Raw genomic sequence first — 276891 nt, forward strand, 5'->3', positions numbered from 1 at the left:
AAAAAATAAATAATTACGGCTAGCTTGTGTTAATAGACGCAAATCGTTCACTGAACCATCTTCCACAATCAGAACTGTAAAGACACGACTCGCGAGTCCGACAGTTCTTATGGGCCAGTAGCAAACATCAAACAATCTATTGGAAATATAAAGGAATCGAAATAGTCATGTAAACAAAAATATATGTTGGGGATACACATATCACTGGTGACTGCAATCGTATCGGCTTTGTCGCCTGTCTAGCACTGAAATTACTTGCTACTAGCTCCTTTACTGGCTAGTACGTAAGTGCATGAGATATTTCACCAACTGACAGCAAGTTTTATTGATTCCCAATCATATTTGTCACTGACAAATTTAAAAAGTACACAGACGACATCGCACTAGCCAGGGGATACGTATATCACTGAGATCTCTCGTTCAGTGATATGTGTATCCTCAACATATCTCGGGGTTAAGCATAGTACGGAAATCGTAGTAAGTGATATGTGTATCCCTTGGTAAAGCAAGCGCTGTTGTCTTTCTAGCAAATTACTAGCTAAGCTTATATATGGCTAGTAAGTGTATTATTGATTCCAAATTGACAGACGACAGCGAGTTAGTCAGGGGATACACATATCACTGCGATCGCCGTTCAGTGATATGTGTATCCCCAATACATCTAGGGGATACAATGTGGATACGCATATCGCGGCAATCGCAGTCAATATGTGTATTGTTATTCAGTTGCATTGTGATCTTCTTCCGTTTATATTTTGGATCGGAAACTTTAAAATATAAAACCACAAAATTTGTTCCTCGTAGCCATGTTTTCTTTGAAGCTCTAAGAGGCCCGGGTGCAAAGCTTCAGTGTTTTGTGTATCCCTACCAGGGGTACACATATCACTAGTGATATGTGTGCGGGGGTACACATATCACGGGGGTACACATATCACTGTGACTCGGTCAGAGGCTTGACACGAGTATTGTTCTGCTGACCAGCTGTTATCGTTGTGTTAACAAAACAAAATGGCAGACAATTCGAGGAAGGATGCCACCCGTTACATTGTGATAAACGCTGATGATTTTGGATATTGTGATCAAAGAAATCGTGGTATTGTAGAATCAGTTCAATCTGGAGTAGTTTCGAGTACTAGTCTCCTCGTGAATGCTGACAAGTCCCTAGAAGCAGTAAAACTAGCCAGGGAATATTCGATACCCTTAGGATTGCACCTCAACCTGACTGAGGGTCGAACAATAAAATCCCGACTCGGTTCCCTCACGACAGCAAATGGTTTTATGAGGGGTAAGTTTGGATTCAGAAAGGCATTGAAAAATGGAGAAATAGAGTTAAATGAGGTAAGAACGGTTAAGTACTCCCCGTAAGCCACCCGTTTTCATACCTACCCGGGCACATCGCGAGAGCTTGGGGGCCATTCCATAACCATTCCATTTAACATCTTAGATAGGCAATATGGCGTATAATTAAATTTTTTAGCAAGTGAGAAGGAATTTCCTTACCCCACCTAATATCCACAAGCGAAAACGAGACGTTCATCAGTGATATATTATTTAATACCTAGGGCAATACAAAGTAAGAGGTGAATATCAATTATACTTGACCCTTTCACTCCCATGATCTTATTAGTAATTCTCCTTACTGTCTGCCATACAGTTCTTATGATGTTAGTTGGGAGAATGAACTAATAATCTGCTAATTGATATTTTTCTTTATTCTCACTACTCATCTGCTTGATATTGTATTGGTATTGTAAGGAGAAATTCTGTCTTGGTCACTGATGAAAGTTAAGGGTTTACAGACATATATCTATTCTTTACAAGAAAGGTAAAAGAAGAAGTGGAGTGTCAACTGCAGTGGTTTATTGACAATGTAGGATCAGTACCCACACATATTGATGGACATCAACATGTTCATGTATTGCCTCAAGTGTGTGCAATTCTGTGCAAGGTTATGAAAAAGTTTGGAATTTGTTGGACAAGAGTACCAGTGGAAATAAACCTCGAGGAATGTGTATGGATCAAGGAGCCTGTGAAAAATTTCAACAAATTTGTTATGGCAGATGCTGAAAATTCCAAGTCAACTTTCTCTAACTATGGAATAAGGTAACTTTTTGAAACAATGTTGAACAAGGTAAAAAAAATTTGTCATCCAAAAGATCCATTCTGTCCCTGTTGGTTTAGTGGTTAGGGCCCATGTCAAACCCTTCTACTTTTGAAATTTACAAAGTCTATGATAGCTGGCCAGTTATGGGACCTTTCCCGGCACCCTTCAATGAAAATGTAGCAAATGCAAAGTATACATTTGAGTGGTTTTTTTTAAAATGCAGCTGAGTATATGAGGCATCATCAGTACATACCAGTTTCTAACTGTGAGATCAATGCAATGAGTTGAGATGGGACAAGGGTTGATTCCGGGTGTCTGCTGTAGTGAGATCTTTAAAACAAAGTAGATTCTTTTTAGGTCTTTATTTACTGTGGTGTCTACTGGCCCATTTGTATAAGAATTTCTAGTTAGAGAAATGTGTCAAATACTGAGTTTGTAAAGGAGCTCCAACAGGGATTTGTAAAGTCAGTTGTAAGTAGACTTTGTACTTACAACTCCCTTCAGTTTCTCCTGGGGGGGGGGGGGTACAGCTACCCGCAGGCTAACAGCTGTTAGGTAAAAGTTCTGCTGTTTAACTTATTTGCCTTCATTTGTAGGTTTTCAAGTCATTTTATTGGGTTCAGTACCATGGGGAAAGATATGACAATTTCCAGGCTTGAACAGGCCATCAAAAATGTTTTCACAAAGGACTCTGAAGAAGTTTGTGAGCTCATGGTGCATCCTGGGTATAAGAGTATTATAGGATGTGGTGGTTGTGGTGAGGGACCAGATTTGTTTGCATGCTCTGATGGTAGGGAGCATGAATTAGAAACACTCAAGAGTCCTACTCTCCAAGAGTACCTAAAATCTAATAATATTAGAGTTTGTTCCTTCCAAGAACTGAACCTTGTAAGTCATCCATAGTTACTCTGTCTTAATGTCCTTCTCTCAACCATTAAACCCTAGCATCAATATCCATATAATATTCTCCATGCTGTCCTCAATACATTTGCCAAGGTGCCAACAAGGATAATTTGAATCCAACAACTTCTTTAAGCCTTCATTTGATCAAATTTGGTATGACACAAGTCAGTATTTACAAGACAAAAAATACAATAACAATAGAAAGTATGTAATCATGTATTTAACCTTCCAGGGATTTTCCAGTAATAAATCATACTATTAAACAAAGACAATGATATGTTTCCATTTATTTTTCCTCCTTTCATTGATAACATAGCAATGCTAGAGATTTCTTTAATCCACAAAATATTAAGACCACTAACACTTGCTAAACCACAGTATATTGGACTGGGTAAGTAACTAATCAAGAGTAAATTATTTTTGTTTTGTTTTTCTTAACTTAACCTCCCTATTTATTTGTTCGTTTTGTTTGTTTTGACCTCTTCCAAATCTGATCTCATTTAATGTTGTATCATTTCTTCCATCTGTTTCACGTGAAACTTGCACTCTGAATAATGGAGATCTGATGGAATACACTAGTTTTATCACTGAGTGCATGATTTAGTTTGTTCTTCAAAAAAAAAAAAAAAAAAAAAAAACTATGGAGTTCGTTGACATGTTTTGTCTTGATTGAATGATAAAAACTGGACACCAAATGAGTATTTCATCAATGAGTTGGAAAAAACAGCTTTGGCTCTGTAACCTGCTTCATTAACTTATTAGAAAGAACTAGGGTATCTTGGTGGCCACCAACAGAAAGGACTCCAAAGTGTGGATAGTCTCGACTTAAACATTTCTAACATTTCTGGGAAAGGGTAATTGACAATGAAATCTTAATATATCTGAGAACATCAGTAATAGTGGGTTTACAGAGTAATGTCTAAATCCCGAATGGTTCACCTCAATTTGCAAAGAAACCATGCCAATTACTTCCTAATGAAAGGCATTAACCAGGAATGACAAGTTAAGTTTCTGAGATTAAGTTATAATGGTGTTTTTCTACATAAAACAATAAGTTATTCATAAAACCTTGCATAATAAATAATTATCATTAGTCCTACTGCGAAGGATTGTGCATCATACGTATTTAATACCGCAGTTCAAAATATATGAACTTCATATATTCATTGTATCTGAGTCCTATATAACTTGAGGAATAATAAAATTGTGATTGATGTTTTGTTTTCAATTTCAATCAAGCTTTATGTTAATTTTTACATCCAAAATATGAATAGTGGTAACTTGTTTCCAAATGAATACACGTTAGTATCAAATGGCTCAACAAAAGAACAGAATACAGTATTCAAATACACTAAAATGTGTCTGAGTAAATCATGATAAAATCAAATTAAAAGAAGTGAAATTTAAAGTTGCTGCTGTTGTTAATGAGATTAAAGATTAATACTGATATCAAGAATGGCTTAAAGTTTGGCCATTGCATATGCTGATTTTTGAGTGAATTGTTCTTCTTCCGTGGAACCTTTGAGTGCTGTTGTCGAGCTGGTTCCTCCACTGATTGCCATGGAAACTTGATCAAAATACCCTGTTCCAACCTCTCTCTGATGTTTGTGAGCAGTGAAACCATTCTTAGCCTGTGCAAACTCATCTTCTTGGACCTTAGTATAGGCAGACATACCATTGTCTCTGTAGTCACGTGCTAGCTTGAACATGGCATGATTGAGGGAGTGAAAGCCAGCTAAGGTTACAAACTGAAAGCGGTAACCCATTTTTCCCAGTTCCCTTTGGAAGACGGCAATTTCTGCATCGCTGAGGTTGGCCCTCCAATTGAATGAAGGTGAACAGTTATATGCCAGAATTTTTCCAGGATAGCGTGCATGAATAGCTTCAGCAAATCTTCTTGCTTCTTGAAGGTTTGGCTTGCCAGTTTCACACCACAGCACATCGCAGTAAGGTGCATAAGCCAGGCCCCTTGCAATGGCTTGGTCCAAGCCTGTCTTGGCACGGAAGAACCCTTCTGGTGTTCGTTCTCCAGTCAGGAAAGGCCTGTCATAAGGGTCAATATCTGAGGTGACTAGTGCAGCAGAATTAGCATCAGTCCTGCCAACAATCACAACAGGGACATCCAGAACATCACCAGCCAGTCGTGCAGCATTCAGGACCTTAACAAATTGTTGGGTGGGTACTAACACTTTTCCTCCCATATGACCACATTTCTTTTCCGAGGCCAGTTGGTCTTCAAAATGGACGGCTGCAGCACCTGCTGCAATCTGGTGGGGAAAGAAGCCACTACACATCAGCATTACAGCAAAACTTCTACTTAACCCCTGTACTTCCAAGATATTAGCAGCAATTCTTTTTACTATCTATCATACATTTCCTATGAAATTAGTTCTGAGAATTTGGCATTGAATCAACTCACTACCTGGTCATTCCTGGAAGAGACCTGGAAAAAGCCAGAAGTGACCTTTGATGAATTGCTACATTCTCTTTCCTAGTGTTTTTACATTCATTTTACAAGAAGTGCATGTTGAAACAGCATCAGCAGGTTATCCAAAATAAAGCCTTGAAAGACATTTCATTTGATCCCACATTTGGAGTTCTTTTTTTTCTCTTGATGTATTTTACTGTTTTATCAGTTTGAAAAAAATATTTTTAGTAACTTCCTCCATAATCTTTTCAACAACTTTTTAAATATCTGATAACTGAGGTCCTTGTAAAAACCCATATGATCATTTATCAAAATAAAATTAACCTTTGTTTTAGCAACTCAGCAATCTAATCTATCTTCAATTAACCAACATTTTACCTAAACATTGATATTTACACATCAAAATAGTTGACACAAAAAAAATTATTTATACCCCAAGGTGCCATCAATGTCTTAAAACTGTGGTGTACTTAAACAGTGGTCTTATGTTTACATGTGGCCTTGCCTTGACCCCTAGCTTATCTACTTTTAAGTTTCCCTATCACATCAATAGCCTTGAGTGAGTGGCAAGTGAAAACAGAAAGAAAAATTAGAAACAACAGTGGATACAATATTGTCTACAATTCTTAACATGCAGCTCAGAAAATTACCATGGACTTGGTGAGTTCAAATGCATTTAATGGCCCACCGAAGCCAGCTTCACAATCAGCAACAATCGGCAAAAAGTAATCAATGTGTTTATCTGTTCCTTCCATGTGTGCAATCTGGTCTGCCCTGATGAACGCATTATTGATGCGCTCTACCAGTTTTGGCGCAGAGTTAGCAGGATACAGACTTTGATCGGGATAAGTCTGCCCAGCTAGGTTGTTATCACCCGCAACTTGCCATCCACTCAAATAGATGGCTTTTAAACCGGCTTTGGCCATCTGAACGGCCTGTCCACCTGAAATCACAAAAATTTTGAAAATAAATGCATGATAATAAATAATTATTTGAGCAAAAATAGTATAATGCCACGATATTCTCTATTTGTATTATTTTTTTTCTCAATTTAAAACTAAAATGTTTGATGGAATATTTTTCTCGATGGATATGTAACATTTACATTACGTAAGAAAATTTAGCATTTGAAAATTTTCCGGATACATGAATTGACGTTGAATTGACGTCGATGCCTTAATGCGACGTAGAAATCGGGTAGTTCTGCGTCATTCGCCTCCCAGGAAGACGATCTTTGAACGCTGAATCAAGAATATCACTTCGCGGTTGTTGTGTTACGTTAGTACTTGAGTTTTAAACGGAAATCGAATGGAAAATTGTCAAGTCACAATTCTCAACTACTCATTCATGTCCGAGTCCAAAGTTCGCTCTTTCCACATTTCCACGTCATTAGAATTTCTTGGGTTGACGTGGCCAAGAATAAATCAGATCCCAATCATTCGTACGTCTTTTTTTTAATAATCTGACAAAAGGAGGCTTTTCGGGATGAAGATCAAGTAAACATAGTTGGCGGCCAAACGTCGGGCAAATTACGCGCCACATACTTAATTCACCATATTTGTAAAATCCTCGTCTACCATATTTGGGAAAAGAGTGTCTTGCACGTGGAGTCAAAGTCTTAACCATTAAAATAGTTAGATACAAAATTCAATTCCCCAAACAACTTTGTACAGAACGGTAACTTACCCGTGAGAGCTCCTAAAGCGTTCACGTAAGAATTTCCTCCACGAGTCAAAAGATCCCAGAGTTTTATGGCTCCTCGCTTCGACAAAGAGTACTCGATTTTGAGGGAACCGCGAAGCTTTTCTACGGTCTCCGGGCTGTAGTTTCTCTTGATTCCTTGAAATCGCTGATGTTTGGAAAACATTGTGACTGGGACGGTTGGAACTTAACTCTGGGCTCTGATTAGCTTTGGAATGTTTACTTCAGGAGACGCTTCTCTGTAAAAATACTAAGAGTCTTTCCCAACTAATTCTCGAATTATTTTATAGTCAAATGATAAATGGACTTTGATCGCTTTTTTAACGTACGTCATCATTGGTGAACAATTCCGCTGTTGTCTTACGGTGGATTTGATTGGTTGAAGGTATAATGAACGGACGCCTTGTCGTTAGCTAAGACATGTCAAGCATGAACAAGCTCACGGATTTCTTCAGAAGTATTCTGATGATTATATTTCATACTTTTTATTTCTGTATCTAAGTCACAGTTCCCTTTTAAAAATGAAGAAGCAATTCTACTTTGAAAAAGACAAAGATTCGATGGCAAGATAGATGTAAATTTCGTGATCCTAGTGAGTATGACGCAATGTTACCAAGGGGTCGCAATTCCTTTGTTGCTAATGACCGAAGGACCTTAACCACGAGATAACTCGCATATCAAGAGAAATCAATACGCACTTTTGGGAAGATTTCCGTATAACCCCATAACAATCAAAAACAAAGCCGTGGTCCCAGAGGAAATCTGTTGTTTTGCCTCAGCTTTCCTTTATCCAAGAATTGAATGCATAATGAAGTATGGGGTTATACGGAAATCTTGCCCGCACTTTTTCATATAGTATTAGTAAATAACATTTCTACAGCTATGGCGAAGAAAAAATCAACATGTCAGTCGAAAATCGTATTTTCACTTACCCCCTCCCAACCCCCCCCCCCTCCTCTCCTGGCGTTACTTGGGAAAACCCACTCCACACCTCCTGGTGTCCTTTGTCCCCGCCCCCTGATCACCCCACCTTGGACCTTGAACCATGTATAAGTACAGAAACGAGGCAAGTAAAGTCAATGAATCAGACACGGACGAGACACTTTTCACGAAAAGATTTTTTGTGTGCTGTCCGGCGAAAAACTGGGTTTGAACGCGAGTTTTCTCCTTATCCGTTCCCTGAATCCACCTGTAAGTATTCAAGAGAGTTTTAATATTCCACAATTTAAGGTGTCCTGAACTTTTCCACCGTTCTCCCCACAGTCACTGTTTTCGACAGGTCACAGACTGTCACGTGTCATCTATTTCGGCTAGTAATTTCACATGCGTTTCCTTCGGGTGCACTGCCACCTCAAACTTCTAACAAGTCAATGAACTAGTTTAATTTGAAAATTCACGGAAATCCTTATCATGTCTTCGTGAATAAACTCAACTTCAGGTTACTGAATGTCACGAAACGGTTTTTACAAACCCCGTGATATCAAACTACTTTTTACCCAGCAAATTGCTACTTTGGACCCATTGATTACAAGACAGAGTTGATCGGAGATATCTTCAGTTTGTCTTCGTCTCTATTTCACGCTGTAAACGTGAGCAGGCTAATCGAAAGATTTGTTTGAGATATTGGTTGCCCAACCTCCATATTATACTCAGTCGTGACTCAGACATTTTGATTTATATTGCTTTTCCATTAAACAGATTATGTTAAACAGTAACAAAAACAATAAATGGCCCACACAGCTGCCTTTTGATTGTGAACTTTGTCTCTTTAAACCCACCCCCACTTTTAAAACTAGTTTCCAGGGATGTCATGTAAAGGGGTTGACTATTATCTTCCTGAGGGTTGCAAATCATGGAAAACCACTGGGTGTTTTCAAGTGTTTCTCTCTTTCTAGGTAAGCCACTTAAAAATTTTCCCTTCTTGAACAGGAAAGTAAACTAAGGATGGTTTACTTGTTGAAAACTTTCCCATGAAGGTTATGCGTGGCATCTTGTTTTTAAGACTGATTGATATTGTTATTTTTGTATAGGATCCTGAAAACGAAGTCATGAGGTGTCCAAAGGGTGAGCTTATTTTGTCATGTGAAGTACAGGGGAAGACTGAATTATTTACTGATTGGATCATAGAGGTTTAAGGGATAAGTGCTTGTTTGCTATTGCTTTTCTGTTTAAGGGGAAGGTAAGTTAAAAGGTACAGACAATAAACTTGTCAATCAGGGGGGTTTCGAGAAAGAAATTTATGCAAATCCATATAAACATTTTGTTGACATCATATTTGCAACAAAATTGTGCAAGTGGACTTTCTCATATTTTTTTATCATGGGATTAGTGCAACAAATTGACTTCATCTGTCTCATGAAATGGTTTAATCTGTCTTTTCTCTCCCTAACTAGGAGTTGAAATAACTGGCGGAGTCAAGCCAGAATACAGTCAAATTCTATCATATGAAGCCCTGGAATTTCTTGCTGATTTGCATCGAAGTTTTAACTATCAAAGAAAAAAGCTGCTAAGAAAACGACAGGAAATCCAAGCAGAAATAAACAGTGGGAAGCAAATTAAATACCCTGAAGCTCACCATGACAAGGATTGGAAGGTGGCACCTGTCCCACATGATCTGCAGATGCGACATGTGGAGATCACTGGACCAACAGACCGTAAGATGGTGATTAATGCCCTGAACAGTGGGGCAGACATGTACATGGCTGATTTTGAAGACTCACTGACTCCCTCCTGGAAAAATATTGTGGAGGGACAAATGAACCTCTTAGACGCAAACAAGGGGACCATTAGTTTTATCAATGCAGATGGTAGGTTTGAATGTATATTTACTTCACCCTTTGCACCTATAAGAATTATTGACAGCTATATCATATGATTTCTCACCACGGGTGAGTGACAGTAGGTTTAATATTTCATTCCTGTCTGATTTTGTGTGTGTACCATCAAAATGTGATTGTTGTTGATGAAAAGCGAGTACGTTTTGGAGAGTATAAATTGATTTATGAAAGCACCCTAAGATAAGCATTCATATTTTCAACATTTTTTTCTTTAAAATTACTATGGTACTGACAAGGAGAATTTGCTGGACAATCAGTAGCTGTTTTAAGTAGTGATCAGTTCATTTATTCTCATGACCTTAAAGTGCCCATAATGTCAAAAAATGTTTTTCGCTCATCTAATTCTACAATTCACCAAATGAACTTCTGCGAAAAAAAATTTCGATTTGGATAAAACGCAATTTTTTTATAATTTTTAAAAGACATTCAAATTTGCCGCCATTTTGGTCCACCATTCGCACCAGTCTTCCTCGGTTTAAAGTGAGTTGTGACATAGGTTCAGGAACACACGATTTTGGGTTGTGACTTATCTGACTTGAAAATAAGTGGGAATTTGCTTCAGAGTGGTCACAATATCGTAAGCTCACAATATTGTAAACGACCTGCACTCGACCAGTGTATTTATATGCACTGTAAGGTCAAGTGAGGTTCCTGAACCTACGTCACAGACATCAGTCATGTGGTCATTTTGAGCACGTTATTCTTGTGATCAGTGGCAGGGGTCAACCGCAAGAAAATAGAATTTTGAACTTTGTAAAAATTCGTAAAAAAATCGTGTTTTATCCAAATGGAAAAAAATTTTCTCCGAAGTTCATTTGGTGAAATGTAGAATTAGATGAGCGAAAAACGTTTTTTCACATTATGGGCACTTTAACTTTTGATTCAAGGGTGAGAAATTAGAAGCAAGTCACTCTCAAGTCTTGGGGGTTAGAGGGTTAAAAAAAGAAATTGGAGTATAGTTCGTCAGTACTTGATCTAATATAACAAACCATTAAAAAGCTAGAATGTCACCTGGTTCCTGGAAAACACAATTGTCAGAATTCTTTATCTCTTAATATTTTAATCTTGGTCCCTCTACATCAAACATTCCAGTACATTATCACAGCACCTCACCAGTGGCAAGGGCTTTAACAATACACTTCCACATTTCTTTAAATAATATTGCTTGCTTCAACTAAGAGATGCTTTACCAAACTGTTAGGATCAGAGCGGCGGCTGAAGGACAAAACAGCCTGCTTGTTGGTTCGTACCCGTGGCTTGCACCTGGATGAGAAGCACATCCTTTGTGATGGAGAACCCATGAGTGGTGCTCTGGTAGATTTTGGACTTTACTTTTTTCACAACGTCCACATTAGGCTTGCCAATGGCTCTGCCCCATACTATTATCTTCCAAAAATGGAGACTCACTTGGAAACTAGGCTTTGGAATGATGTTTTTAAATCTGCTCAGGATTACATGAAAGTTCCTCAAGGTTAGATCTGACAGCTAACTCTCCCAACTATTGACCACACTTTTCTTTGTTAGATTGTGCAGAGAGTTTGGTTTATTATCATTAAGACAGAGAAACACCAATGAAGTGTCAATCAGCCAAGGAGGATCAAATTACAGGGTGCAACACTAAGTTTTCAACTTACTAGCCAAGTGGCTAGAGACAACTTGGATGATACAACAATTCATTTTGTTTACCAGCCAAACTGGCATGTGGAAATGGAAAACCACTAGCCAAAACTGAATTTCTACTAGTCTATGGCTAGTTTGCTACTGTTAGTGGCGAGCTCTGGATCATCAGACAGAAAGGATTAAATACAAATTGCAAATAATATAATGGGAAAATTTTGGAAAAGATTCTAAAGATGTACAAACTGTACAGTAACTCTACCCATTTGTTTAGTAATGGAGTTCATGTCATAGTCAACTGCTGGAGAGCATTTACCCAAGGAATCCTAGTACTATATAAGGATTAAATTACTGTTAAAACTATTATTATCTTTCCTATTTATTAGGAACCATACGTGCAACTGTTATGTTGGAGACTCTGCTTGCAGGAGTGAACATGGAAGAAATGCTTTATGAGATAAGAGAGCACTGTTGTGCTATGAATGCTGGAAGGTGGGACTACATTTTTTCAGCAATCAAAAGATTCTCCAGAAAACCTGACTGTGTGCTACCAGATCGTAAGCAGGTAAATCATACAAAAAAATCAGTATTACCTTGTACGCAGTAGATATGACTGAATATATTGCCATGTGCTGCAAGGGTTTTTATTTTTAAGAAAGCAGTAGATATGTTACTTAATACTGTTACTTCATGTGATTATGTATTCATCCACTAGTTTAGAAGAGCTTTCAGGTCATAGTGATTTCATTCTAGATTGATTTGTATTCTCCACTGTTCCATGGTTACATGATCAGAAAAAAAAATCAAATTTATTTAGTAATTTTTTTTAACTGTGACATCTACAGGTTGTTAGTGTAGATGTCCTCGTGGTCTTATATTTAACTATATCAGCATGTTTCTTGTACCCAGTGTTAGAGGCTTACCAGAATCGAGATTTACATCGTTTCATAAAGTGCATTGTGCCATGTTCTTACAAAAGACAATTGGTCTTTTCGCTCCCAAGTTCTACAATTAGTAATTCTACTTAATGACTGTGATACAATTCCCCACTCCAGAAACTATGTGGAATCTGGGCACGAACTTGACTCGTAGGGTATTTGTGGGATCGTTTGGGTGGATGTGTGAAACTTCAAAATGGTGGCAGAGAAAGTCAGTTTTTCCAAAAAAGTTGTTATTATCGAAGAAGACATTCCCGGAGTGAAGCTTCCTCAAGAAAACGTTGAAGAGGGTACTGTACCACAGCTTAGATGATGGCTGTTGTGCAGAGGAGCGAAAACAAGCGGCAAGAAAGCCAATCTTGTCAAGAGGTTTGCTCAGACAATGTTTTTGTTATCGATCATTTGTCAGGGTTTGTTATTTTGAACTGTCCAGCTTAAATTTATAGTAAGACATCGTTTGCTTTACAGTTTATTTTAGATTGGTTGCAAAACTGGGGGGCAATCAAAACATTTTAGATAATAATTTCCATAGCTCATGTTTTTCGCTGCATCTTTCACCATACCAAAGCAAAGCAAAGCATTAGTGTTTTATGATTAGGAAATGCAGTGTAAAAAGCAATGTCTGAGTCCTTATCTTTGAACTGATTAATGTCAAATCTAAGTAGTCCCGTTTGGGTGGAAAAATTTACTTTTACCCCTTCATAACATTCAGTTTGCAAAGATTCATCTTTGTTGTGTACTTGTTCCGTGTGCATACCTTGATCACTTGTGAGCAGCACATCCTCCGTCTGACAGAGATCACTTTCTGGCAAAGGGTCTTCGGAATGGACTTTCTTTACAATTTTTTCAGAAGAAACACGCTTTAAAATACGTCAAGTTTCCACATGCTTAGACCATGGAAAAATCGAAGGTAAATGAAGCCTGCTGCGCTTATGTCCACCCTCAAAGTGATCTCCACAATCACATGTATTATCGGCGTTGATTTTTAATGTTGCATTACGAATTAGAATTTTGTACTGTCTTCGTAATTTTTTGTCCTTTGGAATTCGGTAATACGAAAGCCCATCCTTGGTTCTTTAATTATTCGTACATCCAGGAACACAACAATTAGCATGCTTTACCATTTTTTTCCTTAGTGTTTTGCGAAAACTTTCCTCGCTACCACCATTTTGAAGTTTCGCGTGTCCACCCAAACGATCCCAGACGACCCTACGAGTCAAGTTCGTGCCCAGATTCCCAATAGTTTCTGGAGTGGGGAATTCTTATGATGTTAGTTCACAGATTTTGGTATTGGATAAACTGATAATTCCCAATTTGTATTTTTTCTTTATTCTCGTCACTCTTCTACTTGATATTGTATTAATATTGTATTAATATTGTATTAATATTGTAATGAGAAATTCTACCTTGGTCACTCATGGGAGTTAAAGTCCCTATTTACCCTCAGAGGTTTATGTATATTTCGATTCTTTGCGTTATCAGGATTAATCTCCAAAAAAAATTTTGCGATTGATTAAATATTTCCCGAGATATGCCGCCTCAAAGTTACTCTTGGCCATACCCTTTTGACTTGGCAAGGAGAGAATTACTGGGCCAAGTGATGTCACAACAAGGACGAATGTTAACTTCTTGTATAAGAACATGTGTCTATTGCTGTAAAATGACGTGAAAATGCCAACTTGTTGCGTGTTCGCTGGTTGCTCAAATACACCAGATTCATCTCAAGGCATATTCAAGTGAATGTAGGCACATCGATCGAAAGACATTCTTGCTGTGACGTCATGAGGGACTTTTAGTTACCAGTATTAACTTAGCGCGGCCAAATAAAAAGGGCGTGGCCAAAGGACAAACTTTGAGGCGGCATATCTGGGGAAATATTTAATCAATCAAAAAAACTTTTTTGGATAATGCAAAGAATAGAAATATATATAAACCTCTGGGGCTGAATAGGGACTTTAAGGATGCCTTCCAAGGGGGGTTTTTGATGTCGCTCTGTCGCTTGTTTGGTAAGGGACAAATGTTGCTGTCGCTTGTTTACTATAATACAATTATTGCCACCGTCTTACTAAATTTATCGGATGCAATCTGTAACTTGTATAATTTACTTTTGTTGGCGCTCGTATGCGAAGATCAACAGTGTACGTTTAACTTTGCATTTCTAATAATAGTCACAGAGACTCACCCATACTTGGTTTAAAATCACACTTCAGGACTTCTTATTCGTGTTTCATTGTCAATCGCTGGCCAAGCTTTCGTACCTCTCTCCTCAGTCTCGTGCTTACATTTACACAGTCATACAGGAACACAATTCTTGGAAGTGTTTTAGTTGATAAGCGTACTGTTGATCATTTGAATAAAGAGCTCGACTAAGGGCCAATTCAAACGTCGTGCTGTCATCGTCTGGAACTCAGCTGATCAAATATGCATCAACGCAAATGAAGTTCGATTTCCAAAGCACATCATATCGCACTGGGACACCAGCCGTGACGGAGGTCGTCGCATATTTTAAACGAGGAGCGCTGGTTACGGTCAACTTACCGGCCGGTACTCCCATTTGCATCCACCCTTGAGGTGTGACAAAGAGTAGCGTTAGAGCAAGATTTTAAATGTTTCTTTCATTTATCAAAAGTGACACGTAACCAAACAAAACCGTTAATGTTTTAAAAGTAAAACTATGCACTAAATTCGCCACGCCTCAGGGATGGATGCTAAGTGGTAGTAGTTAATCAATTGAGTTTGGTGATGACATAAGCGCGACGAAAGAACCAACCAAATGTGTTGAGTAAGTTATAATTGAAGCCTGGTTGGTGGATGCCCGAATACTTCTTCCTCGGGAAGTAAATGTAGTAGACAGTGCAATAGAGTCAGCAAAGACAAAACTGTTTATATCATCGGCGAGGCAGTCTGCTTCCTCTGTGACGAGATCTGCACCATTGTCATCACCTTCAATGCAAAGATCTCTTGCCTCCCTGAAAACATTCAGCACTCCTTCATACACTTCGTATACATGTATATATATGTATATATGCACGTACATATACATGTATATGCATATATATATGTATACATGTATATGCATAGATAAGATATGTATTTTTTATCCTGTAAGAAAATAAAGACTACTATGTGAACTGAGTTAACCAGCTCACAATAGTGCAGCCTGCGCGAAATTTGCGGTGAACACAAACGACGGCTTCTTTTTCAAATTTTCGTCTCATTTCTCAGTGCTTAAACACTTACGTTTAATCGACACTTATACACTTGTACCGTGAACGTAATGTTTAGTCTCTCCATATTATGAACATGATAGGATTATTGGTAATTATTAATTGGGAAACACTGCTAAATCTCAATGATCGTTAATGTCGTGACTGTGCTATAATAAAGGTCATCAAGTTATTTAAAGCAACATGCAGGTAGAGCTGGTAATTAACCGCAATTAGGATCAATTATGACCCCTCAGTCTTTGACTTAAAAGCAGCTTACCTTACTTCTCTTTCCTCTCATGGCTCTTTTTGTCCTTTTTTTTTTTATTCTTCTTCGCAGTACTGTGCAATTTCTTCTTATGTTTCCCATGAAAACTTGAAATGATCTGTCGACCCGAGAATGTCACCCGACCTAACACCTATGAACAAAACATGGATGAACTTTCTCGCATGTGGCGCAAGAAAACGGAAAAAGCGTGACTGGCCAACACACGAGCCGACCTTTGTTCCATGACATGACAACAGGAAACAAGAGACTGACTGCGTGACAACAGTTGAATAATGATTTTATTATATAGATACTGATGAAATATCAGGATTTCTCCTTTTACTAAAATATCATATCTTCACTGCACGCAGTGAAGATACTATTTTTATCTTTCATGTGTGAGGATATTGGTGTGGCCATGGTTACCAACATAATTTCCCAATTGCTGTTTCGAAAATGAATAAAAAAAGTTGTCTTTTTTATGTAGAAATTTCATCAGTATCTATATAATAAACAGAACATTACATGGCCGCTTGGGGATACAAATTTTATCTTCTCGTGCTGAAAGTGTCTCTCACGAGTGAGCGCAGTGAACAAGGGAGAGATACTTTCAGCACTCGAAGATAAAATTCGTATCCCCGTGCGGCCATGCAATATCCTCTATATATGACATTTGTTGACTGTGTAATAGTCTATTGGCGTGGTCACATAGGAATCACGCTGCCTGGTAACGACGTCGCTGTTGAATAAAGCAAAGCGAAAAGACGTTGCTCTGTCGAAAATAAAATGGGTTGTCCCTGCTGCAAATTGTCGCCCTTTTCTTTCAGTTTTTGTCGGCTGTCAGTGAATTGGAAAGAGATTGTCGCCACATTTTTGAGCAATGTCGTCTGTCGCCAAAACCCCTTGGACGGCCTCTTTAAGGGGTTAATGGGTCAACATAATTGTGCAAGTCTAACAAATACTTATGCAATTGTTTTTGATTTGCAGATATCAATGACAGTACCATTCATGCGAGCATATACAGAGCGCCTTGTCCAGGTGTGCCATCAGCGTGGAGCTCATGCAATGGGTGGAATGGCGGCCTTTATTCCAAGCAGAAAAGATGAAAATGTCAATAAGATGGCATTTGAAAAGGTCCGTCAGGATAAGGAGCGGGAAGTGGCTGATGGATTTGATGGCACCTGGGTTGCACATCCTGATCTTGTACCTTTTGCCAAGGGAATCTTTATGAAGGTGGGAATCAATTTAGAGTGCTATTTTACAGCTAGAAAGTTGTATCTATACTCAGTTTATTCACCTGCAAGCTTTTTGTGTGAGGGAACAGGTCATCAAAATGCTTTAATCAGACCAGAGCAAATTGCTTCAAAAGTTGATGCTTGACCTGTTGACTTCATTGCATGAAAAAGACCATCAGGATGCAGTTGAAAGGTCAAGATCCACATCAGAAGCAATTAATATTATAACACAAATAATACATACTCAATTAGTAAAGCTTTTTGTGTGTCAGTTGTAAAAGATTATTTCCCAGAGATGTATCAAGTCTTAAGAGTTGGCAAAAAGTAGTGATCACCTCCAAAACTTTTAGCTCTCCTAGGGCTATAAAAAGTGATCACAGTATTTTTCTTGAGGATTTTCTTTTTTGAAAATATAATTTTCAATGTTAAATACTTCCATGCTTAGGTAGTTTGCCCATTTTTGACACTACCTGTAGCACATTTGGTCTTTGTTCATAGGGCTTGCATGGTGCCTCCCATCAAAAACATCGCCTTCGGGAGGAAGTAAATGTCAAGGTTGAAGAGATCTTGTCAGTCTCTGTACCAGGAGGAAAGATCACTGAGGAAGGCGTGCGAGTTAACATCGGTGTTGCTCTTCAGTATCTGAGCAGCTGGTTGTCGGTAATATTTGTTGTTTCCCTTTTTTATAGTCCCATATCCTTTATATAGTTGTTTTTCTTCAAAACCCATTCAGGAACCAGGGTTTTCCATGATCCTAGTCATTAATTTATGGTTACTCTTTCCTCAAGTTTTCACCAATCTTCTGTTAAGCTTAGTGGATTGTTTCATTGTGCTAGCTATATGTATATGACAAGTTAACCCTCTATGTAGGAGTGATATATTTGTTCAATATGCTATCCACAGAGGCATATTGTTAGCCTTGCCCATGTTTATCTTTCTCTCAACAGGGGCTTGGAGCAGTGGCCATACACAATTTGATGGAAGATGCAGCCACAGCAGAAATTTCACGAGCACAACTATGGCAGTGGCTGCGTCATGGTGTACGACTAGAGGATGGACGTCCCTTCACCCCAGAGTTTTACAAGACCTTACACAAAGAAGAGCTTGAAAAACTTGGAGGTCCATCTAAGAGTCGTTTGGCACAGGCTTCTCACCTTCTAGACAAGTTGGTACTCTCTGAAGAGTTTGAAGAGTTTTTGACTCTGCCAGCATATGAACTTCTTGATAACCCCACAGCCAAGCTGTAGATTTCCAGTTACCTAACTTATAAGTCCTGCAGCTCAAGTGTTCTTAATTGCTGTACTTGGTTTAATATGGTGTAAAGTTGTCCAGGGATCCACTTTTGTCACAAACAATTGTCTGAGCAACAAGTGCGCATTTATTTAGGTTGGACTCTTGTAAGTGATAATTTTGTGGTTGTTGAAAGGACAAATGTTAGCATCATTAGAGGCCTGTTCTTCTACAGACTTTGAGACTGGTAAACATTGTTATTTGAAAGAAAACATGAATGTAATAATTAAAGTTGAAGGATGATGTAGTGATGGTTTACTAACAATGATGCAGTGACCATAATAAAAAGAGAATCTGTGTGGAAACCATTTTCATGTTTTGCATACTTTTTACCCTTCTCCCTCTCTCTTTCACTGAATGATGTAGCCCCTATTACCATCATGGATATCTTTGAAAGATCTTCTGAATATATAAGATACCCATGACTCTTGAGACCAAAAGATGACTGTATTTTGCAGTTAGATGCAGACAACCTCCCAGATGTGGCACAGTTCAAAACTTGCATGGTGTGACTCAGAGAAAAGCAACTAAAAATCATAATAGCAATTTATTACTAACATTTCCTTGAATGATAAGGGGAGTCCTTAAATATATTGCAAATGCAATATAATACTTAAATGTCATCATTTACATAATTTACAGAATTCAGTGTTAGGAACTCTATTTCAAGTCAAGTTTCCCTTTTCTTGAACTTAAACCTTCAAATATCCTTAAAATCCTCAGATTTTACATAGTACTTTACATTTCATGGTATTTTTAGTAATAGTACACATGAGTACATAATATCTTCCAACCTTAGGAACATCATAATTAGAAAGTTACTCGAGGAATGATAATGACATTCAGTTAATAAAATGATCATATTCTGACAGAAGGACAACTGAAAGTTTATTACAACATTGATGTTTTAGACTAAACCAGGTGACCAGTATTTCACTTTGACAAAATTAAAGTCTTCAAGGATACCCTTACTTGGTATTACACTATTAATATTTATGAAAAAGTTCCAAAAAAAGAGCACACAGTAAAACCTATTAATACAGAATATACTTTGATTTCACAAATCGCAAAATGTTTTTGTTCTCTGTTGGAGAGAGCAATGTTAATTATATTTGAGTTTAATTTTAGAGCTGTTTTATGGCAACAGACAACCCATATCTCCACTCAACAGTAATGACTGGGATCATTTAATGAAACAAATTCATAGATTTCATTATATTTCCGTATTGGCCTGTTTCTAGCAAATTTCATTCAAATCACTACAAGCATTGTGAAAAACCATGTTGACCCTTTGACTCCTATGAGTGACCAAGACAGAGTTTCTCCTTACAAAATAAAGCAGGCAAGTGATGGGAATGAAGAAAAATTTGGGGATTGTTAGTTGATCCAATACCAAATTCTCTCAAGTAACATTTTAAGAATTGTAGGGCAAGCTAAACAAATAACTGGGAAAGAAAATAAAGTAAGAGAGACGAAGGGAAATGTTTGTGCTATTTAGTAAAACAGTAGTGATGCTTCAGAAAAAATTTGAATATAATTCTCATCATGATTATGGCTTTGTGATTTGAAACCTTACTTCAATCATAATTTGTTTGTAGTATTAATAAATGTCTCCTTCAAAAGTTCAGGTTCCTCTACTTTGACAAACACTATGTCCTCATCTGTTCCATAACTGCATCGTGCTGATTCAAACATGTCATACCTTGCACAGCAAAGAACTTCGTTAAATGATGGATTCTTGTAATACACACATCTCTTATCTGCGTCAAATCCACATAATACTATATAATGACCACAGTAGTCACTCTGGTTTGACGCGCATATACAGGATGTGAGCATCCTTAGTTTATTTGGAGAAAATATTTCACACCAGTGGCAAATTAAAACATTTGAGTTCACAAGAACAATGGCAATATAACCCTTCAGCAATCTTGAAATAATTTCTTCCAATGAAACACTCCTGAATTAAGAATAGAAAAATAGATGATAAGCCCAATACAGCCATTTAAAAGTAGCTGTAATCATCATGCTCCATGTCTCTATTATTGACCTAATCATTAATTCCCTGTATTTGTATGATAAGCAGAATTATACAGGCACTCTGATAAGTTTTTACCGATGATCTGTTGGAGGACAGACAGATGATGTCACTGTTAACAAATTTTTGCTTTATCATCATAAAGTACAAATAGATTCCAAGTTGCTGTAGGTCTGTATATCAATAGATCACAGAATATGTCAAAATGAAGTAAGAGCGTCATTGGCAGACTTGGCTGCACCTGACTGTGTGCCATGCTTTTGTTCTCATCAAATGTTGATGTCAGCTGAACAAATGCACCAAAACATGGAATCTTTTTTATAATTATCTTTCATAAGCCTTTATTATTGATATATCCTGTTAGATTCTGTAATTGGGGATGAATTTTATGTGTCTTTTGGATCAAGCAACTCAGTCGTTCCTTAAAGGTGTTTTATCATTGATTCTGACCTGCAATTGCTTTCAATTGATATTTCACTTTATACGAATCAACTAAAAGTTAGATTGGAAATCACTAAAAAATATATAAAAAAATTGATAATCCCGGAATTGTGAATATAGGAATATCTTCTAATGGATCAAACATGGCTACCCTACGAGCAGAGGTCTCTCCGATGTTCCTAGTTAAGGCGAGAACAGAAAGAGAAGAGGAAGAGAAGGGGAAGATAGAAGGGACCTCTGCTCGCAGGGTAAAATATGACCTCACGAGTTTTGTAATAATTTTTAAGGTTTGAATATAGACCTAAAGGAAAGGGCCCATCGCTGTACGTAAAAATAAAGATGATATCGGGATTTTACGCAGGTTTGTTTACAAAATAACCATGTTGAACAGAAGGTCAACTGAGTGATTATATATCTACGCACATAACTCGCATCACGTACGAAGTGAACAGGCAATGGCGTCTCCCTCTTCTTTAAATTTGCATTTAGCAGGTGTATGTTGCTATCAATGAAGAAACTGAATATACGAACAAAAATATTTGTACTGGAATATATTTGAGTATGTTGCTATCGATAAAGAAACTGAATATACGAATTAAAATATTTGGACTGGAACTACTGAGAGTTCACATTGCGTCATTAGACGTCAAACGGGTTGAAGGGGAAACTTATTAATGCAATGCATGTCACGCAAATAAAAATTTTGTTTCGTTTACTAAAAATTCTGTCAAGCTTCGGCCAAAAATTAAAGTTTGACAATTTTTGGATTTTTTAAGAAAACTCACCTTTTTTCTACTTTTAATCCTAACTGTGGTACGAGAGTGAAAAGACGATTTACTCTGGTTTCGTCCAAGGTGAAGGTTCCTTCGTAAAACGAGTTTTGCCCATAACTTGGATCTACTCCCAAAGTTTTAGTGCAGAAAACGTAATCGATCTTGTACTCTGTGAAAATACTGGCGATATCTATGGTCCAAACACTGCTTCCAAAATTCTTTTTCTCGCAAATGTCTTCATATTCTGAGTTATCGAACTTGTTCCCTAAAACCTTCTGTAACACCATCAACGAACATGCTAATCCACAGTCCCAGTCTGTTTTCTGTTTAACGTGGGGCAGTTCTATCTGCAGACGAAACATTTAAGAAATAATAGAAGTCTTCCTTTGCCTATGTGTGTGCTCTCTGTGATGTGGCTGCCTGTGCGTGAGATACTACGAAGAAGTGAAAGAAAAACACATTTTTCCGGAAGAGCGGGAAGCGCGCCAGCGAGTTGGTCCGGTTTGAACGTTTTGTTTACATACAAATCTCCTAACCCCATGCCCCACAGTGGAAAATGTACCGCGAAGGAAAAGTCACGCAAGATGTCATGCATCTCAGGCAATACCACTGTTAACTGAGGACCGAAGCCTTGATGTAACGGACCTAAAGTCCAATTTATTAAATGATAAGCACACTAAAGAGGAAATAGAAAACGAAACCTTGAGCAAGAATGGATATGGATATTTTGATGTTGTTGATCAAAATCATACATCCTTCATCAGAAGCATATGACAGCTCTAGCCACTCAAGTATTCAGCAAAGTCTATTCGTTTGGTCATATAAAGTTCTCAGAAAAGTCTTCCCATCATTTTTCTTTAGAGATACTACTGGTGTCTTAGATTTAAATTGAAATATAGGCATTCACGATTCCCCAATTCCATATCTTCCATAATACACTTAGGCTGCCCCTATTGATTTCGCATCTGGATTAGTCTACACTTCTCTTTGGACAGATAGATGTTGCCAAACTGTAAGAAAACAAAAGAATGCCAATGCAAAAATCTCATACAAAAAGTGTGACCACAGAACTGAAAGGTTGTGTTGATGCATTTCCAATCAGCTTTTTTCACATCTACCATAATGACCTTAGTTTGCTCCCCAAGATTTCACGCAAGGACTGTTTTAAATTTCCCATAAGACAACCAATTACCAAAATTTTTGGGTCCAAACACCGTGCGTGATCATGGAATGAAGGGCTCAGAACTAAAACAGCTAAATGAAAAGCGCTGTAATCAACATATCTAAGAACGTGAGAAACCACAGGAAATTGCCCTATCTATCGATTATATTCCAAAAATCTTTGCATAAAACAGTTCATTAGTTAAAAATTGAGCAGAACTAATGGGAAGCTGATAAATTATACATACAGTCGACAGCTAATATGTTTACCTTGAATTTTGTACCTTTCCTCTTTCGTTGTCTTGAAATTTTGTATCCCGGCATTATTAGACTCCAGCTTTTAAATAAAATCTCCCAAAGGTTTTTCTCTCAAATTAGCACTATCATGCTTTAAATAAAGCATACCTTAGGACTCTGCCTCTACGAATCATCCAGATCAAAATAATTATGTCGATAAGCTTAGTAAGAGTTTGTTTTGTTCCTTACACAACTACTCAGGCTTGGTCACTAAGCCTTATTCTCTCCCAGTTCTCCTCGGATTCTCGGATTGTAACGTTTGGAAACGTTCGGGATAACGAGGACGTGGACGTTGGTGAAGAAGCTTTTACAATCTAATACATCTAAGCGTTTTCACAACTTTATCTTCACTGAATAGTTGACAAACAAAAATACTTCTGTTTATTTTAATCGAAGATGTCGATAGGAGTGCCAATTAAGATTCTGCATGAAGCAGAAGGACATGTTGTCACGCTCGAAACAATGACTGGTGAAGTATACAGAGGAAAGCTGGTCGAGGCTGAAGATAACATGAATTGCCAGATGTCAAACATCACGGTAACTGCAAGGGATGGACGAGTTTCACAGCTAGAACAAGTTTTTATTCGTGGAAGCAAGATTCGATTTCTGATTCTTCCGGATATGTTGAAAAATGCTCCAATGTTCAAGAAAATGACGCAGAAAGGTTCAGGAGGCAGCGGAGCGGCGGGAAGAGGAAAATCTGCTATATTGAGAGCACAAGGTACAGAATTACTGTTTTGTATCGATAAAGTAACAGCCTTTCAGTTTTACATTTAGTTTCCATATAGAAGAAGCAGGGCTCGACACTAATGGTAGCAAACTAACCACAGACTAGTAGAAATTCAGTGGTCTTAGTCAGTTTGGGTAGTAAACAAACTGGACTTGTTTTAATATCTAAGTTGTTACTAGCCAGTTGGCTTGTTAGTTGAAAAGTTATTGTCGAGCCCTGTAGAAGGCTGGAACTGAATAGCCAAGGCCATGCACAGAGGTGTTTGTTAATGTCAACTGCACCTGTGTGCTTGCCTTTTAGTTCTAGAGCTAACTAGTCAGCTATACCTCTTTAAGAGAGGTTTCTGGTTTTCAGTTTGTAAATCAATTGGATTTGCAAGGAAAGGAACACAGGTTGTGATTACAAGCGGTAAATACAAGTTGGAAACTGTTAGTAGTGGGTGGGTGTGCTTTCCACTGCAGTGCTGCACCATGGTTAGGGTCAGGTTGTAATAAGGTAAAGATTTGATGGATCATGCTTGGCATAGTGACTGCGTCATGCATATTTAAATCACTGTCTGAACAGGAATTGTGTTTGTGATTCATTGGCTGTTGAATACTTCACATTCTGCCACAGCTAGGGTTGACTTGGTATCAACTTTTTGGAAGCCCTGAAATTATATTTTGTTCAAATGTAGGTCATGTCACCCCAGTGCAATGTTTGCACAAGTTGCATCACCCCTTAACTGTGTGACCTTGCTCCCAAACATAGTCATGTTGCCCCTAACAGAAATCAGACTTGTTTATGTGTGGCTCGTGCAGAATTGATTTCCATACACAAAGTATTGCTGACTCTTCTTTGCAGTAAATGGTTTGAACCCAGGGGTTACATGTGAAGGTGTAGTCTGATCGTCCGGGTGAGTGTAGTCCTGAGAAGGACTGTTGTCGGTGGTAGTGACTGACCTTTCGACAACGTTTGGAAACGTCAGTCACTACCACCGACAACAGTCCTTCTCAGGACTACACTCACCCGGACGATCAGACTACACCTTCACATGACTTTTCTTTGTTACAGGAATCTTCTTTTTACCTTTGGGATGAACTTTGTTTTGTGGTCGTCAGGAGAATTTTATAAACATTATGAAGTACTATTACATCTAAATGCATGTGCTGTTTTTTTCTTTTTTCCATAGCTGCCGCAAGAGGAAGAGGAGCACCCACTCGTGGCGGCAGAGGAGGCAATGTTTTCCAGAGAAGAAGATAGCTCACTTTTTGGATATTTTGGGAACCATTTCCAAAGGAAACAGCTGTATTGTCTCTAGTGTGTAAATAGAACTTTAGTAAACAACTGGCATTAAGACCTCTGTAAGTCAAAGGTCAAAGTGAGTAATGGAAACACCTTTCCAACAAGGTGGTGTTTGTACAGGACATCAGAATGTTTCCACTAGAATAACAAACTGTATTTTCTGGTTTTCTCTTTGAGAACTTTCTTATACCTTGGTCCTTTTCATTGACATAATTATTTCCTCTTTATTAATGTGGATTTGTAAGTTCTTCCTTTTTAAAACTCGACACCTATCTCCTTTCTGTTTTTCTAAATCATTGGTTTATTCATGTTAGTATTTTAAGACATTGATTGATCAGATACCAGCCCAAAATGATAAAAAAAAAGCCAAAATTGTCAGCTTATTGTCCTGACCTCCAAACTTAAAAGTTTAAAATAAAAAAAAAAAAGGTACAAATGTAGGAGGTGGGATTTTTCTTTACATGTACTGCTTGTTGGAATGATGCTGGCATAGGTTTTAAAACAGTTAATCAAAATGCCCTCAAACCTAAATCCAAAAATTAGTTGCCTGATATAGTAATTATCAATTTGTGAGGAAGCTAAGGGGATAATAATCCAAACAACAAATGTGTCTTTGTTTAGGAAAATTTTCCCATCATTCAATGGATAATTTATCAGGTGACCCACTACCCTTTGTTCTCAGTGCAGCCAGCGGGTTTGGGTAACCTTTGAGTTCGATGTTGATAGTTTTTCGTTGCAATACAGGTTGGACTCCCATAACCAACCACCGTTCGGGAAATGAGCCCGCATTCCTCCCCTCCCCTCTTGGGAGGGTTGAGGACCGGATTTGAGAAAACGGCTGAAATCAAGGTTGAATACCGAAGTGGAGTTAGCTTTTTCACTGGTTACTTTGAAAAACTAGAATTCCAACTCAAGATAACAGTGGTTATTTTGAGTGATGTGCGATTTTCTATTATATTTGTGTACTGGTATCTCCTTGGTTTCTTCGTATTAGTAGTTACCAAAGAATGTAAGAAATGGTGGCGTTTTCTTCTGAAGAAAAAGGCACGACAATAGACCTGAGAAACTTGTCGAAGCAGCTTATATTGTAACATCAGTTCAGCATAACAATAATGAGATCTAGAGAGCTTAAAAGTGTATAATCGCCAGAAGTTTTTTTAAATCTCTGGTTCAAAAATAAAGCCACCTCACACTGTAAACAAAAACTTTCAGTCATTTGGCGTGATTTAAATATGGAAAACAATAATCTGTTTACTTTGAAAGATTTCTAAATCGCTTTCACTTGAAGTGCCTAACTCTCGGCCGGGAAAGTGTTTTTCGAGTTACAGTCTGAAGTTGTGAAAAACTCTGTGATATATCAATGTAACTTGATGTTGTAACAACCAAGGATCCCGGTGTTAACTCTCAGGTAAGATTTTATTTGTCTTTTCAGAATCCTTAACGCCGACGAACTAAAACTGGAGAATACTTGTATATCAAATATTTCTTAAATCCCAGACACAGACGAATACAGTAATTTACGTAAAATTATAACAAACCACCTTAAATTTGTTAGCTTTCCCTGCAGCCGCCGACTAAAATGGTAAGTAAACGTTTGTGAATACAAAGTGAAAACCATATATGTGAACTGCGATCTTTGCAGTAGTGAAAATAAGGCCTGAAAAAAGATTCAGGCCTGTACGGGATTCGAACCCATAACCCGGCTGCGATACTGGTGCAGTGCTCTACCAACTGAGCTCACAAGCCAACTGGGAGCTGCTCATTATGTTGGTTCGTAATAAACCCGTGAAGTGGCGAGTCAACGTTTGAATATATGGAAATCATATCTGTGAACCGCGGTTAAAGAAATGAGTGTGAGAGCGATTTTCGCAGTAATGAGTGAGATTAATAAGCAAGGTTATCATTCATAGCCTAGATTTCTGATTTTTCGTGCGGCTCCTTTGTCTGAAAGTCATCCACACCTTTTCTACTTGAGTAGTTTGGTACCGCACGCAAATTATTTTTTGATAAATTGACGTCAAGATCAAATGCCTCGTGTTCATAAAAATAGGACACCCAAAACGGCTGAAAACAGAAAACTCTATTACCTTTAGGATAAATAACTGTTATGATTTTACGTTTGATTGTGAGGTCTCAAACATTTAATTCTCTTAACCAGGTCACTCAGGGTTACCAGGGCTAGCTTGCGTCCCTTAGGAAACAACTTTCCTCTGCTCGAAGTAAAGACAGTCAAGACTTCCTGAAGTTCGTAACAAAGTTTTTGTAGTCCCTGCGATTTGTTGTCAGTTTTGATTTTTGTGCGTCATTGTCTGAAATTCATGTCAACAGGATTTCAGCCGGTCATCACTGAGAAGTTTCTGACTGACGTAAGTTAATGGCATGGCTCTGTCAATCTTCCTAAGTTTCTTTTACTTCCTAAAGCATTAAATGATATTGGCGAATAAGGAAGAAACAAGCTAAGTGTGTAGACCTTTTTAGAACTAAGAACAACCTTATAAGCTCAGTTCATTAAAAAGAATTGTCTTGATTTTACCCTTCTTTCGAGGCCATATGTTTAATGACCGGACATAGCTAATCAAACAGTTTAGATTTCTAAGAAAGATGTTTGACTTAATCCGATAATTACATTACTATGTATCGCATGTCTTTCTCATTTGAAAGTAACAAACTTTCGGCTTCCTTGCCCTCGCATTTGAATCGCGAAAAGGAAAGCTGCCATCGCCACAAAAAATCTAAAGAGATGAATCAGGTTGATATAATCGCTTGGTTAAGTCTGTACATGTCGACAATGAGTAATTCGTTGCTAATTGCTTGTCATTTATTTGTACAATGTGTGAGTAACTCTACCAATATGATAGAACAAACATATAAGTACAAAGACAAAGTAATTTTAAGTATTAAGTGTAGCCCTGCCATTAGACTGGTTTAGGTAGAATTTCCTTTGATTACACGAGAAGCCGGCGGAGTGTAGTCGAACCTTTCCTAATTTCTAACGATAAATGATATCCAAGTTTGTTCAATCTTATTCCGGCTCTGCTGTAAACAAGCGAAGTTCCACAACGTAAGGAAAACGGGAGCGGATAATGTTCTTAGGGGTTGCCAGTTGCAAATGGATCTTGCTGCAGGAAAGTTCGAGATAGAATCACTGTTTATGTGAGGGGAGGGTTTAAAACTTATTAAAAGCGCAAAAAATCAGGGATAAACTTAATTAATGCTCTAATTCAGAGTCCACAGAAGAGGAAGAAAGTGAACTAAACAGTCAATTGATAATTGTTGCGACAAGCACGTCGCCCGGCTAGCTCAGTCGGTAAAGCATGAGACTCTTAATCTCAGGGTCGTGGGTTCGAGCCCCACGTTGGGCGCGCTAAATTTTGACGCGACGTAGTTTTTTTTGTAGTTGTTTTTTTCTTTTGAGCAATAAAAAGAAAAAGTATTTTACTAGTTATTCTTAAAATAGCGCAAAGCTTTATAATTTCTGAAGGAGAACAAATAAATTAATAGCATGTTCGAGGTCATTATTTCAAAACACATGTGCTCATGAATAGCCAACAGAGTGTGCGTTGCCATGGGAATAATGCCAGGAATGATCAGTTCTAAAAAGTTTCTTTTTTCCATTCCAGTGCCATGAGCCTAACACAGGTCAGAGACGTCTCTGTAGAGGACATATGCAAAAGAACAAAGCCAAGAAAACATTACGTAAGCTTTTTTCGAAGGGTCATAAAACCAACCTTGTTCCCAGGGTCCTTTCCCTTTCTCCCTCGAGAAAGGAGGAAGATGGAGGACCCTGGGAACGAGGTTGTCGGGAAACGACTTGAATCGGAAGAGCTTTAGTAACAGCCCTCCAGTCTTAGGCAAGTGCTGGACACGTGGCCATTGGAGGTCCAATCATCGATTAAACATCTTATCAAAATCATTTTATTGGCAGGAATTAGCTTTGAACAAAATAAATGCAAAATTGTAATGGATCTGACGAGGGATTCAAGATCCTTGGGGACTATAAAGGGACTCTAATATGAGGCTCTCAAAATAAAGAGGTTTCTGAAGAGATTATGTCCATTTTCAACGAGTCAGTATTACGACGGTAACAACAAAGTGGTGTTTCTAATGGACTAAACTTAACGCAATGTCCAAAGCTACAGCTAGGCGCAGGAAAGATCTCTATGGAGGCATTTTCTGATATTCCTTAATTCTAAATGAGACAGGATAATCAATTGAACTAATTTCTGTATTCGTCGTTAGGTATACTCCATTCAAGTTCATTGGCATAGCGGACCCATCACTCCAGTCTACAGAAGCTACAGTAACCTCCTTGAACTACAGGTACTCGTATTACTGAATCTCACCATAGTCTGTCCGACAGGAGACTGGCTATGAAAATTGGAAATAATCAAAATTAAAAACCACGGTGCCTGAGCTTATGTTGGGAGCTCCTTGACGTAATCATTTGTTTGGGTGTTGCAACATATATATGGCAACTAAATGAATCAATGGTGCGATGGGACGTTAGTACAACATCCTTCGAATGCAATCGAACTTGATTCATGGTCCGATACAAAAAAGAACTTGACATAAACTTTTAAACAAAGAAATCGTTTTAGTCTCCTAACTAATGCATTATATCCCCGAGATTACATCAACTATGGCATAAAAAAATTTCTTACAGCAAATTTGTGCCCCCTTTGTGGAGAGTTTCATGCCAGTTGAACAACCTATGAGAACACCACGAGATCTTATGTGGTGTGATTGTTTCACAGGAAAAGTTACTAAGAATAGAAGACTTCCTCCTGAACAATGACAATGAAACACCTTTCGGAACCCTGCTCAAAGGTAAATTAAAAGTTAGTCAGGAAGCTCCATAAATGTTTGGTCAACATGACTATTTTTGGCTAACATACGTTTTAGGATCGATATCTCATTTCGTCTCCAACATTTTCTCCACAGAAAAGTCATTTTCTGAAAGGTTTACTATTAAAAAACGAGCCAAAGCATTAAAAAGAATGCCTGTCGTACAAGAATTCCTCAAAGTAAGTTATAACTTAGCCATGTCATGTTGACACAACGAAGCTCATTTCTTGAAGTCAGAGCAGCCATAATCTTTTCAAGTTTGCTGTGTAAACCACAAGACTGAATTAATCGACTTTAATCAACGAATACTTAATCAGAAACTTCTAGTGACAGAATAAAAAGGGGCGGCCACGCTTAGTAAAACAACACAACGAGTACATAGCGAGTACAAGTTTCGACATGGCGGTTCTCTCATGCACTCGAGCACACGTTTTGAACTGTCTCTGCGCATGTGCCGAACGCACACCGCAGGTTAATAATATTGCGGTCTAGACTACTAGTCACCAGATTCCACATTTGCCGCTGACAAAGTATTTCAAAGGGTGTATAGCTAAAGGACATGAAAAAGAAAGGGGTAGTTTTGTGGAGAAACGGTGGTGTTGTATCGGTGGCCATAGATAGCATTACAAAATATAATTTTGTTTTATCAACTGAGTTGATAATGTAACGTGTCGACTATAGAGAGTTTCTTCGGCTGAAGTTTCGAGCGTTAGCCCTTCGTCAGAGTAAAAAGCAAAATTTTCCAACGACACCAACTGCAAGATTTTTTTTCTTAATTTTTTTCAAATTTTTGTCAAAGCTGATTGGCCATTCACGTTAAATTCGAATAACGATTTGTTTTTTATCTCAGTCTGTAGTTCATCAACCTCAACATATTTCTGGATCGGATCCTGTGATAAAATTTTTTCATCCGCTTCCCGACGATGTTATCGAATTAGACCATGAACAAGCAGAGTAAGTGAACAATTGTAGTGCACTTGTGTCTTATTATTTTTTTATGAGAGAATCCATCCCGATGATATCAAATGAGGTCGAAACTTTCATCTACAACTCGCACCAAGGCGCACATTCCGTGGTTTAAAGACATCAGTTATCATATCATTAGAGCTCATTCTAATATTTTTGCAGTTCAAACAAAGGCGATCCGCTACAAGAGAAATGTTCAATGAAATATTATTCTTTTATTTTTCTTTAGAAAACATCGAGATATGGATAGAGGTGGATCTAAAGCAAAACGTAAGCCAGCTTTACTATCAAACAATATCTAACATGAACTCTTGAGCCCAGGGGTCAAAAACCTTTTAAAAAAATTTTGCAATTAATTAAGCTTCACCCTACAAATTATATTGTCGTTGTTGTATGTACACACTGTTTTAATTAACAGTAACAATCATCTCTTAAAATTCCTGTTCGTTCGCACTTATGTCTCGCTCGACTAGCTTAGTCGGTAGAGTGAAACTCTAAACCTGAGATTTAGTCGTAAATTCGAGACATACATTGGGCGTTCAGTAGAAATGATTTTGCAAACACGATGTTGTGCAAATCACGCTTTTTTGTTGTTGTTGATGTTTGTTGCAAGTTAGTTGATCAAAAAGTAGATGGATATCCGCATTAAAAGACAACTAAAAAATAAGAAATTGATTTTTTAAAGAGAAATTTTTAAATTTCCTGTATCAGACATTCATCACATATCGGAGCCATTCTTACTAGAGCAGTACGTAGCAATCGCAGATTACAAAAGTACAGGAGTAAATGACATAAGTCTCAACGCTGGGAACGTCGTGGAAGTTATCCAGAAAAATGAACACGGTGAGTGATGCAATGTCCAGCTTGTTAAAGGCGTGACAGCCATATGAACTCATTCTCTATAGACCATGTGATAAATCAAATTTTCTTGGCTTCATGGTTTATAATTATTACAATTTTTTAAGTATTGAGGGCTTCCTTCGCTGCGCGTGCCCTGCCCACTCCGTTATAATTTTCAGGGCAAGAAATTGAAATCCGAAAAGTAACTGACATAACCTTTAATTTTTGGAAATCGTCTTCAAAGATGCTGAAAATTTCTCTGCATACCCCACCATTTTGAATCTTACTCAGCAACCTTTTTCCATTACGTGGTAATGACTTCTTTTTGCTATAACCAGAGCAGCAGCGACTTGTTCATTGAAAATTGTCGGGGTATATTTTTTCATGGATTTACTTCCTCTTCGTTTCACTGCATCAGGGTTAGCTTTAGATCCTCAGCTGATTTCATTTAAATAACTGGTGTCTTTCAAGTGATCTCACCAATATTTTACTATTATGCTTCTCATTGAAGGTTGGTGGTTTGTGGACCTTGACAAAGAGGTGGGCTGGGTACCAGCATCTTATCTTGAACCCCGGGACGGCAGCATGGATGATCAGGTGTTAGAGATATTCGAGGAAGGAGAGGGTAAAGTGCACAGCTACGATCTCTTCACCTTTTTTATGTATGAAGTATACACTGTCGCTCCACAATAGCCAGCTGAATGACCTTTTTCCCCATCAACTTCCCTTTCGGTCCAGAATTTATACATTTCTGTTTGTCGCTTTCTGTGGAAACACGCCTGTGAATCATAACCTTGGGTGATGGCAAATTTATGCTCCCATTCCCCAAAATGCGGCTAATCTACGGTACTATCATTCCCTCTCCCCCGCTTGCTAATGCCAATTTGTCATGCTCAATTTTGTTCCAATTACATTAAGAATCCTTCGTGGGCCCATTGCTGACTTCCAGATTATCCTGAAGATTCATTTTGTACGAAATTGTCAAAAAGAGAAAAAGGAAAAAAACTGCTCTGCTCTGATTTTGTCTTTCTTGACACACAGAGGAAACATATATTTCTATGGACGTCTATGAGCCTCAACTTAAAGATGAGGTTGGGTTTGAAATGGGAAAGGTGGTGAAGGTGATTCAGAAAAATCTGGATGGATGGTGGCTCATCAAGTGAGTTCTAATCATGTTCTAGAGAAACCTAACTTAAATAATTAATGTTTGGATTAAAATCTAACAAAGAAAATTTCGAAAGTATGTTGACTGGTGTCTACGAGCAACAAGATAATTTTTCTCGCGGTAGGTTTGAAGAGAAAGAGGGCTGGGCTCCATCAATGTATCTGAGAGAGGTGGCCTCGTCCCAGTTCAATGCAAGACAGAAAGGAAAACAGGCTGCGGTGAGAGCTATGCTCAGAGACACGCGTTTGAATAGCAGTTCTGTGCTTGCTGGTAAGGAAAATAGAATTCGCGCAGAAGCAGATTCATATCAGTCGCCTTTCTCTGGTGCGTCCCTTCCTTGGTCCAGCAGTCTACCCCGTTGACTAATTTTAATGATCTTTGTTCCCTTTGTCTTCTAAAAGTACAGTTCGTCTCCTTTCCGCCTCCTGGTTAGCTCAATCGGGAGAGCACCGGACTGTTGCTCGGGAGGTCGAGGGTTCAAGCCTCTGCTGGACCAACACCCAGAGGAGAATTTGATAGCTTTCTATAATATCAAGAAATGGATAGATATTCTAGTCTTCTCGGATAAGGACGAAATAACCGTAGGTCCCGTCTCCTGCAGGGTTAGGAGTAGGAGACGTTAATTTCCCACGCACGAGATTACTGTGTGATGGATGTCCTCCCCTGGGGTGGGATGGGTGGGTGTTCTGAGGACCACAAGTTCATTAGTTTCTAGCTATTAAGTGCTACCTTCTATAAATAAAGCTTTCTCTTTCTTCCAGGAAGAAGACAAACGTGGGACCCATCAGCCAGGAAAAAGAGTGTGGTGCGAATTGTTAGTTTTTTTACACCTTTTATAGGATAGAAAATGTCCATTTCTTAATTTTTGCTTTGTTCTTAACATCCTAATTTTACCAGAAGACGAATAAAGCAAACCAGGCAGTCTCCAGCTCTACTGGGAAAGATAACAGTTTCACCTCAAAGCCTGCGAGATCATACGTAAATCTTGAGTTTCATCAAGTCACCAAGAACCCTCAAAGAAGACGAAATCCGCGTCAGAAACAAGACCCAACTGAAGTAAGAGCAGGATGCAGATTAAGCGGAGAATCAAAGAGCACCCTTAAGGTCAATTCTGAAAATAGCAATGTGCAGATTAATGGCTTATTGAAGCCCAGGCCTTTATCAATGGTGGAAGAGGAGGATCCGGAAACTGTTTCCCGCGGGACGAGTCCTATCCCGAGCCCGTTGCTAGCTCAGACTTCCAACAACTCAAGTCGCCCACTTTCTTGTTCCGACGAACGTTATCACTTCCGCCCGATTAAACTTCCGGAAGAGGAAACAAAAAAGGATTTTGAATTCCCGGTTGAGGAAACCGCACATGGATCTAGCTCTGAAAACGCTGTCATCGATTCCCATGGTGATGAAGACAAACAACCTGATGTGAAAGACGAAGACGAGGAAGAAGGCGAAGAATATACTGAAAATATGCCGGAGCTGGTGAATAAAAAATTCTACGCTATGGGATTATACGAAAAAGAAGGTGAACAGGAAGTAAATCTGCGAGAGAATGCCGAGGTTGAGCTTTTAGAAGAATCGGAGGGGGGCTGGTGGCTAGTGCGCACTTCAAGCCATTCTGTAGGTTGGGCACCGTCAAATTTCCTAGAGAAAGTTCGAAGTTTGAAAACTGGTGGGGTAGAAGCTGTCACCGAGTCACCTGACGAAAATATAATTGAGGTAACACCAATAAGGCCGCCCAAGTCACCCAAAATCCTCAAGATGGCGGAAGAGATATCTGTAGAAAAGAGATTTTGGAAATATCTCCAAAAGGGTAAAGAAGAGGGCACTTGTCCAATTGACGAAGAAGACGTCGATACCAAGGTTATCAAGGAACCTTTTGAGACAAAAGAAGACAAAAGCGAGGTGTTCACTTTCTCATTTGATGACTACAATTATGATAATGAGAGCGGGGTTTGTTTGAGAAAACCCAGCGGGGTCAAGTTCATGCCTCCGAAAAACGACCCTATTGATCAGGAACGTCTTCAAGCATCCTGGGATGGACCCGGTAGTATAGAAAGATCAGAGAGCGTACCTAGCTTGGCTGAGTCTGAAGACTTTGATGATTTACCCTCTGGTTAAATGATCAAGTCATCAACCAACGAACCACTGCACTACAAGCAGTAAAGAAACCTGCCTGGCCACATACATTTAAAGTGATATTAGAAGACATTTATTGATTTTAGATATCGTGAAATAGGCTATCGCTATTTTCGTGCAAAGAATTGTCATTTCTTTAACTCGTACAGTGTACTACCTTCCTTTTGTGTGGGCAATAAGTTAAGATAATGAAGAAACTTTTGTAAGCTGTGAACTCCGGTTAGACTCCCTCTGGCTTTTACTACTCCGCTTTGGGTCACAAAAAGGCTCAATTTTAGTGATCGAGTCCGTTTAACCCTTTAACTCCCAAGATCTGTTTAATTCTCCCCTCTGACTGCTTGACGTTTCTTTGTAACCTAGTTAAAAGAATTTGGTGCTAGATCAAGATATTAACCTCAACCTGATAAGTTTGAGTATTCTCATTACTTGTTTGCTGAATAGGGAGTTTTTAAACCCTCAAAGGGTTTATTGAGCTGTCCGTGGAATAAAGGTTCCTTTTTTAAGAGTGAGAGGACAAATTCGAAGCCTTAGTCGATGCCTGCTTATCGCAGTGTCTACTTAAAAGATCCCTTCCAACCACAATACCCTGCGCGCCTCTATTATTGTTTTGATGCCTAGTCAAATAGAAAGAACAATAAATTTGGAACGCGATTGAGGAAATTCAAGACCTCAGTGAGGCAAATGTACTCGGATGAACGAGGATTTCTTTCCACTTCACGACTTGTCCAATACCGGATGGCAGAGAAAATGGCGGATTTCACATATCGCGCGCGCAATGTATTGTGGTTGGAAGGGATCCTTTAATATGTGGTTTGCCTTAGGTAGGTCTCACACGATCAGCGTCGATATATAAATCTTTATTTATGGACTGTCCAATGTTAAAATCTCAGTTACTCTTCACACCATTCACTGACTATACTTAAAACTATGGCAGACTAGCGGCAAGATACAAAATACCATTTCAGTTACACCAATGAGAGGGTTAGACAACACCGTTTTTACAGCTTTCTCCTTCAATTCCACAAGAGCGCGAAATATGGTATTTCGGTCGGATAACCATTCGATGACGTAAATTTATTTTCGTCCAATTGGGTGCGCCGAAGTCCTTACTATTACGTCTAATTTTAGACCACAACGAGCTTCAGTTATAGGAGTTTATTGTGCGGGAGGTTGGGGGTTCGAGCCCTGGCCGGACCAATACTCATGGTCTTGATATAACTGCGGAGAATTTGCTACCTTTCTGTGACAAGAAATGGATGGATATTCTAGTCTTCTCGGATAAAGACGAATAAACCGTAAGCTTCGTCTCCTGCAGGGTTAGGGGTAGGAGACGTTAACTTCCCACGCACGAGACTACTGTGTGGTGGACGTCCTCCCCTGGGGTAGGATGGGTGGGTGTCGGTCCTGAAAAGCCCTTATGGGGAGTGGTCAAATAACCTATGTAATAATAATAATGTAGGGGGAACATATCCCAAAATTTCCTCATCTGTGTGCTGAAGTTTCCTGGAGCATGTTTAAAGAGGTATAGTGTTAAATGCAGGATTCTACTACGTTCTGTTATCGATAGATTCTTGGCAACAGTGATGTCTGCAATAGAAATCAAACAAAGTGTAGAAAAGTTTTTTTTTCTCCAAAATTAAAGTAAAAAGAGATTTTCCTGATCAAGAGTTTGACAGGTGAGCTTTCCTGCAGAAACGTGAACTTGAAAAGGATTGAAACCAAAGAACATTATACCTCGTGATTAAAATCCGCTCCTATAATTAACCTGAACACCATAACAGATAAATCACTTACTTAACCACTCTAATAACTGGCCAAAGTTTAAGCCGCATTATAAACTGAATCAACATAGTACTTATTCTATCTTTACGATCTCGTTTGGCTGGCCTCTTCTAAAACCATGCCGTCTGCGAGAGAGTATTCTTGGTCGATTTGAGTCTTGTGCACATACTCGGCGAGGAAATACCCGACCAAGCTCATGGTTAAAACTACCAAGAGAATGATTAACTTGGTTATAATACACAGGTAGTTGGCGTAAGCAAAGGCAACCACGAAGCCAAGAGATTCCCACAGACGGTAGTTAGAAAACGCTGGCTCCTGGTTGTCGTGAAAAAACACACCGTACATGGCTGTATTGAGAAAAATGACATTCAAAGTGATCAAACTTGAGCCTGAACTGAGAAATCACAACTCAAAACTTTAGTGGATTTTTTTAGTCAATTAAAATAGTAATTCTACCTGGTCATGGTATCTTTTTTTCACCAAAAATATGATGGAGTGTTCCAGTATAATAAAGGAGATACATTAAGGAAATAAGTTAATGTTTCCTTTTTCCAGTCAAGTGTTAATGAAACAAAAATAAACTGACCACAAACATCAAATAAAGTAAATAACAGCCAATTCAATCAACCAATTCATCACTAGCTAATTTGGGTAAGGCAGTTAGTCGGTCCATTAACTCATGTGTACGTCGGTACGTCTGTCAGACAGTCTTCCCATACAGTTTTCCAGTGGTTCATTAGTTCCTCTGTCAGTGTAAAATTCTGTCAGACAGTTAGTTAGAGCGTCATTAAACCTCTTAATCCCTCCGTCCTGTCGTCTGTTAGTCCATCCAGCCCTCCATGTATTACCCAATCATTCGTTTAGACTGTTAGTCAATCTAATGATAATCAAACATAGCTAGTTACACCACGATCAGGTTTGGTATCCCCATGATGCCTTACCATTAATCTGCGTTTGCCAAACTGCATCACAGTATCCCAAAAGAGCAGCAATGACATAAAACACCCAGACCAAATGGTAGTCGGGCTTCCAGATCAGCATCACTGTTATGGCAGTATAGTGTATCACCGCACCACTGATGAAAATTGGAATTCTCCCGGTATACTTAGTAAGACGGCCCAAAGTAAGCGAGAAAAACGCGTCGGTGGCACCGAAGCAGATCATGACGAAACCAACACGATGGATTCCGAGCGAACACGTGACGAATGCCTGCGTGAAATATATCAGAAATTCACTTATCGCCTGAGAGGGGGTAGGAGCTTTTTTTTTTAAACAAAATCATGAATATCTATCAGATCCGCCCCTAAGGCTCTTTAGTATTCTAATAATCACCCCTATTGGCAATCAATTTCCTATAGTCCCCTCTTGATACTCTGTTATCGACGACTGACTCACCCCCCTCCCCCTGTGCTCCCCTTGAAAACTAAATCCCACACGCACACGTTGAAACTGGGTTGATGATACGTAACTTGTGGCATCCACTCAGCGAAACTATTTGTAAAAACTATAAGTGCGGGAATTCAAGTCGTCTAGGATTCAAAAGGAAACCCGCTGAAGATTTTGTGTAACTCTGGTTTTGAGAGGCGAAAACACATTTTACCTGTGTGAAATCTCCGAAGGTAAAAGCCTGTTCCAGCCCGCTAAACACGGTCAGCGGTAATACCAGAAGCATGCGCCAGTCTCTCAAGTGTTTGACAGTGGCAACCAAAAGATTTAAGCCGGACTCCTGCTTCTTTCGCCGGTCCAGGCTCCCGGTTAGCCGATCGAGCAGTACGATCACGAGTACAACAGCGAATACTCCTGTACCAACATAAATGCTAAGAAGTCTGATAACAAGCTTGTGATCGTAATCATCCGTACTGTTCCCCGTCGCCGGCAATGGCTTACAGAAATTCACACCACAGACGTCACGAGCGTTTTCACGGAAGGTGTCTCCCACTCCCTGCTGAAGGACAAGCGAAGAGATGAGGTTCCCAATGATCTGGCCGCTCTGGAAGATCAGGAAAAATATTCCAAAGTAGCGCGTCACGACCGCGTCCTGGGTTTCATGGTTGAGCTCAGCATAACGGATTCCTGTGGTGGTCAGGTAAGCGCATTTTGAAGACCAAAGAGGTGCTGCGCACATTCCTTTAAAAAAAGAATTGAAACGTTAGTTAACGGTAAAAGATAGATACTCGACATAACCTCACAAAGCTTTAACCCTTCCACCTCCAGGATCTTATTATCAAATCTCCTTACTGTCTGCCATACAATTCTTATGATATTACTATAAAGAATTTGGTATTGGATCAACTTATTATCCCCTTAAGCTTATTGATATTTTCCTCAATTCGCATCATTTTCATGCTTGATATCGTATTAACATTGTAAGGAGAATTTGTTTCTTGGTCACTCGTGGGAGTCAAAGGGTTAAAACTACCGGCACTTGTTTATCCTTGTAAATTAACTAAAAAATTACGATCGCAAAAGAACAATCCACTTACCGATTATAAAAGAAGCAGGAATCAGAGTCCACCATCGGGCGTGATAGTTAGCCACTGTGTACAAAACATAACCCGTCATTGACAACACTAAAGTCCACTTGCAGCCGAGTCTTCCAATCATGAAAGGTGGTACTAGAATACAGGAAAGAATCAAAGCAGCGTATATGACGCATAGCGACCAGAAACCTAGTCCTTCAACTTTGTTCAAACTGCTCTGCAAGTTCTGAAGCGACTGGAAAGCAGTAAAGAGGAACAAAAATCCGAGACTGATGATGTAAACATTTTTGGTGATCTTTCGTTTCTCTCTCTTTCGTTGCTCAGATGTCAATTGCTCTTCAATGTACTGGTTGGCTGCGACTAAATTAGTCTCATTCTCCATTTTCTCGCTCCCTAAAAATGCGAAACAAAATAGAGTGAATAAAGTAAATGATTTGGGCCCATAGGCAAAGGCTGTTCGTACTGTGTGAACGTTCTGGTGAGGGCATCATTTTTGGTGTTAGAAAATGTGAATGACTGAAAACATAAGGAAAGGAAAGAAGGAGAGAAAAGGATGGAAAGAACAGACAAAAATAGAGTAGAAAAGGAAACAGAAGAGGAGGAGTGAAAAGAAAGGAAAGAGAAAGAATTAAACGAAAAGGAAGGGAAAGGAAAGGAAAAAGATAATTGATTGAGGTAGATTTAGTTCTGGAAAAGCATTGCTGTGCGTTCACTCGCTAGTTGTTTTCTTAGCCCAAACGCTTCCAAAGTAACATACAGGTTAGAAAATCAAGCATGAACGATTTCGATTCAAATCTGAGTTTTGATCAATATGCTTTAAAAGTGAATGCATCTATCGATAAAAATTATGCTAATAAGACAGTGAGTCAAAAATAACGTAAACACTGGCTTACAAGAATTACTTTCGGTCACACAAACATACCACTGATACTAATGATACGCAAAATCCCGTAGGATCAGTAATCTGATCTAAATTTTGAGCAACCAATGTTGCTCCACTAGTTATCAGTGTAGCTATCGCTTTATTTTAAACCGTCTGCTCCCCCGGTTTGATGGATTGTAGTTTGGGGGTCAAAAGAACTGATTGGTGGTGATTGCGAAATTTTTAACCCGATTTTCGTCTTTATCTCTTTGATGAGCTTATCGCGCTTGAAATTCTAAGCAATTGTTCGACAAAGATCGACGGAAAGAATTCTATTGACTAAGAAAATTATAAAAGTTTTTCCTAGCGCAAGCACTAAACAGAGAACCTTGAACGTAAAGGCACTGACTGGGTATTATTTAGGCTGTGCAAACCGTCTGTATGTTACTATGGTTATCGACTGTGGCAAATGTGATTCAAATCGAAAAGTCTCACGTTCGACAGAGTTGAACTTTAAGCATTCTACACAGGTATAGAAATTAAAAAAGTTACGGACTTTTTCGGAAAAACAGTTTTAATGGATGAATCGTTTGGCAGATCAACCATTAATATTAGCAAAGTAAAATATTAACCACATCTCACCAACAAAAACACGATCGATGTTCGAGCGATGAAGAGCATTTTTTTTGTTTTGCATCTTTCACATCGTGTTCGCATGTCTCTGTAGCGTGCTTGCAATGAAAATCTCCTTAACAGGCTCACGCGGTTAATTACACTTCGAATGAAACTCACGAGATCGCAACTGCTTTGTCTTTTATCAGTCAGAGCTAGTCATACTAGAAATTTTGCATACTGTTTGCAGAGTCCGCATAGCGAACATTAACGTTCGATTTAACAATAATTAGTGGAACTAATGCTTACTGTAGATTTCACTCCTTAGAACCTTTTACTTTCATGTTAAAGGAATTTTGCAAATTCAACAAAGCTACAAAATTCACTTGAACTAAATCAATGCAAAGCCATTCGACCAGTGTGATATTGAGTTCAACGTCGAGTGGATCGCCACGAGAGGCTGAGTGATACCCAGAGATTACCTATGCGGAATTTCATGTTCCTGAACTCATACAGTAGGTACATCAAGCGAAGATTCGGCGCAAAAATGAGACTACACTATTCACAATCCTAAAAATAATTAGGAACAGGGCTTTGTAGGTCACGATATTGAAGTGATCTGCACGGTTCGATTGTTATACGGTTTGTTCTGCTAGTTTGTACCCTTGCCTGAATGGAATAAAAAAATAACATTTGCAGTTCACGTACCTGTTAGAGCGGAAGAAGACAAACTCACGATACAGTTGCACGAAAACTGACCGGTCTCTTTCCACCCATCCAACGATCTTTGCCTCCAAATAGGACACAACTTCAGGCAAGTCCAATAAGGCCCAGAAACATGAGCCTCTCCAAGAAACAAACAAAGGCCGTGACTGAAATGTAAACAGGTGTCTGTTAACAGTGGCGATAGAATAACTGCGATATTACGAGCGCTCTCATTGGTCGATGGATATGCTTAGCTGCGGATATGTAAACACGGTTATTGTCGTTCCAGATTTCCCTACATTTTCGTGGAACAGTTTATGGATACGATAGCGCGATAACGTCTTGCGTCTGGATTAGTTGTCCCACACTCTACTAGCCTCTTCGTGCCCAGATCAGATTACATATGAACTGAAAATCTCCATTAGTGTTTAGTTCTAGGACAAGAATACAAAATAATCCTTAATGCAAGAAGAATCATAGTCTAATCATTGGGAAAACAATCGACAGTTTGAAAGTGTTGGTAAGTGCTATGTTTGAAGCCATATATTATCTCCCCTTAAAGCCAACTAAACTATTCCGTGATTTGGAATGGCCCATTTTCTGAATTACCTTTAGGCCTCAGACGCCGTATTTCAGCCGAGCCGAATCGAATTCATTTTTAGACCGACCTGAATGAGTTATTCCTGGATGAATTGATTCAGATGCCGAACTTATTTCGGCCGATATTAATTCACTGAAGAAAATTTGTGGCCGGGGCTGGCGCAGTTCAAAGTAACAAAATTTGATAAGTGTTATAAAGAACGAAAGTTACTTGCATGCCATGGTCGTTGTAAAGAAGTTTTAAGTATTTTAGTCATGTTTGGTCACTTCTTTAAAGATATACCTAAATAAAGTTCGGCAGTTGATCAGTAAGTGTTTTGGCGCGACCAAATATACTTGCTTGAGATGTGAAATTCCAATATGCAATAAATGTTCAATAATGAAGAAAACAAAGATTACCATGCAGGTAAATGCGTCGCTTTTTGCGAGCGGTACGCAAAAGAGGCAGGAAAGGACGTTGCTGACGCAGAGGACAACTACATAATGCCCAAAGAACCGACAGATCGAAGAATGAGTGTCAGTTCGAAAGGCGTAGAATAGGGCGCCCATTCAATATCTGTCAGCATCGTTTTGCTCGGCCCTTCAAGCCGCCATTTTTCTTCTGCAACACTCCTTTGCTCATGCCCACATGTAAAAACGGCAGAAAAATACCCTAAAATAATTTATGCATTTGATTCGGCTCATGTGAAGACAGGCGTTTGAATCATCAAAGCCGATCTACAGCCGTTCTTCCCGGCTGGGTCGGGTGGAATTAATTGACTAAGCCGATCTTAACTAAATCAGCTGTTCCGAATCGATTCAGACGCCGTACTACACGTGAACCTAATGCGTTGAATTCGCTTCGGCTCGGCTAAAGTACGACGTCTGAACCGGGCCTCAACCTCTTTTTTACAAAGCGAGTCCTGGTGCTCACTTTCATATAAGAAGTTTTCATTCACATGCAAATTAAACTCCTATTCACAAAAATGGTCGAGCACCAGGCCTCGTTTTGAAAAAGAGGCCAGAGGTACGGTAATCCGGAATAGGCCTAATGAATAATCATTTTTCTTTTTTCTATTTCTTATTATTCGCCGTTCACCTTCCGACCGCGATACAAGGATAAGCGTCACTGAGCATTACAACTGATCAATCCGATCTGGTGGGTGCGGTGAAAATCAAAACGAGCTGATCAAAGCAAAGGTGATGTAGATTCTATAATTTCCAGTAATAATGTAACGGTTGAACTCGTTTAGAAAACTTTTGGTCGTTGGAGATTCCTTGCATTTGACCAACGTCGCTTTGGTTGTAGTTTGGTCGCACACCCTCCCGTATCATATATCGCCGTCACGTCAAAAATAACATTTGTCATAATTTCCACAATTTTAAAATCTGAATTTGAGGGTATCCTCCGAAGGGAGTCTTTGTTTAATGTTAGATTGTCGCTATAAAGGTCTTCATAGAAGGGGAGAAAAGGAAACCACATGTTAGACGCTGACTAATGTGTTCTGTTGTCCTGCGGGGTGCGTGCTCAGTGCACTGAGTTGTAAGCAATAGAGGCCTCTGCTTTGCGACGTAACTCGGTAAGGTGTGAAGACATAACGTTTTTGCTCTTCTTATACAAAGGAGACAGAGAAATACAATGATAATCAGGAACTATTTTCTTTTGTCATTTATTGATTGGTGAAAAGCACCTTGTGCGTCTGTGTGAGGTGAACTAGATATTCGATATTCGATAGTCGACTTTCGTAGAACGTTTATCAAAGCATTCAAAACAGTACTGAAACAGGTCCTCTTTCGAATGATTTTCTAAATATCTTTTGAAGGACGCGTTTACATACCTGGTTGTAATTAAAGGCCGAGGAAGATTAGTATCACAACGCATAGAGAATGCCTTAGTGGCGTTTTATCTTATCTCGTTTGTTATTCAAAATTTGCATTACAACAGTCACTCTTTGTCGTGTTCTTATGCAATAGGTCTTACATAAGTTCGATGTTCATTTTGTAGCTACTCGTGGTCGGGGAAGCAAGCTATAGTTTCAGTGTGCGGTGGAAAGAAAGTTGAGCAAAGTACCAGGTATCGGTTTATAATCTATGACTTATTTTAGGGTATTTTACAGTTTTAACACTCGTTTGGGATTTTATAATAGGTGCTCCTTAATAGGCGCGCTTCGGTCATACATTTGAGTCACTGCGTCTAACGACTTCTAGCAACGCGTAAAGGTCCAGCCCAGCCTGCATGTTACCTGAGTTTGTTCAAATCGCAAAATTAGCACGACGCCTTTTTACTTTTTCGGCTAGTTTCTTTTAATGCCACAATCTAAGCCGGAAGGGCTGACCTTAGTCTAACTTGTGTAGGGAAGACAGCTGATACGAGTTCAGACTCCTGAGTGAAAATATATCCATATCTTGCGAAGTGATATCTATTTCCTTCGGGGAAGTCAAGTCGCCAGTCGCTATGAACTTATTTTGAAAACTTCATAGATACAAGAAGAGCACTTTATAATTAAAAAAATCCCTCCACAAGTTGTTTTCCTTGATCATTGCCGATGAATGAAATCTATCTAAATTTGAAACGTTGTCTAAACCAGACCATAAAAAAACGACCTTTAAGCAAATATTAAGCTCGGCAGCTTTTACTCGTCTTGCAGTAAACACCATTGGATTTTCTCGAACTTTCGGGCTGCGTGATATTTAAATAGAGGTAATTAGTAATGGTATGCACAAATTGATTCTTTACGTCCAAGAAAAGCGTCTGGGCACATGATACTGAAAATTTGCTCTATGTAAAATACACTAAAGAAAACAGTTATGACCTCTCCCTCGTAATATGATGGAGGTTTACACTACAGTGGAATTGCAAACATCATATCTTATTACTGATGGCTGAAGAACAATATTTTTGTTTGATTAAGCCAGAGTTGACTCTGATTAAGGTTACCGGACCGTGACTAATCTCAAATGCAATAAACTGCTTTACTTTCGTCTTGAATATTACGATTAATATCAAAATGTTTGCTGTTAAGCTGTTCCACGTATCATTCAATTTGTTCCTTTATTAAAGTAAATGGTTCGGCAACGATTTTGAAGTCCAGGTTACTGTTCTTGTTGTGGCTACTGCTCCCCATGTATAGAGGCGAAGCCACATATGTTGTCTAGATGAGTGGTTGAGTGAGTGTAAGAATAGAATTCGGATCTTGACCCCATTTTGACTAATGGTCGTGGGTGGTGGGTACAGGTCGCGGGTCGTGGGTGTGGGTGTGGGTAAAATTCGTGGGTGTGATTAATACTTAACAATAACAATAATCATTTAAAATATTAGTTATAATAATACATAAATATTATACAACCTTTGTCATTGTATCAGCTCGGTTTAGTGAGCCTAATATTTCATTGATCTTACACTGAAAAGAGAGAAGTGTTAAACTTAAAAGAACAACGTTTTCAGAACATGAAAGAAGCTTCGAGGATCAGAAACATGGCTATTGGCCGTGTTCTTGAATTAGAATTAAATTGTGCTCTCAGTGCCGGTTAAGAATAATTGAAGTTTCAAAAGTAAAAGTATATCGCTCTGCTGGTCAGGGAAAATAAAGCTTGTATTGATCAATGACATTCAGACAAAGAGCCAAATGCTTTATCTCCGTATCGCGTAACATCTATCCCGCATCTAAGAAAAAAAATAAAGTGAAACAGCGAACTGTTGCAACGTTAGTTGCAGGTCTGGAGGTGTTGGCTCCAAGGTTTTTCCAAGACACGAAAATATAAAACCTCTGGTATCCAGTGTGCGGTACAATTGACAACCAGAAATCGCAAGCCAATGTTAAATTGGTCACAACAACTGGCATCGGTGACAAGAAATTAAACTGGCCGGGTCCATTTAACTCGCCAGGTCCTTTTCTAAATCATAAAATAAACTAGATATGAAGAATTAGTGAAATAAGTAAATTAATAAATAAAGAGGTTCTAATAATCTCAATTTTTAAACGATTCATTTCTTATCTGACAAAGATCAGACTCTTCAGAGTTGCGAAATGTGACGTACTCAAGAAACATACGTTTCATTGTTCGTCGAGAAGTATTCCATTACTTCACGGTAACTAATGACAATCATGTTTCCCGTCTTGTTTTGAGACGCTTACATGATAAATTTGTGGAAAAGAAGAATAACAACGGTTCAAGTCACGTTTCGCGAAAAAAGCCAGTGATTTCGCAATTTCCATGAAGAAAAGGCTACTCAACGTTCACGGCGATATAACCAAATCACGTTTAAAACCAGCCAAAGGGCCCTTCACGATCACGAAAGAACCCTTTTTCCGTACAAAAATAACAGTAATTGATTATTAGTAGTGGTACTATTAACATTATTAAATATGAGCTCTTAACCATTAATTGTTATGTATATATTACCCACACCCACGACCCACGACTTGTACCCACGACCCACGACCATTAGTTAAACTCCATTTTGACCCTATGTTTCCCGGTGCGACTTATTGTTTTTTTCCGGAGCATCTTAGTAGTTCGACATTTGCGCTCAGTACACAGTTAGGTTCTCTCCTTTTGTGATTCTGGATTACAGTCTGTCAGTTCTTTTAATATCTTACTAGGCGTGATCCGTATATTAGGAGGATTTTTTTCTTTGAAGAGAGAGCATTTTACCATCTAAAATCAGAAAATTGTGTAGATCAGACGATATAGTCTTTTCACTTCTTGCCGTGTGTGACACTACGAAAGACGATAAGCATCTCAAAATAGTTTCACAACAGTGGCACCCACCGACTCATAATTGAAATTAAACTTTTTCTCGCAGAAATATGTCGATAGACGTAATCTGCGCATCATGTAAGCCTCGAGAATTAATTGTTCGAAAAGAGAGCATTTTACTGTTTGAATCAGCGACTTTTGCCGAAAAGGGCCACTAAATTAGCGAACCGAGCATGCTGAGAAATACAATCGCCTTGAATTGCTTAATGGAATGATGGAATGGAGGAACGGTGGATCGGCGGAATGGCGCGATATCTCAAGACGCAGAATGACGTAATTCCTTAAACAAAAGTCTCAAGAATGGAATTACAATGAAAACATAAAAATTATTTCCAGTTAAAGACGATATTAAAGAAGCATAGGTAATCATTGTTAGAGCTCAGAACCAAAAGGCTTTCGCGCCAGTCCCTTTAAAAATATTTTGAAATCGCTACGGTGGCCAATTTACCATTTCAACTTTGTTGTTATATCCAAATTATTTCGTTACCCCTACCAACGCAGCCCCCAACAGTTTCCTTAGAAACTATCAGCCTTTATCCTTTAAAATAAGTTATTGCAATAATATTTCTTATTTATTCATTTTTTGTGGTTGCTCTTGCCTTTCGAGAATTTTATTAAAAAAAAGTTCTTTCCCTAAATTTCAGACGCGGAAACACTCAGCCATGTCTGGAAAAAACCCATCAATTTCAAATTTTGACGACATCCTGACAAGTGTGAGTTCGTTTGGATACTTGCAGAGAATAATTTACCTCGCGACTTGCTGCCTCGTGATTATTCCTTCCTGTTTACAAGTGATAGGACTTGTTTTCTTTGCTGGTACACCGAAATTCCATTGTGTGACCCCCAACGTGTCATGCGCAGACAGCAAATGTTGTACCAATTGTACAGACTATGTTTTTGATGGTCCTTTTACAAGTAGCGTCAGTGAGGTGAGTGTAGTGTATTGCGTTACATAGCGTCACATTGCGTTACCGCTGTAAGGAACTTCCTACTACTCAATCTACCCCCCTAAGTAGAAGTAAAGTAAATAATCACAAGTATTTTATGGTGCGATCACTTGACCCATCAACACACGACACTTAGTATAGGGTGGTTTATGTTTTCTGTGTTTCATATGGTTAAGTCAGATTTTCTTTAGTCATAGACCATTCTAAATAAAAATTTTGTTTCTGTTTTGTCATTATTCAATACATCGTCATATGTTTAACACAAGAGCCTCCAGCTCGATCGGGCATAGATGGTGCCTTATAAGCATTTTGGGACAAATAGATTAATTGCTTTGGTGCGGACCTCGAACTCGGTTAATGAGAGGCATCTCTCTCCGTAAGGCGGTGTTAGATTGCATCAATAAGTAGTTCGTTACCTTCTTATGTAAGCGTAAGATTTCGAACACAGTTTAAAATGCTCATTATTTATTTATCTGTGTAGATTACGCAACGAACTTCTATCGCTTTTGAAACCATTTTTATTACTCAAGCTTGTGTTTTATATCGAACGAAAGAAACTTGTTTGTTTATCAAAATTTATCCAAGTTTAAAATGTTTCTTTTCCAGTGGAACCTGATTTGTGACAAGGCTTATGTTGGCGCCAATGTGCAGGCAGTGTTCTCAGCAGGGATGCTCATAGGATCTCTCTTGTTCGGAGCAACTTCGGATTTCTTCGGGCGTCGGTTCTGTATCTACATATGTGCTGCATTATTGGTATGATTCACTTATTTTATTAAATGCCTTATCTACGCAGTTCCTGGCTCAGTTCGTAAACATAGCCTTTATTTCGGAAGAGAACAAGCTATGGCCTTGCACCTGAAAAGATCTAGGTTCTAGTCGTGGCTAATTCACTTAGTTGTACTTATCGGCAGAGCAATTAGCCAAACTATCAATTAAGGAAACAATATATTTTGTCGAGACACATTCCTAAGTTACATCCAGTCAAAGAGAAGTAGAAATTCTCCGAATCATTTAATTCAACGGAAACCTTGATAATAGCTCTGGCAAGATGTGCCATTTGATTCATGTTGAGACTTAACCCTTCTCTCTCTATCTCTTTCTACAGGCCATTGCCAGCCTTGGGTCAGGAGTTGTTGATTGCTTGTCGTTCTTTGCCTTTCTCCGTTTCTTCGCCGCAGCTTTTGCCGTTGGCTTCTTCGTCGCCCATTATGTTTATGTTCTCGAACTGGTCGGCCCTTACCACCGAACCTTCGCTGACAAAATCCAGAGTTTGTTTTGGTGTATAGGGGCAGGGCTGATTGCATTACTTGGTTACCTCATCCCGCACTGGAGAACCCTGCTTGTTATCTGCAGCTTCCCGCCACTTCTGATCTTTACGATTTACGCGTGAGTTGCACTACGGTATCATTATTTAAAGATATCAACCTAATCATGACAAAGTTTTCAGAACATCACATAGATTCCGGTAAGCAGTTAGAATAATTTGCTTTTCAAGTATATTAACTTTTAGTTGTAGATGAAGGCCAAGCAAATATTTTCATTTCATTTATTTGAAAAATTTTGTTCGTCGCGCAAACTTTGATAATGATAACGATAATGTTGACAACAAGCTTTGATAATAGTAACGATAACATTGACAAAAAGCTTTCAGTTCGGTCGAACAAAGCGAAGGACAAGTAGACGGGCTCTACTGAGTAACTTGGATAGATGGGGATAACATAGACTTAATTCTAACTTAGAAAAGCCTTGCCATAAAAACGGCCGGTGTTAGGAGTACCCACTTTGAGTTGATACTGTTATTTTCAGAAAGGAATTCTGACTCATCAACGTTCTGGTAGAAAAACATACAAGTACAAACAATTCTTAAAAATACAGACCTGAAAGCCATAATTTTCTTGATTTCACAGTATCTTTCCAGAATCTGCGCGGTGGTTGGCTGCACAAGGTCACCTAACCCAAGCGCATGCTGTTTTGATGAGGTTCGCTGGCAAGGGGTCCTCATCAATAGACTCAGATGCCTTGAAACACAAGCTGGCTGAGTATCATGAGGGTGAGGTGGAATCAAAAACGATTGCTTATTTGACTAAGAATCAGTCCTACCTGGAGTTGCTTCGTTCCCCCCGATTGAGGAAGAGGACCGTCATCCTTTGCTTCAACTGGTGAGTTGTAGAAACAGATTAAATTGGAAGTAGTAGTAGATCGTCATACGAGAAGACACTGGTAATCGTACAGTTGTATATTTGTTGTAAGCAACCACGGAATTCTGTACAGCAACAAGAAATTGGGCATCGCGAAGTATTTTATAAGACACAAGTTCAACTCTTGAGAGAAAATTTCAACTCACCACGAGCAGACTTAATAGGCCATTTTACAGTTGTGTACCTAGTTGCTCAGCCTTTGATTTGAAGTGAGGCTGAGGGTGACATTGTTGTTATAGAGACCAGTATCTACTTAGCATGACAACAAAGAAATTTGCATTTGAAAAGCAGCAGCATCCGTATCATAACAAGGTTACCCTTAGCCTAACTCCTGTTCAAAAGCTTGGCCACCAAGCCCACAACTGTAAAAAGGACTATTGTGAGCAACAGACTGCACCATGTATCGGTTCACTTGCCTAATAAACCACTATGTTGTTGGGAGAACACTAGAAAAATTGGCGCTCTCGACGGGGCACCTTCAATTTTTTTCTGCTGGCGCATAAAAAAAAGTCTGGTCCGTATCGTGAGCGATAAGCCAATCATATTCGAGGATTAAGATTCCGGCCCGCTGAGATGCTTTAGAAAAATATAATCCGAAACTAATTGTTTATACCCTTTGTGCTGCATTATCCAGGCTGGTTATAAGCATGGTGTACTATGGCTTCTTGCTGTACGTGACTCGTTTGGACGGCAATCCATATCTGAACTTGTTTCTTATGTACCTGTCAGACGTGCCGACACACCTTATCAATTGGGTGATCTTGCAGAAGTAAGCCTTTGATAATTTTGCGGGAATGCTATGTTAATGAATATTTGATACTATTATTGACAAGTGAGGAAACGTTTTTCAGGAATTTGAGCCGACTAATTTGTCAGTTTTGATTGCAATTGTTTCGTTGGCCGTGCAAATGAAACGGAGCAGTGTTAGAAGTAATCGTGTTGTAATCATGTTAATCGTCTTATTTCGCTTCCTTAATATTCACAGATTTGGACGCCGCATTCCCTATTCTGCGATAATGGTTATTGGAGGTTTTATCTGCCTTCTTGTTTTGGCTGTTCCAGAAGGTAACCAAACACAATACCGAAAACTGACTCTCTAGTTTAGCCTTAAAGACTGATTACACTTTGACTACCTTAAAAAATAAAAGCTGATGCTCTCAACAAATCTGACAACAAGGCTAAGTTACTCTTTTCCTTTCCTAGGAATCATTGTAAGCACATTTTTTTCTCTTTGTCATTTTAGATAATTTGTAAGAACGTCAATATTGTGGCATTTCCGACAATTATCAACAGCTTTCTCAAGGAGTAGTATTTAACATTCTATTTCAGAGCAGAAAGGTGCTATAACAGCCTTGGCGTTCATCGGTCGTTTCATGATAAGTGGATCATTCTCGAACGTTTACCTGTATTCCACTGAACTATATCCCACCATACTGAGGTAAGGACCGAAACTGAACACTTTATGTTGGGAAGTAAAGGATCCATTTTGTCCTGTTAATTCTTTTAACCCTTCCAATAGCCACCTCTGAGACCAGAATATCAAATATCTTCTCTGTCTGCCATACATTTATTCACTCGAAGAAACCCATTGCTTCTTAGTAAAAAGCTAAATGACCACAGCCGCCTGTTTGAAAAAGAAAACTTCGAAAAAATACGTAATACAGGACAATTGAAAACATTAAAAACTATTTGTGATTCATTACACTTTTACCGCCGAGGGTTTGAGATAGCTTGCCTCTAACCGTGTGTTTGTTTATGAACTCTTCATGTGTCCCATCAACAGGAACCAAGGAATTGGTATTTGCTCCACTAGTGCTCGCGTGGGATCTATTATTGCACCATACATTGTGATGCTGGTAGGTTGCCGTGACTCATTTCAATCTTATACAGAATTATTCTTAATTAAAGCATAGCTCCATTTATGTGGTTTACGGTCAATTCGCCACCAAAGCAAACTCGCCACCACAACAAACTCGCCACCACAACAAACTCGCCACCACAACAAACTCGCCACCACAAAACTTGCCACCACTCCAAGTCACTTAAACGTTACGTGTAGCCTTTCGTGTGAAACTTACATCGAATGAAAACTAATATGTTTTAGTATATCGCGAAAAGGGAAAGGGACTCAGAAGCTAGGTGTATCGTCTCAATAGCGAAATTTCATAACAAATTTATTTTAAAAAAAAATTTATCGTTACATTCAAGGCTCAGTTGCCAGAAGTGAGCGCTACCCTGCCTATGGTTGTCTTTGGTTCACTGGCTGTAGCCTCTGGCCTTCTGGCACTGTTTCTTCCCGAGACTTTGATGAGCAACATGGCTCAAACCGTGGAAGAAATCAACAAAAATAAAGAGTTCTACGGTATGGTGTGCATGGGAAAACCCCGTCCATGTCCTCTTCCTTGTCCCTGCTGCAGGTATTTATCTATCTCTTTTACGGATCTAGAAAATAGTCAGATCTAAATTTGAAATTTTATAGGATACTCAGTTCTCAAGAGTATATCCAAAGCGAATTTAATTACCGTAACTGAGCCCGGAGATAAGCCGCACCCACAGGTAAGCCGCGCCCTGAATTAAGCAGCTCCAATTTTGAAAAAAAAAATGTTTTTTGAAAGAAATCAAAAGAAATCCAAAGTCGTGTCTTGAGAAGTCTTCTTCATCCACTGTGCATTGAACGTAAACTCAATAATAACATTGCAACGGAAAATACTTCAAAGCCTTACCCACGATTTTAGCACTATAACATAATGAACATCGTTTCTACCAACTTTGACATAGGATTGGTCTTTTTGTAGTATTTGCTGGCAGAGATTTCTTTATTCAACACAGTTTTTCCATTGATTTTTGCTTTACAACAAGAACGTGAGCAAAATATTCGAAGCTTAGTAACCAGGCATGAGATCGAACGCGAAAATGAAAAACTGAACACCGGCGTCTATATTCACGGCACTTTTTTCAAGTGTTCCCGCCGATAAGCCGCACCCCTAATTTCTAACGACGATTTTCGGAAAAAAAAGTACGGCTTAGACGCGGGCTTTTACGGTAATATTCTCTCATAAGTACCTATGAGCCACCTTAGGTGGTCAGCAGGTGATTTACGAACAAGTTGCCTTTCGCGGTTTGCGGAAAAGCCGGAAAATCGTAGAGCCCTACACCCCCTCCCCTACCCCTCCTTTCACCCCTCTTCCCCTAACCTCGCACTTCCGCAAAAAAAAATGATAATAATTTCGATGCAAGGCAGGCAACACTTCCTAACCAAATCTGTTTTGATATCCATTTTTTTCGAGGGAAATAGAACAAAGTCTTAGTTGATTGTTAAAAACAGCAACTCAAACTTCGGGATGAGAATTTATGTTTCATACCAACCATTTTATCATTTAACAAGGTAGGCCTTTTTTACCTTTTAGCTCTGAAGGGTCTGGTAACGATCCTAGCTCAGTCCCCTTCCAAATTTAAATGGACAACGAAGATGACCAGGCAAAAATCTAAAGCACAAGACGGAGACGTTGTTGCAATGAAGTGTTCTGAGATTGTCGTTAACGTCAAAGCAACAGCCATGTAGCTAGGATCACGGATGATGTCGTCCATTTGAATTAATTTGCAATTTCAATACCGTTATCACCACATTATTGGCTAGAGTTTTCATAATAAGTCCTTTTATATTCAATTGCATATATCCTAATAATGGTTTTATAAGCTTAAGAAAAAGAAAACTTGAGCATAGCTTAACATAATTCGTGTCGTGTAATAAACGTCACCCCGAGGCAAATTTGAGTGCGATCGAGCCGGTGCCCGTCATGGTCCATGGGAATTTTTTAAAGCTAAAGAACAATTTTTAACGAGTGGTCAAACTCTGAGGTTTCTTAAAACCATCCCTAAAGTAGTTTATCATTGAGATCCCGTCCATAAAATACGTTAACCGGCGGGGGATAGCCCGTCCATAAACAAAAGGTAGGGTAGCCTTTTCAAAAATGTAGGAGCTTGAAAGTTGCCATTTGGGTGTGGAAGAAATGATAAAAACTAAAAGAAGATATCCCTTCTAAGAAAGATATCCGTATATTTTTGGATAAGGCCTAACCGAATTTATCGCACCCTATATGAGTCTGTTGTATCTTCAATAGTTAGTTAGATGTAGGTACTTTGTAACGGTTCATGAAACGAAATTGGAATATTTTGTAGGTAGAATAAAACAGATTTATTTCTGGAGTTGAGGTCCAATTGTTCGTTTTCATGCTATCACCCGCTCTGAAATTGAAATTATCATGGTGGCTTGGACGAAATGGTACACATGATTCCCCGTTTTACTGTGTAGTACGCTCACTACGCTCCAAGGATGTTACTACGTTTTCAGAAAGATATTAGAAGACCTAGCATGCTATATAATTGCAATGAATCACAACATTATGTTGTTATTTTCTCTTTCAAACGGTTGTGCCCCTTCTCCTCCCCCCCCGAAAAAAATCCCCTTAACCCCCACTCAGTCTTAGTGGGGGTTAAGAGGACACAAACAGGTGTCTGAGTGACTCAGACACTTGTTTGTTGGGGCTCAACACCACATAAGGAAAGATTCAACGTAACCATAACTGTGTCACATATGCATTGCTCCCGTAATCTTTGGTGATCAGGCTCTCATAATGTTTCCATATTCTATTAACGCCCCACGTGCACGACGTGTGCAGCAGTACGTATATTTTGTAGTCCTCTTTCCAGTCCTCCGCTGGTTCCATTGTCTGAGTCATGGGACTTCAACGTGTCTGCGGCACAGAACCATCACGCCCGCGATAAGTATAAAAAACAGACCACACATGACCAACGACAGGGTCTTGTTCATGCTTGGAAGATCTGCTTGAATCAATCCATCAGGAAAATAATCAATAGCATGACCCCGTCGTTCTTTCGTCAGTCCGTTCGTGTCTTCGTTTGGTTTGTTGACTTGATAGTTATTTCGCATTTGTGTTGGTTCTTTCGTTTATTTGTTCAGTAATTTTCTTCGCTGTTCAGAGAGTCTGTCACTAAACAATAAATACTGGAAATTCTCATTCTAGCTGAGGAAGGCGCATGATTACTAGAAATAAACAGATTATGAAGAATGATCGAAGTTTAGCTGAAAAGTCTCGTCTCCCTTCTATTTTAGACAATACTTCGGGTAGAATCGTTTGGGAAATATCTTTTCGTATCCCACGCAACACGAAGAAGCGGTTACAAGCCGTCACTGATACATTATTCCTTTGGCTGAGCCACTAAATGGAAAGATTTTACTCAAGTTTTTCAGTCTCTTGTAACTAAATATTCTGTCAAAGGTGAGGTCATCTTTCATTTGCATATCTCACGTACGATGCATAATTATAAGAGGTTGGACGTTGTTTGTAAGAGCACAAACTGGATCTTGCCTGAACTGCTCTCCAGGTAGTAGAAGATTCGAGAGTTTTCCGCTGTTGCCCAAAAGCGTTCAATAGCACCATGTCTGGTTCACAAGGGAATTTAGAGATGGAAAGATCAAGATCAAAGAAATCGTGGGAGTTTGACGATATTTTAGACATGGTTGGCGGATTTGGTCGTTACAGCTTTGCTCTGTATGCTTTCATGTGTATCATGTCCTTACCAATCGGCCTACAACAACTTGTACAAGTCTTCTACGCAGCAACTCCAAAATATTCCTGCGTTTCGTATTCGTCGCCGAGCAATGAAACATGTTCGGGATGCTGCAACAACTGCGAAAAATACGAGTTTAAGACAGGACTAACGAGTGCTGTGACAGAGGTAATAATGATTTAGACTGATAGTGATTGTTCCTCCATAAATGGAAATTCTAGTTTAGATAAAAAGCAATGATCGACCCAGAAAAGTAAATTTCGGGGCCGGCTCCTAGACAATTTTATCACTTTCGTCAGTCATAATCACTTTTCGGCCTCCAATAGACTTATTTAATTGACTTAATAAGGTCGCTGTTTATTCACACGTTCTGTTCAATGTTTACATCGCAAGGATTTGTTATTCATCAATACAAATTTAACGGCCAACTACTTAATTTGCATAAATTCATAGATAAGCTGTAACGTAAGGAACCGAAAACATCGTCTATTTCGTGATAAGGTGCAATGCTATCCTGCGGAAACGATTAGGAGGAAATCTACAATTTCCAGACTTTGATCTTTCCGTCCTTCGGCAATCAAAATGTTATCTACATTTGAATCGTCTTGTCCTAGCTTGTTACTTGATAGGATTTAATTTTCTTTAATTGCGTTATTATTGATTACTACAGGGATACTCAAAGTACATCCTCTTAGACTGAAACGTTCCTCACTGAATCAAGTGCTCGATGAGTCCTGTACCCTCTTTTCTATCCTTTCATGACAACAAAAATTATCTCTCTCTCTCTTTCCTTGTTTATCTTGTTACAGTGGAACCTAATATGTGACAGGCGCCATCTGAAGGCCATGACACAGTCAGTTTACATGGCAGGTCTATTGTTGGGTTCTGTTGCCTTTAGCACCCTGTCCGACCACTTTGGCCGTAAAATCAGCGTCTTCCTCAGTATTTTATTCATGGTGAGTACGTGAAGTTTTGCCCAACTGGAACGTATATGAATTAAAAGTTTTTTCAAACCAAAGTTACACCGGCCGGTTTCCACAGCACGGCGTGGCTGAGAGTATTGCTACCCCCCCCTCCATGGGATACTCCTCCATTGCAGGTTAGCCCCCACCCCCACCCCAAAGGTCTCAATGGGGTGTTGGCTTCAACGGCTAATGGTTAAAAAATTTTGACCAATTTACTGCTAACGGTTAATATCTCTCCATTGTGGTCACCAGGAAAATTTTTACGTTTTTAGCAGTTAAAATTTGTCAAGTTTTACGCCTAACGGTTAAACCCATGGAGAGACCCTTCGTTTGCAGGTACCCAGAGAGTAGCCGTGGCAATAGAATTTCTTGCCCAAGAACACAACACAACCCTCGAACTCAGGATTCTTGGCCTAAAATCAAGCTCTGTAACCTTTAGGTTACCACATATGTTCATAGCGAGTGATCAAATGAAATTTAGTGTTGGCTCCCACCAATCAATTCTAACGGCTGAACATTTTTGTTCTTCAGGCTGCTTGTGGAACAGTTTCTGCTGTCTCAGACTGCCTCTCGTTATTCTCCTTGTTTCGGTTTGGAGCTGGAGCAGCCACAGCAGGCTGTCTTCTTGTTCGGTTTGTCTACTGTATGGAGATCATTCACATAAACAATCGTACTGCAGCAGGAATGGTGAATAACATTTTCGTTAGCATTGGTTTTTCCACGCTTTCTTTGCTTGGTTACTTCATTCGTGACTGGAGACATCTAATGCTGGTTGTCTCTCTGCCTGCAGCACCATTACTGCTCTGTTACTGGTGAGAACATTTTTAACTTGTTCTTCGCGAAGTATCTAGCTTAGTTTTTGTTGGAAATTTAGGATTTATTTTCTTTTTTCATCACGCCTAATTGTGACATTAGGGGAAATAGTTATTCCGATTTCAACAACTTTATACCCGCGTTCAACCTCTGGTCTACTAGTCTCTACGGTCTCCGCAACGATTACGCGTTGATACTGGGGGTCATTTTATGTTAACGCTTAACTTTACACCGCTTCAATCAGATGTCAACCTAGTTCCCAGGGCCTCTCATCTTACCGCCTCCTGGAGCTTCAGGGGGGTGGTCAGATGCGAGACCCCGGGAACGAGGTTGATAAGATGTTAGTATTAAATCGATCTCCTAACGTTCTATCACAAATATTACTATCTGATTGGTTGGGCAACTCACTAGTTGTTCCGTGATAGGTAAAGAATAGAAAGAGAATCCTAATAGATTGCGGCTGTAAAAAAGAAAAAAAACGAAACACGAGCTTGTCCTGTTTACTTATTTTTCAACGACTCGTAGATTTATACTAGAACATCTAGATTTTCTCTCGATTTCTATCCTTGATACAGCCATTGATTTGTATCGCACCCTTTTCTGCAGTCACGCGATAGAAATAACAAGCTGATTATCAAATTGTCGAATATTTTTCTTTAATTTTGTTCTAAGGCTTATCCCAGAGTCTCCTCGTTGGTTAATTGCCAAAGATCGCCTAGACGAGGCTCACGAGTTGCTTATGAAGTATGCCAAGAAAAATGGCGTCACTGTTGAATCCACCCAGCTCAAACATGTCATACAGGAATTCAAGAAAGAAGAAGACAGAAACTGGAAAGAAAGCAAAAAGACGTACGGGATCCTGGACATGGTTAGAACTCCAAAGCTCAGGAAAAGAACCCTAATTTGTGGATTTAATTGGCAAGTTTCAATTGCACAACTGTGATGATTGCAATGACATATATATGCATGCTTCAACCCACGGGCTGAGTCAGCTTAGAGACCAGGCACTATTTATTGCTTAAAGCTGAGGGGAGGGGGAGGTTGTTGGATTTTGGGGATCACATGGTTTTCAAGGGGAACGAAGGAAGATCAGTCATCACTAATAGAGTATAAAATGAAGGGAGGACTATAGGAAACCGACTGCTGATTATCATAATAATACTACAGAATCTTAGAGGGCGAAATAACTTTAGGGATGTTTACGACTAAACCATTGATAATTAACATATTCTAAAGCCTTGAACGTTAGCACCTCCCTCCCTCCCCTTCCCTGTACTATCGGTGAGAACCGCCGAAACGGAACAACATTCCTCTTTAAAGAGGGGAGAGGGGAAGGGGAAGTTTGGATCACTCTCGTAAGAATAATCTTTTAAAATAGATAAGTTACTTTTTTCGCGTAATGCTTTGGGCAGAAAATAGAAATTGTCCTTACAACTCCAGTAATGATCTCATTCTTGTAGGTTTGTGAACGCTTTAGTTTACTTTGGGATCAACTTGAATGTCGGAAATCTGGCAGGAGACATGTACCTGAACTTTTTTATCCTCTGTATCGTGGAAATTCCAGGAGCATTGGCTCTCTGGTTCTTCTTTGTGCGGTAACCTCAGTAGTTGTTATACGTATATGATACATTTTTAATTTTGTGTGTTTTAAGGCTCTTTTATGTTAGCACGTTCGTATTTTGAACGATCTTTCATGCTCACTAGACGCTACGTGGGTAAATAAACGATTGATTAATTGATTGATTGATTGTAATCCTCTAGTTAACAAACCGTTTAGAACATCTTCTTGAGTTTTCGTCACTATCACTCTTGAAACACAATTCGAGGGAAACTTCTGGCCAGTTTCCTCATGATTGGGATCCAAGTATGAATATCGAAGACAGATGCTTTATATCAATCAACAATTGAGTGGCCACTTACAACAGTTAGTGGCTATTTACCTGTGACATTCTTTATCCTTTTAAGATTTGGCCGGCGTATTCCTTATGCCTTGTTCATGATTATTGGGGGCACCGCAGAGTTGTTGGTGCTAGCCGTTCCATCTGATGATGGTAAGTTAAGTAGTCAAATCGTGCTGATTTCAAACAGAAACTACACGTATTATTACAAATCTATCCGTTAAGTTAAGGATGCACGCTGGACTCCGGATTTAAGGAACCGGATTTGACGATAATAGCGCCTGTCCCCACCCAGGAGTTTGAAAGAGTGCTTCCGATTTGCCCGGGGAAACCTAAAAAGATCTTGAACGGGGGGGGGAGGGGTGGGGTGAACTAGCATCCCATCCGGGGGAAATATATTTCTTTTTTGGCACATTTTTGAAGGATAGAAAATGGCTGGAAAATGCCTTTCCTGTGATTGTTTAGAAACTTATCTTAAATTATTATTTTCTGTCCCCAGAGTATAAAGTCATTATTACAGTCTTAGCTGTTATTGGTAAATCTTGCATCTTGGCGACTTTCCTGGGAATTTATATTTACACTGTGGAACTCTATCCTACGATTATCAGGTTGGTATGAGTAGCGAAAATGGTGCAACACTAAAAAAAGAAATTCGATTTTACGAATTCATCCATATGCAAAGGAACAGACTGAAAATCTAATAAGGAGTAAAAGTGAGGGGTTTGTTGAGTAATGTAATTGTTTTTCTTCATTGTAGGAACACTGGCATTGGAGTGTGTTCTATGATGGCTCGTTTTGGAAGCATTATAACACCTTACATCGTGTTACTGGTTTGTATTTGCACTCCACTTTCAATGGGATTTACTAATTACCTCGTAAAAGACGAATTCACAGCTGTGTGTTGTGTATAACTCGCGTTGGAGCTAGCGCTTTGGTATTTCTTTATTTGATCCGTCATTCATTGCCCATTGACAGACTGTCGCTGAACGGTTTATATGACTATGAGAAGAAAATAAACAAACAAACAAAGAACAAAAACACCACCGAGCGGATGCGAAATGACGATCGAACTAACAGATCCACAGCCTTCTCAAAACTGGCCGGTCAGCGGCTCAACGAGCCGCCTCCTTTCAAATCTTGGCCGTCTCTTTTCAGTCAAAAAATATAATTTTCAACGGCAACAGATAAAAAAATATAATTTTCAACGGCAACAGATAAAAAAGAAAACAAGAAAAATTAAACGCAAACAGAGAAAGTTAAAGAAAAGCCGCCAGAGTGCGTTTAGCTGGCGTGATCCGCTTAAATCTTATATAAAATAATTACACGACTTTTTTCCCTTTCAACACACCCAAAATGCACCAAATTGCATTTCTGAGCATCTAAATTTCCAAAATTTTCCGGACAGCATGCCCCGAGACCCCCCTACAGGTTCGTGCTCGCAGGGCACTCGAAGGGGTGCCGTTGGCACCTCAACCTACTCCTCTAATCCATTAACCTACTCCTTGAAATGTTTTTGAGAAGGCTGACGTATATGGACAAACCAACACATGGACGAATGGACTGAAGAGGGAACGACGGGGTATCGATTATATTCCAAATGAATTCATTTATTCCTCTTTAATCAGGCGGATCTCCCGAACATGAACAAGACTCTTCCGCTGGTCATATTTGGTGTTTTTGGGCTTATCGCAGGCGTGATGGCTCTTTGGCTGCCAGAGACACGTTACAGTCCCATGGCTCAGACAGTGGAACAGGTTGAGGCTTGGAAAGAGGACTACAAGATACACTGCTGCACACGTCATAGCTCGAGGATGGAGAATGGAAACATTGGTTTGATGGAAGAGAAAGAAGAAGACGAAGAAGAGACTCCGATTACGAAAGACACACCGCCTTATGGGGAGAAATACGACACGGTTGTTTAGATCAATATGTAGGCTACGTTGAATTTTTTCCTAGCATGGCGCAAAGCTGTAAGAGTACATGAGGCAGTGTGTATGAATCCAGTGAGGGTTAACCTTTGGGGTTAGATTCACTGCTGAGAATCTGCTTATACATTTGCTGATAAGTGGGAGTTGACAAGAAATTCAGTTGATTATCGAGCTTTAGTATTTGGAAACTCCCATTCATATCCTCTGAACCTAGCTCTTTGATATATCAGGATCCTAAGTCTTTGTTAAAGGAGAATAATGATGTCTAATTAAACTCCAATTCTATGTCAGTATCTCAGCCACTGCGGTGTATGAACTTCAATGTATGTGGTAGAATTAAAAAAAAAAAACATATGCGCATCAACTCCCGAATTAAATCTGACCTATATTCGTGCAAAACTTTCATTTCTGTTTCACCAACCTTAGCAAAGTGCATGCAGTGAGCTACATAGATATGATGATAGATAGACTTTATAGATCTAAGTCAGGTTGCGATAAATTTAGTAAGGTCTTTTCTAGAAATAAACGGATAATCTTTAAAACGGAGATGTTTATCTCTTAGTTTTAGCCCGTAGTAAACATGAAAAGGACATTTTCGAGCACCCTAAAGGGTCACTCATCTGCTGACAACTGCCATATAGATGTTTGATTCTATCTTCTCAAAATGATTTCATTAGTGCCTCTGGGAGGAAATTAAATTTATGATTTCTTGTTCACTTCTTCAGAACTGAGCCTCATGTAAAGCCTCACAACCTCTGAAAATATCAACCACTCCCAAATGTAGCTGCAATTGATTTACTTTTCCAGTTCTTCTAGAAAGAGATAGTCAAATACCTACGGCAAGATAGAGGTATGGACGCAGTTTTCCATTCAAACCAACCATACAACGCTCTGTCGGTTTTAGCCATGATGTACCTTTAAGTCTTGATAAGAGAAAGGGATATAAGGATGGCGGCGTGGCTACAGCTGAATGATGTATCGCTAGCAAGCAAAGCAAACTTTGATAACTGTAGTATTTTGCGTTACATTGCGTTACATAACGTTACTACTATTATACAATCGTGCCGTAAATCTACTCTCCTCAGTGAACGTAAAATAACTTATCACGATTATTGTGCGGTGAATATATTATCTTGATTATTGAATAAAATACAATTGAATTAGAGGAATGAGAGTGATCACTTGACCCATAAATGCTCTACAATAACTTAGTGAATTATATAAAAGATTTCTTTTATTATTATCATTATTATTATTATATCTATTATTATCACCATCATCATCATCATCATCATCATCATTATTATTATTATTATTATTACTATTATTATTATCATTTTTGCTCTTGTCGTTAATAAAGTATTAAACATTTTAATTTGTACTTGAGTAGGCCATTGACTGACCAGCGGCACTACTTTTGAAAAGGTACTCGTAATACACTATTTTGCATACATGAAGTATTTACTAAATAGAGACAAGATGGACAACGAAGGTATAGGTAAACTTCATGACTAAAATTTTCCACGACTTTAACTTGATTGTAGTTGATATTTTTAATTCGGTTTTGAATCTCAGAGGCTGTAGCATTCTTCAAAAAATGTATGGTGGACGACCCAGGCATGTCGACGGCTGTTGCCGCTATACAAACTCTTTTGGAATTTATGAATCAAAATTCAGGTAAGACGTTTTAAAGTTTACTATCCCATTTAATGAGTACGCCTCTTCAATTGAGAAAAGGAATGAGAGCGGGAGGGGGGGGGGGGTAAAAGCTTCGCCGAAATTTTATTTATTCCTTGTCACATCAGCTGATGTTATCGTGTAATTTCTCTCTGTAATTCCAAAATGTTAGTTTGCACACTGTAGGATGTAATATCAGATAAGCTTATTGGCCTATGGGTGTTATCATGATGTAGGACCAAGTTCTCCTGTCTAATTCACAAGGAGATATGGCAATCAGCCGGGAGAATTTCTACTTAGATCTAGGGAGTCAAAGGGATATATAAGTAGCTCCTGTGGAGACAGCAAGGCAACATGGTTATGTGAGGGTGCTAGACTCATGAACTGGTGATCCCGGGTTCCAGTTCTCCATCTCATTACTCACTGGATTGGTTCTTGGTAGCTCCTAGATCAATGCTATGACTACAATGCATGTGCAGCCAACAGGCTGTCCACAAACTAACTGGGATATACAACAACTTCATGTTAATGTGGACTTTGTGGATTTTGTTTTCTGTTGGCCACATTTCCAAAACTACTGAATAACAAGTAATTACTTCACCACTGTAAAGTGTAAGTCAATTTTTTTTCTCAAAGCTTAAGAATGTGATGTTGGGGAATGTAACCTTTTTAACTTGTCAGTTTTCAGTATCCTGGTTTGTTGTTTCTTCAAAAGATTAATAACTTCTTTACAATCTTTTTTCCTCTTCCTAAAACTGAATCAAACAATTAAAAGCAGCCTGTAAGCATACCCTGTACCCTTAGTATTTGTTCACACACCTCCCCTCCCCATGGAGTGGGAATTTGACTCTGCGCTTAGTTCTGACTACTGACAGCATAACTTCCAAAATTGAACACAAGTCCTATTTCCATGAGGCCTTGGTAGAAATGGGTATGTTTGTTTTTTTCTCATTGTCACTTAATTTTATTTCATCCCAGCTGAAACATTATCTGAACTCAGAGATAATCTCCAACAAGTCATCAAAGTTTTGACCAAAACAGAAGGCTCAGTAGCTTCCATATCCTCAGGATGTGAACTCTTTCTCAGATTTATTACTCTTGCCTCTTTGGATAACCCCGTAAGTGTTTTTTCTTCAGTCAAGGTTTCATCAATGATGAAGAGAACCTCCACTGGTGCAGCAAATCATTGATTGATTATCAAAAATAATCTTTGAATTTACAATTTGTTACCATAAAAGAGAATGAAGTTCCTAGCGCACATGAATTCCTGCTTTCTTGTGTTTTATAGAAAAAAAATCCTCTTTGAGAGTACCTTTAACTTAAGGTATTTTGTTCTCTTTTTTTCTTCATAAGGACTTTGAAGAATGTAAAAGAGTTCTGGTTGAAAGAGGTGATGTCTCATAAATAAGAAAGGATTTCTACTTCCCTGGTCTTCAATGATTTTTTTTAATATAATTGCAAATGCATTTGCATCAGCTACTACAATGAGGATTAGTTTGATTTTTTTTTCTTTTAACCAGGTCAGCTGTACCTGAAAAGAGCTGCTTCAGCCAGGAAGAGAATTGCCAAACTTTGTGATGCATTTATTAAAGATGGGGCTGTAAGCATCATATTATATTAATTTCACCTTGTACATCTTTTTTTGACAATAACAAAACAACACTGGGGATTACTTTTGCTATCTAACACAGTTTTTCTGAGATACATAACTTATAGCATGGTCAGTAAAGTACTTACTTCAGTGGTGGATCTAGGGGAGGGGCAAGGGGGCCCAGGCCCCCCTTATTTTGGCTAAAATAAAAATCACAAAAGGAAAAAAAGCAGGCAGGTGTACACACACACAAAAAAATGGGCCACCACCTTAGCTCAAGGCCTAGATCTGTGCCACTGGATTCAATGTCTCCACTCCTCACTAATGCTCCAAACCATAAAACTGTTTTTGTTTTCAGTGATTTAATTCAAAGTGTGTGATTGCACGATCTTTAACTCTTTCAGACAATCCTTACTCATTCCCGATCCAGAGTTGTGTTGGAAATTTTGAAAATGGCCACTGAACAGAAAAAGCGCTTTAATGTTTTTGTGACAGAGTCAGCTCCAGATAAATCAGGGTAGGTCAAATAAAGTGTAGTTTGCAATGATTTTTAATATATACCGTTAAGTAGTCTTGGAATTGTTGCAGGTCTTAAGTGACCAACAGTTTGAAGACCGTAGTGTTTTAGTGACTGCCATTAACCTTGTTGAGATTGCCCAGAGTCTTTGTGGTGAACATTGGACTTGGAAGTATGAAGTTTCCATTTTGAACAAACAATTCATAGGAAAAATAATGACTTGTATTTTGGCCATCATTTAGTATTGATCAAAGCCCTTGTCTGGAAGCTAAATAAAAGTGGTAAGTTCTCTAAGCAGGACCTGTGGAAGATGCGCTGGCTAATGTTTAGAGCACTGGACTTGGGCTTGAGAGGTCTGGGTTCTGGTCGGGTCAATATGTTTTGGTTTTGGGCCAAAGCTTTTCTCTCACAGTGCCTCTCTTCACAAAGGAAAGGGCACCAGTGAAAAGCTGCAGGGGGGGGGGGGTAACCTTAAGATGTACCAGCATCCCTTCCAGGGGGGAGTAGTTATACTCCTGGTGGCTTCATGTCAAGGAAACCTGGTTGATTGCTACATGCCTCAAATACAGACTTACCCTTTACATTCAAGTGGGCCTGTATGTGGTAATTTTGGTAACTGTAGAGCCATTACTTCTTATTGCCTTGACTGGTGAAGGATACTGGAACCATTACAGAACCAATGTGAATATCCTCTCTGCAATTTAATATAAAAAATTGGTCACTCTGTTTTTGGTTTTGTTCATATATCTTCTATTTATTTTAAAGGAAATCTTTGTCTTTCAGGTATGGAATGCATGATCAATTAAAACAGTTTGGAATACCCTCCACAGTGATTCTAGATGCAGCAGTTGGGTAAGTGCTTGCCAGATGTAGCTCAGGTATATGACCATAAACCTTTCCAAGAACATTCCAAAGAACAGTGGCAACATATGTCTGCATAAAAGATCTGCTTGTATGTTCTGGCTGATTTTAAGTTTTTTAACAATGTTTTTTTTATTGGGAGTAGGAAAGCAGGTGATTTACTTCACTCAATATGGGATGCAAACTTACATGTAGTGTTTTTGTATGAAAAATTTTCTCTGTTCAAATTTAAGTATAACCGCAAAATCAATATTTTATATCATGTATTAGTATAATTTCAGAGCTGAGCAAAGAGTTTCCAGCAATCTGATTGGTCTAGCGGTTCCTTATAGGACGCTATATAAACCGCTCCGCGCAGTTTATATAAAGTGTTAAACTTAAATGTTATGATTTTAGAAATTTCTCTGTTGTTCAGCCCTGAAATTATACTAAAACAATTATATGACTCAGGTTCGGTGAATATTGTCAAATAATCCCCTTGACTTTATCTTGGGGATTATTCGACGATATTCACCTCACCTTTGGCAAACAATTAATTATAATTGCTTCTTCAGACTGGCAACAGTCTTTTTGAATATTGTAATAGTTTTACCCGACAGCCAGCAAAGGTGCACAAAACATACTCCCCCCCTTACAACAATTTGGAAGGCCTCACAAACTACAATGTTTTATAATGTAGCTTACATAAGGCTGTACACCTCCCCACCCCTCCCCCTAATGTTCTATAATGTATTCGCAGCTTGCATAAGGCTGTAAACCTCCTCACTAATGTTCTATAATGTAGCTTGTATAAGGCTGTACACCTCCCCACTCCCCCTCACCTGATCAAGCTCACTGTTGGTAAGCTCTTCATTTATGAAGTATTTTCCTTATATTGTCTTTTCGAATGTTTCGTTCTCTCAGTCTATCCCTTACTTGGTATTTTAATGTACAATGTGTTAATTCGGTTTGATTTTTAGTTACATGATGGAAAAAGTTGATTTGGTCCTTGTCGGCGCGGAGGGAGTGGTAGAGAGTGGTGGAATCATTAATAAAGTGAGTATTGAGTTGCTAAGTGGATTATGAGATCTTCCAGCAACAGTCAACTGATAACAAGTTAGGGGTCAGGGGAGGGGTGGGTGAGCAGTTGCTCGGATAATGGCGTTGATCCAAATCTTCTCTTTTGCTTACAAATTGGAGTAAATCAAGCCATCAATTTCAAATTTGACTGGAATCAATCAGTTAAAATTCATATCTGGCCTAGTCTTAAGTTTTCAGCTTGCGTTTGGCGGTTGTAACATTACCAAAATCTGGCTGCGTTCGTTCTTTCGTGCGTGGGTATATGAAAGCGTTCATGCACTCGCGCGTACATACGTGTAGTGTACATTTATCGATCAGTCGATAAATCATAGTTCGTTTGTTCGTTTCGTCGGTCGCTCGTTCCGCTCTCGTAGCAGTTTCCTGATGCTTGTAGCGTATTGAATGAAGAAGTATGTATTGACAGGTTGGCACATATCAGATGGCTGTTATGACCAAAGCAGTCAATAAACCATTCTATGTAGTGGCGGAGAGTTTCAAATTCGTTCGACTATATCCACTTAATCAAGAAGACGTACCGAACCACTTTAAGGTAAGCGCTTTGTTTTTAGAATACAGTGACTTCTATGATTGCGTTGGACTCGCGTATCTCTTTATAATGATCTCTTTTTCTGTTAGAGGAGATAAAACGAATTTAAGCAAATCCTCTCAGCGTTTTGGGGAAAAAAATTACCGGCTAGTGAAATTTCCTAAGTCAAACTTCCGTAAAGATAATAGGATGATCCTTGGTAGTTATATAGAGACAAGTGAACTGACGATCTAGAAGGGTGCCTCACAAATAATGGATCCAACAGAGAAAAGAGAGCGTTTGGGTGCAAAAAGAGTGAGCTTGGGGTACACAGTCGGTTTCGAGGCTTAAGTAGTAGAGTAGAGTAGAGAAGACATCTATATTTATACAGGATAGCCCCTTCACTGTAGTAAACACTGATAACAACGGGGGTCCTGTTACCCACCCATCCCACCCCAGGGGAGGACATCCATCACACAGTAATCTCGTGCGTGGAAAATTAACGTCTCCTGCCCCTAACCCTGCAGGAGACGGGACCTCCATTTATTCGTCCCTATCCGAGAAGACTAGAATATCTAACCATTTCTTGATGTTATAGAAAGTTAGCATATTCTTCTCAATTATTTTAAGACCCTGAGTGTTGGTCCGGCCGGGTTGGGCACTAACTATGCTCTAACTATGCTCTCAGTTTCTCTCGAAATTTGGTTGCACCATTATTGGACAAGTTTTCCGATACGTTGTATGGTGTGACACGCCCTAGATTGCTTAATTATGTCCCCCTTTTTAGTGATGTGGTTGGTTTTGTTGTTTTAGTATTCAGGGAGTTCTTCCAGTGAGGATGGTCAGCCAGTAGTGGACTACACTCCGCCATCTTACATCACCTTGCTGTTCACAGATCTTGGAGTTCTAACGCCTTCTGCTGTCAGTGATGAACTGATTAAACTTTATTTATGACTAGAAAAACCTTCTCTTGGCCACGGAAAACAGTGAAAACACCCACGGGCCACCAGCTCTCTGTATTGCGGTCTACTACTACTTATGGATGAATTGGAAAGTATTATGGGATTTATATTGCCTAACAACGTTGCTGTGTAGTGGACCACATCGTGGGCTCAGTTTTGCGGGTTATGGTTTCTGAGTGCTGCAGGCCAAGGAAATCTTATTGCTCATAAGTTGTAAAGAAAATGAAAAATGGAAGGAACGGTGCTTCGTAAAACAGGATGGATTACCCTCAAATAGGATTTACCTCTGTTTTAGTTACTTTTTCTGGCCCCGGTTGTTCAAAGGGTGGAGAACGCTATCCTCGAGATAAATCTCTATCCAGTATATAGCATTGTACTTTTTGTTTAATCTCGTAGCCAAGTCACGCGGTGTAACTTCAACTAAAATGAAATAGCAGCTAAATGAAATGGGACTGCTTCCCACCGCTTGTCCGTGAAGGTCTGGGTATGAGACGTTTTGTTCACACACTGTATAGCGATTTACCTGTTGGTTCGCGTTATCTGCACCCTGGACCCTGATGTATTTACTTTGTTTTTGGTTATGACGGTGTGTCCTTCCCAGTCTAATAGATGGGTTTACCAAGTTTGAGTAAGTACACTTCGTTTTGAACTTCATTTCCATTTCTCTACCCACCTTTTTAAACATTTACATCATAAAGCCCGATTTGACCTAAACACCCTTTAAAGATTGTTTCAATGTTTTTTCCTGGTTAAATATCTGAAGAAAATAAACTATCTGTCACGGTGAGAAACTAGTAAAATAAAACGGTAAAACCTATACATGTCATAACTTGCCTAATGCTAAACGGGCCACTTTCAGAAGAAAAGAAGGTGGATACGTGAACTTCCCCACCCCACTCCATTAACATTTTTTGTTTGTATAATTCCCACCTTCATATTTGCCCTGTACATTTATTTGTTTTAGGGATGGGGAGGTGGAGTTCTTGTCTCACGATTTTCACAATAAAGCTGGGACTTTAAAACTTGTATACCAGTGACACCTTATCAAGCGCTTTGTAGCGCGCCGTTTGTCTGAAAAAGTCTTATTTTGTCTAAGAGGAGAAATTGGGGAAGCCTCGCTCAAATGGTTTATTTTTCTTTTCTTCCAAGATTGCTTTTCTTCTTTTGTTCGAATCTTCAAAAGCCCCTTAAAAAAGAGCCGCGACTTTTTAAACTTGTTCACAATCGACAGATCATCAAGCTCCTAATGCACTGTTTATTGTCTGGGAAATCCTCATTTTGCTAGAGATATTGGTTCATGAATATTTAAACAATAGGAATTTGGTTATTGAGCTCTTGGGGACCTCGTGCTACTTGCTTATTAATAAGTTTCTTTTGTTTCAATATTCAGAAAGGATTTTCTCGTTCTACAAGAGGGCTGTAACTTTGAAACTTGCATACAATTGGCAAGTAATCACACTCTTTCTAACGCACTATTAATTGTTTGGGAAGTCCTCATTTTGACAGAGATATTAAGCCATGAATATTTAAACAATAGAAATCGGTTGGTGAGCTTTTGGGACTTTGTGCTACATCCAGATCGAGAAGCCCTTTTTGCTCATTAACGAATTTCTCTAGTTTCAGGATTTAGAAGGGTTTTTCTTGTTCCATAAAAGGGCTGTGACTTTAAAACTTGCATACAATTGGCAAGTAATCACACTCTTTCTAACGCACTCTTAACTGTTTGTGAAGTCCTCATTTTGTCATAAATATTAAGCCATGAATATTTAAACAATAGAAATTGGTTAATGAGCTTTTAGGGAGTTTGTGCTATACTAACATCAAGAGGTCTTTTTTGCTCATTAACGAATTTCTTTAGTTTCAAGATTCAGAAGGGTTTTTCTCGTTCCATAAAAGAGCTGTGACTTTGAAACTTGCATACAATTGGCAAGTTATCCCACTCTTTCTAACGCACCATTAATTGTTCGGGAAGTCCTCATTTTGACGGAGATATTGAGCCATGAATGTTTAAACAATAGAAATCGGTTTATGAGCTTTTGGGGACTTTGTGCTACACTCAGATCAAGAGGTCTTTTTTGCTCATTAACGAATTTCTTTAGGTTCAAGATTCAGAAGGGTTTTTCTCGTTCCATAAAGAGCTGTGACTTTGAAACTTGCATACAATTGGCAAGTAATCACTCTCTTTCTGACGCACTATTAATTGTTTGTGAAGTCCTCATTTTGACGGAGATATTACGCCATGAATAATTAAACAATAGAAATCGGTTTATGAGCTTTTGGGGACTTTTAGCAACACCTAGATCAGAGAGGCCTTTTTTGCTCATTAACAAATTTCTTTTGTTTCAATGTTGACAAGGGAGTTTCTCGTTCTACAAAAGAGCTGTAACTTTGAAACTTGCATACAATTGGCAAGTAATCACACTCTTTCTACCGCACTAATAATTGTTTGGGAAGTCCTCATTTTGTCATAGATATTAAAACAATAGAAATCGGTAAATGAGCTTTTAGGGACCTTATGCAAGCTACACCCAGATCAAGAGGCCCTTTTTGCTCATTAACGAATTTCTTTTGTTTCAATATTCAGAAGGGCTTTTCTCGTTCCATGAAAGAGCTGTAACTTTGAAACTTGCATACAATTGGCAAGTAATCACACTCTTTCTGACGCACTAATAATTGTTTGGGAAATCCTCATTTTGTCAGAGATATTATGCCACAAATATTTAAACAGAAATCGGTTAGTGAGCTTTTGTGGACTTTGTGATATACCTGGATCAAGAGGCCTTTTTCGTTCGTTAACAAATTTCTTTCGTTTCAATATTCAGAAGGGATTTTCTTGTTCCACAAAAGAGCTGTAACTTTGAAACTTGCATACAATTGGCAAGTAATCCCACTCTAACGCACTCTTAATTGTTTGTGAAGTCCTCATTTTGTCATAGATATTAAGCCATGAATATTTAAACAAAAATTGGTTAATGAGCTTTTAGGGACTTTGTGCTATACCTAGATCAAGGTCTTTTTTGCTCATTAACGAATTGCTTTTGTCTCAATATTCCGAAGGGATTTTCTCGTTCCACAAAAGAGCTGTAACTTTGAAACTTGCCTACAACTGGCAACTAATCACACTCTTTTCTAAAGCACTATTAATTGTTCGGGAAGTCCTCATTTTGACGGAGATATTAGGCCATGAATATCTGAACAACAGAAATCGGTTAATGAGCTTTTGGGGACTTTGTTCGACACCCAGATCAAGAGGCGGCTTTTGCTTACTAACGAATTTCTTTTGTTTCAATATTCAGAGGGGATTATCTTGTCCCATAAAAGGGCTGTGACTCTGAAACTTGCATACGGTAAGCAGCTTATCGATTTTTTTTTAATGCTCTTTTAATTGTCCGGGAAATCCTTATTTTGCCAGAGATGCCATGAGTACTTAACCAATATAATTTGGTTAATTAGCGTTTGGGTTCCTCGTGCTGAACCTATTTCAATATCCCTTTCTAGCTCATTAACAATTCTTTTTATTTTAGTATTCAGAGGTGATTTTATTGTTCCTTGAAAGAGCTGTGACTTTGATACTTGTCACAATCTACAGTGAATCAAGCATTTTTTGAAGTGCTATGAAATGTCCGGGAGGTCCTCTTTTTGGCTAAGAAATAAACCATGAATAGGGAAACAATAGACCACTACTTAATATTGCATGTAATTTCACATATTTAGCTAAATGCGTTGGACGAACTGTAGAGATTGTAATATTAAATACTTCATTCAAACCTTTTACACTAACGTCTCTCGGCTTCATCACTAATTATTCATTCATAACTCTATGGTGACCTTAGCAATTTGATTGGCTTTCAAGAAAGCGATTTATTCCCAAATCGTCTAATTTTGCTCTTGATCGCATCGAAATCACAGAATGACCATAGAAATTGATAGCTTGTTCCAAATTCTGCGTTGTTGACAGTGCGAACAGAGTAAGAGAGCCTTTCTCTCCCTAGCCTCCCTGCTCGCATGCCGATAACCGCTGAAGGCCTGGAAAAGGCTACCTTGAATTACAAAAAACTGTGCAATTTCTTTACCAATGTTATAAACGATTTTCTTTCTTTAAATGTAAATATGATGAAAATTTAACAATGACTGTGATCTGTCAAGTAATCAATGGAGCATTGTCCACGGTGTTACTGTAAACATCGCTGTCGTCCTCTTCTTGAGCCCCCTCGTTGGTTGAAACACGCACGTGTGCAGCGCTTGAGGACCTGGGTCAAAACAGAATAAACGCCACTTAGAATTCTTTCTCTTTTTTTCGCACTTCTCCCTCATTGAGTATACGCGTGTTTTTGGTCGTCACAATAACATCTACCTCACCCCCCCACTAAGGCTCTGTATTATCCTAATGATCCCTCCTTCATTAGCAGTCAATGTTCCAAAGTCCTCCCCTTATAATCTATTAGCGACGCCTGACCCCCCCTCTTTTCCCTTTGAGAACCATGTGATTTCCACCCCCCCCCCATAAAAATCCTTTGATCCCCCTCCCCTCCTGGGCGATAATTAATCACCAGTCCCTAACCAAACCGCTGTCTCACCTTGAAAACGAAAACGGATTATTAACGCGTCTCTCCATCCATATAAACCCATAATATTCTGTTGCTCGATTTGTTTCCTCAAGCGTCTGACACATGTTTGAGTTGAGAGTCTCTGGAAGGCACAGTATTACTAGGCCAGCGGTTAGAGCTAACACTCCAAAGACGACCATCGGAAAAATAACACTAAGTCCCGGTAACTGCGACTGAGGGACGAAAAATACAAACTACACTTTGATGCAATTGAGTTAAAATTCAATTGCTAATAGATTCATCATGAGACCAGAGTTCATTATCTGGACTTTGCCAGTGCATCAAATGAATGAAATTTTGCTCTTGATATCCGGCCCCCTAACGTAGTCCATAAGTACATAGTACTTACCAGCATAACAATATAAGAGGCCAAAATAAAACCAAGACGAGCAATGGTTGAACAGATCCCAACAGGAAGGTTTCTATTAAGAGTAATTAAAAAAGGTTAGATTTGCTGAATACTTTTTCTTCTCTCTCTCTCTCTCTCTCTCTCTCTTATTTCATACAGATCCTGCTACCATCTTCAAGTATTTTATCAAAATAAAAAAAAATCGGTTTTTATGTCTCACCTGATGGAAGTAGGGTACAATTCACTGCTATACAGATATAAGATTGCAAATGACATGGTAACAAGGCCGCGTCCAATAAATGTGAGGATTCTGATAAAACGTTCTTCGTCTGTAAATAAAGGAAAAATACGTGAGTCACAGGAAAGAAAAGAAATAATAAGCTTTCACTTTTCATGATACAATAAATTTCAACTGAAACTCACATCGCTATTATTCCTCCGTCTCTTTTAACTTCATCCTTTGTAACCTAACCCGTACGAGATCTTACTCTTCCCCAATCCTTTTATCACATAAGCCCTCTTCCGACAAACAATTTCTTTATCTTGTGTCAATCGTCCGAACTATTAGGTGTATCCATTTCTATAGTCAGCAAGGCTCTTGGAAGGTACAAGGCGTAAATTTTCTATCTTCATAGTGTAGTAATTAGTTCTTATTAACCGAGCTAGGTCGGTCTGTATGGGAGAATCTTGACCGAGGTCGCCAGTACAGACCGAACGCTGTGAGGTCTGTACCAACGACCGAGGTCAAGATTCTCCCATACAGACCGACCTAGCTCGGTTAATAAGATGTTTATTATATGGCTGTGTCTTATATGCCAATTTTTTAAATTCTTTGTACCTTTTTTTTCTAGACCGGTCTTGATGCCGGTCTAGATGGGAAAATCTAGACCGCTTTCAATATTGATTTCAGCCAATCAAATTCGTGAATTCGGTAGTTCCCAGTCCTTGTGAGACACAGCCATAAAATAAGGTACCATAACAGTGCAAACTAGCAGCTAATTTTTCCTTACAGTATTGCTGCTAAATCAAACATTAATATCAACCTAAGAAGTTCCTGATTGTTAAACAGATTCTCCTCGTCAGCACCTTAAGAAATGTATGGAGAACAGTTTGGAAAATATGCATACTGATGTTGAGGTGAAAAGGGTTAACTGAAAAGGATACAGCATTACACAAGTGGCGGGTAAAAATGTCGAGAACGCTATGACGGTGCACACGGGAATTGAAATTCAGTTCATAGGTTAGTACCATACCTTTGGGTACAATAAGAACAAGAAGACATGCCACGCCACCGGTGATCATAAAAATACAAAACGGCATGCGACGACCGAATCTGAAAGAAAAAAAATTAAGTTATTAGAAAATAAAATGGGTAAAATAGGGTGATTACGAGATGTACGGACACAAGAAAATAATCAGACTGAACACAAACCCAAACAAAGGGCAGCAGAATATGGTAACAAAACAAACAAACAGAACATAAACTAGAACAACAACGGAATACTAAGGTTACAAACACACCGGCGGAACACACGACAAACAATACACTGGAGACATAGCAGAAAAAAGAAAAGAGAACACAAAACAAGCAGTGCGCGGGTTAGTACCACAACAATCAAATACAACTCAGAATAAATAAGGGCGCGAGACAATGTAACAATGTGAAAAAACTGACTAAAACAAACAGTGAGCGAGACATCAACGTAACAGTTACACAGAACACAACGAAAGCAGTGCATGAGACACTAACATAACAAACAATCACACAGAACAACGAGAAAACTGTGCCCGAGACACTAACGTAACGTAGTGTGCGAGATACTAACGTAACAAACAGTCAAACAGAACGCAGAGAAAACGGTGCACGAGACACTGACGTAACCAACACTCAAACAGAAGAGAGAAAACAGTGCCCGAGACGCTAACGTAATAAACAGGTAAACAGAGCACAGTGTACACAAGACACTAACGTAACAAACAATCAAACAGAACACAGAGAAAACAGTGCGCGAGACACTAACGTAACGAACAATCAAACAGAACACAGAAGATACAGTGCGCGAGATACTACCTAACAAACAGTCAAACAGAGCACAGAGTACACAAGACACTAAGGTAACAAACAATCAAACACAACACAGAGAAAACAGTGCGCGAGACACTAACGTAACAAACAATGAAATAGAACACGGAGAAAACAGTGCACGAGACACTGACGTAACCAACACTCAAACAGAAGAGAGAAAACAGTGCCCGAGACGCTAATGAAACAAAAAGGTGAACAGGGCACAGTGGAAACAGTGCACGAGACACTGAAGTAACAAACAATCAAACAGAACACAGAGAAAACAGTGCGCAAGACACTAACGTAACGGACAATCAAATAGAACACAGAGAAGACAATGCGCAAATCACTAATGTAACAAACAATCAAACAGAACACAGAGAAAACAGTGCGCAAGACACTAACGTAACGGACAATCAAATAGAACACAGAGAAGACAATGCGCAAATCACTAATGTAACAAACAATCAAACAGAACACAGAGAAAACAGTGCGCAAGACACTAACGTAACGGACAATCAAATAGAACACAGAGAAGACAATGCGCAAATCACTAATGTAACAAACAATCAAACAGAACACAGAGAAAACAGTGCGCAAGACACTAACGTAACGGACAATCAAATAGAACACAGAGAAGACAATGCGTAAATCACTAATGTAACAAACAATCAAACAGAACACAGAGAAAACAGTGCGCGGCGAGACACTGACGCAACAAACAATCAAACACAACACAGAGAAAACAGTGCGCAAGACACTAACCTAACAAACAATGAAACAGAACACAGAGAAAACAGTACGCGAGACACTAACGTAACAAACAATGAAACAGAACACAGAGAAAACAGTGCGCGAGACACTAACCTAACAAACAATGAAACAGAACACAGAGAAGACAGTGCGCGAGACACTAACGTAACAAACAATGAAACAGAACACAGAGAAAACAGTGCACGAGACACTAACGTCACAAACAATGAAACAGAACACAGAGAAAACAGTGCGCGATACACTAACGTAACAAACAATGAAACAGAACACAGAGAAAACAGTGCACGAGACACTAACGTAACAAACAATGAAACAGAACACAGAGAAAACAGTGCGCGAGACACTAACCTAACAAACAATGAAACAGAACACAGAGAAGACAGTGCGCGATACACTAACGTAACAAACAATGAAACAGAACACAGAGAAAACAGTGCACGAGACACTAACGTAACAAACAATGAAACAGAATACAGAGAAAACAGTGCGCGATACACTAACGTAACAAACAATGAAACAGAACACAGAGAAAACAGTGCACGAGACACTAACGTAACAAACAATGAAACAGAACACAGAGAAAACAGTGCGCGAGACACTAACCTAACAAACAATGAAACAGAACACAGAGAAAACAGTGCACGAGACACTAACGTAACAAACAATGAAACAGAACACAGAGAAAACAGTGCGCGAGACACTAACCTAACAAACAATGAAACAGAACACAGAGAAAACAGTGCGCGAGACACTAACCTAACAAACAATGAAACAGAACCCAGAGAAAACAGTGCGCGAGACACTAACCTAACAAACAGTAAGACAGAAAAAATCGACAAAGAATTCTCGATTCATTAACATTTAATAACATCAATTAGTATAATTTCAGAGCTGAACAAAGAGTTTCCAGCAATCTGATTGGTCGAGCGGTTCCTTATATGACGCTATATAAACCGCTCCACGCGGTTTATATAAAATGTGAAACTAAAACGTTAATAAATGTTACTAAAATGTTATGATTTTAGAAATTTCTCTGTTGTTCAGCTCTGAAATTATACGAAAACAATTATTCGCCTGAGGTTCGGTGAATGTTGTCGAATAATCCCTCGACTTCGTCTCGGGGATTATTCGACGATATTCACCTCGCCTTCGGCGAATAATTGTTAACCACAACACACGCACAAAGTGCGCGAAAACTACTCTTTTCAAATTACAAATGTTTTTTTTTTTAGCTTTTCAAGTTATGAAAAGAAAAAGTGCTCTACACTTAAATGATGAATGACTTGATTACACCGGATCCAGACTTACTTCTGTATCGTCACCCAAGAAAGGAATATTCCAGGTACAGCAATGGCAACATATATTATGACCAGGTTAAGATAAGGACTTCCAGGCAAGTCTGATATGTAGAACAGGAAACCGTAATATATCAAATTCACTACCAACCTGAGAAGAAAAACGAAAAAAGGCAGTCTAGACTGCATATGGCTACTCCTTGTCGCATCATACGTATTTGTGAGTACTCTGTTCCACAAGAGAAAAATGATTCAAGGATAGAGTGACTAATTGACACCCAACCAATAATTAGATGGTGACAAATAATCATATCAACGATAATAACATAAATTAATAATAATAATAATAATAATAATAATAATAACAATAACAATAGTAATAGTAACGATAACTTGTAGGGGCTGGCTCAAGAACCTCACTGCTCCTCTATCGGTCTATCCTGTAAACTCCACTCACGATTAAACTACGCTTCTATTAATTTCAGTTTTGCCAGTTAATTATAAAAAATTATCTTATTAAAATGCAACTCCATTTTTTAGAAACGTTTGTGTAATACAACAAGGCATTCCGTGTTGTAGGATATTCCGCCATCCCATAGTTCATCCCATTGAATAGAGCCACCTGTTAAACTCAAGATAATGTTTGCTTCGCAAATTTAGCGGCTCTTTTGAGGATTTATCGCTGATTGAAACGGTAAAAGACTGTCCTCGAATAAAGAAATTATTTCTTCAACGTTCCCACGATGTGCAGATAAAACCTATTCCGATATTTCTGCAAGTGAAAGTATTTCTTCAATTACGTGCCGGAGACGCCACTTTAAATTATTTTGTGATGTTCGTCATCTTTTGTGGTATTACGATAAGAACCGAAAAAAATTATATATCTTCGGATCTACTACGCAAAATTTGCTGATTCAAACGGTAAAATGCTCTCTTTTCAAATAAAAAAAATTCTGTAAGTTTTCATGATGCGCTGATCACACTTCTTAAGACATTTCTGCAAGGTAAAGTTTTGTTTTTTTCACCCACCATCCTCGAAAATAAGTAGCATTGGGAAACAGTGTGATCCCGTGCTAATTCCGTGTAACATTCGAAGCGATTCGAAGAAATCGCCACCAAGCGTTAAACAACCGAAGATGTAAAATTCAGCAGACTTCGTTGGGGGCTAAGAGGTCTTTCTAATTCTATTGCTACACTCACTCCCAGGCTCACTCAATCGGACAACATTATGGCTTCGCCTTCATAGGAGGCAATAGCCATTAGATAATAAAGTAATGCAGAAATTAAAACAAGTTGACCATTCCATTACTTGACAACTTCGCAATAATCTCTGGTCAAGATCAGAAACGAAAGTCAGAAACTCAGAATCTTAACATACGTTTAAAACGAAAATCAGAAAATTACACCTAGTTGGAATGGAAGATAATTGTAAAAATTGTACACTATGCAGTAGTTAAGCATCCAACAGTGAGAGACTTATAGGATTTAGGATTTTAATCATAATTCTTAACTGTTAATTCACTATTAGTTAGGTGTCCACAATCAGTTTACGTAAATGCAAGCTAGATTTACCCGACACGTTAATAAAGTTTTAATCTTATCTCATCTTTATCTTACGTCACAATAAAGAAAAAAGAGACACTGGTTTTTCTCCGATTGAACGTTTACACCGTACCAATGAGAGGGTCTGGGGTAAGCGATTTAAATGCTGGGAGGTGGACAATTTTAAAACGACCAGTTGGTTCTATATCCTAGATTGTGGAGGGTGCGGTTACCTGCTATAGAGTACCGTCCCTTCCTGTGAGGGAGTGGAGAGGCAATACGCCTGGTTACTCGTTGGCCACGTTAAATCTTCCTATATTGCGTTGAAAGAAAACTTAGTAATATTTATTCTCTATTTACATCTCCACCTAAATGGCGAACAACTATTACTCACCAACAAAACCAAAGAACCAGAGTTCTCTTACGCATGCGTGGTGTCCGAAACAGGTCAAGGGGTGAATGTCGTATTTTTGTTGTCTGCGCAAGAATTTCCCCTTGGCTACATTTTGCCAGTGCTCTGTTTAAGTAATCTGACATCATCTTGTTTTTCTTCGCAAACTTCCTCACAACCTGGCCAGCTTCATCTACTCGACCTCGAACAAGAAGCCATCTAGCAGACTCTGGTATTATTCTGCAATAATACCATATTAAGAGCTTAATTTTCACCCTGGCTACTAAGGTATGATGTTCATAAAAAGGGTGTATGGAACCTTTATAGCACTTTGACTTGTTGGCTCTCCGATGACAAGCAAATGTAGTAACCTCCAAGCTACCCTCTAACCGAGCCTATAATTCAAGAGGCTTGCAACTTTTTTTTATCCTAGCATCATGTGGGATGCGTGTCGTATATGAATCTGGAAATGGCCTGACTCGCCGAAGAGTCTCTGTGGTTCAATGGTAGTACACAAGATCGCAAGAGCGCGGAGTCCACAGGTCTGAGGTCCGATTCCTCACTGGGAATTAGAGACCAAATATCATCTTTCTTTAGGATCGCTGTTTGTTTTAATTTTAGCTTTTTTTGGGGGGGGGGGGGGGTGGATGGCCAAAGCAGCCACGCAATCGAAAGCGGGCAACATAGGTCCGTCTTAGCCACTCAGATAGCAAATTAGACCACAGGATTGGGGTCACCTCGTAAGCTGGCGAAGCAGGCTGTGTATTAAAACAGTTAGAGAAATTCTCAATAAGTGTCGAGAGTAATCCTGCTGGTTTATATTGGCTTGCTTCTGGAGCATTTTTCATTTTAAGTTGAAAAGCCAAAACCAAGGCAATCCCAGCAACAAATTAGAAGAGAGGTTTACGTTAGCTAATGAGAACTCAAAGTGAAAACAAGCAAACTGCTTGAAGCGCGGGAAAACGCGAATGACCGCGTTGCGATTCTTTTCAGTTTTACACTTTATTGGTTATGAGGATGGCGTGTGTTTTTCTTAACCAATCATAGAGCAAAGTTGTGTAAACCTAAGCGACTCTAGCGCCTTGTCACATGTTTCATTATATTGATTGGTTGTTGTGCCGTATAACTTTGCTTTTGGTTTTACGACACTCCATGGAAAACTTACAACCACAAAAGCAGGAAAAGAGCTGGAGGACAGCTGGACACAAGGAGCAGTGTTCGCCAGTCTCTGATATAATAGGCCATTAGAGCAATAGCACCAGATCCGGCCGCCCAAAAGAACCCTGAACACTTTGAAGACATGGTGCGGAAGGTTGGACCAACGAGCTCCAGGATGTACACATAATGAGCAACGAAAAAACCCGTCAGACAGGCTCCTGTACAAAATCGAAGGACAGCGAAAAGGACCAAGGATTTAGAAAAGCTGGCACCCAGGCTGAACAGTGTCTGAAGTAAAATAAACATGTAGTATGAACAGTTGTTTATAGTCAGAATTACCTCACATTGTGGAGAAAATTAAAAGAATGACAAAGAAAGGTAATAGATCACATATTGATTTATGGCAGTCTCAAGTGATAAGTCAAAAGGAATGAAAAACTTTCTGTTCATTCATTTTCAAGTGGATCCAGTCGTTGTGTGAAAAGGAGACAAAGATGTAACTGTATCTGATTGTGCGATTACATAATGCGACAATTTCTACGTCTCGCGTTGTTTATATAACGTGAATCGTCTCGTGCAGTATTTTTTCCCGCCATTTGCTTTATGTATTACTGTGGTTCAAAATGAATGGTTGAGTTAAAACAACACAACACTTTACAAAAGACATTATCTCGAGTTTGTCGCAAGATTAAGTTCACTTACAGATTCTCCATTCATCAACTCACTCTTTCCAAAGCTTTACTTTTTGAGGGGGGCATTGGGGCCTCTGGAAAACCGCAAAACCGAAGGAAAAAACCTCCAAAACCGAAAATCCGACGAAAAAAGGCAGCAAAACCGAAAACCGCATGCAAACCTGACAAAACCGCTACATCTTCAACTTTTAAGGGGCCAAAAAGGAAAAACCGAAAACCGCATCAGAGTTTTCGTGAAAACCGAAAACCGAATGCAAAAACACGTAAAATCCGCAAACCGCTCTGAACATCAAAACCGAAAAACCGAACCTTTTCGGCCCAAAAACCGAAAATCCAAACCAAAAAACAGTCAAAACTGCAAAACCGGAAATCCCAAAGCCCCCCTCATTTATCGCCTCTTTTTCTAAGGTTGTGATCAACACTCATTTCCATGCTATCATCAAAAATATTCACCATAAAGGATAACCTGATCTGTGCATTCAGTTAGTAAACAGGAAAACTGCTGTGGAAAATGGGACAGGATAGTGCAGCAAAGTAAAAGAAAAGAGAAAGTTTAGAACGAGTCAAGTAAGTATTTATCAAGCACGCCATTTAATCCCTAAATTCAGGGAACAAGCTGTGGAAAAGGTAAATAAACACTATATCTATACTTAAAACAAATATCTAAAACGTACCATTAGCACAGAACACAACAGCATACAAGACCGTCTTCCAAAGTTATCAGAGACTGCTCCAAAGATAAATGATCCAACCAACATTCCTGCACCAGATGCTGCCTGTACATTAGCACCAATGAAAGCTCTATCACAAATAAGGTTGTACTGCACATGGAGATGACAGAAAAAAAAGGGTACACTGACATGGTCATTTTTGGTTCATGCAATATACTTAGGTACTGTGTTAATCAAAAATATATTTAACAAATTGACAGAGGTTTAGCATGCTCTGCATTCTTATTAACAACAATATTCCTCAAAGCAGTCAAAATATTGAGGACTCACAAGGTGCAGCCTGAACCAGAAAACCTTTCACCCCTTAACTTGCAAGATCTGATTGTTAATTCTCCCCTCTAACTACCAGAAATTTCTTTGTAAATTAGTTCCCAGAATTTGGTCATAGATCAAGAAAGCCTCTACCTGATAAGTTTGAGTAGTCTCATTACCTGTTTGCTGGATAATCTATGGGTATTAAAGGGAGAAGTTACATGATGATTTCTAGCGGGGCTCCCACGCATGCAAAGCACGTGTGGGGCAGAGCCCCATACCCATGGAATATGGTCAACCTCTTTTTGTTTGGTTGTCATGTGACTGACCGAGTGTACATACGTACGTGCCTTCAGTTTGCATGGGTAGGATGGGGGGACTATCAAAACGAAGGGAGGGGTGTCTCAGGCGAGTCTTGGCAAATGCACATCTGTTATGTTATCATTAATATTACGAACTTGGGAGCTGCGCTTTTAGGCTTGGCTAAATCTATATAATAGGAGTTAAGGGTCAGTGTAATGTACCCTGTATCCTCTTAGCCATAACTAACAACAAGGAGAATCAAAGAAAAATACCTCAGTAACTGTGCTGTTGTAGGCATAAGGTCCAATAAATGCATATTTTGTACAGTTTTTGCAACATTTGTTTACTTCACACTCCACTTTTGGTGTTGCACATTGAAACTTTGGTGTTCCTGTGATAAATGGCACCCCAGCTGTGTGCAGTCCACTCGGTATGAGGACAAAAAAACATGAAAGGAAGTAAATGGCTCTTTGCCAGGGCCCAAATTCACCAATATGTTTCAAAATGTCATCAAACTGCACAGAGTCACTTTCATTCTGTTGCACCTCACTAGGATAAATAAAGAAAAAGTTTTCATTATTCATGGAGCAAATAAATGTACCATTCTACACACCCCTGATACTGAGGAACATAACACAACAAATTCAAAGTTGGTGAATGATCATATAAGGACAAAAGTTAATGCTCTCCACTCTGAACACAAGTCAACCTGAGAAGGTTGACTTTTTACACCTTAACATCAGTGTACATGTTGCGGGTAAAAATTAAATTCAGGTAAAAAAATTTTAACCTAGGTTGAATTTCAATTCTCTTTGTCTCCAAGCCTTAATTGTGAATAATTAGGTCTCAGAGACATTACAAAGGAAACTGAAATTCAACCTAGGTTAAAACTTTTTTACCTGAATTTAATTTTTACCTGCAACATACATATTCTTATAGTATTCTCTATACATTTTCTTCTGTGTTGACAAGGAGAATTTATTTAACAATCAAAAATTTCTTTAATTGATGATCATTTCCTTTAACTGATTTGATTCAGGCATGATATTGTCAGGAGAAATTACATGCTAGTCACATAAATATTGTGTACAAAAGTTATCTAATTATTTTAAAGATGAAGAGGATGTTGCATGGCTTCATGTAAATATGAATTTTATGCGAGCATTGATAATATCTTACAGGAGATTGAAGTAAAATAGTAGTTGATTTCAAATTTTCATACAAAGTAAAGCATTTGTATTTAAAAATGCCTATATAATGTTTTGTATGTTATCTACACATAGATAAGGAATTATACTATGAAATGAAATTCGGTCTCCATCTCCATTCTTCATATACTGAATATTTTTAATAACCATAATAGGACAAAATTAAATATTTCGTTTTAAAATAAAAGTGATTTTATTCACTTTAGATTGCTCTGAATTTTGGATAATTTGCATCACCCTAACACAATAGTTTCTTTCACCACATAATCTTATGTAATATCTTATTTCATTGCCCCGCAGAAGGTCTGAATACAATTACAAAACAAACAGAACAACCGCATATTTTGTGTTTAGTTGACAGATAGACTGATCTACATCACAGAGAAATGAAATTTCTTTTTTGAAGCAGTTTTAGAGCGTTTTTCAATGAGTTGCTAAGATAGAGCGGTGTTCCTAGAGTTGTATTCAACGAATTACCCACGATCGCGAAAAGCCTTCTATTTGACAAAAAAAATTCGCGACTGTCTTCTGTCAGTGCCACAAGCTAGCATGAACGTTGAAGCATTTGATAATGGTATTTATCCTTCGAAAGAACACAGTATCACAGACGAAAAACACATAGTTCTTTAAGATCATCGCCATAAATTGCGTGAGAAACGTTACGTACCGCATCATTGCGTGACCTGACGATGTGCACATACACAGTTTTCCTCAAGGGAAAGAGTACCAGATAACTCCATACATTAATTATGCATTCTACTTCTTTGTCTTTCATGACAAAACTTTAAAAACAAAGTCTACTAGTTTGAATGTATAATTAACGTATGGGGTTATATGGTACTCTTGCCCAACTTGCTGGCGTATGCGGTATATCAGTGAGAATTCTCCAGATACCTTAAATAGATATTGACCCTTGTAGATAACTGCATGCTTCGCTGCCAAACAAGTTATGTCACACATATCTAATTTCAGTTGCCAAAAATGTCATTTTCAGACTACAGTTGGACATGAGAAGCAAAAGTACACCCTAATTAGCTTTAAAATTCTAATATCTTAGCTTACTTGGGGAATAAAATAGAACAAAAACCTATCAGCGTTATATTTGATCGAATGATTAGCACTGAGGAATCCCCTGTATTGTACAAAACATGTCGAAGATTGCCTGCGAATGAGGTCTCAATTATGCAATCACTAACAACTTGAGGCACTTAAATTAGTACCTGTTAATGCTGGTATTTCCATTCCTATTTCCAAGTCTTTCTTGGCTTCTCATTCTGTCTTCAGAATTTGGGATTTCCATCAGTTCCAGCCCTTACAAATCATTGTTTGCTGAGAAGATGGAAACCATTCATGTAATGCAAATAGCACATTTCCGAATTACCCTTGCCCTCATGTTCAAAACGAGTCCTGGTGCTCATCCTTTCATATGATGATAAGTTTTTACTCACATGCAAATTTAATTCATCTTCACAAGAATGGTTAAACACGAAGGCGCGCTGTAAAAGGAGCCTTAAGTCCCACTGGACCATTTGTCAATCAACCGTCGTGTGACAAATTGAAAAAAAGATTACCTAATAATTAAAAATAATAAGTTTGAATAAATAATTAAAAAAAATTAATTAAAAGTGTAAAAAATAAAGTGAAAATAAAAATTAAAAAGAAAAAAAAGAAAATCAGTTCTCTATAAGTAAAACCAAAAAAATGCAAAATTTTCCCTCGATCAGTCATAAAATGCAGAGAACACGTGACGTGAAAAATAACTACCTATGGCACTGTTCACGGAGATGCACATACTAGAACTACATGTAGCTTACACCCTACAATATACAAACTGATGCCAAAGATTGCTTCAATGTAAATAAACCAGAAGTGTGATTTATTATTGACAGACCTCAAGCACTGTCGGTTCTAAGTGGAAAAGGGGATGTAAATACAATAAGTACTTGGCGAGCAAACCCAAAGTGCGACCGCACTTAAAGTGCACCTACACCCAAAAAACTTTTTTCGCTTAACGAAGTAAGCTTATTTTTTTTGAGTATTTCTGCGTAAAAATTTTTTTATTTGCTCAAATCTTCAATTTTCTATGCCCAGTCAAAATACGGAAAATCGGCCGCCATCTTGCCCCACGACCGAGTTTAAAGAGGAATGGCTCTAGTGGGTAATGTGACGTCAAATCGAGAACACGAAAGTCTGCTTTTCACACTTTTTCACTTGTTTGGGAAGGTTGTAGTCGATAATTGTCCGAAAATATGCCGACTAAGTGTGTTGTAGAAGGATGTAGCAACGTGCGAAATTTGCAAGAGGGTATCGCGCTTCATACAATCTTCATACAACACACCTAGTCGGCATATTTCGGACAATATCGACGACAATCCTCCCAAACAAGTGAAAATGTGTGAGATGCAGACTTTCGTGTTCTCGATTTGACGTCACATTACCCGCTAGAGCCATTCTTCTTTAAACTCGGCCGTGGGGCAAGATGGCGGCCGATTTTCCGTATTTTGACTGGGCATAGAAAATTAAAGATTTGAGCAAATTAAAAAATTTTTGCACAGAAATACTCCAAAAAATAAGCTTATTTCGTTAAGCGAAAAAAAATTTTGGGTTTTGGGTGCACTTTAAAATCTGTCAGCACAAGCATTTTCTAATGCCACCCAATTTTTGCGATTTTTGATAGATTGCGATAAAAGTAATTTATTGACTGCAATGATTGATTTTAGATTTTTTGATAGATTCAGACATTAACGTTTTATTTTACATTTAACTTCAGACGTAAAGTTGATTTCTTTTTAGTGGCTTATTAGATGGTCTCCACGGACATAAATTTATCGCCTGTCGTGATAATGTCATTAATTCATTGTATGTCTTGGTCAAATCCCGGGTGTCAAATCCATACGAACGCGTCTTAACCATATCATGAACCTACCAGATATTATCTGATCTACTTGACTTCGAGTTCTTTCTGTAACGTGCATGAATGGGCTTCACTTCAATATCAAAGGCACTATAGAGTGATAATTAGTTAATTGAGACATTACTCAAGAGGTAACCACTTGGAGGGGGGGGGGGGGCTTGTGATGAAAAAATTGATTTGATGAGAAAAAAAGGAGTATGGTAGCAAGCCTTCGATCTTCCTTTTCTTATCGGACTAGGGAATTGAATCAGGGGCAGGCGACCTTTTTCCATTGGAACTATTTCAATTGCCACAAACTGTTAACAACAAAAAAAGTTGCTCTTGTCTGGAAAGGAAAGAAATCATCCTCTGTCTTGTGTGATAGCAACACACTGATTTCCCTTTTTATTATTGTTCTGTCTGGAAATATCTTTTAAGCTCAGTAATCCACGTTTGTGTATTAAAGGTGTGCCGAAGAGATAAGAGACTTGGGGAGACCACAATTACTGCCTCTGAATATGACGCTTTGTTCGCGTAGTTTTAACAATCGATAATTGTTGTTTTAGGGAACAGCATTAGCATATATTGGTGGATTAAATCTTTTCCGATAAGTACTCTTGTATCCATTTGCTTTTTATTTGTGATAGCTTCTAATAAGTGCTGTGCAAGCTATTTAATATTTCCGAACATTTTTCCCTTTTTTCCAGCTCTTTCTCTGAACTACTCGATTCTATGTGGTTTACAAATAGAGATAGATTAAGAAAAAATTGATAAACAGTGCCTATACACTTCGGAATCGCTGGGAATACCACCAATAAAGACAACGGACCACCTGGTGGGTCAAATTTAACATTCAAGTGAGACCACAACCATAAAAAAGTAATTGGAAAAAAATGTTACCATCTCCAGAGACGACCGAGGAGTAAGTCCTTTTTTTGTCCTTTTTCTTGTTTAGAATAATCCATCAGTACAAGGTTTATATTCGAAGGTATATATAATTAACGCGAAAAGGTGTCGAGTAACTGACGATCTCTCAATTTTAACTGGAGACGGCTGGTAGCTGCCTTGATAGCTCCCAATGTGTGGTTAATAATTATTTAAAGTAGAGTATTAATTTGTAATAGTTCGGAGATTTTTAAAATTGAAACTATTAAACTAATTGGAAATCTTGCATTTGTTTAATCTTATGCAATGGTTCCGGTTGGAAAAGCGTGCCGGCTTAATGGTCATTGCACCCTACACATCCCACAGGTGTGTAAATGTGTGGAGGCGAATTTAAAACGGGGAGTAACCATGCATGTGATGGACTAGCATCCCATCCAGGGGGAAGGGAGACTACAAATATTTCGTCACTTAGGCTGTATGGGTTACTGGCCTGACGCAGACGTTTTTAAATTCTAATACGTGCATCTCCACGAACAGTTCTGGTAAGTGTTTTTTTTTTTTTCGGGACCCTCAGAGATAAATTTCGCATTAAATTATTTGATTAAGTTGTGAATTTGCTATTAATTTTTGATTTTTAATTAATTTTTATTTTTTTTTTAATTTATTATTTTTCGGTTATTCCGGGAATTCCGGGTATTCCGGCACGGCATTCCGGCATTCCATATTTTCCAAACTACCACATTCTACAGCCTCTTTGTGCCCAGATCAGACTACATATGAACTGAAAATCTCCATTAGTGTTTAGTTCTAGGACAAGAATACAAAATAATCCTTAATGCAAGAAGAATCATAGTCTGATAATTAGGAAAACAATCGACAGTTTGAAAGTGTTAGTAAGACTATGTTTAAAGCCATATGTTATCTCCCCTTCTAGCCAATTAAACTATTCCGTGATTTGGAATAGCCCATTTTCTGAATTACCTTTAGGCCCAGTTCAGACGCCATATTTCAGCCGAGCCGAATCGAATTCAACTTTGGACCGACCTGAATAAGTTAATCCTGGCTGAATTGATTCAGATGCCGAACTTATTTCGGCCGATATTAATTAACTGAAGAAAATTTGTGGCCGGGGCTGGCGTAGTTCAAAGTAACAAAATTCGATAAGTGTTATAAAGACTATAAAGAACGAAAGTTACTTGTATGGTATGGTCGTTGTAAAGAAGTTTTAAGTACTTTAGTCATGTTTGGTCACTTCTTTAAAGATATACCTGAATAAAGTTCGGCAGTTGATCAGTAAGTGTTTCGGCGCGACCAAATATACTTGCTTGAGATGTGAAATTCCAATATGCAATAAATGTTCAATAATGAAGAAAACAAAGACTACCATGCTGATAAAAGCGTCGCTTTTTGCGAGCGGTACGCAAAAGAGGCGGGAAAGGACGTTGCTGACGCAGAGGACAATTACATAATGCCCAAAGAACCGATAGATCGAAGAATTAGTGTCATTTCGAAAGGCGTAGAATAGGGCGCCCATTCAATGTCTGTCAGTATCGTTTTGCTCGGCCCTTCAAGCCGCCATTTTTTTTCTGCAACACTCCTTTGCGCATGCCCACATGAAAGAACGACTAGAAAAATACCCTAAAATAATTTATGCATTTGATTCGGCTCATGTGAATTACGGCGTTTGAATCATCAAAGCCGGTCTACAGCCGTTCTTCCCGGCTGGGTCAGATGGCATCTTAACTAAATCAGCTGTTCCGAATTGATTCAGAGGCCGTACTACACGTGAACTTAATTCGTTGGATTCGCTTCGGCTCGGCTAAAGTACGACGTCTGAACCGGGCCTCAACCTCTTTTTTACAAAGCGAGTCCTGATGCTCACTTTCATATAAGAAGTTTTCATTCACATGCAAATTAAACTCCTATTCACAAGAATGGTCGAGCACCAGGCCTCGTTTTGAAAAAGAGGCCAGAGGTACGGTAATCCGGAATAGGCCTAATGAATAATCATTTTTCTTTTTTCTATTTCTTGTTATTCATCGTTCACCTTCCGACCGCGATACAAGGATAAGCGTCACTGAGCATTACAACTGATCAATCCGATTTGGTGGGTGCAGTGAAAATCAAAACGAGCTGATCAAAGCAAAGGTGATGTAGATTCTATAATTTACAGTAATAATGTAACGGTTGAACTCGTTTAGAAAACTTTTGTTCGTTGGAGATTCCTTGCATTTGACCAACGTCGCTTTGGTTGTAGTTTGGTCGCACACCCTCCCGTATCGTATCATATATCGTCGTCACGCTAAAAATAACATTTGTCATAATTTCCACAATTTTAAAATCTGAATTTGAGGGTATCCTCCGAAGGGAGTCATTGTTTAATGTTAGATTGTCGCTATAAAGGTCTTCATAGATGGGGAGATAAGGAAACCACATGTTAGTCGCTGACTAATGTGTTCTGTTGTCCTGCGGGGTGCGTGCTCAGTGCACTGAGTTGTAAGCAATAGAGGCCTCTGCTTTGCGACGTAACTCGGTAAGGTGTGAAGACATAACGTTTTTGCTCTTCCTATACAAAGGAGACAGAGGAATACAATGATAATCAGGAACTATTTTCTTTTGTCATTTATTGATTAGTGAAAAGCATTTTGTGCGTCTCTGTGAGGTGAACTAGATGTCGAATTCGATATTTTTTTTTATTAGTGGCCTGATTCCCTAATATTTTGCACATGACCTGTGAATTGCTCTCCAGTAGAACGTTTATCAAAGCATTCAAAACATTACTGAAACAGGTCCTCTTTCGAATGATTTTCTCAATATCTTTTGAGGGACGCGTTTACATACATGGTTGTAATTAAAGGCCGAGGAAGATTAGCATCACAACGCATAGAAAATGGCTCAGTGGCGTTTCATCTTATCTCGCTTGTTATTCAAAATTTGCATTACAACAGTCACTCTTTGTCGTGTTCTTCTGCAATAGGTCTTACATAAGTTCGATGTTCATTTTGTAGCTACTCGTGGTCGGGGAAGCAAGCTATAGTTTCAGTGTGCGGTGGAAAGAAAGTTCAGCAAAGTACCAGGTATCGGTTTATAATCTATGACTTATTTTAGGGTATTTTACAGTTTTAACACTCGTTTGGGATTTTATAATAGGTGCTCCTTAATAGGCGCGCTTCGGTCATACATTTGAGTCACTGCGTCTAACGACTTCTAGTAACGCGTAAAGGTCCAGCCCAGCTTGCATGTCACCTGAGTTTGTTCAAATCGCAAAATTGGCACGACGCCTTTTTACTTTTTCGGCTAGTTTCTTTTAATGCCACAATCTAAGCCGGAAGGGCTGACCTTAGTCTAACTTGTGTGGGGAAGACAGCTGATACGAGTTCAGACTCCTGAATGAAAAAATATCCGTATCTTGCGAAGTGATATCTATTTCCTTCGGGGAAGTCAAGTCGCCAGTCGCTATCAACTTATTTTGAAAACTTCATAGATACAAGAAGAGCACTTTATAATTAAAAAAATCCCTCCACAGGTTGTTTTCCTTGATCATTGCCGATGAATGAAATCTTTCTAAATTTAAAACGTTGTCTAAACCAGACCATAAAAAAAAACGACCTTTAAGCAAATATTAAGCTCGGTAGCTTTTACTCGTCTTGTAGTAAACACCATTGGATTTTCTCGAACTTTCGGGCTGCGTGATATTTAAATAGAGGTAATTAGTAATGGTATGCACAAATTGATTCTCCACGCCCAAGAAAAGCGCCTAGGCACATGATACTGAAAATTCACTTTATGTAAAATACACTAAAGAAAACAGTTATGACCGTCTCCCTCGTAATATGATGGAGATTTACACTACAGTGGAATTGCAAACATCATATCTTATTACTGATGGCTGAAGAACAATATTTTTGTTTGATTAAGCCAGAGTTGACTCTGATTAAGGATACTGGACCATGACTAATTTCAAATGCAATAAACTGCTTTACTTTCGTCTTGAATATTACGATTAATATCAAATTGTTTACTGTTAAGCTGTTCCAAGTATCATTCAAGTCGTTCCTTTATTAAAGTAAATGGTTCGGCAAAGATTTTGAAGTCCACGTTACTGTTTTTGTTGTGGCTACTGCCCCCCATGTATGGAGGCGAAGCCACATATGTTTTCTAGATGAGTGGTTGAGTGAGTGTAACAATGAATTGAAAAATTAAACGAGACTTACCTTTAAGTTGAAGTTTGATTGGAATTCTATCGAGTCATCAAACTGCACCAAGGGATCACATGAGATAGCTAGACGCATGCGCATAACCAGTATTTACAGCCAATTGTGACAGTCTGACCACCATGAATTAGATTGTATAAGAACTGTAATGTCAATAGCATTACAAATAAATGGGTGGGTAAAATCAAATGTAAGTATGATTTGTTGTCCAAGGGTGGGCATGTGATCCCTTGGTGCAGTTTGATGACTCGATAGAATTCCAATCAAACTTCAACTTACAGGTAAGTCTCGTTTAGTTTTTCAATTCTATCTCGTCATCACTGCCCCAGGGATCCAGTGAGATTTCAAAGCCAAGACAGTCACATGAGGAACAAACACTGAATGATGAATCAGTTTATTATTGAATCAGTTTATTATTGATATAATCAGTTTATTAACTGAAACGTAGTAAGTCAAACAGATTTACATGAAAAATATCAACTGAGGGTATAAGTATCTTCCCCACAATAAAAAGCATGAGGAAACGGAGCAATGAGTGATGTAGGTATTAGAATCTATGTATCAATTGGAACCTAAAACACCATATGCAGAAGTATGTAACATTAAAGCAATGTTAAGAAACATAAATGTTAAATAAAGTTTCTGTCTAGAAGATGTTTCATTAACGCTAGTAGTACAAAAAACTATTTGCCAACAAGTCCAATTTCAGGACTAAACAGTCTTGAGGATAGCAGAAGCAAATGTGGAGGATTCCACAGGTTTGTCATAAAACTTATCAAAACATCTCGATGATGACTACCCAGCAGTTTTCAGGATTTCTTGGATTGGAACAGAGGCTGTTTTAGCCTTTGAAGTAGCTGCTGCTCGTGTACTGTGTGGCTTAAATATTGTTGTGTCTACCCCAGCAGAGGTCATGACAGTGCGAAGCCACCTAGAAAGAGTCTCTCTGGATACCCGTTTATATGGCTTAGTAAAACTGACAAAAGGTTTAGTTTCCGTACCCCTGAGAGGCTCTGTTCTCTTAAGATATTCTGCGTCGTATCTGACCATGACTGCAAGATGATTGTTGCAGCCTTCTCTGATATGTTGCGCTGCTGGAGGCTTTTCCCGAGACCTTGCAAGCTATCAACTTTAGCTGCTTGCGAAGGGGGTGTAGAGCATTGTTGTGAAGTTGTGTCAAGAGATAGTCCAGCTGAGGCAGCAACACTTGGTTGTCTATTAAAAGGTGAAGGAGCGTTGTAAACCAAGGTTGTGTCTGCCAGAAAGGGACTAAGATTACACCAGTAGCTTGATCCTGTTCTATTTTTTGCAGACAAGTTGCTATCAGGCTGAAAGGTGGAAAAGCATAAAAATAATGTTCTTTCCATTGCATGAATAATACATTTACACATTTTGCATTAGGGTCTGGTTTCCAAGACACATACGTAGGTATTTTAAAATTAAGTCGGGAAGCAAAAAAATCTATTTCAAAAGGGCCCCACATTTCATTAATGTGATCAAACACATCTGGATGTAGAGACCATTCAGTGGAGGTGTGGAATACTCTAGGTTCCGAGTCAGCTACTACATTGATGAAGTCTGGTATGTGGCAGGCACTGAGCCAAAGTTCCCTTTCAATACACCACAGCCAAATTTGCCAAGCCATGTTGTTGCAATTTGCAGATTGGATACCCCCCATTGCATTGATATAAGCTACTGCAGTAGTGTTATCAGATTGAATCCTAATGTGCTTCTGTCTCACGTGATGACACAGAGACTTGAGACCTAACCAAACTGCTTTAAGCTCCAGGTAGTTAATATGAAACCCTTGCTCCTCCAATCTCCAAGGGCCACCAGTTTTCTGTTCTCCATACACTGCCCCCCAGCCCTTAGTTGAGGCATCTGTTGTCAAGGTCATGTCAGGGTTAGGCTGAAAAATCTTCTTTAAAGAAGAGTCCACATTATTTATCCACCAAGACAAATCTACTTTGGCATCCTTAGACAAATATAATGGCCCATCATAATTACCCTTGCTAGCCTGAAGTGCAAGGACCTTATTCTTTTCTAGATTCCTGTAATACAATTCTCCAAATTGCACTGCACGTAGACTTGAGACTATCAAGCCAATGACGTGGGCAGTTTCTCTGATGGTCACCTCAGTTTTGAGTAGTAAATTCTGACAGGCTATACGTATGCGTGCAGCTTTGGCAGGGGGAAGTCTAATTTTCATGAGAATACTGCTAAGTAAAAACCCAAGAAATTCTATTTCTTCTGTGGGACGAAAAACTGATTTCACATGATGAATTACGAATCCCAGGTTTGGGAATGTGTCAATCGTGTCCTGGACATTCCTCTTACAAGCAGCATAGTCATATCCTAATAAGAAAGAGTCATCTATGTGCCCCATGCAAAGATGGCCCATTGATCTGATATGAGAGTAAACAGGTTTTAAAATTTTTGTGAACAGTCTGGGGGCACAAGCGAGGCCATTGGATAGGCATGTGTATTCTTAATAACTCCCTTGCCACTCAAATTTTAAATATTCCTGTCCTCTTTAGCAACAGGGACAGAACAGTATGCGTCCTTTAGGTCAACTGAAGCCATAAAGCACCCCGGACGCATGAGTTTAAGAGCTGTTTGAATAGTGTCCATTTTGAAATGGTGGTACGAGACAAATTCATTAAGAGGTTTGAGATTTAAAATCATTCTGTAGCTGCCATCTTTTTTAGGTCGCACAAATATAGTTGAGAAGACGTCCCCCTCTACATATTCAGTTGGTTCCAAAGCTCCTTTACGGAGAAGTGTAGATATTTCATCACTTATTATCTCCCTTTCACCAGGTGAGAAGTGGATTTGTTTTGGTGGGTGAGGTTGGACGGTGGTATTAGCCTCAAACTCAATATGGTAGTGCTTTATGGCATCAAGTATGACTTGGTCATTCGTCAAAGATTCCCAGGAACCAACATGGTTCTTCAGCTGTCCTGCTGAAAAAATACGGACCATTTGATGCAAATAATCCCCATCCATAAATGATTTAGGATGTGTCCTCACCTGGTTATCGTTTAATCTTTGTTGTTGGATTGGCTGGGTTTTTTCGGGGCACTCTTGTGTCACCGGCTGTACCCTAAAAAAGGGCGTGTCTGAGATGTTTTCTGGCCAGTAGATGTCCGGTGGTATGGTTTGAAATTTGAGCGTCGAAATTTCTGCCTCCCAGCCTTTAGATAGTTATGGCTGGATGTGCGGTGTCAGAGGTCCTCTGCATCTGCTGGCCCGCCTTCTTTGCGTCTGCCATATCCTTTAGATGTTTTGACAATTCATCCCCAAATAGCTTTGTAGAGGGCTTGATGTCCTCTTTGCATAACCTTGTGAAAGGGGGGTTGAGGTCGGGGTTGATTAGCTCTCGTCGTTTCATATTAAGTTTATATTTGGCATTAGCCACAAGGGCAATGCTGTCCATGACCTGGTCCAGGACCTGACGGACGTTAGTGGGTTTGCCAGTTTAAAGGTCTTTTACCAACACCATGGTGCGAGAATGGCATTTTAAAAAGCAATTCTTTAGGTTGAGATATTAGAATATGTTTTTTAGCCATCGATACTATGTAGTTTTAAATTTTAGGATTTATGGTGGGAGTAAGTACTCAAATAAGGTTCTGAAAGCATCTGTATTTTGCATGCCAGAATAGAGTCGAACATCAGCATCTCTGGTTATTTGTGCACAGGCTGTACACAGTTTTAACCCTGGGGAATCGTCTCCACTTTTCATCAATTCGTCACTTGCAGTGATGATATCACTATTATCAACGATGTTGATCATCGTCGCCTTTTGGGTGACTTAGTATTTGAATGCTCAAAAGGAGTCAAAAAAAGAGTAGGTATTGGATTGCTCACTGAAGGCTTCCCGTCTCGAAAATGATTGGAGCAGATGACAACACTCTCCCTTGACTTTCCTATTGAGAAATATTTTCTTCCCTTCTGAACCTGTCGAGACCATGCTTCAATTAATGATTGCTTGGGCTTGTGGAACGATAACTTCTGTACATGTGAGTGGATGACCCACTTTTACGGATCTCCTCTATCGTTGTTACAGCCGCCGACAGAACACCTATCTCCAAAACCCATTAAACCAACGGTTTCTCTTTGCCGAGTTATTGGTTTTTCAAGAGTATGTTAGCCTGTCTGGACGAAAAGGTTTAAAGAGCACGTAAACACATTTATTTCAATTTTTCCTCTGCACAATTAAGTTACTTAAATACAAAAAGTCATTCGGAAAAGCTCTACTCTGACCCTCTGGCATTATGTCGGCTGTGAGGTCACGTCCAAAGAAAAACGGTCTCAATGTTCCCATAAAACGCAGAGAAGAAAAGGTTTTTCGCTGAGAGGAGAAAAAGTCACTCGCCTTTATTGATGTCTTCTCTTTTTCAGCGATGAATATTAATTTTTGTTCCTGAACAAAGCGAAAATTTAAACGAGGGTAGCGATGCGCGTCTACTTATCATAAGAGATTCTATGGTTCGTTGCTACGCAACGAGGTTTTGTTTGACCCCCAAAAAAACTGTGGAAGGGTCTATTGCTTAATGAATGATGGAATGGAGGAACGGTGGATCGACGGAATGGCGCGATATCTCAAGACGCAGAATGACGTAATTCCTTAAACAAAAGTCTCAAAAATGGAATTACAATGAAAACATAAAAATTATTTCCAGTTAAAGACGAAATTAAAGAAGCATAGGTAATCATTGTCAGAGCTCAGAACCAAAAGGCTTTCGAGCCAGTCCCTTTAAAATATTTTGTAATCGCTACGGTGGCCAATTTACCATTTCAAATTTGTTTTTATATCCAAATTATTTCGTTACCCCTACCAACGCAGCCCCCAACAGTTTCTTTAGAAACTATCAGCCTTTATCCTTTAAAATAAGTTATTGCAATAATATTTCTTATTTATTCATTTTTTGTGGTTGCTCTTGCCTTTCGAGCATTTTATTAAAAAAATTTTTTCCTTAAATTTCAGACGCGGAAACAATCAGCCATGTCTGGAAAAAACCCATCAATTTCAAATTTTGACGACATCCTGACAAGTGTGAGTTCGTTTGGATACTTGCAGAGAATAATTTACGTCGCGACTTGCTGCCTCGTGATTATTCCTTCCTGTTTACAAGTGATAGGACTTGTTTTCTTTGTTGGTACACCGAAATTCCATTGTGTGACCCCCAACGTGTCATGCGCAGACAGCAAATGTTGTACCAATTGTACAGACTATGTTTTTGATGGTCCTTTTACTAGTAGCGTCAGTGAGGTGAGTGTAGTGTATTGCGTTACATAGCATCACCTGGCGAAACTTGTAGCTTCCTTTTACTCAATCGTGTCGAGAATCTGAGTGTATTGTATTGCGTTACTTACCGTCACCTTGCGTTACCACTGTAAGGAACTTCCTACTACTCAATCTACCCCCCTAAGTAGAAGTAAAGCAAATAATCACAAGTATTTTATGGTGCGATCACTTGACCCATCAACACACGTCACTTAGTATAGGGTGGTTTATGTTTTTTGTGTTTCATATGGTTAAGTCAGATTTTCTTTAGTCATAGACCATTCTAAATAAAAATTTTGTTTCTGTTTTGTCATTATTGAATATATCGTCATACGTTTAACACAAGAGCCTCTGGCTCGATCGGGCATATATGGTGCCTCAGAAGCATTTTGGGACAAATAGATTAATTGCTTTGGTGCGGACCTCGAACTCGGTTAATGAGAGGCATCTCTCTCCGTAAGGCGGTGTTAGATTGCATCAATAAGTAGTTCGTTACCTTCTTATGTAAGCGTAAGATTTCGAACACGGTTTAAAATGCCCATTATTTATTTATCTGCGTAGATTACGCAACGAATTTCTATCGCTTTTGAAACCATTTTTATTACTCAAGCTTGTGTTTTATATCGAACGAAAGAAACTTGTTTGTTTATCAAAATTTATCCAAGTTTAAAATGTTTCTTTTCCAGTGGAACCTGATTTGTGACAAGGCTTATGTTGGTGCCAATGTGCAGGCAGTGTTCTCAGCAGGGATGCTCATAGGATCCCTCTTGTTCGGAGCAACTTCGGATTTCTTCGGGCGTCGGTTCTGTATCTACATATGTGCTGCATTATTGGTATGATTCCCTTATTATTTTGAATGCCTTATCTACGCAGTTCCTGGCTCAGTTTGTAAACATAGCCTTTCAGTTTCGCAAGAGAACAAGCTATGGCCTTGCACCTGAAAAGATCTAGGTTCTAGTCGTGGCTAGTTCACTTAGTTGTACTTATCGGCAGGGCAAGTAGCCAAACTATCAATTAAGGAAACCATATTTTTTGTGGAGACACAGTCCTAAGTTACATCCAGTCAAAGAGAAGTAGAAATTCTCCGAATCATTTAATTCAACGGAAACCTTGATAATAGCTCTGGCAAGATGCGCCATTTGATTTATGTTGGGACATAACCCTTCTCTCTCTATCTCTTTCTACAGGCCATTTCCAGCCTTGGGTCAGGAGTTGTTGATTGCTTGTCGTTCTTTGCCTTTCTCCGTTTCTTCGCCGCAGCTTTTGCCGTTGGCTTCTTCGTCGCCCATTATGTCTATGTTCTCGAACTGGTCGGCCCTTACCACCGAACCTTCGCTGACAAAATCCAGAGTTTGTTTTGGTGTATAGGGGCAGGGCTGATTGCATTACTTGGTTACCTCATCCCGCACTGGAGAACCCTGCTTGTTATCTGCAGTTTCCCGCCACTTCTGATCTTTACGATTTACGCGTGAGTTGCACTACGGTATCATTATTTAAAGATATCAACCTAATCATGACAAAGTTTTCAGAACATCACATAGATTCCGGTAAGCAGTTAGAATAATTTGCTTTTCAAGTATATTAACTTTTAGTTGTAGATGAAGGCTAAGCAAATATTTTCATTTCATTCATTTGAAAAATTTTGTTCGTCGCGCAAACTTTGATAATGATAACGATAATGTTGACAACAAGCTTTGATAATGGTAACGATAACATTGACAAGAAGCTTTCATTTTGGTCGAACAAAGCGAAGGACAAGTAGACGGGCTCTACTGAGTAACTTGGATAGATGGGGATAACATAGACTTAATTCTAACTTAGAAAAGCCTTGCCATAAAAACGGCCGGTGTTAGGAGTACCCACTTTGAGTTGATCCTGTTATTTTCAGATAGGAATTCTGACTCATTAGCTTTCTGGTAGAAAAATATACAAGTACAAACAATTTTTAAAAATACAGACCTGAAAGCCATAATTTTCTTGATTTCACAGTATCTTTCCAGAATCTGCGCGGTGGTTGGCTGCACAAGGTCACCTAACCCAAGCGCAAGCTGTTTTGATGAGGTTCGCTGGCAAGGGGTCCTCATCAATAGACTCAGATGCCTTGAAACACAAGCTGGCTGAGTATCATGAGGGTGAGGTGGAATCAAAAACAATTGCTTATTTGACTAAGAATCAGTCCTACCTGGAGTTGCTTCGTTCCCCCCGATTGAGGAAGAGGACCGTCATCCTTTGCTTCAACTGGTGAGTTGTAGAAACAGATTAAATTGGATGTAGTAGTAGATCGTCATGCGAGAAGACACTGGTAATCGTACAGTTGTATATTTGTTGTAAGCAACCACGGAATTCTGTACAGCAACAAGAAATTGGGCATCGCGAAGTATTTCATAAGACACAAGTTCAACTCTTGAGAGAAAATTTCAAATTACCACGAGCAGACTTAATGGGCCATTTTACAGTTGTGTACCTAGTTGCCCAGCCTTTGATTTGAAGTGAGGCTGAGGGTGACATTGTTGTTAGAGAGACCAGTATCTAATTAGCATGATAACAAAGAGATTTGCATTTGAAAAGCAGGAACTTCTGTATCATAACAAGGTTACCCTTAGCCTCAATCCTGTTCAAAAGCTTGGCCACCAAGCCCACAACTGTAAAAAGGACTATTGTGAGCAACAGACTGCACCATGTATCGGTTCACCTGCTTAATAACCCACTATGTTGTTAGGAGAACACTAGAAAAATTGGCGCTTTCGACGGGGCACCTTCAATTTTTTCTGCTGGCGCATAAAAAAAGTCTGGTCCGTATCGTGAGTGATAAGCCAATCATATTCGAGGATTAAGATTCCGGCCCGCTGAGATGCTTTAGAAAAATATAATCCGAAACTAATTGTTTATACCCTTTGTGCTGCATTATCCAGGCTGGTTATAAGCATGGTGTACTATGGCTTCTTGCTGTACTTGACTCGTTTGGACGGCAATCCATATCTGAACTTGTTTCTTATGTACCTGTCAGGCGTGCCGACACACCTTATCAATTGGGTGATCTTGCAGAAGTAAGCCTTTGATAACTTTGAGGGAATGCTATGTCAATGAATATTTGATACTATTATTGACAAGTGAGGAAACGTTTTTCAGGAATTTGAGCCGACTAATTGGTGAGTTTTAATTGCAATTCTTTCGTTGGCCGTGCAAATCAAACGGAGCAGTGTCAGAAGTAATCGTGTTGTAATCATGTTGATCGTCTTTTTTCGCCTCCTTGATATTCACAGATTTGGACGCCGCATTCCCTATTCTGCGATAATGGTTATTGGAGGTTTTATCTGCCTTCTTGTTTTGGCTGTTCCAGAAGGTAACCAAACACAATACCGAAAACTGACTCTCTAGTTTAGCCTTAAAGACTGATTACACTTTGACTACCTTAAAAAATAAAAGCTGATGCTCCCAACAAGTCTAACAACAAGGCTACGTTACTCTTTTCCTTTCCTAGGAATCATTGTAAGCACATTTTTTTCTCTTTGTCATTTTAGATAATTTGTAAGAACGTCAATATTGTGGCATTTCCGACAATTATCAACAACTTTCTCGAGGAGTAGTATTTAACATTTTATTTCAGAGCAGAAAGGTGCTATAACAGCCTTGGCGTTCATCGGTCGTTTCATGATAAGTGGATCATTCTCCAACGTTTACCTGTATTCCACTGAACTCTATCCCACCATACTGAGGTAAGGACCGAAAACAGCACTTTATGTTGGGAAGTAAACGATCCATTTTGTCCTGTTAATTCTTATAGCCCTTCCAATAGCCACTTCTGAGATCTGAATATCAAATCTCTTCTCTGTCTGCCATACATTTATTCACTCGAAGAAACCCATTACTACTCAGTAAAAAGCTAAATGACCACAGCCGCCTGTTTGAAAAAGAAAACTTCGATAAAATGCGTAATACAGGACAATTGAAAACATAAAAAACTATTTGTGATTCATTACACTTTTACCGCTGAGGGTTTGAGATAGCTTGCTCCTAACCGTGTGTTTGCTTATGAACTCTCCATGTGTCCCATCAACAGGAACCAAGGAATTGGTATTTGCTCCACTAGTGCTCGCGTGGGATCTCTTATTGCACCATACATTGTGATGCTGGTAGGTTGCCGTGACTCATTTCAATCTTATACAGAATTATTCTTAATTAAAGCATAGCTCCATTTATGTGGTTTACGGTCAATTCGCCACCAAAACAAACTCGCCACCAAAACAAACTCGCCACCACAACAAACTCGCCACCACAACAAACTCGCCATCACAAAACTTGCCACCACTCCAAGTCACTTAAACGTTACGTGTAGCCTTTCTTGTGAAACTTACATCGAATGAAAACTGATATGTTTTAGTTTATCGCGAAAAGGGAATGGGACTCAGAAGCTAGGTGTATCGTCTCAATAGCGAAATTTCATAACAAATTTATTTAAAAAAAAAATTATCGTTACATTCAAGGCTCAGTTGCCAGAAGTGAGCGCTACCCTGCCTATGGTTGTCTTTGGTTCACTGGCTGTAGCCGCTGGCCTTCTCGCACTGTTTCTTCCCGAGACTTTGATGAGCAACATGGCTCAAACCGTGGAAGAAATCAACAAAAATAAAGAGTTCTACGGTATGGTGTGCATGGGAAAACCCCGTCCATGTCCCCTTCCTTGTCCCTGCTGCAGGTATTTATCTATCTCTTTTACGGATCTAGAAAATGGTCAGATGTAAATTTGAAATTTTATAGGATACTCAGTTCTCAAGAGTATATCGAAAGCGAATTTGATTACCGTAAAAGCCCAGAGATAAGCCGCACCCGCAGGTAAGCCGTGCCCTGAATTAAGCAGCTCCAATTTTGGAAAAAAAGTTTTTTGAAAGAAATCAAAAGAAATCCAAAGTCGTGTCTTGAGAAGTCTTCTTCATCCACTTTTCATTGAACGTAAACTCAATATTAACATTGCAACGGCAAATACTTTAAAGTCTTACCCACGATTTTAGCACTATAACATAATGAACATCGTTTCTACCAACTTTGACATAGGATTGGTCTTTTTGTAGTATTTTTTGACAGGAATTTCTTTATTCAACACAATTTTTCCATTGATTTTTGCATTACAACAAAAGCCTGAGCAGAACATTCGAAGCTTAGTAACCAGGCATGAGATCGAACGCGAAAATGAAAAACTGAACACCAGCATCTATATTCACGGCACTTTTTTCAAGTGTTCCCGCAGATAAGCCGCACCCCTAATATCTAGCGACGATTTTCGGAAAAAAAAGTACGGCTTATACGCGGGCTTTTACGGTAATATTCTCCCATAAGTACCCATGAGCCACCTTAGGTGGTCAGCAGGTGATTTACGAACAAGTTACCTTTCGCGGTTTGCGGAAAAGCCGGAAAATCGTAGAGCCCTACCCCCCTCCCCTACCCCTCCTTTCACCCCTCTCCCCTAACCTCCCACTTCCGCAAAAAAAATGATAATAATTTCGATGCAAGGCAGGCAACACTTCCTAACCAAATCTGTTTTGATATCCATTTTTTTCGAGGGAAATAGAACAAACTCTTAGTTGATTGTTAAAAACACCAACTCAAACTTCGGGATGACAATTTATGTTTATCATACCAACTATTTTATCATTTTACAAAGTAGGCTTTTTTTTTTACCTTTTAGCTCTGAAGGGTCTGGTAACGAGCCTAGCTCAGTCCCTTTGCAAATTTAAATGGACAACGAAGACGACCAGGCAAAAGTCTAAAGCACAAGACGGAGGCGTTGTTGCAATGAAGTGTTCAGCGATTGTCGTTAACGTCAAAGCAACAGCCATGTAGCTAGGATCACGGATGATGTCGTACATTTGAATTAATTTGCAATTTCAATAACGTTATCATCACATTATTGGCTAGAGTTTTCATAATAAGTCCTTTTACATTTAATTGCATATATCCTAATAATGGTTTTATAAGCTTAAGAAAAAGAAAACTTGAGCATAGCTTAACATAATTCGTGTCGTGTTATAAACGTCACCCCGAGGCAAATTTGAATGCGATCGAGCCGGTGCCCGTTATGGTCCATGGGAATTTTTTAAACCTAAAGAACAATTTTTAACGAATGGTCAAACTCTGAGGTTTCTTAAAACCATCGCTAAAGTAGTTTCTCAATGAGATCCCGTCCATAAAATACGTTAACAGGGGGGGGGGGGATAGCCCGTCCATAAACAAAAGGTAGGGTAGCCTTTTCAAAAATGCAGGAGCTTGAAAGTTGCGATTTGAGTGTGGAAGAAATGGTAAAAACTAAAACAAAAGAAGATATCCCTTCTAAGAAAGATATCCGTTTATTTTTGGATAAGGCCTAACCGAATTTATCGCACCCCATATGAGTCTGTTGTATCTTCAATAGTTAGTTAGATGTATGTACTTTGTAACGGTTCATGAAACGAAATTGGAATATTTTGTAGGTAGAATAAAACAGATTTATTTCTGGAGTTGAGGTCCAATTGTTCGTTTTCATGCTATCACACGCCCTGAAATTGAACATATCATGGTGCCTCGAACGAAATGGTACACATGATTCCCGTTTTACTGTGTAGTACGCTCACGGCTCACCACGCTCCAAGGATGTTACTAGCTTTTTAGAAAGCTATTAGAAGACCTAGCATGCTATATAATTACAATGAATCACAGCATTACATTGTTATTTTCTCTTTTAAACAGTTCTGCCCATTCTCCTCCCCTCCCCCCCCAAAAAAATCCCCTTAACCCCTACTTAGTCTGAGTTGGGGTTAAGGGGACACAAACAGGTGTCTGAGTGACTCAGACAGTTGTTTGTTGGGGCTCAACGCCACATAAGGAAAGATTCAACGTAACCATAACTGTGTCACATATGCATTGCTCCCGTAATCTTTGGTGATCAGGCTCTCATAATGTTTCCATATTCTATTAACGCCCCACGTGCACGACGTGTGCAGCAGTAGGTATATTTTGTAGTCCTCTTTCCAGTCCTCCGCTGGTTCTATTGTCTGAGTCATGGGACTTCTAAGGTGGTCGAGAACTGCCATGAAAAATATTCAAATTTACAGGAATTATTTTTGTTATCTTTTTTTTAATTTCTATTTTTTTCTCATTTTTCTTTTTAAAATAAAAGCAAGCGAAAGTAAAATGTAATATATAAATAAAATGAAACCAAAGATAAATGAAATCAAATCAAAATTAAATACCTACCCGGCCGAGCGCTGCCACTATTTTTTTTTTTTTTTTTTTTCGCGGTCGGAAAAAAAAAATTTGTTCGTGGCCGAACGCTGCCACATGGCCGAGAACTGCCAAACAAACCCAGAATGCTTTGCGGGATGTCTTTCAAGATTCTAGTATGGCGGATGTCGCTTGGAAAAAGTTGAAAGATAAAGTGACTGCGAAAAGAGGAAAGAAGCGTGATGCAGGAGATACAATGCATAAATTACGTAAAGGAAAGGAGCCAACAGTTCAACGACTATCTTCAGAGGTATCAGGAAAAGCCCAAAAGTAGGCCAGAATTGGACCGAGGGAATTTTTCCCATTCACCGAAGATGAACTAACAATCGACAACATTAAACATTGTTGTGAGAGGCATTTTGCCACGCAAGTTGGTACTTCTCTGGTTTGCGATATTCTCGCAGGAGAGCAGGGTCCTTCCTGCAAGACCTTGGAGCAGATACCGGATATTAAGGTAATTTACGTGAGATTCGTCACTGGTAACATTCAAGATTGTGTACCAGAGTGGAGGATTAGCAAAAGTGATCTTGAAATGGTACTATCCCATAGCGATACTTTTCATTCCTGGCACGAGGTCGGCAGCTTCATGTACACTCGTGGCAGAATACGACTGAGCTGGCTCGATGAACCGGATATACACGACTCTCATATCGGGTATTTGGGCCAACGAATAGCAGGATGGACCTTGCTCTCCAGCTAAGATAACACACAGCATGTCATTTCCAATAATTGATGCGAAATGTTTTTTGCAGGCACTCTTGATGTTAGCTAATGTCACCTCTTCGTAGTCATATGGTACAAACTCTCTAGGCCCAATACGTGAATACTTTTGCGCTTTGCCGGACACTTCCACACTTAGCCGTTGAATAACAACCTCTTCCCTTGCCAGTATGTCATGGCTCACACCACCCTTCTTACCAGTTCTTTTCTCCTTCATTGCTGTTTTGAAATTTTTCCACGCCGCGGCCATTTTCGCCTTTTTAAAATCGCAAAGCCTTGTGGGTTATGGCAACGATAGGCCACGGTGAGTTTAAATTGATTTGCGTTTTATTTTTTCTTTTGCTTTTGTTTTAGAAATTATTTGACAAATGCGTTTCATTTCGCTCTCGTTTTAGGACAGAAGAGAGTTGTTATTTTCATTTTCCTCAGCCAATTATTTTGAACATCAATCAATTCTTTAAGAATAAATATTAGCGAGAAAAACACACAACGTTTCGATGACTCCATGTCATCATTCTCAAGTGAGAAGAGAATAAAAATGAATAGCTAATTTATACCGTACGAAGGTGACGTCCCGTCACTAATACCAATGTGCCGCTTCAAGAAACGATCGAAATCATCGCTGAGAAGGCGTTCGCTGACAACTGGTTTAATACTACACACGACCTCAGCATTACAAAGCCTGAACTGGTTCAACTTCTAGAAGTTGCAACTATGAATCAACCATGCCAATTTGATGGCAATCTTTACGAGCAGATCGACGGTGTGGCCATGGGTTCTCCATTGGGCCCACTTATGGCAAACGCATTTCTCTGTTCTATCGAAGAGAAACTAGATCAAGACAACAAGCTCCCTGAATTTTACAGAAGGTACGTGGATGACACGTTTGCTATTGTCACGAGTGTACCAGCGGCAGAAGATTTATTATCAACGCTAAATAACTGCCATCCGTCCATACACTTCACCATGGAGCTAGCATCTAGAAACAAGTTACCTTTTGTCGGTATGGAAGTGCTCAAGAAAGGCTGTAAACTAGAAACTAGTGTTTATCGGAAACCAACAAACACAGGCCTACTACTTCATCACCAGAGCCACGTCGATAAAAGGTACAAGAAATCACTACTTAAGACCATGTTGAATCGTGCATTCCGCCTGTCGTCCACATGGGAGTACTTCAAATCTGAATGTGATCATCTAAAGATGATGTTTACAAGCCTCAAGTATCCCGACCACCTCATCAATTCCACCATCTCTCACTTTGTCACCTCAGTTAGGTCGGAAAACCCTGGAGTGCAAGCTCAATTATCCATCAACAAAAATGCTGTTCACCGAGTGGTTTTGCCTTTTAAAGATCAAAAGTCAGCTGACGCAGTGAAAACGCAATTATCAGATCTAAGCAACAAAATCGATCACACCCTTCATCCCGTGTTCAAGAGTCGCAAAATCTGTGAAGATCTCAGAGTACGTGAGCCTAAACCTCCTATAGTTAGCCAACAATGCGTTGTATATAATTATAAATGTGATCTGTGTGATGCAGAGTACGTTGGTAGCTCCGACATTTGGAGTGGCTCTCTGGTGTGGCAAGGGATGGTAGCTTGACAAGCTAGGCAATTCCCAACGTGCTTTTCGACCATCTTATCGATTCCGGGAAACCGAACGTGGGCACGAAGCAGTTGTTTCGTACGAACGATGCCCTGGTGACCCTCATGAGCAATTTTCACCATAGTTTCTCTGAATTCTCGAGGGACTATGATTCTTTCACCCCGAAGGACAAGACCGTCAGCCACAGCCAATTCATCGTAAATATTGAAGTACGCTTTCATGTCTTGGTTCCTGTGGTCGATCTTCCACTCCCGTATACAGGTGACTAACCTTTTTAGTTCCTCGTCGTTTTCCGTTGCCTTTACCAGGTCCTCTTTGCTGATAGCCCAGGGAATGTCACCTGCGACCACGAAATTCACGTACTACTTGACATCCTTGGTAGTGCCTAGTTCCCTTCTAGTGCAGGTTTCACGAGGCAGCGGGTGCCTAGATGTATAATCGGAGATATTCGTTTTTCCGGGCCTATATTCGACCTTGAACTCATAATCGAGCATTCATACCATCATTCTTTGCAGCCATATTGACGTCTGATGCCTAGGGTTGTTCAGGATGACTTCGAGCGGTTTGTTATCGGTGACTATTTTGAACGGCGAGCCATACATGAATACATGAAATTTCCTGCACGCAAAATCTGCCGCAAGCATCTCTAGCTCGATTTGGGAATAGTTCCGTTCCGCATCTGAGAGGGCCCTGTTAGCGTATTGCACCGCCCTCCAGCCTTTGTCACTCGACTCACGTTGGACCAAGGTCGCTGAGATTCCTAACGGACAGCCATCCACATGAACTTCATGCTCTGCAGCGGGGTCAAAATAGACCAAGACTGTGTCTGAGCTAAGGCCTTCTTTCAAACTCTCGAACGCTTCCTGATGATTTCTCGTCCAGGCAAAAACGTTGGCTTTCATTAAACCTCTCAAAAGGTCGGTTTGAGGAGGATACTTTTCCACAAATCTCGCGTTGTATTGCACTGTACATACGAATGAGTTCAGTTCCTTCGCATATATATCTCATTGCAATGACATATATATGCATGCTTCAACCCACGGGCTGAGTCAGCTTAGGGACCAGGCACTATTTATTGCTTAAAGCTGAGGGGAGGGGGAGGTTGTTGGATTTTGGGGATCACATGGTTTTCAAGGGGAACGAAGGAAGATCAGTCATCACTAATAGAGTATAAAATGAAGGGAGGACTATAGGAAATCGACTGCTGATGATCATAATAATACTACAGAATCTTAGAAGGCGAAATAACTTTAGGGATGTTTACGACTAAACGATTGAAAATTAACATATTTTAAAGCCTTGAACGTTAGCACCTCCCTCCCTTCCCTTCCCTGTACTATTGGTGAGAACCGCCGAAACGGAACAGCATTCCTCTTTAAAGAGGGGAGAGGGGAAGGGGAAGTTTGGATCACTCTCATAAGAATAATTTTTTAAAATAGATAAGTTTCTTTTTTTGCGTAATGCTTTGGGCAGAATATGGAAATTGTCCTTACAACTCCAGTAATGATCTCATTCTTGTAGGTTTGTGAACGCTTTAGTTTACTTTGGGATCAACTTGAATGTCGGAAATCTGGCAGGAGACATGTACCTGAACATTTTTATCCTCTGTATCGTGGAAATTCCAGAAGCATTGGCTCTCTGGTTCTTCTATGCGCGGTAACCTCAGTAGGTGTTATACATATATAATACATTTTTATTTTTGTTTGTTTTAAGGCTCTTTTATGTTGGCACGTACGTAGTTTGAACGAGCTTTCTTGCTCATTAGACGCCACGTGGGTAAGTAAAGGATTGATTAACTAACTGATTGATCGTAATCCTCCAGTTAACAAACCATTTAAAACATTTTCTTAGTTTTCGTCACTATCACCCCTGAAACACAACACGAGTGAAACTTCTGGCCTATTTCCTCATGACTGGGATCCAATTATGTAGATCGAAGACAGATGCTTTCTATCGATCAATGATTAAAGGCCATTTACAATAGTTAGTGGCTATTTATCTGTGACATTCATTATATTTTTAAAGATTTGGCCGGCGTATTCCGTATGCCTTGTTCATGATCATCGGAGGCACCGCAGAGTTGTTGGTGCTAGCCGCTCCATCTGATGATGGTAAGTTAAGTAATCAAATTGCGTTTATTTCAAAGAGAAACTACACGTCTGTTACAAAACTATCTGTTAAGTTTAGGATGCACGCTGGACTCCGGATTTATGGAACCGGATTTGACGAAAATAGCCCCTGTCCCCACCCAGGAGTATGAAAGAGTGCTTCCGATTTTTCCGGGGCAACCTAAAAAGATCTTGAACGGGGGGGAGGGCTGGGGTGAACTAGCATCCCATCCGGGGGGATACATTTCTTTTTTGGCACTTTTTGAAGGATAGTAAATGGCTGCAAAATGCCTTTCCTGTGATTGTTTAGAAACTTATCTTAAATGAATATTTTCTGTCCCCAGAGTATAAAGTTATTATTACAGTCTTAGCTGTTATTGGTAAAGCTTGCATCTTGGCTTTCCTAGGAATTTATATTTACACTGTGGAACTCTATTCCACGATTATCAGGTTGGTATGAGTAGCGAAAATGGTGCAAAACTAAAAAAAGAAATTCGATTTCACGAATTCATCCATATGCAAAGGAACAGACTGAAAAACTAACAAGGAGCAAAAGTGAGGGGTTTGTTGAATAATGTAATTGTTTTTCTTCATTGTAGGAACACATTGGAACTTCATTAGTAGAATTAAAAAAAAAAAACATATGCGCATCAACTCCCGAATTAAATCTGACCTATATTAGTGCAAAACTTTCATTTCTGCTTCACCAACCTTAACAAAGTGCATGCAGTGAGCTACATAGATATGATGATAGATAGACTTTATAGATGTAAGTTGCGATAAATTTAGCAAGGTTTTTTCCAGAAATAAACGGATAATATTTAAAACGGAGATGTTTTTCTCTTAGTTTTAGCCCATAGTAAACATGTAAAGGCCATTTTCGAGCCCCCTAAACGGTCACTCAACTGCTAACAACTGCCATCTAGATGTTTGATTCTATCTTCTCAAAATGATTTCATTAGTGCCTCTGGGAGGAAATTAAATTTATGATTTCTCGTTCGTTTCTTCAGAACTGAGCCTCGTGTAAAGCCTCACAACCTCTGAAAACATCAACCACTCCCAAATTTAGCTGCATCTGATTTACTTTTCCAGTTCTTTTGAAAAGTGATAGTCAAATACCTGCAGCAAGATAGAGGTATGGACGCAGTTTTCCATTCAAGCCAACCATGCAACGCTCTGTCGGTTTTAGCCATGATGTACCTTTAAGTCTTGATAAGAGAAAGGGATATAAGGATGGCGGCGTGGCTACAGCTGAATGATGTATCGCTAGCAAGCAAAGCAAGCAAAGCAAGAAAAGCAAGCAAAGCAAACTTTGATAACTATAGTGCTTTGCGTTACACTGCGTTACATTGCGTTACTACTATTACACAATCGTGCTGTAAATCTACTCTCCTTAGTGAAAGTAAAATAACTTATCACGATTATTGTGAGGTGAATATATTATCTTGATTATTGAATAAAATACAATTGAATTAGAGGAATGAGAGTGATCACTTGACCCATAAATGCTCTACAATAACTTAGTGAAATATAAATATAGAGGCAAGACCGATACAACGTAGTGCTCCGTCTTAAAATAGTGCTCCGTCTTAAAATTTACTTATCTACGTTGTATCGGTCTTGCCTCTATATTTATATTTCATATTCGTTATTTTGGGCCGATCAGATCATCGCTGATCCAACGTACAAGAGTAGGAGTATCGTCTACGGTTGCCTGCTGAACATTTCACAATAACTTAGTGAATTATATAAAAGATTTCTTTTTTGGCAGTTAAAACGTCTGGATGCCAGAGCCTATATACACGAAAGCTGGGCGTTTAGGACGTGGCCAACTAACATGTTTAGAATTTACATATGTACCTCAAAAAAAATAAAAACTAATACAAAATGTTATCATTATTACTATTATTATATCTATTATTATCACCATCATCATCATCATTATTATTATTATTATTATTATTATTATTATTATTATCATTATTGCTCTTGTCGTTAATATAGTATTAAACATTTTACTTTGAACTTGAGTAGGCCATTGACTGACCAGCGGCACTACTTTTGAAAAGGTACTCGTAATACACTATTTTGCTTACATGAAGAATTTACTAAATAGAAACAAGATGGACAACGAAGGTATCGGTAAACTTACTGACTAAAATTTTCCACGATTTTAACTTGATTGTAGTTGATATTATCATTCGGTTTTGAATCTCAGAGGCTGTAGCATTCTTCAAATAATGTATCGTGGACGACCCAGGCATGTCGACGGCTACAGCCGCTATACAAACTCTTTTAGAATTTATGAATCAAAATTCAGGTAAGACGTTTTAAAGTTTACTATCCCATTTAATGAGTACACCTCTTCAATTGAGAAAAGGGATGAGAGCGGGAGGGGGGGGGGTAAAAGCTTCGCCGAAATTTTAGTTATTCCTTGTCACATCAGCTGATGTTATCGTGTAATTTCTCTCTGTAACTCCAACATGTTAGTTTGCACACTGTAGGATGTAAGATCAGACAAGCTTATTGGCCTATGAGTGCAGTGTTATCGTGATGTAGGACGAAGGTCTCCTGTCTGATTCACAAGGAGATATAGCAATCAGCTGGAAGAATTTCCACTTAGCTCTAGTCAGTCAAGGGGATGTATAAGTAGCTCCTGTGGAGACAGCAAGGCAACATTGTTATGTGAGGGTGCTAGACTTAATAACTGGTGATCCCGGGTTCCAATTCACCATCCCATTACTCGCTGTATTGGTTCTTGGTAGCTCCTAGATCAATGCCGTGACTACACTGCATGTGCAGCCAACAGGCTGTCCACAAACCAACTGCAATATACAACAACTTCATGTTATTGTGGACTTTGTGGGTTTTGTTTTCTGTGGGTCACATTTCTAAAACTACTGAATAACAAGTAATTACTTCAACACTGTTTAAAGTGTAAGTCAATTTTTTTCTCAACTCTTAAGAATGAGATGTTGGGGAATGTAACTTTTTCAACTTGTCAGTATTCAGTATCCTGCTTTGTTGTTTCTTCAAAAGATTAATAACTTCTTTACAATCTTTTTTCCTCTTCCTAAAACTGAATCAAACAATTAAAAGCAGCCTGTAAGCATACCCTGTACCCTTAGTATTTGTTCACACACCCCCTCTCCCCATGGAGTGGGAATTTGACTCTGTGCTTATTTCTGACTACTGACAGCATAACTTCCAAAATAGAACACAAGTCCTATTACTATGAGGCCTTGGTAGAATTGGGTATGTTTGTTTTTTTCTCATTGTCACTTAATTTTATTTCGTCCCAGCTGAAACATTATCTGAACTCAGAGATAATCTCCAACAAGTCATCAAAGTTTTGACCAAAACAGAAGGCTCAGTAGCTTCCATATCCTCAGGATGTGAACTCTTTCTCAGATTTATTACACTTGCCTCTTTGGATAACCCCGTAAGTGTTTTTTCTTCAGTCAAGGTTTCATCAATGATGAAGAGAACCTCCACTGGTGGAGCAAATCATTGTTTGATTATCAAAATAATCTTTGAATTTACAATTTGTTACCATAAAAGAAAATGAAGTACTTAGTGCACATAAATTCCTGCTTTCTTGTGTTTTATAGGAAAAAACAAAATCCTCATCGAGAGTACCTTTAACTTAAGAATGTAAAGGACTTTGAAGAATGTAAAAGAGTTCTGGTTGAAAGAGGTGATTTCTCATAAATAAGAAAGGATTTCTACTTCCCTGGTCTTCAATGATTTTTTTTAATATAATTACAAATGCATTTGCATCAGCTACTACAATTGGGATTAGTTTGATTATTTTTTTCTTTTAACCAGGTCAGCTGTACCTGAAAAGAGCTGCTTCAGCCAGGAAGAGAATTGCCAAACTTTGTGATGCATTTATTAAAGATGGGGTTGTAAGCATCATATTACATTAATTTCACCTTGTACATCTTTGTTGACAATAACAAAACAACACCTGGGATTACTTTTGCTATCTAGCACAGTTTTTCTGAGATGCATAACTTGCAGCATGGTCAAAAGTACTTACTGCAGTCGTGGATCTAGGGGAGGGGCAAGGGGGCCCAGGCCCCCTCTTATTTTTTGGGTAAAATAAAAATCACAAAAGGAAAAAAAGCAGGCAGGTGTACACACACACACAAAAAAATGGGCCACCACCTTAGCTCAAGGCCTAGATCTGCCACTGGATTCAATGTCTCCACTCCTCAGTAATGCTCTAAACCATAAAACTGTTTTTCTTTTCAGTGATTTCATTCAAAGTGTGTGATTGCATGATCTTTAACTCTTTCAGACAATCCTTACTCATTCCCGATCCAGAGTTGTGTTGGAAATTTTAAAAATGGCCACTGAACAGAAAAAGCGCTGTAAAGTTTTTGTGACAGAGTCAGCTCCAGATAAATCAGGGTAGGTGAAATACAGTGTAGTTTGCAATGATTTTTAATACATAAGCAGTCTTGGAATTGTTGCAGGTCTTAAGTGACCAACAGTTTGAAGACCGTAGTGTTTTAGTGACTGCCATTAACCTTGCTGAGATTGCTCAGAGTCTTTGAGGTGAACATTGGACTTGGAAGTATGAAGTTTCCATTTTAAACAAACAATTCAGAGGAAAAATAATAGCTTGTATTTTGGCCATCATATAGTATTTGATCAAAGCCCTTATCTGGAAGCTAAATAAAAGTAGTAAGCTCCCTAAGCAGGACCAGTAGAAGATGCGCTGGCTAATGTTTAGAGCACTGGACTTGGGCTGGAGAGGTCTGGGTTCTGGCTGGGTCAATATGTTTTGGGCAAAAACTTTTCTCTCACAGTGCCCCTTCTCATCACATGAATGGGCACCAGTGAAAAGCTAGTGGGGTAACCTTAAGATGGACCAGCATCCCATCCAGGGGGGAATAGTGTTACTCCTGGTGGCTTCATGTCAAGGAAACCTGGTTGATTGCTACATGCCTCAAATACAGACTTACCCTTTACATTCAATTTTGGTAACTGTATAGCCATTACTTCTTGCCTTGACTGGTGAAGGATACTGAAACCATTACAGAACCAATGTGAATATCCTCTCTGCAATTTAATATCAAAAATTGGTCACTCTGTTTTTGGTTTTGTTCATGTATCTTCTATTTATTTTAAAGGAAATCTATGTCTTTCAGGTATGGAATGCATGATCGATTAAAACAGTTTGGTATTCCCTCCACAGTGATTCTAGATGCAGCAGTTGGGTAAGTGCTTGCCAGATGTAGCTCAGGTATATGACCATAAACCTTTCCAAGAACATTCCAAATAACATTGGCAACATATGTCTGCATAAAAGATCTGCTTGTATGTTCTGGCTGATTTTAAGTTTGTTAACAATTTTTTTTTTTATCGGGAGTAGGAAAGCAGGTGATTTGCTTCACTCAATATGGGATGCAAACTTACATGTGGTGTTGTTGTATGGAAAATTTTCTCTGTTCAAATTTAAGTATAACCTCAAAATAAATATTTTATATCATATATTAGTATAATTTTAGAGCTGAGCAAAGAGTTTCCAACAATCTGATTGGTCGCGCAGTTCCTTAAATGAGGCTATATAAACGGCTCCACTCGGTTTATATAAAGTGTTAAACTAAAATGTTATGATTTTAGAAATTTCTCTGTTGTTCAGCTCTGAAATTATACTAAAACAATTATATGACTCAGTTCGGTGAATATTGTCAAATAATCCCCTTGACTTCGTCCTGGGGATTATTTTCGACAATATTGAACTCACCTTTGGCAAATAATTGTTAATTATAATTGCTTCTTCAGACTGGCAACAGTCTTTATTAATATTGTGATAGTTTTACCTGACAGCCAGCAAGGGTGCACAAAACAAAGTCCCCCCCTTACAACAACAAAGAAGGCCCCACAAACTACAATGTTTATAATGTAGCTTGCATAAGGCTGTACACCTCCCCACCCCTCCCCCTAATGTTCTATAATGTATACACAGCTGGCATAAGGCTGTAAACCTCCCCACTAATGTTCTATAATGTAGCTTGAATAAGGCTGTACACCTCCCCACCCCACCCAACCCCCCCCCCCCGCCTGATCAAGCTCACTGTTGGTAAGCTCTTCATTTATGAAGTATTTTCCTTATATTGTCTTTTCGAATGTTTCATTCTCTCAGTCTATTCCTTACTTGGTATTTTAATGTACAATGTGTTAATTCGGTTTGATTTTTAGTTACATGATGGAAAAAGTTGATTTGGTCCTAGTTGGCGCGGAGGGAGTGGTAGAGAGTGGTGGAATCATTAATAAAGTGAATATTGAGTTGCTAAGTGGATTATGAGATTTTCCAGCAACAGTCAACTGATAACAAGTTAGGGGTCAGGGGAGGGGTGGGTGAGCAGTTGCTCGGATAATAGCGTTGATCCAAATTTTCTCTATTGCTTATAAGTTGGAGTAAATCAAGCCATCAATTGCAAATTTGACAGGAATCAATTAATTAAAATTCGCGTCTGGCCTAGTCTTAAGTTTTCAGCTTGGGTTTGACGGTTGTAACATTACCAAAATCTGGCTGGGTTCGTTCTTTCGTGCGTGGGTGTATGAAAGCGTTCATGCACCCACGCGTACATACGTGTAGTGTACATTTATCGATCAGTCGATAAATCATCGTTGGTTTGTTCGTTTCGTCGGTCGCTCGTTCTGCTCTCGTAGCTGTTTGCTGATGCTTGTAGCGTATTGAATGAACAAGTATGTATTTACAGGTTGGTACATATCAGATGGCTGTGATGACCAAAGCAGTCAATAAACCATTCTATGTAGTGGCGGAGAGTTTCAAATTCGTTCGACTATATCCACTTAATCAAGAAGACGTACCGAACCACTTTAAGGTAAGCGCTTTGTTTTTGGAATACAGTGACTTCTATGATTGCGTTGGACTCGCGTATCTCTTTATAATGATCTCTTTTCCTGTTAGAGGAGATAAAAGGAATTTAAGCGGATCCTCTCAGCGATTTGGAAAAAAGAATTACCTGCTAGTGAAATTTTTTGAGTCAAACTTCCGTGAAGATAGTATGACGATCCTTGGTAGTTATATAGAGGCAAGTGAACTGACGATCTAGAAGGGTGTGATAAGCCCCGCCTCACAAACAATGGATCCAGCAGAGAAAAGAGAGCGTTTGGATGCAAAAAGTGAGAGCTTGGGGAACACAGTCGGTTTCGGGGCATAAGTAGTAGAGTAGAGTAGACATCTATATTTATACAGGATAGCCCCTTCAGTGTAGTAAACACTGGTATCAATGGGGTCCTGTTACCCACCCATCCCACCCCAGGGGAGGACATCCATCACACAGTAATCTCGTGCGTGGAAAATTAACGTCTCCCGCCCCTAACCCTGCAGGAGACGGGACCTCCATTTATTCATCCCTATCCGAGAAGACTAGAATATCTAACCATTTCTTGATGTTATAGAAAGTTAGCATATTCTTCTCAATTAGTTAAGACACTGAGTGTTGGTCCGGCCGGGTTGGGCACTAACTATGCTCTAACTATGCTCTCAGTTTCTCTCGAAATTTAATTGCACCATTATTGGACAAGTTTTCCGATACGTTGTATGGTGTGACACGCCCTGGATTGCCTAATTATGTCCCCCTTTTTAGTGATGTGGTTGGTTTTGTTGTTTTAGTATTCAGGGAGTTCTTCCAGTGAGAATGGTCAGCCAGTAGTGGACTACACTCCGCCATCTTACATCACCTTGCTGTTCACAGATCTTGGAGTTCTAACGCCTTCTGCTGTCAGTGATGAACTGATTAAACTTTATTTATGACTAGAAAAACCTCTTGGCCATCGAAAACAATGAAGACACCCACGGGCCACCAGCTCTCTATATTGCGGTCGCGACCACTACCACTACTTATGGATGAATTGGAAACGATTATGGGGATTTACATTGCCTAGCAACGTTGCTGTGTAGTGGACCACATCGTGGGCTCAGTTTTGCGAGTTATGGTCTCTGAGTACTGCAGGCCAAGGAAATCGTATTGCTCATAAGTTGTAAAGAAAATGAAAAATGATAAGAACGATGCTTCGTAAAATAGGATGGATTACCCTCAAATAGGATTTACCTCTGTTTTAGTTACTTTTTCTGGCCCCGGTTGTTCAAAGGGTGGAGAACGCTATCCTCGAGATAAATCTCTATCCAGTATATAGCATAGTACTTTTTGTTTAATCTCGTACCCAAGTCACGCGGTGTACTTTCAACTGAAATGAGTTATGGGGAGCAGGGTTGGCGTAGTGGTGAGAGCGCTCGCCTTCCACCAATGTGTCCCGGGTTCGATTCCCGCACCCGGCTTCATAAGTGGATTGAGTTTGTTGGTTCTCTACTCTGCCCTGAGAGGTTTTTCTCCTGGTACTCTGGTTTTCCCCTCTCCTCAAAAGCCATCATCATTTGAATTTATTTAATTTTGAGTTTATTTGGATTGATACACGACCCCACCAGCTGTTCAGCTTTAAACATTATCGTGTCTAATTAAAGGTGTTGTTATTATTACTATTATTATTATTATTATTATTATTATTATTATTATTAAATGGGACTGCTTCCCACCGCTTGTCCGTGAAGGTCTGGGTATGAGACGTTTTGTTTACGCGTTGTATTGCGATTTACTTGATGGTTAGCGTTATCTGCACTTTGAACTGGATCCTGATGTATCTACTTTGTTTTTGGTTATGACGGTGTGTCCTTCCCAGTCTGATAGATAAGTTTGCCAAGTTTGAGTAAGTACACTTCGTTTTGAACTTCATTTCCATTTCTCCACCCACCATTTTAAACATTTACATCATAAAGTCCGATTTGACCAAAACACCTTTTAAAGGCAGTTTCAATGTTTTTTCAAACACTTGATCAGCAGGGATTTGCTAAAGCAAAGGCATAGAAAAAACCAGGAAAGATTTATTACACTTACACGAGCGCGTAGAAGGGCACAAAAGGAAATCATCTTCTATCTACAAACACTACCACCTCCAGCACAATAGTGAAATGCCTGAACGCTTGATCGAGCAATTCAACGTCATCACGAAATGTAACGGCAAATTTGATTGCCTTGTTAATGAAATGTTGTATATTCGCATGCGTAAGCCAACACTGAACGTGCAAACGGATTCCATCCGCGCCAAGGTGTTTGTTTAAGCCGTTCAGTCTAATTTATGCTATTCTTGTACCTTTCCTTATTTGCATGTTTTTAAACTAGTCTCTTGATAATGGAGTCATGATGACCCCGAAACGTCGAGTAATAAATCTTTCCTGGTTTTTTCAATGTTTTTTTGTGGTTAAATATCTGAAGAAAATGAACTGTAACGTAAATGTAAATATGATGAAAATTTAACATTGACTGTGATCTGTCAAGTAATCAATGGAGCATTGTCCACGGTGTTACTGTCAACATTGCTGTCGTCCTCTTCTTGAGCCCCCTCGTTGGTTGAAACACGCACGTGTGTAGCGTCTGAGGACCTGGGTCAAAACACAAAAAACGCTAGGTAGAATTCTTTCTCTTTTTTTGCACTTCTCTCTCATTGAGTAAACGCTTGTGTTTGGTCGTCACAGTAACATCTACCTCACCCCCCACTAAGGCTCTGTATTATCCTAATGATCCCTCCTTCATTAGCAGTCAATATAATCTATTAGCGACGCCTGACCCCCCCCCCCCTCTTTTCCCTTTGAGAACCATGTGATTCCCACCCCCCATAAAAATCCTTTGATCCCCCTCCCCTCCTGGGTGATAACTAATCGCCGGCCAAACCAAACCGCTGTCTCACCTTGAAAACGAAAACGGATTATTAACACGTCTCTCCATCCATATAAACCCATAATATTCTGTCGCTCGATTAGTATCCTCCAGCGTCTGACACATGTTTGAGTTGAGAGTCTCTGGAAGGCACAGTATTACTAGGCCAGCGGTTAGAGCTAACACTCCAAAGACGACCATCGGAAAAATAACACTAAGTCCCGGTAACTGCGACTGAGAGATGAAAAATACAAAGTACACTTTGATGCAATTGAGTTAAAATTCAATTGCTAATAGATTCATCATGAGACCAGAATTAATTATCTGGACTTTGCCAGTGCATCAAATGAATGAAATTTTGCCGTTGATATCCGGCCTCCTAACGTAGTCCATCAGTACATAGTACCTACCAGCATAACAATATAGGAGGCCAAAATAAAACCAAGACGAGCAATGGTTGAACAGATCCCAACAGCAAGGTTTCTATTGAGAGTAATTAAAAAAGGTTAGATTTGCTAAATACTCTCTCTCTCTCTCTCTCTCTCTCTCTCTCTCTCTCTCTCTCTCTCTCTCTCTCTCTCTCTCTCTCTCTCTCTCTCTCTCTCTCTCTCTCTCTCTTATTTCAAACAGATCCTGTTACCATCTTCAAGTATTTTATCAAAAAATCGGTGTTTTTATGTCTCACCTGATAGAAGTAGGGTACAATTCACTGCTATACAGAAATAAGATTGCAAATGACATCGTAACAAAGCCGCGTCCAATAAATGCGAGGATTCTAATAAAACGTTCTTCGTCTGTAAAAAAAGAAAAATATGTGAGTCATAGGAAAGAAAAGAAATAATATGCTTTACTACACGACTCGGGTAGTCAGAGAGCCAATAACTAAAATCAACCAATCAAAAATGCTCTATTGCCGGTCAATATTCTTTCAGTATTGGACCGGGCACTGTCCTGAATGGTCGCGAATGATACCGCACTTGTGTTCCTTTGAACTTCAGTCGTATAATAAATCTCTTATTAACCAAGCTTGCTCGGGACCGTACTGGAAGAATATCGGCCCTCGGTCTTTTTTGTACGGACCGAGCGCAGCGAGGTCCGTACTGTCAAGACCTCGGGCCGATATTCTCCCAGTACGGCCCTGGCGCTTGGTTCATAAGATATATTTCACTTTTCATGATACAATAAATTTCAACTGAAACTCACATCGCTAATATTCCTCCGTCTCTTTTAAATTTACCCTTTGTACCCTAACCCGTACGAGATCTTACTCTTCCCCAATCCTTTTCTCCCATGAGCCTTCTCACGACACACAACTTCTTTATCATGTGTCATTCGTCTGAACTATTAGATGTGTATCCATTTCTGTAGTGAGCAAGGCTCTTGGAAGGTCCAAGGCGTAAATTTTCTATCTTCATAGTGTAGTAATTAGTTCTTATTAACCGAGCGGGAGGTCTGTAGGGGAGAATCTTGACCGAGGTCGCCAGTACAGACCGAACGCACTGAGGTCTGTACCAACGACCGAGGTCAAGATTCTCCCATACAGACCGACCTAGCTCGGTCAATAAGATGTTTATAATATGGCTGTGTCTTATATGCCAATTTTTTATATTCTTTGTACCTTTTTTTCTAGACCGGTCTACATGTCGGAAAATCTAGACCGCTTTCAATACTGATTTCAGCCAATGAAATTCGTGAATTCGGTAGTTTCCAGTCCTTATGAGACACAGCCATAAAATAAGGTACCATAACAGTGCAAACTAGCAGCTAATTTTTCCTTACAGTATTGCTGCTGAATCAAACATTAACGTCAACCTAAGAAGCTCCTGATTGTTAAACAAATTCTCCTCGTCAGCAGCTTAACAAATGTAAGTAGAACAGAGAATATGCATACTGATGTTGGGGTGAAAAGGGTCAACTGAAAAGGATACAGCATTACACAAGTGGCGGGTAAAAATGTCGAGAACGCTATGACGGTGCACACGGGAATTGAAATTCAGTTCATAGGTTAGTACCATACCTTTGGGTACAATAAGAACAAGAAGACATGCCACGCCACCGGTGATCATAAAAATACAAAACGGCATGCGACGACCGAATCTGAAAGAAAAAAAAATAAAGTTATCAGAAAATAAAACGGGTAAAATAGGGCGATTACGAGATGTACGGGCACAAGAAAATAGTCAGACTGACCACAAACCCAAACAAAGGGCAGCAGAATATGGTAACAAAACAAACAAACAGAACATAACCTAGAACAACAACGGAGTAGTAAGGTTACAAACACACCGGCGGAACACACGACAAACAATACACGGGAGACACAGGAGAAAAAAGAAAAGAGAACACAAAACAAGCAATGCACGGGTTAGTGACTACAACAATCAAATACAACTCAGAATAAATAAGGGAGCGAGACAATATAACAATTTGACAAAACTGACGAAAAAAAACAGTGAGCGAGACATCAACGTAACAAACAGTCACACAGAACACAACGAAGCAGTGCATGAGACACTAACCTAACAAAAAATCACACAGAACACCGAGAAAATTGTGACCGAGACACTAACGTAACGTAGTGTGCGAGATACTAACGTAACAAACAGTCAAACAGAACACAGGGAAAACCGTGCACGAGACACTAACGTAATCAACAATAAACCAGAACACAGAAAAAACAGTGCACGAGACACTAACGTAAAAAATAGCCGGACAAAACGCAGAGAAAACAGTGCGCGAGATACTACCTAACAAACAGTCAAACAGAGCACAGAGTAAACAGTGCACAAGACACTGACGTAACAAACAATCAAACAAAACACAGAGAAAACAATGCGCGAGACACTAACGTAACAAACAATCAAACAGAACACAGAGAAAACAGTGCACGAGACACTGATGTAACCAACACTCAAACAGAAGAGAGAAAACAGTGACCGAGACGCTAATGTGACAAAAAAGTGAACAGAACACAGAGGAAACAGTGTACGAGACACTGACGTAACGAACAATCAAAGAGAACACAAAAGAAAAAAGTGCGCGAGATACTACCTAACAAACAGTCAAACAGAGCACAGAGTACACAAGACACTAACGTAACAAACAATCAATCAGAACACAGAGAAAACAGTTCGCGATACACTAACGTAACAAACAATCAAACAAAACACAGAGAAAACAGTGCTCGAGACACTGACGTAACAAATAGTCAAATAGAACACAGAGAAAACCGCGCGAGACACTAACATAACAAACAATCAAACACAACACAGAGAAAACAGTGCACGAGATACTACCTAACAAACAGTCAAACAGAGCACAGAGTACACGAGACACTAATGTAACAAACAATCAAACACAACACAGAGAAAACAGTGCGCGAGATACTACCTAACAAACAGTCAAACAGAGCACAGAGAAAACACTGCACAAGACACTGACGTAACAAACAAACAAAACACAAAGAAAACAGTGCGCAAGACACTTACGTAACAAACAATCAAACACAACACAGACAAAACAGTGCACGAGATGCTACCTAGCAAACAGTCAAATAGAGCACAGAGAAAACACTGCACAAGACACTGACGTAACAAACAAACAAAACACAAAGAAAACAGTGCGCGAGACACTAACGTAACAAACAATCAAACAGAACACAGAGAAAACAGTGCACGAGACACTGACGTAACCAACACTCAAACAGAAGAGAGAAAACAGTGCCCGAGACGCTAACGTAACAAAAAGGTGAACAGGGCACAGTGGAAACAGTGCACGAGACGCTGACGTAACAAACAATCAAACAGAACACAGAGAAAACAGTGCGCGAGACACTAACTTAACGAACAATCAAATAGAATGCAGAGAAAACAATGCGCAAATCACTAACTAACAAACAATCAAACAGAATACAGAGAAAATCGTGCGCGGCGAGACATTAACGTAAAAAACAATCAAACACAGTACAGAGAAAACAGTGCGCAAGATACTGACGTAACAAACAATCAAATAGAACACAGCCTGACAAAACAGTGCGCGAGACACTAACCTAACAAACAGTAAAACAGAAAAAATTGACAAGGAATTTTCGATTCATTAACATTTAATAACATCAAACACAACACACGCACAAAGTGCGCGAAAACTACTCTTTTTAAATTACAAATGTTTTTTTTTTAGCTTTTCAAGTTATAAAAAGAAACAGTGCTCTACACTTAAATGATGAATGACTTAATTATACCGGATCCAGACTCACTTCTGTATCGTCACCCAACACAGGAATACTCCAGGTACATCAATGGCAACATATATTATGACCATGTTAAGATAAGGACTTCCAGGCAAGTCTGATATGTAGAAAAGGAAACCGTAATATATCAAATTCACTACCAACCTGAGAAGAAAAACGAAAAAAGGCAGTTTAGACTCCATATGGCTACTCTCGTCGCATCATACGTATTTGAGTACTCTGTTCCACCATGGTTACACAAGAGTTAATTATTCAAGGATAGAGTGACTAATTGACACCCAACCAATAATTAGATGGTGACAAATAATCATATTAACAATAATAACATAAATTAATAATAATAATAATAATAATAATAATAATAATGATAATAATAATAATAATAATAATAATAATAATGATAATAATAATAATAATAATAATGATAATAATAGTAACGATAACTTGTCGGGGCTGGCTCAAGAACCTCACTGTTCCCCATCGGTCTATCCTGTAAACTCCACTCATGATGAAACTACGCTTCTTTTAATTTCAGTTTTGCCTGTTAATTATAAATAATTCTCTTATTAAAATGCAACTCCATTTTTTTAGAAACGTTTGTGTCATACAACAAGGCATTCCGTGTTGTAGGATATTCCGCCACTCCACAGTTCATTCCATTGAATAGGGCCACCTGTTAAACTCAAGGTAATGCTCGCTTCGCAAATTTAGCGGCTCTTTTGAGGATTTATCGCTGATTAAAATGGTAAAAGACTCTCTTTTCGAATACAGAAAATATTTCTTCAACGTTCACACGATGCGCAGATAAAACCTATTGAGATATTTCTACAAGTAAAAGTCTTTCTTCAATTACGTGCCGGATACGCCACTTTAAATTATTTTGTGATGTTCATCATCTTTTGTGGTATTGCGGCAAGAACCGAAAAAAATTTTATATATCTTCGGATCTACCAGGCACAATTTGTTGATTCAAACCGTAAAATGCTCTCTTTTCAAATAAAAAAAAAATTCTTCTGTAAGTTTTCATGATGCGTGCTGATCATACTTCTCAAGACATTTCTGCAAGGTAAAGTTTTGTTTTTTTCACGCACCATCCTCGAAAATAAGTCGCATTGGGAAACAGTGTGATCCCGTGCTAATTCCGAGTAACTTTCGAAGCGATTCGAAGAAATCACCACCAAGAGTTAAATAACCGAAGATGTAAAATTCGGCAGACTTCGTTGGGGGCTAAGAGGTCTTTCTTACTCTATTGCTTCACTCACTTTCTCACTCAATCGGACAACATTATGGCTTCGCCTCCATAGGAGGCAATAGCCATTAGATAATAAAGTAAAGCGGAAATTAAAGCAAGTTGACTATTCCATTACTTAATAACTTCGGAATAATCTTTGGTCAAGATTAGAAACGAAACTCAGAAACTCAGAATCTTTAAATACGTTTATAACGAAAATCCGAAGATTGGACCTAGTTGGAATAATGGAAGATAATTGTAAAAATTGTACACCACGCAGTAGTTAATTAAGCTTCCTACAGTGGGGGACTTATAGGATTTAGGATTTTAATCATAATTCTTAACTGTTAATTCACTATTAGTTAGGTGTCCACAATCAGTTTACGTAAATGCAAGCTAGATTTACCCGACACGTTAATAAAGTTTTTATCTTATCTTATCTTTACCTTACGTCACAATAAAGAAAAAAGAGAGACACTGGTTTTTCTCCATCGAACGTTTACACCGTACCGATGAGAGGGTCTGGGGCGAGCGATTAAAATGCTGGGAGGTAGACAATTTTAAAACGACCAGTTGGTTCTATATCCTAGATTGTGGAGAGTGCGGTTACCTGCTATAGAGTACCGTCCCTTCCTATGAGGGAGTGGAGAGGCAATACGCCTGGTTACTCGGTGGGCACGTCAAATCTTCTTATAATGCGTTGAAAGAAAACTTATAATATTCATTCTCTATTTACGTCTCCACATAACTGGCGAACAATTATTACTCACCAACAAAACCAAAGAACCAGAGTTCTCTTACGCATGCGTGGTGTCCGGAACAGGTCAAGGGGTGAATGTCGTATTTTTGTCGTCTGCGCAAGAATTTCCCCCCGGCTACATTTTGCCAGTGCTCTGTTTAAGTAATCCGACATCATCATGTTTTTCTTCGCAAACTTCCTCACAACCTGGCCAGCTTCATCTACCCGACCTCGAACAAGAAGCCATCTAGCAGACTCTGGTATTATTCTGCAATAATAACAGATTAAGAGCTTAATTTTCACCCTGGCTACTAAGGTATGATGTTCATAAAAAGGGTGTATGGAACCTTTCTAGCACTTTGACTAGTTGGCTCTCCGACGAAAAGCAAATGTAGTAACCTCCAAGCTACCCTCTAACCGAGCCTATAATTCAAGAGGCTTCCAACTTTTTTTTATCCTAGCATCATGTGGGATGCGTGTCGTATATGAATCTGGAAATGGCCTGACTTTCGAAGAGTCTCTGTGGTTCAATGGTAGTACACAAGATCGCAAGAGCGCGGAGTCCACAGGTCTGAGGTTCGATTCCTTACTGGGAATTAGAGACCAAATATCATCTTTCTTTAGGATCGTTGTTTGTTTTAATTTTAATTTTCTTTTTGGGAGGGGGGGAGGGGGTGGGACAAAGCAGCCACGCAATCGAAAGCGGGCAAAATGGGTCCGTCTTACCCACTCAGATAGCAAATTAAACCACAGGATCGGGGTCACCTCGCAAGCTGGCGAAGCCGGCTGTGTATTAAAACAGTTAGAGAAATTCTCAATAAGTGTCGAAAGTAATCCTGGTTTATATTGGTTTGCTTCTGGAGCATTTTTCATTTTAAGTTGAAAAGCCAAAACCAAAGCAATCCCAGCAACCAATTAGAAGAGAGGTTTACAGTAGCCAATGAGAACTCAAAATCAAAACAAGCAAACTGCTTGAAGCGCGGGAAAACGCGAAAGACCGTGTTGCGATTGTTCTCAGTTTTAAACTTTATTGGTTAAGAGGATGACGTGTGTTTTTCTTAACCAATCACAGAGCAAAGTTGTGTAAACCTAAGCGACTCTAGCGCCTTGTCACATGTTTCATTATATTGATTGGTTGTTGTGCCGGATAACTTTGCTTTTGGTTTTACGACACTCCATGGATAACTTACAACCACAAAAGCAGGAAAAGAGCTGGAGGACAGCTGGACACAAGGAGCAGTGTGCGCCAGTCTCTGATGTAATAGGCCATTAGAGCAATAGCACCAGATCCAGCCGCCCAAAAGAACCCTGAACACTTTGAAGACATGGTGCGGAAGGTTGGACCAACAAGCTCCAGGATGTACACATAATGAGCCACGAAAAAACCCGTCAGACAGGCTCCTGTACAAAATCGGAGGACAGCGAAAAGGACCAAGGATTTAGCAAAGCTGGCACCCAGGCTGAATAGTGTCTGAAGTAAAATAAACATGTAGTATGAACAGTTGTTTATAGTCAGAATTACCTCACATTGTGGAGAAAAGTGAAAGAATGACAAAGAAAGGTAAAAGATCACATATTGATTTAGGGCAGTCTCAACTGATAAGTCAAAAAGAATGAAAAACTTTCTGTTCATTCATTTTCAAGTGGATCCAGTCTTCGTCTAAAAAGGAGACAAAGATGTAACAGTATCTGATTGTGCGATTACATAATGCGACAATTTCTATGTCACGCGTTGTTTACATGACGTGAATCGTCACGTGCAGTATTTTTCTCGCCATTTGTTTTATGTATTACTGTGGTCTAAAATAAATGGTTGAGTTAAAACAACACAACACTTTACAAAAGACATTATCTCGAGTTTGTCGCAAGATTAAGTTCACTTACGGATTGTCCATTCATCAACTCACTCTTTCCAAAGCTTTACTTTATCGCCTCTTTTTTGACGGTTGTGATCAACACTCATTTCCATGCTATCATCAAAAATATTCACCACAACGGATAACCTGATCTGTGTATTCAGTTAGTAAACAGGAAAACTGTTGTGGAAAATGGGACAGGATAGCGCAGCAAAGTAAAAGAAAAGAGAAAGTTTAGAACGAGTCAAGTAAGTATTTATCAAGCACGCCATTTAATCCCTAACTTCAGGGAACAAGCTGTGGAAAAGGTAAATAAGTAATATATATATATATTTAAAACAAATATCTAAAACGTACCATTAGAATAGAACACAACAGCATACAAGACCGTCTTCCAAAGTTGTCAGAGACTGCTCCAAAGATAAATGATCCAACCAACATTCCTGCACCAAATGCTGCCTGTACATTAGCACCAATGAAAGCTCTATCACAAATAAGGTTGTACTGCACATGGAGATGACAAAAAGAAAAAGGGTACATTGACATGGTCATTTTGGTTCATGCAATAATTATAGGTACAGTGTTAATCAAAAATATAATTAACAAAATTGACAGAGGTTTAGCATGGTTTGTATTCTTATTGACAATGATATTCCTCAAAGCAGTCAAAATGTTGTGGACTCACAAGGTGCAGCCTGAACCAGAAAACCATTCACCCCTTAACTTGCAAGATCTGATTGTTAATTCTTTCCTCTAACTACCAGACATTTCTTTGTAAATTAGTTCCCAGAATTTGGTCATAGATCAAGAAAACCTCTACCTGATAAGTTTGAGTATTCTCATTACCTGTTTGCTGGATAATCTATGGGTATTAAAGGGAGAAGTTACATGATGATTTCTAGCGGGGCTCCCACGCGTGCTTTGCACGCGTGAGGCAGAGCCCCATACCCATGGAATACAGTCAACCTCTTTTCGTTTGGTTGTCACTTGACTGACCGAGCATACGTACACACTTGCCTTCAGATTGCATGGGTAGGGTAGGGGAGACTAATTCAAAACAAAGGGGGGTGTCTCAGGCGAGTTTTAGCACATGCACATCTTTTATGTTATCATTCATATTACAAAATTGGGAGCTGAGCTTTTAGGCTTGGCTGAATCTATATATTAGGAGTTACGGGTCAGTGTAATGTCCCCTGTATCCTCTTAGCCATTAGCTAACAACAAGGAGAATCAAAGAAAAATACCTCAGTAACTGTGCTGTTGTAGGCATAAGGTCCAATAAATGCATATTTTGTACAGTTTTTGCAACATTTGTTTACTTCACACACCACATTTGGTGTTGCACATTGAAACTTTGGTGTTCCTGTGATAAACGGCACCCCAGCTGTGTGCAGTCCACTCGGTATAAGGACAAAAAAACATGACAGGAAGTAAATGGCTCTTTGCCAGGGCCCAAATTCACCAATATGCTTCAAAATGTCATCAAACTGCACAGAGTCACTTTCATTCTGTTGCACCTCACTAGGATAAACAAAGAAAAAGTTTGCATTATTCATGGGGCAAATAAACATACCATTCTACGCACCCCTGATTCTGAAGAACATATCACAACAAATTCAAAGTTGGTGAATGATCATATAAGGACAAAAGTTAATGCTACCCACTCTGAACACAAGTCAACTTCAGGAGGTTGACTTTTTACACCCTAACATCAGCATACAATTATTCTCCATAGTATTCTCTATACATTTTCTTACATGTTGACAAGGAGAATTTATTTAACAATCAAAAACTTCTTTAATTGATAATCATTTCCTTTAACTGATTTGATTCGGGCAGGATATTGTAAGGAGAAATTACATACTAGTCATATAAATATTGTGTATAAAAGTTATCTAATTATTTTAAAGATGAAGAGGATGTTACATGGCTGCATGTAAATATGAATATTATGCAAGCATTGATAATATCTTACAAGAGAGTGAAGTAAAATAATGGTTGATGTCAAATTTTCATACAAAGTAAAGTATTTGTATTTAAAAATGCCTATATAATGTTTTGTATGTCATCTACATATCAATGAATTCTACTACAAAATGAAATTCAGTCTCCATCTCCATTCTTCATACACTGAGTATTTTTAATAACCATAATGGAACAAAATTCAATATTTCGTTTTAAAATAAGAGTGATTTTATTTCACTTTAGATTGCTCTGAATTTTGGATAATTTGCATCACCCTAACACAATATAAGTTTCTTTCACCACATAATCTTACGTAATCTTTTTTCATTGCGCCGCAGAAGGTCTGAATACAGTTACAAAACAAACAGAACAACCGCATATTTTGTGTTTAGTTAACAGAAACACTGATCTACATCACAGAGAAATGAAATTTCTTTTTTAAAGCACGAGCGTTTTATTCGATGAGTTGCTAAGATAGAGCGGTGTTCCTAGAGTTGTATTCAAATTGCCCACGATCGCGAAACGCCTTCTATTTGACATAAAAAATTCGCGACTGTCTTCTGTCAGTGCCACAAGCTAGCATGAAAATTGAAGCATTTGATACTGGTATTTTTCCTTCGAAAGTTCATCGCCATAAATTGCGTGAGAAACGTTACGTACTGCATCATTGCGTGACCTGACAATGCGTACATCCACAGATTTCATCAAGTTCTTTATTATTTGCGCCAAACCAAGCCGTTTTTGACCAATCTCACAAAAAAGAACCAACCAGAAAAATAACTTACTGGCGTGTGCGGTATATCAGTGAGAATTCTTCATATACATATACCTTAAATAAAGATTGGCCCTCGTAGGTAACTGCATGCTTCGCTGCCGAACAAGTTATGTCACACCTAATTTCAGTTGCCAAAAATCTCATTTTCAGACTACAGTTGGACATGAGAAGCAAAAGTACACCCTAATTAGCTTTAAAATTTTAACCTCTTAGCTTACTTGGGGAATAAAATAAAACAAAAACTTATCAGCGTTATATTCGATCGAATTATCAGCCGCTGAGGAATCTCCCGTATTGTACAAAACATGTCGAAGATTGCCTGCGAATGAGGTCTCAATTATGAAATCACTAACAACTTGAGGCACTTAAATTAGTACCTGTTAATGCTGGTATTTCCATCCCTATATACAAGTCCTTCTTGGCGTCTCATTCTGTCTTCAGAATTTGGGATTTCCATAAGTTCCATGGAAGCCAGTTATGTAATGCATATTATAATCAGCGGTAAACAGCATAGCTGAAATACTGTTCTGTAGACTAGGAACCAGATCCCTTAGGGCGACTTTCAATTTTTAAGAACGGACGCTTAGCTTATTCTTCCCTTCTTTTTAGATCTGATGTCGACTTTGAATATGTCAAATCCTTAAGACAGCGTTGTTTTTCCCAAGGATTATTTAACGATACTTTACCAAGTTGACAATATTGTGTTCGACATATCCTCTTTAATTAGTTTCCATTAGTCAGGATTAAAATGGTACTTGACCTTTTCGCCAGCAAGACCAGTTAGAAAAACAGGTAACATACGAGGAACACTTCAAAGATTCTCGTTCAATTTAACTCGGTTTTGGTGAATTTAACAGGTAAGTTGGCATGAAATAGAGCGCTAGAGTTGTATGAGTATCAAATTGTAAAGACCAAGGACTTTTGGCAAGAGTAAGTGTGCCGGTGTGAATTATATTCCTCCCTTAAGACTATAGAGATTATTTTCATAGACTTGGCAATCTTTTTTTTAGGTTTTCGAACGCGGAAGGTATGAGGTCATTGAAGAAATTTTGCCTCGCTTTTTCAGATGTGTAGTCACTTCCATACGCTCAGTCAAAGTCAGAGGAAGACATCTGAACCAAAAACGGAGAGGTAAGCAAAAAATGGCAATCTACGATAATTCAAGGTGACAAACGCTAATTTTATATCTAAATCTTCAGCACCTTTCATAAGATGAAGCTCTCACCTAGGGGAGTCCTTGTAACAAATCTCTGGATGCAGGTGGTGTAACATGATGTTATGGTTACAGGTCAAGTGAAAAAACTGAAGTTGTTATATTTTGCTCTCTTGTCCTTTTAACGACTATAAACCTCTTTAAATATACCTATGTTAATCGTTTATACAACGAATGTTTCTTGTATCTGACAAGGCCCGAAAATGATGCAACACTTTTAACCACATCGATATAACATGGTTGTTTAGGAGTGTTTTCACCAGGCTAAAGATAATAGAAAGAAGGAAACTTTGTCAATGTGTATGTCTTGTTGAACGAGCCAGTTTTGGATGTGAAAATAATATGTACATAAAGTTCAAGTAAATCCTTAAAACGCGCTCCCCAGGAAGCGCAAATAGGTTCGTCTTTTCTTGGCGTGTAGCGTCACAAACGGCTGGCGCACAATTAAGAGGGGCCTTTTCGAAACAAGTATCAAAGTTGCCCCTCCAGTGAAAGTTGATTAACCTTCGAGTGTATTGTCTCTATAAGTAGGTTCAGTGACACCGAAGGATGAAATAATGGATATATTACTGCCTCTGATGAGCTTGGTTTTTGCATTCGTGGCTGGCTCAACTTCTGGAAAGTCAACAAAACATCGACACTCGCCCATCAAGAAGTTTCTTTCCGGTAAAAGATCAGGTAAAGATCCTTAAGTAAAAATCTTTAAGTTCAAGAGGCTTGGACGCGGTGTTTTAAATGATTTTTTTGGTCTGAATCGAAGACTAGTCTTCAAATTAAGTGAGCAGTAACAAATTTGGGTAAGAAGTGGAAAAATCATGTAATTCGTCTCAATCTCAATTGTTTGACCGAATTGTCCAAGTCCATTTTTCTGTATGGATATTTCTGCGTCTTAAGTTACTCTTCTTTGTACTGTTGGGGCCAGGCTGTTGCGATTCATCAGTCAATAGGCCATTTTACAGTTCTACGCTTGGTTGCCAAGCCTTTGATTTGGAGTGAGGCTGAAGGTGACCTTGTCGTTATAGAGACTAGTATTTAGTTAGCATGATAACAAAGTAATTTAACGGTACATTTGAAAAGCGGCAACGTCTGTATCACAACAAAGTCAACCTTAGCCTCACTCTTGTTCAAAGGCTTGGCAACCAAGCATGCAACTGTAAAATGGACTATTATTGTATGGAAGAGTTTTTTTTACTGTTTTTTCATTAATGCTCTTGATGAAAATACTTGAGCTAGCCTGTATAAAATATATCAAAGTCGAGGAAATCTTACTCACTGCCTTATCAGATCTCTTGAGGTTTATCACTTTCCTTTTTTCTACTCAGATCTCCCATGGTGGAACATTCCTAACACAAGAGACCTGAAAAAAGCTCGAGCTGGTCGTCGCTCTCAAGGACCTTCGTATCCATTTTCAAACCAATATGCTGCATATGCCCCATCATTTGCCCCCTCCCCACCTTCCATATATCCCTCGGCATATCCTTCCCCGCCTTCCTTCTCTTACCCCCCACTGTCCTCATATCCTGCTCCTCCGCCGTACTACTACCCTCCTCCATCATATCCGTCCCCTGCATCCTACCCATCACCATACCCTTCTTCGTTACCAGGAAGCTCCTTACCAACCAACGCTCAGGCACAACAGTTGTCGTATTCCACATCTCAATCGAACGTGTATGCCAATGATCAATATCAGCAACAGCAGATTTCGTTTCCCTCCCAAGTGAACCCAGGTAAAGCTGCCTCTATGGGAAACTCAGCCGCTTACTTGATGATCTCGGGATCAAAAGAAAAACCAAGTAATGACGCTAAAAAGCCCAAAGCCAAACCAACTCCTCCTGATAGAACAGAAAAGTTTGAAATCAAAGGACGATGTAAGGATTTTGTGCATATTCCTTTTTATTTAATCATTTTCTTATAAAGGAAAGTTCTACTCAAAATATACAAATATTTTGAACGAGAATGTTGTCTGCCCAACCTAAGCGACAGAGTCAAAAGTGAAGATATTGGGGGAAATTCATGAACCTTTTGATAGCTTTTGAATAATAATGGCAATAAAGAATCAAACAAAACGGAAAATATTGAAACATGCATATGTCATTTTTGATGCAGTTTTTAAGAGCATCGGTTGTTGGGCAGATTCTACTAAAATTCGTGCAATGGACAGTTTAGAAGGAAGGAGTTCCCGGCTCAAACAACCTTACAAGACAAGAGTGAATGCCCTGATGAAATGTGCGGAGGTAGCAGATGAACAAGACTTAAAGATATTTGGTCTTCAAAATGGTGGGCAGTGTTTTGGAGGAAAAAATGCAGAGAACACATACAGAAAGTATGGACAGAGCACAGAATGCGCAGGTAACCACGTTGTACTTTTTGAGGCGTCACGATGACATCATATGGTACAGATTCGTCTTCATGCCAATTCCCACTTGGAATAATGTTGATTCCAGTTTTGCTTTATAGAATAAATCAAAGGCTCTTCTATAGCTACTTCAACTTTTGATTGTTCTTACCAGGTGATGGCGAAGGAGGTCCATGGAGCAACGAAGTGTATAGGTAGGCTCTAAGAACAATTAGTTGAGGATAAATGGACAGCACTAAACTGAGATTAATTGTAACTATTGCACGGACTTTTGAAAAGTACCTCGGTAACGTGGTCCCCCTGATTAAATATCTTTCTTATCAAACATTGACTAGTTGACTAGATTTGAACTTCCTAAAATCTTTATTTTGTCATCTGCCATAATCTAAGGAGAAGACGCTAATTCTTGATTATTCGAATTGTTTCGTCTTGTCCCAACGAGTTCGGATAATGGAGAGTTCGACTGTACCATAAAGTACAGCATGAAAAGACGTTACCGTCATCTTTGTATTTCATGATTGGGATCCTCACTTTGATAAAAAATGCAGTACCCAGCTGCAAGAGCTGGAACTCGAACCTCACAGCTACGCTCCAACTTCTAGACCATTGGCAACGCTTCACATTCTCATCATGTATTTGACTTTTTTAGCATTCAAGGACCGAACTTTTCTTCAAGTAACATTTTTAGTCGGCTCACATATAAGACTCTATGTCATATCTGTCACAGTTTCTTAGATGAAGACGACCAACCATTGGTAAAACCACCAAAGATAATGGACAACAACAATGGATCTAGTAATGGCACAAGTACAGCCTGTCGTAACCCCTGTGTAAATAATGCAAATACAGTATGTCCCAACCTCTGTGCAAATAATTCTTCATCGTCATCTACAAATACTACATGCAGCATGCCGCCACCTGGCAGTGCTAGTGCTGGCCAAATCTGTGGCTGGGGATGTCCAATTCCAATTCCAGGTTGCAATGGTAGGGTTATAAGAATTGCGATTGCTAGTGTCAATAAACATTTCCATTACTTTGCTCACACGAGGCACCAACCAATAACAACTCATCTGCCATTAGATCCATTCTATCCACAGAGAATAGGTAACGCACAAACATAACGTAAGCCTTACACACAAAAAGCATAAAGCTGCGCTCTTAAACTAAAGTCTATGATAAGCACATCTATCTGTCCAGTTTCATCCGCAGACAATAAAAGCTGACACATAAAAGTCAGCTTCTCCCGTGAACCGACGGACTGCTCCTTCGACATCAATGCGCTATCATCCTTTCATTTTTCAAAACTAAACCCGAACGTTTATCAAACTTTTCCGAAAAAAAAGACAACTGGAAGTAGACTCTAAAACCTCAATTTCATATAAGAGGCCGTGCAATGTCTCTCAAAATTTCTTGAATGAGAATGTTCAACCACTGGTAGACCACCAAATTCAATGGGGAACTAAAACAGCTACAAACACAGTTCTTTTTGCAATGCTCGTTTTTTTTTTTACTGTATTTCATATATTTTCACGAGGCTCCAAAATTCCCTTTCCTCTTGATATACCAATAATGTTTGCTTTTCTTGCAGTCACTGGAACTAATAGCACGCTGAATGGTGAGTCACAAAACCATTATTGATCGATTATCGTAAAAATCTTATACGATGAAAGCAGTTTGAAAATGCTTGAACTAATAAGATCTTTTAAAATCAGCTTCGAATGTTAACCCCATGCGAAAGTAAACCATCGTTTATTGTATTTATCTAATATGACGGATTGGAAACCCCACGCCCAAGATCTATCGCAGTGAAGCTTATCCTTATATGCGTCGCTAACCATGACAAAAAACTGAGTAATGATATTGTTACTTAAGGGACTGGAGCGCCAGCAAAAGTGAACCAGACCGCACCAGCTGGGTGTGGTACGGTAGGTGCTATTCCCTGCAAACCTTCCCCGGTTGTAGGGTGTGCCAGCATGGGAGGAGGAGGAAATCCCTGTCCACCTCAAGGTATGCCCATGGGAAACCCTACTTGTGGAGGGGGAGCTCCCATGGGAGGAGCTCCGTGTGGAAGTCAAGGCATAACCATTGACAGTGGGTGTATACAGATTGGAGGGGCACCCTGCCCGGCACCAGCACAAGGAATGGCTCCTGGAGGCTGTATTGACATGGGAGCTGGGTGTGTGATTGAAGGGAAGCTTACTGAAGGATATCCTAACATTACTAACGCGACTGCTGGTGGGAACCCTTGTCAGCCTTACGGAAATACTACAGGAGGGTGCGGCAGTGTTATCCCTAGTGGGGTTGGACCTAGCGGACCCAACGGCACAATACCGTCGAATGGTACCACACTTGGACAAATTGGTGGCAAGCCTCCCCCTAGTGCTCCAAGTGAGTAAAATGGATTCGTTTTCTTAACGTTTCTTTCTAATATCAAGGGTTTTCCTGTGAGTGTATGATCAAAATAAAAGATTTTAAAGTGAAATAAATTGGATCGGTCTAACACAAAGGTCTCCGAACCAACCAGGAAGCAATGGTTAACAAAAACTAGACATAGCTATAGAACACTAGATTCCATCGTACCTTGAATCAAATTGGAAATGCATACGTAGCTAATTTACAAAATGGATTAAATTTAAAATGAGAAAATCATGTAATTTGTTGATTGGTAAAGGAAATCTGCATCCACCAGCATCAATAACACATTTCGAAGGCGAACACCATAGTTCCATTCCTCTTTTTTTGTCGTAGAATGTAAAGCCAAGGCTGACCTCGGATTTATTATCGATGGATCAGGGAGTATAGAAAAAAATGGACCAGGGACGTTTAAAAAAGTCTTGAGCTTTGTCAAAGATCTTACCCGAAGTTTTGATGTCTCCAAGGAAGGAACACATGTTGGTGTCATTGTATACAGCGATGAACCAAAGGTTGGATCTCTTGTTGGTACCCCTCATTTAGCTCGTCAGTTTTAAGAGTTGTCTTAAGTTTTTGACTCACTACCCATAGTGCTCTATTTCCCTGGTCAAGATGTCACGAAGACTTGGCTTTCAATATATGAAAACGAGTTAATTTACCCTGAAGCTCAATATCCCGTTATTGCCACTCACCCGCTGTGCGACATACCAGTCTATCTCTGCCTCATTAGATCCTAGTATCCCTACCTATCCCATCTGGATTTACCTCATTATTTATCGGTAATGATCTATACCCCAGGGTCAAGGGAAACCCCGAGAAAATGGGAAGTTTTACTAAAGAACATAACAAAATAACTGGAGAAGAGTCCAATGTACTTAGTACAAGGCCCACTATGTCTCGAGAATAGAATAAAACATTTTCTCCGACGAATGGCCAGTGCTCGAAACGTCAGCTTCATAAACGCTTTATATACAGAAACCAATCACATTATTAACTCAGTTCATTGAAACAAATTATCTTGAAATCATAATTTGCTAAGAAAGAAAACACTAAGGTGAATCACCAAGAAGGAAGCGTAGTTTGAGATGGAAAATAGTTTGATCGTGGTCTAAATATCAAAATACCAATTACAAATGACAGACTTGACTTTTTATTCGCAACCTTTGCAGGTTGTGTCGGGATTCGACCAGCATTACACCCAATCTGAGGTGATTGCAGCAATTGAAGGGATCCAGTATCCAAACGGAGGGACAAATACTGGAAAAGCTCTCTTGAAAGCCAAAGAGGCTTTATTTGCTGCTAGTGCACGGTCCGGGGTCCCCAACATAGCTTGTGTGTTAACAGACGGGAAGTCAAAAGATAACATTGGAGCTCCCGCTCAGAAGCTGAGAGACTCAGGTGTCACTGTTATTAGTATAGGAATGGGTACAGACTATGATCTTGAACAGCTACGAGAGATAGCTACCGACCCAGACTCACAGCACATGTTTAAAGCAGAATTTAACTCGCTGTGGTCCCTGGTAGACTCTATCGTAGACACTGGGTGTAAGGGTAAGTATTCTATTTTCTTAGCTTCCTTTGTGGTAATAATTTTTTATAAGAATTGAAATGAGCTTTTGATCCTAATCAACCCTCAATGTCCATTGAAACACTTTTTCTTTCCAGTATCATTTGTGACCTTCCTGAAGTGCTGGTCTGCAAGATTTCTTATACGCCTACACTGATTTGAGCCTTTTGGCTTAAACCGAAGTTTTTTAAGCTGATAAATTTAATTTTGAAACACTTTTTTCCCCTTGATTTACCAAAAATCTTTTCTTTTATAAAACATTTCAAAAGGTTTTGTGTTTGTTCATTCTACTCTATGTTTTGGTGATCCAGCTTTTTAAATTATATTTTTTTTACATACGAGAGTTCATCGTTAGTTTTTATCGTTTTTAGAAGAAATGATAACTTTTAATTTTATTCTTTCTAAAACCGGACAATTTATTTTATCCCGTAGCTGCTGGTGGAACAATTCAATTACCACGTAAGTTTTAGCACCATTACAAATCGAAAACTACTTTGGCTTATTTGGTTTACGAGCGACTTCTTCCATTGAATAGGAAAACGGTGTTGCCACAGCTTTGACAAGTCTTCTTCTAAACGATAAAATGATGTTTCCAGATCTCCACCGAAAAATCATCGAGTTACAACATTCGACAGACATTATGGAAGAAATGCCACGAACGTCGACTGACACTTAAAACGAGAACTGTGGTCAGGCGGCCAATGAAAAGAATGCACATTGTTGCTTAAGTCATACTTAACTATCGCGACAACCATTTTGTCTCAATCATAAAATGGGATTTTCATAAATTATCTTATTGGTTTAATCTGATCCTGAAGAAAATTTCTTGACTGAATTGAGAAATCCTGCTTAGTGGAAAATTTTGTGTACAGTCCATGTGCCATGGAACTATCAAGTCGGACAATGCACCTTTGCACCCTTTATACCAAGAGCTCTACCCCTTTTTACTGACGATATTGACAAACTACTTTTCTACAGCACCCCAAAGCATTATCAAGGGCAGTCCGCCTCCTGCTGTGGAAACAAGTAAGTGAATCAATTACTACAACCTACGGTATCTAGCTCCAAAATCCATTCTACACCCGTAAGTTTCGTTTTCTTCTGCCACAAACTATGGTGTCAGGTTGAATATTGTATGGTATAACATGATATATTATTGGTTTCAATAGATCCCCGGCCTCCGTTAATTTCAGTGAATCTCATCTTTTCATAAATATCATCACTCAATGATGCTTTTCCTTCTTTGTCATTAGTGAAGAGCCTACCGCGTGACGTTAAACATGTAGATGACCACCTCAGACTATTGGTCTGCTCAATACTGCCGCATGTCGAGCAGATCTGCAGTTAATGGCAAAAGCCGAGGCCTCAGGCAGATTTTCTCTCACTAGTAAATCCCCACATTTACTCAAAATAGCCTATAAGCCTTTTGAATTTTCTGTTTTCTTCCACAAGAGTGCCAGGCTAAAGTAGACATAGCGTTCCTGTTGGACGGCTCTGGAAGTATTGATTTCCAACAACCTGGAAATTTTAAAAAGTGCCTGGGATTCCTCAAAAACTTCGTTCAATCCTTCAACATTGCCAAAGATGGGACACATGTAGGAGTGGTACTTTTTTCGAAAACAGCTGAGGTCATGTTCAATTTCGAGAAATATCTTGATTCAAAGTCAATGGTGGAGGCAATCGACAAGATTCCATATCCGGCCAAAAGTACTTACACTGGAATAGGCCTCGATCTGGTGCGCACGGGACTGTTTGAAAACAGTGCCAGGCAAGGAGTCAGGGACATCCTTATTGTTATGACTGATGGAGCATCTCAGGTCAAAATTTTTTATAATAACAATTTCTTTAAAATAATTATGTTTCTGAACTCGCAGCACCCCCAAAAAAGCACAAGTTAGCGTCTTGAAAACAATGCCTCCTAGTTTGATGTAAGTCAGTTGGTAAGGCGCTTCCCAATAACCCATCCTGTCATTGAAGCTGTTTGAGTTGTCCTCGTGTAAAATTCCTTCTTGAGAAAGAAATATTTTATACATTTTTCACAATATTGAGAATAATCTGACCCCTTCACAAAAGTCAAGCCTTACTGTCAGAATCTGTACTTCTTAGTCCTATTCTTTTCCCATCTCTTTTTTTTCTCTCTTTGTTTTCTTCGTTCTCTTTGTTTTCGTGTTCACTGATTTGAACCATGGCACAGATTAATAATTTTGTCAAATTTTACCAACAGGACTCTATCGAGGATCCCTCAAAGAAGCTCCGTGACATGGGAGTGACGATCTTTTGTTTTGGAGTTGGTACACAATACAAGAAGGACCAGTTGGATGAAATGGCAACCGACCCAGACTCTAAACATGTTTTAACAGGCGGTTTTGATGATCTTGATCAGATACTCCCGAAAATTAAAAAGATGGCGTGTGATGGTTAGTCCAATAGTCATACAGTAGTTGTAATGACGACTTCCACGTCGATTCCAGGATTTCTACTCACAGCACCTTTCAGTAACATGCGAACTCAATGATCGGATTTCAAGACAGGGCTTTTAGATACTCACTGCGCACACTCACTGTAAGACATGTTGTGTTAAGTTCATTAATGTGTTCTCCCATAGGGGCAGGAGGATCCTTATCACAAATTCCTTCGAAAGGTAAATTTTCTATTTTGTTTTTTAGTTAGAAATTTCATATGAAGTACCTTACAGGTGCCAGACATTTAATGCACAGTTACTGTATTTCCATTACTTTGTTTTAAACAGTTTCATATTGCTTGCAATACGGTTTTGAAATTTTTTTTATGATGTCGTGCTAGCGTGTATGCTACACATAAAGCAGGTAGTATTACAATTAGATATTATTGCATGAAACATATTTTTGATTTAACATATTATGTTTTACATGACATTTTGAAGGATTTTATGAACGATAATTTTTCAGCAACCTCACGTTTTACGACACTGAAAAAAAAAACTGTACCGTTCACGCTTTACCATTTACTGTCTGGAGATTCACTTTTAATTTTAGGTTTAGCTCCATAAGACTGATGATAATTAAATCTGCATTTGTACAACTTGACCTTGTTGTAAACATCTTACATTGTTATCCCAATACGGCGATTTCTAATCACAGTACAGTACTTACAGTGCCAAGTGTAAAATATAGATTAAGCTTAACTCTTAACCCTATTCGTAATCATAACACCGCGATTGGTTTTGTGTCGAAAACCGGTCGACTCATCGAGCTGTATTTCATCCATCAACGATGACCTCATTACTGTTTATACCGAGACTAACAGACGTTGTTAGACGAACTAATCGAGAAAGAAAGTGATTCTTTATGGAAACAGTAGGTGCGGGCAGTACTGGATCGAGTGCAGTGAACGGCGGATCGAGCTTGGTAGGTTCCAGTGTAATCCAAGGTGGAGGAAGCAGTTCTGTTGGAGGTAGTGTTGGTTCCTCGAGCTCGGCAAGCAGCAGTTCTAATTCAAGAGGGGGCTCTTTAATATCAATCAAAGGTGGAAGCAGTGGTTCGAACTCCAGTGGTAGCACCTCGATCTCTGCAGGAAGCAATTCTATTTCCGGTGGAGGCTCCTCGATGTCAATCAAGGGTGGAAGCAGCGGTTCTACTTCAGGTGGGAGCTCCTCGAACTCTGGGGGAAGCAATGCTATATCTGGTGGTAGCTCCTCGATGTCGATCAAAGGTGGAAGCAGCGGTTCTAGTTCAGGCGGTAGCTCCTCGAGCTCTGGAGGAAGCAAATCTATATCTGGTGGAAGTTCCTCGATATCAATTAAAGGAGGAAGCAGTGGTTCGAGTTCAAGTGGCAGCTCCTCGAGCTCTGGAGGAAGCAATTCTATTTCCGGTGGAAGCTCCTCGATATCAATTAAAGGCGGAAGCAGCAGTTCTAGTTCGGGTGGAAGTTCTTCAAGAGTAATTACAATTAAAGGTGGAAGCTCCAGCTCGAGGAGCCAAGTTTTCTTAAGTGGAAAGAAGCCGGTAAAGATCGGGAAACTTGTTCTTACGCCGAAACAAGGCGACCCGGTCGACATCACAGATGTGTGGGGTACGGAAGATGATCTTGTTAAGAATGACGTCATTTCCGGCAGCATTCTTGGTAAGCTTTTATCAAATTAATTATCATTTAAGAATAATGAAGAGATCAACCAATCAAGAGAGGTATGAGCTGGTAAGGTGACCAATTCACCTATGTACTCTTAAGACGATAGAGTTTCATTTCAAGTCCGTAGCTTATGACAATGAATTCAGCACTTCATTATTCCCGAACTCACTTGATTTACGGACATTCTTAACCTCTTTTCCTCTGATGCCAGATAAGGTAACTCAACAGTTTAGGTAAAAGCGTTTCGTTGATTTAACCCACTTGTCAACATTTTATGTCAACAGGTTCTGGGGTATGCAGGGACAAAGTTGACCTGGCTTTTCTCATCGACGCATCCGGAAATGAAAACGAGAAAGGACAAAGACACTTCAAAACAGCTTTGACCATCGCCAAAGCCATTTCCAGCATGTTTGTTATCAACCCTCTGCAGACCCACATTGGTTTTGTCGTGTTCTCTACAAACTCTCAAGTTGTTCTAAATTTTAAGACACATCTCGATCTAGAGAGCGTGGAAAATGCCATAGATAGTGTAAAGTATACAGGTGCAAGCACCAACATTGGCGCTGGACTCAAACTTGTGAAGAGCCAACTGTTCGATCTCTCTTCAAGACCAAACGTGGCGCACATTTTGATCGTATTAACATCAGGAAGATCAACTGAAGATGTACTTGCGCCTTCAAAGGCGCTCAGAGACTCTGGAGTTAATGTTTTATGCATTGGAATAGGAAATAGGTATGATAAAAAAGAACTTGAAGACATAGCCACAGACCCGGATGCTGGTCACGTGCTACCTGGTGATGTCACAAAGCTTGGCAAGACGATTAAAGAAATAAGGGGGGAAATATGCAGAGGTAATCAACTAAGCTAATTCAGTCTCAATTGTAAAAAAGAAAAAAAAGATGATCAACCCTCCTGGGTTGTAAAGATGGATAAAACCCGTGCTCGTGAAAGGTCTGAAGTACACTCATAGGTGACAATGGGAGTGATCATCGCAGTTATGACCACCACTTAGGCAGTAGTGTAACTCAAGACTGAAAGAAATTCAGGCTCGTACGGAAGTTGAACCCATGACTTGTGCGAAACTGATGCAGTGCTCTACCAACTGTTTCATAATTGTAGTTGGCAATATTTGGGTGTTGGGGTGTAAGTTAGCGGGGTTTTTGCAACAAGTTGGGAACAATCATTCCATTACAATGTTTCAGCCAGTTTCCACTGATATTTCTATTGATAATTTCTCACCGCATGTGACACATGGTAATAAACAGTTGACTGTGGCCCACAAGAAAAAATTACCGTAAACAATTTGATTGTTTTATTATCTTTTTTGTTTCTGTTAGCTAACGTCCGACCAGTAGCGCTGTTCCCATTAAACGAACGGTACGAGGCAAGAGATGTGATTGGTGGAAACCTCGCTGGCGTAAAAAGTTACGTCACAACTGCTCTAGGGCCTTATAAGAAGGAAGGTGGCTCTCTGTCATTTCTTGGAACACCAGACAGCTTTATTGAGTTTCCAAACAATGGTAAACTAGATACAAAGGATTCTTTATCAATACTGGCCTGGATATATCCTGAAAAGGCTGGACCAATCTTCAACTTTAGGAGGGACGGGTGGGGAACAAATCTGTGGTTAGCACAACCGAGAAAGCTATTTGCGCACTTTGTGCAAAGAGAAAATCATAGATCAATTCAACCATTAAAAAGCACTAAGATTGCACCAAATCGATGGAATTTCGTTGGCGCAACATATGATCAAACAACGGGAGATGCAGGCCTGTGGATTAATGGAAAGTTTGAAGATTTTAAGCACATAGGCCATATTAGACTGGCTACCAACTATCCGATCCGAATGGGAGCTCGAGTCGGAGATAAAAGGAATTATCGAGGGCGCATTGCTTGTGTCCAAATTTATGATGTAGCTCTTACTTCAGAACAGATAAATAATGCCAAGAACAATTGTAAACGATACAAAAGGGGACAACAGACACACTAGTTACATTCTAGTGTGATGTGATCATTACTTCAGACATGTTTAAACAATAACAAAGAAATCAGATATCAATACTGGACCTTACTTACTAGCTTAATCTCTTGCTATCAATTGTACTTAAAAGCAGGAATCCTCTCGACTGAAAGTTATTTCTTGTCATCGAGTCGGTTATAATTAAAAGTAATTATGCATAAGTCGCTGATGATTTACAATTGGTAAATAAGGTAAATTAGTCCAAAGAGAGACCGATTCATGTGAAACGCTGAAAAGTCAGCCTTTGTGCCTGGCAGTTGTAAAATGAACTAAGAAAAAGGTTAAAAGAAGTGCGTGAGTAGTGAAATAAGTCAATTTTCTTACGGCGGTCCGTTGCGATCGAAGAACAATCGACACTCGTTCAGGCACGCTCAAATACTTAAGCTCCGCACACATTTACTCTCTGTGCTCCATGCACCGTTTGCTGCGTTGACTTTCTCGAAAGAACAAATGGTTTAAATTGCTTTCAAACCCACCGTAACGAAATAGCGTTGAATGAAACGAAGTCACGAAGCACATGTCGTTGAAAAAGGGTTGTGGAAGTTTATTGCGTTTAAATACATAAAATATGAGATTTTATGGTTTGCCTGACGATTTCAATCGTTTGTGATAAAACGTTGCGACGTTTTAGGTGATAGTTTCAGGTCGACTGATTGCGCGTCACCTCATAGGCCATAACTTTTCGTTGTGACTGGTTGGTTTTCGATGGTTGTGATTGGTGCGTTATGATCTTTGGTGTTTTGCTGAGTTGCTCGGGCGGTTCGCTCTAATACGGCTCTCCTGTTGTATGGTGTTTTATCGTGCTCTTTCACGTTTCTGGAATTTTCATTCCAACTGTCCGTGCTGATGTAGTTAAGTCTTCTGCGAATCCTCTTCTACTCGGCGTGTATTTCAGTGAGGATCAGGATCAATAAATTTGTTATCATTCCAGAGCCAGTGGTTCCTAGAGTCAGGAGAATGCAATAAAACGAACAATCAAAAATCGGCTGATCCGCTAATTGCCTGGAACGTTGCTAACCTTGACCCAAAGGGGTCATTTACAACAAGACCAGAACTCGATACAGGTCACCGAGGATCCACGCGCCGATCTACCCTCAAGACCTATTGCGTCATACCTACATTAACACCTTCGCATGTGACTTCACCACCCACCAAGCCAACAGCTAGTGTTCCTTAACAGGTAACACGGATTCGATGGTTAAATTGGAAGGTAACCAATTGATACTCTTCCTATTCACCCTCAGTATAAAGATAATGCTCGACAACGAGATCATACTGTGCTAAGACGTGGATTCCATGCTCATCAACTTTCCTACTTCACGAGCCAACTTAACAAGCTACGCCACAGAAACGATTTAATCCTAGCGGACCATACGCTGCTGAAACCTGCTCAGATCGCTAAACTCATTAATTTCATATTACTTACGATCGACGTACTTCCGGTATAACGGAACAATTTGCGAACGAAGAGCAATAAAGAGAAAAGTCTCTCCTTTCCAAGAACAGGCATATAACCTATCTCACGGCGCAGTAGCGAGAGCGTCATACCTCCAAAAATTGTTGCGTAACCCGACTTCCTTGTCATTTGAAGAGGCCTATCATCTTAAAAGTCCAAAGTTTAACGTAGCACTCTACTCAAAAGGAATTTACTTGGAATTATTTAAAAGTCACGGTTTCCATTACTATTCGCTTTTTTGTAAACGAAAAGAGAAAAGAGAGCAACAAATTGCAGTCTAATGTGCAACCAGTACAGTTTTTCAAGCTCTGCAAACAGACTGTCCATTTCATTTGAATAAATTCATTCGGATGCGAGGAGTTCCTCTAAGCTCTTCCCAACTGAAAGCGGAGATATCCGACAAAGATCACCATCTCTTTCCATCAGCTACTCTAGAACACAACGGCATCGGATTTCAAAAAAGATGTGCATCTTGAATCATCTGACACATGCCTGTAGTTTACAACTTACAAAAGATCAGAAATTTACCAAACCGCCGTCTAAATTTGTGAAACTCAGCATGCAATGCCTCTCACCTACATAGTAAGCTGTGAAACGCTGTAATCCAACAGATTACAGAAAATCATACAGATTTTCCTCTTTTGGTTAGGGGTTCAGACAAAGCTAAACCTTGGATTCATCATCGAATGTTCTTCAAGCATAGAAAGGAACGGACAAGGAACGTTTGCAAAGGTCTTGAAATTTGTCAAAGATCTTGCCGGAAGCTTTGATATCTCCAAAGAAGGAACTCACATCGGCGTCACTGCTTATAGCGATGAAGCAAAGGTTGGATCCCTCATCAATGTCTTATATTAATTTAATTGACACGTTTATTGTCTCGAATTTATTTTGATATGAAGTTTATTTGTATTAAGTCGTGTACCCAATTAGATTAAAAGAGGTCAGAAAAAGTCACCGCAACTAAAACGGAGTAAAGTCTTCTGAAACAATGCGAGCCAATGCATAAATCTTGGACAACATGTAAAATTTTATGTTGAACTTACATGACACTCCAGATCAAGTCAAACTTTTCGAATGTTTGTGTCACTTTATGATCAGCTCTACTTTTGAAAGGCTCTCACGTAAATTTTTGTCCAATAACTAATCTACGTTGCCTTAACAGTGTATAGATTTAGCCAAGCCTGAAGTCACTGGTTGCTAAAAGAGGTTGTCACTTTTTCCTCATCTGAATCTTTGTAGATTGTGTTGGGACTCGACCAGTATTACTCCCAATCAGAAGTGATCGCAGCAATCGATAGAATCCAGTATCTAGGTGGAGGAACAATGACTGGAAAAGCCCTCCTGTTAGCTAAAGACGCTCTCTTCGCTGCAAGTGCAAGGTCTGGTGTTCCCAACATTGCTTGTGTCTTAACTGCCAGCAGGTCAACAGATGACGTTGGTTCTTCTGCCCAGATGCTTAAGGGCTCAGGAGTCACTTGTATTAGTATAGGAATGGGTACAGATTACGACCTTGGACAACTTCAGGCGATAGCTACCGACCCAGATTCACAGTTCATGTTTAAAGCAGGCTTCAATGCGCTGGGGTCTTTAGTAAGTCCCGTCGTGGCCAGTTGTCGTAAGGGTAAGCCTTCGACGTGTTTCGGTGACTCAGTCGTTATTGGTAACCTCAGTAAGTTTTTTCGTGCTAAGTTTAGGGCCCTGACTTGGCATTAGAAACACCTCTTCCCCTCTCTCTAGTGTAAGATTATAGTTAACATTATGACTGAAAAGCCCTGTTGAAGGGAGTCTCAATAAAGTAAGTAAGTAGGTATGTAGATATCCATATACTGATTGCATATATTCGATTGCGTCTGGAGTTTGTTTGTTGTTCATTAGGCTGATCAGAAATTTACTTGGATCACAACTTTACGCGCTAAAAACATTGGTTTCATCCCTTAACCGCTAGTGGAATAATTTAGGGACCATGTAAGATTAAATATAGTACAGTCAACATGAATGTCGATTCCATATCGCGATAGATAGACGGGAGTACTAACTCTTCTATTGTGGAAATGTAACTTCAATTAATGATAGGTGGCGAATTTTGAGGAGATGTCACATGGACTCCTAAATTATTGTTCTTACAGCATCATCAGGCGCTGTGACGGGTCCTCTACAACCTCCAGCTTCAGGAACAAGTAAGTGCGTCATTTACCAATGATCACAAGGGAAAAACGTTAAACTGTAACCTCGAGAATCGAAATCAATTTCAAACGTAGCAGATTTGTGACATGAGACATTACGCATAGTGGTTACCCTACGTAACGGTTAAAACGTCAAATTTGGAGAAGGAATTCGAGGTAAACTGCGTCAATCGTTTAGTAAATATAATTTGATATTATTCTGTACAATTTCAAGCCACATCGTAACCTAATTTCGCATGTTTTTTTTTTTGCTAAGAGTGCCAAGCCAAAGTCGATATAGCTTTCCTGTTGGACGGCTCTGGAAGTATTGGGAAGGAAAATTTCAAGAAGTGCCTGAGATTCCTCAGAAACTTCGTTCAATCCTTCAACATCGCAAAAGATGGTACGCATGTAGGAGTGGTACTTTTTTCGAAAACAGCAGAAGTCGTGTTCAGTTTCGAGAAATATCTTGATTCAAAGTCAATGGTGGAGGCAATCGACAAGATTACATATCCGGCCAAAAGCACTTACACTGGAATAGGCCTCGATCTGGTGCGCACTGGACTGTTTGAAAACAGTGCCAGGCAAGGAGTCCGAGATGTCCTTATTGTTATGACTGATGGAGCATCCCAGGTCAGAATTTTTATAATAACAATTTCTTTGAAATAATTATGCATCTGAACTCGCATCACCCCCACAAAACACAAGTTAACGTCTTCGAAACAAGGCATCCCTATTTGATATATGTCAGTTGGTGAGGTACTTTCCAATAACCCATCCTGTCCTCGAAGCTGTTTGAGTTGTCCTCGTGTGACATTCCTTCCTGATAAAGAAGAATTTTATACACTTGTCACAATATTGAGAACTCAAGCCTTACTCTCAGAATCTGTTCTCCCTAATTCTTTTCGTTCCCTCGTTCTTTTTGTACTCGTGTTCACTGGTTTAAACCATGAAATACACTAATAATTCTGTCAAATTTTACCAACAGGACTATATCGAGGATCCCTCAAAGAAGCTCCGTGACATGGGAGTGACAATCTTTTGTTTTGGAATTGGTACACAATACAAGAAGGACCAACTGGACGCGATGGCAACCGACCCAGATGCTACACATGTTATAACAGGCGATTTTGATGATCTAGATCAGATTCTCCCGAAAATAAAAAAGATGGCATGTGATGGTAAGTGAGAAACTCGTGTCCTAAAAGTTCCAGGATTTACGTTTCCTTAGTTCACCCTGTGTATTCATGTAGTTTTTTCAATTTAGTCGTCTAATAAAAGTTTTCGCGATGATGTTACTCTTAACAAAAAGTATCCGATGTTAAAAGATTGATTTAAGAAACTTTTGAAACAGTCCCTTAGCGTGTAATAGCTATCCTATTTCCTGGATAAATTACCTCCCACTTGTGTTTAAGGGCGAGGTGTGTAGGGGGGTTGGGGCTTGGTGCTGCCTTACATCGTCTTCAGATTAATTTTTTAAGTGCATTCAGACATATGTAAAGCGCAATGAAGTAATGGATCTCATTTTTAAAGCAGGTTTTCATAAACATTAGAAACAGTTCTTTACACCTAAAAAAGGTTTTTGGATACACGCGTTACTCTTACATATTTTCATGCTTTTAATCTGAAATGTTAAAAAGTATGTCTTTATATTCTAATCACCTCTGAAGTAAGAACCAGAGCTAAACTTCGCAATATGTACATAACAGATAATATAAATGTGTTGTCTTGTAGGGGCTGGAGGATCGTTAGCACAAACTCCATCGATAGGTACGGTCCAAGTGTGATCACAGAGAATGCCCTGTACAAGTTTTTAAAGAAGGATTTGTTTAAATATCACTCGTTTTCCCGCTCTTTTGTGTTTTTTCCACTGGGAACCGGAGGCCTGGGTACTTTTTTCTCAGGAGCGGCCATCTTGGTGTTGTTATATTTTGAGCTTGAAAAGAGATAATTTTATTTTATGATTTATTCCTGCTTATTCGACTGTTTTGCTATGGAGAACACAATTTATTTTAGTTAACTCGTACAACTCAGTCTTATTACTCCCTTTTATTAGAGTTAAGGTCGATTACAACTGTCCCAGATATCAAGCGTTATCAAAAAAAATTGGTATCGTATGCAACTTCAATTCATGACTTCGATACTGCATTTTCACCGTATTCTATATCCCTTTATATCGGAAAGAGTATAGCAATTAGATATGGTTACATGAAGTACATTTTTCATAAGGTTTTGCATGACAAATACTTCTGTGTTTGTAAGTTCAAACTGACGCCAAAAGCAAAATTTGAGTATACATGTAAGATTTGCTATTATGTCTTTTCTTTAGCTGGCAAAAGAGTCAGTAATCCTTTGTCTAACAGGCACCGCTTACTCCACGATTGCAAATACTCAAACTTGCGCAGACAGTTTGTAGCGTTCTTTTTGAAGGTGAAAGTGAAAGTGATTGGTATTTATCATGGTTGAGGTGTAGGTGTAACTGGCGGATCAAGTGCAGCAGGATCCGGTCTGTTTACAGTCGGACAAAGCAGCTCGTCTGGGGGTGGTAGCTCGTCAAAAGTTATGAAGCAGTTGTAATTTAGCAGGAAATCCTGCCCCCGCCCAAACAAAAACGCAGTATTTAAAGATGGAATTGGCGGTTTTATTTCAAGTTACATGGAAATGATCACACTTAAAAATGCTAGCTGCCCTAGATTGATTCAATCCCTTTTTATCAGCGGAAACCTTTTCTACATTAATGATTAATACAAAATTGTTAGTATTCAAAATATGACAGACAGTGTTCAACATATTAATCATAAATGAATGTAATTATCCTTTTATGAACGTCGAAAGGCGGCAGGATCATTGGTGGATCGAGCACGGGAGGAGCCGGTGTAATTACAGGTGGAGGAAGCAGCTCTACTGGAGGGGGCAGCTCTACTGGAGGAAGTACGTGGTCCCTAAAATATTGATAAAAGTCATGCTCTTGATGACGGTTGCTGTATCTGGGAACCGGCTAATTCAGTATGCCTCACTTTTACTATAGTCAAGTATGGCACAGTTATAGATATCCAAACTAACACCGACTAAGGTGTTTCATGTTGTGATCATACGCTAAGAAGGATTCTCTGTTTCAACCTTTCTGGACACGGAAGGTGTAGGTGTGACTGGAGGGTCCAGCACGGGAGGAGCAGGTGTGATTACAGGAGGAGGAAGCAGCTCGTCTGGAGGAGGTAAGCCGTCGCAAGGTATTCAGACTGTTGTAAGTGATGACAGTTTCTCAGGAACTAGACAGTTGTATTTAGTAGGTAACCCTTCAAGAATTGTATTCAGGGCTTCAATTAAAAATAAACTGGTGGTCCCTGAGAAATTTTCGAAATTGAACTCGGAGGAGGCAGGCTGATGCAGATGCTTTCTTAGCTCATGTTAGATGAGTTGAGAAAAATCGCCCACTGAGAACAATGGTAACTAATAAGCCTCCGGCTCTTTACACCCAAGCAAGCACCATGATCCTACTTAATTTCTCTTTTTGTAGAATGTAAAGCAAAGGCCGACCTTGGTTTCATTATCGATGGATCAGGAAGCATAGAAAGTAACGGACAAGGAACTTTTACAAAGATCTTGAGTTTTGTCCAAGATCTTACCAGACGTTTCGCTGTCTCTAGTGAAGGAACTCATATTGGTCTCGTTGTTTTTGACGATGACGCAAAGGTAGAATTGTCATAAGTTTCTTTTGAATCGCTGCAAAATCTTTTTCAATTTTTGCATCAAATCAGATTTGCATACAGCCATTTACAGAAATATAGAAAACTATTTTACCAGTTCATGCTTTCCTTAAGCAATTAGAGCGGTTGGAAAACACTTTACAATCATTTACAAGACACTCTGACTCCAGAGCCAAAACCATGGAAGTCTCAGACTTCACATACTGTGTGCATGTTAAAAACGAACCTTTTGAAAAGTCTGTGTCATTGGCTGGTAAGAGATACGAGGAAGGAAACTTTTTACCGTTTGAGCATGGAATTGTATTTGTGCAAGTGCTGGATCAAATGTGGTACGATATTGCCATGGCGGATCCAGGGGGAGGGTCTGGAGGTTTCGGACCCCCCCTATCAGACCTGATGCTTACAACTTTGAGACAGGATCGCATATCACTTTTTAACTGGCTGATTTTTTTTAATGAATCCAAGTAAACGGTAAGCGGCCAAGGAATTATAACGTGCAACGGCGACTGGTGGGAGGGGATGTGGGGGTGTGTGGGGGAGAACTAATTTGCCTCAAAAGAGTCCAACAGTCCTTTCTGAACCAAAGTTTGGACCCCTCCAATCAAAAATTCCTGGATCCGCCTCTGTATTGTACAATGCTAACTCTGCTTAACCTGAACCTTTGGTGGCAGGTTGTGTCGGGGTTCGACCAGCATTACACCCAATCAGAGGTGATTGCAGTAATCGGTGGAATTCAGTATCCAGGAGGTGGAACGAAGATTGGTAAAGCTCTCTTAAAAGCTAAGGAAGCTCTCTTTGATGCCAGTGCACGGTCCGGTGTACCCAACATTGCTTGTGTTTTAGCTGGCAGTAAGTCAACTGATGGAATTTCTGCTCCTGCTCAGAAGCTCAGAGATTCAGGAGTCACTGTCATCAGCATAGGAATGGGTACGAAGTACTGTAGTAAACAGCTAGGGGAGATAGCTACCGACCCAAATTCGCAGCACATGTTTAAAACGGAGTTCGACGCGCTGTGGTCCCTGGTGGGTTCTGTCGCAGACACTTGTTGTAAAGGTAAGTCTTTCGTTTAGTTTGATCATCATTCTTTGTAACTGTTTAAAGTAAATGATTTCATATATACAGCTTCAGTTTAAAGTCAATCTCTGTATACACGTCTTCTCGTGTCACTGTTAGGACTTCAACGGAGCGTTAAAACAGTGTTTCTTTGGCGCATTATTTGTCGACATCAATCTAGCCCCAGCCTACAAAGTTTCTCAGATGTTCAAGCTGGTTTCAGGCTTTCATTATCAAAGCTGAGGTTTTTAAATTATTAGGCCATTGACCTAAAAACGCAGCCGTGCTCGAAGCCAAGGCTGCCACTTCTTTATAGGAATCGGACATGACTTACGAAAAGATTTACTAAAGTATTTGTTTTCTTCGCGACTTGCATTTTAGACTTTTTCCAATTAACAAGCGATTCTCCCGACACCCGTATAATTTCACTTTGCATTACAATAACAGAAATAATGATTGTCGATTTTATCCCTCAGCCGCGGGCGGATCATTTCAGGCCTCACGTAAGTGAAAGTAGAACAAAGTCCCGATTTATTAGTAAACATTGATAGTCAAAATTAAGCTGGCTTTGGAAGTTGAGATACAACATCTCTCAATAACAGATAGGTGGGTGACAAGGCAAGAACTTTGACCCCTATAGATCAAAAGGACATCATCAATAAGGCTACTTGTTGTAAATTTCCATGAATCATCTTGATATTTATAATATGACGTTTAAACAATGTAATTTCTGGTGCATTCTTTTAAGATTCTAGCGAAACAAACTTTTTGTTGTAATAATGAAAAAAAAAAAGATTTTAAAATATGACCCAAGAAAGATCCTTCGCTAGCCTAACCGTTTCATTGTACTTCAAGTATGTCGTTGTTGCTGAATGTAGGAAGGAATTCAGTCAGAAACTTTCAACCAATTACGTTAACCATTCCAATGGAACACAGTCCCGACATTTGTTTTCTTTTCTTTAAACCCTCATGGGAACAGTAGGCGGAGGAAGCAGTTCTTTCGGAGGGGGTAGCTACTCACAAGGTGTAAACGGTGGATCAACCACAGGAGGCTCCAGTGTGATTACAGGTGGAGGAAGTAGCTCTACTGGAGGGGGAAGCTCCTCACAAGGTGTAAGTGGCGGATTAACCACAAGAGGTTCCAGTGTGATTACAGGTGGGGGAAGTAGCACTACTGGAGGAAGTTCCTCAATGTCAGTGACCGGTGGAAGTATTGGTTCTACTGTAGGTGGGGGCTCCTCGATATCAATTAAAGGTGGAGGTAGCACTTCTAGTTCAGGAGCTAGTTCTTCGAGAATAATGACCATTAAAGGTGGAAGCTCACGCTCGGGGAGCCAAGTTGTCGCAAGTGGAAAGAGGCTGGTAAAAATTGGAAAAGTTGTTCTGACGCCGAAACAAGGAGACCCTGTCGACGTCACAGACGTATGGGGTACGGAAGATAATCTTGTTAAAGATGTTATTTCCGGTAGCACTTCAGGTAAGCTTTCAAATCAAAGAGAGTATTTTGAAGGCTCTGACCCTGGCAGTGTCCGTGATGTCTTTTTGACGACCTACCTGGTTGAAAAATTTGGTAACTGAGCGGTGATATGATTGAAAACATTCCGGCAAATGGAGTTTTTCATTCTAGATGCTTTAATATGTAACACTTGAATTATACTCTTTATCTATCTCGTTTACTTTAGCTAAAGTGCGACCAGTAGCGCTGTTCCCATTAAACGAGAGGTACGAAGCAAGAGATGTAATTGGTGGAAACCTTGCTGGCGTAAAAAGTTACGTCACAACTGCTCAAGGGCCTTATAAGAAGGAAGGTGGCTCTCTGTCATTTCTTGGAACACCAGACAGCTTTATTGAGTTTCCAAACAATGGTAAACTAGATACAAAGGATTCTTTATCAATACTGGCCTGGATATATCCTGAAAAGGCTGGACCAATCTTCAACTTTAAGAGGGACGGGTGGGGAACAAATCTGTGGTTAGCACAACCGAGAAAGCTATTTGCGCACTTTGTTCACAGAGGTAATCGTGAATTAATTCCACCATTACAAAGCACTAAGGTTGCACCAAATCGATGGAATTTTATCGGTGCAACATATGACCACAGAACTGGAGATGCCGGCCTGTGGATTAATGGAAAGTTTGAAGATTTCAAACACATAGGCCGTATTAGACTGGCTACCAACTATCCGATTAGAATGGGAGCTCGAGTCGGAGATAAAAGAAATTATCGCGGTCGCATCGCCTGTTTACAAATTTATGACAAAAGTCTTACTTCAAAGCAGATTGATAATGCAAAGAATAGCTGCAAATTTTATATCAGGCAACAGAAAAGAAATTAATATATCGTATGACCCTTATTGCCCAACACGCGGCCGGTTTTACTGGAAAACATGAGACACAAATCCCAGTAGGAGGGCCGCACTCGATGGCGTTAATAGGTTCGGAAAAGCCGTGTAGTCCCACGAGAGGCAAGGTAAAAGAAGACAGAGCGGTGCACATGTGATAAAATGCTGTTTGGTTCAGTTCACGCTTATTCCGTACATCACGATTGAGAGCCCAATACTTTCCTGCCCGGCCCTTCCCCTCACTTTTAAGCACACAGACATTGTAACATAGTTAATTCATGTAATGACCACGTTTATATTACTTTTCCTTGTACCAGTCTTAAAGAAATAAAATGTAAAGGTTTGCTAATACCTACTTCTACTTATCTCAGTCAAATGTTTTGACGAAGTCGATTCAGTTTGAAAAGTCGGTCTCCTCTGAATATCTTCAAAGTAATCAAGCAATGAGCTGACTCCTGGTTTACATTAGGGCTCGTAGGAACAGCTTCCCCTACCCAGTGTTAAAGCGACACTTTACTGACGTCAAGTTTCGTGAGTGCACCCATTAATTCAATAGTTAATAATTAATAATAATTAATAATAATTAATTCAATAGTTCTTATTCGCTTCGAATCTTATGGGACAGGAGACCTAGAATAAGTCATAGCTAAGAGCCTAAGAACAGACAGGACACCTCACCCACCATAAACGACGACCACTGTGATTAATATGAGGTAGTAGAATTTAAAGTTTGATCATTTGTCAATACTGTCGAATCTTGGCTAACAGCCGTCTTCAAGAAACTATCATTTATCAGTTCAAGGAATCATTTGTTAAATTAAAGGACAATACATTGGAGGAGGGAAGCTCAAAGTGTTAACCCTTTTGATCCATGGACTAGCATCTAATTTCTCCTAAAATATCTCCACCAAGTCACGAGAATAAAGGAAATAACAAATTCTCCTTGTCAACAGCTTAGAAAATGTATAGAGAACAGAATGGAGAATATGCATACTGATGACATGACAGGGCGTACAAGAGTCAATTGATACAACTGACGTTGCACAAGGACAGATTCCACGTGACTAACACTCCTAATCACTTAAGCTGGTTTTGGCTAAGAGACAAATTTAAGACAACAACCTCGAGGTGCAGACGGCGTAGTCAGGGTTACAATTAGTGCCTGTGCAACCACTGTATAGAGAGCTCTTTATAAGCTGATTCGGTCACTTTGCAGATACACGTGAAAGACGTTTTAGGCTATTTTAGGGGATCACTTTTTTCTTGAAGATGACGAGTCAGAAAGATTTCGCATTTAAGTAAATCCTGATTTTCTTTCCGAAAAAGGCCAGAATAATTCCATGGCTATTATATATCTACAAGCCCCATGTCCCATTATTTTCGATGAAGCCGAGAAAATTATAGAACTTTTTATTTTATCAATTTCCAGGCCGATTTCCCAAACTTTAAGAAAACTTTTCCTTTGCTTATTCTTGGTGTATTGGGTGTGGCCGCTGGTGTAACGTCATTTTGGTTACCAGAAACCATGACGAGTCAAATGCCACAAACCATTGAACAAGGAGGCCTGGGAAGAAGACTACAAGATCTACTGTTGCAAAAAGCTACAGATCCCAGCTCCGCATTCGCAAGAAATGGATAAGGAAGAAATTGCAGAAGGGGAAGAAAATACTGTTTAGTGAAGACACAAACAAAGACATTCCTCTCACCACCTATTTCTACTTTTAAACGTTTTCTTTTTGAGGAGTAGTGAAAGCATTCCTTAGGTAGACTTATCTATTTCTACAAGTTAAGAGTTCAATGTCTGTATATCATTTTTATTTAAATTCAACTGACAAATAAGTTTAATTATCAATACAGTGTTTTTACATTTATATAAAATGAACTCTACAAACCATTTGTTTTTAACGCCATTTCTCAACTCTCGTGCAATGAATGTCCCTTTTTTAAATTATTTCCACTTGCTGAAAGCAGGGAAACGTGTTGATATTTGTGACTTTATTTGTAACATGCTCTTAAAGCATATTCTAACATATGTAAGTGCCCCTATAGCACGAGTTTCTGTTCATTGTTTGATTTGGATAATAATCTTTAAAGTCACGCTAGGTGCCTGGCTCGTCACACGCTCCTAAGTGTAATTCAATATATTTGATAAAAGGCCCTTTGATCAGTTTTTGGTAAGCACTCGTGCTCGTAAGGAAAGAAATTAGTAAAGAAAAGGAAGGAAAGGCTCAATCATCGATATCAACTCTTGCCAGATCCGGCAATAATGTAAGTTTGATTTACCCGAAGCATTTCTTAATCTATTTGCGCGTCCCTAATTTCTTAAATCAATTTTTAGTTTCACGGTATAATACAATAATAAAGAAGGAGGCGTTCCCAAAGAAGTTTGGTGCGGTACGTTGTATTTATCAGTGGATTTTGTGCGGTCCAGCTAGAGGTGGACAAGCGCCTCCATAACATAAATCACGTAAAGTGTGCGCTCTGATTGGTCAATTTAGTTGTCTACTATTTGCCCATGGGTGTACGCTGCTGACGTGAACAAATGTTTCCAAGTATGTATAAAACAAATGGTAAACAGCACAGCATACGCTATTGAGTTATGAATGCACTTAATAGGTTTGCTTTGCACCCAAGAAGCTGGAGTCGCTCACAGCTATTGCCTCGAGCGACTCTTACGCTTCTTTCGTACTTAGCAACCTCCCGCGTGCATCCATAACTCAAGAGTGTACGCTGTCAGGAGCCCAGAACTTGGAGCGTTCAACTCCCATACTGACCCTTTGTCCCGGCATTTTCCCAGAACGGTTTATTTTTTAGACTATCTTTTCTCGGGAAATAGGCTGCCCGAGCATAGTCACGAGTCAAGCTACAAGTCAGCTACGCGCTAATCGTGATTGGTCGAAGGGCTTCCGTGGGGAATCCCATTTCGCGGTAAATTCAAACTTAAATAGACTTGTCTGTGAAAACACCGTGACATAAACAAAGACCAGTTGAACGTTAACGCTCCAAGTATTGGGCTTCTGACGCTGTGGTGTTTACCATTTGTTGAATGTATTGGACCGTCAAAAGTGTTGTTGAGAAAGGATGTCGAAATAAACCCATTATAATTGGACGTGAGACCACAATCTTTCTCCGGAGCAGCCGTAGTCTCCTTCAATGAGCTTTCTCTTTCTTGCGTTGTGTGACACAGAGAAGGAGACCAGTAAAGCCGTTGTTTTGACCGACAGCTTGTTGCGTGACCTGGGTGCTGTTTACATTTAGCAAGTCACGTTACAAGCCCATGATTTGAATACATTCCTTTAGATCCCAAGGTGCAGATACCATTTCGTTGAAGAAGATGGAAATGGATGAAGTAGACAATCCCGAGGATTCAACAGAGCACCGATCTACAAAGGAAAACAAAACCCACGAGTTCGACGACCTTCTCAAAATAACTGGTGGTTTCGGTCGTTACCAAATGGTCCTTTATGCTTTCATGTGCCTGGTTTCTATTCCAACTGGCGCTCAGCTCTTAGTTCAGGTGTTTTACGGTGCTTCGCCACCCTTCATCTGCGTTTCAATGGCGGTAAATGACACATGTGCTTCTGGTTGCTGCTCAAGTTGCCATGAATACGAATTCTGCGGTCCTTTTACCAGCGCTGTCTCTCAAGTAAGAAATTACCGAGTTTGAGAATGATGTATTGAAACCTAACGAATATATGACTCTGCAAAGTCGCAAAACTTCACCAATATTTGTTGTTGGGGACACAAACTCAAACCTCATTATATCGACACTATTCACGAAATTTCGGTACATATCGCAGCCATTTTCGGTTCTGTCCTCGTGTACCGGTTCACAAGAGCCAATACAAAAGACCAAACAATACACAATAGCTAACAATAACTCCGAAACAAAGAAAGAACAATGGTAATTCCCTTGTGAACCGGTACACCAGGACAGAACCCCATTTTCCGTCAGTTATGAACAAGTCGATCCCAAACTTGGTAATAGTAACGATTTCGTGGCTTTCTAAAGCAGTGTCGATGGATTGCCCTAGACTAACCCATGTTAATGGTTGAAAACATCGTGATCTTATCGCTCCGTCATTCTGAGCTTGTTTTATTTCGTCATATGCGAGGTAATTTACATAATTAAACGTTTCCTAAGTTTTTCAAGAGAGCGAAAAGTATTAGCATATGCCAGTCGACTGTTCATATTGAACCCAAAATCTCTTGCTGCAGAACTTTTTGTATGCTTGCAGTCTTTGGAACAGACTAATTAGATGCAGGCAAAGTGCCATTGGCACTGGAAGGTAGTAAACCCAAAATATTTGTAATGCACTTCAGAAACTTGTGGTAAGAAAATATAAGGTGTCAGTTTTCTTTTTTTTTTTTTCGCATAAAACCCTTGGTTGTTTTATTTCAGTGGAATTTAATCTGTGACCGCCGACACCTGAAGGCGATGACTCAAGCTGTCTTTATGGCTGGTCTGTTCGTTGGTGCAATCACATTTGGTAGCATCTCGGATAACTTTGGAAGGAAGTTCTCATTCTTTTTGAGCGTTGGAGTCCTGGTAAGTAGCAAGTAGTCGTTTGATGGTACGAAAATATCTATGTCGATTGCAACTAACTTTTATTTTCCTTTGTTCCATTATCCGTAGGCTACCTTCGCTGTGGCGTCAGCAGTCGCCGACTGTCTGTCGTTGTTCTCTCTATTTCGCTTCTTTGCCGGGACTGGGACCGTTGGTTGTTTATTGGTGCGGTTCGTGTACTGTGTCGAAATGGTCGTCACCGCTCATCGCTCCTACATAGGCATGGTCAACTTTCTCTTTCTCAGTGTTGGTGGATGTTTTCTCGCCTTACTTGCTTATTTGATACCAAACTGGCGATACGTCATGCTAGCAGTGTCGTTACCAAGTTTCCTCCCCCTCGTTGCTTGGTGGTAAGTGGTTTTCAAGGTCGATGATTGATTTTTTTGATAGCTAGCTAACGAAACTTAATCCAATCCAACAAGAAAGGAAGACGCGTGTGCGGTCCTCAAACTTGACCTTGTGTCTCTTTTTTTAACAACCTGCTCCCAAGCATGAGTTCAGTATAGAATGTGATGACCTTACTCATTGTCCGGGGGTGGAGGATTTGTTTTTTTTTTTGTTTTGTTTTGTTTTTTTTTGGGGGGGAGGGAAGTCACATGGTTTTCAAGGATAACGGAGGGGGTGTCAGTCGTCACCAACAGAGTATAAAGGGGGGACTATAGAATATTGACTGCCAATTGACTTTCAACAAGGGAGGGTGTCATAAGAAAATTACAGAGCCTTATGCGGGGGTCAGCCTGGGTAAATCTCTCCCCCCCCCCCCCATATCCAGGCGATAAACGATGAGTGGTCCCTAAGTTAAGTGGTTTTCCGAACAAGGTCGATCATTTTTTTATGATCCAGTCCAATGAGAGAGGAAGGCCACACGTGCAGTCTTCGAACTTGACCTTGTTTCTTAACCTTTCCACAAAGGGCACGAGCTCTTTTCTCGTCAGTCTGCTTCAGTATTAAGAGAAATCAGGGAAGCCTGATTACAAAAAGGATTTCAGTGGAATCAGCTCGGTCGAATAGGGAAATGACAATATTCATAGGTGTGCGTCTCCAGTCCTTTAAACATGATGTTTCTTTTGGTTGTTTTTGAGGTGGATACCTCGCTCTCCCCGGTGGCTGATTGCCAATAACCACCTTGACGAGGCTCACGAAGTGTTGATGAAATACGCTAAGTACAACCACGTCATTGTAGATTCTAAACAGTTAAAACACGTGATTCAAGAAGTCAGAAAGAACGATGCAAGAAAGTTTGAAGACGAGAAATACGGAATTCTTGACACAGTGAAAACTCCCAAGTTACGGAAACGAACTTTAATTATGTTCTTCAACTGGTGAGAATAAAAATAAAGGAATAAAACAGTGAAGGGACATGAAAGTAAAATCAGTCTTTCTTCTAAGAGCTTGCAATCGCATGGCACTTTTGAGAAAGTTAAAATATTTTTTAGACAATGTTTGTTGAAAAAACTACAACATGTGACTTTATTTCTTCAAACAACAATCGTTGTTTCTTCCAAGTTGATATTCCCATATTAATATGATTGGGATATGGGCGAATACCCCGCTCCTCGCGTTTTTACAATGCCAACAAAGGTTACTCCTTTCCATGTCTTTACTCATAAATGGGACTTTTGTCTTGTAGGTGTGTAAACGCCCTGGTTTTCTACGGCATCAACTACAACATTAGGAATCTGGCTGGAAATATGTACCTGAACTTTTTTCTTCTCCTTGTGGTAGACTTTCCATCCACTGCACTATGCTGTTATTGCTTACAAAGGTATACGAAACCACCTAGGACCAACTTTGCCCTTTCTGAACATATGGGAAAATACAGTTTTTCCCTCATAAGCTCTGTGGTTATTACAATAGAACGACTACTAATAATAACTGGGAACTTTCTTTACTCGAATAATTTTCTCTCTTCCCATTCTGAATGTTTGACCGGAGTCATAATAGTTATTGTTGTAAATTGATATAAATGATAAACGCGAACATCAGTTCCTGACTCTAAGATCAGGCGACCTTCTGAAGCGATCATTGATCATGAACTGTCTTTTGATACATTTCTTCTGACCCAGGTTTGGTCGACGTTTGACGTACTCTTCGTACATGACGCTTGCTGGGGTGACCTGCCTGTTGGCTCTGGCATTACCAAGCGGTAAAGGTTCGTTATGATACTTAAATTTCTCGAGCAGGGATCCACAGGTTGTTACGACAACAGTAATTGCTTTTGGCGTACATCACGCAAGCGATTACTCACACGGAAAATCGATTTGGAGATGCGCTGGCCTGATGGTTTGTGCTCTCAAACGACTCCGGAAATCGGTAGAAATGTTGGAAGGGGGGTGGAGGTAGTCCATCTTAGTCCCCTGTTTTCTTTAGAATAGTCTGATTTTGTAGATGTTTGTCTTACCATTCTGAAATAACAAACGACTGAAATGCAATTTTCAAGCCTACTGTCGGCACTTCAGGATAAAGGATCAGATTAATTTGAGGAAAGCACTTTGCGTCCATGTTATCTCTTATCAAATTTTACACCAGGTAATCATGATACTATTTGGGGCGATATGCTAAAATAGTGTTACTGTGGGCTCCGGCCATGTGATGTAAATACTGAAGGTATTACATGCAGTGTGAGGGCTGTGGCAGTTGTTTGCGAGTGTATGTTAACGTGTTGCATGTAGTCATCTTATTTCCAGTTTCTCTGTGAAGGATCACTGTAAACATTTAACTTCAAAGTAGTGAGGATGTCGTATTATTCTTATTTGCCAGAATACCAAGTTGCCGTCATCGTCCTTGTGATGTTCGCAAAATTTTTCGTCGTTTCCACGTTCAATTCTGTGTATCTATACACAGCGGAGCTGTATCCGACAGTGATAAGGTATGACATTTGATTTGACAATAGTTCCATTGTCGAGCGCAGGTTGAATGCGAGACCATGTGTAAGGTGACAGAGTTAAGCAGAGGCAACAATATGTGAAATGAGATAGAAACAGTGTACAAGGTATGAACACATTGGTAAGGTCATTTGTGTGGTATGCTTTTTCAGATAATTTCAATTTGGCATAACTGGCATATTAATGATAACAATGATGATAATTCTAACGATGATGATTATAATAATGAAAACAATCACAATAATGATATCCACAGAGACAAAGATGATGATGGTGACGATGATAAATATAAATGAATAAAGGCTGATAGTTTCGAAAGAAACTGTTTGGGGCTGCGTCGGTGGGAGTAACGAAATAATTTGGATATATCAACAAAGTTGAAATGGTAAATTGGCCACCGTAACGATTACAAAAGCTGACGTTTCGAGCGTTAGCCCTTCGTCGGAGCGAATAGAAGAATTGTGGGTTGTGTGTGCTTTTAAAGGCAGAAGATGGAGCTACGTTATTGGTGGGAACATGGCAACAGGAAAAACAAGTTAAGAATAAATTAGTTGAATGAAAAGCGTTCGTTGATTCCTGTGGGATTTAGACTGCCGGTTTGAAAGATGAGCTTTTGTTCAAGATTTTTACGGCTTTCCGTGCCACTTAAGTGTAAGGAAAGACCCCAGATTGCCATATGTTGCTTAGAATGATTAGGTAAATTAAAATGTCTAGCGACTGGTTTCGATGTGTCCTTGTCATTCCTTTCCACGTCACGAAGGTGTTCTCGGAATCGGTCACCTAGTCTTCTGCCTGTTTCGCCGATGTATATCTTTTTGCAATGAGTGCAAGTTATGCAATAGATTACATCGGCGGAGGTGCACGTGAAGTGATCGATGATCTCAATGGATCGTTTAGGTCCCAATATTTTATCAGTGTTGTGAATGAAAGGACACGTTTTGCATCGTGCACGAGTGCATTAAAAAGTGCCTGATTGGTCATTAGTTTGAAAAGAACTTCTGACCAAAAAATTGCCTATGTTTTTGTCGCGTTTGAATGAAATGAGCGGAGGCTGCGAAAAGATAGTGCTTGTCTCTGGATCGTTTTGAAGTAATTTAAAGTTTTTAAGAATGATGGATTTAACTGAGTGGTTGTGAGGGTGAAACGTGAGAGTGAATGGAATGCGGTCGGAATCTTCCTTATGCGACGTTTGTAGTGCTGAATGTCGATCAATAAGTTGGGCGCGGTGGTAACCCGCTTGAACGACAGAAACAGGGTAACCACGTTTATCGAAAAAATGGCACATTGACTCTGATTTGTGGTGGAAATCAGAGTCATCACTACATAAACGACGAAGTCTTAGAAACTGAGAAAAAGGAATGGAATTGTTAACCGTGAGATGGATGCGAAGACGAATATAACAAGTAATTATGCGAGTCTGTAGGTTTGTAATATACACTAGTGCACAAACCGTTACCTTCAATTGAAACTCTGATGTCTGAAAAGGATAAATAATTTTCAGAAATTTCCCAGGTATGATAATGTTATTTATTGCTTTTCTTGTACAGAAACAATGGCGTTGGACTGTGTTCGATGATTGCCAGGATTGGTGGAATAATTGCTCCATATATCGTTTTGCTGGTAATGTTTCTTATTTTATTGTTAAACTTCAAGGAATTCGTTCTTTGCAGAGGTAGCTTTCACCAATTTTAGTGCGTGCATGTCAATTGTTGAAAATCTATCTTTAGTATATAACATACAGTGAATAGTGCTTTAGGCGCGCGCTGATTGGTTAGCTAAGAGCGGTTAATATTCACCTCCCAACAGTCAAAGAGACCAAACGGCGCGCCGAGTGTTGTTAAAATCTCCGTCCATTTTTAGGTATATTGCCAAAAATAAACTTGTGTGGTATAGTATAAAATTAAACAAATATTCATCACACCGATGGTGGATAACTGTGAAGTGTAACTAAAATGTCTATAAATCAAGTTTTTCCTCTTTGATTTTAAGGCTGACCTTCCCAATCTGAGAAAAACTTTCCCCTTGTTGATATTTGGAGCCTTGTCTGTGGCTGCTGGTTTAATGGCATTCTGGTTACCAGAAACTGTAACAAGTGAAATGCCACAGACCGTGGAACAAGCGGAGGCATGGAAAGAGGATTACAAGATTTACTGCTGTCGAAGGCCGAGAATCCAGGCTCCTCACGGGCAAGTGGTGAAAGATGAAGATACAGCATTGGCGTAGTTCATTGTGTAAATGGAGAAAGCTAAACAACATTATGTACCATGTTACCAACACAAACTGTTGGCAGTTAGTGGTCTCACACAGCCACAACTCATGCCTTGCATTTGTTATTCCAGTAATTTGTCACTTTTAATCCTCCTCGTGTTCAAAGAGACAACAATTTAGTATTTTCTTACGTTTAAGATTTGATGTAAATGTCGCCTAATTACGAGAGACCTTCGATAAAAATTAAGTTGACGCTTTAACAAGACTGTCTTGTCGAACTACATTAATGACGCGATGTGACTTTCTCCTGACGACTCCCTGAAATTGTCTTAAGCGTAAATGTAATCAACTTGAATAAAAACATGTACTTAGAAGTGTTGGAGCGGAAAATTATCAGTAATAACATGGTACCGGTCGATATCACCAGTCCAGACAGGATTTATTTTACATGCACCAGTGAACATTTTTTGCCTCGACACTGGGATGGTGTGATTTCCATTTTCAACTCTTCCGAAATAAAACATTTTTACTTGATATGATCGTTTCATAGTAAAGATTACCTTAGAAGACAGTCAGTCAATCCCTACGATAGTACATCAGTAACTGGCGAATTACTTTTCATTTCGGGCGTACTGCGCCTACTGAAGCTTACCAAATCCTGAATTTGACATTGCATTATTCACCAAACCTATTCGGGTCAGTGAATTGTGATGTCAGTTCAAAGAAATTCCACATCGTTACAGAGCGGTAAAGCTTTCGCTAAGTTTCTGCCGACCTTTCCCGTTTGAAAATATTACTTCTGTTTCTAATATTTTGTTTTAACGAGTCGCTAATTGGAGGAAAGGATGTGCGATTCAACACCTGTTTTGCCACCATAAAAAGGTAATGTGTACTTCAAAACAATCGACTGTACACTCTCCAGGTTAAATTTAGAAAGCTAGGAAAGATTAACTGCTGCGGTATTTTATTAACCAGATGAAACCTAAATTTAAATTGATCTCCCATTGCAAACATCGAGATTTTAACTTGGCTTCCGTGAAAGGATGACAAATTCTGCTTAGTTGTTAAAACCGCCATGCTGTCATTTCACCTGTTCGTGTTGTTTAAATATAGTGAATTAGTTTATCCCAGATTTAGATAAGTTTCATTTTGTAGATACCCCTGCCTTAAGGCGGAATTCACTTTGAATTATTTTTCTCTTGATAGATGGGGAATGCCTCTTTTTGGTAGCTTAGGAGCTGAAAATGCACAGGAAGAAAGCGGGGAAGTTTTTGTTTATTCCTGATAATTTGGTGGTTGTACTATTCTTAATTGCCCTTTTAAACATAGCTTCAACGGAGTTACACAAACCATTACCGGTCAAAGGTAAGCGGCACTGAATGTCTACCGAATTAATACAGATGTAATATAATACCATCAGTCTAAGTGAATTTCCATCATGAAACATTATCCCGGTGTCCTCAAGGAATTATTAAAGCTATTAAAAACAGTTTACGCGAGAAGGGGTGGAGACGAACATAGAATGAGGCGAAGAAAAAGATTTATGGCCAAAACTTTATAGCCAAAACAGGCAGCAGCAATTACTTCAGTAGAGAAATATGTAGAGTTAAGCGCTTCAGCACAACAAGGAAGTTAGTGAATGAGTTGGCATGTGATTGTAGGTGCAGGGCGTGCAGGGCGAGCAAGGCGTGCAGGGCGTGCGCAAGATTGGAAAGCCATCCTCAGTTGATCGAGAAACCTCTTACCACAAGTTTCGCTCAGTCGAAGGGCTAACGCTGGCTCGAAACGTCAGCTTTGAAACTTTTAAAGGTGGCCAGTTTATATCATCAACTCAGTTGATAAAATCAAAATTACCTCGTTACTTCCACCGACGTAGCACCACAGTTTATTTAGAAACTTACCCTCTTTATTCATACCTCTTACCACGACTCTGTTTAGTCTGATAACCCTTTCAATTCTTCACACTGTTTGCCTTACAACTCTCATGCCTTAAGATAGAGTTTGGTGTTAAATTTAAAGATATAGTCGGATATAAGAAATTTTTTTAATACTTATGCCTTTCTGTTTAAAATGTATTGATATAGTAGATCAGTTTCAGTTTCTGAGCAACTGCACACCTACTCCTCCCAGAAACCAACAACAGTCAGCTGATAACAACTGAAGGTTCATGTTAGGGGAGGGGTAAGTACACAGTTGCTCAGATACTGACATTGATCCGATGTTACAACGACAAATTAATTCTGGTCACTTTTTATCTAGGTTGAAATTTAAAAAATCTCTAGTGTACAGGTTCTAATCATTGGCTATTGACCAGCGTAGTTCGTAGCGCCTAAATAATATCCTCATTTCTTATAAAAAAAAAAGGAACACGCGCCCAACGTGGGGCTCGAACCCACGACCCTGAGATTAAGAGTCTCATGCTCTACCGACTGAGCTAGCCGGGCGATTGTTATCCACAAAGGTGGTGGTACTAAGTGTTAAGCAAGAAGCGTTAATGGACATTGCAGGGTTTGCCGAAATTAACACAATAGTGGGCGGTTGTGAAATAAACGGGGGTCTTTTAATTACAGGAAAAGCATCAGACTTGGACGCTATTATAGAGTCTCTCCTTCCTGAGGAAAAAAGTATAGTTAAGAGGCAAGGCAAGGGTATGTGTCTTAACTGAATTAGAAAACATTGCATTGGGTATTGAGTTCCTTGAGGGGGGGGGGGGGGGTTTACTGAAAACGTATTAAGCCACGCTGTCTTATTTCAGCTTTACATTCATTGGTCATGTGTTTCCCTGTCCCTGTTTTACCTCTTAATTAATGGCTAAATGAACTTTGGGAATTGCAAAAAGTGTCGCTAACAAAATAATCAATCCGCCTTTCCAATCGTTCACCTGTCCCTTGATCAGTAACAAGAGGAAAGTGGCAATCTGTACCTAATGCCCTTCGACAATGCCGAATTTTCTAGATGAAGGTGAGAGCGACAGTGAAGAAATAAACGAACTGAGCCGCCTTCAGGACCCGGGAAGTCAGGACCCGCAGGTTGGTGGTGCCATAAATGAAGGCGATGCAGGCAAGATCAAGCCTACCATAGACAACTCCATGGTTCCGAGTGATCAAAACCAGTCTGCCTCGGATACGTTGGCTAATATAAGTGAATTTCTCAAAAGCAAGGAAGGTGAAACCGCAGATCCAGGTGAGTAAATTCAATTCGTTTGCTACTGTTATTTCAACGTTACACTGATTCACGAGTTTGGGAGTCTTTGAGGGAAAAGATTTTGCCCATCAACCTCCAAGAGTGACCAGCAGGTTACTTCTCCGTACAATTTCAACCCAAAATCATACATTTAGTTCACAAGAATAAAGGAAATGATCAGCACCTATGAAAGCTCTCGATTGTGAAACAAATTTTCCTTGTCAGCACCTTAGGATGTATGGACAATAATGGAGAATATGCATACTGACATAAAGACTTAAAACACTAAGAACGGTTTCTCTTGTTTTCTCGGCTCTTTGTCATTTTAGTGGATGGCGACTTCACTCTATGGACCACGTGGTCGTCATGTCCTCACGCTTGTGGAAGAACTGCACTGAGGTCACGTGAGCGATATTGCACCAATCCAGCGCCTGCAAATGGCGGGAGAAACTGCGAAGGACCGCGTTTTCAACTTAAGCTTTGTAAACTCAAGCAGTGTGCAGGTATGATGGAAGCCAGGAGCCTATTACCCGGAGCTTCCCTCTTCCATACTGACCCTCTGAGTCAACCCTGTCCCGTATCTTTCTATTTTTAGAAGCACCTCCCACGGTGGTTTTCGCGGGTGTTTTTATAATAGCCAATCATAAGAGAGCTGTCGTCTCTATTGTGTTACGTCTCTATTGTGTCACTTGCAGGCCGCACGAAATTATATCAATAATGGCGGAAAGCGCAGAAAGATTAAAGAACCCCCGCAGATATCTCAGTTCTAAAAATGAAAAGATACGGGACAGGGTTGACTCAAGGGTACAACTGAGATGGCAGCTGCGGGTAATGGGTTCCTGTGGAAGCTTATCAATTTATTAACAACGGATGAATCCCAGGTTAAATTAAGAGACGCCTAAGCGCCAATTAAAACTAGCAGGCTTTCGTAACGCCCTTTTCCTAGACCGTAAGCTCTTCTCCTTTTCAATAGGAGGGTAAACACGAAAAGAATAGGATCATTTGATTTAATCTCTTCTATGTTTTCCCTCCTGGTGCAACTTAGTTGACGGTGGTTATTCGGAATGGTCGGATTGGACCTCTTGCTCACAGAAATGCGGTCAGGGAATGAAGAGACGACGGCGGTATTGTAACAACCCGAAACCGGCCAATGGGGGACAAAAATGTAAAGGGGCAAAAAAACAAGTTAAGCCTTGCTATGGTAAAAAATGCCAAGGTTCGTATTATAACTCTTTTTACACTCCTTTCAATCATACATAACAACTAAGATAACTTTTTTACTAAAATGATTCCAATGCAAATGTGGAAGAACCTGCAATAATCGATTATTTTTGGGTGGAAACGAAAAAAATTCTCTAGTATACAGGTTTTAATCATTGGATACTGATCAGCGCAATTCGTAGCGCCCTATTTGATATCCTTTTTCCATTTGTCAAAAAAAAAAATATGAAGAATACGCGCCCAACGTGGGGCTCGAACCCACGACCCTGAGATTAAGAGTCTCATGCTCTACCGACTGAGCTAGCCGGGCGATCGTTATTATGTTAGTATACCCAAAAGTGGTGATACTAAACTGGTATTTGTTGATCCTCGCCAAAGTTGAAAGTTATGGAGTTCGGAGACAAACGAAGTATACAAGTATATAACGATATTTTGTGCATCGCCTTTCAGATCAAGATTCCATCGTGGATATAGACCCCCAGACAGTGTGTGGTTACAATCCGTGTAGGGTGGCGAAATGTATATTGTTACCTTATGCTACATGCGTCAGTGACTTCAAATGTCGGCCGGTGTTCTTTGACTCTGAGGAGAGGAAAGTTTCGCAATGTACCGGTAAAATTTTGTTTATTTCTTTGTTTGAGTCCACGTCAGCTTTGTGATCTTACTCTGTGAAAAAAAAGATCCTTTCTGCGTGAGTTTGCTATATTGTGATGAGTGTTTAGATCAATAACACGACACTTAGAACTGTAATTTAATCTTTACTCCCTAACATCAGTATGCATATTCTCCATACTTTTCTCTATACATTTTCTGAGGTGCTGGCGGGGAGAATTTGTTTAGTAATCAAGCTAAGAGCTTTTTTAGTTGGTGATCATTTCCTTTATTTTTGTGACCCGAATGCGTGATTCGGAGATGATGTTGTAATGAGAAATAACATACCATTCACCCTTTGTGTTTTAAAGGATAAACCACAATCCAAGTTGAAATTTGTAGTTGAAGATACGCATTCACAGTCTATACTGAGATATTGATGACAATGATGTAGAAGTCAGGTAAATGCATTTGCTGTGTCTTTCACAGGGGATAACTTGTACTTAAACGTAGACCCCCAGGCCGTGTGTCGTTTCAATCCGTGCAAATACACAACGTGTCTTCAAGGTGCGGCTGCTAAGTGCGTTGTGAACACAAGATGCCATCCAGTTTTCCTTGACGCCTTTGGAAAGACCATCAAATGCAAAGGTAGGGTGGTATTTCAAGCAAGTGTCTGCTCTTTAGTACAAGATAATTGTTTCCATTACGGAAGTCGCAATTCCCAAATGCAATAATCATGATTGCATAGTCTAATTTTGGAAACGATGGTCTCTGATTTACCACAGCCGTTGAAAGTGAAGCATATTCAAACTTTTTCAATTCGTAAATATAAAAGAATTAAAAACATTCGTAACAAAATAAAGAAAAAAGCGCCCAACGCGGGGCTCGATTCCACGACCCTGAGATTAAGAGTCTCATGCTCTACCGACTGAGCTTGGCGGGCTCACACGGCAAAAGGTTGGAAAATTTAAAATTACTTTTTTGATGTTATTCTTTAGCTGTCAAATTTAATTTGGTTTCTGTGACGAGTTTCACCGAGTGATAGCTCAATCTCAACTTAAAAGAATTGGGAAAACGGTGGGTCCTAGAGTCAAATAAGTCCAACTTGATCGGTAAAGTAACGCCGATACTTCCATAATGTACGGGTGTTTACCAACAGGGGTTTTCAAGGTTCCAGCCAGGTACATTTGTGGATATGACCCCTGTAGTGGAGCTGTTTGTAAGGCGGATCCCACGGCACGCTGTTTGGTGGAGCACACGTGTAAAGCAATGTTCGTCAACTCGTACAATCAACGGAAAGAGGGTTGCAAAGGTCAGTAAATACACCTGTAGTAAATTCCTTTCTAAAGGACTCAAGGAAGTTTGGCTAAGGAGTCTAATAACATTAGCAGGAAAAGTGAAACCTACTGTTTTGGCGGAACATACCTTCTAATCGTAGCTGCGTCTTACAAAATTTTTAACTATTTTCCGCCACTGTTTTGTAATATGGGTGGTGTTTTTTAGAGAGTATCTTCATGTAGGAGTTAAGAAGACATTAAGCGCAGTTAATATATATGTGGTCGCAGTGATAGTAATTTACCTTTCAAAACAAGGCAAGGTTGTGCTCTTATAAGATTTTTTAACTATATATCAAGACTTCAACCAGTTTTAGGATGAGACAGTGGAGATTATTTTGTTTGTGACCATGAACAACTTTTTCTGGCCAATTTTTTTTTTTTTTTAACAACTTTATTGACCATTACACATATTACATACAGCAAATTAGACGACCTAAAAGAAATGGGATATATGTACAAAGTGATTTAAAGTGATAAGGAGGAAAGGTCAAAAGGGCTGGTGCGAACGTGACACGAGGACCCATGCGAGGCACCGCCCATGGTACAAATAATGATCTAAAACACGATCAATCAAAGAACGGTTAAAAACTAGGGATGGCAGGGGCAGGAACGTGCAATTGACCAGGTACAAGGATAGAATATGTCAAAGTAGTTGTGCAAGAGTTGAAACATGTGCTCGGTAACAAAATTACGGAAGGAAGCAGTAGTTGAAAAACTGGTAGGGGGTGAAAATTACAGATATAGTTCCAGAGCCTAACAATACGATTAGAGTAAAAGGCCTGAAAAGTGCTAGTTGTACATACAGGAGTTTTAAGGTTAAAACAATTACTTAGTCTGGTTCGGCCGTGAGAAACAGGAAAGACAAAATCATAAATATTAAAATCAGTAAAACCATTCCGACATTTGTAAAAAAAAAAACAAGATCTTTGAGTTCGCGGTCAAATGTTAGAGGAAGAAGTTTCAAAGTTAAAAGTCTGTCTCTGTATGACATCACGCCTACACGTTGTTTGAGGATCCACCTTGTGGCCCTCCTTTGAACCCTTTCAATTTTAGTTTTTGATACAATCTGGTGCGGGGACCAGACTTGGGTCGCGTAGGATAGCTGAGACTTCACAAGTGCAATATAAAGTGAGCGTCTTGCAGAGACGTCATTTAATAATAGGTACGTGCGTTTTAGAAGTCCAAGTAATTTGTTGGCCTTAGGAGTAATGGCATGGATGAGTGTGTTCCAGGTGAGAGAGTTGGTGATGTTAACTCCAACATCTCTTTCCGTGGTCACACGCTCGAGCTCTAAATTATCAAGCTTGTAGATGAAGTCTAGCGGGCTCTTTTTTCGAGTGATGGTTAGCGCCTTGCATTTAGAAGCATCAAACCGGATATTGTTGTGCCGAGTCCACGTGTTCATGTTGGTCAAGGTTTTCTGCATAGACAAGCAGTCATCGATGGTATTGATGTTGCGATATATTTTGGTTTCGTCGGCAAAAAGGGAGGTGAGGATTTAAGTTGAAAGCCGCCGAAAAACACCATAATAAAAAAAAAAAACTTCAACCAACAAAACAAAATAGTATTTTTTTTTTTCATCTTTAGCTCGACACCATATTGCGAAGGAAGAAGACGAAGAAGAGGAGCAGGTGAACGATGACGAAAACAATGACGATGATGATGGGTCCCGGATCAGCAAGCTGATGAGTTCGAAACTTGGTATCGGCGTCAGAAAAGATAATAATGATGATGACGAGGATGATGAAGATGGGATAAGCTTGACTAAATTGATAGGTTCAAAGATGAGGGTCAGAAAAAAAGAAAATGACGATGACGATGGAATCCGTATCAGTAAACTGATAAACTCTAAGCTTAGCGTCGGCGATAAAGATGATAACGATGATGATAAAGTTGAAGCTAGTGAACAAGAAACAGCAGAGGAAAGTGAGACTGATGTCAGAAGTAAACTTCCGTCGAGATTTAAGCGTCCAACGCGAAAGGATTTTGAGAAGCACAAGAAAAACAGGTTTAAGGATAGACAATCAAATCGTAGTAAATCTCACCATAAACGCTGGCTAGGCAATGCATGATAATTAGATCAGATTTGTACTTAGTTTTAATAATTTGAGTGGCGATTTGTAAATTGCGATTTTGGTTTGCACGACGTATACAAAGTGCCAGTGTCGGTGATGTTACGATGCGCAGTCTTTTTAACCCTTCAGTTGAAATTCACCAGTTATTGACCCACAACCGATCCTCTTTTTGAGTCAACTGGACGATGTCGACAAATTATCAACATGGAAGGAATCGCTCATAACATGATCTGGGAACTAACCCACAAAAAAATTACTGCGAATGAGGGGCTAGTTGGGAAAAAGATTCAACAGATATAAGAATTAAACGGGAAAAAAAAAAGGAGCCGTTTTCATTTGATGATTTAAGTGTATTATTTTAGTCTTTTATATTATCAATATTGTCAACCATGAAAAGTCTTTCCTCGTCTCTCTTAAAACATTTTCACCAGCGAAGCTCTGGTTAAAAACTGCACAAGATTGTCAAGTTTTACAGGCAGTCAAGGTGTTTTAGACTGATGATTATGCTGAAAGCAAAATCAATCTCTCCATTTTAGTGTTTACTTCGTATTCTTCGCAAATTGAATTGATGAATGACTTGCAGTTTGCAGATCAAAACAAAGTGTTAGTAGACTTAGAAGACCTCTACATTGTATCTTAGTAAATCTTATTGAAAAGAAATATTTGTTAATAAAGAGTTAAGTTATTGATCACCTTTGAAATGAGTTTGTTTCTGATTCACTTCTTTGGTTGGAGTTAACTTTAGAACCCGGTCGTTCGAAAGGTGATTATTGCTAAGCCCCGGGGGGGGGGGGGTAAATAGCTTAACTTTACTCTTTTTATCGCCCCTGTACATAAGCGCATTTTGTGCTAAAGTCTTGTGACGATCTAATAAAGTCTAAGGCATACCTGAACTTGCAGGAAAAAGCTCCTCAAAGCTTTAAAACTAAATAACCAAATTTTCTCTTATCCAGTGCTACAACGCTTTATGGATGCTTGAGATTATTTACTTAGAGTCCCTATTCATTTACAAATCACGTGGTTTACGTCATATCAGAAGTATTCGGCCCACGCCCTGTAATATGTGCTTATTGTAAGATTATGGACAGATTGCCAGAGGTGTAACACTGAAGTTGAAATCTAACGCTAAGTAAAGAACTGACCTTAGCGAGTTGCACAAAACAATATCGTTAAATTAAGTAAGGCATTTTTGTGAATTTTCATAAGTGGATTTTAAGGACTTGCCAAGCAGGTGACTCAAAGCAATGTAACGCATGGCTGTGCCTCATTGACTAAAACATCTCCATACCATTGTCCAAGATGTGTGGGGTTGGTTTCGTTCATGTGGGCTCATTGAGGCGACTGGTTTTTGTCACTTGCCCTGACATCCATAGAATCTTAAGGATTTGGAAGTCGCCCAAGCGTAGTATGAAAAATATCCAGTTCTACTACACAGACACGAAGAAGATGAACCACAAAGATGAGAGGAAAGATAGAGGCGAGTGTATGGTTGTATTTAATGACACTGCTGCACGCAAGAATGACTTTTTGTGGAAAGGAGCGCATTTCAGAAGCCGATGGCAAACGTGAAGGTAATTTCTGTATCATGGGGTACATAGCAAAAGTCGTGCATTTGATACGTCTGAACTGACTTACAAGTAAAGTAACAAATGTACCACAGGGTGGTTTGTTATGGCTCGTTCATCTAAGATCAAGTAAAAAAAAAAAAAACAGAAACAAAACAAATAATTATTGGAGATGGGTTCAATTAGTTCCGGTTTTGAAAGTCAGTTTGTGAGAGTGCAGATTCAAGCAGGCGTTTTACAAAAGTTTCGCCACAACTCGTCACGCAAAACTGACTTTTACTATGTAATATGCTATGTTAACTGACATCTCGCTATTCATACGTACTGTAATACACATGAGATCCTTTTCAGCTTTTGTCTCGATATCAGAGACACAACTGACATTCTTTCACCAAGTTGTTAGCCTAACAACCTGTTTTCTCCCATATTCAGCTGGACGACAAATGACTGACAGGGCAATAAAATTAACTGATGTAACCTCGTGCCATACTTCAGTCAAGCGTTAACTTCGACTGGAATGTCGATTAATTCTCATAACTTTTCGCATTTGTTAAAACATTTGACATGCAGATACAAAAGGTTTTTGAATATCTGTGACATGCAAATCCAGGCAATCAATAAAGTTGAGATTTAGTTTTTTTTCGTGTGCTAACACTGACATTCCTTATTTCAATCTCAACAGAAAATATTTCCTCAGGTAAATTTAATGGACGAAGGGTTTTAGTCGCTCGCTTACCAAAGGCAGCTTTGAGGGAAAAACATATCCAGTTGCGAGCTACTGCAGATGAGAAAGTCGAAGAGATTGATGAAGCTGTGGTGCGACCATCAATACCCGCCAAATCAGTGGCTGACTCGCTCGTTGAAATTGTCGAGGAAAAAATTCCCAGTAAACTTCGAAAAGACAATTTTAGTGAACTTCCTTTGGTAAAAAAGAATTATACTCTGTCTTTGGCAACGTCCAAATCTCTTACTCCCAAAGTGGTTGTTTTGCAGAGTTCTCCTGGAAAAGCGCAGGTGGAAAAGATACAAAAGTTTACAAAGGCTGATACATCTTCCGGTAAGTCCAGGATTGTTTCGCGTGTTTCCATTCCTGGGAAACACAGACCGTTTAACAGTTCTCTTCTTGCCTGGCCCAACTGGAAACCCCTTTACGGAAATCAACTTCAGACATCTGCCTTGCCGAGGCAAAGAAGCGATGGAGGGAACGTTGCAACGAACGAGGCAAATTTGATGGATAGGGCAAGGAATATAATTAACAAAGATGATCGCGTCGAAATTTTACATAAGCCTATTACAAGCAAGATTTTGAATAAGACTTCGAGCCTAATTCGAACGCTTTCCCCAAGAAGAGGAGTTAATCAGAGCATGCCTAAAGGTCTTCCACTTAATAATGTTCTGCCTACTGACTCTACCGAAGACCCCTCCTTTAAAAAGACAACTACTGACAGTGAGGACGTCTCTGTTATCAAGGGAAGACCTAAGAGTGTTTCTCAAACATCACAATCATTTAGCGTCAAAAATGTCTTGCCCTTTACAGAAAAGGTGAAAAATATTCAAGAGGAGCCTGAGGTTTTTGATGGCTTAACTCATAAAAATACTAATATGCAAACTAAAACAGGGTATTTGCCCACGAAAGACAGTCAGGCAAGTAAAGCTCGCAATGCCAGCCTAAGAATCTTACCCTCACAAGCGAAAAACGATACGTTGTACCGAAATCTTCTTAGGGGAGGCAAATCTACACACGTTAATTTTAGAAGCAAGACTCATTACAACCATCATACAAAGTTAGAAGTAGCACTTTCTAATACTGTTTGGGCGAATGTCAAGAGTAACACACGTTTACACTTAAAAAGTGGAACTGGCGTTGATTTGCCTAAAATCAAACCGAGGGACAGATTTCTGGTAGCTGGTCAGGATTTCACACATGATGAGCATGTCTGGTGGCCGATCAACGTCCACCACGGGAGAAATGATTCCACCCTCAGAAACATGAAATTGAAGGGAAATTTTACTTTTCCTTTAAATTCTGCGGCCAAAAAACATTTTGAAGATTTAATCAAGTTTTTTAACAGCTTCAATTCGTCCTCCAACAAAAATTCTACTGCACATTTGAGACTTCAGCCAAGATTAGGCAAGAATTTCACTAGTGAGGCTAAAGTCAAAATGAGACATCGTATTATGAAAGAGAGCTTGCACAAAATATTGAAATTTATTCACCAAAGGAAAAAGCCGCGCCCAAATGAGGGGTTTAAGGTGGAGGAACCTCATTTGAAACACAGCGTTCTGTTGGAAAATGAGACACAACTGTTGAAAAAAGGGTGGAACAAAATTATCAAGAGCAAGGGGTTTGGTTTCGTCAAAGGCTCACCTTTGATAAACAATCACCTCAGATCGAATCATACAGAGTCATGGTCGACGAACAATGGCTTAGGGATAAGTGCGGAAAATACCTATGATAAAATCCTACTGCAAATCATGCAAAATGTGAGCCAAAAAGAGCTTTTGAAACTAGAAGGAGACATCATTAATGCATTGAGCTTTGTCAGGTCTTGGAGTTTGTCACAACCAAACAAAACCGAAATACCGCAGCAACAGTATGGCAACAGTTTCCAACAAACCCACCCCAGTGTAAAGCATCAACAGAGGGTTCACAGTGAAAGTTACAAACAAGAACACCATAAACAAGAGGAACCAACTACTGAACAAAACTTGCAGCAACAACACTTACCGAAACGTTTGGAAAATACACTCGAACAAACACAGCTCCAGATTATGAGAAATGCAAGCCGGAAGGAACTTTTAAAACTGGAAAATGACATCATTAATGCATTGAGTCACGCAAGGTTAATAAATGTCACACAACCGAATGAAACACAGAGCCTCAGAAAACTTAATCATAGCAGTGTGACGGATAGAGACGAATTAGTTAAACAAGATTTCCATTTTAAGGAGGGGGAAAAACATAAACACTACCAAAAATTCCAAAAACATCAAAAAACTATTAAACAACTGCCTCGCAAACTTCAATTTGGAGTGCATCAAACTCAAACAACCACAGCCTCAGAGCATCACCAGGAAGATCAGTTTCTGCATAAACATTTGCAAGAAACCAAACATCCTACGAACAACTACAAGAACAAACCTATGTCTATGGGTGCGAGAACTAGAGGTGAAAACTGCACGTCAAAAGTTCTCCAAAAAACTATCAATAAACATGTTGGCAATAAATGTTCTCACAGGAATGTCTCCAGCCATTCGAGCTCGAAGGAGGATTTCTTTCCACACTCCCGCGACACTGCAGAAAAAAACACTGCTGCAGTTAACAAAACTGACCTTCCTTTCAAAACAAGGCCCAACTCGGTTATTTTACCGCAAGCCATCATGACCAAACATAGCTCCTCCAGGAAAATTTCCGAAACAAAGGCTTTGCATTTTGGGATTGGAGACAAAGCCTATCATAAAAGACCTAGTTTCGAAGAGGTTGAGGTCAAAGACGGAACCAGAAATGTGCTGGTACATTTTGATAAAGATTCTCCTCAGAACATGGATATTGAATCAATTGCAGAGGGAAAGTTGGGCTCAGGTATCCTAGAGATGACTGAATTTGTGGATCAAGGTAAGTCGTGGTAATAAAAAATATTTCAAAATAATAGAATTTAAGCACCCGGCCGGGTTGTTCAAAGCTGGGTCACGATAACCCAGGATCGGTGTGAAATCTGATTTCAGTTCTGAAAGCTTTAACAAAAAATTAGGATAATTCTTTCTTACCGCTCAAGTGGTGTTCATTACTACGAAGACCGCTTTCCTATTCATAATTCTTTTTGTCTACAACTTGATTGTTGGACTTTCTAAATAGAATAGAGAAAAATTATCTCCAAAAGTAATAAAGAAACCCGGATTAACCTTGGGTTGGCGCTGATAGGCCTTCGAACAACTGGGCACCTCAGCTGCCGCGGGGGTCCGCATTGAAATTGTGTTACATGTCACGCTCTCCACTTGATAAGCTTGGTCATAAGCGATTCCGGTATTATCACGTGTTGTGAAAGGTTAGGGACCGGTCATTTTCTACTACCTGGGGGTGAGAGGGGGGGGGGTGTGGAAAATTTTTGGGGATCAGTCAACAGAGTATAAAGGAGAAACTATAGAAAATTGACCGCCAAAGAGGAGGGGGGGAGGTCATAAGAATATAACAGGGCCTTATGGAGGGGATGAGGAAAATTTGACCCAAACAAAATCTTTCAACCCCTCCCCCCTCCCACCCAGGCGATAAAAAATGACCTGCTCCCGATGGAAAGCCGCTAGGCTGTCACTGAAATTGCGTTACATTACATTCTCTACTGGAGAAGCTTGGTCACTTGTTATTCCACTTGTAACAAGAGTTAAGTTATCAAAGGTTGGGAAATCCGGTCAACTATAACCAGCCATATTTACGCGTTAGTTTATTCCGTGTATTTGCAACGTTTTAAACAGCTCCCGATAAAGTGGAGAATCTCGTGACACAGTGGTCTGCTTGGAGTCCTTGCACACAGTCTTGTGGAAATCTGGCCACAAGAAAAAGAGTTCAATATGAGTGCTCATCCAATGCAAAGGTAATTAGAGACTGCGCTGTCAGCGGTGAACAACAGGAGACATGCGTTCTTAAGCCTTGCTCTGGTAGGTGTCTAATAAGTCCACAAAAGCTTAAGTTTTGATCACCTTTCATTTGTTGACCGTGACTTGAAAAAGTATAGGTTACGAGTACTTAACTTTTTCACAGTGTAGCTTTTTGAGACGCGAGTTCATTTCTTCGGAAGCTTTCATGAAGCCACCACCAAAATGCTTTGAAGGCTATCTATCATCTAAGTTTTCTAGGTCAGTTAAAAATAAATATGATTGGAAGCGATATAACTCAGATAAGGGAGACTACACTACACAAAGCTTTCTTGTTTAAAATTTCTTTCTCTTTAGCCATCGTAGCTTGATAAGAAATAGCACACAAACTGTAGTTACAAACATGACAGTAAAACGCATGTTGGCGGGAAAACAAGATTAGTAAACTTTACTTGACGTTTCGTATGTTTCGACATACATCTTCAGAAGTGACAGTCGATAATACACGTGGCGACTAAGTTTAAATTTAAGATACGTAACTAATTAACAAAACAACGAACAAAAGTTGAGAAGAAAAAAAAATTGCAAATCTAAAGATGCAAACTAAGGCCCTGTTTACAAGCAGTTAGAGTAACCCTAGTGCAAGGGTTACCCTGGCAGGAGGGTTACCCTAACACTCCCACATTTCTTCTTTTTTCATCGACGTGTTTACAAGGCAGCTAGGGTTACCCTAGCACTAGGGTAACCCTAGCTGAGCGCTAGGGTAACCCTAGCTGCCTTGTAAACGCTCTGGTGGGGATAACTCGCCTACCCGGGACAACTTTTTAATTGTTTCCAGACCCTTTGAACATTGATAACAATGCGTGCGGTTACCAAGCATAGGTAAGTTATCCCGGGTGGTAGGGTAACCCTACCTGTGAAATTTTGCTTGTAAACCCGGGCTATCTTTGACCCGCCTACTAGGGTAACCCTAGCACAAGGGTTACCCTCCTTGCTTGTAAACAGGGCCTAATACAGATAAAGCTTATCACTGCTGACATTATCGTTTAGAGTAGGTTTAAGTTCTTGAATTAATAGAGTCTCCTTTATCTTGCATAATATCTCAAAGTGGTCCCATTTCATGTTGTGAACAGTTGACGTGACGTGGTTTGCGATAGTAGATGTATGATAGGCACTTTTTTGACTGACTTACGAAAATGGGACATTTTCTACGTACCAACGCACAAAACAGGAAGATCGCTCGTCATCTGCTGAACCAATGTAGCACCTTTCTCATTTTAAACCATGAGCAATCCCTTCTCTTTTGTCCCCTTTTCAAAAAAAAGTTGCTCTTTCAACCCCTCCCCTCCTCTACCCTCCCCCACGAGTAACTCTCTGACCGCTAATCTTTAAAATTAGTCATCGCTGGTATTTTTTTGTTTAGTACATGGCAGATTTTTATCGTGGAGCAAGTGGCATACATGTAGTAGAAGCTGCGGCATGAGAGGTGTCAGTGTTCGCACCAGATCCTGTACCCAACCTCGTTTTGGCGGTCAGCCATGTTTCGGAACCAGCGTGGAGACTCGTCCATGTAACCGGAAACACTGCCCAGGTAAAGACGTTTGAACATACTCTAATCGCCATCGTGTTGCTTTCAATTCTACAGTTCTTTAATTACTAAATTTTTCACTCGAAATAGAAACTCCAGGATAAATGGAATTAGGAAACCTCCATCCGCTTATTGATAAATATTCGAATCCTAACATGTACCTTGCAAAATAAAGTAGAGAAATGGACAAAATGCTAATTTATCATTCTGATCCCGTAGTTCGTTGGTGTATCACTCTGAACCCGTCTCAAAGACCTTACCTTTTTTTTCAGTAAACGGAGGCCTAAGTGAGTGGTCCAAATTTGGTCTTTGTTCAAAATCCTGTGGGGGTGGAGTGAAGATGCGTCATCGGGAGTGTAACAAACCTGTGCCTCGATATGGTGGGACAGAATGTGACCCTAAAGACTTATTCCATACAAAGGCGTGCGGTAGCATCAAGTGTTCCGCGAAAACTTTGAAGAGTGAGTACAAGAAAAATAAAACGTTTCATCTTAAAAACGAGTGAGCCACAAAGGCTGGTGTTTTTACCAAGTTTCCATGGCACACTCTACAAGAGAGGGATAATATGTTATTGATGGGTACATTTTCCAGTGAGCCATTACACATGCCTTTCCTGATTCGAGAGAGGTGCTGTAAGAGTTTAAAAGTGTCTTCCCCAGAAACATACTACAACGAACCGACCCAGCCAAGGCTTCAATCCAAACTCCTCGATCACGAGTTAAGCGCGCTGAGTACTATGCCACCGCGCCTCAAAAAAGTACAAGCAGTAGAGACAGGCCGGTCTTTGGATAAAGATCGGAAGTAAACATATTATTTCATCACATGTTTCTTATAGTTTTGAAGCCTCTTGGCTCGGAAACGCGCCCTCCCCTCTCTCTGGACATATTTTTGTTCGAACGCATGATTTCGAGTGCGTCAACAGGTTTGACCAATCATGGCTCACGTTGTCCTCGTGCGGGCACTTGGACTTTGTTACGTTTTTTATATAATTTTTGTTATCCCCTGGTTGCTTCTATCTGTCGCACGCGAATCTAAACGCCATACTTTTCAAGATTTTGAGCGTCCAAGTGTGTGAGATTCAACATATCACCGGTTATTTGAAAACAGACGCCTCTCATTTTACTCTAGAGGTTCAAGCTATTGGATATTATGTCTCCAATTCAGGTCTGCAAGTTGCAAATGTTGATCCAAAGACCTTTTGTGATTTCAACCCTTGTGAAGAGGTTGGATGTCTGTATGACCCAGCTGCGCGTTGCATTACCGACTTCGAATGCAATCCGACGTTTTTCAATATCAATGGGAAAATGCTTCCAAACTGCAAGGGTAAGTTTCTCTTGCAATGTAAGAGAGAACTCAGTGGCCTAACTAATTACATTTAACACCTGTCGTTCCAGAAACAGGATCCTCGAGATTAGCTATTGTAGGGCTCATCGAATTCCATTTTCCCTCACTTTTTCCTTCACCAAACGGAGAAAAATCCTGCCAAAAGTCAGGGGGAAGTCGTCTCCTGAAGCTTCTCTGTCAACACACAACGTTACAGAGCCACCCACAGCTTAGGGCTAAATATATTCATCTTCTCACATGTTCACTCTCAGTGACCCCGCGTTCGATAAGAAAGATTGACTGGCGCCATTCTTTTTTTCTTTCCTCTTTCTTCTAACTTCTGATCATATGGTTTGTATATCCGCATCATATTATCCGCGTCTCGATCACACATAATCGCGACAGAAGTTCGAAACAATTTGTTCTAGTATCAACCGAACACACATTGTAAGTGTATTCTTCAGATACAATGAAATATATGAAGTTCATATATCGTGCATCATACGTAAGTGTATTCTTGTTAGCAATCACTTCGGGAAAATTGTACACAATATTGATCTGCATAATTTGTAAGTATATTTTCAGCTCGGGGGACAGACGGTTCTCCAACACAGCTCTAGAAGAACGTATTGTCAAATTAAGTCTTCGAGTCTTCAAAAAAAGGATTTCACAACGGAGCAATTCATCTTGATTGTTTTATTTTTTACAGGAATAGACAGCCTCTACTCAAAAATTCCTCAAGTGATTTGCAACTTTAATCCATGCTTCTCTGAGAAATGTTCAGAAATCAGAAGTCATTGTATGGTCGACCTGAAATGTAGGCCAGTGTTTATTGATGTCGACATACGGACTATACCGCCACAGTGCCAAGGTAAGGAACCTTTACACTCATATATCATTTGAGAGTTTCGTGATCATGATGTGCTAATGAAGGTTCATCGACGACTCGACTTTCTCGAGGCATTCATTTGTAAATTGGCCGTTGGTCAGCAAGAAATGAGTCACAGTTTGAGTGACTGTGTGATCATATTCTTCTCACGAGCGGTATCATGTTATTTGAACTTCTGCATTTATTTATGGTGAAATGCATGATCAACCTTGACACAGCGTCCGGGAGTTGTTTGTTTTTGTTTTGATCAACGCTTGACCATCTCTCAACAATGCGCTCTCATTGGTCTAATATTTTTATCGTCTTACCTAAAGCTGTCACGCACGGATGATCATGTCGTAGCATGCCGGTTACGAAAATTTGTTTTCTTTCTTCGCGAAGAAGTCGGCTTTGGCTGATACTTCGACTTGGAACAAGAGGAACCCCTATCTAACATCCTGGCCGTTCATTTAATCATAAAAATGATGAAAACTGTTTACGAAGTGATGTTATTCCTTGATTGCAACTCATAATCTACAAATTTAGTCGCTCTGTCAAGAAGAAGATATTATCCTGATTTCGTCAGGAAAATTATTGCTGTACTCGATGTCGGTATCGAGACTATCGAGGCTAAAAATGCTTAGGCACCCTTAAAAAAGTCATGGGCATATATCATTTAAGAGTAGATATTTTCTCGAACTCGTCTTGAGTTCATAGGTATGAGAGAACCCTTACTGGGTTTAATGTTGTAAAGTCTCAGCCTATTCATTTTTCAATTTCCATTTCTGCTCAGTCCATGGCACTGTCAGAGTGGATCGTTTGAAAGGAGAGCAAACCTGGACTAAATCAAGTCCGGCAAACAACAAACAGTCCCTAGTCAGCCTCGCATCTGATCTCACTCCTTCGTTTACTCAACTTTGGTACCCAGTGACTCCTGCCAAACGACTGGGCCAATTTGAAAGGTAAGGTATTGAAATTCCACTACAGCTTGTGTTCTCAAGTTAAATTAATTCAATTTTCAAACTCTTGAGTAAATTTATCTTTCTAAAGTCTATAAGCAAATTGTCTAAAGAAAAATAGGTTACCCTAATTTCTTGCATTGTCTGCGTTTGACGCCGGAAACTTTGTCAAAGTACACTCAGGATGAAGGAATTGTTTGTATAGCCCCGTTGTTATACCATCTTATCAGGGCCTATGATGTTAATATCCTCCTTTTTTGTCGCACAGTCCAGTGCCCTTTACCCGCCCGAAGATTTTCCATAAATCTTTCACTGCGACGACTGTGTTGGTGCAAGAAATGATAAACGGCAGGTTATAATCTCTTGATTAGTGTCAATTATAACAGTTTTCAAGTTTTTGACATTAATTCCACAGTCATACTGAAAAACGCTATAAAGACTCTTTATTTAAGACAATGTTACATCGCGCTTATGCCCTATCCTCCACAATAGAGGCTTTTAATGAAGAATGCGCCAAATTGCGCTCCATTTTAGCCGTCTTGATTACCCTTGTAGTCTTACAGATTCTGTTATTTCCAATTTTGTTTCTCGTAAACTTTCTGTAGGCACAGCGGAGAGAATTGCTGACGAGAGCAACATAGTCAGAATTAATCTACCATTCAAAGATCAGGTTTCAGCTAATTCTGTTCGGAGACAGCTGTGTGATCTCAGTAATAAGATTTGCCTCGTTTTACAACCAGTTTTTGTAAGCAAGAAATTACAACAAGACCTAAAACCTAAAGAACCCAAGCCGTCAATTGTTAATCAGCGATGCGTTGTTTTTCATTTTGTTAATCACCTTTTTCAACGTGTCGCTGAACACAAGAATTCGGCAATTGGCAAGCATTTCCATAAAGTGCATGGTAGGAGGGATCGTTTAAATGATAGTCATTTTAAGATTCTCAGAAAGTGTCAAAGCAAATTTGATTGTTTAGTGTTTGAAATGCTTTATATTAAGAAATTCAAACCCAGTCTGAACGTACAAACGGACTCCATACGTGCTAAACTTTTTGTTTAACCCGCAAATTATTTTCTCTTATTGTTCGTTTTTAGTATTTATAGAACTTAATTTTATACATTCTTGACTTGATAATGACGTTATGTTAACGTCGAAACGTCGTCGATTTTAGCTTTCTATAGCTTTTTATCGTTTTTAAATTTTACAATGTTATCAAGCAAAGTTTTTATCGTCAATTGACATTAATTACAATTGGTATTGTGTAGGACCAGTATAAATACAAAATGACTCATAACTGTTTATCTTTTCTTTAGAATGAAGGGGGCATCTGTTTACCCAATGGCCTTAGCGAGACCTCTAAGTGCATACACTACAGCCATGGCAGCTGTTGCTAGGAAACACGCAGGTAACACTGATAGTAATCATGCAGCTATTTGGGGTTCGTAGGATATACATGAGCCCGCCGGTGAATTGATTCAAACGTGATAACAACTTCGAACTGTAAATCATATCAAATCATTATCGGTGATTTCTGGAAAAAGTGAAATTCATTTGGGCTATCGTCAACAAGAGTAATATGAGCGAAAGGCCATTTAGTCAGGTTTGCAGTTTGTTGGTGTACTTAACATCAGCAACACACAAAAGACTTAAGAGATAACTGACTAAATGAACGAAATACACAAATTTTCTGAATATCATTGTTATTTCGCGGTAACTGTAGTTGAACCTTTGGGACAACGGCCGGTTACGGAGGTGTTCATAGAGAAACGTCCAGGTGATAACGATGATGACTTTGATGATGATGATGACGATGATGATGATGATAATGCTGATGAAGATGATGATGAAGACGGGAATGTGCATGTTGACCTTGACGATGACAAATAGCCTCTACAGCTGATTGACATTTACATTTTTCGGAACAATTATAAGTTTGAATTTACGGTTTCAGTCACACGTACACTGTCTCTCTGCTCACTTATCTTTTCAGTAAAAGCAAAACAAAAGCCAGTTTTCCATGTAAATAGACAAGAGATGATGCCATAAGAAAACGAGGTCGGCAAAACGAAAATTTTTACCGATCTGTAAGAACTGTCAGTTTGGGTCTTAGTCAGTGAGCTCTAGCACATAATTTCCCTGGATATCGTTTATTCGAGGCATTTTGCTGCCTCCAAGGGGTAGTCCAGCTCTTTATCATTAGGGAGTTTAAGCAAATCACTACGGCTGGCGCTGCTACGGCTATCGTGGTTGACGAGGCTTGGGGAGAGTACGTCGCCGTAGCCCGCCAAAATTCAACTTTAAGCAACGCGAACTACAAACCTAGTACGGCTGAGAAGTTAAGCGTCTTCGCGGTAGTTTTTGCACGTCTAAAAACTCAAAATGACTTCGTTCAAAGGGACGAGGGATTCCAAAGTTTGTAAAAATAAATTGTAAGCGATCCTGTGCACAGTGAATGAGTGAATTCAAATATTTAAGCTTACGTGTTGTAAAATTGCCAGTTTGGAGTTTATAAACACCAAAGCAAAGTTTCTTCACCGTCCCTCGTGACCCTCGTCATTCCTCGGCGTCAGCTATTTGAATTTCAAGTAGTCTTTGAGGTTTTAAAGGAAAAGTTAGACTTTCTACTAACGCATTTCTCCTTGCGTTCGCTGCGTTCTCCATGTGCACACTGCTTCGATCCTCCGACAAACCCGGCTGCAAAAGTAAAGGCAGATTCACTCGGTAAGGGACAGCAAGCTTGATAAATATTCCCGATAAGCTATTTTTAGAGATGTTAAGTGTATTTCAATAGTTAAAATTGCTCAGGAGAATGAATACAGCGAAGAAAGAAGCGAGATAAGTTCACGTACCACAGACTACGCCGAAACCTTCCCACTCGCGTAGAAGGATTTCTCGCTACGGCTGGATGGGTAGCACTGACATGCGCATTGACTCGTTTCTGGACAACTTTACCTCCGGTAGCCGTAGCAGCGCCAGCCGTAGTGATTTGCTTAAACTCCCTTTTAAGGCAGTTAAAGCGCTGAAGTTCTTTTCTCTTTTTCTTTTTTCCTTTTGGACTCAGGGGGGGAAGGGGGGGAGGAACTAACCAAACTCCAAATAAAAATGTGGCAAATTTTTAGCCATTTCTGTTATTTGTCATTTACGCTTCAAAGTATTTTGCAAGTATTGCGAAAGCTTTGAGTTTGAAATGTTTTAATTGTGCCGGCAAATATGAAAAGAGTGGCGTCACAACCGTGTCTACATTTAAACGGACCAGTTGACAAATGAGAGCGCACGTACTAAATCAATTATTTCATGACAGAAAATGCTGCGTTGACATTATTTTAAAACATTTGATTCATACGGCTTGGAGATATGATGTTCTCGGGAAATTTTGAGAGGACTCAAGCGGCAAGAGTTGTTCGAGGCACGGCCTAGAACAGCTCCTACGCTTCTCTTCTGCTCTCGACACCTTCCCCATGGTTCATATCCCAATGAACGCACGCTGACTTATGAACCAATTATGTAACCTTTAACTCCAACAAGTGATTAGCATGTAACTTCTCTCCTTAATCCCCATACATTGTTCGGTAAACAGGTATAGGTTGGAGAACAATTTGCAAGAATTGAAATGTTTAACAGCAGAGCAGCAGGGGGGGAGAATTTAAAAACAGATCTTGGGAGTTAATATTGTAGAAATCGATGTCCACCGGACGATTCAATTAATTGAACAAACAAAACAAACGGTTGACAGATTCTTCAGATGGCGTACTGTCCACTGAAAGACCATTTTCATTATGATTTTGTTTTCGCTATTCGAATAAACAGCTCCTAAAACTATGGCTGTATAATGTTTTATCTGATACGAAATATACTTCTAATAAATTTATAACGCTTCCAAAAACTTATGTGTCTTCGATTACTATTTTCGATATCAGACAGCGAAAGTTAGCGTGAAACGGCATTTATAATTTCATTTCTTTTTTTTTTTTATTGTGAAGTGTTTTGGAACATGTGCGTCTGCACGTGAGGGCAGATTTTTAGAGGTTATTACGTAACCTAGTTGTACAAAAAGAAAGAAAGCTTTAGAGATTTGTGCTGGAAAATTTCCGTGAATAGCTTAAAAAAAATACCTGATCTTGTCAGACGAATATGTCTTTAGCATCTCTTGTTCTTGAGTTCGAATCGTGATGTTGGATATCGGGGAGACTAAGATCCCTTACGCGTGAGCGTTACACGTGAATGTAACAACAGTGATTACATAACCTGGTAACGTCCGCTTTGTTGTAATATTCAAACAGCCTAAGATTGAATTGCCAGTGATGTCCAGTGCTACCGGTATAGTACACGGCCGGTCTTGTCGAATTTCACTTGCTTAGAGGAAAGTTATGGCTGCCTTCTGTCGGATGAGAAATATTTTTTGTGCCGTTGTAAACCATCAGTCAGGTTGTTTCCACTTATGAATTTCATGTCTTGTCGTAGTGTGTAGTTAACGATTTTCTCTCTATTGTTCGGTAACTTCATTCAAAAACATCGATTATCGTTCCCGGTATGGCAAAATCAACTCAGCGAGTCTAAAAATTGATAATCCTGGTTCAGTGGATAGAAAGAAAAAATCCTGGAAGTTTCAGAGCAATGGAAAAGAAGACTCGTGAGCAATGCGACCTTCGATCGAAAGAATGGAAATTAACCAAAAAGCTACACGCAGACACTAGAGATCTGTCATGCAGGGTGGCAGCGAAAGTACCTGGCGCTGAATCAGTAATATCTATTGCTAACAAGTTGGTGGACTTTCAAAGGCAAATCGTAGCTCAGGAAAAGGCTTTTAATGGCGTGAACGAGAGAGAAGAGAAAGAATTTCTTTGTTCACTTTGCGGATGTTTCTACATCGGGCCAGTTACGCTAAACTGTGGACATACGTTATGCAAGACATGTATTGTTCCAGTCGGCGAAATTTCTATATCAGCTGTCTACTGTAAACTGTGTGGTTCTAAAAATCACGAAAATAATCTATCGGTGAACGTTCTCGTCTCACAGTTGATCCAAAAATGGTTTCCCCGCGAGTATCAACGAGAAGTAAAGCATTTGGAGAAAGCCATACAAGGTGAACTACAGGATAACCATCAAAAAATCGTCGAAAGCTTGTCGGACGTCCTAAACAAGTCTCCAAAACACGTTATGGCGTTAAAATTGCGAAGTCATGCCTTCTTACAGATGGGGCTTCCCAAAAAGGCTCTAGAAGACGTCGACCTTGCCTGTGATTTACGACCGTTTCTTTGGAGTGTTTTTCATCACCGTGGACTGGTGTTAATGGCAATGGGAGACTACCACCGCGCTGCAAGTAGTCTTTCGCGCGCCGTAGCACTAGATCCTAATGTAGACCCGGCGCAGTTTCAGTCAGAATTGCTAACCTGTCTGACTCATACGCTGGATTCTGAGCGGGTTGACCCGAGCAGAGAGCTATTCCCTGAACAGTATTTTAGAGATTTAAACCGAGACAAAGCACGTCAGAGCCTTCACGCAGACAAAGCAAATAATCAGTCTCCTAGAGAGAGTTTTCTTGAAAAGAGATCTTCCCTAAAGCGTCCTATTGAAGACACTTCTGATAGTTGTTCACTATGCTCGCGAGAATGGGGATCCAAGTATTTCAAATCCGCGACAGAACTCATTTTAAATTCTACTGACCTTTGTGAGGCTAATGCCGTGAAAGAGCTTGAAGATCTGGAATGCAAAGTCTGTTATAATATTCTGTATCAGCCAGTCACTACAACCTGTGGACACACCTTCTGCAGGACATGCTTACACAGGGGGCTGGATTATAGATCAGAATGCCCTTACTGTCGTCGTGCTCTAAATTGCGGGGTCGAAAGGAACATTAAGATAAATGTGATCATTAAAGAGACTGTGGAGAAATTATTTCCTGACGAATACGCCGAAAGAGAGAAGAGCTTTATGAAAGAAAAGTCACGTTGGGAGGGGTGAGTGTTTGTTTTCTTTTAACTTTAGTAGCCTTAAGCCCCCCCCCCCCCCCAACGTTCGTAGTTATATTTGTCCGCTTTCGTTTCGCGACTCTCAGGTTATGCTATCACGCTCCTCGCGTAGAGAGATCGATTCTCACGCTTCACGCGTTTTTTATAGGGAACGGAAAGACCTGCTACAGAAAATAGCGCGGAACTGTTTCCAGAATTATGTTATTTCGTTCCGATTTTCATGAAAATCTTTCTTGTTTCACTTATGTTTAGCACATGTTACGTCACACATTACGTTTCGTCCTAAAATTTAGCAAGTGCTCAGTGACAGTTGAAAGTGAAAGAATAGTTTTCGTAAATTACATAATATAATTAACTTCCGCACCCGGCTTTTCTTTCGCGGTTTTTAAAACACGTGTTTGAAAACGTGGGAAAGTTCTTGTTGCTGTGTCATATTAAATTACCTCTACCTAAATTGTTAATTCATATAATGCACTGTGAAATGTTTGAAGAGAGCAAACAACGGTTAGGAGACTGTGCTCTCTCCGACGTACTGTTGCTATGAGTGTAGATGTTTCTTGACTCGAGACAATCGATTTTGTATTTGTTTCAAAAGAACCTAACTAAAGAAGGGGAAGTTTGACTGTGCATAAGTCTTGCAAGAAGTCTTCTCTGTAATAAAATCGAAGTAGTGTTAACAGAATCGCTGATCTGTTAGCTGGTCCCTGGTCGATCAGCCCGACTTCAACTAAATTGAACAAAACTAGTGATCTTTCGTCTTTGAGGGCAGAGTTTTGAGTTGTACGCTTACGTGCACGTGGCCCTCGGAATATGAAAATCAGTTGATATGTGGTTATTTTGAAGTTATATCTACATAACAATTTGTGAAATTAATTATCTAAGTAGAGATCAAGTTCGATGTTAAAATTTGCGAGTATTAAGCTTTATCGTGATGAAATGTTAAACCCGTATCACACTGAGAAAAATTTATTGCAGTTGATACTACATGACAGAACGCACGTAGAGACATTAAGGTGTTATATAATATCCCACGATATATTCATTCCATTTATTACGATCCTTTTGCAAACGCAGCGATTAAACTGTACTCAAGCCACTTAAGAACTCATTAATCTATCACGTAGAATATATTGAACCCATTGTTTGGTGATATAAGCTTCCTATTGTGTGAAGTTTTTAGCATGGGCTTATATTTAACAATAGCACGGAAACGCATTTATGCCGGTAACAAGAATCCTCAAATTAGTTATATAACATGTTCAAAGGTTGCATAACATTATGTAATGGTTTTAGTCCTCGAGAGCTATGTGAAAAATTTACACCATAATCTATAACACTTATGTGGAAACGGCGAGGTACATCGTAATACACAGCCCTTAATGATGGGAGAAGTAGACTCTCACTGGAAATTCAATGAGTTGCGCAAATTTGCTAGTGTCAATAATGGTCACTGTGTTCATGGTTAATTTGTTTCATAATTTGATTGGAGTCTTTGAATTTGGAATCTTAAGTAGTCGTGTATTTTTCGTGTTTTCAGTCGATTTAAGAACTATAGTCGGGTTATCCCTCTTCAATTTTACAGTAGAAGGGAGACTCAAAGACATGATCTGGAAAAATCCTTGACGGTTATGATTAAAGCATTATCCAATTTCACGTTGGAAAACGCGACTAGCTATGTATCTGTAAGACGCAAACTGAATGTTAATCGAGTTAAGAGCTTTGTTCGTGTTTTCCTCTTTGATGCTGAAACAACCTCCAATTGTTGTCTTTACATCTTTCTGCTGCATATAAAGCCACCGCTCGCAGTGAATCACAGGCAGCCCAAGCTCACTACTAGAAAAGCGGACGTGACTCTTAACGTGTTGCGCAACGTTTTATATTTATAAAGGTTTGTATGGGATGTTATCGGTTTGCCTCAAAAGAGAGAAAAAAATGTCTTGTTTTGAAATAAAATGGGCTTACCTTATTGCTTTGTTGATTCCGAGCGTCTTAGGCCATTTTGAAGCGTTTTCGGCGAGTTAGCGCTAGTTGAATACCAAAATAGCGCTAACTCGCCAAAAACGCTTCAAAATGGCCCGAGACGTTCGGAATCAACAAAGAAAACAACAAAGCAATATGGTAAGCCCATTTTATTTCAAAACAAGACATTTTTTTCTCTCTTTTAAGGCAAACCGATAACATCCCATACAAACCTTTATAAATATAAAACGTTGCGCAACACGTTAAGAGTCACGTCCGCTTTTCTAGTAGTGAGCTTGGGCTGCCTGTGAGTGAATCAGCGATAGGACTCTTTGAAATCTGCACCGACAAGAGAAATGCAGTCGATCGTAGACATCTCCGATCAAGTTAACTCCGCGGTCGGTTAGACTTTTGGCGAGATTGTTGTGTCGTATTATATGCCACTGAGTTTTGTGGTGCTGCGTCGGTTGGGGGTATTACAATTTAATCGAGTTTTATCAACTGAGTTCATAATGTGTATTAGCCACCATAAAGACTTCTTAAACGGACGTTTCGAGCGTTAGCCCTTTGTCTTCACTCCGACGAAAGGCTAACGCTGTAAACGTCGCCCCGACGAAGGGCTAAAGCTCGAAACGTCAGCTTTTGTAATCGTTACGCTGGCCAATTTACCATTTCAACTTTGATGATATATCCAAATTAAAACGCTCTAAACGTCAGCCTCAGGATCTCTTTACGGTGGCCAGGTTACATTGTTTATTACAGCCATTTTGAAATCACTGGTGGTCCCTGTAATCTGATTGGCACCAATTGGTGCGATTTATTCACGAATCGCACCATTTTTTGCTCTGAATCGCATCATTACACTTGACTGAGTTTTTGATGTATTACGTCAAAGTCTTTTTGTTTTGCATACAGAATAAGATGTAAAAGCGTTTCCAGTTCCGCTTTTTATTTAAAAACCGGCTCGGTACTAAGTCAATAAAATATTTGAATTGACCAAGACCTTTATTTGGGCGATTTCAAAATGGATGTCATAGAGTGGAAATTAAACCTCTTGTCGTGCAATTTTGGTCTGAAATCATACTTGTGATTTCAGCCCAAATTGCTCTCCACTCAGTTCAATTACCATTATTTAACTCTTGATAAAACCATTTTATAATATAAAATCCCTAACCACCCTTGCTGCTTCAAGTTCAGCCTCCTCCGTTAGGTTAATATTTTCCAAGTGAACTCCTATTGAGAGGTTTTTCAAATTAATGTTAAAATCAGCGTTGCACAACGATTTGAAAATATTGCTTGGCGTTGCCCGAGGAGGTCGTGTTTGAATTGCTAGTGAAACGAAACGAATCGAGCGAAGCTGTAAGCGAGCTCTGCATTGATTTCCATCCTTTTCTCTTAACAAATCTGAAGGGAGTCAACTCTACTCTTAATATTTTGAATACTTAAAGTAAAATTTCATCAGTGATGTTGTGTTTGAATCTCGTTATAGAGCTGGCGTTAACGAAGATATAGAAGTACCCGTATTTGTATGTTTGTTGGCTTTCCCAAGTCTTAAATACCCGCTTTATATCTTTGAACCGCGGTATCAGCTTATGATTCGTCGATGCGTGGAACTAGGTTCTCGGATGTTCGGGATGTGTGCTAACTCCGAGGACCCAGGCAAGGAATTCTCTGATTACGGAACTATTTTACTCATTGAAAATGTCAGGTTTCTACCCGATGGGCGTTCCATTGTTGAAACCACGGCGATGCGAAGATTTCGAGTTGTCTCCCGATCAACGACCGATGGTTATAGCACGGCTAAAGTAAAATGGCTTGAAGACGAACTTCCTAGATTATATTCCGAAGATCCAGACCTCCAGACGATGAACGTCGATTGCTATAGAGCTTTGGAGCTTTGGTTAAATCTTTTGACACCATTACAACAGACATGCGTGACAAACGCAATAGGCTCCATGCCACCAGTTGAGGAACTAGTGCCCAGCTCCAATGGTCCATCCTGGCTGTGGTGGGGACTGGCGGCTGTCCCACTGAAGGACGAAGCTAAACTTATCATTCTGTCGATGACATCATTGGCTGAGCGGCTTCAAAGTCTTCACCGCTTTTTAGAGCTCTTGATCGGAGTGAGAAACGAGAATTAGCGCGTGTGGAACACTGATAACTTTTGAACTTTGCAGCGTTTAGCAGAATGATTTAAATTAGGATTCGATTAGAATAATGATATAAAAGAAGGTTGAATAGTACCGCCTAGTAAATCGAATGCTGCCAGTCAATTGAATCTGCTCGAATTACTTGGAAGCCAGTGAGAAACACTGTAGTTAGAAAAACGAGAAGAGTACAAAAACATCTTAAGCCCCGGGTAGTTAATTATCGAAAGCATCCCTTTTTGTGCTTGATAGCCTTTTTCTTTTTTGTTTGGAGCCTTTGAAGGATCACAACTGAGAGTCCATGGATACCCGAGACACCCCTTCCCCCCCCCCCCCCCCCCCGAGCTAACTTTCACATATTTCTTTGAACAATCTAACCAACCTTTCTGAACATGAAAATGGCGACGCCTTAACAGGTAGGGTAACCCTGTTAGGCAAGACAATTTTTTTTCTCATGTTTACGCTACTGCTCGCTTGCCCGAGAAGAGGGCCCAAATTTTGTTCAGTGTATAACTTAACCTGCCTGGTTGAAACCAGAGAGAGCTTGATAAGGGGACAGATGTTACAACTGACAACTCCATATCAAACGCCCCGTTTAGCTGACTCGAGGGGAAGGTTGTCTTGGGTACCTGAGACGAAATATTTTGAGTAGCCCAAATCTCGTTTAAGTGATTAAAAGTTGTAGTGTTTCTGTCTCTTAACTCACTCTGTGAGAATTTAATTGTCAGCTTTATTTTCTTTAAAGAACTTTTTCACGAAAATTAACGTCAGTGAAGAGAATCACTACGTATTGACGAATATTTTTCCAATTTATTTATTTATTTATAAATTTATCTTAGCAGATTATAAGTGTTAATATAAGTGTTAATATATGTGTTTACGAAGTTTTTCTTATACTTTAATTTTTCATTTGATTTTAAAGAGCAAAATCGGTTCCTCACTGCGCTTTGCTACTGCTTGAGATTGCCGCTGCTATTCAACCAGTCAGATGCAAAAGTAAGCGGACCCTTAACATGCTGGTCATACGAATGGATAGCTGCTTCAGGGTTTGCATTTCTATTTTGTTAGCTTTGTTGTAACTAGGAATTCTGATTACAGTGGTTTGAGTCGCAGATACTCCATTTGAAACCTCAGGTTTAGAAATCTTGGTCACCAAGCTTAGCACGTTAGAATTAAGTTGTAATGACTGGAAATTAGCAAAAAAAATTAAAGGAAGATGCTATCAATCATGTGCGTTAAGTTGTTTCGGGTTTAGCGGGAAGGATGAGTGCATTGACGTGTGATCTGCTGTGACCTCGCGGGGGAGTTTCGCTGTTCGTGTTTCCAACAAAACTCTGAGTGTGTCTTCATCGAGGAGCTACGACCCAAGACCAATTAACTTAAAAACTGAACACACCCTGTGACTGAAATACGGTCAAACCTGTTTTAAGTATTGAGTTTACGTTCAGCCCGGGTCAATCACTGACAAGGCGTTACTTTCATTGAACAGCATTGAACTGATTTAACAGTGAGAACATTAAGCTTAAAAAAATCACCCGCTGTCGACCGTGTCACAGTGAAAACGATCCACGAATAAGAAAGACTGCCTCTGAAATAAATCACTTTATGGATAAAACTTTTTCGACTTGGGCGCATGCAGCTGCAAGCGCTGTATAAACTGGTTAAAGGATTGAAATAAAGTGAACGGGAATCGAAGGAAGGAGTAAGTATTCCATCCATACCCATTTCTCGGATAATGAGGTGAAAACGATAAAAACACACCATTTCATGCCATCAATTAATGTACAAAAACTCACTCTAAAATACAACATTGGTTTCGGGAGAAGAACATGGATTAAATTTTACTTGAAAGATTACTCTTAGTTTTGTTTTAGTGCTCGAGCTTTAAGTGACCGACAATACACAGGGTCCCCTACAACCCTAAATAAAACTCAGTCACGTAAAAATATCTGGCCCTTCCACGCATCACAAACAGTATTCGAAATTCTTTCACGTTCACGTGAAACTTGGGACGGTCACGTTTCACATCAAAACAAAAAACCAATTCACGAATTAGTTTTTTTTTTTTTTTCTAGTCTTGATCGGTCAGAAGCGACAAAAGATGACTTAATGTTTTGTCCTATGTTCCAGGAGCAATACTGGTCTCTATTATGACTTTTATCGATCCACATGAAGTCTATGTCCAAGTCAAAACCTAACCACAACCGTTCAAGAACAGTACCCGTATTTTCAAAACGATAGAATTGCCGGAAATTCACGCAAAACAAAATGTTTCACGTTCACGAATCACGTTTAAATCAGCTCTTCATTATGGGTCTCAATGGAGTTAACCGTCAACCGTCAAATGGCCAAAATATTAACAGTCAACCGTCAAAAACGCAATATCTTTGGTGTCAACCGTCAAAAACGCAATATCTTTAGTGTCAACCGTCAAATAAGCAAGCCGTCACATGTCTCAGATATCCTTAATTGAGAACTAAACGATCGTCTTAATTAGGGTCAAGTTCTGTTGTCTATAAATAAAAGTTTCGATACATCACAAAAATACATTTATGCAAGTCCTCTCACTTCTAGTCACGAGTAAAACTAGGCTCGATTACCAGCCGCTGTTCGGGAACCGGAGCCCGCGCTCCTATCCGAAGCGGGGGAGGAACGAAAAAGACCGCGTCATTATGAAAAATTACAGCCAAATTCGCGCGTTTCGTTCGTTTTATAAACGATATTCCAAACAAATTAACCGTCAATCGTCAAATGACCTAAAATTAACCGTCAACCGTCAAAAGGGCTTATTTTTAACCGGCAACCATCAACCTGACCCCCCCCCCCCCTCCAACCGAGACCCTCTTTATTCACGAGTCACGTTAAAATAAAACAGTTTGTTCACGCGGACATGAAAATATTTTATCATCTCTAATCACGATTCACGAATAAAGAAAGACTTAAATCACGATTCACGAGAAAAAAAAAATCCCCTAATCACGCTTCACGTAAAAAAGTATGGGGGGCCTTCTATACGAACAGTCCCTTGGGACTTGTGACCACGACCGCTTACTAGAGATGACCGCTTAATACAGGTAAAAATTACAGTAAGTAAGGAGGGAAATTCGGGACTTTGACAACTCACCGCTTACCGGCCACAGGGTGACCGCTTAAGAGCAAATGTGCCCAAAAAATCGAACATTTTCAAAATATGGTGGCAACAGCCAAAAAATCGATTCGCCTCCTATTCTCAAGTCAGGTTGGCGGGTATCTTGACGGGTATCTTAGCGGGTATCTTGACGGGTCTTCCTCTCAAAAAAGCCGGAACATTAATGATAACAATAATACACCACTAAGGGGCGGTATTACACAATATACAGAGTATACTTCTGTATATTTTGATGTATAAACTGTATAAATATACACTTAAGTATAGTGATATCAATATACAGAATATACACATGTATACAAAAAATGTATAAACTGTATAAATATACTTCTAAGTACAGCGATATCAATATAAAGAATAGACACATGTATACAAAAATGTATAAACTGTATATTTTGTATATAGGGTATATTGCCAAAGTCAAGCCTAGAGTCAATTGTATATTCTTTATATTGTGTATATAGTGTATATTACCAAAGTCAAGCCTAGAGTCAATTGTATATTGTTTATATTGTGTATATTTCCAAAGTCAAGTCTAGAATCAATTGTATGTGTCTAAAGTGTATAAATATACAACAATATACACTACATACACAATATATACTCCCTCCTACAGTTCACTTCTATACTCTGTATACACTTAAGACAGAATATACTCTTTATACAGAATATACACTTTCTACAGAATATACACTTTATACAGAATATACTCTTTATACAGAATATACACTTTATACAGAATATACACTTTATACAGAATATACTCTTTCTACAGAATATACACTTTAGACAGAATATACTCTTTATACAGAATATACACTTTATAGAATATACACTTTATACAGAATATACACTTTATACAGAATATACTCTTTATACAGAATATACACTTTATACAGAATATACACTTTATACAGAATATACACTTTATACAGAATATACACTTTAGACAGAATATACTCTTTATACAGAATATACACTTTATAGAATATACACTTTATACAGAATATACACTTTATAGAATATGCACCTTATACAGAATATACACTTTAGACAATATACTCTTTACACAGAATATACACTTTATAGAATATACACTTTATACAGAATATACACTTTATACAGAATATACTCTTTATACAGAATATACACTTTATACAGAATATACACTTTATACAGAATATACACTTTATACAGAATATACACTTTATACAGAATATACACTTTAGACATAATATACTCTTTATACAGAATATACACTTTATAGAATATACACTTTATACAGAATATACACTTTATAGAATATACACCTTATACAGAATATACACTTTAGACAATATACTCTTTACACAGAATATACACTTTATAGAATATACACTTTATACAAAATATACACTTTAGACAGAATATACTCTTTATACAGAATATACACTTTATAGAATATACACTTTATACAGAATATACACTTTTTACAGAATATACACTTTATACAGAATATACACTTTAGACAGAATATACTCTTTATACAGAATATACACTTTATACAGAATATACTCTTTATACAGAATATACACTTTATACAGAATATACTCTTTATACAGAATATACTCTTTATACAGAATATACTCTTTCTACAGAATATACACTTTATACAGAATATACACTTTATACAGAATATACTCTTTATACAGAATATACTCTTTATACAGAATATACTCTTTCTACAGAATATACACTTTATACAGAATATACACTTTATACAGAATATACTCTTTATACAGAATATACACTTTATACAGAATATACTCTTTATACAGAATATACACTTTATACAGAATATACTCTTTATACAGAATATACACTTTACGCAGAATATACACTTTAGACAATATATTCTTTATACAGAATCTACACTTTATACAGAATATACACTTTATACAGAATATACACTTTATCCAGAATATACACGTTATACAGAATATACACTTAATACAGAATATACACTTTATACAGAATATACACTTCATATAATAGACATGATAAATTTTGTATGTAGTGTATACGTATATGCTTAGACAATATACAGAATTTACAGTTAAAGTATACTCTGTATATATTTACAGTATACACAGTATATTTTGTATATATATACACTATTTGTCAGTGTAGTATATACTGTATATTTAACAATTATTCCACGAGCGCGCGTTGGATATGAGATGATAGATAGCCAACGAGGCGCGTAGCGCCGAGTTGACTATAATCATCTCATATCCAACAAGCGCGAGTGGAATAATTGTTTTATTAAAAACCCCCCCAAGAAATTATTATTTTGTAAGAAAAAACCGGATTTTTTAGCTCCCTTTTGATTTTAAGCTGACGCGTACGCTTACCATATTTGTAGATTATGGTATATTGGCTCATATACCATAATGGCTAAGCCAATAAAAAGTCTTGAATTGCATTATCCAATGATCCAGTTTTTAATAAAGTGCAATATCGCGCCTCACTCTAATACACGTTACTTTAAACTCCCTTTTGTCGGCTATTATTCTAAAATAGCGAACCTTAAACTCCGAAAACTCACTAAGCGCTTTTGCAAATCGGACCTAAACTATCAAACTGACCTCTGCGATACTAGTGCAGCGCTCTACCAATTGAGCTAACAAGCCAACTGGGAGCAGGCCGTTAAGTTGATTCGTAATAAACCCGTGATGATAAATCAGATACAATGAATATACGAAGTTCATATGTTTGAATTGCGGTATTAAATACGTATGATGCACGATCCTTCGCAGTAGATAGCGCTATTTATGCAATAGCCAAAATCAGACCTGAAAAAAAAGGGGGCCTGTACGGGATTCGAATCACTGCCCTCTGCGATACTAGTACAGCGCTCTACCAATTGAGCTAACAAGCCAACTGGGAGCAGGCCGTTAAGTTGATTCGTAATAAACCCGTGATGATAAATCAGATACAATGAATATATGAAGTTCATATATTTGAACTGCGGTATTAACAGTGGTTCGAATCCCGTACAGGCCTGATCTTTTTCAGGTCTGATTTTCGCTATTGCATAAATAGCGCTATCTACTGCGAAGGATCGTGCATCATACGTATTTAATACCGCACTTCAAATATATGAACTTCATATATTCATTGTATCTAATATCTATCATACTTGCTATTATTGCGACCTTATGGAAATAAAGTTGTTCACAAAGCGTATCTCGGGGTTTTTGATTTGAGGTTTCTCTATTCCCATTCCGTTGAAAAAGAGGCTGTAATTACTTCACGTAAGAGATCTTTGCTTAAATGTTAGTCTTTAACCGAACCACGAACCAAGTGTAAGCGGAATTTTGCTGGTTCAGAAACGTGTTTCTCGTGGAGAGAACAATGCTAATTAATTCAAAATGAGATCTACTGAAATCGACAACTTCCCAAAAACAGAACATTGTACTGTTAAACACGTGGCTTCAGGAACTTAGGTCTATATACGAAACAGGAGTAAACAATCATGTAACCTCTTTTGTGATTTTAAAAATGTATCATAATCAAATGTATCATGGTATTTTTTAATCATTGTTTTAGGTGGATAAAGCTCATATTAGGTCAAAAGAGCGAAAGATCTGCAAATGGCATGGCCCATCACTTCAGAGATGCAGTTAGAGAAAATGCAGTGTTGGAATACTTGTTTATTTCAAAGAAGCTGTATTAGAGTTAAAACTGGAAAACCACAACCTTTACTGAATTTTTGTACTAGCCAATGTTCAACAGATTTATATTCACATCACTTCTTTCACAGAGCCTACCATGCCTTGTTAAGTTACTCGTGCCACTAGTAAGACTACGACCCAAGTAGTGCGTTCTCATATGCACTTTCATCTATTACTGGAAGCGGTCCAAAAGCTCGAAACTCAAGAAAAGCCTAGAGTAATCACTGCACCAGCTGATACAGCGGACTCGAGTGCGGCCGGTACGCCCAAGGACTTAAAGTAATATACATGTTCGCCGAGCATTAACTGTACTGATATTGTATATTTGAAACAGTGGCTTTGAAAGAATCAACCCAACTAGTGAGTTATTTGGTACTTTTGTCGAAGAGGCTAACCAAGTAAGAAGTCATTTATCCCCCTCAAATACGGTCGGGTTCAAAGCCATCAATGAATTACATGGCGATACTTATAAAGTGTAGATGATGAGTAAAGACACATTATAGGCCTGGTGTCTGATCAGAACAGAATTTTCACACCCACTGCGTAAAGTTAACATCTATATTTTGCTAGCAAAAAAAGAGTAAACATGTTGTACTTAATCTGTCCTTCCAAGTTAATTAAATAGAAGTAAATGACTTCTTATAGACGGCCTGAAAAACTTTCCTGTTTAGCTATATAGCGGATCAGCAAGGTACCTTAGTGATCCGTTACATTTGCCGACAAGGCGCGGGTCTTTTCGCAGGCAGGGAGTTCAAGGTTTGCATTAGATATTTAATCCATACTTTTACAACCACAATTTTCAACCAATTCTGGAAAAATATCTCTATGGGGCTGCTCCCGCTTGCTGGTCATTGAAGAAAAGTCTAGTTCAAGCGCGGAGCAGATCTCCCGTACCTTCCCAACGGAAAACTTTGACAACTTGGAGTGGCACGCGATTTCACAAATGTTGCATTTGTCATACCATGATAAATGACCATTTGTTGATTATGGTACAATTTTAAAATCACGAAAGAGGTTAGATAATTGTTTACTCCTGTTTCGTATATTTAAAACAAGACCTAAGTTCCTGAAGCCACGTGTTTCACAGTACAGTGTTCTATTTTTGCGAAGTTGTCGATTTCAGTAGATCTCATTTTGAATTAATTAGCGTTGTTGCGCCCACGAGAAACACGTTTCTGAACCAGCAAAATTCCGCTTATATTTGGTTCGTGGTTCGGTTAAAGACTAATTATAACATTTAAGCAAAGATCTCTTACGCGAAGTAATTACAGCCTCTTTTTCAACGAAATGGGAATGGAGAAACCTCAAATCAAACACCCCGAGATACGCTTCGTGAACAATCATTATTACGAGGCGTTGACTACCCTTTCAGGTAATATTGCTATTGTGAGGGATATTACTAAAACTGGTAAAGGGGAACGGGTGTACAGCGGTAACCCGCCTGAGAATTCAAAATGGCGGAGTAAACGATGTTTACAAACACTGATTTTATCGCTAAGTCGCTGCTTGCAGCGAAATTAGATGACTCGCTTTTATTTAACTATTGCCCAGGCGAAGCCACGAAGCCTAGTATTCCGAGGCGAGAATTCGAAGTCAACGTTTCTGCAATGGCTGCCACCATTTGTTCTGACGTCTCTCTTTGTTTTTCTTTCCTGAAATCATCATCTTTTGGCAGACTTTGGGTATGTTGGTTGTTTGCATTGCCCAACAGCATTTTTCGCAGATAAGTAGCAAGGAGGTAATATCTTAGATTAACAGAAATGAGCTAGGAAACGTAATAACCAGCCTAGTTATTAAAAAAATTACATGCAGATATCTGCTCACCTTACCGCAAAATAACATCAGGAACATATCTTTGTATCGACCCATAAACTTCCGTGTAAACAATAGAGAAATCAAACATTGACAGAACTTTATCTAACATTTAATTTAACATTTAATCTTCGAAAGGCCCTCAAAAAAGCTTTGAAGACATGCTAAATGCCGCGAGCTTGTAGTTCTGAGTTGATTGTTTAAATGCTGTACATGAATTGTAAGATACTCAGCTCTCCGAGGATTTGATTTCTATGCAATCTGCAACGGTGTGCCAGACAAAAACTAACTTTATGAGGCACTCAACATTTCAAAGTAAAATCCTTCAGTAAAACCTACACTTATCGTCCGTGCTTTTTGCTCCGACGGTTGCGTTCGAAGAGCACGTGCTCAAAACTAGTTGCTAGACCCTTTTAGTTCCCTTTACTCCGCCATTTTGAATTCTCAGGCGGGTTACCGCTGTACACTCGTTCCCCGTTCGCCGTTCGCCGTTCGCCGTTCGCCGTTCCCCGTTCGCCGTTCTCCGTTCTCCGTTCCCGTTCCCGTTCTCCCTTGCCCGTTGTCCGTTGCCCGTTCCTCGTTATCAGTTTTAGTAACATCCTATTCTGAGGGAGATGCAACAATTTCAGGACTGCAATCCTCAGAAACATAGAAGGTAAGAGTATATTATGTTAAATAAACAGTATATTGAACGATATTGAACATAAAATGAGGAAAAATTGAGTTTGCGTGGGATGTTATTAAAACTGGTAACGGGGATAGGGGAACGGCGAACGGCGAACGGCGAACGGCGAACGGCGAAAGGAGAACAGCGAACGGGGAACAGCGAACGATATTGAACATAAAATGAGGAAAAATTGAGTTTGCGTGGGATGTTCGGATTTTGAAAAACATTTTTTGGATTTCTAAATATTTTTTTGGATTTGCAAAATATCTTTGGATTTGTCAAACTTTATGACAGTGAGTTTAAAATAAATATTGCGATTTGAAATATTTTTCGGGATTTGAAAAATATTTTTGGATTGGCCCTTTTCGGCTTCCGTACCAAATATGCCACAGTGTCTAGTCTGTTTACGCAATCTGTTGTTTAGAGCAAGTATCAAATCGAACGATTTCCTCTGTAACCCTACCACAACTCACCCCATCCTCCTAAAATTATCCACCTTTTATCCTTTTCCAAGGTCTTGGTCAGCATGCATCGTTGTTGTGTTACACACGTGAAGTCCGGTATGAATTATTAAGGTAAAAAATTAAACCCCAAAAAATTAGAAACCCTTCAGATCACAGTGATAGAACCAAGCCAATTCAACAAGCCACAAACATTTCAGCAAAATTACATAGCGTTCATATTATAAACAATTATTATATTTGGCTAACTCTCGCCTACTCTAAATGTAGCTATCTAACGGAAGAAAACATCATTCAGTTCGATATCCGAACGTGCTATTTAAATTCATTATATAACAATGCTACGGAAACTCTTAGGGGAGGGTGGGTAGGACCCACAAGCATTTGAAATAGGGTAAAAAATAATTTTTTTTAAAGCAATTGTTCCAGGAATGCTTTACAGCATGAAATTATAGTTTTCTATGTCCTAAGATGTCGTAAAATCTTCAATGAAAATTTTTATTCTTAGTATTGTGTATTTTTCACCCGGGTAGAGTGGGTTAGGGTGGAGCAAGCGTGACTGAATTTCACGCTACCGGAACTGGCCCTATACTTTGTTATGAAACTTAAGTAACAAGAAAAGCTGTGCTCAGCGCTAATCAAAACGTTTGTTCGAAATTTTCTTGAAACCATAGTTTGCATTGAAGTTGAGGGTTGACTCGAATCTTTTTCAAATGGGGAAGTGATAATTCTCAGTCACTTTTCAGTGGAAAAAATAGAGGATTATTCGGCGCGTCATCGTGGAAAGAAACGACAGAAAGAGGGACGATCGAGAAAATGTCGGACAACACGTATAGCGAGGGTCGAACTCTAGAAGACACTCTGCTGTCGTATTTTGACATTTTTCATAGTAGAAATATGGTACGCCGAGATCGTCTATTTCCACTTGTCGACGCGCTGATGGACCACGAATCTCAAAATATTAAGAAAGAACTCGACACGTGGATAAAACAGATCAAAGCGTCACAAAGAAGAGTATTTCACTGTCCCTGGTGTACGTGTGTGTTTGAAAATCCCGTCACACTAACGTGTGGTCACACTGTTTGTCAGGAATGCCTTCGAAGAAAATCGGGGTTGATCGGTGAAGACTGTTCGGAGAAGTCGTTAAATTTCTGCCTTCTTTGTGGAAATAATTTATTCAATGAAGGAAATCGGTCGGTGAATGTTATCTTGTCCGATATAATTACAAAACTATTCCCTGATGGAGGGAAAAGTGCGGAAGCAAAGAAACTTGGCCAAAGTCAGTTAATTTCACAATGTGCGAAGAAAGCAGTGGAAACATTTTCAGTCGCTCTTCACTCGAAACCGAAAGATTATGAGTGCCTCTGCCTGCGGAGTGATGCCTATTTGAAATTGAATCTGCATTATTTAGCACTCAGAGACGCCAACAGTGCTTGCGAGTTACGACCAGATTTGCCAGATGCTTTTCACAGAAAGGCGAAAATTTTAACGGAAATAAAATCATGGGATGATGCAGTCTTGCAGTTTCTTCGCTGTGCTGCTCTTAATCCAACCAGGCCTCGTCGTGACGAGTTGACTGAAAGTTTATTTAGACTATTTACATCCGTGACTTTGACGAAACTCGAGGAAAAGGTTGCTGCGAGAAAGATTGCAACTAATAGTGCTGCAGAGGAACTCCAGGAAGGAAAATCAGATACTGAAAGTATTGGAAGCCTGAGTTCCTCAGAGGAAGAAAGCAGCACGAATGAGCAAGAGATTGCTCAAAGCAGCTGCGAGAAAATTATCATTATCGAAGTAGCTGAATTACAGTGCTACATTTGTGGCCGTTTACTTTTTTATCCTGTGACAGTCCAATGTGGTCACACCTTCTGCAAGGAATGCATCAAGGACAGTCTTGAGTATGGACCTAAATGTCCAAGTTGTGGAACAATCTTGAATGATTCAAAAACGAGTCACTGGAATTTGACCGTGGTACTGGATGGATTACTGAGAATATATCTAGAGGAGCCTTACCGTGAGAGGGAGGAATTTCACTCGCAGGAAGTGGAGATGTGGACTAGGTAACATTAAATAAGAATCACCTTTTTTGGGGTGGGAGTGAGAGGGCAATGAAACAAAAAATACCCTTTACACTGTCTGACCACCAAAATTCAACCGTGAACTAAGCTGATAATCAAGGGTGACATTTGAATAGGAATTGGTTATACCTAGTTTCCCAGCCAGTATATGATATCAGAAACATCTGGGTTAGGAAATCAGTCAACATTTGGTCCTATTCCGAATTCAGGCTCACCTGTCGATTTTCCTCCATTTTTTGGCCGACCGAATGCAGGAATGTGTCATGTTAGGTTTCGATTAATGTATCTTGAGACTCTGGATTTAGTCTCGGAATAGAGTGTGCTATTTCCTTTCGGGTCCGGAAATTTAATGCCGGTTATCTTGCTTTTGACGGGTGTTTGTTTATAACCCCAGCTGATTATATATTCTTCGTTTTAGTCCGGAACACGATACCTTGGGTGTAACGGAGTGCCCCTATTTGATGGAATGATGGAAGGGTGGAATAGCGGGATTGCGGAATATCCTAGAACGCGGAGTGTCTTGTTGTATGAAACAAAAGTCTCGCGAAAATGGAATTGCAATGAAATAAAGAAATAGTTTTAAGTTAAATTATCGTGCAAAATTCAAAGGAGCATAGTTTGATCATTATTGGAGCCAAGAGGATAGACAGTGAGATTCCCCCCCACCCCCCACCCCGCCCAAAGCAAGGGTAGAAAGCAAGGGTAGAAAACGTCTTGTAATATTATGGCGGTATCTATTATCGGACTAGATCAAGGTGATATCAGTGATTGGCATTTTTGCTCCCCCTCGCCTCTCCCCGAAGGAGTCTCTTTCGGTTGGTATACTTTATAAGGTTCACTTGATTACAGACATTCACAGTACTTCATTGTTTCTCTTTAGGGTAGGTATTGACCAGAATGTAGAGGTGCCAATACTAGTTTGTACCATAGTAATTCCACAGGGGCGAATGGATCTCACCCTGTCCCACCCCTCCCACCGAGTCATGGTGCGGCGTTCTGTTGAATGGGGCTCCCAGATGTTTGGAATATGTTTGCCTGACGAAGACAAAGGTTTCACCGATTATGGAACTATTGTCGAGGTACAGGCTACTGCAAGCTTCCCAGCTGGAAAATTGGTGGTACAAGCAGTTCCCAAACGAAGTTTCCGTGTTGTTACAAGAAGTGTTTCGAATGGTTGCCCGACAGCCAAGGTTGAATGGGTGGAAGATGCAAAAATCGACAATTGCGATGCGTTACTGCATTTGAAATGGTGCAACTCGTTGAGCCATCATATGCTGAAGAGATGGTTAGCTACGTTACCACATGACGAGAAAGTTTGCCTTGAGAACTCTTTAGGACCTGTTCCGCCATGCGATAGTCATTTGCTTCTATCACCAAATGGCCCACCCTGGCTGTGGTGGTCCATGGCAGCAATACCTATTTCAGCACAAGAAAAACTGAGGATACTGCTGATGCCTGGAGTAGCTGACAGATTACAGAGTATGCAAAACTATCTCGAAGCCTTGCTAAAATCGAACAACGATCAGGAAGAAAGAGATGTGAAGCAACAAGCCACCGATGGTTGTCACGCCTTGACCTCTTTGGACTCATCCTTTCGTGAAAATACTGTCATCTGAGAGTCTGAGGCAGAGGGAAAATAACAAGTGATTGACATCATTATTTTGCGCGAAGCCCTGCAATTATACTTAAGTAGGGTTTAGTCCCCGTTTATCAGATCCATCAAGTTGCTGTGAGTACAGCCATATCAAGGATTTGTCGTGATCTTAGTTTAAATCCCCCTTTCGTTTTTTTTAGTTCAAGTAAAATCAGGCCAGGAAAACAGGATAATAAATTATAGCCAAGGATGGATGCTTATTCAGTTGATTTTGCTTTTATGTTAATCGTCGGGTCGTAAACCGTTTTTGTGATATTTTGTTTCTTTGTTTTTTTTTTTGGTTTTTCTCTCTGTGTGGTTCTTTCCAGAAACAGAGTCACTGGTCAGTTATCATCAACTTAAAAACGAGTTGAAGAGGGTCAGCGGATGAACATGCCACAGAATATATCGATTTCTATTGATTACTTTGATATATAATAAGAATTGTTGTAATATTACGATAAAATTTCAGGAAAATATTTATGAATGAAACGTAAAATGGTAATCACATAGTGAAGTTATGATACGTATCTTACATCAACCAGGTGTCACCAGATGATTTATCAGAAGGGCTGCGAAGTACAGAACCCTCTTCGCATGAACCACACCGTGAAATTAAACTCGCGAAACCTTACTCGCATTTTTTACGTTGATTTCTATCCTAAACTGTGAGAGCGTACACGGGACAAAAACGAGAAGGGCGAAAGAATCCAATATCGGCGTTTTTAAATTTATTTACATATGGGATATTATATCATGATAAATTACTACTTTTTAGAACCAAGTCCTTCCAGGCCAGATTCTTCCCCTCCGTCCCCCCACGCCAACCTTCACCCACGTGTACCTTTCGAGACCTTGCATCATTGATTGCAATCTCATTACAAAAATAGTTACAATGTATCTGCAGCGAATGGAGACCTTTTGAAAATATAATTGTTACACTCGCGAACCCCAAGGGAGAATAAACTTTTAAGAATACCGAGGGCAATCTCACTTATACCAATGCACAAGACTCTTCTAACTCCGCCACCACTGAGCTGTCGAGATCGGAGGTCTTGCATAACTTACTAAGTTTGGCGTAGTAAAATCTATTTAACTCTTAAACTCCTGAGAGTAAAAAGCACCTAGTTTCTCCTTACAACATCACCCCTGAATCACACATAGGGTCCCGTGAATTAAGGAATCGATCAGCAACTGAAAAAACTCTTGATTGTTGAACAAATTCTCCTTGTCAGCACCTTAGGAAATGTATAGAGAACAGTTTGGAGAATATGCATACTGATGTTGGGGTGTAAAAGGGTTAATGATAGTGGAAAATTGTGGTGAAGATGTAGCAGTCGTTGTCATCTCTACGAAACAAAATGCCTGGATTTCTTGCCAGTAACTTTCTTATAATCCAAATCTGACAACGGAGATTCCACAAGAGCGTCACGGGTAATCCCATGATCACTAGCAACCGAGTCGTTTTCATCAATTTCCCGCTCTAAACTCGACACAGGAATATCTTCGATCTCCCCAGGGATTGCTTCTTTAAGCAACGCCTTTTCTGTCTCTTCTTTTCCCAGCAAATCCCTGGTATCCCCTTGTTTAGCGTCGCTGTTGTCCCCTGTTTCATTCTCTGTCTCACCGAGAGCACTGTGATCAATAGTGAAGTCGTCTTTAAGAGCATCACGGATAAAGTCCTCCACCAAACTTGTATTATCACGGAATCGATTGATGTTGAATGGAATTTCGCTTCGTTTTGAAACTATACTGTCAACTGACACGTTATCGATATCATCACTACTCGTTCCATCTGCAGACTTCTTTGTCAACAAAAACCCTTTCACATCACGAATAAGAGAAAACAACTTCGTCTCGATCTTTGTGATTTCTTCAAGCTTTTGATGCAGTTTACTTTTCAACTCGTCGTTATCGCTAACATCTTTCGGGACTTCGGAGGTGGCAGCGCTGGGGTCTATGTGGTTTGCAATCTCCTGCTTAACCACCTCATCTATCAGTTCTTTAGCTGTTACAACATGAGCCTTGTGTGGCGCATGCTTAACTTTGGCAGCAGCCGCCGCCTCTTCTTTCTTCTTATGAAGCTTCATCAAAGCTTCGTCAACTGCCTCGCGGATTCCATCTTTATCCCCGTAACTATTCTCGACTTTTTCTTTCAGATCATCAGCCGATAGTAACGTGTGTTCCTTGAAGGCATCCATTACAGGGAATGCCGCTCGCAGATGTGTGTCATCATGTTTCACGTTTTCCTTCAGAAGATCACTGCCGAAATTTGAATGAAAAAGATCACCTCCCAGTCCTAAGTCAAGACCCAGTAAATCATCTAAAAAGAAGGGAAAGAATCAGTCAACTTCCACTCTAACAATGGGCTGACGCGTTATATCAAACTCTCTACGGCGGCCAGTTTACATTATCAACTCAGTTGATGAAACCAAATTATCTTGTAATACCCCATCAACGTATGGAAGGCGGGGTGGCCTCATGGTTAGTTTACTCGACTCCAGATCGAATGGTCCAGGAACATTGTGCTGTGTTCTTGGCCAAGACACTTTACTCTCACAGTGCCTCCCTTCAGGCCGCCCCGGTAGTTCGAAGGATGGATAACGCCACACACTGGATAAATCTCTATACGGTGGCTAGCGCAGTACGTTTTGGTAACACTTATCCGCTGGATAGCGATTTATCCGTTGGATAGCGTTATCCGCCCTTTGAACAACCGGAGCCAGGAGTATAAATGGATACCGGCGAATTTAATGCTGGGGGTAACCCTGCGATGGACTAGCATCCCATCCAGGGGGGAGTAGGAATACTCCTAATCGTTTCATGCTACGGAAACCGGATTTAAGCGCCGGCCCTATGGGCCACCTGGCTCGTAAACGGGCTTTACCTTACCCCATCAACTTAGCACCCCAGTTTCTTTAGAAACTTACCCCCTTTATCAACTAGATCATTCCCTTGATTCTATAGTTATCAAGAGAAAGAGAATATATTTATACCTTTCTCATAACGTAAAGCCCCGTTAGCCATTGGGGATTAGTAATTTTTAGGGCTTTTAGACAAGGGTGATGAGCGTAGCCCTCTAACTCTCAGAAATGATTCATATGTAACTTCTCCTTATAATATCCATAAATCATCCAGAAAATAGATAATGAGAATATTCAAACCTAACAGGTAGAAGTTGATATCGTCCTGATTTAACACCAAATTCTCGTAACTAATCCACAAGGGAATGTGTAACAACTAAGAGGGAAGGGTTAATTGGCCCGGTTACCGGTTGAAACTTCAAAAGTCTCGTTATGTTTGTTCTGGTAAACAGGCTGAAATATGGACATTAAAAAATTCATCCCATCAAACAAGCTAACCCGGTTCCTGACAGGAAAATACGGAAAGGCCCAAAGTTTAAATTTTCATCTTCCACTGTATCGCACTACTTGGAAGAAAAAGTGTTTTTCATTTTGTCGCGGGCGTGAGACAAAGAACAAATCTGAGTGCCCCATAAGGATTCAATACCCTAACTTTCGGACCACGTGCACAGATGTTATACCATTGAGGTACATGAAGCACAGTGGTGAGCTAGGTCATTACTAGGCTGATATGTGACCTCTGAGGGTGAGTAGCATCTAATTTTCCCTTACAATTCTGGGAATAATATTAAGATACTATGAGTTGAGCTTCAACATGCTTCTTTTGTAAGAAACTACTATCGATCCTTTTTTATTTCTGGGTTTGTGTGAGAAAAACGTCTTGTGCGAGTTTTCCAAATAAAACACACTTATTCAGATGTCACTAGCAAAGAACAGATGGTCCTAAAACTATAATTACGAACCTCTTTTGGACGAGTCTGAAGAGAAGTCTGCGTTTACAAGGACAGCAATGTCCAGAGCCAAACACAGGATCCATGCATAGCCTGAGTTCATTATGTATCTTACAAATAAAGAGATAAAACATATCAAAATTAGAGTCCATCTTACCACAATTAGGGATGGAATGTTGAGGTTAAGAACATATTTATTACAGTTTTCTATATGCTTTATATCGCGCAGAACCAAACCTCCCTGCAATGTTTGAAAGTTAGAAAGCTCGTCTATGTCTTCAAAATACCATGTACCACAGCAATTTCGTGGGATATTTTGAAATCATGTCATAACGGAGTTTCAGGAAATATTTCAGTTCACACTCCAGTTTTTATCTAATTCCTAGCCGAGTTGTCCAAGATCAAGAGACAGCAAAATTGAAGACAATCAAACAGTTTCCTCTCTTCTGACTCGAAAATGACTTAATACGATAAAGTCGTTCATACCTTGATGAATAAAACTCCGTTACTACCTCTAGATCATCGGATCGTTAAAACAGTGCTTCTTCCTTGCGATTTTTTTTACAAAATTTCAGTGATCACGGATTTTTCCAGGAGTTATTGTCAATGAATTAAACATCACATTTCAGGTGTTTTACTCTAATAGGGCGGGTACCAGTCATCTCTCATCTTGAATCTAACCCTAATGACATCTTCAAAAAAGAAACGTTTTAACAGGAACCTCCAAATGTGGAAGCTTATATCAAAGTTAAGAACTGAACTTTGTTCAACTTCTTAGTATTTAAATTCAGGGTGTTTACAAGGTTTCTATTGGCCATCTACTTCAAAGGTGAAGATAATTTGAGAGTACCTTTAAACTGGGGCGTCGAACTTGTTGAGATTTTGTGCCCGCACGCATCAACGTAATTTTCTTTTGTCCAATTAAACTGCGCACAGAAGTATGAACAAATCCCCGTTGATGTCACGTGACTCAGATACTTTGGCCTAACATGTCTTTGGTAGACTAAGCAGAAAAGCCTCCGTTCCCTGGGCTTTGTATCTGTTAGGTGGTAATTTCTTTGGTAATAACTTAGAATAAAATAATAAAAGGATAGCCATGTACGTAAAAAGGCTTAGTTCTAAAGTTCTCATGGAGTATAAAGGAACACCTACAGACTCTCCAGCTTTTTTCTTTTAAAGAAATATCAGGAATTATCCAGTTTGCAAGAAGGAGTTGCTTCGGATTATCCTTGTATTAATCATAGATGATAGATGGCTTCCCATCTTTCAATTTCTTGTTATTATTGCTCCGAATAAAGTGCTGAGAGACCACAATGCACGCTACCATTTACAAAGCAAAAAATCCGATCGATTATCGATTCTATTACATTCCAAAGTGATTTCATGATACACCAGAATAGGATACGCTTGCTTGGTTTTGATGTTGTTTGTATAACTAAACTACACAGTAACCTTAAGAAGCGTAGATACTTTCGATCAAAGATTGTTTGTCACAATCGCAGTTGTCAAACAATAATTGCAAATGGCAACATAACGAATGATGTGAGCGCTGGAGTTTGTCGGGAAAATAATGTCACGTCAAAGATTCCATCATTGAAATTGGCAAGATACGAGGTACGACGGTAATTTGTCGCTACTTCTCTAATCACACAACTTTCTGATTTTATTACAATGCTAAAGTTCTAAGTGAAACTGGTTTTAGCTCTCACTGGTACGTCACTGCAGAAAAGTTAAATCTTGTACTGACTTTAGAATTACCCTTAACTAGTGAAAAAAATACATTTTTAGAAATAATCCTTTCCATGTAATTGTTAAGCCTTGGTTAATGCACTTTAGGTACCTTTCTAAGTTCCAATTTCCTTGTTTTGTGGATGTCTGGTTCAGTTTCCTTTAGGACTACATCAAAAATCTTGATGATCTTTCTAGTTACAGGAAAGAGTCAGCTCATGTTTTTCATTATAACTCCAAAGCATCTGGAGAGTAAAAACCCAGTGATCCCTGAAATAGTCCTTGAAAAGCTACTGAAGAGTAAGACTCTTTGTCTAACACACCACTGAAATGATTCAGTTTGCAGGTGACATCTTTGAGGCTCATGCACCCTCGCACTTTTGCCTTCAGATAAGAACAGAGTTTGCTCCGTATCCCCCTGGACATTGGATTCTAGTCAGAGAACACAGCAAAACTGTCATTTGTCCATAGAATTGTGATCTTAAAATGACAATTGTCCATTATAACCCCTCGTATATCATCACAATATGATTTTTTTTTACGCAGAGAAATGAGGAACATCGTTAGAATCGCTATCATCCTGTTGCTTTCACAATGTTCTGCGGTCCATTCTAAGAGGAAATACGGACGAAAGACAAGTGACAACAACTCGGTGCAAACAGTTAAATATCAGGAACATAGAGATGTTTCTCTCCTTTATGGCGCTTCCAAAGATGCAGAGGATTCCGGCCAAACAATTACAGATGATCGTGAAGGAAGCACCGACTCTTTCAATCGAAATCTCAAGTTAAGGAGGACAGTTAAAAAGCACCATCTAAAAGGTTCACGTGGGTTTCCTAAACGACGTGTTGATGATCTGAGTCACCCCTCTGGGATGAGGAAGAATACTGTTGCGACCAATAATAATCAGTTCAAAGAGTTTCAGGATAAAGAAAAAGTGGCATTCAACATAAGAGGAAGTAAGATGTATGACAAAAAAAATTACGCCCCCCGTAAAAGACATAAATTTCCTCGCAAGACCATACGCCACAAAGAGACATCTACAAAGAAAAGAACTGAAGTCGAAGACGACCTTAGCGAGGAGCGACAAACTATCAAAAAGACACTCGACTCATTTGATGACATATCAGGGTCTTACAATAGAGGTGTCAACATGGACGGCATGGATATCAAGGAAGTGAGCATGATCGACAACAACACTCTGTCAGACTATTTTCACGCTTTGAATGGAAACGCAAGTGAAGGAAATAACAACAACTACATGCAAGAATATGCGTCCTCACCAACACCAGCTTCAACATGGGAAGAGAGTTCACCCTCAGACACAGAAGAAAGTAGTGGTAATGACGACTTCTATGACGCTATTGATCGAGGAGACGAGCCTCCTCCGCTGAAAATGAAAAAGGTTCGTCCCACAAAGTCTAACTTTGACACGTTAATGCACAAGTCAAGCAAGCATGTGGGATCCTCACCGACAAATCCAGGAACTGGGCCGTCGTCTAAATTTCGTTTACCCTCTCAAGAGGATTTCGAAAATTTTTTTCGTGGAATGCTTGATCATTTTGGCCATGGACGAAATCCTGACCAATCTGTACAACAGAGTGAAAGTAAAGTGAATCAACACCAAAGATTGGACAGCCAAAGGAACATTTCAAATTTTTTAGAAGCTCTAGGTGAGCATCGTCCAGGAAACGTAACCAAAGTGGTATCACTGGGAAGCCCAGAGGAAGTAGAGGTTGAAAGACAATCCCAACACCCTAATATGGTCTTAACGTCTAACACAGGTTCACCTCTGTTTACCAATGAACAGGTTGGGAGAGATGGAGAAGGATTAACGCCCTTCCTTCCACCAGAAAACTTAATGAAATGGAGGCAAGGGCCATTTGGAGGCACAAGAATCCCTTTGCACGGTCGCGAAAAAGGGCCCGTAATTAAAGTTGGAAATCCCTTAACATTTTTACGCATACATCCTCAGGACTCTGAAAAACACGTCGATCACTTTTTCCCCAAGAAGCAGAATGGTGCTCTGCCTTCGAATCCATCCTATAAGGGAACTCGGATTATGGGAGGGAAAATATCAGGTGGTCAAATTTCAGGCGGACTAATTAAAGGAGGACAGATAAAAGCCGGGTCGATAGAGGGTGGCATAATTAAGGGGGGCAAGATTGTTGGTGGAAGAATAGCTAATGGAACTATGGAGGGTGGCGTTATTGCTAAAGGGCAAATGTTAGGAGGGCACTTGGTGAATGGTAGACTTGAAGGAGGACAGCTGCTTGGTGGTAATGTATTTGGAGGAAGGATATTGGGTGGAACTGTAGAAGGTGGAGAAATGAAAGGCGGAGTGGTGGCCGGTGGGCGTTTTCGTGGAGGACGCATGCAGGGTGGGCTGCTTAGAGGAGGTGAAGTACAAAGTGGAATTTTGAGAGGTGGAAAAGTCGAAGGTGGTATCCTTCACGGAGGAAACATTGAGGGAGGTGAGTTCAAATTTGGAGATATATCAGGAGGGACCCTGAAGTCTGGGGCGATGCTTGGTGGACAGCTCAAAAATGGAAGTATAGAGGGAGGAACTCTTAAAGGAGGGACAATAGAAGGAGGTATATTGAAAGGCGGAGTCATGGAAGGCGGACACCTGAAGGGAGGGCTTGTTCTCGCTGGTAAAATTAAGGGTGGGGTTATCGAGGGGGGAATAATTGAAGGTGGTGAGATTGGTGATGGGGTTTTAATAAGGAATGGTAAAGTTAACGCCACGATCATAAGTACAGGGAGTACCATTGATAAGAATCAGGAGCTTAGTGGTATATTTCAACAAGGAGAAAATCCGCAGCAGTTAGGACTCAAAGTTGACCAACAAAAGTTTCATCAATCAAATGGTAAGACACCACATGCATCGAAAGCCATGTCAGACTCACCGACCAGTCCTCAAGTGTCTGCCTCAACACCTGAGCACAACCTTGGGCTGACGGTAGTCAATCCAAGTACGGACGTCAAAATACCTATACGAGAAGGAACTCTTAAAATGCTACCACAAGAAAATGATCAATCAGATGATAGTGGTCTTGAAAAGTTGTTATCCGAAGGGAAGTCCGAAGGTGATAGTATAGTTACTCCTGAACTTTCGTCACAGCGGTTCTTTGAGGAACAAGATCAGCCCAGTCGAGCCGTTCAAAAGAAAGGTTCCAAACAACATCATGTTGTTTTTGACGGAGTCGGCTTCGATCTTCCCAATGAAGATTTTGTAGATCTCATTGATAAAATGAAGGAAGGGCCAAAAGTGGTAGAGGACCTAGTCAGTTATTATACAAAGCCGAAAAGGAAGGAAAACTTACATATGGGGAGAATATCAGAAGAGAAAAACGTGCACATTAAGCCGGAGGAACTCGAAGCTAGACTCAGCAGTCCTACAAAACCGAGATCCAGTGTTACTCGGTCTGACAAAGACAAACACCATGACAGTTCGAATGCATCAATTTCCAAATCATCAGACGCTAAAGGTGAAAAAATAAAGGCCGTGAGTTTCAATACCAAGGATGCTGAGAAACGTAAGTGACCCAAGAAGTCCAGTATCATATGTGTTATTCATGAATTCGATACGTTCGTTACTAACGGACGCAAGAATTTCAAATAAGCAATAAGAATTGTAAGATAAGAAACGAGTCACTGAGCCTTTTTATAGTAATCGAACGCCTCGTACAAGCCATTCTCCCTGAAACGCTCGAGATTCTCAAAACTGAAGCTTATAGAAGACCTTAGGAATTAACACAGTAATCAGTGGAACATACACGAGCTAACTTAGCATGATTTTCTTGCAGTGAGGCCAACTTATCACTGGTCTCTAAACAAGCTCATGGAAGATCGAATACCTGGCAGCCCAGGACCAGCCATACGAACACACGGAGAGATGGTAGCTATAAGGGGAGGGCTGCATCTGAATGGTCATAATGCATGGTTGGGAGCTGGCGACTTCTCTGGAGGATGTATAAGCGGTATGATAACTTCCCTTTTTCAAGAGAGTATGGTCGAGGAAATTCTGTTAGTTATTGATTGATGCAGTGTGTGATCAATTGGTGGTCTTTTATCGATTGATTGACTGATTAAATGATTGACCTATTGATTGACGAATTGACGGATTGATGGAATTAATGATTGACGGATAGACGGATCGACTGATTTAATGGTTCAAGGTTTGATTGATTGATTGATTGATTCAGATCCTGACACCTGCGATGATGGGCTCTCATTTGAGATGACGTTTCGACTGGACAAGGATGCCCTGAAATACAACGACATGAATTACATCGTGGACTCGGGAGCGTCGACATTTAATTCCAAAGGCTTTACTCTGTACACAGTACACGGAAAGTTGAGGGCGGACTTAGCTCTTGCTAATCAAGAATTTTGTGTGCAAATTCCTGTGACAGTCCAAAAATGGCAAGATGTCTTGATTACCTGGAAGAAAAGCGAGGGTAAATAACATCTAGCGGCATGAGAACAATACTTATTAAACTGAAGCTTAAACTTAAGAAGACGGCGAGGCCCAACATTAGAGCCTACAGACCAGTCGTCTGTATTTTAGATTTACACGCGCCCTCCCTGCAAATGTAAACTGAAATACAATTGTAAAACTATTAAGATTGTCTGAACTAGATAAAATTGAAGTCGTGAAATACCTTTACCAAAGGCAAGTTGACAACAAACCTTAGAAAGATAATCAATGTCTTGACAAGATTTCGTTACCTAAATTGGAAAGCATCATTAATAGATGGCTATTCTCTATGGCTATCAAGGAAATTATTTTATAATTTAATGCTGATGTCCCTAACTGTAAAACACCATTTTAACAGGAATGAAGATGTATGTAAACTGTGAACTGAAGGCGCACACAAAGGGAAGCGAACACTGCATCGGCTGTCACTCACGCGGCTGTCACGTGACGGACACTAACACGCTACTGATGATTGGCAGGCCGAATTATAGTCCACATTTTCACTGCACTAAGTTTGACAGTGGTGATATATCATTCTGGGAGAAGTATCTGTCGGCGAACGATGTCGAAACGTTGTGTGGAGCACCCACAGGTGAATTGTGCTAAATTTCAGCAAGAAAACTAAGTAAAAAAAGTGCTGCTACCATATATTGATACTATCTTTAACTGACACCCTAACAAAGGAGACACTGGTACCAAAGAGACAGTTGAATCAGTTTTTCAGTTTTCTTTCTTCTAACCACTCGGTAACGAGTTTCAGTAGACAAAAAGATGTACTCCCCAAAAGCAATCGAGCAGAAACGTACTTAGGTTTTTAAACTTGATGTCGCCATGGAATTGTAAGAAAACTCAAGTCAACTTTTTTTTTTGGTCTTTGAAAGCCACCGAAATAAAAAAAAAGTACTGTATGCCCTCGAAGCTAATTGGATTAATTGTCTTTTGGAGAGCCGGAGCGGGCATTGAGTGAAATTGCGTGACACTGCGTATTTCCGAAAAAAATATCCAGATTTTTCAATTTGCTTCAATTTCCCTTTATTTGTCCTCTATTGATTGGAAATGATAGTAGTTTATTTCATGGTTATCGCCGGGACACCTCTCTAACAGCCTCATTAAAAAAAATCAATTGCAGCCTAAGCGGATGTTGGGAATCAATACTTATGAGGATGTCAAAGTTGACCTTTATTTCTCTTTGCCGTATCCGTCCCGAAGGAAAAAATTCAAGACCATGCGACGACGTGGTATAAAAGATGCATCTTATGAATATTATTTGTGATATTGGAGGCCTTAAATTTGTTCCTGTTACCATAGCAATGCAGGTTTACGGTTGATTTGATTTCTCATTCTTTAAACACGACTTTTTTTTCCGCATAATTTATTACCTAGAAGCCGCGAACTTAAAGCAGCTTCTTGGCGGGATAAAGATGAAGACTGATAAAAAAAAAGAAGAGAAAAAGTTTCTAAACAAGGATTTGCAGTTTCAGTGCCTTGGGGTCCACATTTTCTTATACACAGTACTAAAAATTTTGACAAGAGACTTTTCAACGGAGAGAAAGAATTTGCTTAAGGACAAGACAACTTTCCCATATCTGCTAGCGTAATTGCTAAAATATTAATTTTGAAACGCGCAGAAGGCGGAATTGAACCGCTCCGACGCTAATCGGCTACAGGTTTGAAGCCTGCACCCCACACCAGTGAGGCTCATCCGCGCAATTAATGCAATCGAGTAGGTTGCGTATTTATTGTTTTCGAATTGGATTTTTCCACACATGTGGTATGTTTTAGTGCGTGGGCATGGGTGATCAACATTCGATCGTTTTTCCTGCAGTAGCTAAAAACTCTCCTTATTTGAGAGTAAATTTTCCGTGGACAAAAACTTCTAATGCAAAATTTATCACAGTACTGTTGTGATAAGTAAATATTATTTTATCTAAAGTTCTACTGACGCATGCGTAATAAGACGCATCAAATCATTTGCAAAACAAGGTGTAGTTTATGAAGGTTATTGCCAAATTTTACATAGAATTTATCAATCTAATTTGAAAGTCTAAAATCATGATATCCGTTTTCGCACGATAACAACTGAGGTCTTTTCATGCGGTTTTCGATTATGTTTCAGGTGAAAGTGAAAAACCGAGCGCTGCGAATCGAGAGACCAATCAACTGACAGTACAAAGAGCGCCTGTAAATCAAGCCTTCAATCAAGTTAGATATCCAGCCTATCCAATGCAAAGTTACCTCACAAATCAACCATACTTTAATCGATATCCAGGTAAGGTTGTGATGCCAGAGATCAATACTGATCCTCTAGTTATAGTACTTCCTTGGTTAAACTCACTAAATTCAAAGACTGAAAATCACTTGTCTAAATTCCCTGCTGCATCAAGAAGTCTTCTCGAAGCTGGCCAAAGGTTAGATCGTGAAGGTCAAGGACAAAAAACGAAGATTGTGTCGAGGTTATTTAAAAATCAAGTCGCATCTCTAAGTTCACCATCAGGAACCATAGCTCTTTCAGTAATGGACAAAATTCCAATTTTAAAGTCATACAAAGGGGGTAGGTTGGTAATATCACGCTATAATTCATTTTTGCTTCATAAACTATTCCCCTTCGAACAAAAGAAAACCAAATCGATTGCACAACCATCATTAAGTAGGTATCGAAATACTCCTTTCAATATCAGAACCCCAAAACAAAACAAGCTCTTGCCAAACTCAATGCGGCCTGTCTCTCGTGAGGAGAGTTTGGATAACTTTTCTTTGCCGACATTCGAAACAAAAACCACAAAAAATCAGCCCAAGTTTGTCCCAGGCTTACAAATAAGCAACAGCGGTCCCTACACGCACCAAAGCAGAATACAGCATTATTCACCTGCTGCTAATGTACACCCGAATGATCGGAGCAAATTTTCACATCGACATGTGTTTCATCGTTTTAACTATCCTGAAAGGACTAAACCTTGGACAAATACGAATCCTTCTTTCAAACCACAAGTGAAACTTATTAACAATAAAAACTTTCAAATCACCTCACACTACACCAGACTACAGAACGATGCCTCCTTTCGATCACCATTCAACAATGAATTTCATAGACGGCCCCATACTTGGGAAAAGGAACAAAAATTCAACTCAGCTGGAGACAAAGTTGTCACTGAAGGAGAATTAAAAGAAAAAGGTTTATTCGGTGATATTTTGTCCAGGGATCATATTCGTCAAAAGCCAGGTAAAAAGGCAAAAGTGACAGAGAAAAAATCGCTATCTTAAAGTTGTTCCTGGTCGTAGATTCTTTTAACGTTTTAGTTCAAAAGGCAGTGTACATACAACTAAGACAATAGAAGATATAGACATCACTTGATAGGAGTGCTAGTGACTTCCGTTTGAACCTCACTTCTTAAAAAAAAAAAAAAATGGAAAGGGAGTTGTAGTTCTCTGTTCAGTTCGGACCGAGCTTTACGTCAAAATTGAACTTTCACTTTACATTAAGTTGTTTTTTTTCAATGCACAGTTTTTGAAACTTCTTCAATAATCTCCTGATCGATCTTGTTACGTCAACAAAGTAATCACCTTGTAGCAATGCACAGGTGCAGGCACTCGGCAAAAAATAAGGATGATGAAATGAACGAGGGCCAATTCAAAGAAAGAGCCTGCCTCTAAGTTATCCAAGTAAAACAGATTGACGGACTACAAGAATTCGCCAACACGGTGTATGATGCATTAAAAAAACCCATATGTTAATAGATTTTCCATAAGTGGCTTTGAGTAGGAGACCCTATCGTGACTGATGAACTATCCCATATATTTCATGTTTCTTGTGACATTCGGTTCTCTATAATCGAATATTTCACGGTTTCAACTGGGTGGCACATTTTTATCTCTTTACCAGTTACCACTCCATACCGATAGTAAGGTTAATGCTGATGACTCTGGCGGATTCTTGGAAGAACTGTCTTCATATAATCACGCGTTCCGCTTAATCCGCTGTATTGTTTTGCAAGCGTGCAATAAGCTAATTTATTCTAACAATCTTACCTATTGACCGATAACTAAACGTAAGAAGCTAGGTTCACATTTTTAGATTCTCAAAGTTTGGAACCTAGTTGATAGAAGTTTTAGAACGACTTTCGAAAGTCAAAATAAGAACAAAACATGAACTTCTAGAAAAAATATTTTCACCCAAAGAGGTAATGACTGAGAGTATTTTCAAAGTAAACAATGCTTGGCGATAACAACTGTTTTTTTTTTTTTATTTAATCCAGGTTTATTTGCTTCTTAATAAAGCTAACAGCTCTTCAAAAATACAACGCATGGTTTGATGTTTCTATTTTTTTCCTATAACATTTCCCCTGGAATTCTTGAGTGGTAACTGTCCTTTGTCCCATTCTTGTTGTTTCCTGTCTTTCCAAATTACCCTGATCTAATCTATGTTCTAATCTTCAAAAGCCAAAAGCCTGGTAGGATTCCATCGAATTCATAAAAATGTTCACCTTAAGAAATTTGGACCTCATTACACAGCCCTATTATTTTGGACCTATTTACGCAGCCCTATTAATTTTAACAAATCGCTTTGTCATTGAAACCTTAAACTGTTCATTTTGTTGGATCCACTGTCGGTCGAACATAATCCCGCAGAGGCGTTATCCATGGCAAAAATAATCAATCCACCTTCGAGGCAAAATTCCTTTTTATCAAGCTGCTTGCTTTATTCAGTTTCTGCCATACTAAGAACTGTTAATGAATGGTTGCGAGGCTACGCATGCATACTGGAAACTTAGAAGTTCACGGTAATATCCGTATCTCTTGCTCAGGCCTGTTACCCAAGGGAAGTGATGTGAGTCATCAACTGTTTACGCCTTGGAGTTTCTGGAGCGCATGTTCCAAGAGCTGCGGTGTTGGATTTCGAGTTCGCAGGCGCTCTTGTATTAATCCAACACTCTTTCCCAATGGCAGATTGTGTAACGGACTTTCCATTCAACATCAATCATGTTTTGATCGAATCTGCTCAGGTAAGAAAATCGTCTAAGTCTGCGGAAAGAAGGCGCGCAAATGAACTGTAGATAATCAAACGGACAGACAGAGAGACTGACCGACTGTCAACCCGACTGAGTTACAAAGCGACCAACTTAATGAATGACGGACTGATCGTTGATGTTATCTTCTAACTGATTGGATGACTGGCAGACCGAATGCATAATTGATCTGCCTGACTAACTTGATAAGTTCTAAGTAACTAAGTGACGGATCGATTGAGCGACCAAACAACAAAATATGTGTTCAGACTAAATCATTGGTCGAGTCATCTGACTGAATGAATGAACAGTGGACCGAATGATCTGACTGACAGACCTAACGATTGACCGAAAGATTACGTGACTGACTTGCCCAATTAACGACCAGTTGGCTGTTTGCGAGACTGACTGACGAACTGCATGACGGGCTACATGACGAATCAACTGATGATGAAGTGCTTACTAACGGACAAATGAAAGGAAATCATTCTGCTAATTCACTAAGACTGACAAGAGTTGACCAAACTGCGTTGTTGATTTCTTTTACACACTCTTCATTCTTTTTGTATTTTATAAACCGACAGCTTACACCTCTCAAATTCTTCCAAGCCAAGGTCTAGCTGCTCAAAGCGTCAAGCTATTCGCTTTTAATCCAGCGACACTTTATGCAGGTAACCTAAATGATAGCGGTGAATAGAAAGTGTTTTACTTACATTATTAACTCTAAAGTTTAACATTTGACACGTCTTGAACAGTAAAGTTTTTATGATTTTCAACGAATTTTTACTATTCAAATATATTTTTGAAACATCAATCAAGTGTAAATTATAAAAAAGGCTACACGCACGAATCAAGATTTTAAATCCCTAAACGTTACGTTCTGAGTTTGAAATCCTCGCTGGGGAACTCATTTTTAGTTCTTTAGCCCACGTTGGTAACAAATATGAGACCGAGTTCAAATTCTACGATCTTTCTTAACTGATTTCCAACATTGTTTTACGATATTTAGCATTTCATAGCCCAAAAGTCTCAAGCTTGCAACGTGGAACCGAGCCTGGTCTCACTCGCGCATTGACTCAAGGTAAGTTTACGCGTTCAACTATATCACGCGCAAGCTACACGCTAGACATCCCCATCGTGGTCCACACATCTTTTGGCGCACACGCAACACAAACGAGTAGAACAGATCCTACTAGGCGAAATCTTGGATGATTACGGCAAAAAAAAAAAAAGAAAAAAGAATCGTTTACATCACATTGGTCGCGATCTTCGGCCGATCAGTATGTGAATATAATTGGTTCGGCGTAAGAGGTGGTCTATTAACTGAAAGACAATGATTGAGGGGACTGATGTTTATAATGTCGCCATGGAAAAACTTCAACTGAGTTAGTTCAACTGGCAATAAGAAGTTAAGTTCATGAGTGGAACAATAATTTTCCCCAATAAGATGGTGGAACTCGAGACCTTTAAAGCGGAAGAACTTCGCACGAAGTCAGGAGGCGAAAAGTTTAAATCATTTATCATGCAAGGACTCTCCGATCACAAATGCTCTTTTCCAGTACGAGCGTTGAACATCATTTAAAGACGTTTCAATTCTACGTCACTTTCAGTTTCCGTGAACTTCATCGTTCCCTTCTCGGCAGCGTCGTGTATGTAGTTAAGTCGATAGAAGTTATGTTTAAACTTGACGGCTTCCATTTTCTTCTCTCAGATGGCGGATACAGTGACTGGTCAGACTGGGGTAACTGTGACAGGACCTGTGGAGGAGGCGCTCAGGTGCGAACCAGAATTTGCAACAACCCCCTGCCCTCTGGTGACGGAAAGATGTGTCATGCGTTAGGACCAGCCATTCAAGTTCGACGCTGCAACCGCCGTGGCTGTCCAGGTATAATCAGCAACAAGAGAATATAAACTGTTACATTCCCTTGTCAGCAATCAATGAAGGTTTACTTTTGAAACATTTAGGAATGGAAAAAAACTTTAAGAAGTTTACGGAAAGAAGGGTTGTACTTTAAAGAATAGACCCGTTGACAGACTCGACATGGTGTCTTTCGCGACATTAAACTGAGCCTCTCTTCCCCAACCGTCTCTGGACCTCTGGTTTGAAAAAGGTCAAAAATATTGCAAAATAACAAATACTAAGACATGTACATTCTGATGGACAGACTCGAGTTTCTGATAAATATCTCGGCTTTCTTGAAATGTTTTTGAACAACATTGAGAATCCTCTATCAGAATGGTATACCAATGGAATACTGCGTGCAAATAGTTTGCCCCATGTAAGAACTGAGTGCAAATAGACTTTCCCCCATGTAAGAATTACATGTATATGAATTTGTATTCCGAACTGTTTTACTCTTCACCACAGTGGATGGAGGATACAGTCCATGGAGCGCATTTGGTCCTTGCTCCAAAACATGCGGCAGCGGAGGAATTCAGCGGCGAGTTAGAACTTGTACAAACCCCACCCCAATGAATGGTGGAAAGCCTTGCTTTGGACGCCCTCTACAAACACGAACCTGCAACACGAGGAGCTGTCCAGGTACTTAAGCTTGCCAACAGAGACTAGAATCAATTATTACACTAATGTTGACCTCTAGGGGAGGATTTGGTTGTTAACTTGTGTGATTGGTCAGGGTATTTAGAAATCTCTCACCCTGTCCGTGGCTGTAACTAGGTACTGATAAACTGTTAAAGAAATTCGTACCACATGTTGCGCATGCTTTGACAAGACGAACAGCAAACCGCTGGACACTGCACTCCCTGAAAAAATCTGAAGAAGTTTTGGCAAAGGGAAGTCGCCTTGACCTTACAAGCTACGCTCGCCCCCTCTCTATCTAAACTAAAGATCCCCCACAAAGAATATAAAATTAAAACGCTCAGCTATGTCACTGATGACTCATCAATTCTGTTCAAGCGTGCGCGCAACTTTAACTAAAATTTATTGTTCACCTGTACAGTTGATGGGGGATACAGCATGTGGTCACCCTGGTTGCCATGCGACGCAGATTGTGGGGGAGGAATTCAAGAGAGAACCCGTTTTTGTGATAATCCCCATCCACAGATTGGCGGTAGGGACTGTTCCATTTTAGGCTCAAACAAAGAGACGCGACTGTGCAACCTCTTCCCTTGTAATGTTAATGGTTTTTAGTAAAATAAAGTTCAGTGATGATTTGAAAAAAGCCAAGTATACTTAAAAACATTAACAAGAGCCGGCAGGTCTATTTGCATAACGTATGAGTATTGTCTGTTACGTATATCACTTCACTTCAAGTTCATCAATTCCCTGAAGAGTTAGATTTAACATGTCTCCACTTGCATTCAGTAGATTTAACATGTCTCCACTTGCACTCAGTAGATTTAACATGTCTCCACTTGCACTCAGTAGATTTAACATGTCTCCACTTGCATTCAGTAGATTTAACACGTCTCCACTTGCATTCAGTAGTGAGCAATACAAAGTAACTTAACAATACCATAACCATAAGGTCACGCGTTGATATCAATCAATTTTTGACAGCACCACTGTATCAGAAAAAAGGCATATTGTAATAAAATACGTTTTAAAAGAAAACAATGATTATTGCCTTCATATCCCAGTTTGGTGCCAACTGAGTCATTTCCCCATAATTACAAGCGAGTCCGACAATAGTGCCATGCTCATAGATCTGAGTTTGCTAGCCTGACCCGTGACGGAGATTTATTTACTCAAGATATAAATTTCTGATTTAAAATCACTGCTTTCATTGATGGCAGGCTTGTAGGCTACCAGAAACTCTCAAAGTGGAAAGCAGTGAAAACTCTTTTCAGTTTATGTGTACACAATAATATACACAGGCCATTATGGTGGTTACCTTCATCAAAATAAAGACACTGGATACCATAATCAGTACCATGTCACTTATAATAGATTAAATAACACCTAATAATCACAGCTTGTGTTCCACAATATCACAACAACCAACTAGCTTGAAGCCAGATGTCATTATAGATTGGGGGCGCAAGTGTTTGTTGGAATGAAGAATTGATTTTTGTCATCTCATGCCTGCAAGAATCCCTTTAGATTATCCTCTTGGCCCTTGAGAGTGACCAGCATCTAATTTCTCCTTACAATATCACCTCCAGATCAGACATTAAGGTCACAGGAATAAAGCTCTTAATTGTTACACACATTCTCCTTGTCAACGCCCCCAGGAAATTTATGGAGAGCAGTATGGAGAATATGCATACCAATATTGGGATGTAAAGGGTTAATCATGGGAATGAGTAAATTACAAAACGGTGTTTTCTTTGGGTTATTTGTTTGTTTTTTTGGTTCTAGTGTATGGTATTGTGTTTAAAGTTTTAGCAAAACAATCTTAAATGATAAAAGAATAGAGCAGTATCTCTGTGGAACATGTTAGATGAAGACCTGAGAAACGTTACATCTGTAAAGGCCTTTAAGAAAGTCCTGAAACTTGCCATGAACAAATGATGGAGTGACAGTTAGAATTTAGAATTTAACAATTGCTTGTCAGATATAGTTAGCATTTATATTTGTAAATAGGTGCTGAAAAACCACATACACATACACGTGCTGAAGTTTAAATGAACAACTTCACAGCTAATACCCCCACCCCCTTTAAAAAAAAAAAAAACAGTCCAAGTCTACATGTAGTGGGAAGGTGGGGATTTTATTGTATTTGAAAATTATTAATGCAGTGTTAATGAGAAACACTATAAAATGTTCACCACAAGAAGTTATTGACTTAATTAATAAACCTGTAATTCCAGAATTAAGGACTGGAAGTGTTAATAGCAAATATCATCATCAACTCAGCAAGTTACTGGTTTTATGACCAGGAAACAGCAATGGGGAGTCACTTTTCAACCAAACAAGCTTCTTATAAATAAAAATACCGGTAGGTCAAGTTTTCAAAGACTCTAATACTGGTCCTTTACTTCATTTAGTAAAATAATATTGCAGCAGAGGCTAAATTTTGGTTGGAAGAGGACTTTCCTGGGAAAAGAGAGAACTAGATGAAAATGTATTTGTAAGTTCATGCATGCATTTCTCTGTAAGCAAGTGTTGAACAAACCTCACCCCACCTTTCCCAGTTTAGCAGGTAGGTCTTGATCTGATTTTTTTCTGAGACCGGCAACTTGTCTTGTAAGACGTGTATGTTTATGAAGGCTGGAAAGTAAATAACTGCTTCCGGCAGCTGAAGTTTATTGCTGATCAATGCTAAAGAACTTACTAGGTAAAACCAATCTTGGGTTGCTCTACAATGTCTATTGTTGTGTGGCTATTATTTATTGATTTTGTACTCTCTCCCTTTGTAACACATGGTGCTAGCATCATCTACAAGTACTATCTGCAACACAAGAAATCAAACATGGCCAGCTCATAGCTTTTTGACACGGAAAAAAAAAGTTTATACAGTTCTACATGTACACTTATACATTTTCATTTTTGTTTTGCCAGAAAACACAAAAATACAGCAATAGTTTTACAATAACTACCAGCATTCTATAAATTCAAGAGGATAGTAAGCCACAATTGTAGGATCTGTACATAATGGGAAAAGAAGGCAAAGAAAACAGGATATATCTGAGAATTAACGGATTCATGTGGCATATTGTGTCACATTTGCAGGCATCAAGCAAGCTTAAAAACAACCTCTAAACAATTTACCCAAAAGGCAAATACAGGTTCATATTCTAACACAGTTCACACTGCATTGATAATAAAAGTATGTAGAATCTGGGTCTTTTATACATCAGCATGAAAATTTTTTCCTAGATTTCTTTTTGTCCTTTTTTACTTTTATAACACCAGATTGTTCATTGGCCTTTGCTTGTTGTTCCTTCTTTTGTCGTAGAACCATACGTGTTATTGCATTGAATACCTATGAATAATCATGTTGAAAATAAAACAAAATAAGTCTGGGTGCTTGCTAGTTCAAGAATGAATTTAACCAAATCATAAAGTTCAGACTGACTCACTGACTGGCTGAAGAATGAACAGGACTGATGGACAGCCACACGGAAAGGTCAGAACGACAGGATGGAAAAAAGAGATGTCTTGCATGGCTTGTTGACTGGCTGACTGGCTGCTTGACTGACTATTTCAATGCCTCAGTCACTGACTGATTGAGTGATTAGCAAACACTGATTGATCACATGGGAAAATTGATTGATTGATTGGCAACTTTCAATTTAATGATTGACTGGTTTAGGTAGTGATTTGTTCATTTACCCCTTAATGCCTCAGAGTGACAAGCATCTATAAAGATTATTGACTCATGAAACTCTTGACTGTTACACAAATTCTCCTTATAAATAACATTGGAAATGTATAGTGAACAGTATGAAGAATTTGTATGCCGACCTTAGGGTGTTGAGGGTTGATTGATTTGTAAATTCAGTGAACAACTGATTGATTGACTGCTGGATTGATTAGCCACTTGACCCTAGAACCAATCAATTGGGCAATCTATACAACAATATCTCAACATGACTTTTTGATGAATGTTAGTAAGGGTATCTTAAATATGGCATTATCTGTTTACTTGAAATGTATATTTCACTCTGAAATCAAGAGGCAGTTATAAAAGCACAAAAAACCCTTGTCGAAAAAATAGCCAACGATCATTGAAAAACATGAACTTAAACTTGTTAGATATAAAAGAATCTTAATCAGGTTTCACTGCATGTGTCTGGTTATGGAATTCATCCCAGTCTCTCTCTCACTACCCAAACTAAGAGTGTTTCATTTTTCTGTTAAAACAAAGGAAGGCCTAATTATACAATATGGAAGAACAATACATACATCTTCTACATTTTTGTTGTCTTTTGCACTTGTTTCAAATACTTGGATCCCCATTTGTTGTGCAAACTTCACAGCATCTTCTTTTTCAACAACCTTTTTTTCTGGATTATCATCTTTGTTACCAACTTGGGAGAGGAAAAAATATGATCAAATTACAAGGCTGCAAATTGCATGATACCAAAGATAGCATAATCCAGGTCTCCAAACTACATATTGAGTCACAAATTGTTTTCCCAATCACCATGTTGACCAAAATAGTTGTAGCTTGGAGTGCTGTAAAGAAGTTCTGCTCTATTATCCCTTTTTTTGTTGTCATTACATATTAACAATTCATGGCATCAAGATTAATTCATGAACAGCAAACAAGAGAAACAAAATTAAAATAAATAGCTACTGGAAGCCACAAAATACTGAGTGGAACAGGCAATATCAGTCCTGTTTAGATTCTTCTCTTATAATGTAATTACAAAGAGAATTCTCCCCAAAATTTATTTCAATAAAATAGGTATTATGCAATGAAAACTGACTCACCCAAAATTCTCTGGACATCATCACAATTTTGATCAATTTCATGTAACCATCTTTTCACGTTTACAAATGTATCAGCACTTGTTACATCATATACTACTATAACTCCATGTGTTCCTCTGTAATATCTGTTGATCATTAGTCATAAATGAATAAAAGTTAATATGTGATATTTTCACCAGAGATCTACTTTATTTTCCTCTGTAATATCTTTTGACCATTAGCCATAAATCAATTAAAGTTAAGTGATATTTTCACCAGAGACCTACTCTATTTAAAAAGAGGACTGTAAATGCACTGTCATACAGGACATTGCATTGTTCATCTAGCCAAGATGAACACAATTGTAGAAACCCTACCATTGAAAAAATTTCCTGCCGTAACATCAGTAGTTATTAGATGATCCATATAGCCCTACATGCTCAGTTATTGAAAAACATTACAAGATCCCTGTAAGAGGGGTGTGCACAATGGTGCAAGCAGTGCTGAAACAACTACACAGCCTGGCATACTGCCACTCAAGGTGCAGCAAGAAAAAAAAAGAAGAAAGGAATAAAGAGACAGAGCAGTGCTCATAAAATAAACAGCTCATTGACCACATATGGTCAAGCTGAAGAGGAAAATACTTAGTTTGGTGGCAGTGTATGGACCTTAATGCACTCATTCTGAATGTCAAGATCTCTGGGCTAACATTTTCAGGTCCACAATTCCCACTAAGTTATTAAGTACATGTGCATGACCTTAGTATAGCTTGTTATTTCCCTTGTTGTATGAATTGCACAGAAAACAATTAGGTTTTTTGGGTACTTAGCATAGCAATACTGAATTACTCTTCATCTTTAACCACAATTAACTACCATGATTGTTTAACTGCTCTCTCTGTGGTTTAACAAACTGATGTCTCTGTACTGAATACATCAGCTTGTTGTAACCTGTATTTTTAAAAAAAATATTTAATACATTTTACATTTAAAATGAATTTGAAACTGCAGAAAGGTTCTTACGTTGATGTTATTGTACGAAATCTTTCCTGTCCGGCAGTATCCCAGATCTGTAATTTGACCATCTCCCCATCCACATTAATCTTTCTTATCTTAAAATCCACACCAATTGTTGTAATGTAGGATCCTAGAAAAAGTTTCCCAAAAGAAAGCAATCTGGTAAAACTTCAGGATTAATGAATAATGCATGATGAAAGGGGGCACTGGGGTCTGCGACACCCCAAAACGGTTACCATAGAAAAATAGTTGACAACTGCAAAACCAAAAAAACACTTGATCAAAGCGGAATAATACATACAGAGCCGTAAAAGCCAATGAATTTTAACTTCCCAGCTATAAAAATTCTAATTGATCCCATACAGTGGTGACAAGTGGAGTTCACTGGTTTTGTGGCTATTCAAGATCAGTGGAGGCACATAATTGCTGCCCAGATCAAAGAGAAACCAGAACCCAAATAGGAAAAGCCAATAAAACCACACTGGATACCAAATCCAAACACCTATTAGTATTTCTGAGAAAAACCAAAACCAAAATGCTTTGAAACAGAAAAGCAGAAAAACAGAAAATACAATGAACACCAAAACCAAAAAACTGATGTTTTTTAGCACCAAAAAAACCTGAAAAACTGATGTTTTTTTGGCACCAAAAAAAACCGAAAAACTGATCTAAAAAGTGGCCAAAACTGAAAAACCCAATGCCCCCTCCACAATGTATATATCAACAACAATCAGCAACTTAATCTAGTTCAAGAAATAGAATGGGAGAGAGGTAAGTCAGCCCTTTTCAGTTCACTGAAAATTACACAGTAATATAAGAATAAAGGCTGAAAGTTTCTAAAGAAACTGTGGTGCTGCGTTGGTGGGGGTGACAAGGTAATTTGGTTATATCAACTAAGTTGAAATTGTAAATTGGCCACCCTAATGAATAAAAAAGCTGATGTTTTGAGTGTTAGCCCTTCGTCAGAGCGAATGATGAAGGGCTAATGCTTGAAACGTCAGCTTTTTAATTCGTTATGGTGGCCAATTTACAATTTCAACTTAGTTGATATTACCAAATTACACTGTAATACATGTTTGTCTGTTGCTCGTATAAAATTTTCAGACACATACATGTAGCACCCCTTTATTTGGCCAATCTTGAGTAAGCAATAAGAAGTCACAAATGAATGTAATTCTGTTGGTCTCAGAAACCATTGCTAGAACATGCAAAACATCACCAGCAGTTCTGTTCATTTTGAAAGTAAATGTAGCCCCATTCTCTGATATAACTTAGGAGATCAAAAGATAAATATCTCTTGTATATACCTGAAAACATATTATCCGCAAATCTGAGTAACAAACTGCTCTTTCCAACACCTAAGAAGAGAACAACAAAACTAAAAGTTAAGAAAAATTTCTGTGCCTATCTGGTTACACTGTTGTACACACTCTAAATGTACAAGACTGGATTGAGATTCCAGCATAGTACTACAAAGTTTAAAATATACTGAAATTATGTATGATGCACGACCGCAGTTCAAAATACATGAACTTCATATATTCATTGTATCATACTGAAATTAACAGCCTACATAAGTAATACTAATTTAGGAAGCTGATATTTCAATGTTATGCCTCTATCACCCTTGACTGAAAGCTTCTCTGCTGACCTTAGAATATATGCCGCCCAGTTAGCCCAATGGATAGTGCGCTGGACTGTTGTGCGGGAGGTCGAGGGTTCGAGCCCCGGCCGGACCAACACTCAAGGTCTTAAAAAAATTGAGAGGAATTTGCTACCTTTCTATAACATCAAGAAATGGTTAGATATTCTAGTCTTCTCGGATAGGGACGAATAAATGGAGGTCCCGTCTCCTGCAGGGTTGGGGGTAGGAGACATTAATTTCCTACACACGAGATTACTGTGTGATGGATGTCCTCCCCTGGGGTGGGAAGGGTGGGTTTACTGGCACCGCAGTAATTGGCACAAGCTGTTGCGGTGTCCCTGCCGGTCGGCGAAGCTAATAAATTCACCTGACTAAACTAAATATTTTCCCTTAGGGCCTCCACAGAGTAAGTGTAAGAGTGTAAGCTAGGGGCTAAAGCATCACACCAAAGTCATGAGGTCAAACTGATTCAAACACCTTTGTTTGAATGCCAAATGATTCTTTCCTCTTAACTACACTTTTCTACTTGCTAAACACCCACACTGGTCTTTTTTATTAAAAGATTTTAAAAGCACTAACTGTTCGTTTGTACAATATTACATCACGGTCAACGTATTTTCAAATGAAGTGCGCGCGTCAAATACAAGGTTTAGATACATGTAAGGTGAAATTTAGCGTGAAATTGAGCTAAAATTTGTCCCATTTTCGGTTATGACTCCCGGGATTTTTACTTTGGTTTCCTTTCTCTTAACAGAGAAGCTTTACATGCGACTTTTTTCTGCACAAGTTTGCAATATTAATAACACGATACACACTGCTAGAATCAGCTGTTTGTAAATATAATTTGAATGTTGTTAAACTCTTGACAATATAGTTGTGTAAACATAAAAGCTGACAGAAAACCTAGAGAATTGCTTAGATATACCTAGCTCCACCAAGGAACCACTGAACTAATTCTCATTGGTTTCAAAACTCGTCCACAACGCCATAAGTCATCGACACATGATCATTCGTGTTCGCACAAGCGATTATGGCCAGTTTGTTTACAAAGGCAATGATTGTGAATAGACGCCCTCCTATCAGGACAGCTGAAACATATCAGCCTTATTCAGCATGCTATAAAAGACCTAGACATTTCTGTATGAATTTACAACTACAACGGTTTGTTCTGCTGCCATTGGCAATTTTTGCGACGTTAACGTTTACAACTTTCAACTTAGCTATGTCCCATTCCGGTTTCCTTATTGAAGTCAGAATTTTCCTCTCACTTACCGCTATCCCCAATGATTAAGAGCTTGAACAAATGATCATAATCCCTGGCAGCCATATCTGAATACGCATTTAAAATAACTATACAAGCTTAAATAGAAAAGGGAATATTTCCCTTTTGCTTCTCACAGGAAGTAAGCTTGAGAAGAGTAGAAAATTGTGATCACGTGGGGCATTCGAGGTGGGGCTTAGCTCGACCCAGATTGTTATCAACCTATCTATGAAGGCTTGGCTTCCTAGTAAAAGTATTTATTAAGGCCAGCTGATTGGGACGCCTTGCATTGATGGACAGTTGAAACCGATTATGAACTTTTTACGCCTCAAGAGGTTGTGTTATTTTGTTTGTAATAGTCGTTTGCGTGCTGAAACAGGCTACTTACCGCAATGGCAAAGTTTTTCACATTACAGCACAATAAATGGGAGGTGAGAAACTTGTCTTTAACCAACTTACAAAAATTGCCATTTAAGGAAGTTGTTTATAAACATTGACCGGAAGGGTGGATCAAACATAATATCCTCATTGTGTACTGCTGCCAGTTTTGTTTGATTAGAGCAAAGTGGTTGACGAGGATATCTTTCTGGATCAAAATCAAACCTAAAAAATTGTTAGAACTAGAAAAAAAATGTTAGAACTAGAACTGGAGCGGCTAAGAGCCGCACAAGAAAGACGTTACCTAATCAAAACGTATTTTTTTCTTATTATGTAACTTTGCTGGTCTTTTTAGTTCAGCAGTTAAATTAGCTTATGAGAGCTTAGATGCAACCTCTGAAGGGGAAGATTTACCACCTATAGTTATTTTGCATGGCCTGTTTGGATCAAAAACAAACTGGAGGACACTGGCCAAGTTATTTAACAGGGAAACTGACAGAAAGGTACACAACCAGCATCCTTCTGTATTATCAGTTTTTCCAAAACTGTCACTATGTTCAAAAATAATTTAAGCAATTTTGCCATGGGTTTTCCAGGTGACACTTTAAAATTTAAATTACTTGAATTGTACACTTGACAATTTCTATGCTCAGAGTGGAAAATAAAAAGGAAATTACATAATCAATAATTAACTTTGGGATACAAAAATGTCCAGGTGAACAGTCACAGCACTCTTCACTGATTTTCTGTTTGTCAGAGATTGATCAACAAACAGGCAGACACATAGACAGCCACACACACACGCATGCACACACACACACACACACACACACACACACACACACAGAGAATTAGAAATTGCCCTTTAGTACATAATCTCTACATTTAAAGGTTTTTTATGTTTCATATTGTCCTGCCAGATGCAGATGGACAGACAGAAATCATATTGTCAGTTAGTCAGATAGTAAGAAAGTCATCTGATACTTATTTTGTTCACCACAGATGGAAATTGAAAGGGAGACTGAAAAACTAAGATACGAATTTACCTATAGAATGATATAAGTAAAATTTTGTGATAATCATTCCTTTCAACAGATGATAACTAAAAGGCAGATGGTTAAGCAAACAGCCTTCTGATCTCAGAATTTCACACTCTCTTACTGTAGGTAGTTACTGTTGATGCAAGGAATCATGGACAAAGTGATCATAGTCCAGACATGAACTACTTTGATCAATCTCTGGATGTATGGCATTTGTTCCAAGAACTGAACCTTTCAAAAGCAGTTTTAATGGGTCACAGTATGGGAGGAAAAACTGCCATGACATTTGCTCTGTCTCATCCAGAGTTTGTGGACAGTCTTATAGTGGTAGACATGTCCCCTACAAAACTGTATTTAGATGAAGATATTCCACGCTATCTTGCAACAAAGCGGGCAATGAATTTAAATCTCATCAAGGATAAGAAAGATGCTGAAAAGATGTTGATGTATGTTGTACCTGTAAGTATTGTTGTCTTGTAACACTTTCACTTTTAACCTTTAACCACCATGAGCAACCAAGACAGAATTTCTCCTTACAATATCAATACAATATCAAGCAGACAAATAATGAGAATAAGGAAAAGAGAAAATCAGGGATTTATCAGTTGATTCAATATCAAATTCTCCAAACTGACATTATGAGAACTGTATGGCAGACAGTAAGGAGAATTGCTAATAAGATCTTGGGAGTGAAAGGGTTAAGCATGACTAGTATCTAATTTCTCCTAACAGTATCACCCTGAATCATATTAATGTCACAAGAATAAAGGAAATGATCATCAACTAAACAAGCTCTTGATTGTTAAACAAATTCTCCTTTATCGGCACCTTAGTAAATGTATAAAGAATAGTATGGAGAATGTACATACTGATCTTTAGGTGTAGTTGGTTAGGTTGATATGAGGCTCAAATCGTGACACAAAAGTCATTCTATCTTTTCTGCTTGTTTGATGTAGAATGCATTTTTAAGGTCATTCTTTCTTACCAACCTTATCAAAAGTGAAGCTGGTTTTAAGTGGAGAATTAACCTGGAAGCCTTGGAGAATAACATATCTGAAGTTGCTGGCTTTCCATCAAATTTTCCTCACAAACAGTTTGAGGGAATGACACTTTTTGTTGGTGGAGCGAAATCAGACTACATCCAGTAAGTGCAATTATGGTGTTTCAAAGTAATTGACAGTGTGCTGTGAACCTTGAAAGATTTGTGGCTCCAACAGTTATAACATTAAAAAGAAAGATTAAAATAAAGTAAACAGTGACAGTAAAGATTACTGTCATGAAAATCATTTTTTGTCAATTATTTTTGCCAATTTCATTTTATGCACTTTTATTTTCAGCAGGAATATAAATATGACTGTTTGAAGAGAAGCTTCTCAGTTCATGAGTAGGGATTTTTAATTATTGAATGATTACTCTGAGGATCCCAAATATACTTAAGACTGGCCCAGACTGTTTTGTCATTTAAATTTTGTAAAAACACTCTAAATTTCACAGTTATGCCAAATCAACCAGTTAAAATCAATCACTGATAGGTTGGGATTCATTTTCTAAGTGGCAAGACATGTATTATTTAAATACCATGTTGTTCATAGTAACTGAATGGACATAACTATCAAGTGCAGTTCTTCCTGTTCGTCTAATATCATGTGTTAAGAGACACAACTTATTATTTCTTTTTCAGAGTGGAGGAGTTTCCTGCAATTCGCAAACTGTTTCCCAGAGCAGACATTAAATTTATCCCTGACAGTGGTCACTGGCTTCATTCAGAGAAACCAAAAGAATTTGCGCAGACTGTGATAGAATTCCTAAATGAATGTTTACAAGATCATAGTTAGCAATAATTGAAAGTACTTACAATTTTATGATCATTGTCACAAATACATGGCACAATTGCTCAGTGTAAATATAGGTTTGTTGTTAATAATGATTTCTTTTCTTTCTTATTGAGCAAAATATATGGCATAAAGATTATTTAAAGGTAATATCTTGGATAGTATTTACAAATTCATCATTGTCCTCACCACACGCACTGCTATCAACATCATCATCAGTGTCCATCTTTATAATCCTTACATATTTGCCACTATTCCCAGTTCTTGTGCAGTTTGTCCAATTTTTAAAGGTAATAAGATTGCAAATGGTTGCTTAACATTTTTCCCTTTATATTTTATACCCTATATTAAGAGCTTCTATTATTAATTATAGAACATATTTGCTTACTTACATATTAAAAAACATTTTGTAAAACTTATATCATCACCACTTAAGGTTTAATTTTAAATAGCCATCTTCGGTGTTGAATCATACGTACAACAAAATGTCTTTAAATGAAGATAATGAAACAAGCACAATTGTTTGTGCTTGATTATAGTCAGAATAGAAACACATTGTTTTTGTGCATATAACTAAAGCTTAATTGTTAAAATCAATCAAATTGTTGTGGCACACGTATCAGTGTGGTGTATGACATTAGAATTCAGGCTGTCACTTGTCAGCCTCATATTGATGTGTCACATTGGAGCCGACATATTGTGGGAAAATAAATCTCTGTTGAGTTTTCTTATTATCTTTAAGACTTAGTCCATTGCTTTACACAACAATTAGCAAAGGCAGAACTCAAGCTAGTCCAATCCAGAGGTTAAAGTTATCATTTATCTGCCAACCAATTCTCAATTGCTGTCAATAATTCTTGAGTAAACATGAGAAAAGTTAACAGAAGGGGGGTAGGTCAATTTGCAAAAGACTGGTGACTAATAATGGTCACTGTGAAGAGTTTCTAAAGCAGACATTTTGAGGGTCAGCCATTTGTCCAAAATGAGCTTGCAGTCTCCTAACAATATTGACTACACAATTCAAATCAGCAATTGGGAGCCTTCAAGCTTGATTAAAATGATTCAGGTTTGCCTAAGAAATAGCATCAACAGCCCTTGGAACACCTGCTTCACTCCTTGGTGAATAATCAAGAGATGTTCAGGAAATGAACATATACCACTCCTTCCTAGGCACACTGCAGGGAACTCTTTGAATGATGCCAAGATGCTGCAGGAGTCCCTTAAATGAGGTGCTTGAAAAGTATTACTCATGGAGCTCCTGCAGTACATCAGTGTTACTCTAAGAATTCTTGGCTAGAATCAAGAAAATGGCAGAAATGAACTTTTTACTTTTTACACCTAGCATCAGTATGCATATTCTCTGTATAGTTCTCTATACATTTCATACGTATGATGCACGATCCTCGCAGTAGAGAGCGCAATTTATGCAATAGCGAAAATCAGACCTGAAAAAAATCAGGCCTGTACGGGATTCGAACCACTGACCTCTGCAATACTAGTGCAGCGCTCTACCAATTGAGCTAACAAGCCAACTGGGAGCAGGCCATTAAGTTGATTCGTAATAAACCTGTGATGATAAATCAGATACAATGAATATATGAAGTTCATATATTTTGAACTGCGGTATTAGATATGTATGATGCATGATCCTCGCAGTAGAGAGCGCTATCTATGCAATATATGAATATATGAACTTCATATATTCATTGTATCTATACATTTCATGTTGAAAAGGGGATATTTGTAGACCAGGGCCGAGTTGTTCAAAGCTGGGTTAAGATAACCCAGGGTTACTGTAAAATCTGATTTCAGATCTCAAAGCTTTAAAAGGAAATTCAGTGGAATTCTTTTTGTCTACAACTTGGTGATTGGATGCTCTAAAAAGTGTAAGGAGTATTATCCCAAAAAAGACTTGAACAAAGGATTAAAGAAACCCTGATTAGAATTTAACCTTGGGTTAGTGCCAATCAGCCTTCGAACAACTGGGCCCAGGAGAATTTGTTACCCATTCCTTTTAATAAATACATATCATGACTTCATTTTTGTTTCAAATCATTTTATTCTTTCAGTTACAAAGCATTGAAACAACTTCCATGGCAAGAACCCATTCTCATAAAGTAGCAAGAGTGTTTCTCAACAGTTGTGAAATTAAAACTTAATTTATCCACAACTGTGTCATGTTCTCTTAAACACCTTCACAGTCTGGGGTGACGCGAAAGCTGTCATACCAAACACTTTGTCTTCTCTACATTACTGACAATTTGTGCTGTAAATTATACTAAAGAAATATGAAAGATATAGTCTAGAAACACAAATTTGTAAATTTTATATTAATTTTTTTTGCCTGTAAAATACAAGGAAATGAATTTATGTGAACATGTACGGCCACTTGAAAAACCTACACTCTACCCAAATTATCCTGCTCATAGATATTAGAAGAAAAAGAATCTAAAGTTCAGTATGGTCTAAAGTATCATCTCCCTCATCTTCCTCTTCATCAAATTCTTCACTTTCGTCATCTTCTGGCTCCTCTTCTTCTGGCTCTTCCGGCTCTTCTGGTTCCTCTGGCTCATCGGGCTCCTCGGGAACTTCACTCCTGGCTTCTGCTGACTTAGGCAATCCGTGCTTCTCTAAAAGTTGGGATATTTCTTCTGTCTTCATTTCTGAAACATCTTCCTCCTGTGTGGAGGAACACCAAATAGAAACCAGACCAACTGTGAGCTGTCAGATGACTAAGAGGTGTCAGTGTCTGTACAGACAGACATCAAAACCTTTGTCAGATAAAGTTAGATTTTTAGACTTTTAGAAAACAATGCCACCATTCATAGCAGTGAAATGGTAAAAATGGTTAACTCACCAGCACCACCTTGTTGTCAGCATTTAAGAACACCATGGTTGGGTCTTTACCAGGAATGTACTTAATGTTCACATCATGGCTATTCATCATAAAGGAATAAAACTGACATGTTTTGGTAAATTATAGATGGGAGAAAATACTGTTTAAGACAAGTTCGTGTGAAGTCAGCATTTGTGCCCCATCCTCCACACTTCTGCAGGTTATCCTGGTTTCCTAAGCATGGAGCATTTAGGAGTAGTGGTGCCACTGTAAAGAGTTTTAAAGCTGATGTTTGGAGTGTTAGCCCTTTGTCAGAACAAATGAAGGAATTGTGGGTTGTGTGTGTGTGTTTATAGGCAGAAAATGGGGCTACCCTATTTGTGGGAACAATGAAAACAAGAAAAACAAGAATAAATTAGTTAAAGGAAAAGCCTTCCCTGAAAAGATGGGGAAATCAGAACTCTTTTTATTCACCTAATTCCTTCTTGTTTTCTTGTTACCATTTTCAAGTTTCAAATTACATTAATGGCTAACACTAAAAGGATACTGGAAAGGCAAAAGCTCTGAAATGAAAGCCTTCACCTGTTGAAGTATAAAAGGAACATAATTTATTCTACTGATTAAAAAGTGTAGGACAGGCTAGCTTAACTCTGATATAATACCATAGACAGTTTTGATTTCTACTGAGGGCCTTACTAAAGGGGGCATCAATCCTTCGTGACAGCAGTGCCATGGCTTTGGAATGGTCTTCCCGTAAGCATTAGATCTGATTGCACCAAAAGTGATTTTAAAATGAAACTTAAGACATTTTTATTCAGCAAGGCATTTTGTTAGTGCGACTAGTTTATATTTAGATTTTATATTTAATGGCTTCTTTTTTTCTGCAAATTACTCTTCTTATAGCCAATTGTAATAGTGTAGTTTTTGTCTTCGATTTCATAGTGATTGTAAATAGGTTCTTATTTTCTGTTTGTTATGTTTGTAATGTGCATTTCAATTGATTATTTTATAGAAAATGTGCAATATAGATCTTAAATATTATCATTATTACTATTATTATTATTATTATTACTGCAGTACTGAACTTCTAGATGCTGAGCTTACTAAAAAAAAAACAGGGCGTAACAATGTAACCTAACACCTAGCAAAAAAGAAAGTGGGATTTCCATTGACACATACACAAGATTATGACAGAAAGAAACTTGTTGACAAGAATTCTTTTTTCTTTTTAACCAAGCTAATTTAAGAGAATGCAACTTAGGAGTAAATCTTACCTCAGGGAGGCGATTCAAACGTCATCCACCACAAGTCTGTAAAAGAAAAAAAAAATGAGTACTTTGAGACTGAGTATGTAAACCTTTTTTCCTTTACAAAAGATGTGTAAAAAAGTCTGATACCTTAACCGTTTAATTCCCATAATCTGATTGTTAATTCTACCCTCTGGTTGCTACATATTTCCTTGCAAGTTAGTCACAACAATTTGATGTTAGATACAATGAATATATGAAGTTTATATATTTTGAACTGTGGTATTAGATATATATGATGCACGATCCTCGCAGTAGAGAGCGCTATTTATGTAATAGCGAAAATCAGACCTGAAAAAAAAAAATCCCATACAGGCCTGATTTTTTTTAAGTCTGATTTTTGCTATTGCATAAATAGTGCTCTCTACTGCGAGGATCGTGCATCATACGTAATTTGGTGTTAGAGTAAGATAACAACTTCTACCTGATAAGTTTGAGTATTCTCATTTCCTGTTTGCTGGATAGTGTATGGCTATTATGAGGTGAAGCTACTTGTTAGTCACTTATATTTCTCACAAAAGCTTTACTCAGCTGTATCAATATACTTTTTCCAAAATATTAAAATCAGCCTAAAAACAACTGTAAGGACAAACACACACACACAAATAATAGCATGCATCCTTTGTTCCCTCTACTTCTGACCTTGAAACCACCCCATCAAGAGGAATATTAGTAATTTGAGAAACATAGTAAATTCTGCAGTTTGGTATTATTTGTCTTGTTATCAGCGGAAAAAAAAAGTAAAAATCTCAGTTTTCAGGATCAGAGGCTCAGATTTTAATGGTGAAATCCAAAACTCACTGAGACACCAAGACCCTTGTTTAAAAATCCAAGATTAAGACTCTACAGTTTTTGCCACAAAATCATGAAAGTAATTTACCAAAATAATTGCATTATCAACAACATGAATTATTGGATAGGGTGACCAAATTTCAAGTTTGGTTGGAATCATTGCCAAGCCACAATTTTTCAAGGTATCACTCTCCAGTACCCTGTTTTAATTTTGTCTCACAATATTAAAACAAGAAAAAATCACTTCTTTAAGAAATTTTAACTGATTCTCCCCTAGAGGCTCATATGCATAATTATAATGCCCCTTTTCAACACTGTCTTTATGAAATAGCCTCCCTCTTCCTGAAATGACGGAATAGTCATCACATATTGCCTAATGAACAGCAAAATTACGACCTCTCTGGCCATTGAAAAAGACGAGGTTTCACCACAATGACCGCAAACAATAAAATATTAAAGGAGTAAAAACTACTTGTAACAATGGAATCAAGGAATACATTAGCAGGAATGCAATCTTTTATTTCCGATTTTTCAGTAACTAGTCATTTCACAGCGATTTTATCAATTTTGATCGATCCAATAGAGAGAAACTCTCTGAGGCAAGCCTAATTTGATTAAAAGAATAATCTAACTGGCTTCTCTGAAGACGATTCATACAAAGAAATAAGCTCAATAATTAAAAAGAAATAATTCACGCGTTCAAAAGCTGCAGTTTTGTACTCTTTAGGTTCTCGACGGCTGCTAAGGCACCAAAAAAAAAAAATACAATTACATCACAGGAAGCTCTCTACTAGAACAACAATTAAAACTGCACCAACACTGCTTTTACAATGAATCTTACAGCTGTTTAACAGATCGAAACTGGTCGAACCTTTAACTCTTGAAAAGTCGGTGTGTTTTAACATGATTAATAAACAAGCTGACTTCAACTCACCTCTAGACGGGCTCTCACAATAGTTTCACTGCCTGTATCCTGATTATCTTTGCAAAATGACACTGCAAAGACAGAAAGGAGAACGAAAGCGGATAATGACAGAGGGCCTCTCATCCTGCAGCTTTCGAATCCAGCAGGATGTCTGAAACGTGCACAAGACGGTATTGTCCGAGTAGCATTTCCGGAACTTAATTTATGTACGAATGCTTCCGACTTGGGCCGTCTGTGTCACGAACGTGCAGCAGAACACCTGAACGTCATAGGCAGTAAAAGGATTTGGAGGACAAAATATTATTGAAACGTTCTACCTGTATTTTGTTGTACCAGAAAATTGTTCTGTTAGTACAGATACAGGTCAAATTCCTCTGAAACTCAGCTCGAATGGTAGCTTTTGGTTTCTTTTCTTTCTCTACTCGGTCTTTCCGAGTTGAAGAGATAAGTATGTTAAGTTTAAAAGCCCCTGGGGTTCCCGATACCTAATTTTGACTTACATGGTCAAAATCTATACCCGTTTTCAGAACAAGAATGCTTAAGACCCACAGCCCTTCAGGGAGAATGTACTTACAAAACCTTTTCGCGGTAGCAACCCTCCGGGAAACCGACCTACAAGTCGACTGACATATACAAAATAAGGACGGACATGCTTCGAGATGCTAATCGCGCCCAAGTTCCAAGTTAGTTTTCTTTCACGGACGCAGTGATTTAGACATCTGCTTAGGTTCTTCAACTCGTGAATTTATGTGCACACCCCTTTTGAAGGCGAGAACGACCCAGTGAACGAGGCTGAATATAACCCTTTTACACTCCTTGGGGTGTCACAAGGACAAGGAAAGTGTTGCGTGACAACCCAAAAAACAGCTGCCGTGTGGACTAATCAATCAATTTTAAAAAGTGTAGTTCCGAAAAACTGGAAACTTGAAGAAAAAAGGATTACTAAGTGGCTTATGTTTTCATTTTACTTGTATTGTCACATGTATGTTAGTACAATACACATCGCTCTCTTTCTGTTCCACAGCATTTGAGGTTTACCCTGAAAACGCAGTCACTTGACCATAAGGGCAGTTTCCAATTGACTCTCGACGAACCAAAACCGAAGTAATCACAACGACCAATTATGACAAAGGTATCGAAATCATTAGCAAATGGAAACTTTTCAGAGGATGGCACTTATTTTCTCGACTAACCCCAGCGGGGAGTAGCGCAAAAACAAAGAAAACCCGGATCGTTTTCGACACTCAATTGAAAATTGCCCAAAAACTGACTTATTACCCAGTAACAAGTGAACTAATCAGAGTATAATAGCAGAGCTGCCTGTCGTATAAAGAAAAAACAATTCGAGGAAACTCTTTACATAGAAAAGTCAAAGCGATACAAAAATAAACACACAGCTGAATTAATGATGTCACTTCGGTAAAGAATAGCATGCGTTCCACAACAAACTATAGCAATATCAACTTAGGAAATCCTTAAGGACCAGTCTAATTTATCGCCTGAGGGGGGAGGGAAGCGGGGATTTTTGCGGGGTGGGAATCTAGTGGTTTTTAAAGGGAGCGGAGCAGTCTCCAACACAGAGTAATGGGAGGGGGGTGGGGTTATAGAAAACTGCCCACTACTGGGGAGGATCATTTGAATACTACAGAGCCTTATGGGAGGATCAGGTCAATTTTACTGACCTGACACAACCAAAATCCTCCGGACCCCTCTGCCCCCGGCGATAAAATAAACCACCCTTGTGGCGCGGAAACTTAAAGTTAATCGCTAGGAATCGCATGCTCATGAAAACTGTGAAAAGATTAAATGAAAAGAATCGATTGATGTGGCATTTTTGTCAACTGAGTTACTTCGTTTGTTATAAATACTTTAGTGGCAGCTCTGATTCGTCACAACGTAGAGTAGTTGTACTAAGCTAATAGATACTTATAATTATAACAAATCAATAATTATGAGTATAGCATGGGCTACGGAAATAATCGCGTAGACATTCTTCGGTTTAATAACCTCAAATTTCCAATGTTTGATAAACCAAATGTTTTTGTATCAACCAAAAACCCTAATTAAAGATATTTTAGGGAACACGAACCTGTACCATGCCCCTGCACCTCATTCACGGGTGCCTACACCTCGACGAGCGGGTACCAAAATATATCCAATTTATAGAGCACGATTACTGAATTTGATGGTAAATTAATGACTTACATTATGCATATCTGGACTTTTGTGGTTCTCGATACCAACATTTAAAAAAAGTTACAATAAAATTAAGAAATGCTAATCTGTTTTCCACAAGGTACTCTAGATGTAGCTTGTTAACAGAACTAGAAAGATTAGGTATCAATTGTCGTTACCGAGTATTAATCATTTAAGTGCTGGTCATCGAAAGTCAACAAAAGTTAAAGACCATATGCAATACGTTACTTTCACTGGGTTTAAATAGCGATTTTAAATAACCATTTCACTGTTTCTCCATCAAGTTAGGGGAGAGGACCCCCTCCTAAATATTTCAGGGTTAGATCGGATTACTAATTTTATACACAACTGCAATTACACAATTTAAGACCCCACTTCTTACGTGTTACTCCAGCCTATGTAGCTGGTCTGTTACATTGAAAATACATCCATCCACTACTAATAACTTAAAATTGCCCTAAAGTTGTCTCCAATGGCGACGAATAACAATCTATTTACAAAACTTAGCACCTTGTAATTGGTTATCCACTGCCATAGTTTCCAAAGCGTTGTCTGCTGTACTTCCACTTCTCGATATCTTATAGCTCTAAGCTCATCAAACAATAAAGACCATATTTCTCAATAAAAGAGAGGCTGTGTAAGTTAATTAAGTCTCGGTTACGCCGTTTGTGTAACCAGCGTTTATCCTGTTTTACTGGTTTTTGATAAGATCTTGGACCCTTGCCACCAGACCCCGTGCGACCTTCAGTGCTGCCCTTGCGTCATGACGCTCAGCCATTTCTAATAGAGAGAGCAAACAGCTATCAATCACACACTTGAAAACCCGGATGTGACCCTTGACCTTTAAATTTGGTAATGACTTTTAAGTGAGTTGAAATAAAAGTTGAATTAAATAAAGGCGTTTAAAAACAAGCTGATCATGGAACAATATATCAGATCAGATTTCGATCTCAAGTCCTACTTTAAACGGTTGATCACGTCTTCTCATCGTATTTAACAACATCGTTTCTGATCCCACCTTGATCTGACAGAAATATTCGAGCGGTGATTTCATTCCTTCATTACGACGAGGATTGACACTTTTAAAAGGGGGGACTCTTACAAGGTTATGTACTGGGAGGGGGTTCAATGGGGCAATAACCGAAGAGACATACCAAGCGGGGCTAAACGGGGGGGGGGGGGAGGGAGATATCAGTATGCGTTAAGTATTTATAAAAGAAAATTATGAGTGATGTGTTGGCTTAAAAGAATAAAGAAGTCCCACAGAAATATATGAGCTTACCATTGAAAAACTTGATGATGTCTGTGAAGTCCATTTTGTTATCCAAAATGATATCCCTGTAAGAAAAGAAGGTAAGATTTAAAGTTTCTCATTACTGTAAAACAGTCTCTTTACCACAGAGACAGAAAGATATGCTTAATATTGATGGACAACCATCAAATGAGCGTTACTCTCAAATTCTTCAAACACTAGTTGGCCAACTCGTCTTTGGTAAAATTTCCTCGCGCATTCGCTAGCCGGTTGAAAATTAAAATCGCGCATAAAAAAGAAACAGTCAACTCATTATTTTTTCTTTACCTGTAAAACTGTAGCAGTGCAAGAGCAATAAAAAGAACGAAGTGTTCTGAGGCAAGGTGTCTAGCTGACCAGATGATTTCCCATACGACAAACACGTCCTCATACAGAAGTTCTGTGAAAAGATGAACACGTAAAAAAAAAAAAAATTAGAACTAAACTGCTCTTATGATTTACTTGACGTCCAACTGTTTTTGCCTGTCTATCTGCCTTCTCATCTATCTTCTAACCCCCTACCTGTTAGTCTGTCAGTCTATCGGTGTCTCCCCTCCCGCATACATGTCGATCTGTCTTTCTGTCAGTTTTTATCTACACACATAACTCCGTCTGAATGTTTAGAGCGCTACCTCAGAGTGTGCGAGCACAAACCTCGTTTGAAGTCAAGAAGGAACCATCTGTAACAGAAGTAGAAATGCGTAAGGTCACCATTTTGCTGAAGATGCTCGAACATTTCTGGGTCGAGAATCTGCAGATAGTGAAATAAAACACAATGTGTTACCAATGTTAGCTGGCTTCAAGGTCTAAAACTGGAGGAATTTTTGTCGCTCTTTTATCACTTGAATCGAAAGGTACGTACTTGGATCAACGATCTCATGTTTGCAAAATGCGTGTCCATGGCGCCACCGTGCGGGAAGTTATTGTTCATTCTCTGCATGAGATCCACGAAACAGCTGTAGGTTATCGCCTCTGAGAAAAGAAAAGAACAGAAACTACTTTACAACGGCTGATCACTCTCCTGCAAAAAAGAATAACATGAGAAGTGTTTATAAGTCTACATTATTCTTTGCCGGGTCGTTCTACGTTCGAGAGGCGACTCACCATTGTCAAAGACAACAAGCAATGGAGCTACAAGATCACACATCCCTTGAACATAACCAACATCCAAGGTCTTCCACACGTAACTGCAAGTAAAAACATTACAGAATCAAACAAAATCAACAATAAACACGAGTCATGATACATCGTTCACTTGACTCATCAAATGACTTCTACTCAGACTATCCAAGCATCAGTCAGAGTCGCTAGGTCGGACAGATCAATCTCAGTACAATGCAACTGCGGACCTACCCCTCCCCTAGCCCTGCATTAACCTTAAATTGTTATCTGTTGACTGTTGTTGGGTTAGGGGAGGGTTAGGTGCGCAGTTGCTCAGATTCAAGGAAGGTGTTGATTTTGTACCCAAGCCTCACCTGCTAATGACGTTTCTTAGTTTATTGAGGTTTTCGTGAGTAAAGTAGGGATAATTTCTGTCACATCTCAGCACGTCTTTCTCAATTCGATGAAGATTTAAACCAAAGTCATCAAGGAGTTCAGTCTGGGAGAAGAATCGGTCAAATCATTTATGATCAACAATAATAACTATGAGCAAAGAAACAACGTTCCTCAAAAAGGTGTTTAAATGATTGTGGTGTGTGTTTGCAATGATTATCAGTGAGTCTTCAAGAGTCGAAGGAAAAGTTATAGCGACCAATCTGGCCCTTGGTAAGTTTTGCTAAAGATCACAAAAAGGCCTTTGGCAAACACCAAAACCCCAACCTGCAGAAACACCACGATCTGACTACGGACAGCTTCAACTGATCTCGAGTATCTGGAAAAATATAGCTACTCACCGAGTATGAACACGATGCTCTAGACCCAGTGCTTCCCTGGCTACACTGTTTACAAAAGACTGGGATCTCAGTGTCCGTGTCGTGGCTGGTCTGCTGTGACTCCTCCGGCACATTGGTGGCACTGTATGTGGAATCATGGCCATTTGGAACGTGACCTGTTCCGTTACCATTCAATTCAACAGCAGAATGAAATCTCTTGCTACATCGCTGGCACGTTCTTGATATTGACACGAACTTGCCATTGTCTTCCCCGCAGTCGCTACAACATCCACTTTCGACATCGTCGCTATTTTTAGGCGGAATAATAAGCTGTCCGTTCATTAATCTGGCTTTTGTAACCTCGTCAAGTCCTTCAATCTCGGGTTCCTCGATACTGACCCTCTGACGATTGAAATTCTCCGATTTTTCCAGGCCACTACTGATCATTTCTAACTGTTCATAGACCTCGTCTCTACTGCCTGTGCTGTCCATAGAGATACCATCCATTTCTTGTTCTTTCTCCAGCTGTCGAATCACTTTCTCAACTTCTTTCCATTCCTCCATGATGTAACGAAATTCTTCGTTAGCAGCCTTGTCTGTTGCTTGACGATCTTCAGGCGTGCTTCCAAATTTGTAGTGCCCCAGTAAATAGGGCCACACCTTAAGGAAAGATGAAACATAAAATACATTCTCAGACAAAAACATTCTTATGCTTGCTGGAAAGTAGTGAGTAAATTTGCCATGTTAGTGATCTTACCTCCTTTCTTAAGGAGTGTTCTACTCCGCCGAAGTAGACATACTTCTTTACTTCATCCTCGTCATTAACCTGAAAAATGATCAGTAGGGTACAAAAAAATGGCAATCACTACTTTAACTATGGCTCCGGCTCCAGGAGTAGTTTATAGGTAGCTTCGTATAGAACTTACACTGTATCCATGCAAGCTAAGTTGTTTTCACGCGTATACTTGTTCGTGCTTAGTCTCCTTCGCAGCCATCGTTTGACTCGTCACGAGATTCGCAGAGAGGGCGTGTTACCGTGAAGGAGTCACGCCACAATAAGTTTCTTCAAGACACCCAGTAATCAATTCATTTCCGAATAAGCATGGGTCAAAATTTAAACCAAATTAATGTGTCAAAAGCATTCAGAGTATTAATACAATGTAGCCATTCACCTGAGAAGGAACGCGAGTTTCTTGAAAAAGGAGAGGGGAAAAAAAAAAAAAAAGGACACGGACTTATGACCGTTCAATATTCTCTCGACCAGCCAAAGGTGTGTTTATCTCACTTTGAGCCAGCAAGCCACAAGAAACGAGCGGCGGGAGCCGTTGGCCTCCGTGGTGCCTATTACTGCTCGCTTAAGGCTATCTCAGTACATGCAAATGAGTAAGCTTCCAAGAAACCTCTGCCTGGCGCGCTGTAGCATGACCGGCAAAGCCGCGAGAGACGACGTAGCTAGCGTAACGAGCCGGCAAAGGGCCTGGCGCGGAAATCGCTTTCGTCGCCGTCTCGCAACCGAAGCCGACTTTGTCTCGGCGCTCGTCCACTCGTACCAGGGCTTGCTCAGTTCTCACGTAAAAAAATCTAACCTTTCCACTACTACACATGCTTCTCCATATTTGTTCTGTGAGTCCCTGGGTGTAATCGACTCCGTTTTCTTCGGAATTGGTGTTGCTGTGGTTAACGAGCCATAACAAATGCGTCCTGACTGTTTTGAGGTGGCGCACGTATGACAGCCCTAAAGACAAAGTATGAACAAGTAAGCACTTAAAATACTCTGAGTTTTATTATTACTTGAGATCTAAATAAACCATGTTCTACTTACATCCGTTGAAAGCTCGTAAAGTAATTTGGCGTCTCATGGTCTCGCAAGCAGTGCTGAGACATTCCCTAGAAGAAAAAGCCGCACATAAAAAAAAATTATCATTACCATAGCTATCATCATCATCATCATCACGATCATCATCGACACCGTAATTGTCATCGTCACCGTCAACATTATCATCACATGGCGAGAGACATGTTGGCCTGGTCCGAGTCAAAGTCATGTGCTTTTTAGTAAAAAACTTTTCTCCCGCAGTGCCTCTCTTCACCCAAGAATATAAATGGCTATAGGAAAGCTGTTGGAGAAAACGAATGAAATAACAAGAACTACTGCCATGGACTGTCATCCTGTGAGGGGAAGGGACGTGAGGGGAAGGGACAGAAGGGGAAGGGACGTGAGGGGAAGGGAGGTGAGGGGAAGGGACGTGAGGGGGAGTCTATGCACCAAGTCGCTTAATGTTACGGGAAACGGCAAAAGCTCAAATGACAAGATGCGTCTTCCTCCTCGAAAACTACATGTACGCTTTTTATATCATTATTCATTTGCTAATTGCCAGAAAAAGGTGCTTCAGAACTCACCTTGTGTGAGGCGAGGATTGTTTTTGGTTTCGTCTAAAGCTGGACTGTAACCTTGAACTAAGGTCCTGACGTCTCCATGGTAACCCTCCCTGCTTCTTGAAAGATTTTTGAGAAGACCATCTATCCATTTCTTTGGAGACTGGAATTGCAACACCGAGTGTAAATAACAAATATTAACAAAACAACCTACATTTAGCATTTCTTCGTTATCATCAATTAAGGACTAACTTTCGAATGCATTTAAAACCTTTCTACCTTGTGACAGCACCGAGGCTTCAAAATGGGGTGAAATTAGGAAGGAGGACTAAATGGAAAGGAGAAGGGGACGGGGGACTTGTTAAAATATAACCTAAATCTAACTAAAGCGGCAAAATGTGATGCCTTGTTTTAATTCTGAATTTTCTCCCAGATTTGATGATTACCCTACAGTGTATGCATTCCTTTAGCTTTCAAATACAAGTATATCACGAACTGAAACTCTCAGGGACTGAGGGGGAGGGGGAGGGGGTCCTTCCAAGTTATAGGCTGATGAGGATGTACCGTTGGATCACTGGCTCGCATTTTCATGACTAGATTGACTATAATGAGGTTGCATTTTCAACAGAGTCACTAGAATGGGGTCGCTCATTTTCAGGATATTGGGGCTGAGACACTACCTTGCCCAAGTGAATGAAAATACAATTACTTCTCCCGGGGAAGAGCCCTTTTCGAACATGTCTGAAATCAACAAATTGTAAACTACTCACCAACAACATCTGGTTTTGTTCCAGAAACCAGTCTAAAGACATAGTCTTGATTTGTGTTTTCTCCTTTGGAGAATGACATTAGTGGCAGGTTAGATCCTGACAGCGGTTTCTTCAGGCTGGGTAGGGCAAGGCCTTTGGAGCGTGGGTTAAAAAGAGGAGGGTCCAGTTCACCATGAGGGTGGAGACCATTCTCAAGACAGTTTAAGAATGACAACAGAGACCCTGTTGTAGGGAAACGGATTGGTGGACGCTGGACTCCATCCTGTCCTATGAGAATAACCACTCCATAGACACCTGAAATGTAATAAATTTCTGTCGAGTATCACAAGTATTGCCTTGGTTTTGCTTTTCTTTGCTCTCCAATTGCTCTGAAAGACTTGAAGTAACCTCTAAACCACTCACGTACAAAACTCAAACCAACCATATCTTGGTAACTCTCATTTTCCTGCACTTCAAGCAATTTGTTAATTTCTATTTACCGTAAATCCTCTAATAAGCCCCCCTCTTTAGAGGAAGAAATTTATTAAGCCCCCCTACCCCCCCTCAAAAAACAAAAATTCAAAATAACACTCCATGTTAGTAGGTACAACAAATTTATTCAAGTACTGTAATTTTAGTTTGTCGTTTAAAATTGATTGATTTTATCATGTTGGCATCAATAGAATAATGGTATACGGAAATTACAGAGTGATGCTAGAAATATAACATGGCTAAACAAGGACCATTGAGAGAGTTACATCATAAAATTGAGTTCTTTCTTGAGTTCTAAATTAATAACGCCCTCTCCTCTATTAAGCCCCCCGTCTCATGAGCCATCCCCCCCCCCATGTACCTGAAATAAATAAGCACCCCAGAGAGCTTATTAGAGGATTTACAGTCAGTACTCATTGATTCCTTAAGAAACATTTATTTCCTTTGTTCTATTTGTTCATTGTGATTACTAAGTGTTACCCCCATTTTTTTCTTTTTTTTTTTTTTTTTTGGTTTTAAGCCACTCAATCAGATGTGTTCTCTACAAAATGTCAAATACTTTACAGTAGCTTTAATTGGATGACTGGATACTGACTCGTATTTTTGTAGGTTTAACCCTTTAGACCCTAACATCAGTATCCATATTCTCCATTCTCTTCTCTATACATTTCCTTCGGTACTGATGAAGAGAATTCCTTTATCAATCAACTTAGCTTCTAACAGGTCAGTGATCATTTCCCATATTCCTATGATCTGAAAGTGTGGTGTGATCGTCTGGGTGAGTAGTGAATAGTTGTAGTCAGTAAAATGTTCTCAGTCCAGTTCGTGTAAAATGATTGGTCAGTTTTGCTGTGATGTTATCGGCTGTAAGACTCAAGTCTGACTTGATATGCTACTGACAACTACTATTCATTTGACTCTGATGATGACTTCCACACAGGTTGTCGAAACGTCAATCACCACCACTGACAACAGTCCTTCTCAGGACTACACTCACCCAGACGATCACAATACACTTTCACATGTTACCTCTGGATTCAAACCATTTACTGTGTTCCTATGAATGATAATTTAATTTAATTTATTTTAATTTAATTTAGTCCATTTTCACTGCATTAAGTTTTGCAGTGGGGAAGGACTAGAAAGGAACATAGGAACCATTCGTGCTAGTCCACCCTCCCACCCATCCCACCCCAGGGGAGGACATCCATCACACAGTAATCTCGTGTGTGGGAAATTAATATCTCCTACCCTAACCCCTGCAGGAGACGGGACCTCCATTTATTCATTCCTATCTGAGAAGACTACAATATCTCACCATTTCTTGATGTTATAGAAAGGTAGCAAATTCTTCTCAATTATTTTAAGACCCTGAGTGTTGGTCCAGCCAGGGACAGGCTGTACAGTAATACCTTTGAATCATTCAAAGGTATTACTGTACAGCAAGAAGAAATTTGATGGTGGTCACTCTTGGGGTTCAAAGAGGTTAAAGTAATAATGGAGTTAGCTATAAAAAGAGTTTGTCGTGTAGCCTTACCATGCTGATGACAGTGAATATACACCACATCATTCAAGTTCACTGTCAGTGCATAATCCCAAAACTGACTCTTCTCCCGCTCACATGAACCACTCATCAACTTATTAGGTGTCCATTTCAGAAGCAAACTCTCATTGCTTTTATGTAATGACAAGTATCCAGCGATGGGGTGTTCTTCATGCTGTGAAAGGAGACAGAAACACAAATACTGAGCAAAAAAAAATTTTTCTTTGGTCAAATTACATACATAAAATTTACATTTAAATAAATTAAAAGTCACTCTAACCAATTTGATGAGCCATAACTTGCACACTGTTTCTGTGTACAGATTGTACACAGTATACAACTTGGAATCAAGTCAATCAAGTCACATAAATCAGTCAAATTATTCTCCAGTATCAGGATTAATGGCCAAATTCAACTGCCGTTCATAATGAAGAACTCCAAGCTAACATAAACATCTTGAAAAAATAAAACTTGCAAAGCCATGGAGTAGAATCCATCTTAAAATTCAGGAGCAATATATATATATTTAGTATAATTTCAGAACTGAGCAAAGAGTTTCCAGCAATCTGATTGGTCGAGCGGTTCCTTATATGACGCTATATAAACCGCTCCACGCGGTTTATATAAAATGTTCAACTAAAATGTTAATAAATGTTACTAAAATGTTATGATTTTAGAGATTTCTCAGTTGTTCAGCTCTGAAATTATACTAAAATAATTATTCGCCTCAGGTTCGGTGAATATTGTTGAATAATCCCCTCGACTTCGTCTCGGGGATTATTCTACGATATTCACCTCGCCTTCAGCGAATAATTGTTAAATATATACTCACTGGCTCAAGGTAAACATTGTTTTTCCCATACAGGAGGGCAGCATGTGAGTTCTGGTGAAGAGACTCTATGTGCTCTCTTGCTAATAGTGGAGCCACCGCTAGGTTTTCATCATAAGAGGCTTTTGTTACTCCCAGCTGTGGTCGCTGAGATGTTGGTGTAGTAGGTGACTGCTGACATAACCCACTGTGTATTCTGTGCCTTTGAACAAGCTCATCTGCTGTTGGATCCGTCCAGTAACTATCTGGTGTTTTCATCTTTGAAAAGTCCAAAGCACTTGGACCATCTGTGGGTAAATTAAATAGAAACATAACAGTTTAAAACAGGCTGCTTGGTTAAGCAAAGAAAGTTAAAATAGAAAGAAGCAGATGTCTGTCACATTAATGATAAAGTACCTTTCTGAAATTCAACTTCAAGATTTGCCATGTATAAAATTGGTGTACATGTACTTACATCTGACTAATAAAAATAACTAATGATAATAACTACTGCATTCCCAAAGTTTCTATTTAACTACAATATAATAAACACTATACTAAGCAGCAGGTGTCTGAGGCTTTATTATAATCCCCTATTTGAATTTCAAGCCACAAAAAGAAAAAGCTAGCCACTCTTTATCAAATTACAGTGCATATATCATACATACTAAAAATTATTTGACAACAATTAACTATAACTGTGTTCATGAAATGTCTGGTTTACAGATCATCTGTTTGTTGGAAGCACATGTAATAAAATTTTGTTATTGATGAACCACTGCATAAATTTGATGAACCACTGCATAAAGTTATGAAAAGCTTTAGTTTACAACCAATTTTGTATTTTTGAAAAACATTTCTTTGGAAATTCAAAGCTTGAATATGTATGAGAAATTTAATCTGCAAAACACAATTAAAACAATTAACACATTCAAATTACAATGTCATATTGCAAGCATATGTCACACATCTTCTATAATAGGATATTTCTATTTCTAAGCTTAGCAACAGCTGAAAAAAATTCATGTCTTCAATAAAAACATTATTTTCACTTCTTTGTCTTTTAATAAACGATACAAATTTAAAGACTCACATTTTCAAAGAACCTCTCGAAGGTCAGGGTAATAAAGGAATTGATTATGGTACTCGACTGTCACACAGTGACATTAATTTATCCCAGGCTATTTGATGAATTTTTGAACACCAATTTTTATTTCTTAAAATATCAAGACTTAGTTCACTTTGTTTTCTATGTAATACTACATTTAAAACACAAGTAGCCAAGATAACAATAATCCCAATCAAAACTGCTATGTTTTCAAGGCCAAAACACTTCCATGATCCCTTAACATCGGAAGAGTTAACTAATCAAATTGTAATGATCTTTTGGAACAAGACAATGGTAAAAACCATAAAAAGAAATGAATAAGAAAAAATATGTTAACATTCAACTCAAACGTGACTAATTAATTCAAGTTGCAGCTGACTATCAGTAACTTAATCTTTGGTAAATAAATTTCAAGGCTGTGCTCCCCGAAAAAGTGAAGGGAGCCCACTGCTCTGAAACTTTGAACTACAGGGTGCCCGGCATATGCTTTTATATGAAAAAAACTAAAATTCCCAAGTTGCCCAAGAGTGAAAGTAAGGTGCTAGGGGCCACCAGGCACTGCTAGACTACAATCCTGAATTTGATTCTCCCTTGCAGTTGAAGAAACAATCATGATTTCCGCTGGTTTTGCTCAGTACATTATCTGTTCATATAATCCCAACCTGAACACTTTTTCTCATAATACAGGAAATTTTTTTTCATTTTTTTTTTTTCAGATGTTTCATTTTCACAAACTTGTCAGGGAAACACTGGACTTTTTCCTAGTATCTCTTTTAATTAATGATTTGTCTCAGTTTTTCATCCCATCCTCCAGTAACTTGGCACAATTCAAATAATTTGAATTTTTCCTAGGCCAGGTCAAGTTACTTACTAAATCCCACTACATACATACATACATACCTAATTATACTTTATTTAATCTCAAGTTTGGAGTAGCTAAAGTATAAGCTAGTTTAGAACATAGCTAGCAGAGTCGCGCAATCAAATTCATTATACGTAAGCATGCTCAAAATCCCGATAGTGCACGCTGATAGCGTCAGCAAATCCGACTTCGCCAAAAATGTTTTTTCTCCTGTGAGCCGCCATTGTTAGCGAGGGGAAAAATAATACATTTCGCGACAATAATGGATACAAACAGAAACTCGGCCTACTAGTCTGAAAACAAAGACAACGTTTCGACCTTTTCCCTTGGGCTAGAGTTCTTAAATGAGGCAGAAAAAGAGAAAAACAAAGGAAAAGGAGACTCAGCATCAGTGCCATCACGATTCGCTTCAACTGATATTGTTGTCTGTTTTTCGCACAGATTTTAATTTAACTCTTACGTTTCTTTCGTGCTCTCCAAACTTCCCACGTGCTCCATAACTCGATAGTGCACGCTAAAGCATGAACCAATTGTTAAATCTTGGAGTTACAAGTACAATTCTAAATACTACTAAAGTGTAAAATTGTGACATTCTAAAATTTAACTATGAGAAAGAGTCATGCTGTAGAATCTTGCGCTTGAAATCAGAAAAGTCAGACGTTCTAAGATTTCGAAAGAGAGTTCCATAGTTTTGAAGCCATATATGAAAGGAGTGAAAACCACAAGTAGTAGTTTTTGTAGACGGTAGAGACAAAATATAATTTCCGCATAGATTATATGGGATCATGCAGACCGGGATCATGCAGACTGGAAACTAAACATATTCCTTAGATGGCCTGGATAGCAGTTAAAAAACAAGCTCTTGTACAATATAATTAAGAAAGTCTAGCTGAAGGCATCTTTTATATAGAGATTTGGAGTTAACTTTGCTAAGTAGAGAGTCATAGGGAGAATTATAATTTGCATTTGCATTTGCATAACTACATTTGCATAACAGAGCAAGGTTGATTGATAAGTCACAAAACATGCAACCACACCATTTGAAGTTACCAGGGACTATACACCTGTCCAGCTGTATATATAAGATCGTTTTGATCATTTTAAACTAACATGCTCTCTTCATAACAGTTTTCAAGCAGGCTACAACTTAATATAAAGCATTTACTTTAGTAACTAAAAAAATATTCGTTCACAAAATAATCAGCTTGACACAGTATCATTTGCAAATGATAGGTCAGCCAATTTTAACAATAAGCTGACCACAGAGATTCACTTTCCATCTAAAATAAAAGCAAGTTTCTGCATTATGTACATTTTTTTAATTATGATTTTTGCATTAAATGTGAACATCAGACGGCTTTTTGCCATTTTTCCAAAACAAGTGATTTAAGAATATAAGAAAAGTGAGTAAAATAAGAGTTGCCATTTGCCACCACCACTAGTGTAATGCCCAAGGTCATTATTTTTACCTCACTCCACAAGAGAAAATGTTCTTATTTAACCTCAACAATAGATAAGACACCTACAACAAAAACTGACAACTCATAAAAATGCAGCATATTTCACTGTGCCCAAACTTTCATGCCCATATTTGTCTCACCATTATATCAAAGGAACTCTAAGGAGATGTTTTATGCAATCACCAATATACAGAAACTTCTGATCACTAATTTTGCAGCAACTGATACATGGGGATGAACGACAAAGTTCTACTTCTTAAATCATGACAGCAAAGAATTACAAGGCAATTTATATTGCAGGTGTGTGCAATGAATGAAGCTGACTCCCCCCATATGAATATGATTTTTTATCTCTGTTAAATCAACAGAAGAAATTTGTCTGGTTTTCATTTGTCTCCTTACGTAATAAATTCTAACTTACCAATTGCTAGCAAAAAAAAGAAAAATCCAGAAACAAGATCACTGAAATGATGTGTTTTCTAAAGGTATAAGAGCTTTGGTTTGAAAATAGGAACAGAACTTGGACATCTAATTAGGAATGCACCTACAAAATTAAAATATGTATGACAACCAACAGACTGCATTTATGTTTGAAACTTATCAGTTCAAATAGGTCCAGCGGTAATTTATAAGAAGTAAACCATCAAATGCATCATTAAATATCTGTCTCAAAAGACAGCAGGAAACATTTATTTATCATTCAGACACTGGTTTAAACTAAGACAATGAAATGCTTGGGTTGCAATCCCATCCAAACTAAATGTAACAATATTTTAGAAGCAAACAAGTCACATCAAGAAAAAACTCCAATCAGTCACACAGTAAAAGTTAACAAAGCATTAATCCAAGGAAAAGAAATCCTTGCAAGCTCATTGTATTTTGCTTACCTAAAAGTTCAATGAATATTTTTCCATCAGCTGGGTCACTAAGTAGTGCCTCAGGCTCATAAAATTGACTGCAAAACACACAAATTACCTTTTGTAAGTCCACAATGACAAATAAATCCATTTTTAATTGGGAGAAAACTTCACCGTCATCTACCATCACTTATGCTCTGTGGTGATACATTGAAATTATCAGACCTTCTTCCTACACTGTACATGTGGAACATGAACATATGCACTGACTAATAAATTAAAAATCAATTAATGCAACAACAGTTTTTTTCCTTAAAAGCTTTTTAATTGCACACACTCGTATACATGCCTCTAATAATTGCACTGTTGCAACCAATAAAAACAGACCTGTGTGGTACTGTGTGTAGTGTTTGATGTTATTTCAAACCACCCTTCTCCCCTCACCTTGCATTATTTTGCAGATCCTCCACAATCTTTCCCAGCAATTTTTCCAAAAGAGCTATTCTAATCCATAAAAACTTGCCACAGTGGCCACTGATGTTATATCCATTTATTTTCCTACTGCTACCATTCAATGTAGAAAAGTTGAATTTCAACTTGAGTAATGGGCTTTCTGCAGAACCTGGTGAGATAAAAAAATTCTGCAAGCTGGAAAAATTTTAACTGAGTATCAAAAAAAATGTGGGATCATTGCATAAGCTTTGCCTTGTTGTGTATTTAGTTCTATGACTGATATAAGGAAGTCCCACCACACTTTCAACCAATCAGATGTAATTTTACTAAAAACTTATCTTGACTTGCATTTTCCCATCTTTAGGCCTTTTTGCTAGTTTAAAGGTCATCCAACAAATCTGCAACTATCATTCAATGAAATACCTGCTGATGTGTTCTTTGTCCCATCCTTGTTCTTCTCTTCTTCCCCAGAGAGTTTTTTAACCAGTTCAGCAGCAGGTTCTGATAAACGAGCAAGCTTTTCCAAAACAGCCTGGGTGTCCTGAGCAGGAAGAAGACCAGCCGCTCTTTTCTTCAAGCCATGTGCAATGCCTGCCTCTACAGCACCTTCAAAAATGTCAAAGACAACTAAACTGAAAAAATCTGCTCAAACCATTTTAAAGCCCTGAGAAAACACCCTCAGTTTAGGTCAATCAATCCACTATTAACCCGTTAACTATCACAATCTGATTGTTAATTCTTTCCTCTAGCTGCTACACACCTCCTTGTAAATTAGAGACAAGAATTTGGTGTTAGATCAAGATGACTAATTCTACCTGATAAGTTTAAGTAATGGGAGAAGTTACATGTTAATCACATCTAGGAGTTAGAAGGTTAAATTTTAATTTGATTTTCCCAAGAACCATGTTTATACATTATCAAGTTATTAAGTGGTAATGACATTATGGGTCATGCCACAGACAGATATAAAAAACACTTTGTGATACCCAGCATACTAGTGCGGAAGCCGAAAGGGGACGATCCAAAAATATTTTTCAAGTCCCGAAAAATATTTCAAATCGCAATATTTATTTTAAACTCACTGTCGAAAAGTTGGACAAATCCAAAGATATTTTGCAAATCCAAAAAAATATTTAGAAATCCAAAAAAATTTTTTCAAAATCCGAAAATATTTTGCGAATCCAAAAAAATATTTTGAAATCCAAAAAAATATTTTGAAATCCAAAATAATTTGTTCAAAATCTGAAAATATTTTGCAAATCCAAAAAAATATTTTGTCACGTGCTCTTTGCGCCAGCAGTCATCCAGCGTTTTCTTGCCATATCCCGCATCATCCCACATACAAAATGGCGAAGGAACAAGAATAGAGCATGTTCTGTCATAAATGTGGAAGAGAATGTGGGAACAATGAAACATTCTGCCGTTGTTGTGGAACACTAAAATGGCGTGAAGAGGAAAGTGTGTTGTCCAGCTCGGGAGACGAAAGACTGGCTATAGAACATTACTTTAATGAGGGATTTCGTTACGAGACCATTGTTCATTTTCTGGCAGAATACCATGGGATTTCAATGAATGTGAGGACTTTGAAGAGAAGGCTACGTCACTATGGGTTACAAAGAAACCACCTTCATTCAGAACACACTGTTCGGGAAATAGTTAGACGAGAAATTGTTGTAAAATGGGGTTGACAGGCCTACACGACTCCCCAGCACGTGTTTAGAGTAGCCTATTCAAAGTTTGGCCCCATTGAGTATGTCTTTGGGCGACCGTCCTCTTTTGTAAGATACGAGAAACGGATTTTTGTATATTTCGTTAAGTAGTGGTTGTGTTTCAATTAAATACCAGTGTCTCACAAGAATTTGCTTTAGGTTTGGCACTGATGGTTGGTATTGTGTAACACAAAAGGCAAGACTCGTTGGTTCGTCTTTTGTTTCTGTTGAAGAGCTAATTTCCTGTTTTTTAATTCACTTCTGAGAGGGTTGTGCTAATGAGGTCCTCTCGGTAGCCTCTCTTTAGCAAATGCGCTTCATTTGTAATTTTCTCCTCAAATATTGTTTGAGAGGAGTTTGTTCTTAGAAGTCTAAGGGTCTCCCCTATTATGAAGTCTCTTTTAATTCCTTGTGGGTGACAGGAACTATAGTGTGTATACAGAAATGTCTCAGTTTATTTAAAATGAGTACACACATCAGGGATTGCGTCTTTTTTTAATCGTTCGCCTTTGTAGATGTACAGCTATTTATTTCACTGTCTCGATCGTTAAGTTGTCTTGATTGCTTTCAGCTTGCGCCACGCGCGCTGATTCAATCGTACTACAGTTCTTAGTGTTCCCATTTAACACAAAATTTTTTGGGATTTCAAAATATATTTTTGGATTTTGAAAATATTTTTTTGGATTTCAAAATATTTTTTTGGATTCGCAAAATATTTTCGGATTTTGAAAAAAATTTTTTGGATTTCTAAATATTTTTTTGGATTCGCAAAATATTTTCGGATTTTGAAAAAATTTTTTTGGATTTCTAAATATTTTTTTTTGATTTGCAAAATATCTTTGGATTTGTCAAACTTTTCGATGGTGATTTTAAAATAGATATTGCGATTTGAAATATTTTTCGGGATTTGAAAAATATTTTTGGATTGTCCCTTCTCGGCTTCCGTACACTAGAGAGCAGTGAGTTTTGAATTGATTCAACAGCTGTAAACAGAGAAAATTACATGGTTTCACTAAATCCTTTGTGTGACACAAAGCTATGGTAGATTGAAAGAGGTAAACTACCCTCTCCCCAACCCCCCTCCTCTTCTGACCTCTCCAACAAAGTGACATTTATACAGAGGGCCATTAACCTAACACAAGTGAAACAGTGAACATGTCATCTCTCAACAAAAGAGAATTTTAATTATTTACAGTGCTAAGTAACACTCCTACCAATAACTAGCATTTTCTCTGCGGTCACCATTTTCATTTTCATTTTTGAAAGAATTGATATTTTTGGCTGTTTGAAATTCTTTGGGAAATCTTTACCTATCATATATAATCTGTAACTTTCCTTGCCTACCAGAATATTTCAAAAATGTGGAGTTCAAACCTGAAAAATTTACATGAACCACTTGACTGTCTGAAAATTGAAACTTAAAAACTGAAACAGTATATTATTGATGTTAAGAATATTTAATGTTGGTTACAAATACAACTGGAGGATAACATTTAAGATGCATGTATCAAAATCAAGAAAACAAAGTGAAGCGAACGGTTCACCATTACTGTCGTATCAGGACAACACTTGCAAAAATACAAGAACTAAACTTTGCGTGCTTCAGTGAGCAACGATAAAAAAATAAATTCATGCTCTGTGTAAACAGTGATTTGATATGAAAATCCGTTTCACGAATTTTGCAACTCGAGCTTTGTGAAGGTTTTTTTGGTGTTTCATCGCTTTCCAAACCATATCTACCAAAACGACTGTTTAAAGTAAGGCACTCCAAAAAGTTATCCTACATTAAAACTATAGAATAACGAAATGACAACGGGGTGCCTATTAATATAAAATTTCCGATATTGTTGGTCGCGAGACACCGCTAATTTTATTAGGAAATAGCAATTTATTTTATGTGGATACAAAGAGTTTTATAATTTCCAAAGATAAACCAAAATATATCACGTAACATCAGTAGTTGAAAACTCCTCCTGAATTATTTGAGCAATCAATAAAGTACTTAATTCGCATTTTTATTTTACGCACAAGTTCACAGCTAGAAGGAAAATCTTGGATCTTAATGAGTAGTAAGAGTTTTTATTAAAAACCATTGAGCGCAACCTGTCAAGGCTCACATTTTTTGTTATTTTTGATGTGAGCTGCGTCGTATGAAACACCCGTCCAAACCACACGGGGAATTTATTTGTTTTGATTTTTGTGTTTGATGCCTGCAAAAGCGCGTATCTGGTCGATTTGCTACTTCCGTACGTGTCTTCGGACACAGGTGAAAACCAAGTCTGATCCCAGAATCAAGAAATAAAATTCTGTGAGTCTATGAAATTCAATTCAATTAAAGGGCGGGTTTGTGCGTTGAAGCTAGAATTGCTTCCGCGTTTTAAATTCCCATTTTAGCATGCATATAACACTCCACGGATCGACCGCGAAGGAAATGCTTTAAAATCATACCCAATCAAAATATACAGCCTACAGAAACACTTCCAGTGTTTTTACGATCTTTAAAATTGTCCTTCAGTCGGAAAAATTGTGTAAGAAACAAATGCAATACTTCTTACCACAAAGGGAGGTTATACTGGAGCTGTCTGCGTGAATAAACTTCCTTGTGACAGCTTCTTCCATAAGTTGTTTGACCTGGGAATCGACAAAACAGGTCAACATTTTTAAAACACGAGCATTTCTATCTTTTTAACTTAGCATTGCCAAGGAATTATAAGCACAAAAAATTTTGAAGTGCACGACTGCATAATGTAATAAAATAAAGCTGTATATTTGGGAGTAAGCGAAAAAGCGCTATGGAAAAAAAATCAAGTGATTGATCGCTCGACGTTTAAATTTCACGAGCGACAACAAAAATGCGCCTTACCTCTTTCTTGAGGTTTTCCAACAATTTCTTTCGCACCTCCGCATCTGAAAACAAAGAAAATAAATCCAAACGTTAGCATGTCTTTTTCGTCGAGAAGTATTCCCTGAAAGTGCCACAAAACAGTTGTTCTTCGTGAAATTCACCTTTCGAGGGAGCCATCTTGGCCTTCCGGAGAACAGCTAATATGAATATTCAATAAGAATTTATGGACCAATCACAGAACGCGATGAACAAAATTCCCACAGAATACATTATCGGCTGCAGCGGGTTCACAAATTTTTGGATTTTTGAGAAATTTCTATTGGTCAGAATGTGAGTAATTTTCTCCGTGTTTTCATTACATTTATTTGGTTTTACATATTTGTTTTTCATGGCCCATTTTTTCTTCGTGAACATCTGTCAAGAGCCGAGAACCCTTGCCACTGACAACAACGAGCTGTTCATTCGGCTATCGTAACCATTAAACAAAAAAACCTTTGAAATGGAAATATCGCTGGCTGAGTCTGGTTCACGATTAGGATATACCAGCATTTAACGACAAATTACTGTTGTTTTGAATAAATTACTATTGAAAAAAAAACTGACATCGCAAGCCTAAGCGAATTATTTATTGAAACTCTGAAGCGGTTTCAAAATACTCCTCAGTTGCGACAAAAAATATTATTAAATGGCTTTTGGATACTGGAAAAAGAAAATCTTATTGTGAAGAGTAGCAAACCTAAATAAAATCGTTTGCTGTTGAAAATTTAAATGAACAGGCCGGAGTAATTTACTTTCGAGGGTATAATTAACAACTCAATGTCACTGACGAACATAAAACACTTTTTTGTACTAAGAATGTAATTTCAATGTATTATCAAAATCCCTCCGGCTGTCTGATTCAAAAATTCGAATGAAAAATCGTCTGATAATAAAATATTACGCACACAGAGTAAGATTTGTTTTTAATCTCTCTCGGTGGAACCAAGTTTGCTGATATTCGACCCGACAGTTGTTTTGCTTTCAACGATTGATTCATTCAAACCTGCGACTGCACATTCTAAAGCGGCTCTTGAACGGAGATGTTCAATGTTTATTGTTTTGTTGTTTTGTTGTACGATTTCCAAATAAATATCTATTAATATTTTGAAAACGCAACGTCGAAAGATGCCTGGTTAAAATGAAATATTCACTGTCTGAAATATTCTGTCTGTTTGTACCAATTCATTCGCGAAAGATCGAGCCTAGCTTAGCATAATATATTCTTAAGCGTGGGCGAGGAGCAGATTGTATGAAGCTTAAAGCTCAAAATTAACATAAAAATGGTACTGTGATTAATGGAGCTTGAAGATAGCTATCAATGAGAAAACGAAGTGAAAGCCGTCTGACCGAACCGACATAATTAAAAGGGTTTTCATATTTTCCGTTTTCTTTTTCTTTTCTTTTTAACAGGAGGAAATTGAAGTAAACGGTGACTATGAAACCAAACTTAAAGCAGTTTTACTCCTTCTAATCCATAGGTAATACAGGATAAAAAGATTTTCCCTAAAAAACATTTTAGGCCCAAAAAAAGTTTCTATCAAATGTGTTCATTTTCTGCTATTCCTCGTTTTCTTCCGAGCCACTTTCTCAGGCTTATAGAGATGTTTGTCAAGTAATAATGAATTCAAATGAGTTTCCGGTTTAGTCTACTGACACATGATGCCACTGATAGAGCAAAGTTTATCAACAGACAAAAGGGATTATAATTTGTAACCTCAAAAATATTTCTTCTAAGTCGTCCAAATTTGTGTGAAACTTTTAGTTTCTCGGCAATCGTATGTGCCAATTCAAATTTACCTTGAAGGAACTATTTCGAAGATAGGGCTGTGCGGGATGTGAAGGGTGGAGAATTTGCGAACGCTTCCCGCCCCTCCTCTGTGAGTTTCTGTTTGTCACTCGGTTCCAGTTCTCTTATGGAAATTTTCACACGTTCAAAGCCTTGAGAAACCTTTGGAGACTTGCGATAAATAACATCTTTACGTACCTGGATCTTCCTCATCCATGTCACCAAAGAGCGTCTTCTCTCTACGCTTCCTGTTTGGCTGTATAAACTGGAACAACAGAGCGTTCATTTTCGAACCCGTCTGTCCTTATGCACCCCTGGGTAACAGAGATTTTACACCAAAAGTCGTGACAGGTTATCCACAGATTTAAAGCAGACGGTCTCTGAAGCCGTACTGAACTCCTACACAACAAAATTTCTGTAACGAGTGTTCGAAATGATTCGGTTTTTAGGTGAAAATCCATTATTACGAATACAGTGATTCCATGTTGTCACGTTACGAGAGATTACAGAGCAGAAATCAAGAGAGCTCACAAATTCCAAAATATCATTCCTGCCCGCGGTTATGTCCTCTCTTTTCCCTTGAGTTATCATTCATTTTGCTACTATTTTGCTGAAGAAAATATGTCCGTAAGATTATAGGCTAGACAAAGCTAAAAAATAAGACTAGGCTATCAGGCGCGTTTTGTTTGTCCGCCGAGGTATAAATAATAAATTTAGTTTTGGGCCGGTGAAGTTTCGATGGTCAGACAAGTCAAGAATTGCTGGTACCTGTTGAATCAATTTTTTTCTCACTTGGAATACCGTTTGGTGTTAAAAAACCCTTAAGTTGGGACCACACAAACTCTCAGACAAATCAGCGATTTCATTAGAGGTTAAAATTTCTAACAAAAATAGTAATAAAAATTCATGCATTGCCCGGTTGATTTCTTCAAAGTGTTATATTAAACTATAAATCAATAGAAACAAGTTTTCAAAGTTCTGTAAAGCTAGAACATACACCGGGTGAGATTTCTGCAACAGTCGCAGAGACAACGACAAAGTATGCTTTTAGCTCTTTGATGCAACAACAAATAACGTTGTGTATTACCTGTGCTATAGACAACCATCAGGCGTGAGAAAAATATTCACATTTGACTAAGTCATGCCGATTTATAACAATATAAGAAGAATTTGGTTATTGCTAAGGCTAGTTAAAAAAACAATACGAACACGAGGGGGAACTCAGATGAACTGTAAAAAAACAAACGAAAGGGATCTAACGGTTGAACAGAAGGTCTACAGGTAGACAGATAGACAATGAGTAGATACAATCAAAACGCACAGTCTGACAGAGAGATAGACAGGACAGAGGGAGGCGTAATTAAAAGCAATCTGACAGACAGGTAGAAGGAGGACAGAGGGACGGACAATCAAACGTACAGTCTGACAGACAATTAAACAGAAGGACAGAGGGACGCGCAATCAAACGCACAGTCTGACAGATAGAAGGACGGAAGGGAGGCGTAATCAAACGCACAGTTTGACAGACAGAAGGACAGAGGGACGCACAATCAAACGCACAGTCTAACACACAGATAGAAAGAGGGACAAAGGGACCCATAATCAGACGCAGAGTCTGACAGACAGATAGACAGAAGAACAGAAGGACGCACAATCACGCACAGCCTGACAAACAGGACAGAGGGACGCGCAATCAGACGCACAGTCTGACAGACAGAAGGACGCGCAATCAGACGCACAGTCTGACAGACAGAAGGACAGAGGGACGCGCAATCAGACGCACAGTCTGACAGACAGAGGAAAAGAGGGACACGTAATCAGACACAGTGTGACAGATTGAAGGAAAGAGGGACGCGCAATCAGACGCATAGTCTGACAGACAGAAGCACAGAGGGACGCGCAATCAGACGCAGTCTGATAGACAGAAGGACAGAGGGACGCGCAATCAGATGCACAGTCTGACAGACAGAAGGACAGAGGGACGCGCAATCAGATGCACAGTCTGACAGACAGAAGGACTGAGGGACGCGCAATCAGACGCACAGCCTGGTAGACAGAAGGACAGAGGGACGCGCAATCAGACGCACAGTCTGACAGACAGAAGGACAGAGGGATGCGTAATCAGACGCAGTGTGACCGACAGAAGGAAAGAGGGATGCGCAATCAGACGTACAGTCTGACAGACAGAAGAGGGACACGCAATCAGACGCACAGTCTGACAGACAGGACAGAGGGACGCGCAATCAGACGCACAGTCTGACAGACAGAAGGACGCGCAATCAGACGCGCAGTCTGACAGACAGAAGGACAGAGGGACGCGCAATCAGACGCACAGTCTGACAGACAGAAGGAAAGAGGGACGCGCAATCAGACGCACAGTCTGACAGACAGAAGGACAGAGGGACGCGCAATCAGACGCACAGTCTGACAGACAGAAGGAAAGAGGGAAAGAGGAAAGTGCGTCCTTCTGTTCTTCTGTCTTTCACTGACTCTGCGTCTGATTATGCGTCCCTTTGTCTTTCTTTCTATCTGTGTGTTAGACTGTGCGTTTGATTGTGCGTCCCTCTGTCCTTCTGTCGGTCACACTGATTTCCTGTCGGTCACAATCCATTTTTTTCCCAAACTGTGTGTTTAATAACAGGGTCTGGTTGGGATGTCAGATCTACCCAGATTCTTCGTGCCCTCAAATGGGAAAGCCTCATTGACAGACGTGCAAAACAATTGAAATATTTAATGTTTAAAACTGCTAATAACCTTGTACCCGAATACCTGTCTGACAAATTCACCAGCGTAAATACCATCCACAGGCATAATTTACACAACTTGCTTATTCCGCGGCCGAATACTGAGGCCCTCAAAAAGAGTTTTCGTTATAGGGGTGCAGCAGCATGGAACAGTCTGTCAGTTGAGGCTAAGCAGGCCACTACCTTAAATAGCTTTTATTCTTCTATTGTATAATATTATTAACTTACTTTAAGATTTCTTCTTAATAGATTGTAGTTTTTAAGTCATAGTTATAAAGGCCGCGGACAGAGAATCGAACACGGAGAGCTAACACACAGAAGATCAACAGAGGTTTACGTTGTACTTTCATTCCTCGATCCAATACTTTGCCGGGTAATTCTCAATAAAAAGTGGTATTGTAAGATTTCTAAGCACTTCTACTGAACCTTCTGTTGCGATGTAGCCCATTGATGTCATCACATCACGGCAATAACGTTCAATCACGTTCACGTAACATGAATCTGTTAAACGTCGCCACTTGTCCAGAATTTCCAAAGAGTTTCTTATAAAAGACATAGGATTTCGTTTCTCCGCTCTTAACTCTTTAGTGCTAGGATGTGTTATATTGACAATCCATTTTTTAATACTTTCCAACATTTCAAGTCCAGCATACTCATACAAAGATTGTAACACGTCCAGCGGACTAACTGCTAAGTCTTCGTACCGCACCAGTCTCACACGGCTGCGAAGCGATAACGGAAGATTTCTTACCAGATGAAGATTTGTCTCAGTCATCTGACAAAGAGAATGGACAAATTGTCTCATAGAGGACTTTTCCTTTCTATCCTTTTCTTTGAAAAAGGATACCTTCTGAGAGGACATTACAACAGGTCTTATATCACGGATCAAATATATAATTTTGCACTCTACCCCCGCCAATTCGCAAGTTTCAAAAAGTTTCCCAATTGACTGGCCAGGAATCCTTTCCAAGAGAAGCTTATAAACGATAGTATCATGTTGAACTTTGCACGAAAGCTCAAGGTTTTCCTGTGTTACTGTTAAACAACCTTTTCTTTGCCATCTTGGATCTCCTCGACTAAACGTACAAAACGGTGGAGAGCTCAACGCTCGGCTATAAAATCGAAAAAATGTACCGATATCCCGAATTGAATTTCCCACACTAAAGTCGCACTTGAAAATGTGGTAAAGAAGGTTGGTTGCAATTTTATCATAATCCTTCAGTTGAGTTTTTCGAGTTCCATGAAGTGGTTCAAACACGTAAAATACTCGTGGATGTTGGTCGAAAATGCTGGCCAGAAATGTAGAACCAGATCTGCCATGGGCAACAATCACCACGATCCGTTGCTTCCTCGCTTGAGGCTTATCTGTCGACTCCACATGAGCCTGCAATGTGGTCATTGGCTCTGTCAATGAAAATAACCTTTTCGAAGCACCAAATAGATCCTGGCTCAGGACAATGTGTCGGTGCATTGACATTTCGAGAAACGCGAAAAATAAACCCAAGGAAACAGCAGAAAGGAACAATAAGAAACCAAAACCAAACCGAATTTTTGCCCATCTAGCCATTGTTGACAACGCTGATAAATGAGAATCTTTAAATGCGTCCTCGCAGCTGCAAAAGAAATTAAGAAATACAGAACTCTATCAAACGAACTATGTCCTTGTTAGCCTTCATACAACTGAAATTGAAGACTGCATGGTTTCAAATTTACGTCGATCGACCTAAATCTTTAATGTCCTCGTGTTTTCGATGGTTTCATCCCCAAATAAAACAGCAGGTTGTAAACGTATAACTGCGAACATTTCCTATATGGAGTTGCAAGGTGAATATCACCAGCTTCCGCTGTTACTATGGGTTGGTTTGTGTATGCAAAATAGTGAACATTTCCTTCAAAACTGATTTTTAGAGAACTATGTCGAGTGCAAAATCAATGTAAATGAAATTACAATAACAATGTGGCCTCATTAAAAAAGTTTAATAAATTTCAACTTGTATAGGAGAGTCTGAAGGCTATTCTAAACTGCACACAACAAAATTACGCAAGTACATTGAAAGAACTTTCAAAAGCAAACCGAAAGAGACGAAACGCGTTTTTTTTAACGCCCAAATCATGATTGTTAAATTGAATAGTAATTTCAATAGCTGCACTTGACATGTTAAGCAAAATGTAAACTAAATCCCAGAGACTAAATATGTTTTCAACCCTTCTGTACTACACAGAACTAAACAAAAAACATAGCACAAAGATTTTAGATGAAACTGAAAACAAAGACCACAGAATTCTCCCAATGCCATAGTATGTTTACTGTTTGGTCTGTTTTAAGTACCACTCTACCACACTGCAGGTGGAAAATTTTCAGTTCACATTAATGAAATCAAAAACACCTTGGTGAAGAGCGGTACAATCTGCTAAAACATTAACTCTCATGCGTTATCAATCTGATCACCATCGTAGGCCTTTTGGCACTGAGGGTGACGTGAATACGAAGAACTCCAAATATGGTCAACTCACTCTTTCCTGAGAGATCACACTTCACACGGGTAGTTCTCCTTTGTAACTGCAAGACATTTTCTTGAAGATAAGTAAGAAATTTTGGTTTTTTATCGGACTGGTTTGAGGGAATAGAGAGGAAAAGCAATATTTTCAGCAAATTACGAGTGTCACAATTTTACGATCACTTGATTACCTGCTGTAAAAGCTTGTTGGTTACCAGACTTTATTAGTAATTATTGTGAGACTCCACCAGATAGGTTTTCCAACATCTTAAAATAAAATTAGAAAGTTTGCACACGTATTTCAAAATCTATCGTAGCACAAACCAATTTGTGGAATTGACATGACATATTATTTTTCAGTGAAACCAAACCAAATTGAAATCATGAAATCATAGATGTAATTAAGATCAGTTTGACTGGGAAAGTCGAGTATAATCGCGAAAATACCCGAGGAAATACCGAGTACTAACGAGGAAAACCAAGCTCGGCTTAGTTTAAGTTTTTTAGTCCAAGATAAGTAAAGTCGAGAAAATACCGAGCATTTACGAAAACTGAGCCGAGTGTTCGCGAAGAACACCGAATTTGAGATTGCCAAGGTGTTGAGTACAAGAAAAGTATAATCGGGTAAGTACGGAACAATCACGAAGACCGATCTTGAGATTGTTAAGGTGCTTGATCCAATAAGAGCATAATCAATAATCATAAAGAAAACTGAGCTTGAAATTTCCTTAGCAGACCAAACCTTTATGGATTGTCATGGTGATGAACACACGCGTTAGAAATGCACCTTCTCTCTGATCCCCGCAGTAAACTAGTAATTAGGGACCTTAAGCAGTCAGGACGGCGACGCCAAGGAAGACTTCGATTAAAAAATGAATTTCTACTCTTAGTTAGAATTTTAAAAATGGCTGCAGGAGCTTACTGTCTCATACGACACCCCAGCTCAACTTCAACATGACGTATAAAAGCAGCGTTGAGTTCCAAATGGAAATTAAAATAATTTGCCGTCGCGGTTTCGGTTCGCAGACGGCGCAAATTTTGGCGATTTCACGTTGTTGTTTTGCATAGGACGGCTAAGAGATGTACAAAGTTTCAAAATGCACGTGCTGAGCTATTGTTCTGCCAATTAGATCTCTTGTTTTTCCACGTCCTCGTTGCCGTCGCCGTCGTGGTTGCTTAAGGTCCCTATTTTTACTCAGGGACAAAACAGCTGGTGATTCTGTATGTGGTGACCGGCTTAATTCTTCATTGTTTGCTGTTAGAGATAGTTTACTAAAAACCGATCCAAGATCATTGAAGACAGAATAGTGCTTTATCTCCTTTCTCAGTTTTCTATCCATAGAATCTGGTACAATCCGTGAACGATAGTCGTTATCAACAACTATACTTCATTGCATAAACGTAGTGTTATTTCACTTGACGTTTTAATGGCATAAATCTTTTTCAAATAATGAAAGAGATACATCAAAAGATTCAAATGGATAATGCAAAAAAACTTTCCATTTACTCGGTAAATATCTCAAACAAAACAGAAGCTGTTCTCTTTTAAAAAGCATTCGAAAATCAGTTTATGTTTGATAAGGAAAAGTTTCTCTTTAAACCAACCGCATGTATTTTTGACCCAACTACTGACAACCGCCATGAAAAAGAATAATTTGAAGTTTATATTTACCTCAAATTGAGAGAAAAGCACTAATATTTCAGTAAAGCATTGAGAAATCTGCTAGAACTTTGACTGTTATTTTGTAAGGAGCTATATAGTAAATGTTGGTTCGGCTAAAACAGTGTTATAGAAGCAGATGGTTGAACAAGCACACCAAATCAACTGCATGCAAAACCTATTTTAAGTCTCTTTTCGATGGACCGCGAGTAAATTAAATTTTTTCCCTCACGTTTACTCACAGTGAATCCAGTACCAGAGCGTGGATATCCAGAGCCAGAGTTTATGACGCAAACGTGATGAAGTAATATTCTTGTGTGCATTTTGCTCAAGCCTAAAGTTAGATATTTATTTGTCTTTTATGAGAAAACGAAAGCTGATTGCATTCAAACGTGTTTCATTGGCTGGTTTGGTGTCAATTCAGTGTAGTTGCGTACAGTGAATCGCGCGTGCATATAGCTCTGAACTAGCCAATCACAGCACTGCACCTATCGTGAAATGGCTTCTTTCCCCGTCGTGAAGATAGTTCTTTCAAAATGGCCACAAAAGAACTGAAGAATTAATTGGAGAAATGGCGGCTCCCTAACTGAGCAAGAAATTAGATCGTTTGATCATTACCGTAGGATACATTTTTAATTCCAAAGAATCTTTTTGATGTTCAAAACATCACGAAAGGGGCTGAAACAAAACTTTGTCTCAGTTTGGTCGCCGACGGCTCAATGATAAAACACTTAAGTCAATGTGGAAGATGGAAAAGAAATTTCAGATGTGCAGAAAGAAGCACGGACGAAAAACTGCAGAGACAGACGGTCTGACCTGAAAATCAATGAAAGGACAGGCCGACGGGGAGACTTACTCACTGCGGACGCACTCAGCTGGCAGACTGCAATCCCTAGATCCAATTTTGCGCAGTGAAATTCTTGTTAAACAGTGGAATCGTTGAATTTTGGAGCATTTCCACAGAACCATGTGTTGCAATATAGCCCATTAATTTCATCACATCACGGCAATATCGCTCAATCACATCCACGAAACAAGAATCTGCCGAAAATCGCCACCTGTTCAGAACTTCCAGTGAGTTTCTTACCATAGAAACTGAGCGTTTTTCCTCGTTTTTCAAGTGATCAAAACTCGGCTGTGTTATTTTCACGATCCATTGTTTGATATTTTCTAACATTTCAAGTCCTGCGAATCTATACAAAGAATCGAAAACTTGCAGTGGTTCAGCTGCTAAGTCTTCAAATCGCACCAGTCTCAGACGACTGCGAAGAGATGGAGGAAAATTTTTCACTATATCAAGATTCCTTTCAATCATTTCACAGCAAGAATAAACGAACTGTCTTAAGGATGGTCTTGTCTTCCGATCAACCTCTCGGAAAAAGGCTACTTTGCGAGAGGACATTACAAGTGGTCTTAAATCACGTACTAAATAAATGATTTTGCATTCAACATCTGCCATTTCGCACACGTGGAAAAGTCTCTCAACTGATTGGCCAGGGACTCTGTCTAAAAGAAGCTTATAAACGACTGTGTTGTGTAGCACTTTACACGAGTGTTCAAGCTTTTTTTGAGTCACAGGCGAACAGTACTTTCTCCTCCATTTTGGATCGCCTTGGTTGTACTTGCAAAACGGTGGAGAACTTAACGCTCGGCTGTAGAAACGAAAGAAACGACCCATCTCCTTGCTTGTATTACCCATACTGAAGTTACATTGAAAAATGTGTTGAAGAAAATTCATCGCAAATGTATCGTAATCCCCGACTTGAATTTTCCCTATCCCGTGCAGTGGTTCGAACACGTAAAAGACTCGTGGATGCTTGTCAAAAATATCAGCAAGAAATGTAGAACCAGATCTGCCATGCGCAACCACCAACACGATCTGACGATTTTTCACCTTATGCTTCAACGTCCTCTCTGTAGAATCGTTAACTGAGTTGGTTCTGTTTTGAGTTTCCAAAGGGGCCTCGTTGGTCGTTAGATTTGATGTTGTAATAAACATACTACCAGACTGTAATACGTTTCTGTTCTTGACAACGTCTCGGGATGTTTGGAGTAAAGCGAAAAACAAACCGACAGATATGAAAGTGAAAATTAGCAGCAGAATAAGGTTTCGTCGAATTCTCCAGCGAAAGGCCATTACGGTGTGGTTTGGAAAGTCTTCACCTTGAAATACATAATAATTATGTCAGACTCATATGAACAAAATAAAGAAAGGTTTTGACATGTAGCAGCTAATTCAAAATCTGACCACGTCAGATTTCTATTTGTCATCAATCCAAGTTACAGCATATTGAAACTCGTCAAAATTTAAACATTCCATTACCTCAAATGAATAAAATAATTTTGTTGAAAATATTAAGATGAATCTTTAGGAGGTCATTTACTACTACTTTCACGGGGAAAATCTTTTAATTTGATGAAGGGTAAAAAAAACGATGGGTAAATTTTCGACAAAGAAAAATGCTGTTCAGCAATAAACACTTAAAATTGTTTTGTGAAGATAACAAACTGCTGCTGTATTGATTGTGTCAGAACCTCGACGACATATTGTTGTGTCTGTACGCGAGAAGTCACTCGTGGATTAAAACGGCCCACCGAAAGAAACTTTAATGTCACTCGAAAGAAAAAAAAGCTACTGTTCAAAATAGAAATGCCTACAACATATACCTCTTATATTCGATCCGGGAATTACGTAACTTCATGTGGAAACCTGCTTCATTAACACCTTACTGATTCTTTAGTCTAAACGAGTCACTTTATTGTCAATCGTATGTATTCGATCCAAGCATGTTCCGAAAAGTCGAACGAGGAATACTTTCACAAGACTAATCATTTGTTATTATGACCAAGATTACTGTCTGATGGATGTCCTCCCCTGGGGTGGGATGGGTGGGATTCAATGGATGGGCTACTCGCATGGATCGCATATGTTCCGTTCTAGTCCTGCCCTACTGCGGTAATGCAGTGAAATATGGTGAGAACGTGATCACATAAGGAATTTGTCCTGACTCCAGCCGCCTGTACGCTAATTTTTCTTCAGACATGTTGAATAGGCTTTCGTCACAAGAATATGTTTTGCTGCCATCTCAATAAAAATATTTGGATCCAAATCGTTGTAATTTTTCATGCATGAACTAACACAGCGAAATTAAAAGGTACTAGTCTTCGCCTGTTTTAGGCAATCAGTTACTGAAGATGAGTGAAAAGCGGGGCGAGCGACAGAAAAACGAGGGGGGCCTAAGGAGAAATGAACAGCAGTACCTAACGAAACTCTTTACCGCTCATTCGCGCATTGACGCGGATGTTCGCTCAGGCCAGTGCTACAGTCCGTTACGTTACTTACCGAAATGTCGAGTACGTGTTCTTGAAAATGCTTTCAATTCTAGCTGAAAGATTTTAGGTTAATGTGGTTCCTTACAGGAACATTACGTGAACTAAAATGACCAATCTTAACTACTACTTTAGGGTTAGGTTGTTCAACGTCAATAAAGAGTAGCAATAAATAATGAGGAGTGTTGGACGGAAAATATTGATCGAATAAGAAAATATCAAGAATCAATGCATCAACAGAGCTAAAAACAACTTTACAAAATAATTTCCATTTCAGTCTAAACAATGATTTTATTTAATATTACAGTTCTAGGCTATCCATGGGTACTTGGTCTCGTCCTCAATCAATAATAACTCACATTTTCTCTGACGAAGGGCTAACGCTCGAAACGTCAGCTTTCGAAACTCTTTACGATTGCCAATTTACAATATCGACCCAGTTGATAAAGCCAAACTATCTCGCAACAACTCACAATCCTTCACAAAAGTTTGAAAGTTTCAATAGAGCTCGTGTTCTCTAAAGGGCGGTGCAGGCTCACTGGTCAGAATGTCGAAAGCTCACTTTCCAAGCATCTTCAGACTCTAGCCTGTTCCTTATCTGTTTGAAAAGGTGGAGGAGACTGGTAGAGACGTATTTCCTTGCCACTCCCATCGTGGGGAAGAATTTGTGACTGTTCAGAAACTATTTTTCATTGTATATAGACCATAAACTGATTCTGGAATCTTTTCCACCAGCAGCCAATAGCTGTCCATGGCCAAACAGATCCTCCGAGAAATCCACCGTGTTTATAGTTTGTGTATGGTAATTAAGATAAGCCAATGGTTTGAGTGTTCTCCAGCTGTAGATTCTTATCCTGAAGGTAAATAAAATCACTAAATAATCGTTGTCCTCACAATTATCATTATATTAATATAAAGCAGTTGTTAGTGCCATGGTTAAAATTTTCAATATCGACCGCTAAGTTAATGATACTGAATTCGTTGGCATTAATCCTTAACTTCCATTATCTGATTGTTCAAACTCCCCTCTTGCTACACAATTCTTTGTGCATCGGTTACAAGAATTTGGCGTTCGATCAAGATGACACCTACCTGATAAGTTTGAGCATATCATTACCCATTTACTGGATAATGTATGGATATTTTAGGGAGAAGTTACATGTTAATCACTTCTGGGAGTAAAAGGATTAACAGTGAATAACACTAAATGAAGATAAAAAAAATACCCGTTGTGGAGGGGAATTTGGGGCAATGAAATTCAACTTAACATATATAAGTAATGGTTAGGGATAATGGGCATTGCTAGAACAACTTCCATTCTGTCAATTCCTTAACTCCTTAGAGTGACAGCATCTAATTTCTCTTTACAGTACCACCCCTGAATCAAATGTAAAGGTCATGAGAATAAATGCCACTCTCAAGGGTCGAATGGTCAATAAAACACCCACCTGCCATCCCATCCACCAGTGGCCAGTATTTGACAATCCTTCCTGATTTTGACTGAAGCAATTCCAGGGTTCTTCAGCTCAATTTCTTTGTCTGCTGTTATGCTGTGCTAGAGAGAATATAAAAATGATATAATGCATGCAATAATTAGAGAAACAATTCTCACAAGACCCCCTGACATACCTGAGGTGTTACTGATGACACACACAGCTTACTGTCTGCTGAGCCAGACACTATTCTAAGGTCCTCTTTGTCTACATCCATACAGAGAACTAAATGTAAAACAAACATGTTGAAGAAAATAAAGAAATTTTTGCCCATCTAACATTTTAAGAAACAAATAAAGACTTCAAGTTATAGGTTTGAGTTAGGCTAAGAGAAGAGAGACCCAATAACTCTTTCACTCCCAAGATCTCAATAGTATTTCTTTTCACTGTCTGCCATACAATTCTTATGATGTTAGTTCTGAGAATTTTTCTTTCAGTCCCAAGATCTCAATAGTAATTCTCTTCACTGTCCACCATACAATTCTTATGATGTTAGTTCTGAGAATTTGGTAAAGTATCAATTCATAATCCCCAAATTGACATTTTTCTTTATTCTCATCACTTGTCTGCTTGATATTATATTAATATTGTAAGGAGAAATTCTGTCTTGGTCACTCATGGGAGTTGAGGGGTTCTAATGGTTTCTAGTAGAAACGTTCTATTATCCTGGAATCACACCACAAAGTAATGATGACAAAGGAAATGTCACCAACTAGGCTTTTGATTGTTGAACAAATTCTCTTTCTCTGCACCTTAGAGAATATATAGAGAACAGTATGGAGAATATGCATGCAGATGTTAGGGAGTGAGGGGTTGACTTCCGTGGCAGAAACTCAAAACTCCACCATGATTGCATGTTTTTAAATGTGTAATCTACCAAAGATTGATAATTAACCTGATTCAGCATGAGTTGGATTTCTACCCAGGATTTGTCTAGCCATAACATCCCAGAGCAAAAGCTGACCACTTTCGTAACCTGCAAT

General features: G+C 39.1%; 31 protein-coding genes and 4 non-coding genes across 67 annotated transcripts in view; 21 read left to right on the forward strand and 14 right to left on the reverse strand.

The window, feature by feature from the left end:
* The first annotated feature begins 994 nt into the window (after positions 1–994).
* Positions 995–4211, forward strand: LOC111341040 (carbohydrate deacetylase). Of its 2 annotated transcripts, none has more exons than XM_022947985.2 (3): positions 995–1338; positions 1826–2103; positions 2701–4211. In XM_022947985.2, exons 1-3 carry the CDS (start codon positions 1009–1011, stop codon positions 3005–3007), a joined length of 915 nt encoding a protein of 304 aa, XP_022803720.1. In that variant the 5' UTR covers positions 995–1008; the 3' UTR covers positions 3008–4211. The 2 variants fall into 2 exon arrangements, with proteins under 2 accessions (XP_022803720.1, XP_088600252.1); XM_088744126.1 differs by having other exon boundaries at positions 1199–1338; positions 1822–2103.
* On the reverse strand, positions 3275–7433 carry LOC111341043 (uncharacterized). Its single transcript, XM_022947990.2, has 3 exons — positions 7122–7433; positions 6086–6378; positions 3275–5274 (listed from the first exon to the last, which is right to left on the reverse strand). The coding sequence occupies exons 1-3, from the start codon at positions 7300–7302 to the stop codon at positions 4468–4470; spliced, it is 1281 nt and encodes a 426-aa protein (XP_022803725.1). The 5' UTR covers positions 7303–7433; the 3' UTR covers positions 3275–4467.
* Positions 7434–8174: 741 nt separating this feature from the next.
* LOC111341036 (malate synthase) lies at positions 8175–18835 on the forward strand. Of its 3 annotated transcripts, XM_088744120.1 has the most exons (9): positions 8218–8327; positions 8400–8445; positions 9167–9200; positions 9530–9943; positions 11175–11444; positions 11977–12155; positions 16990–17235; positions 17736–17897; positions 18185–18835. In XM_088744120.1, the coding sequence occupies exons 3-9, from the start codon at positions 9185–9187 to the stop codon at positions 18482–18484; spliced, it is 1587 nt and encodes a 528-aa protein (XP_088600246.1). In that variant the 5' UTR covers positions 8218–8327; positions 8400–8445; positions 9167–9184; the 3' UTR covers positions 18485–18835. The 3 variants fall into 3 exon arrangements, with proteins under 3 accessions (XP_022803712.1, XP_088600246.1, XP_022803713.1); XM_022947977.2 differs by lacking the exon at positions 8400–8445 and having other exon boundaries at positions 8175–8327; XM_022947978.2 differs by lacking the exons at positions 8218–8327; positions 8400–8445 and adding an exon at positions 8918–9031.
* Positions 18836–19059: 224 nt separating this feature from the next.
* Positions 19060–23436, reverse strand: LOC111341037 (protein GUCD1). 2 transcript variants are annotated; one of them, XM_022947979.2, is made up of 3 exons: positions 23211–23436; positions 21792–22126; positions 19060–20487 (listed from the first exon to the last, which is right to left on the reverse strand). In XM_022947979.2, exons 1-3 carry the CDS (start codon positions 23262–23264, stop codon positions 20109–20111), a joined length of 768 nt encoding a protein of 255 aa, XP_022803714.1. In that variant the 5' UTR covers positions 23265–23436; the 3' UTR covers positions 19060–20108. The 2 variants fall into 2 exon arrangements, with proteins under 2 accessions (XP_022803714.1, XP_088600253.1); XM_088744127.1 differs by having other exon boundaries at positions 23225–23435.
* Positions 23437–23481: 45 nt separating this feature from the next.
* On the forward strand, positions 23482–25629 carry LOC111341050 (small nuclear ribonucleoprotein Sm D3). Its single transcript, XM_022947997.2, has 2 exons — positions 23482–23958; positions 25139–25629. The coding sequence occupies exons 1-2, from the start codon at positions 23634–23636 to the stop codon at positions 25207–25209; spliced, it is 396 nt and encodes a 131-aa protein (XP_022803732.1). The 5' UTR covers positions 23482–23633; the 3' UTR covers positions 25210–25629.
* A 150-nt stretch (positions 25630–25779) lies between these two features.
* Positions 25780–36861, forward strand: LOC111341019 (uncharacterized). Of its 5 annotated transcripts, none has more exons than XM_022947951.2 (14): positions 25780–26659; positions 27410–27617; positions 28872–28947; positions 29491–29571; positions 30006–30078; positions 30193–30275; positions 30947–31050; positions 31292–31332; positions 31774–31905; positions 32414–32527; positions 32944–33061; positions 33192–33337; positions 33829–33881; positions 33965–36861. In XM_022947951.2, exons 3-14 carry the CDS (start codon positions 28876–28878, stop codon positions 35180–35182), a joined length of 2235 nt encoding a protein of 744 aa, XP_022803686.2. In that variant the 5' UTR covers positions 25780–26659; positions 27410–27617; positions 28872–28875; the 3' UTR covers positions 35183–36861. The 5 variants fall into 5 exon arrangements, with proteins under 5 accessions (XP_022803686.2, XP_022803691.2, XP_022803693.2 ...); XM_022947956.2 differs by having other exon boundaries at positions 33829–33872; XM_022947958.2 differs by having other exon boundaries at positions 33829–33872; positions 33968–36861.
* On the forward strand, positions 28541–28613 carry Trnak-cuu (transfer RNA lysine (anticodon CUU)). The gene has a single exon. It is a non-coding gene; the product is annotated as a tRNA-Lys (tRNA).
* Positions 36042–42863, reverse strand: LOC111341048 (N-acetylglucosamine transporter UNC93A). 2 transcript variants are annotated; one of them, XM_088744121.1, is made up of 6 exons: positions 42641–42863; positions 41696–41808; positions 39466–39855; positions 38583–39109; positions 37924–38191; positions 36042–37329 (listed from the first exon to the last, which is right to left on the reverse strand). In XM_088744121.1, the coding sequence occupies exons 3-6, from the start codon at positions 39842–39844 to the stop codon at positions 37067–37069; spliced, it is 1437 nt and encodes a 478-aa protein (XP_088600247.1). In that variant the 5' UTR covers positions 39845–39855; positions 41696–41808; positions 42641–42863; the 3' UTR covers positions 36042–37066. The 2 variants fall into 2 exon arrangements, with proteins under 2 accessions (XP_088600247.1, XP_022803729.1); XM_022947994.2 differs by having other exon boundaries at positions 41645–41808; positions 42641–42862.
* Positions 41940–54332, forward strand: LOC111341049 (organic cation transporter protein-like). 3 transcript variants are annotated; one of them, XM_088744114.1, is made up of 12 exons: positions 41940–42161; positions 43339–43420; positions 47626–47910; positions 48535–48681; positions 49034–49314; positions 49836–50087; positions 50761–50895; positions 51112–51191; positions 51456–51564; positions 51910–51982; positions 52335–52543; positions 53534–54332. In XM_088744114.1, the coding sequence occupies exons 3-12, from the start codon at positions 47644–47646 to the stop codon at positions 53580–53582; spliced, it is 1602 nt and encodes a 533-aa protein (XP_088600240.1). In that variant the 5' UTR covers positions 41940–42161; positions 43339–43420; positions 47626–47643; the 3' UTR covers positions 53583–54332. The 3 variants fall into 3 exon arrangements, with proteins under 3 accessions (XP_088600240.1, XP_088600241.1, XP_088600239.1); XM_088744113.1 differs by lacking the exon at positions 41940–42161 and adding an exon at positions 44226–44294 and having other exon boundaries at positions 43348–43420; XM_088744115.1 differs by lacking the exon at positions 41940–42161 and having other exon boundaries at positions 42883–43420.
* Positions 44237–103649, forward strand: LOC148718255 (organic cation transporter protein-like). Of its 3 annotated transcripts, XM_088744116.1 has the most exons (12): positions 89662–89808; positions 90669–90737; positions 96862–97146; positions 97848–97994; positions 98349–98629; positions 99151–99402; positions 100074–100208; positions 100425–100504; positions 100769–100877; positions 101222–101294; positions 101646–101854; positions 102842–103649. In XM_088744116.1, exons 3-12 carry the CDS (start codon positions 96880–96882, stop codon positions 102888–102890), a joined length of 1602 nt encoding a protein of 533 aa, XP_088600242.1. In that variant the 5' UTR covers positions 89662–89808; positions 90669–90737; positions 96862–96879; the 3' UTR covers positions 102891–103649. The 3 variants fall into 3 exon arrangements, with proteins under 3 accessions (XP_088600243.1, XP_088600244.1, XP_088600242.1); XM_088744117.1 differs by lacking the exons at positions 89662–89808; positions 90669–90737 and adding an exon at positions 44237–44294; XM_088744118.1 differs by lacking the exon at positions 90669–90737 and having other exon boundaries at positions 89661–89808.
* Positions 54630–62487, forward strand: LOC111341047 (organic cation transporter protein). Its single transcript, XM_022947993.2, has 9 exons — positions 54630–55886; positions 56528–56674; positions 57215–57495; positions 58169–58414; positions 58957–59091; positions 59462–59547; positions 59894–60002; positions 60152–60224; positions 61020–62487. Exons 1-9 carry the CDS (start codon positions 55587–55589, stop codon positions 61314–61316), a joined length of 1674 nt encoding a protein of 557 aa, XP_022803728.1. The 5' UTR covers positions 54630–55586; the 3' UTR covers positions 61317–62487.
* Positions 62760–69332, forward strand: LOC111341022 (translation initiation factor eIF2B subunit alpha). Its single transcript, XM_088744122.1, has 10 exons — positions 62760–62814; positions 62898–62999; positions 63978–64117; positions 64353–64389; positions 64520–64599; positions 64995–65107; positions 65891–65959; positions 66928–67003; positions 67452–67577; positions 68367–69332. The coding sequence occupies exons 1-10, from the start codon at positions 62775–62777 to the stop codon at positions 68505–68507; spliced, it is 924 nt and encodes a 307-aa protein (XP_088600248.1). The 5' UTR covers positions 62760–62774; the 3' UTR covers positions 68508–69332.
* Positions 71846–85417, reverse strand: LOC111341042 (organic cation transporter protein). Of its 6 annotated transcripts, XM_088744105.1 has the most exons (12): positions 85331–85408; positions 85103–85211; positions 82947–83223; positions 82063–82209; positions 80704–80984; positions 79542–79778; positions 77619–77756; positions 74725–74804; positions 73692–73800; positions 73472–73544; positions 73093–73316; positions 71846–72765 (listed from the first exon to the last, which is right to left on the reverse strand). In XM_088744105.1, exons 2-12 carry the CDS (start codon positions 85180–85182, stop codon positions 72657–72659), a joined length of 1755 nt encoding a protein of 584 aa, XP_088600231.1. In that variant the 5' UTR covers positions 85183–85211; positions 85331–85408; the 3' UTR covers positions 71846–72656. The 6 variants fall into 6 exon arrangements, with proteins under 6 accessions (XP_088600231.1, XP_088600233.1, XP_088600232.1 ...); XM_088744107.1 differs by having other exon boundaries at positions 82063–82164; positions 85103–85417; XM_088744106.1 differs by having other exon boundaries at positions 73093–73295; positions 85103–85417.
* A 1832-nt stretch (positions 103650–105481) lies between the features above and the next one.
* LOC148718256 (uncharacterized) lies at positions 105482–107123 on the forward strand. The gene is made up of 2 exons (XM_088742468.1): positions 105482–106401; positions 107043–107123. The coding sequence occupies exons 1-2, from the start codon at positions 105847–105849 to the stop codon at positions 107121–107123; spliced, it is 636 nt and encodes a 211-aa protein (XP_088598594.1). The 5' UTR covers positions 105482–105846.
* Positions 107124–107306: 183 nt separating this feature from the next.
* Positions 107307–109369, forward strand: LOC148718257 (solute carrier family 22 member 21-like). The gene is made up of 3 exons (XM_088744128.1): positions 107307–108390; positions 108760–108845; positions 109187–109369. Exons 1-3 carry the CDS (start codon positions 108317–108319, stop codon positions 109300–109302), a joined length of 276 nt encoding a protein of 91 aa, XP_088600254.1. The 5' UTR covers positions 107307–108316; the 3' UTR covers positions 109303–109369.
* A 1529-nt stretch (positions 109370–110898) lies between these two features.
* LOC148718258 (translation initiation factor eIF2B subunit alpha-like) lies at positions 110899–118210 on the forward strand. 3 transcript variants are annotated; one of them, XM_088744124.1, is made up of 10 exons: positions 110899–110978; positions 111061–111162; positions 112145–112284; positions 112503–112539; positions 112671–112750; positions 113146–113258; positions 113984–114070; positions 115056–115131; positions 115580–115705; positions 116500–118210. In XM_088744124.1, exons 2-10 carry the CDS (start codon positions 111105–111107, stop codon positions 116638–116640), a joined length of 858 nt encoding a protein of 285 aa, XP_088600250.1. In that variant the 5' UTR covers positions 110899–110978; positions 111061–111104; the 3' UTR covers positions 116641–118210. The 3 variants fall into 3 exon arrangements, with proteins under 3 accessions (XP_088600250.1, XP_088600251.1, XP_088600249.1); XM_088744125.1 differs by lacking the exon at positions 115056–115131 and having other exon boundaries at positions 114049–114070; XM_088744123.1 differs by lacking the exon at positions 110899–110978 and having other exon boundaries at positions 111090–111162; positions 114002–114070.
* Positions 117352–129931, reverse strand: LOC111338337 (organic cation transporter protein). Its single transcript, XM_088744111.1, has 12 exons — positions 129790–129931; positions 127917–128193; positions 127030–127176; positions 126007–126287; positions 124848–125084; positions 122853–122990; positions 120615–120694; positions 119283–119391; positions 119008–119080; positions 118629–118831; positions 118124–118323; positions 117352–117692 (listed from the first exon to the last, which is right to left on the reverse strand). The coding sequence occupies exons 1-11, from the start codon at positions 129876–129878 to the stop codon at positions 118215–118217; spliced, it is 1743 nt and encodes a 580-aa protein (XP_088600237.1). The 5' UTR covers positions 129879–129931; the 3' UTR covers positions 117352–117692; positions 118124–118214.
* LOC111338336 (uncharacterized) lies at positions 126281–154157 on the forward strand. 2 transcript variants are annotated; one of them, XM_022944807.2, is made up of 29 exons: positions 126281–126920; positions 130479–130543; positions 131154–131303; positions 131948–132493; positions 132732–132974; positions 133136–133175; positions 133709–133965; positions 134570–134596; positions 134854–135369; positions 135730–135905; positions 136563–136944; positions 137393–137419; positions 137939–137986; positions 138413–138777; positions 139185–139377; positions 139566–139601; positions 145193–145368; positions 145783–146164; positions 146670–146720; positions 146983–147338; positions 147694–147886; positions 148440–148475; positions 149541–149636; positions 149843–149920; positions 150223–150398; positions 151084–151465; positions 151942–151968; positions 152445–152942; positions 153148–154157. In XM_022944807.2, exons 3-29 carry the CDS (start codon positions 131183–131185, stop codon positions 153798–153800), a joined length of 6081 nt encoding a protein of 2026 aa, XP_022800542.2. In that variant the 5' UTR covers positions 126281–126920; positions 130479–130543; positions 131154–131182; the 3' UTR covers positions 153801–154157. The 2 variants fall into 2 exon arrangements, with proteins under 2 accessions (XP_022800542.2, XP_022800543.2); XM_022944808.2 differs by having other exon boundaries at positions 131157–131303.
* On the forward strand, positions 139643–145158 carry LOC148718259 (uncharacterized). Its single transcript, XM_088744098.1, has 3 exons — positions 139643–141061; positions 141352–141918; positions 142405–145158. The coding sequence occupies exons 1-3, from the start codon at positions 140287–140289 to the stop codon at positions 143055–143057; spliced, it is 1995 nt and encodes a 664-aa protein (XP_088600224.1). The 5' UTR covers positions 139643–140286; the 3' UTR covers positions 143058–145158.
* A 2688-nt stretch (positions 154158–156845) lies between the features above and the next one.
* LOC111338338 (organic cation transporter protein) lies at positions 156846–164000 on the forward strand. 2 transcript variants are annotated; one of them, XM_022944813.2, is made up of 9 exons: positions 156846–157452; positions 158209–158355; positions 158443–158723; positions 159456–159695; positions 160004–160138; positions 160440–160519; positions 161134–161242; positions 162806–162878; positions 163248–164000. In XM_022944813.2, the coding sequence occupies exons 1-9, from the start codon at positions 157141–157143 to the stop codon at positions 163479–163481; spliced, it is 1611 nt and encodes a 536-aa protein (XP_022800548.2). In that variant the 5' UTR covers positions 156846–157140; the 3' UTR covers positions 163482–164000. The 2 variants fall into 2 exon arrangements, with proteins under 2 accessions (XP_022800548.2, XP_022800547.2); XM_022944812.2 differs by having other exon boundaries at positions 156847–157452; positions 160440–160525.
* A 94-nt stretch (positions 164001–164094) lies between these two features.
* LOC111338334 (uncharacterized) lies at positions 164095–172565 on the forward strand. Of its 2 annotated transcripts, XM_022944805.2 has the most exons (10): positions 164095–164348; positions 164673–164831; positions 166037–166114; positions 166422–166649; positions 166979–167152; positions 167695–167865; positions 168321–168482; positions 168951–169109; positions 169621–169773; positions 171386–172565. In XM_022944805.2, the coding sequence occupies exons 2-10, from the start codon at positions 164711–164713 to the stop codon at positions 171868–171870; spliced, it is 1731 nt and encodes a 576-aa protein (XP_022800540.2). In that variant the 5' UTR covers positions 164095–164348; positions 164673–164710; the 3' UTR covers positions 171871–172565. The 2 variants fall into 2 exon arrangements, with proteins under 2 accessions (XP_022800540.2, XP_022800541.2); XM_022944806.2 differs by lacking the exon at positions 166037–166114 and having other exon boundaries at positions 164097–164348.
* Positions 165838–165910, reverse strand: Trnak-cuu (transfer RNA lysine (anticodon CUU)). Its single transcript has one exon. It is a non-coding gene; the product is annotated as a tRNA-Lys (tRNA).
* Trnak-cuu (transfer RNA lysine (anticodon CUU)) lies at positions 168108–168180 on the reverse strand. Its single transcript has one exon. It is a non-coding gene; the product is annotated as a tRNA-Lys (tRNA).
* A 7372-nt stretch (positions 172566–179937) lies between the features above and the next one.
* LOC148718260 (uncharacterized) lies at positions 179938–186583 on the forward strand. The gene is made up of 6 exons (XM_088743833.1): positions 179938–180077; positions 180781–180939; positions 181649–181810; positions 182601–182769; positions 184078–184169; positions 184485–186583. Exons 1-6 carry the CDS (start codon positions 179957–179959, stop codon positions 184649–184651), a joined length of 870 nt encoding a protein of 289 aa, XP_088599959.1. The 5' UTR covers positions 179938–179956; the 3' UTR covers positions 184652–186583.
* Positions 186584–186729: 146 nt separating this feature from the next.
* LOC111338315 (LON peptidase N-terminal domain and RING finger protein 3) lies at positions 186730–194065 on the forward strand. The gene is made up of 2 exons (XM_022944774.2): positions 186730–188721; positions 192182–194065. Exons 1-2 carry the CDS (start codon positions 187379–187381, stop codon positions 192831–192833), a joined length of 1995 nt encoding a protein of 664 aa, XP_022800509.1. The 5' UTR covers positions 186730–187378; the 3' UTR covers positions 192834–194065.
* Positions 194066–203248: 9183 nt separating this feature from the next.
* LOC111338322 (LON peptidase N-terminal domain and RING finger protein 3) lies at positions 203249–206988 on the forward strand. Its single transcript, XM_022944782.2, has 2 exons — positions 203249–204703; positions 205602–206988. Exons 1-2 carry the CDS (start codon positions 203460–203462, stop codon positions 206335–206337), a joined length of 1980 nt encoding a protein of 659 aa, XP_022800517.1. The 5' UTR covers positions 203249–203459; the 3' UTR covers positions 206338–206988.
* Positions 206631–211069, reverse strand: LOC111338323 (uncharacterized). Of its 2 annotated transcripts, none has more exons than XM_022944784.2 (3): positions 211019–211069; positions 210181–210278; positions 206631–208677 (listed from the first exon to the last, which is right to left on the reverse strand). In XM_022944784.2, exons 2-3 carry the CDS (start codon positions 210269–210271, stop codon positions 207704–207706), a joined length of 1065 nt encoding a protein of 354 aa, XP_022800519.1. In that variant the 5' UTR covers positions 210272–210278; positions 211019–211069; the 3' UTR covers positions 206631–207703. The 2 variants fall into 2 exon arrangements, with proteins under 2 accessions (XP_022800519.1, XP_022800518.1); XM_022944783.2 differs by lacking the exon at positions 211019–211069 and adding an exon at positions 210655–210956.
* On the forward strand, positions 208673–225268 carry LOC111338320 (uncharacterized). 2 transcript variants are annotated; one of them, XM_088743830.1, is made up of 12 exons: positions 208673–209963; positions 212443–215435; positions 215706–215879; positions 216105–216359; positions 216738–216971; positions 218496–218648; positions 221182–221379; positions 221967–222053; positions 222392–222463; positions 223094–223267; positions 223751–223924; positions 224343–225268. In XM_088743830.1, exons 2-12 carry the CDS (start codon positions 212447–212449, stop codon positions 224531–224533), a joined length of 4701 nt encoding a protein of 1566 aa, XP_088599956.1. In that variant the 5' UTR covers positions 208673–209963; positions 212443–212446; the 3' UTR covers positions 224534–225268. The 2 variants fall into 2 exon arrangements, with proteins under 2 accessions (XP_088599956.1, XP_022800515.1); XM_022944780.2 differs by lacking the exon at positions 208673–209963 and adding an exon at positions 211575–211782.
* Positions 218001–218087, reverse strand: Trnastop-uca (transfer RNA opal suppressor (anticodon UCA)). The gene has a single exon. It is a non-coding gene; the product is annotated as a tRNA-Sec (tRNA).
* Positions 225269–226574: 1306 nt separating the features above from the next.
* Positions 226575–232794, reverse strand: LOC111338340 (ras-related protein Rab-35). The gene is made up of 6 exons (XM_022944815.2): positions 232637–232794; positions 231027–231077; positions 229726–229849; positions 228725–228849; positions 228194–228318; positions 226575–227270 (listed from the first exon to the last, which is right to left on the reverse strand). Exons 1-6 carry the CDS (start codon positions 232689–232691, stop codon positions 227142–227144), a joined length of 609 nt encoding a protein of 202 aa, XP_022800550.1. The 5' UTR covers positions 232692–232794; the 3' UTR covers positions 226575–227141.
* A 76-nt stretch (positions 232795–232870) lies between these two features.
* On the forward strand, positions 232871–236616 carry LOC111338347 (sn-1-specific diacylglycerol lipase ABHD11). 2 transcript variants are annotated; one of them, XM_022944821.2, is made up of 5 exons: positions 232871–233056; positions 233359–233506; positions 234170–234502; positions 235000–235187; positions 235725–236616. In XM_022944821.2, exons 1-5 carry the CDS (start codon positions 232938–232940, stop codon positions 235876–235878), a joined length of 942 nt encoding a protein of 313 aa, XP_022800556.1. In that variant the 5' UTR covers positions 232871–232937; the 3' UTR covers positions 235879–236616. The 2 variants fall into 2 exon arrangements, with proteins under 2 accessions (XP_022800556.1, XP_022800558.1); XM_022944823.2 differs by having other exon boundaries at positions 232915–233056; positions 233364–233506.
* A 1298-nt stretch (positions 236617–237914) lies between these two features.
* Positions 237915–241906, reverse strand: LOC111338348 (uncharacterized). The gene is made up of 5 exons (XM_088743834.1): positions 241745–241906; positions 239986–240021; positions 239259–239293; positions 238733–238811; positions 237915–238554 (listed from the first exon to the last, which is right to left on the reverse strand). The coding sequence occupies exons 4-5, from the start codon at positions 238766–238768 to the stop codon at positions 238324–238326; spliced, it is 267 nt and encodes an 88-aa protein (XP_088599960.1). The 5' UTR covers positions 238769–238811; positions 239259–239293; positions 239986–240021; positions 241745–241906; the 3' UTR covers positions 237915–238323.
* A 776-nt stretch (positions 241907–242682) lies between these two features.
* Positions 242683–264780, reverse strand: LOC111338324 (small G protein signaling modulator 1). 2 transcript variants are annotated; one of them, XM_088743831.1, is made up of 21 exons: positions 264382–264780; positions 262377–262420; positions 262069–262144; positions 258228–258410; positions 257796–257973; positions 257382–257449; positions 253089–253372; positions 252251–252431; positions 250243–250536; positions 249497–249635; positions 248919–248983; positions 248683–248831; positions 247854–247922; positions 247118–247756; positions 246698–246822; positions 246327–246409; positions 246085–246194; positions 245877–245973; positions 245511–245622; positions 245214–245269; positions 242683–244711 (listed from the first exon to the last, which is right to left on the reverse strand). In XM_088743831.1, the coding sequence occupies exons 1-21, from the start codon at positions 264467–264469 to the stop codon at positions 244623–244625; spliced, it is 3129 nt and encodes a 1042-aa protein (XP_088599957.1). In that variant the 5' UTR covers positions 264470–264780; the 3' UTR covers positions 242683–244622. The 2 variants fall into 2 exon arrangements, with proteins under 2 accessions (XP_088599957.1, XP_022800523.1); XM_022944788.2 differs by lacking the exon at positions 264382–264780 and adding an exon at positions 262520–262565.
* A 2114-nt stretch (positions 264781–266894) lies between these two features.
* Positions 266895–272199, reverse strand: LOC111338331 (carbohydrate sulfotransferase 5). Of its 4 annotated transcripts, none has more exons than XM_088743113.1 (3): positions 271328–271982; positions 269442–269487; positions 266895–268540 (listed from the first exon to the last, which is right to left on the reverse strand). In XM_088743113.1, exon 3 carries the CDS (start codon positions 268492–268494, stop codon positions 267274–267276), a length of 1221 nt encoding a protein of 406 aa, XP_088599239.1. In that variant the 5' UTR covers positions 268495–268540; positions 269442–269487; positions 271328–271982; the 3' UTR covers positions 266895–267273. The 4 variants fall into 4 exon arrangements, with proteins under 4 accessions (XP_088599239.1, XP_088599238.1, XP_022800534.1 ...); XM_088743112.1 differs by having other exon boundaries at positions 269617–271982; XM_022944799.2 differs by lacking the exon at positions 269442–269487 and having other exon boundaries at positions 271942–272199.
* Positions 272200–274650: 2451 nt separating this feature from the next.
* Positions 274651–276891, reverse strand: part of LOC111338333 (guanine nucleotide-binding protein subunit beta-like protein 1) — a 5597-nt gene continuing 3356 nt past the window's right edge. For all 3 annotated transcript variants that reach the window (XM_088743115.1, XM_022944804.2, XM_022944803.2), the window contains exons 6-9: positions 276804–276891; positions 276045–276133; positions 275864–275970; positions 274651–275269 (exon numbers count right to left, since the gene is read on the reverse strand). The exon at positions 276804–276891 is cut by the window's right edge and continues 56 nt beyond it. In XM_088743115.1, coding sequence (XP_088599241.1) covers positions 275098–275269; positions 275864–275970; positions 276045–276133; positions 276804–276891 — 456 coding nt within the window. In that variant the 3' untranslated portion in view covers positions 274651–275097. The remainder of the gene's footprint in view (positions 275270–275863; positions 275971–276044; positions 276134–276803) is intronic.

Source organism: Stylophora pistillata, chromosome 13, assembly GCF_964205215.1.
Source record: "Stylophora pistillata chromosome 13, jaStyPist1.2, whole genome shotgun sequence".
Classification (NCBI taxonomy): domain Eukaryota; kingdom Metazoa; phylum Cnidaria; class Anthozoa; order Scleractinia; family Pocilloporidae; genus Stylophora; species Stylophora pistillata.

Bases quoted from the DNA above. Each gene is read 5' to 3' on its own strand.
- LOC111341040 (XM_022947985.2), top strand. From the start codon at position 1,009: ATGGCAGACAATTCGAGGAAGGATGCCACCCGTTACATTGTGATAAAC. The intron at 1,339-1,825 runs GTAAGAACGGTT...TTTACAAGAAAG, and splicing joins GAGAAATAGAGTTAAATGAG to GTAAAAGAAGAAGTGGAGTG. The intron at 2,104-2,700 runs GTAACTTTTTGA...CTTCATTTGTAG, and splicing joins TTCTCTAACTATGGAATAAG to GTTTTCAAGTCATTTTATTG.
- LOC111341043 (XM_022947990.2), bottom strand. From the start codon at position 7,302: ATGTTTTCCAAACATCAGCGATTTCAAGGAATCAAGAGAAACTACAGC. The intron at 6,379-7,121 runs GTAAGTTACCGT...TTGTGATTTCAG, and splicing joins CGCTTTAGGAGCTCTCACGG to GTGGACAGGCCGTTCAGATG. The intron at 5,275-6,085 runs GTAATTTTCTGA...TTTCCCCACCAG, and splicing joins TTGAACTCACCAAGTCCATG to ATTGCAGCAGGTGCTGCAGC.
- LOC111341036 (XM_022947977.2), top strand. The intron at 9,944-11,174 runs GTAGGTTTGAAT...CCAAACTGTTAG, and splicing joins TAGTTTTATCAATGCAGATG to GATCAGAGCGGCGGCTGAAG. The intron at 17,898-18,184 runs GTAATATTTGTT...TTCTCTCAACAG, and splicing joins ATCTGAGCAGCTGGTTGTCG to GGGCTTGGAGCAGTGGCCAT.
- LOC111341037 (XM_022947979.2), bottom strand. From the start codon at position 23,264: ATGCCGGGATACAAAATTTCAAGACAACGAAAGAGGAAAGGTACAAAA. The intron at 22,127-23,210 runs GTAAACATATTA...TTTCGTCTGCAG, and splicing joins GGAAAGGTACAAAATTCAAG to ATAGAACTGCCCCACGTTAA. The intron at 20,488-21,791 runs GTGAGTTTTCTT...TTCTTAATTCAG, and splicing joins GGATTAAAAGTAGAAAAAAG to GAGTGTTTCATTGGAAGAAA.
- LOC111341050 (XM_022947997.2), top strand. From the start codon at position 23,634: ATGTCGATAGGAGTGCCAATTAAGATTCTGCATGAAGCAGAAGGACAT. The intron at 23,959-25,138 runs GTACAGAATTAC...TTTTTTCCATAG, and splicing joins TGCTATATTGAGAGCACAAG to CTGCCGCAAGAGGAAGAGGA.
- LOC111341019 (XM_022947951.2), top strand. From the start codon at position 28,876: ATGAGCCTAACACAGGTCAGAGACGTCTCTGTAGAGGACATATGCAAA. The intron at 30,276-30,946 runs GTAAGTTATAAC...TTTTTATCTCAG, and splicing joins TCGTACAAGAATTCCTCAAA to TCTGTAGTTCATCAACCTCA. The intron at 31,051-31,291 runs GTAAGTGAACAA...ATTTTTCTTTAG, and splicing joins TTAGACCATGAACAAGCAGA to AAAACATCGAGATATGGATA.
- LOC111341048 (XM_088744121.1), bottom strand. From the start codon at position 39,844: ATGGAGAATGAGACTAATTTAGTCGCAGCCAACCAGTACATTGAAGAG. The intron at 39,110-39,465 runs GTAAGTGGATTG...CTTTTTTTAAAG, and splicing joins TCCTGCTTCTTTTATAATCG to GAATGTGCGCAGCACCTCTT. The intron at 37,330-37,923 runs GTAAGGCATCAT...TTCTCAATACAG, and splicing joins TTGGCAAACGCAGATTAATG to CCATGTACGGTGTGTTTTTT.
- LOC111341049 (XM_088744114.1), top strand. From the start codon at position 47,644: ATGTCTGGAAAAAACCCATCAATTTCAAATTTTGACGACATCCTGACA. The intron at 47,911-48,534 runs GTGAGTGTAGTG...TTTCTTTTCCAG, and splicing joins TTACAAGTAGCGTCAGTGAG to TGGAACCTGATTTGTGACAA. The intron at 51,192-51,455 runs GTAACCAAACAC...ATTCTATTTCAG, and splicing joins TGTTTTGGCTGTTCCAGAAG to AGCAGAAAGGTGCTATAACA.
- LOC111341047 (XM_022947993.2), top strand. From the start codon at position 55,587: ATGTCTGGTTCACAAGGGAATTTAGAGATGGAAAGATCAAGATCAAAG. The intron at 55,887-56,527 runs GTAATAATGATT...ATCTTGTTACAG, and splicing joins TAACGAGTGCTGTGACAGAG to TGGAACCTAATATGTGACAG. The intron at 60,003-60,151 runs GTTGGTATGAGT...TCTTCATTGTAG, and splicing joins CTCTATCCTACGATTATCAG to GAACACTGGCATTGGAGTGT.
- LOC111341022 (XM_088744122.1), top strand. From the start codon at position 62,775: ATGAAGTATTTACTAAATAGAGACAAGATGGACAACGAAG. The intron at 63,000-63,977 runs GTAAGACGTTTT...ATTTCATCCCAG, and splicing joins ATTTATGAATCAAAATTCAG to CTGAAACATTATCTGAACTC. The intron at 67,004-67,451 runs GTGAGTATTGAG...ATGTATTGACAG, and splicing joins GTGGTGGAATCATTAATAAA to GTTGGCACATATCAGATGGC.
- LOC111341042 (XM_088744104.1), bottom strand. From the start codon at position 85,182: ATGGAAATCCCAAATTCTGAAGACAGAATGAGAAGCCAAGAAAGACTT. The intron at 80,985-82,062 runs GTACGTTTTAGA...ATTTTACTTCAG, and splicing joins TGTTGTGTTCTGTGCTAATG to ACACTGTTCAGCCTGGGTGC. The intron at 73,317-73,471 runs GTAAGTACTATG...ATCAAAGTGTAG, and splicing joins CCTCTTATATTGTTATGCTG to TTTGTATTTTTCGTCCCTCA.
- LOC148718255 (XM_088744117.1), top strand. From the start codon at position 96,880: ATGTCTGGAAAAAACCCATCAATTTCAAATTTTGACGACATCCTGACA. The intron at 97,147-97,847 runs GTGAGTGTAGTG...TTTCTTTTCCAG, and splicing joins TTACTAGTAGCGTCAGTGAG to TGGAACCTGATTTGTGACAA. The intron at 101,295-101,645 runs GTAGGTTGCCGT...GTTACATTCAAG, and splicing joins CACCATACATTGTGATGCTG to GCTCAGTTGCCAGAAGTGAG.
- LOC148718256 (XM_088742468.1), top strand. From the start codon at position 105,847: ATGAATCAACCATGCCAATTTGATGGCAATCTTTACGAGCAGATCGAC. The intron at 106,402-107,042 runs GTTAGGTCGGAA...TGCCTTTACCAG, and splicing joins TCTCTCACTTTGTCACCTCA to GTCCTCTTTGCTGATAGCCC.
- LOC148718257 (XM_088744128.1), top strand. From the start codon at position 108,317: ATGTACCTGAACATTTTTATCCTCTGTATCGTGGAAATTCCAGAAGCA. The intron at 108,391-108,759 runs GTAACCTCAGTA...ATATTTTTAAAG, and splicing joins CTCTGGTTCTTCTATGCGCG to ATTTGGCCGGCGTATTCCGT. The intron at 108,846-109,186 runs GTAAGTTAAGTA...TTCTGTCCCCAG, and splicing joins AGCCGCTCCATCTGATGATG to AGTATAAAGTTATTATTACA.
- LOC148718258 (XM_088744124.1), top strand. From the start codon at position 111,105: ATGTCGACGGCTACAGCCGCTATACAAACTCTTTTAGAATTTATGAAT. The intron at 111,163-112,144 runs GTAAGACGTTTT...ATTTCGTCCCAG, and splicing joins ATTTATGAATCAAAATTCAG to CTGAAACATTATCTGAACTC. The intron at 115,132-115,579 runs GTGAATATTGAG...ATGTATTTACAG, and splicing joins GTGGTGGAATCATTAATAAA to GTTGGTACATATCAGATGGC.
- LOC111338337 (XM_088744111.1), bottom strand. From the start codon at position 129,878: ATGGAACTTATGGAAATCCCAAATTCTGAAGACAGAATGAGACGCCAA. The intron at 126,288-127,029 runs GTACGTTTTAGA...ATTTTACTTCAG, and splicing joins TGTTGTGTTCTATTCTAATG to ACACTATTCAGCCTGGGTGC. The intron at 120,695-122,852 runs GTGAGTCTGGAT...TTTTTCTTTCAG, and splicing joins TGTTGGGTGACGATACAGAA to ATTCGGTCGTCGCATGCCGT.
- LOC111338336 (XM_022944807.2), top strand. From the start codon at position 131,183: ATGGATATATTACTGCCTCTGATGAGCTTGGTTTTTGCATTCGTGGCT. The intron at 147,887-148,439 runs GTAAGTGAGAAA...GTTGTCTTGTAG, and splicing joins AAAAAAGATGGCATGTGATG to GGGCTGGAGGATCGTTAGCA. The intron at 150,399-151,083 runs GTAGAATTGTCA...CTTTGGTGGCAG, and splicing joins TTTTTGACGATGACGCAAAG to GTTGTGTCGGGGTTCGACCA.
- LOC148718259 (XM_088744098.1), top strand. From the start codon at position 140,287: ATGGAAACAGTAGGTGCGGGCAGTACTGGATCGAGTGCAGTGAACGGC. The intron at 141,062-141,351 runs GTAAGCTTTTAT...TTATGTCAACAG, and splicing joins CATTTCCGGCAGCATTCTTG to GTTCTGGGGTATGCAGGGAC. The intron at 141,919-142,404 runs GTAATCAACTAA...TGTTTCTGTTAG, and splicing joins AAGGGGGGAAATATGCAGAG to CTAACGTCCGACCAGTAGCG.
- LOC111338338 (XM_022944812.2), top strand. From the start codon at position 157,141: ATGGAAATGGATGAAGTAGACAATCCCGAGGATTCAACAGAGCACCGA. The intron at 158,356-158,442 runs GTAAGTAGCAAG...CATTATCCGTAG, and splicing joins TTTTGAGCGTTGGAGTCCTG to GCTACCTTCGCTGTGGCGTC. The intron at 159,696-160,003 runs GTGAGAATAAAA...TTTGTCTTGTAG, and splicing joins TTAATTATGTTCTTCAACTG to GTGTGTAAACGCCCTGGTTT.
- LOC111338334 (XM_022944805.2), top strand. From the start codon at position 164,711: ATGCACAGGAAGAAAGCGGGGAAGTTTTTGTTTATTCCTGATAATTTG. The intron at 164,832-166,036 runs GTAAGCGGCACT...TTTTAATTACAG, and splicing joins CAAACCATTACCGGTCAAAG to GAAAAGCATCAGACTTGGAC. The intron at 169,774-171,385 runs GTCAGTAAATAC...TTTCATCTTTAG, and splicing joins ACGGAAAGAGGGTTGCAAAG to CTCGACACCATATTGCGAAG.
- LOC148718260 (XM_088743833.1), top strand. From the start codon at position 179,957: ATGCGTCATCGGGAGTGTAACAAACCTGTGCCTCGATATGGTGGGACA. The intron at 180,940-181,648 runs GTAAGTTTCTCT...TATTTTTTACAG, and splicing joins AATGCTTCCAAACTGCAAGG to GAATAGACAGCCTCTACTCA. The intron at 181,811-182,600 runs GTAAGGAACCTT...ATTTCTGCTCAG, and splicing joins TATACCGCCACAGTGCCAAG to TCCATGGCACTGTCAGAGTG.
- LOC111338315 (XM_022944774.2), top strand. From the start codon at position 187,379: ATGGAAAAGAAGACTCGTGAGCAATGCGACCTTCGATCGAAAGAATGG. The intron at 188,722-192,181 runs GTGAGTGTTTGT...ATCTCGTTATAG, and splicing joins GAAAAGTCACGTTGGGAGGG to AGCTGGCGTTAACGAAGATA.
- LOC111338322 (XM_022944782.2), top strand. From the start codon at position 203,460: ATGTCGGACAACACGTATAGCGAGGGTCGAACTCTAGAAGACACTCTG. The intron at 204,704-205,601 runs GTAACATTAAAT...GTTTCTCTTTAG, and splicing joins GAAGTGGAGATGTGGACTAG to GGTAGGTATTGACCAGAATG.
- LOC111338323 (XM_022944784.2), bottom strand. From the start codon at position 210,271: ATGAACTCAGGCTATGCATGGATCCTGTGTTTGGCTCTGGACATTGCT. The intron at 208,678-210,180 runs GTTCGTAATTAT...CCTTCTTTTTAG, and splicing joins TTCAGACTCGTCCAAAAGAG to ATGATTTACTGGGTCTTGAC.
- LOC111338320 (XM_088743830.1), top strand. From the start codon at position 212,447: ATGAGGAACATCGTTAGAATCGCTATCATCCTGTTGCTTTCACAATGT. The intron at 215,436-215,705 runs GTAAGTGACCCA...ATTTTCTTGCAG, and splicing joins TACCAAGGATGCTGAGAAAC to TGAGGCCAACTTATCACTGG. The intron at 221,380-221,966 runs GTAAGAAAATCG...ATAAACCGACAG, and splicing joins TTTTGATCGAATCTGCTCAG to CTTACACCTCTCAAATTCTT.
- LOC111338340 (XM_022944815.2), bottom strand. From the start codon at position 232,691: ATGGCTGCCAGGGATTATGATCATTTGTTCAAGCTCTTAATCATTGGG. The intron at 228,850-229,725 runs GTAAGAACCTTT...AATGATCAACAG, and splicing joins TTTCGTACAATAACATCAAC to ATATTACAGAGGAACACATG. The intron at 227,271-228,193 runs GTATGTATTGTT...GATTATTCATAG, and splicing joins ACAACAAAAATGTAGAAGAT to GTATTCAATGCAATAACACG.
- LOC111338347 (XM_022944821.2), top strand. From the start codon at position 232,938: ATGAACTTTTTACGCCTCAAGAGGTTGTGTTATTTTGTTTGTAATAGT. The intron at 233,057-233,358 runs GTGAGAAACTTG...TGGTCTTTTTAG, and splicing joins TACAGCACAATAAATGGGAG to TTCAGCAGTTAAATTAGCTT. The intron at 235,188-235,724 runs GTAAGTGCAATT...TTTCTTTTTCAG, and splicing joins GCGAAATCAGACTACATCCA to AGTGGAGGAGTTTCCTGCAA.
- LOC111338348 (XM_088743834.1), bottom strand. From the start codon at position 238,768: ATGGTGTTCTTAAATGCTGACAACAAGGTGGTGCTG. The intron at 238,555-238,732 runs GTGAGTTAACCA...TCCTCCACACAG, and splicing joins CTGACAACAAGGTGGTGCTG to GAGGAAGATGTTTCAGAAAT.
- LOC111338324 (XM_088743831.1), bottom strand. From the start codon at position 264,469: ATGAACGCTCTGTTGTTCCAGTTTATACAGCCAAACAGGAAGCGTAGA. The intron at 247,923-248,682 runs GTTAGATTTTTT...ATCATTTTTCAG, and splicing joins GCATGTGTAGTAGTGGAAAG to GTTAATGACGAGGATGAAGT. The intron at 245,623-245,876 runs GTTTGTGCTCGC...ATCTTTTCACAG, and splicing joins CCTTCTTGACTTCAAACGAG to AACTTCTGTATGAGGACGTG.
- LOC111338331 (XM_022944799.2), bottom strand. From the start codon at position 272,054: ATGGTTCTGTGGAAATGCTCCAAAATTCAACGATTCCACTGTTTAACA. The intron at 268,541-271,941 runs GTAAGTCTCCCC...TTTCTTTTGCAG, and splicing joins GCTGAGTGCGTCCGCAGTGA to CTGCGAGGACGCATTTAAAG.